Source organism: Pteronotus mesoamericanus, unplaced genomic scaffold, assembly GCF_021234165.1.
Source record: "Pteronotus mesoamericanus isolate MK-2021 breed Mesoamerican mustached bat unplaced genomic scaffold, CSHL_Meso_final contig_220, whole genome shotgun sequence".
Taxonomy (NCBI): Eukaryota; Metazoa; Chordata; class Mammalia; order Chiroptera; family Mormoopidae; genus Pteronotus; species Pteronotus mesoamericanus.
The window spans coordinates 6,635,514-6,920,862 of record NW_026555091.1 but is presented as its reverse complement, the minus strand read 5'-3'; the positions used below and the strand labels follow the sequence as shown (position 1 = coordinate 6,920,862).

At 51.9% G+C, this 285,349-nt stretch overlaps 2 protein-coding genes across 3 annotated transcripts; one reads left to right on the top strand and one right to left on the bottom strand.

Moving 5' to 3' along the window:
• Nucleotides 1-26,364: 26,364 nt before the first annotated feature.
• On the bottom strand, nt 26,365-30,165 carry SEC61G (SEC61 translocon subunit gamma). The gene is made up of 4 exons (XM_054571274.1): nt 30,080-30,165; nt 28,451-28,548; nt 27,142-27,244; nt 26,365-26,532 (listed from the first exon to the last, which is right to left on the bottom strand). The coding sequence occupies exons 2-4, from the start codon at nt 28,542-28,544 to the stop codon at nt 26,523-26,525; spliced, it is 207 nt and encodes a 68-aa protein (XP_054427249.1). The 5' UTR covers nt 28,545-28,548; nt 30,080-30,165; the 3' UTR covers nt 26,365-26,522.
• A 100,253-nt stretch (nt 30,166-130,418) lies between these two features.
• EGFR (epidermal growth factor receptor) lies at nt 130,419-284,235 on the top strand. Of its 2 annotated transcripts, none has more exons than XM_054571375.1 (28): nt 130,419-130,722; nt 232,435-232,586; nt 233,459-233,642; nt 235,957-236,094; nt 237,559-237,627; nt 238,617-238,735; nt 240,471-240,612; nt 242,091-242,207; nt 243,701-243,827; nt 243,916-243,989; nt 244,561-244,651; nt 247,380-247,579; nt 248,492-248,624; nt 249,227-249,317; nt 250,264-250,421; nt 251,184-251,222; nt 253,441-253,582; nt 254,331-254,453; nt 255,091-255,189; nt 260,739-260,924; nt 268,730-268,885; nt 269,760-269,835; nt 272,662-272,808; nt 274,476-274,573; nt 275,943-276,110; nt 276,486-276,533; nt 277,476-277,581; nt 278,251-284,235. In XM_054571375.1, the coding sequence occupies exons 1-28, from the start codon at nt 130,635-130,637 to the stop codon at nt 278,610-278,612; spliced, it is 3,633 nt and encodes a 1,210-aa protein (XP_054427350.1). In that variant the 5' UTR covers nt 130,419-130,634; the 3' UTR covers nt 278,613-284,235. The 2 variants fall into 2 exon arrangements, with proteins under 2 accessions (XP_054427350.1, XP_054427349.1); XM_054571374.1 differs by having other exon boundaries at nt 130,478-130,722; nt 277,479-277,581.
• Nucleotides 284,236-285,349: the final 1,114 nt, after the last annotated feature.

Genomic DNA, 285,349 nt, shown 5'->3' with positions numbered 1-285,349 from the left:
GAGGAGGTGAAGCAGGGCCCTGAGCGCACTGTGCTCCCCCCGCACCTCCAGCAACCACACCGACAAAGCCGGCTTTCCAGAGAAGACGGGGTGATGGGCAAAATCAAACAGCAGCGGAGCGAACGGCCAGGAGCAACCCTGGGCATGGGGCAGCAGGCGGGAAGTCCCTTGGTGATACCTGCCCAGGGACGGGGCGGACTGGACTCCTCACTCATTCCAGGACAACAGAAAGAGCGGGCGACCCCCCGTGCTGGCGGCCTTAGAGCTCCAGGCTCCTTGGGGAGTCTAGGAGTCCACGCTGGCAGGCTGGCTGGCTGGCTGGCTGGCTGACAGTGAGAGGAGAGAACCTTCTGGAGGCCCCGCTCTGGCCAGCTCTGGCTTCTCCCAACAGCCAGCCGAGGCAGGTTGTTCTTGGGAGTCAAAGGAAGGTGCCACGGGATGCGTGGCCACCCTTCCTGGACACGCTCCGCCCCCTGGACGTGGGGGTTCCTGACCCAAAGAGTTCCAACCTGGCTCTGGGCCCTTAAAAGGCCTCTTCCCTTTTCTGTCCCAAGCACCAAGCGGGTGGGGGAGGGCAGTGTGGACTAGCCTGGACGCCGGAACCGGTGGCTGGGCGGCCCATGCCTCTCCCTGCAAAGGGCGGAGCTGGGCGCTACCCTCTCTGCCCTGTCGCCCTGCACCCCACCACCTCGAGGGGCCGATGTCCCAGGAGCTCACAGCGGGGCGAGAATGCGCCTGTACCCCTCTGCACTGGAAGCCGCCTGCGCTGTCAGCAGGGCCCGTGGGGCTACCTGGCCGTTCACTCCGCAGACAGGCGTGGAGTGCCTGGGAGGCAGGAAGCACTGGGGACAGCAAGGAGCAGCGACAGGCACACCCCAGCTCCCAGCGTTTACCATCAGCCGGAAGGCAGCCGTGAAAAAAATAATTACAAGCGAGGTGCTCGCTGCGGAGGCCAGAATGGGCCGCACTAACGCACAGGAAGCTGAATCTGGGTACCTCACAGAGGGCAGGGGCGCGCTGGGACGCGAGCCTTGGCCCGGAGTGGATTGTGGGCGCCGGGAGTGCCAGGTCCAGGCAACTGACCTGAGGCAGCAAGGCCTGGAGATTTCCAGAAAACGGGGGCGGACCCCTCAGGTAGGAATGTGGAGACTCTCATCAAAGAATCGCGAACTTGTGACGGCACGTGTTAGGACCAACGACGCACCCCCATAGAGCAGACTACAGATTGCATTTTATTCTAAGGGCAGCAGAAAGGAGTATAGAAGGGTTTAAACCCAAGCGTAACGTGATCAAGTCCCACTTTAAAAAGGTCCCTGACTACAGTGTGAAAACACGTAGTTAAAGGCAGAGCAACGGAGGTGAAACGTAAGTGGGAAGACGGGGCAGGAGGAGGTGAAGGACAGGGTGACTGAGACAGGTTCAGTATTGGAGGAAGTGGCCGAACAGCCCCTGTAAATACGTGCTGAGGCCTCCCTGTCCCCACATCGCGGAGGTGGGGGCTGCAGTCCATTGCACAATCGAGGAAACGGGTATCCAGAGGCCGAGCGCCCTGGCCAGGGGCGCAGAGCCCGCAAGCCTGCAGGGACGGTGCGCGCTGCCCCAGGCCGGCGCAGGGAAAGCAGGGTGGGCAGAGCAGCTAAGCCTCGGAGCGCTCCGCCTCGGCCAGGCGCGCGGCACGCACAGGTTCGGCACGGGAGAAGCCGAGCGTGGAGAGCCGATGCCGAGAGGACACAGGCGGCGCGGGCTGCGGCAGGCGTCTGCGGCAGGGCTCCCGGCGCTAACTCTGGGCAACACCGCCACCTGCTGCCGCAGGGAAACCCCACAGCAGCCCGCCGGCCGGGCTGCAGCAGCCACTCGGGCGGTCTGAGCGGCGGGGGGCGGGGGGATTAGATAGTACCTGACCTGGATTGCAGAGGGCGTGGGGGCGGCAGAGCGCGAGCAGGCAGTCGGCAAGCACGAGGCGTGTTGCACCTGCAGACTGCCCCGGGCGCTGGCCGTCTTGCACGCGCCCTGCATCAGCACACGGTGAACGGAGGGGCAGCCCGCCCCCTCCCCGCCCCCGCGGCGGAGATCAGCTGGGCTGTGGACACCTGCGGCCAAGGTCGTGACCTACCTGCCTCCATCGTTAGCTGGGCCCCTAACACTCGGGCTAGTTTCTGAAACAGAAAAATCCCAAATCTCTGCTGCTGGAGACACATTCACTCCTCACTCTCACCCATCCGTCCAAGGCAGGCTGAGGACACACCAAAAAATGACTTAGGGACTCGGGCTCCTTCCCTCTTTGTCCCGCCTTCAGAGCGGGGCCCAAGTGTGCCGTCCGAAGGAACAAGCGATGGCTAAGCCTGAGCGGGAGATTCAGGGGGCTGAGCCGCGAGCTGGCAGCGGGTGACGTGGCCCCACGCATGCAAGGACGCGGGCGGGCGTGTGACTCTGCGCCCGCGAAGAGGACAGAGGTGCCGTGGAACACTAGCTTCTGGGCCGGAACGCCCGGCGGCACCGGACCGCTCTTCTTCCTGGGCACAGGGCGCTCTCGGCCCCCCCCCCGGGCAGCTGCGGGGTTCCTCCCAGCCACAGCTCCCAATTCAGGGGTCAGGACCCCCCAGCAATGGCCCTCCATCAGGCCCCACGTGCCTGCTCTCAGGGGCCCAGCCTAGAAACTAAAGGGACCGCGACCGCCCTCCTCCTGCTCCCTGTGCAAGGCCGGGGTATCGGCCATAAACCCCGCCCCTGCGGGAAAGAGTGGAGACACGCGGGTCACTGGGCCACTCGGGCCCTGTGGGTTGGGGGAACCGTAGGCAGGTGTTGGTGCTTCTCGCCAGGCCCTGCGTGTCTGCGGCCCCCGCGTCCTCCGGCTCGGGAGTGCTGCCTTTCCACGGCGCTCCCTTCTCTGGGCTGTCGGGCGGGAGGCGGCCTCACTGTGCCTGCACGGCTGTGGATCCCTCCGCCCGCCCACGACCCTCTGAGGTTAGGTTTGTAGCTTCTTGCCAAAAACTTGCCTCCAAAAACTTGGAGAGCTTCTGACCCATTTGTTTCCAAACAGTTTGATATGGCTATAAGCACACCCAAAGCTTTTTTCCTTTTTCTTTTCCTAATTCTTTTTTTTTTTTAATGTCTCATGCCTCCTTTATCCACTTAAGAGTGAGAAAACAACTTCTTAATCTGATCATTGCCATGGCGCCAAGGCACAGTACGGCTCTGTAGCTCAAAGGCTTTTATTTCGGTATCTTATTTCCTACTGTTAGTGCTCCAGAGGTGGTTGGAATCTCCAATCCTTCGCTGACCCAAATTTCTGGACTTTGTGTTTGCAAACGAGCCAGTTTTCTCCTGAGCCCTTCTCTTTCTTTTAATAGCAAGCCAACATGGTCAATCGCAGCAAACACACATTAACACTTTGATTTTTTTCCAACTGCTTTTGCTAGAGTTGCCAAATCGTGAGGCTCACAATTTACCACTGACGATATTGCAGGTAATAATTTTACTAAATATTCCCACTGTAGAACGTGCACCGCCATTTTTCTTGCCCCCTGACTCTAAGTTGATGTCCAACATCTGATTTTTGTTATTATAGCCTTTCGAAGTACCAATTCTATATATTAGCCCTGGTAGTTTAATTGCCGTACCAATTCTCAAACCTCAGCAGCTCCACGCGATAAATGTTTCTTCTTCATATCAAGCCCAATCAGAGTTGGCTGGTTTTCCTCCAAACAGTGGCTCAAGGACCCGGCCTCCCCCATCTGCGGCCTCTGCGGATTCGGCTCGCAGACTCCAAGCTCGCCCTTGGAGGAGGAGGGGCTCTGTGCCTGAAGCGCAGGAGTGCTGACACCCCCACCCCATGGCCCAAGGGCCAGAACATGGCCAACACTCAGGCCCCACAGGCCCACAGGGAGGCCATTCATCTCCGTTCCCAGGAAGACGAAAACAGGAAGACATTGGAGAGCTCTGGCAATCTTGGCCCCAGTGTTTGTGATAACTGCAGGTAGGTTTCCCTCTAGACTTAATAAGCCAAGGACATTTAAGATGGGAATGACAATTGCATGGTCTCAAGAGGTCATTTAGACCTCGAGAGACCTGGTGGAATTATCGGATGATGTATCCGATGTATCCGATGTATCCGTGTGGGGGAGGGGTGGTCACACTGGGCGCTGTCGTGATGCTCGTGCATCATTAACGGTTACAACCTGTTTGTTATTCGCATTACAGACTCTTCCTGAGTGCCTGCTACGTGCCAGGTGCCAGGCTAGGACAGAGAGCCCGGGATGCAACAGTGAACAAATGGTTTTACTTTCTGCTTTTGCAGTATTTACATCGTGATACAGCAGAGACAGATACACAAACAATCACCCACTGAGATCATAATTAATTAATTTGATAAATGGCAGGCATGAAGAGTGCAGGACAGTTTAAGGAAGCAGAAGGACAGTTCTAGCTTGGGAGTCAACAGAGGTCATGAAGCGTTAAGCTGGGACGTTAAAGATTAGGAATTAGCCGCTTGAAAGGTGAGGAGAAATACCAAGGTTTCTGGCTTTTACCATGGGGCAGGGGACGGTGCCACCCAGAGACAGGGAACACCGTTTGATTAGAGTGGCCCTGGATGGGAAGATCACACTTTCATTGTACGGTGCGTTGAGGTGAGACGCCCTTGAGCTCTCCACGCAGAGATGTCGTGTCGGCAGTAGATATTCAAGAGCCCATTCAAGAGGTCCAGGGCGGTGCTATGGCTGGAAAGCGTCTTATTGATGCTCCGTCCTCAAAGATGTGCCTCTCTGCCCCTTCCCTGAATTCACCTTCCATGAGGTGGGTGCCTACCCACCAGGCAGCCCCTGCCGCCATAGGGCTGCACACCAGAGAGAGTTTTAAACGGGAGCCTTCTCAGCCCCATCGATTCATGTTAAATTGGCAGCCCAAAGAGGCTGTTAAAAAGCGAATCGTTGACGCACAAGTGAGAAAGATTTTCCGTCTTCAGGTATCACTATAAGCAGCAGCCAGGAGGTGCCATCGGCCATCCTTGGAGCCAGGATCCCACAGTAAGAACAAGAAAACGTCCCAGCGCAGGAAGAAGGCAAGGTGAGGCAAGGCTTTTCTTTTGCCTGGTTTATGCAGCCCCTGACACAGCAAGCCATGAGCTGAAATTCAGCTCTGCGTCATTTTCAACCTGTCCCTTGGCTTAAGAAATGAGTGTTCACTGTAGAGCCTGAATATGAATGTATTAGTCGGAGAGCATTTATTCCATCTCATTTGATGATGGCTTTGCTAACGCTGAGGACCTGGTGTCTCTGGAAACCCTAGAAAATGATTCAAAACGAATCTTCAGATGAATGCAAATGCGTGAAAAGAAAGCTGGTGGCAGGCCATCGAACAAGGGCCAGGCCAGACAACAGCCGTTAACAGCAGGCTCCTCTTAATCTCTCAGGTGTGTGTTGGTGAGGAGAGACAGAACCGTTCTCACTTCCGCCGGAAGATCATCTGTGATCTTCTGTGATCTTCCGTACAATGAAAGTGTGATCTTCCGGCAGGAAGGAACTCATCTCCCGGAGGAAGGAACACACTGTGTTAATTAAATTCACCGAGGACAGAAAAGGTGCGGGTGGATTAATCATTTCCAATGGCGGAAGGATTTCCTTTAAAAGCGAGTTTTATAAATAAGAACTGAAATTCACCAAACAAGAACTCTGCTCATAGAGGACCTGTGCTCATGTGGGCGCACACACACAAAGCCCGATCCCCACCCCACCCCGCCCTCGTGCATCGCCAGCAGGCTGTACATTTTTATAGTTGTTTAAAGGGTCCGGTAACCATTAAAGAAAAGCACCTGGAATTCACTCTCTGAACAAAGATGCACCAAACTCCTCCTCGACAGACAAGGCTGTGGTTTGAATGATGAAAGGAATTAAATAAATGCCCCTTTTCAATTATATTTTTGAAACATGGGTGTTTCTGTACAGTCTGTATATCAACTATTAGAGATGAAATTCACTTTTCTCTGCCACCCCTATAAGGCCTCATAAAATCGAAGGGAATGAAATTTGGGTGTTACATCTTATTGACTAAAAATGCTTTCGCTGCCCTGGAATATAATAAGGTATAATCTCCAGGGAGGTGGTGAATTTTGTCTTTGCAAGTAAAGAAGATGGAAAGGTGGGTAAAGTACAAGTTCCACAGATTATATAATCAAGCCTCCCAACAGGAAAAGGTTACCAGACTCTGAGATGAGCAGGCAGCGTCCTGGTGGACGTGGAAGCAAGGCCTCCTCAGGGGGGCCGCGGGCTGAGGGGCACCGCTCTCGCATGGCCAGACTCCGGCCACCTTCCTTTGACAGTGCAGAGGTTCCTTAAGTGCTGTGTCCAGAACACTGCCTGACACCGAACAGAACCCAGCGTGACCCCGGGAACCCGTGGCTTACAACTGCTTTGTCGGCGGTCCCCTCCTGGAGCCCAGGGCACCTCAATGGAAGCAGCAACTGTCAAAAAAGTAGCGTGCAATGCCACTCCGTAGCCAAGATCCACAAAGCGTATCTTCCAGCTGGAACGTGTTCATGCACTTTGTCTTGGGAGAGCTGTTTTTATTTCACCTCCGACGTGGGGACGCTGCTCACACTCCCCTCCTCTTGCTGAGGATAAGGACTGAGGAAAAGGAGCAATGGGTGCCCCATGTTCCCATTTCCCTCTTTTATTATTCTCTGTCGTTATTTTTCAGCAAAAGGCGTCAGCTAATACTGGAAAGTGCCAAGGCTGAGAAGGGTTGCCCTGGTTGCCCATATATCCCAGAATGCACGTTCGAGCTCAGGCAGAAAAGAGGGCCTCCCGGCTGCCGCGCCCCGCTCGCTCCCACGCGGGCATCGCGCGCGTCCCTCGGGGCTTGCGGGGAGCCGGGCAGGCCCTGCGCTCGGGGGGACGGGGGCAGGGAGGAAGGATGGACACACACACTGTGCGTGTCTTTTCTCCTTCCCGGGGTGCCCCACTGCCCCATGGGTAAGTGGACTTACAAAATACAAGGTCAGAGAAGATCAGGGTAAGAATTTCAAGATGGCGCCAGCAGAGCAGGCCAGCAAGCTCAGGGCCCTTGGGAGCCTGGGTGCTTCTCAAGGTGGAGCCCTTTGCCCCCGCAGGCCCAGAGAGAGGCCCTGGGGGAGACTGATAAATGGCGTGCTGCCTCTTGGGAGGTGTGGGCCCCGTAGGTCAGATACCACCAGCAGGTGTGACACAGGATGATGTAAGAATTTCCACCGACCATCGGAGCATGTCAAGGTTTCCCTCTGCCTAGCGTGTCAAAGAGTCAGGCTGCTGAGTTGAAAAGATTGCACCTGGATAATGACAAGGACCGCTACTCCTTGTTCAGTCCTTATTCCATGTCTGAAAACTGCTCTGAGGAAGGGGTGTGCGTCAGCCTTGCTCGTGACCTTGGCCGGTGTGGCCAGCTCAGCCAGTCCTCCCCGCAACCACTGAGACTGGACAGAGCGGCTCCTGTGAGAACAGCTCCCTGTTATTTTTAAAAGATCAGCCTGCAAAACTCTTAGCAGCAGAATGATCCAGTTTTATTTTTTTTGTTTTTTAGAAAAACTGTCATTTTAAAAGACAACTTTCTTCAGGTAGCAAATTTAAAACTGCATTTTGTATGTCATTTTACCAAGTTTCCACATGGAGTTTGCAATTGTAATAATGAGTGGGAAATGTTACTGTTTTTCCAGAGAGGCATAAAGGTTTCTAACACATGAGCACTCTCTCTTGTGCGGACCCGTATTGTTTCTCTGTGAGTCAGTCTAGCAGCATCCAACAGTATAACAAAATTCGGACACATTTGGAGGGCTGTAGAGAGAGGCTGGGAGGAAGCCAACATGAAGGACACCCACTCCATGCTCCCCCTCTGGTGTGGGAACAGCCCATACAGAGGGAGTGAAATGGCATGAAGAGTTTTCATGTTTTCTCCTGTCTGCGTTTGCTTAGTTCCACCGGCTTTGCTTCACATGTTAGAATGGGAACAACAAGGAAAATCTGCTTGCTTGTTTGTTTCCTCAAATCTGTCCCTGCAAGATTTATACTTGGAGCATAATTTGGAGAATTTGGAAATCTGTTTGAAATACACAGATTCAGCCCTGGCTGGTGTGTCTTGGAGTGTCATTCCATAAAGCAAAGGGTCGCAGGTTCGATTCCCAGGCGGGGCACATGCCTCGGTTGTGGGTTTGGTCCCCGGCTGGGAGCATGTGAATGGCAGCTGATGGACGTTTCTCACATTGCTGTTTCTCTCCCTCTCTTTCTTTCTCCCTTCCCCGCCTAAAATCAATAAGAAATACATGGGTTCTTTAGAAAACTATACCAGAGACTTTTTAAAAAATCAAATTGTATGCAAAGTGAAGAAGAGGCCATGATTCCTTTACAAGTAATTGTCAACTTATTGCCCCAGATGGAGGAAAACCTACCCTGGAGAGTTGTCCCTGTGATACATTGTCGCTTCTTTTTCTTTTTTGAATTTCACTGAATTTATTTTTTTAATTTTTTATGTTTAAATCACGTTTATTCCATTATGGCTGTCTCCATTTTCCCCCTTTGCCCTCTTCCCACCCCACCCCCTCGCCCACAGTCCACTCCCACTCTGTGGTCCACGTCCGTGGTCATTCACACATGTTCTTTGTCTAGTCCCTTCCCCTTCTTTCCACCATTGTCCTCTTTCCCCATCCCCTCTGGTCACTTTCAATCTGCTCCATGTTTCCCTGCCTGTGGTTTACTTTGTTCATTAGTTTATTTTGTTGAATAAAGTCCACTTACAGGTGAGATCATACGGTATTTGTCTTTCACCGACTGGCTTATTTCACTTAGCTTAATATTCTCCAATCCCATCCATGTTGTCACAAAAGGCAGGAGTTCCCTTCTTTCTTTTTTTTTAATGCAGATTGATTTTTTTTTGATGTCAAAATCCATTAAAAAATATTAAAAAATTTAAATCCATTTAAAGTCTCAGCAATTAAAACAACATTACGCCAGCACAGAAATAATCAAGGAGATCAATGAAATAAAATGAGCATTCTAGAAACAAACATATATATCTGTCTAACAATGTAATATATGATTAAACTGATATTTCAGATCAATGGGGAAAATAAGGCTTATTCAACAAATAAGGTGCATGGACCACTATGCCTTGAAATAAAACAAATATAGAGCCCTATTTCACACATTGTACAAAAAAATATTCAGGTGAGATAAACATCAATATGTAAAATCGAAGGAGTTTTAGGAGAAAATACAAAATAATATTTTTCTTACCCTGAAGTAAAACATTCAAACCCAGAAGCTATAAAGTAAAATATTGACAATATGACTACATTAAACATTTAAGACTATATAGTAATATACGTATTTAAAAAGTTAAAGGGCAAGTAATAGAATAGGAAAGAATTTGCAACACATCTAAAAAAGGGTTAATAGTCTTTTGGGGGTTTTTTTGGGAAAAAATTCTACAAATATTTAATCAAAAAATGGATAAAGAATACCAAAAAGACATTTAAAACTTTTGAAAAATAATAGAAATAGGCAAGAAATATACAAAAACAGGTTTGGTTTCAACAAATAATAAAGGAACAATTAAAATAATACATCATTGTCACAATCAGATTGATAAGTATTAAAAATATTGGTAATACCAAGTATTGGTGACTGTGAAAGGAACTGGATATTCATAGGTTCTTTTTCTTCATCTTCTGAAAGCAGTCCCTCTAGCATACCTTGCAGTGCTGGTTTGGTGGGGGTGTACTCTTTGAGGCTTCCTTTGTCTGGGAAACTCCTTATTTCGCCTTCCATTTTAATTGATAGCCTTGCTGGGTAGAACAGTCTTGGTTGCAGGCCTTTGCTTTTCATTCCTTGGAATACTTCCTGCCATTCCCTTCTGGCTTGTAGTGTTTCTGTTGAGAAGTCAGCTGCCGGCCATATTGAGGTTCCCTTTATGTTACTACTTCTTTCTCCATTGTTGCCTTTATGATTCTCTGTTTGTTTTTGATATTTGCATTTTAATTATGATGTATCTTGGAGTGGGCCTCATTGGGTTCCTCTTGATTGGGACCCTCTGTGTTTCCTGGACTTGTGTGACTTTTTCTCTCCTCCAGTTAGGGAAGTTTTCCATCCTTACTTTTTCAAACAGGTTCTCTATCCCTTCCTCCTCTTCTTCACCTTCTGGTATCCCTATTATACATATATTATTACATTTCAGGTTGTCCTGCATTTCTCTAAATACCTCTTCATTCTTTTTGAGTCCTTTTTCATTTTCTTGCTTTCTGGGAGCTTTTTTCTACTTTATCCTTCAGCTTGCTTATTCAATCCTCTGCTTCCTCTAGCCTGATTTTTATTCCTTCTGCTGTGTACTTCACTTCAGAAATTGTGTTCTTCATTTCCTCTTTTCTGTTATTGATAGTTTCTATGTCCTTTTTCATGCTGACATAGTTTGCAGTAAGTTCCTCATAGTTTCCCTGTTGTTCTTTTGTAGTTCTCTCTGAGCTCACTGAGCTCATTGAGCTTCCTTAGAACCATTGTTTGGAACTCAATATCTGATAGCCTGCTTGCCTCTATTTCATTTAGTTCTCTGTCTGGGGATTCCTCCTTTCCCTGAGACTGGGAGGTGTTTCTTTTTCTTCCCATTATTTGTGAGACTCTTCTTTTTTGCTTCTGCTTCTTAAATTGATCTGTCTTAATTTCCTGACTTTGTGGTGTGAACTTCTATGGCAGGACACCACTGTTTTTTCTTTCTGGATCTGCCTCTGGATGATGTCAGATGTCGATCCTGTCTGACCTCAAGCAGTCTGTTTGAGACTACCAGGAATCTACTGTCTGTGGCTGTCTCCTTCAGCTATTAATCTAGTCACTCGGCACTCACCAGGCAGCTTAGGCACCACAGGGCGGGGCAGAGTCCCTCCTGGGGGCGGGGTTATTGTGTCCTCTCACAGCTGCTGCTGCTCAAGGGAGCAGTCTCTGCCTGAGCCAGACGGCTGCTGCCGTTTGGGGGATGAGTCAGCACCAGGATCCCTCCAGCCACTCTCTCAGTTCTCTCCCCAAAGCCACCTTTCCCAGTCTCTCCTCAGGCGTCTCTAGCCCGCTCTGCCCCCACCTTTGCCAAAGCCCAGGGTAAGTGGCTGCAAATAAAAATTTATACGTTGACCCTTTGAAAGGTTCTTTGCATCTCCAGTCGCCTGTCTCTGGCAGAGAGAAACCCTGCTGCTCTTCGCAGCTGGCTGTTATCTGTGTACTTTTCGGGCTCTGGTGCTGTAGGCTGGCGATCCCCACTTATGGTTTAGACCCCACTCATCTCAGGGATCCAACTGGCCATTTCAATATCCTTCTGGTGCTGCCGCCCGTGGGTGCCCCACCTGCCTTCTCGAGTCTCTACCGCATTCCTTACCAATTAGGTTGCGCTAAAGCTGATTCTTCTGTCTGTCCAAGGTTATAAGGCTCCTCTCTCACTATTGTTCAGTTGTTTGCTCCAGGTGATTTCTCCACAATTTAGTTGTAATTCCAGGTAGGAGGTCAGTGTGACTTCCACTCACTCCTCCGCCCTCTTGATTCTCCAATATATTTATTTTTTAATCATTTTTTATTGTTATTCTAGTACAGTTGTCACAGTTTTTCCCCCTTTGCCCTCCTCTGCCCATCCCACTCAGAATAAACGCAAAATGGATTAAAAGCTTATGTATAAGTCGTGACACCATAAAACTCCTAGAGGAAAACATAGGCAGGAAAATTTCAGATATCCCACATAGCCATATTTTTGCCGATGTATCTCCAAGGGGCAAGGGAAATAAAGGAAAAAGTATACAAATGGGTCTACATCAAGCACTGTCACTTCTGACTTCTCTGAAAAATATGCTCCAATGACATTTTTTTACTCCCCTCTGCACCAGAGACCTCCATGCTGCCCCAGGCTTTCCATGAAACTGTAGAAAGTGCCCCTACAGGTGTTGTGTGGTTGAGATTCTCTCCCAGCTCTGAAAGCCAGCTTTCTGTGGCTCTTAATTTTTTGTGTGGTGAGCTTATGGATTTTAGTGAGAAATTAAGGGAACTGCCCTCAACAGCTAGACCTTAGATGACATTTGAAAACCAATCATTCAGGTTCTATTTCCTTTTTTTCTCTTAACTTTCCTTTGAATATTTCACATTTTTTTAATCAAATTATTTTAGAGGCAGTCAAGTAAATTCAAAAACTGTTCTTAAAAATATTTGTAAACATATTCTAGGAATATAAGAATATTTAGAGAAAGTTTATTATATTCAGAAAAAAAATGGATACTAGCTCAATGACGATTTAGGAAAATACCAATAGCCCATCAGAATTCACATCTTTAATGCCCTTTCCCTACAATGACCATTAGGATGCATAGACAAAAGAGAACAAACTTGACAAGGTAAATACCTCCACTTACACTGCCTGCAACCGATACTGTTGGAGAATGTTACTCTGGAAGTCTTAGACTGGAGACGAGGCCCCACAGTGTAAATAGAAACGTCATCCAGGAGAAGGCCTTGCCAATGTTCTCAGGTGGTTTACTCACTTAGTGAGTAGTCTTTGAGGCGTTACACCTGCTGCTATGCTCACCTATCTTGCTGTCCCAAAAGGATGGCGTGTAAACTTCTACATGTAATATAACAGTTTCGATGATGGCAAGACACAGACTAAAGACACAGACAGCAATTGGTTTCCTATGTACATTCCATAATAAATAGCCAGTGAGAACACAGAATGGAAAAAGACCACACTCACCTTCTCCACAGCTGTTTCTCAATGCATCTCAAGATGCAGGCTACCCATTACCCCCGGAGCAGAGGGGGAGGGGTGCAGCGTCCTGAGACCATCCAAGACTTCATAGCTCAACATTTGGGGACTCAGGCCAACAATGTGGAATTTTAAACCATTTTAAACAGACCCTCTCTCCAAAATTTGAGATTCCCTGATGTCATCAATAAGAGCGACATTGTGTGACTTGGAGCAAATTTCTAAGTCTATCTTGGCTTCTGTTTTCTTTATTTTCAAAAGGGATAACAGTAACACTACATCATAAGGGACTGTGGAAGAATAAACAAAACCATGTAGGCCAGGGTTTGGGACGCTGCCTGGCGCGTGCACAGTGAGTGCTCAGCTGTTATTAGAAGTTCGTATGAAATGTTGAAACAAAATATGCAATATGTCAAAGGAAGCGTAAGAAGATTAAGGTCTTCAATAAAAGAAAAAAACACAAATGATTTCGGAATACTTTTTAAAACCATAAAATTGAGAGATGTACCATGTTCCTACTGGGGCCGAGATGGGGAAGTGAAGATACATGCAAAATTGTAAAGAAACCAATGTTTGTCAAAATTTATTTTTAAATTTCAACTAGCTTTATACAAAATGCGAAACTCGACAAATAGAAGCCATGGGTCATCTTGAAGGCCGTTCAGTGTAGATAAAATGCAACCCTCCTTCCCTCTCTCACACACACACAATGCAGAAGGAAGCATAAACAAGGACAGCTTTTACTGCAAGACCTCATAATGCACGCTTGCAATACGGTTAACAGAATGGTATCCTTATCAAAATGGGCAGACACATCAGTGAAACTGGGAAGAAAATACAGAAATCTATTTAAGGACATGATTACTTATAATATGATAGAGTTTGTATTTCAGGTCGATGGGGAGAATAGGAATTATTTAATAAATGGTAATTGGATTATTGATTAAGTAATTAGGAAAAATAAGCTCACTCCAAATTCATTTCAAAATGGATTAAAGAGTAAAATTAAACTATAAAAAACAACATTGGAGAATGTAGTATAATTATGTGTTTGGAAGCATTCCATTCTGTATATTATGTTTATAGAGACAGAATATGTAAGATTAGAAAATTTAGGAAGCCATGATTGATTAGCAAAATGTAAGAAGAAATAGGCAAGATAGGAAGAAAGATGTTGGTTATTACCAGTCTTTTGATCCTAAGAAGGAGATGAGCTGAGAATATTCCATCAAGTGGAGAAAACATTCCAGCTAAAATTAAACCTCATCAGCACCGCTCATGGTTGCCTGGGTTACAGGATACTCTTAACGTGCTAGTGATATAATAATTAGCAAAATGGCAGCCAGATCCTCCCAATGCCATAATTATTGACCAAGAGAGCAATAATTATTAACTGAGAGAGAAACTTCGGCATCGACAGTCTCTAAGACCTCTACAGGTCAGACCATTCTGATGACCGACCCTAACTCGGTGGCCACATCCCCTGTCCACATCTCCTGCCTCAGGTAGCCCTGCTACTTGACCTCTCTCTTCTCAGAGTGTTCCCGTATCTCCCAAAATCAGAGAGAGTTGCAATTCCAGGGGTGTCCAAAATCAACAAAGAGGAGCCGTAAAGGCTCTCCCTTCCCCAATGCACATTGGTGAGATGCTCCGTTCTTAATATTTTCATCATTGCGTCTGTCCCCGAGAAGGCAGCGGTGTTTCATAGGTTCTCAGAGGACTCAATGCTTATTTCCCCAATTTTTTATTGTGGTAAAATACAAATAATACAAAATGTGTCATCTTAACCATGTTTAAGTATGCAGGCGAGTGGTAGTAAATGTTAATAATGCCGTGTATCCATCACCACCACCCATTTCCATAACTCCCTTCATCTTATAAAATTGAAGTTCTGTAACCATGAAATAATAACTCCTTATTCCTTCTCCAACAGCCATTCTACTTTCTCTATGAGTTTAATTACTCTGTAAAAGGAATCGTGCGCTATTTGTCTTTTTGTGACTGAGTTATCTCACTTAACATAATATCCTCAAGGTTCAGCCATGTTGTAACATGTGAGAATTACCTTCCTTTTTAAGGCTGAATAATATTTCACCATATGTTCATACCACATAGTGCTTACCCATTCACCTATCAATAAACACATGGGTAGCTTCCACATTTTAGCTATTGTGAACAATTCTACTATGAACGTGGGTATACAAATGTCTCTTTGAGACCCTGCTTTCCATTCTTTGGGGGAGTATACCCAAGAAATGAATTGCTGAGTCATATGGAAATTCTATTTTTAATTTTTTGGCCAAAACCATACTATTTTCCACACTAGCTATAAAATTTTACATTCCTACCAACAGTGCAAAAGAGTTCCAATTTCTCCACAGCCTCAACAACATTTGTTTTCTGTTTCTTTGATAGTAGCCGTCCGAGTTGGTGGTATTTCAGTGTGGTGTTGATCTTCATCTCCCTAATGATTAGTGATGCTGAGCATGTGTTTATGTGCTTTCGGGCCATTTATATATCTTCTCTGGAGAAATTCTGTTCAAGTCCTTGGCTCATTTTTGAATTGTGTTGTTTTTGTTTTGTTCTGTTTTTGAGTTTTGGGAGTTCTCTACCTATTCTTGACATTAATCCCTTATCAGATATATAACTTGCAAATGGTTTTTTCCCATTCTGTGCATTGCCTTTTTACCCTGTTGATTAGTCTTTTGAGGACAAAATTTTTAAATATTCAATAAATTCAACTTGTCCATTTTTTCTTTTGTTACCTGTGCCTGTGATGTCATACACCCCCCCCAAAAAATTATTGCCAAATCCAATGACGTGAAGCTTTTGTTTCATATATTCTCCTGGGTGTTTCATTGCTCTGGATTTTCCATTTAGGTCTTCGATCTATTTTGAGTTAGTTTTTATATATGATGTTAGATCAGGGTTCAAATTCATTCTTTTGCATGTGGATATCCAGTTTTTCCAGCACCATTTGTTGAAAAGGTGGTCCTTTCCCCATCGAATGGCCTCAGCACCCTTGTCAAACTTTATTTGGCCACACGTATATGAGGGTTCATCTCTGAACTTCCTATTCTGTTATATCAGTCTCTGTGTCTGTCTCTATGCCAGTACTTCATTGTTCTGACTACTTGTAGATCCATAGTAAGTTTGAAAATCAGTAAATGTAAGTCCTTTAGTTTTGTTCCTTTTTCGCTATTCAGGGTCCCTTGAGATTCCAAATGAACTTCAGGATAGTTGTTTTCTCTTTGTGCAAAAACCATCGTCGGGAGTTTGATGGGGCCTGCGGACTCTCTGGATCACACGGGGGAGCGTTCAGACAGCAAAGCCAACGAAGGTGTGTGCTTGTGTGTGCGCGCCGCACGCCTGTGTTCCTGTTTGCACGCTGAGGCAGCTCTGAGCGGACACGTAACATGGGAAATCAGGAGCAAAAGAGAAAGCAACACATTTGGAAAATGCTAACAGTAATTGTCTCAGTGTACTTGAATGATTGGTGACTTTGCTTTCTTCTATTTTGAGAACCTATTTTTCTGGGATCTGGAGAAAAGTTTGAAGCGCTGCCAGTTACACTATGAATGGCTCTCCCTCCCCCTAAAGTATGCAGCACATATTAACAGATACAATTCTAAGCAATCTTTTCATAATTAGCTCGCAAAATGGTTGAGGCAGCTCTAGGGCAAATGACTTGCATTATTTGTTTGGCTGATTGGTTTCTTTTCTGTCTCTCGTTCTGCATCCGGAGAGTGTTTATTCTTTCTGCGGGACCGTTCGGGGGAGCGGCCACCATTTCCGCGGGCTGCTTTTCAGAATGAAATCCGTTGGGAGCGATACCTGAGAGCGATAAACCGCCAGGTGTCTATTTCAATAAACTGCCCAACACGAGTGGCATCCTGTCACTCTTGGTAAAAAGACAGGGCAGCCGCCCTCCCCTGTGTTGTGAACACAGGAGGAAATGCAGGGAGAGGTTTCCCGGTCCAGCACGGTGGCCCTGCGTCTGGCGCGTTCCTGTGGTTTCTTTTAAGAGGCCCTGTCCTCCGAGGGAGGCCGAGGAGCTCCGGGCCTGGACACAGGAGCCAGAGAAGGGTCCCCATCCCTCCCAGCCGCACTCATTCTCATTTTCCTGCAGTTCATTCGTTCATTGGTTTATTCTGCTCTGTTCTTCACCTTGCGTGGAGGTGTGGGAAGCTACACAAATGTTTCAAATACTAAAAAGACGAATATAAAGTGAAATAAAATTGGATCGTGGAAAGCTTTAACCCTCCTCATACTGGCCCTGGGTCTCTATAATAAAAGAGAATCCAGAGAATTTCAGTTGAAGCAGCAAGCCACACGTGTCTCTTTTCTGTCTCCCAAAAGTCAGCTAAAGTGACAATAAAGGATTTTGCACAAGGATGACAATTACAGAAGAGAAGAACGATAGTAAGGGAGGTTTCACCTGATGTTTTGAAAACCAAAAATGGATGGAGACGGGACAGCACCCAAGGCGCCCCGCGGTGTCCAGCTCAGCGCCAGCCGCGCCCGGGGCTGTGCAGGCCTCTCACCCCAAACACTGCAGAAGCCATGAAAATAAAGGAATTAGTCAAAGTTCACAGATGAGCTGTAGAAACCTCAGCCAGTGCCCATTTTGGCAGCGAGTGGACAAAAATTGGAATGAAACAGAGATTAGCCTGGCCTGTACACAAGGCCATGCTACACCATGACACGCAAAGTCAGGAAAGGTTTTATAATATTTTTTTGAAAAGAGAAAGAAACCTGAGCCGACCAGGAGTCTCTCCCCTTTCCTGCCCACCTCTTCTCTCCTCCTCCCCATGCCAGTCACAAGATTAAGGCTTTTTTTCTCTGAAAACACTGAGCATTCCCAGAAAACAAAATGCCTTCAGGTTCTGGAAACTGAGGACACCCCAAAGAAAAGAAAAAACCCACAACCCAACCTCTGTAGAGGGACCCGTTCTCTCAGGCAGGTGCTCAGGACACAACTGTGTGATGAACTCACTCATCCAAGAAGCATTAAATGGGTGCCTGCGATATTCTAGGCCATCTGGATAGAGCAACTAATAAAAAAAGTCCTCCCTCACGTAGCATATATTCTTGCACCCCCCCCCCACAAAAAATGAACCAACAAGTAAATAATATGGCCATCGGTGTGGGGGGAGAGAGAGCACAGCAGCAGGGTAAGGGCGTAGTTTTATACATTTGATTTTGTGTTAATACAACTATGTGAGGAAGTACAAGTGTTATCCCAATTTCATAGATGATGGAACTTCATAAACTAAAAATTACAGATAATCAAAGTGGAAATGAAATATCACAAGAGCTAGCAAAGGATTATGTTTCAGAGTTGAGTGTTTCTCATGTTTACTTTTCCGCCTTTTTAAACATCATTTTTACAATTGGGATAACAAGCAATGCTCTTAATTTTTTTAATTGGTTATTTGACAAAAACAGAGATCAAATAAATGTAGTGAACTAACAACAAGAAAACACCCAGTCCCAGCGAGCACCCACACAGGACAGAGTGGAGAGGTTGTGCACCGTGAGCCGGCCTAAGGAACGCGCAGCGTGATCACCAGCCTGCGGGGCAAGCGGGCGCTAAAACGTCACTGAACAAGCTAGTATTCTGAGGGCCTAGCAATTGTGCAAAAATATTTAAGGCAAATTCAAACAAAATAAGTTCCAGATCAAACAGAAAACAAAACTTTAGAAATCTGAACACAAAGGCTGTAAGTAACATGCTGGAATATTTATGAGACCTGCGCCATGAGAGCTCTCTCAGCTCGGAAGCCATAGGAGACATCACAGCGGGATAACAAATGTATTTGAATATAAAATATTTACAACCTGCAGAAGGAACAAAAAAAAAAAAACACCAAACTAAAACACGAACTAGAAAGATATTTTTTAAATGTTACAATTGGGAAATAATCCTATCTTTTCAATTTAATATTGCATTTTAATGGTTCTTTATATTAACATCCCATTAGCTCCCTGGAAAATGATTAAAATATTTCACACCAAAAAACTGTACAGAGATTTAAAATAGTAAACAAATCACGAGAGAAAATAATCCTAAATAATAACCAAAAATGCAAATTAGAGCAGTAGCTGAGTATCTGTCACTTAATAGCAAAAAAATATAGTATAAAAATGATGTAAACCCCCAACAGATGCGATGGTTATGAAACTAGATTATCATGGCTCACTTTACGCCTTACAGCCTTTTAGGAAAAATCGTTGGCACAAAACAATCTCGCATCATTTGACTCCCTGCTTCCACACGCGGGGCTTTGATTTCCTGGATTTATTCTAAGCCCAGAGGATTCAGCGTCTCATGCTACTCTCACCGCCACTCATAAAAACAGGTATTATTACCCTCAGGTGGCAAAAGAGAGAGGCAAGGTCCAGGGCGGTTCAGGAGGCAGTCCACGCAGCGCTCAGGACCCACCTCTGCTTCTGGCAGGCGCGATTGTGCCACTGACACACACGTGACTTCAAGCAGTCACAGAAGGCGAACACACGGCCAGGGTCTCTCTTGCAGCTGGGAGGTGGCCTGCCCCACCCCATGCATTCAGCCTGTAGGAGACAAGCCTCAGTGCACTCCCCTGGTTGGTCACTTACAGCAGACGCCGAACAGCAAGGTGTCAGCTCCCCATGACCTCAGTCCCACAGGGCGGCCCTAAGCCAGAGGGTCCAGATGACAGGAAGCATGAGCAGTGGGTCTCCCAGCTGCTGAGGAGCAGCTCTTCCTGCAGCCCCCTGGCTTTAGGGCTGCCACTGCGCCCAAAGGCACATAACAAGGAAGTCCTGTGCTTTTGTGATGCCAAGGGTGCAGAGGAGGGACAGCCTCTTGCAAGACAGGGAGGGAGATGGGCAGCGGCCCTTGACAGCCGCTCGCAGGGGCTCAGGGCACTGGGACCTCCATGGAGACGGGCAGGAAATTTCAAGGCACCGAAAATAAGTCCTAAGGCAGACAGCCCTCTAAGGTGTTTGCGTTCTAGCCGGCAGGGGCTCACAATGGCTGAACAACTCCAGGCACCCTAGGAGACACAGGGGGGAGGGGCTGCTGGGCCTTCCGTCCTTGCGCAGGGCAATGGCGGGGTGGAGCAGCGCCAACCCTGCTACCAGGCTCCGGGGGGTGATGTGGGGGCCGAACGTGTGAGTGGGGAAGTGTGGTGGCCCCCCTGGGCTTGCTGCCAAATCCCACCTTGGAGCCTGTAGAATGAGAAGCAGCAGGTTGGCTGCTGGTGGAACTCTGACCAATGAGATCAAAGGGCTAAAGAACTAGGGGGCTCTTCCTTCCTGATGCCACTTCTTCTCCACGCAACCTGCAGAGGCAGGGCAGTCCCAATCAAAATCTCAGCAAGCCATCGTGTGGCTATCACGATACTGAAGAAGAGCAAAGTCAGTGGACCGACGCGACCCAACTTCAGAACGAACCGTAAGCTACACGGCTGCTCAGTCCTGGCAAAAGAATAGACACACCGATCAATGGAGCAGAATGGAGAGCCCATAAACAGACCCACATACATGCAGTCAACTGATACTTGACAAAGGAACAAGGGCAAAACAATGAAGCAAAGAACATCTTTCCAACAAAGGGTGCTGGAACTAAACATCACTGCAAAAATAAATAAATAAAAATCTAACTAAATTTTCCAGGTGTGAACTACTCACACCTGGAAAATTAACTCAAAAGGGAACGCGGACCCATATGTATAATGCAAAACTCTAACACTCCTCGAAGATAACTTAGCAGAGAATTGAGCTGAGTTTGGTGCTAACATTTTAGATACACCACCAAAGGCATAGTCTATGAAAGAAATCATGGATAAACCGGACTTGATTAAAATTTTAAAATTTGGCTCTGCAAAAGACACTATCAAGAGAATTTTTAAAAGCCATAGACTGGAAGAACATATTCGCAAAGATACATCTGATAAAGGACTGTTCTTCAAAATTAGCAAAGCTTCTTCAAATTCAACAATTTAAAAAAATAATCCGATTCAACATGGGAGAGTCACTAACAGACACTTCACCAAAGAAGATATACAGATGGCAAAGCCTTTGAAAAGGTGCTCAGCATCACACATCCTGGGAGGACCGCAGGGTCAGACAATGAGATGCCACTGCCCACCTAACAGAACGGCTGGAATCCCAAAGGCCGACATCAGGGGCTGACGTGGAGCTACAGGAACTCGCACGTTGCAGATGGGAATGCAAAATGGCGTGCCACTTTGAAAGACAGTTTGGCAGTGTCATTAGACATATGTCAAACCCATAAAAGTGCACCACCAGGAATGAACCCTAATGTAAACCATGGACTTTGGGTGACAACGATGTGTCAGTGGCGGTTTGTCAGTTGTGAAGGATGTTGATCATGGAAGAGCGAGAGGATGTGGGAAATCTCTACACCTTCTCTATTTTCCTGCAAACCTAAACTTGCTTTAAAAAGAATTAAGCCTTTTAAAACAAAAAAACAAAAAAAACAAAGAAAAATCATTTTGGGCTTCAAAATTTGACCGAATCTCATACATTTTTAATAGCCACTTCATTAATTTCATTTGCTCTGTAAGCTGTGATTATATTTTTAATTTCCTCTTTGGCCTAAGAGCTACTCAGGAATTTTTGTTTCTTTTGCATCAGAAATCGGAATCGGTGAATAAATCACCTCTTTTTCTAATTTTCTTTATTTTTTTCTAATTTTAAACCTCTTTTGTGGCTGTTCTGCTTCCCACTATATGAACCATGAAAGCAAAGCCCCAAGCCATCAAAGTCCCTATTTATCTCCTACCTTCACGAAGAAATAAAAGAAATCCCAGCTCAGCAAGCTTCATAGCTGTTGCCTGACTTTCACTGCTGCTGAGATGCTGGCTAAAACCCCCACAGCCAATAATATCACCAGTAAAATAATACGGGATTTTTTGGTAATCCATGCCTCCTTCTACGATGGTAGCTTTATGGTACTTCCTCTCTTCTACACACAGCGACAGTCCACACTGAGAAGGGAATAAAGGCACTGCAGGAGACTTATTTATATCCAGTGTATTAAATTCAAACTCAATCCACTAGGGTAGTCAAGACTGCCTCTTTGGAGCCAGAAGCTACTTGGGGCAAATTTCTATATTTTGTCCTACTTCCCCTTGTTACGTTCCGTAAAAATGCATCGAGGACCCAGGCAGAAACATGGCGTGAGTTTGAATCTATTTCAGCTGCTGACCGAAGCTGATAAGCGTGTACCCTCTTTAGAGAGCACACTGCAAGTTAAAACTTGAGGTAGTCTCCACGACACGTGAGGCAAAGGGTATCATCACAGGACAGCGTCGGCAGCGACATCGTTCTCTGCCAGCTGGCTTCTGTGTGGCGTCAGATACAGGCACCCCGCGGCTCAAGTGAGCGGATGTGGAGGAGAAGTTAGAACTGGGCTTCATAAAGGTCTGGCCCTTCTAGTCAATGTTGGATTCAAAACACTGGCTCTCAAAGTATGGCTCTGAACCAGGAGTTTCACCTGCAACCCAGTAGCATGCAACTCAGGGGCCCTTCCTTGACCAATGGAATCAGAATCTCTAGGGACAGAGCCCAGAACACTGTATATTAAAACCTCCGTTAAAGGCTTGGGAACCACTCAGATAAAGGAAAAGATGCAATTAGGCAAACCATGTCAAAGAAGCAACTCAAGGAGTCAAAACTACTTGGGAAGACGCACAGGCATACCAGCCACCTGGCTGCGGCCAGGCCGGGGACGGCCAGAGCAAGGCCACAGCCACGGCTGGCGGGCGGCGGTCCAGGGAGGAGGCATATGCTTCGGGCTGGCAGGACAACGGGCAGGAACCATACAGGATTTCAGGGCCTTCGCAGCGAGGTGATGTTAACGGGTTTATTCTACTGCCAACTGGAAACAGAATTGTCAAGAACGTGAACCAAAACTAAACTCCAGCCGTAAAGGTTAGACTCAAATAGAACCGAAGATGATGAACAGGTAGATGGGGCAAGGAATTAGGAGCTGCTGGGACATGCTCATCAGACGCCCAGTGCCACTCACCGGCACGTGCGCCAACAACAGGTCACAGGCGGCAGGGCGGGCTGAGCACCCTGGCTTAGTTGCTGCTTTGGTCAGCACCGAGTGGAGGATGAATTTCCTCCAGACAAGGCCTGGCTAGTGGAACAAAGAGGCGAGAGGGCAGCAAGTGAGACATTAACCACCCTGAGTGTAGCACTGAAAACCTGGGATCCTAGCAAAACCCTCAGCTCCAGGAAAACCAAAAATCGGGTCATCGACAGCCAACTAAATTCTAATTTTCTAATGTAACATTTATAATGTACACTCTGTTACTTGGCATCTTGCCAAGTCAATAAAAAATATTATTTTAATAATGATGCTTAAATAATTCAAGAGATTTATGTGATTTCGAAGTGTTTTGAAATTTGCCTGTTTATTTATCATTGTGGGCCAAAACTAAGTGCAGGCGCACATTACATGTAATTGTGTGCTGTCATGTGTTTTTTTTGTATGGCCACTATTCAAAAAAATGAAAAGATTCTATTTTTAGCTTTTAATAGATGCTTACTAGGTGGGTGAATAGTTGACAAGCTCCAGGACACCTGGCGCGACAATGCTTATTGAAACCCAAGGACAAAACCTTGGAGCAGATGAATGAATCACACAAAGTGATGAATGAACCACTGACTCACAGAACTACTGGAAACAGAAAGAGCTTCCAAACAGGTGCAGGAAAAGCCACAGAACCCGGGCTACGTTGCTGAATCTGCAGGCTTACGCTGTGTTATTTAGCCCACTTGTCTAATAAAGGAAAGCAATTTCCCTTCGCTTCAGAAAACTATTTCAGCTCGATTTAGACTTTCGATATAAATCACTAATATGACATTTCTTTTCTGGAAAGTTTTCTGAGATTGACACCTTTTAAATAAAGCCTATTTTATACAAATCTATTGATGTGTGTAAGGAACGGGGGACCCATTCCTCTAAAGCTAGCCTGTACCTCTGCATGTGAGATTCTAGGTTACCTGCGTAACAATCCAAGGCTACTGGAACTTAAACTTTTGCAGGATCTGCTGCGGAGAAACAGCTGCCTGGGGGTCCCGGACACGAGACTTGCGGCCCTCCAGCGCCAACATTCTCACAGGAATGGAGTTCAAAGACCCCTTCCCCACCTCGCCACTGCGCGAGCTGAGGAAGACCAGGTGAGTAAAGAGGACCTACCTATACAGGCGGCAACTGACCCGGAGCATTGTGTTCTAATAGCTGAGACCTTCGCAACCACAAATCGTCTAAACTCTGCTATCATCCAAAAGAGTCTTTTGGGAAGAAAGAAATGGGAAATCGGAAAATTTATTCTAACATAGTTCACCAGGAAAAAGGGTGAAAGGAAATCTATTTTAATCCTAAGTCAAGCTGTGTCCTTGAAAACTTCAATTCCTGGGATAGGGGAAGGCCTGTGTGCTCACCCCCCAAATCAGACCTCTGATTCTCCACACATTTCAACAGTGTCTCTTAGGGCAGAGCAAAGAAATAAGCAATAACTTTAACAAAAATTTTAATTGTCATGCTCTTCGTTTAGAAATTCGGCAAGTGTTTGGTAGAGGAGGCAAATACGTGTTTATTAAGTTATAGTTAGTGACTTGTCTAATGATCTCTTTTCATGACCTTTAACTAAATCGTGAAATCAAGACATTCCAGGAGCCTGTCTACAAAACAGTCCTATAATCAATTTATTTTAAAGAAAAGGTCATAAATCATGAGAGAGAGGCCCACTAGCTCGATTCCCACAGTGTTTGGGGAGAGGCTGCAGGCGGAGTGAGCCTTAGGACACGGGACAGCCGCCCCCGGGGAGCCGGACCTGCCCACCAATCCCGACCAGCGCGAGTGAAACGCAAGGTGGACGCAGCCCGTCAGAGGCAGCGGCTGGCGCCAGGGGCTCCCTCCAGCCTCAGCCTGTAAGCCCTTCGCTTAAATGCCCTTCCTTCCCTCCAAGCAGAACCTAGCAAACGGAGACAGGCCGGGAGGGACAGACTTTGGAGGGAAGCTTCGCGATCCGAGGACACGCAGCAGCCGGTGCTGGAACCAAGCCTGACTCCCTCTCCTCCCCCCGCAGGTCTGCCCGCCTGTCCTTCCCGACGTCTTTCTGTTGACTTTTCAGTTGTTCAGGTAGATTTTAGGCGGCCAAGCATTTGCTTATGAGGGTTGGAGTTCATGAAAATAGGACTGCCACAAGAAGGGCACTGGTATGTTTTGCCACAAGTGTTTGCACAACAGAAAATCTAGAACTTAAAAAACGTGCTCCTCAAAGTGTGGACCACGTATCATCCGCCATCAGCAGGGAAACAGAAATGCGAAATCTCAGGCCCACCCTCACTGCTGAATCAGAATCTCAGAGGCGGGGGTGGGGGGCAAGTTTAAAAAAAAAAAAAACCTCAGATGACTTTTACACAGCAAGTTTAAGAAGCGCTATTTTATAACACAAATGCACTAGCTCTGCAATGTACTAGGCTAAGAAGAGAAACCTACTTTATCTTCCCCTGAAAGTTATCGGCTCCACGACCGGCTCTTAGCCCTCACTCTAGGTGGGTAATAAATACACAGTGTCTGTGCAAACACCTCACCACCCGTGTGTCAAAAACCAGGGAGCCAGTGAAACGAGACAGCCGGAATGGATGCTATCAATAGGAATCCATAATTATACCCCGCAAGAAAATAGACACACTTGCCTGAAGCAAAGCAAGTCTGTATTTTAATTTTGCCTTAACATGCACTGCACACATGTGATTTATGCACGCGCACACATGTGTGCGCCCACACACACACTTGGCCCTTAAGGAGCTAAATCTCTGTAAAAGGCAGCTCCCTGGTGTGCCCGAGACTCGGCATGGCCAAGGCTGTGTTTCCATTCCCTTGAAGCCCCCCATCCTTCCAGACACGATCAGCATTTCAAAACCCGAAGGAGAGCGCGCCTGTCACCGCGAACACAGGCTTCACCCTCCAACCGCGAGTCCCGCCGTCGGGGTGCGTGGCCAGCTGGCGGTGGGGCACCTGCCCACCTTCCCCCAAGGGACCCGAGGGCGTTTGCCAAACCCGCGCTGCGCAGCTCCCTGCTCAGCATGTTAGATCTTGGGAAGTGACGTTCAGTAACTAAACGCTGTGTGAACAATTAGTAAAATAGATTGGCAAGGGACAGAAACTGCTCTACTTTTTATTACTCATTTTTTAAATGGTAAGGCGGCCCCTTCGCAGCTCACATTCAATGATCGGCGCATTCTTCACAAGATTCCGAATTCCCAGCGCCGCTGTTGATGGCTGCGACTGCAGAAAGGCCCACTCCTGTCCAGCGTCACCCACGCTTCTCAGGAGGCTGTTCCACGCAGCGCTGAGGCGCCTGCAGGCTGGCACGCCTGTTCTCGCCGGACAGCAGCAGAAGGGCCGGCTCTGCCCCTGCCGCAAACCCTCCCATAGCTCACTGCTGGGGCAGCGCCTGAGCAAGCGAGCGCGGACCCCACCCTGCCCTTACCTTCCCCTGCCCACCGAGGCGGGAGAAAAGGGAGGAACCCGGTACCTCCTGCCACGAAAATGGGACCAACAGCCCTGACAGAACACAGAGAAGTCTGTTTATTTTGAAATTATTTTAATTTAGAAATAGAAAACATGGGAAAAAAAGGAAAGAACACAAAGCACACAGGCAAATTTTTCACTCCATGAGCTTCTCAAATTGTCTCTTGTCGACCAATCCCCAAGATGAAAAACCCTCCTCTAGAAAGGTATTCATTCAGCCACCTCTGTAAAAGAAAGAAAAATGGTCGATTTTGCGTGTATGTAGGCTTTTAATAGTAACAATTACTTGAAATGCAGTCTGCTGTCATCTTATGGAGCCAAAACCAGTGATCTGAGAACCACACCTACACTACCTCCCAACAGCATCAAAGAGAAGAAATGTGACTTGAGACTCTTGGATTGAAAAAGTCCCACAGAGGATGGGGCTGCTAGAACAGACCGATCTTAAATACGCAGGATCCTACCCTCGAGAAATGTGTTCAGTGTAGCACAGCGTCTTTCTGAACAGGACAAAGAATAGGAATCACAGGACAGGAGGGTCGGTTGGGAAGTTTTTCAATTTGACAGACAATATGTTAGTTGAACACAAAGAATTCGGACTGGCGCAATTGTTCCCAACCACGACAGCTTACCAGCGTCACTCAAACACCGGGGTCAATCATAACAAGAACAAAAATCACTTCCAATGATCAAGGACTCAGTAAAGATCAGCAGATTCTAACAGCATTAAGTTAAGAGACATCTGTGCATTAATGAAATAGCAAACTGTCAACTCAAATGGTGTCACTTTCCATTCCAGTCTAAATATTGTCTATTTCAAAAAGTTTACTTACACAATGATGTTATTAATGGGGATATGGATCAACTTCACAAAAAAGCCAATGAACCCCATTATAGCAAATCCTATTGCTGTTGCCATGGCAATCTTCTGGAATTCTGGATTAAAAACACAAAATTTATCATTTTTCACAGTGTCATTGAAAGGATAGGGGAAAAAACTAGCAGTGACATAAACTTGCTGGTGTACCTTTCTCCTGATAGTAAAAATATATATATTTATTAATAGTAAATAAGCTCTTTGATAACTTTTAAATCTTCATACTTTATTGATATTTAATAAAGTACATGCTCATTTTAGTGAATCCATCAACAAGCAGCAAAATAGTTTATCTTCTCAGAAAATGACCAGGACGCCAAAAAGAAATAAAATGCAGACAGAAAAAATACAGAGTATTTGTCTTTAAAATTCTGTTGCGTCGCCAAAAATACTGATTGTAAAAGGACAAACCACAATTTTTAATAAAAAAAATGGGTCCACTGTCTTTGACATTATGATCAGGCCAACAATAAGGCTCGACAATCAAGCTGGGGTGAGCGCAACTGTACATATAGTGCAGACCATGGTAATGTTTCCATTTAACATTATTTCTTCAGGGAAGCCGTCCAGACTTGGTTAGTGCTCCTACTAGTTCTCCTGTTTCTCTTCCATAACACGTCCCCCAGCAGCAACAGAAAGCTGTAACTGCTGTTACTGGTTCATGACAGCCTTTCCTGAAAAAGCCTAAGCTCTGTGAGAGCAAGGACTGTTCTCTGTTCTGTATTTTTATACATTTTACTATTCTTGTAATGTGTTATCTTCTCCATTGTATTCCCACCTCCTGACCCAGGCAGCAGTCAATACATGAATAAAAGCAGACAAACTCTGGTGCACCTTTTAACACATCAACCCTGAGCAATACGAAATTAACCCTCCTAGGCTGGCAGCAACTGTGATGGTTCAGGCTCTGCCTGGGGGACTTGCGGGGAGCCATACAGAGCACGGAGGGATCCCAAAAATTTTCCAAAGTGAAAATATGGAAGACACTAAAAACTCTAAAGTCCTTAAATATAACTTAGACAAACATAACATGAAAAACAGGGTTGTAATAAATAATCTCAAACCATTGGAAAATACGTAACACAAAAATGTATAAGGCATGCAAAATTTAGGAAGAAGTGACAATATTAAAAAGCAATAAAGCAAATAATAAAAATGTGAATGAGAGGAAGTAATTAAGAGCTATTAAACAGGGCGATACTAATCAAATGAAAGGCTTAGGAAATGCAAAGACTGAACTTTTTCTCTCCCTTTCAAGCCATTACCTTTCCTGTCAGGTTTGGTGCATCTTTTAACCAGCCGGATTGAATCCTTCACAAACTGCCGACTGGGTTCAACGAACTGCATTACCTGATCCATGGTGCTTGTAAAAAAAAACAAGAGAAAAGATACTCAGTGGTATTATTTATCACACGGCAAGGACTTGTTCAGTTCTATCTAATTGCAAATGAGCAGGGCCAGAAATTCATCCCTGATCTGGGTCAATCCTGTCCCACAAAATAAACAAAGGAAGAAAATACTGACATAATTTTTGTAGACGCCAGCAAAGCAGCAGAGTAACGGCAACAGCACAGGCTTCGCCCACATCATCGTCACTGACGAAGGCTGCACGCACAGTTAAGCAATGACAGCGCTTCCATTCGAACCCACTCTGCAGTCCTCTCTTTTCGCAATCCAACAAATATTTTCTGTATCTTATTTTAAACTCCCCAGAACCAGTGTCTCCTGCAGTGAATCCCGCCATGGTACTACAAGAGCCAGCGTAGAAGCAAACGTGGGTTTCAACCTAACAGCTCCCAACCATGGCCACCCCACACTTCTGGAAAAGAGGGTATTTGCGTGGGATAGATCTATCAAATCCTCAGAACCACAAGGATCAACTAAAGCTATCCGCTGAGCTCCAAACCTTCAGGTCTGGACACGGCTCTAAGGAAACAGGGCTATAAAGTTTCTCATATAGGTCCTTTTAAGGAATCTATTACTCAATAGAGATGCCACCTCATCTTAGTTTTGAGAGCCACGCATACAACAGCTACGGAGGCCTTACTATTATCTCCAGTGCTTAGGACAGTGACCAGGCGCATAAACACTTAATACACTTCTGATGAGCCAATGAATGAATGTCACTGTAAGACCAGGCAGTGGTTCAAATCCCTGTCTATGAAATGTTTCCTCGCCTGGGGTGGGCAGTTACAATAAGGGGCATGAAAATATTTAAAACACACTAGGAATTCGTCTACACATTCTAGGCCAAGTATGTGGGGTCCGTCCAAAAATATACTAATGCCTGCTTTCTCAGCATTTCACTAAACTTTGTTCTTCAAATCCAGTGGACTTAAAATTAAACTTTACAGATGTCGCGATGAAAGTTAAGGACTCTTTCCAGGAGCCGGAGAGGGGTGTAAGGCCAATACACAAAACACTGCCCTCGATGTCAGGGGAGGGATCCCATAACCCACTGTGATCTGCTGATCTAGAATCTAGATCGATCGTCCCACATCACAGGAGCTCAGGCAGGGCCGCCCAAACACAGACAGCTCTTCCAAGAGGACACACATCCGAGAGGACGCACATTCCCAAAGCCAACCCCAAGGGGACCCCGGCGGGAGGCCTGCAGGTGGCCGAGAATGAGCGCCCAAAAAGCCGGCACCTGAGCTTTTTCACGCCCGGAAGGACTACGGCCTTGGCGTCCCTCTCCTCGGGGGTCCGCGGCTCTGGGTCTCCGCTTCCCCACCTGCTTGTGGCGGGACCCTGGTCGCGGACCTGAGCGCGGGGTCCCCTCCCAGCCCGCCCGTCCACACCAGCGGCCGGGGCCACCCGCCGGACCGCCCACGCCCGCCGCCTACGCGAGTCACAAGGGGCTCGCCTACGCCCCCCAGGAGACAGAGACCTACCTGCCCACCGACAACCCCGCTGCTTGAGACACGTAGCACAGGAGCCGACAGACCACAGCCCACCGGAACTGGAAACCAGGTCGCTGGCCTACAGCCCGCCCACCCCTCTGTTCATTGGCTATTTGCGAGCGGACCTCAGTGCGCAGGCGCAGCTCGAGAAGGCTTCTCGGCCCCGCTTCCGGGGAGCGTGCTGCGCAGGCACTAAGCACCCTGTTGGCCTCGGCTTTTTAATGCGGTGTGAGGTTGGCATCTGCCTTGTTCGTGCCGGCTGAGCCCCCGGGACCCCACCAACGCGGCCGCACCCTTGCGCGGGGCCCGCCCTCTTGGACGCAGATGCGGAACATCTCAGCGGATTCCACGGGGCGGGATGACTTCCAAGTTTGCGTTTCCTGCGGCTCTTGGTGGGCCTCCTGGCTGCCCACACTTTCCATGCACTTACACCATGAAGCGTGTAAGCTGTATAATGGTGTTTGCCCGACCTAATTCGAAATAGTCTCCCTCTGACCCCCAAATCTGGCTTCCTCCCGTCTCAGCCTTGGGAATATCGCGGGAACCGAGGCCACCATTTGGTGCTTTAGATTTGGTTTGGGGACGTGGTTAGAATCTACGTGCTTTGCTGAGAATGTTGTGAACCCTGGCATTTGGTGGCCACTGGTGAATTTGTCAACCTGTAACTTGCTTTTTAGAATGATTCAGTCTTCCAACAGTTATTTATTGAGCACCCACTGTGTACAACACTTCAGTAGGTGCTGTGAGAGAGAGGGGATAAAGACAGGACTCCCTTAGACCGTCACAATAGGGTTCTAAGGAAATGACACCTGGGCTCAAATCCGAGGGATGAAGAATTACTCAAATCATTCCAACACCCAGGCCAATTCAAAATTTAAAAGTGATTCCTAAAACTAAGACTTACAGAAATGTATAGCAGGTGTGTTTGTAACAGCCAAAAAACTAAGTGATTCAGGGGTCCATCAACAGGAAAATGGATAAACAAGAAGAAAAGGAAAGGCATATTTCCACAATGAAATGCCACACAATTGAGGAACAAAGTCTATGCATCATTGGTGAATATCAAAAACATGGTGAAGGAAGTTACAAATTCTAAAAAATGTTTTAATTTTAGAAAAATTTGTGCCCTGCTATGATGAGGAAATTAATGCACTTCCTCCTCACCCCCTTCCTTTCCACTGCTGTTGGCATTTTGGGATATTCCCTAAATGAGGGATGATTCTTTTGTTGACTTCATTAGGATAAAAAAAAAATTCAAAACTCTCCAAAGACACTAATAAGGGAATGAAAAGATGAGGCACAGACTGGGAGAAAGTGATTGCAAAACACATACCTGCTGAAGGACAATATATACAAAAACTCCAAACTAATTTTAAAATAGGCAAAAGATCTGAACAAATGTCTCCCCAGAGAAGATAGACAGATGGCAAATAGGCATGTGAAAAAGTGTTCAACATCGCATGTCATCAGGGAACTACAAAGTAACACACCACAATACCACAGCACACGTGTTAGAATGGCTAAAATTCACAGCATCGACAACACCAAATGCTGATGAGGATGTGGAGCAACAGGAATTCGCATTTATTGCTGGTAGAAATGCAATCTGGCACAATCACGTTGGAAGATAGCCTGGCAGTTTCTTACAAAGCTAAACATATTACTATACTATCCAGCAATCACCCTCCTTGGCATTTACCTAAATGAGTTGAAAATTTATGTCCACAGGAAAACCTGAACACAGATGTTTAGAACAGCTTGAATGATAATTGTCAAGCTGTGGAGGCCAGCGAGCTGTCTTTTAGTAGATGAGTGGATAAAGAAACTGCAATACACTCCTACAATGGAATATGATTTAACAATAAAAAGAAATGAGCTACCACGTCATGAAAAGACATAGAAGGTGCTTAATGCACATTGCGAAGTGAAAGCAGCCAGTCTGAAAAGGCTCCATATGTATGAATCCAGCTATATGCCATTCTGCAAAAGGCAAAACCGTAGAGACGTTTAAAAGGTTAGTAGTTACTAGGGGCTTGAGGAGAGAGAGGAAAGGATAAACAGGAGGAGCACAGGGGATTTTGAATGCGGTGAAACTCTTCTGTATGACACCACAACAGCGGATACCTGGCAGTGGACATTTGTCCACACCCATAGAACTGTACAGCACCAGCAAGGGGCACATCTTGTTCACTATCTTGTAATCCAGTCAGAGAGATTTTCTGGCCTTGCTTTCTCCCACCTGCATGTCATCTTCCTTAGGTTTCCTCCTTAATTCAAAAGTGCGAAAGAAACTGCAAAACTGTCGTTCTTGGGAGTATTTGAGACCTTGCTTCCCGGCATGTTCTCAGTTTGGCTGAAATAAACTCATTCTAAATTAATGAGTTTATTTCTAAACTCATTTAGAAATGCTGAAACAAACAAGGGTTTCCATGTTTTACTATCAGAAAAATCAAAGAAAGACACAAGATGGCGCTATTACTCCAAGAAAGAACATGCATATGAGCTCTCTCCCCTTCTCCCTACCTCTCCCTCTCTCTCTCCCTCCCTCTCTCTCTCTCTCTCTCTCTCTCTCTCTCTCTCTCACACACACACACACACACACATCCCAGGTTCACCTGACAGTCCTCAGGTCCTTCAGGACAATTTACTGCCTTCGTCTTTTTAGCTCTGGAGTGTCTTACCCAATATCCTTAATTTTTACCTTCATTCCATTAACTATGCCACGGACCATTTAAACATCTCAAAAGCTTTTTAAGAGATTTTTGTTTGTTGTTTTCTATTGTTGTTAATAAAAGTCAAAATAATAAATAGTTCACAATCAGTAAGATATTTTGTTACTAGGGAGACTCATGATTCCCACAATTTGTTACCAGTCGAGCTGTCTGAAAAATGGGGTTCCATAACTAGTACTTTGATTTGTATTTGAAACATTCAGCCATTAGAGGGCAGTGCAGAAGCACACGTGTGGTCCCACATGCCTGCTTTGTGGGGAAATGCCCGTGGCATTGTTTGGCTCTTGGTCTAGGAGCACTGTTTTTAATATAGAAACCAACTAGATAGTCTACAAAAGAAGACAATTACAAGGTTATTAGAGAGCACCAAGAAGCATTCATTCTATCAAAAGTGAAAAGAAAATGAATATTTCTACAAACCATCTATTTGATTCAAAATTTCTTGTTTAAAACTTTATTTCTCAGCCATAGCATAGCTCCTACCAACAAACTCTCTTGGAAACAGCTGTGATGTCTGGGCTGCAGGTAGTGTCGGGACAGCAGCTACATGAAGACAGAGGCCGACTCTGGAGGGGCGCTGGCAGGGAGGAAGAGGAGACACTTGGTGAATGTCCCACTTTTATGACTTTCACCCTCGGGCCATGGGGACCCCAGAATCTCAGACAGCAAACCTCCTTTTTCTGGCCAAAAGAAGCAGAGGAGAGAGTTCATCGCAACTGCAGGAACTGGAAAGGGAGGGGCAGGGGGCAAGAAAAAGAGCCAGAGAAAGGAAAGAGTAACTTGTAGCTGCCCCTTGAGATTCACACAAAGCAACTGGGCTTGGAGCGGCTGCGGCTGAGCGCTGGCATATCCCCGAGTTCCCCTACCGCAGCCGGGGCCTCTCTGTGCCGGGGACAGGAGTACCGGGCTGGCCTGACTGATCCTGACGCTGCCGTCTACTGCCCTGAGCTTGTTCTAACCTCCCTGAGCTTCTGTCTGTTCCGCCAGAGAGTGAAGGGAGCCACACCTCTCTCACTGGGTTATTTGTGAGGATTATCAGAGCTAATGTGTATAAACTGCTGGCACGTAGGAGCTAAGTGAGCATTAGTCTGCTTCCCACTTCTCTTTTGTGGTTTACATGGAATCTGGTGACTAATTCTCAATTTCTGAGATAAATTCGAGTGGCAAACCTCCCAGTCATCTTGAGACTCTGGTCCTGAAATATAATGAATGGCTGAGCTTGCTTCTAACAAGCATGGGTTATCCGTCCCCGTTTTTAAATCCAGGTTTAAAGACTAATGGGCCACATTTTTGCAGGGAGCACTGGGCTGCCAGACTTCTTAAGCCTCCGATGGCTGTGGCCTCTGAATAACCGAGACGGTTATCAACTTCCAAAGAATATTTCAGAATCCTTTGCCTGTCTAAACATTGGCTTTTCTGACTTTCTGTTTAGTCTGGACTCTCTAGTCTTTATTAATCTTTATTTCCTATTGCCCCCTTTTTTCTCAGTAGTTACTTTTACATGATTGTGATTGACAACGTGGACCATGTGGACCAGGGATTGAAAGGACTAGGCTCTCTCTCCTGGAATCATCGATGATGCTTCCTTTCTCCTGCCTCTCCCATCCAATCTCTCCGCATGCACCAGTCCTGTAGACCTGCCAGTCTTTGCCCCTGTACCTGTCACATGTCCCCGGCTCTCCGTGGGAGCCTCTGGCTCGGTTCGCTGCCTCCACTGATGCCCCTGCGCGCTATTCTCCACCGCAACCAGGAGTTAGAATATTAAGTATGTTTATCAACTTAAATTGAATCTTTCACTTTAACTTCTCTCACAGCTTCTTACTATAGTTAGAATAAAATCTAATCTCCTTACGTGTCCCCTGAGAGTTCTCTGCAGTTGCCGCTGCAACGCCGCTCTTGCACTGTGGCCTGGCTTGCTTTCTGCCCAGGAACGTCTCACACTCACGCTCCGCCCACGCCGCTGTGCCCGCTGTTCCTGCGCGCCATGTTCGCCTGGCTGCCTGCCTTTTCTCACCCCGCGTTGACTCTGTTACTGCCTCCTCCGAGAGGTCCTCCCTCACTGTCCTAGCGGAAGCAGCCCTCACCCAGCCCCAGTCCCTCTCTGTCCCACGGCACTGGCTTATTTCCTTCATGGGACTTACCATGATTGGAGCTTGTCTTTATTTGTTGCAGCAGTACTCAATGCAGGTATAAAAATAGAGTTTATCAGAGAAAAGCATTAAGAAAAGTAACAGCATAGACAGTCTTTCTGACTCGTGTTACTTGTTAGAGTTCAGGCTGGGCGTAGAGAGCCTGCATATCCCATGGCCAAGATACCAATAAAATAGAACAGTCCCCCACATTGTTCTCTATTGATGGCATGTATTTTGGGGTGGGGTGCGGGGCCAGGGAACATCAATGAGACCCCACAGTTCCCTGGTTGGAAAGAGGGGCTCCTCGGGAACATGGCGACTAGCCATGAATAGCTTGTCCTTCCGTTAAACTGGCCCAGATCTCTGACTAAGCTCTCTGCAGGGACGTCGTCTGTCTTGCTAGCCTCAAGAGTAGGACCTTGCACATAGAAAGGTAACCAAAAACTATTGCCTGAATGCATGGAAAAATAACAGCATGGGTCGTGATGAAGTGAATGACTAAAAAGAGAAAGGAGTTTGGAAAGAAAGGCCGTATCTCCCCGAACTCATGCTGGGGTGGCGGGCAGGGGCCTCTGGGCGGGCTGTGTCCAAGCTGACCACAGCAGCAAGCTGACCGCAGCAGCAAGCTGAGAGTAGGAGCCGCACGGGCGGCCAGTCGCTAACGGGACTCCAGCTGGTGGCCGCTCTTCCATGGCTTCCAACCCCACACCCACGCTAACTGAGCTTCATTTCTAGAAGTTCCACCATCGCTTTGCTACGTGCTGTCTCCTAAATCAGCGGTACGCTCTTCGGGATTTGAACCAAAGCTTCACGATCATTTTCATAAGAGAAACACATTGGAATTCTTCGGGGGACATGTCCCAGGTGTCTCTTTTTCACCCTGACTGGTTTTCTTTAAAATCCCAATCCAAGATCACAATCTGTTTCAGATTGCTTTTGGCAACAAGAGTGATCATGAGGTCATTTCCACTATGATAGGGTCAACGTTAGTAATGCTTACTGCATACTCATCTATTTTTGGAATGCTTCTAAATTAGCAAAACAGGGGGAAAAAATTGTCAAATGAAGGAAAAGTATGTGATGAGTGGAATCCTCAGGAGGGTGACTAATACAACAATGTAAAATACTCACCACGCACTGAACCAAGCTCATCCCCTGAGGAGTCTTCCTTATAACCAAGTTCCCTGGGCTTTAGAGTAGCATTCTAGTTCCACTTACTTCACAAATATAAATCCTGGGGGTGGGTCTTGTTGACTTGTAAAATTAACAGGATTTACTTTCAGAATGTCAATAAAAACTATAAAGTAGGCAAAACGAATCTTTAGTGGTCTCTACCGTGACACATTACCAGTGTCATGTTTCTCTACCAACATAACAGCTGTTCTTCGGGGCTTGTAGGGACTAAAGAATGACACTTAATGGAGAAATTTCACGCATTAGTTCACTGCGTATTTCCACAAGTCAAGTTATAAACTGCAGTAATTTCAAAGCAATTTTCCTCAACTAATGATTAGTTTAGGACAATCATAAACTCTGAAATTGTACACCCTTAGCTACTTTCTAAAATCCTTTTCAACATCATGTTTTCCTCATTTTCACTCTACTTCCTGTTTTTTCCTTGGGCTGTGGAACAATTTTTTTTTTCTTCCTCTGATTGCCTCCTACTCATTAGTTAAACCACAGTCAATTTATTACTCCTCTCACATTTTACACATTTTTAAACCTTATCTAATCATGGAGCTTCAACATTCACTTAACTACAGGCTTCACGCCAAACGCTGAGTAACCTTTGTAGCCACATATAAAACTGGACACGTGTACTCACCGTCCTGCGAGGGCCTCACGCTCGGCCACCCGTCCTCTGTGCCCACCGCCAAACCGCTGGCTGTCCTGACTGCAGGACTGTGGGGGACGTCATCCGCATTCCAGCCTGTGAGCCCAGGAGCCCGCCCTGTCCCCGACCGCGGCTCTCCAACCCAGGCGACAAGCCTCGTAGGCCGTGTGTCCTCCTACGTTTTCATGCTTCCGGCGTGACCGCAGCCTCCTGCCTCACCCCTCTAAAGCTCCGCGGTCACTTGCCATTGTCCCCAGCAGCTGGGAGGCGGCAACCTGACTCACAAGGGTCTGCAGGATTTTACCTCAAGGCCCCTCTAGGCCTTTCGTATGAAATGTGGCCTCTTCGCTATTAACAAGGCTCTAAGCTGGTTGTCCTGAAATTGTAGAGAGAATGTTGAGCTGAACTCCAGGATGTATCGTCACAAATATTTCTTATCTATAAAATAAATGAATAAGAATTCGGGAATAAAAACTCCACATGTGAGAGATAGGAACCTGACCTTCAGAGGAAGCGGGGAATGAGTGGAAAACCAAGGTTAATGTGGCCTAAGTGAGATTTCAGCTCCACCGTTGGTTTCACACGGAACAAGATAATTACACAATCTTAGCTTCTGCTTCCTTATCTGTTACATGAAGATAATATCTCACTCAAATAGGTATATTGGCAATGTTAAGTAACATTTGTATATAAAGGTTCCACCTCAGAAACTTGATAACTGTTAATACATAGGAGCACTGGACTTTTATGCTCAAAGAGTAAAATGTCAGCAACGGCTTTAAAGAGCAGGGTAAGGAAATGGTGATAGACATACCACGCAGTACCTGCCACGGAGTAAGACCAACAGACATCCCTGACAGAGGTCAGAGTGTGTGGAACAGGGAGAGATCATAGGCAGGTACCCCTCACCTTAGGTGCCGCGGGACCACAGGAAAAATACTGCTTCACTCCTCAGCGTTCTGGAGGGAAAAAAAAGTTTGCCACACGGAGAAAGAAAAATAAAGGTTTGTGGAATGTTTAGTCTTTAAATAAAATCGGTCTAAGACCCCCCTCTCGCTTGGGCCCACTGAGTCCTAGGTGGGAATGCGCCTTCCAGCCACTCGGTTACGTAAGAGAAGCCTCCCGGGAAGGGAGGCGAATCAGCCTTTCTGCGGCCCTCACGGCCGGCCCCCCAGGCTCGCCCGGGTGTGGGCTCGGTGAGGTGGGTGACGCTGAGCAGGAACTGCCACCTGTGTCCCCTGAAGACAACAACGAGCTGGTAACTTGGTTCGGGACTTCAGGGCTCCTTCAGTGCAGCCTTTTGCTTGGAGAGGAGGCCCACCCACGGGCTCAGCCCGCCGAGGGGGACAGCGGCGCCGCGGCTGGGAGGCAAGCCAGGCCCGGAGCCCAGCCCGCCCCGCTCCGGTCCGAACCCTTTCTCCAGGGCACCGCAGCTGCCCCTGTGCGCCTCCGAGGCCGTGGACTGGGCTCATTCAGATGCAAATGTTCTGTGTGCCGCTTTAATAGGACATTTTTGTCCGGCTTTGCAAACTGGAGTTGGCCGTCCTGAGTGAGAGTCGACGTGGAGGTGTTACGAGGGCCGGCCCCTCCCGAAGCACCAGGGTTCTCCCTGCTTCTGTTCAGGACGGGCCCACTCGCTGCTGCCCTTCTCGCAGCCGAACCCTAACCCCGCAGGGCTTACGGCCCTGTCCAGGGGAGGCGCAAGCAGGGAGGACGAGGTCAGGGCGAGTCGTGCCTGTCCCCGCCTACACTCCTCCTCCGGGAACTCACCCAGGGGAATGAAGCTAAGGGCCTCGAGGGAAGTGGTTGCTGTGAAACCGAGCTGCAGCTGTGCTGGGGGCAGGGGAGGGGGGGACAGGGGCGGCGGCGGGGGGGCGGGGGGGGGCGGCGTGTCCAGAGCAGCTCACAAAAGCTGGTGAATCTGCAGCTCAGAGATGGTGAGAGATGGTGGGCCACCCAACACGGAACCCGCGGAGTAAGTCCCAGCCGACATCTTCAGAAAGCTGCTCATTCATTAACTCCTCGATAACGCATTAGTTCATCGGCTATTCATTAAAATCGTTACAGTCCGGAAATCCATTAGGACCTAGGGAGGTGCTGCCCTGCCGTTTGGTCTAGACAAGTCAGCCAGCGAGGGTGACGCCGTGTTGTAGGCGCCACCATGGGGTAAGACGAAGCGCGGATGGATGCACAGGCTCTCCTGTCCTTGCTGCGGGACTGGGCACCTTATAACGGCGCCTCCAAGAAAGCAGTGATGTGCCACCTCCCGTCGCCTTGAGCTTGTCCTTGGGGTCTTGGGGCCGGGGGACGCGGTAGGGAGATGACGCAGAAAGAATGGTGCAGGGGGGCTCGGAGGGTGGGGTGTGCCCTGGACACTCAGGACGAAGCCCTTGAGTGGACAGGGAGAATTTTCTGGTGGAGTTGCTGTGTATCCAAGAGCCAAACCGAGATGGCAACAGAGGGAGGATCAGCTTCTGCCGAGAGACACAGATTTGAAGCCACAAGAGGTTAAACACGACGGAAGGTGATTTCGCTCCCCTGGAAAAGCTGCCTGCGTGCAGGCAGTCAAAGGCTGGCGTGGCGGCCCCACAGAGTCGTCGGGGTCCCCCCACCCTTGGCTTCTGTTCGGTTCCCTGCAGGCAGAGTCCGTCACAGCCATAAGCACGTAATTCCCTCTTCTGGGTCCAGCTCCGCCAACCCCCGCACAAACTTGCTGAGGCGTTCCCTAATGCTTCCCTCTGGAGGGGTAAGAGCCCATCTTGGACAGATTATTTAACTGCTTGGGAATTTCGTGGACATAGGCAAGTTGGGTAAGTGATAATTTTGTCATTAAAAAAAACTACACAACAGCTCTGGCCAGTGTGGCTTGGTGGGTTGGAGCATCGTCCTGTAACCAAAAAGCTGCAAGTTTGATTCCCACTCAGGGCACGCACAGAGGTGCTCGGGTCGATCCCTGGTGTGGGCATGTACAGTCCTTGGTCAGGGCCTATACAGGAGGTAAACAATCGATGCTTCTCTCTCGTATGTATGTTACTCTTTCTCTCCCTTCCTCTCTCTGAAAAAACCCTACTCTGGAGTGCATTGGTTATTACCGCGAGGAGCATGGAATTAAGGAAGAAGGTGGTCAAGGCAAGTCTCACTAGGACTGTATCAAAATCTCCAAAAGCTGTGTGGCCAGCTCCCAACGCTCGAGGACCCCACTTGTCCGTAGCCTGTCTCCTCTTCAGCTGTCTGGTGACGTTATGACATACTTCTGTTCCTGAGCAACTAGAATTTGCACAAAAAGATTTGAGTGGGCAGATGTAGGTAAAGCCTCGACAACAGAAACTATGATGCCTTCTTCAATCTATCACTTTCTTATATTCGATGTTAAAAAAAAAAAGGTCTCCAACAGATCCTTAGAGATATGTCAGTCACCAAGTAGGAGACCGCATAGCCACACAGGGAACAGGCATGGGAGAACAAACGTTTCTAAAGTAACAGTAGTTAAAATAGGTGACTCTCAAAGGAAAAACAGAAGGGAGAGTAGGGTGGGCAGACACAGAGAGAGACGAGGACTCCTCTCTCCAATGATCTGCTAGAGCTTTTACACAGGCTCTTTTTCAAGCCGGACAAACATCCTTCATGGCAGTAATGATCCCAACTGCAGAAGAGGGAGCTGCAGCTCCGAAAAGTCAGGTAAACGGCCCGAGAACACTTGGCAGGTGGTGAGAGCAAGACCCCAGCTCAGGTCTGCAGCGGGAACCCTCCCACAGGCTCCTCTCACCCGAGGAACTGGCCCCGGACGGCTGCGCCTGGGCCAGGGTTCCTCCCGTCCGCGCGCGCCCCCGCTGCCTGGTCAAGACAGAGGCTGGGAGCCGTCCCGGACCTCGGTGTTTCCTCGTAGCACGGCTGCCCCCGCGTCCCCCTTCCTGCCGCCGCCGCTCGGCAGCCCCCGCGGTCCTGCTGGCCTGCGGCTCTTGCCTCGCCTGCTCTCCCGACGTAGCTGCGCCGGTCGCCCGGGCCCTGGCTCACCGGGTGCCCGAGGCGGACCGGCCCCCCTTTCGCATCCCCTTAGCTCCACCACCCTCCTTCCCACCGCAGATCGGGACGCCGTTTCCCGCCGTAGTTCTTCGCCTTTTCTAACCCGGTGTATCGCTCATTTATGACGGTGATGCTCACTTTTGTCCCCCTGCGCCAGACCAGAAGCTCCACGGACAGAGTCACTATCCATCTTGTTCACCGATCCGCCCAGCAACGTCTCCCTTGTATGTTCCAGTTACTCACAAGTCAGCGGTGGAATCACTTGCTTTACTCGCTTATCTCCACGGCCTGTAGGTGGACACAGAAAGAACGCACCCGCCAATTTCTGGGCAGCGCATACCCACGTTCCCACCAGAGAACCAGGCACGTGTTGGGTGGCAGAGTCGGGCCTCGAACTCTCCGACTGCGGTGCCGCCGGGGCAGCTGCACGGCGACTAAGGGAAAAACCTGCCTTGCGGCCCAAAGGGCGACCGAAAAGCAGGATAATGGGACGAAATGACAGGGTGCAACAGGTTACAAAAAGGAATTAGGTTTTCTTTGAGGGTTGGATTTGGGGGGAGGCTGTTTTATGTCTGTTTTATTTATTTTTTGCTGTTGTGTTGTTGCTGTTAACATCTAGCGCTGGTGCGATACACTTGTCGTAACCAATGAATCCATACAGATCCATCATTGTCAGCTAACATCTGCGGTTTACAGCGGGGTTCGGGTCGCTCAGTTCTACGGTTTTGGCGAGCGCGCAGCGGCGCGAATCCGCCCGCGGAGCCCCTCCCGCAGCCCCCAGCCGCCAGCCGCCGCCGACCTGTCGGCTGTTTCTTTAGTTGGGCCTTTTCCAAAATGGCATATGCTTGAATTCATATAGTATGGAGCCTTTTTAGATGGGCTTCTTTTCCTTTGTACTAATGCATTTAAGGCTCCTCTGTGTCTTTCCATGATTTGATAGCTCATTTTTTTTTTCATTGCTGAAAAATCCTCCATTGTACGAAAGGACCGCAGTTCGCTCATCCACTCACCAACCGAAGGGCGTCCCGGTTGCTCCCAGCTGTTGGCGATGATGAACGGGGTTTGCCCCTAATGGACACCGAGCGTCGGCCTGGTGCGTCTGTGGTCAGCTCTGGAACTGCCCAGGCTCACAGGCCAGCGAGGAGACACCCGCACCCCGTGCCTCTGCGCCTCCCTGCAGGCGTCAGACCCGCTCCTAGACGCCCTTCACCAGTGCTCTGGAGGGACATTGTGATCAATCCTGAGACCAATGTTTCTCGGTAAACCAGCATGTTCAGGAAAAAAGAAGCCAAGAACATGGAAGGACTGAAAATCCTTGGAGGAACTTCTGAGGGCCCTAAAGGCGTTTTGATTGAGAAAGGGGCTCACAGACCCTGCCAGGCATCCCCACCGATGTCAAAAGCAGGCGTGCGGAAGAGGGGGTGATCCTGCTCCGTGGACCATGAGGAACAGGAGCAGGAGCGTTGGGTGAAGTCGCACGGAGAGGGTCCCAGGTTTGGAGAGGGTGCTGAGGCGTCACATCAGTTTGTGCAGACGTTCCCCTTTGTCCATCATCAAGAGCAGGAGAGAGCAGCCACTGACAATATCTCGTTCCTGACAAATCCTTAAATACGCCCCATGTGACCTTTATTCCAAATGCCGTCTATCAAGCAATCTGAGCAGGAACTCTCTAAAATGGTCTTGAAATTGAGTCCAATCACCCATATATTCTACTTGCTGATGTCACAAGATACCGAACGCTGGGACATGATAGATGCTGAGTTTTTTACGTTGATTTTTTATAAACATTGCTTTCCCCCGGGCTCTTGTGTTTGCTGTTCCGTGCACACCTGCATCCCCCCCAACCTCAGTCTGAAATTCTCCCTGCAGTTTTCGTCGGAAGCAACACCCTCAGGTGGCCCCCAGGCTTCCCACTAGGTGACACGGGGGTCCGTGGACTGCCCTTTGCCCATCACGCACATGCCGTCCGACACAGCAGCCAAGCGAGCCACTTTTTCAGCGGACGGCTCAGGCCCCGCGACTCCCAGCCAGGGCCCGGCCACCACTCCCGAGAGAGGCCCCCGGTTCTGTTCGGAAACTGGGGCACTCAGGGCCTCGGTGTCACACCCGCATCTCCCTGCCTGTCCTGGTATTTTCCGTAGCTGATGTTCTCAAAACTCGTCTTGGTGTATTGCCTCCCCGCTCTGTGTCTCTATTATGTTTACAGAAACTAACATTGGACACTAAAAATAAACACACACACACACACACACACACACACACAGTCCTCTGGAGGGGCGCCCTGCTTTGAGACCCTGCCCCCAGCCCCCGCTCTCAGGGTTAGGGGGCTACTCTCCCTGTGTGACAGCCGTGCCCCCCGGCCCACCTCAGCTCCGTGAACTCAGCCCGGGCCCTCATACGAGAGCCATAGAGGCAACGTTCACTCAAATCTCTATTTCTCTTGGCTTCCAGGGAAAACTATATAAACTTTCGTTTGGCTACACGGGGCAGGAAAGTCGATGTCACGGCCAGCGTCTACTGAAGATGAGACTTTATGCTGCGCGCCCTCTCTGGCCGAGTAAAGCACACAGAAATAAGGAGCCAGCCTCATCATGCCATCGGTTTAATTAGTTTCTCCATGCTAATAAAATATCAAACGTTGGCAGAGTCACCGTCTTCTGACTTAAGTCCCGTTAACATGAGTGCATTACCTTGTTACCCCTCCAGTTTCATGTTAAAACACTATTGCATCACCGCACACTTCCAAATGCTTTATTTGCTCAGCCAGTGGTGCCAAAACAATCCAGGGAGAAAAGCAGACCATGAACACAGAGCCAACGAGTGTGTTCACGCGGCACCAGCGGCCGTGTGAACTCTGTACCTTTTCTGTGTTTTCTGGGAACTCCCCTGAGCAGTGGATTAGGGAGCCTGAGCAAAGCTGCCATGGGAGGAGGTAGAAGAGATGGAGGAAAATACAGACTGTGCCCTCAATGTGACAAGTCCGAGCAGACACCGGGCTCTTTGTGTACGGGAGAGGTGAGGGGAGAGGAGCGCCATTCGCCCCATTCAATGCAACGCATGTTATTAGTTGGCCACAATTTCTGAAAACGTGCAAATGCTGAGTCACAGACAGGAGTCCGAGGCTGGGCCTGCTGGGGGCTTGCGAACCCGTTCAGGAGCCCAGCCCACGTGAATCCTACCACAAAATGGGTAAATCCCACGGGAGCTGCCCGAGCCCGGTGTTGCCTGCGCGCAGAGGAAAGAGCCCTTCGCCCGCCTGGCAGCCAGCACACTTCCCAGGAAAGTCCCCTGGAGGTGCAGGAGGTCCTTCCAGCCTTGGCAATGGCATGGGGGCAGGAGAGGCTGGGGGAAGTGGGAAGCCATCGAGTTCTTAGAGCACCACCGTGTTTGTGACAGAATTTCCTAAAGCAGTGGCTTTTGAGTCACCTTTGAGACATCGTCTCCCCTGAGAGTGCCTTACAAAGACCCTGCATTTTGGAAAGAGTTGCCAGGTTTCAAGCCGTTGAGCAGACCCTGTCCTAAACCTCTGCATCCGCATTCACAGGCCACCCGCTGGACAACTGTACTGACGCCATGTTCCTGGGCTCAAGGAGCCGGTGGGCACTTTGCGGAGGAAGTGACTTACACGGGAGGTTTCACGTACCACGTGGGAGGGTGGGTGTTTCCACTGAAAGCCACATTCATAAAAATGCAATTTCAAAAAGATTTAGGTCATTTCCATAGCAGAGGAGCCTGGAGGGACCACGCCCTTTCTCCTCTTTTCCGCCTCCGGCAGACTTCCATGGACGTGCATTTTCTTCTTAAAGGGGTCCTCACCCAGGAAGGCTGCCCCCCAGAAGTTTCCTCAAGATACTTCCATTGGGTGAAATGTCTCCTTGTATGCGAGCCACGTGGCCTTCCTCCGACCTCTGTAAGCCATGAAGAATCACCTCATCACCAGCCCTTTCCTGAGAAACGCGCTTGTCCCATTGTTGACCTGCTCTGCTGTGTGCTTTGTACCAGCCACAGGAATGATTTTGGCAGCGCTCTGTCACTCGGGTGGGTGAGTCGCAGTCCCCACAGCTGCGCTCACAGCCAGACGGCGTGCGGGGACCCTGTCCCTGGTACCTTTTTTCCTGCAGCTTTGTTCCTGTCCGCCTCACGCTGGTATTTGAGATTTGACTGTAAATGGCGTCCATTTCCTCGTCCACGCCCTTATACGTGTTATAGTATATTTTTCGGGTCTTTTTTCTAATCTCCCATGGGCATACACATGGCGCTTTATGTCTGAAAGCAGGAGCCAACCTAATTCTTGCGTGTTTCTCCCTGAGATCAAAGTGAGTTTGATGCAAATGTTTGTAGAGGGTCTGCTGTGCACAAGGCATCACGTTCTCGGATTAGTGACATATTGAAAAGCGTTAAAGGCGCCGTGAAGATGCATTATTTAGACCCATGTTTAAGTCCCCTGGGTAAGACATGGTTAAAGCACCGTTTCCAGAGTCACTTCTGGTGGCTGTTACTAGGCAGAGGAGGTTATTCCGTGGGGTAACCGGACTCACCACGGCCCTGAGAAAGCAGGCGCCCTGTTTTGAGTTTGGGCTCCAAACAGAAAATTACTTTTCGAACCAGCCTTGGATCAAGTAGCTGTGGCGCCATCCCTGTGGGTCACTAAACCGTTAGTGGCGAGGAGCACATCCCTGGGAAACTGGCGGAATGCTGTTTTGGAGCAGCTACCGGAAGCCTCTCGGGCTGGTTTGTGAGGGGCCAGAAGGAATGCTTGGCAGGCCATTGGGGTGCAACCTCCAGGGGAGGGGCCCGGGTGGCAACGGGTCACTCATCCGCCTCTGGGGAGGCAGGTCGCGGGGGCAGGGTCCCACGTGGCCCTTTCTTCCCCCAGTGCACCCAGACTTCTCTCGAAAAGTGCTGGGCAAGGACAGTGCCCATTCCAAGGGGCACCAAACTATCCCTCTGCCTGACAGTCGAGCCGTCTGAAGCCAGTCTTTCTTCGGCCTCGGTGTGTCCAGACGAGGCTCGGGTGCGTCAGAGCCAAGGACGCCACTGCCCGCGGCCCGCCCGGGGGGGGGGCGGGCGGGGGGGTGGTCTGAACAGAGCGCCGCAAACGTACCCGTCTGCAGCAAGTCCCACATTTGAATTAAAGAGGTTCAATCACACTTTCTCATAGAAGCAGTGTTGTAATATTAGGACATATATTTGGCCAATGGCATCATACAAAATGCTTTCAGGAGACATGCAGGTAATTACATTTATTCACTCCTTTTATTGTTGCTCAAGGCTCCAGGCTGTATGAAAATACGCTTCGTAAACGAGGTGGTGTTATTAAACATGCCGCAACACCACTCCAGACGCTTTCTGTTTTCCAGAATTATGCAAGCCGGCGTGGCATTCCAAAGCCTCTGTGTTTCTGTTTTCCTTCACTGACTATAATTTAGAAGGAGAAGAAGGAGGGAGAGGGCGAGGGAGAGGAGGAGGAGAAGGAGAAAAAGGGCGGCCATGGCGCCCCCCCCCCTCCGTCCTCCAGCAGCGGCGGCCGCCTCCCCACGGCCCCTTCTGCCTGGTGTCCCGGGCGCCGGGGAAGCGGGGTTGACGGCGGCGTCGGGGAGCAAGTCTCCCCTTTGTCCTAACTTTCTGCTTCAATCAGCAACCCCCCGCCTGCCCCCGAGGCCTGTGCTGGAGCGTCAGGGAAGATGCCAGCCACCCTGCCGGAAGCATCAGGCTGCGCTCACAAAGGCAAACGTGGGTCACGGTCACCGCAGTCCCTGCCCCCTAAAGTCTGTGATGTCCTCTGAGGCAGAGACCAGTGTGGGTCCTTCTCTGCCCCTCGGTCCGTGCGTCCTTACCAAGGGCAGCCAGGGCCAGCACCAGACTTCGGGGAATAGCCAGTCACAGGGTTGCTAACGGAGGGGCCGGCCCCGGGAGGACACCGTGGTACCCGGGCGGGGCACGCTTCTGCTGCTGGCCCGGGTTGACGCTGACCGCTGAAATCTGGGCCAGGACGCAGGAAGGTGCTGGGCCAGAAGCTGCCCGAGACCAGCCACGCGGCAAAGGAGCAGGTGTTGGGGGCAGAGAAGTAGAAAGGGCAGTGTTCCAGAGTTTTGAATTTCCACCCAGGGTCGTGTTGCCCGCAGGACAAGGGCTGGTGTGCAGGGTCCCTTGTCCCATGTAAAGCCAGGGGTTCGAGGGAGAAAGTTTGGGAACACAAGCCAGGCAAGCTGTCGAGGCCGCTGGTCACTAACTAACAAGTTCAATCCCGTCTCAGCTTCTGATAACTCAGCTTTGTTCTCTCGCGGGTCCAAAATCACTTTCTAAATAAGCAATGGACTTAGGGACTAAACCAATAGAAAAGTGACTAACCCTTGTGACACGTGGCCGGCTGGACCCCGGGGGTGGGATCGCAAATTAGAGAAAACTGTTGCTGCAGCCCCCTCGCCCCAGCGTCCTGCGCCCTCCCCTGCTTCCCGCCTCTTCCCTGCCCCTTCCTTGCCCCCAAGGAGTTAACCGCCCCCCACACGCCCCCCCCCCCACCTCCCTTCAGCCACAGCACCCTCCCGGGAAAGGATCCTTCCCCGCCTTGTGCCTCAGCGCCTCTAATGACTTCCTGGGTCTCAACCAGTGATGCTGGGAAGGAAGAAAGCTCATATTTTCCATTGATTTATTCACACCGAGGTGGTAAGAACTAGCAGGTTTAACTTACTGGCAATATATTGTTGCCTAAAAAATATTCAGCCTTCAGTGAATTCCTGAGTTAGTGCGAGGTATTGAGGGGGTCTTTCCGGGGAGGACGTTCCCCAGACCCTGCCTTTTTCTTACGTCCAAGGCAGAGGTCAGCACCTTGCGATGGAAGTCTCGAGAACTGTTCGTTTTCCCAGGGAATCTGAAATCGCTAAACTCTAGATCACGTCCTCTGTCACTCTGACCTCTCAACTTGGTGTATCCCCTTCCCTAGTGGCCGCCGCCCTGAACTTAATTCAGATGTTGATTTAAGAGGAGTTCCTGACCTCGGAGACGTGTTCTTGAACTTCTTTTGCAGGAGGAGTGAAGGCAAGAGGATTGCTACGTGTTGTGCAACCATAGCTGAGAAGACGTGAAATGGCTTGAATTCAATGATGAGGATGACAGAGGATAAATAGCCAGAAGATGTTTCCCAGTCTTAATGAGGTTCCCTCTGGTTGGACACACGCACCCCTACTTCAGAGCATGTTGGGTGAGCGACACAGACTGGAATTGTTTATGTACCAGGCAACGTAGTGTTTGGGAGATGACCCCCCGCCCATGAGAGAAAAGCAAGCGTAGATAAAAGTAATGGAGTAAGAACTAGGAAGTTTTTAACTGTGGATCAATTTTATGAAAAAATTGCATACGTTGGAGAGGTGGAAGCCAAATAAGAAAGAAGGAAGGAAGGATTTTCAATAAACTCAGCCCATGGGGAAGCACAGACACAGCGCGGCAGGCGCCTGTTAATCCTCCTCCTACACGCTCTCCCCGGCGCTGCCGCCCCCACCGAACACTTCAGCCCTGCTGATCAAGACAATCAGAGACACGTGGTAGCTCTTCACACCTAAACTTACTTCTGTTTTTACACCATTTTTTAAAACGATTCTATCCCATGCATCGTTTTCCATTATTCCGAGGGAATTTGGTTTCTTTTTTAAACAATCCTTCGGCTGATGTCCAGGAACCGGCAGCTACTCTGACTGGGCGCTCCCTCTGCTCAGCTGGTACGACCACGCCCCTTGGCCGGTAGTAGTTGTGGTGGGATTCCCCACCCAGGTGAGCGCGTGGGCTGCTGAACCGTTTCACCCCCAGTCACCAACAGGACCTTCTGCCCAGGTATCCGGGTATCCTGCCCGGCACCCGCGTTTTCCCTCACGTTATCACTGAACGTCTCCGTGCCCCCATCCTCCGGAGTTCATCACGTGGGCCTCTGATGAGTAACCGTGCTGCCATTTCTCCATCTTTCTTGCCACAGCCTCATTGAAAAACAAACCCTCCCACGTCTCTACCCAGAATGCTCCACTCCCTGCTGACTCGGGCTCTGCCCTGCGACACCAACTGAAGCCTGACACCTGTCACCAATCGCGGTCCCTCTGACAGGGTGTCCCTCGGATGTTTCTCCTGGAAGAGGAGCAGCACAGGCATCATGCTGACTGGCCTCGGGAGAGGCCACCTGGCTCTTTTTGTGTCATTGACGTCACGCCGGCTGGGACCGAGCTGGAGAGCGACGGCTGCGCTCTGGAGGGCATGGCTCTCGGAAGCTGGCCCTCCAGCTGGGGGAGGGGTGCGCCTGACCTGTGTCTGACCTTGCTCACCGTCTTCGCTAAGTCCCTCATCTGAGGACATGGGGTGCGGCAACAGAGAGCCTCTCCCGGCTCCCCAAGCCGACGAGTCCAGTTTGCTCGTCCTCACTCGAAACCCCTTTTCCAGCCTGCCCTTCTCTGGACTTGACGCTCCGCATCGCGTTTGGAGGCCGCAGCCGCCCTCTGTCTGGGCTGTGGTCTCGCGGCCCTTTGCTTCAGGCCCCTATCGACGGGCCCGCCGGTCCCCGGCACAACTCCTGGAGCAGGGCTGAGGAAGGACCCCCTCCTCCTGCTTGCTCTCAAGGAGGCCTGGGGCCCTTTGGCCCCCAAGAGCTCCTGCCTGTGCCCAGCACGCACAGAAAGTCTTCCACGACCTTTCAGCCTAAGTCACACCAAAGCACTTCCAGATCAGTTCTGTTTAAACTGCTGGTCTCGCAGCTCCCTGGGACCTGCAGGCCTCTCCTCCACCCTGCGGCCTCCTCTCCTCCCCCTTCTCGTCCCAGACCCACTCATGCGTCCCCCCCACAAACACGCTCCCAGTACCTGCTCTGTGTTGGGTACTCTCTTCAGCACTGGGAGGGTAATAAAAATCCACGCCTGCTTACTCTAAAAAATACAGAAAGTTTGTTAAACAGGCAATTAGGAACTTTCACTTTCCCCTCCAGAACCACAAATGTGGTCAGCAGGCTCCTGTGCACAGTGAAATTCTGTGGGACTGAGACAGTCTGGCCTCGATGACACCTGGCTCCGTCCTGAGAACGACACGTCCCCAGCAGCCAGCTCCAGCACAGGCTGCCCGTTCCCACACTCAGAGCCAACAGCGAGGTCCACATTCTCCGTAATCCTCAATGTCACCTTAAGGTCAGTTAGCATTGCCCGTTCTCATTGACATCTCTGCTCCCTTGAAGATCTTGACCTTCATAACCAACACCTTCTCCTCTGCTCATATCTGCCATTTATCAAGCTCCTAGTCCTTCTGCTGCACCTACAGGAAACTCTGTAAAGACAGCGTCCTCGAAGGGGCACTGCAGGGCAGGCGGGGCTGTTCCTGTCCCCACTCTGGGGCTTGGAGCGCAGCGAGGGCCCCGCCCGCCCACCCTCGCGTATACCCCGGGAGGTGTGTCCGCGTCAACCCTTGACTTAGGAGTAAAACTGAAAAACTCTGTAAGTATTTGTAAAGTCCTTAGTCTTTGCCTGCGCCCCCCTCAAAGACCCACGTAGAGTTTGTCGATGACGTCGCTCGGAAGGTGTGTGTGTCCACAGCGAGCGGCCACGTTCCTCCCTGGCTCGGGGCCCGCCCCGCCGCCCTGACTGGCGTCTGTCCCTGTGATCAGAGGGCGCCTTCCCACGCATGGTCCCCATCCTCTGACGGCGCATGGAGGGTGGACATGTAAATCTCTCTAGAAAAAAATCACATTTTGAAATAGAGTTCTCAAAACCCGATCGACGTCATAATTTCTGGATAGCGACATGGAACGCTCCCCCACCGACAGCGGTGATGCGGCGATATTGCTGTTGAAGAGCTTCCCGCCCTGATGCCCTTTGAGCCCCATCCCTTCAACAGATGCAGTGTCCACGCGGGAGCGATGCAGCTAACATTGTCCCCACCGTCCCCCAACCCAACGCCGAAGACTCCAGGAGAGAGACATAGCGGAGCTGGCTCATGTTTCTACTGGCAACGATTCTCAAGGAATTAGCTGGTATCGCGAGGCTCAGTCAACCCAAGTGAAAGAGGTAACACTGTAGTCGCCGATATCTATTTTTGTTCTATTACTGTTCAGAGAGGCTTAAAGAAGAACTACATTGGCTCAGTGGCCCTCAAAGCCCCGTGCGTGGGTAGCACCTGCAGCGTGCCCTGGAGGTGGTCAGAAACGCAGGTTCCCAGGCCCCGCCCTGACCCCGCTGAATCGGAATCTCTAAAGCTGGGGCCCAGAAATCTTTGTTTTACCAAACCCTCCAGGTAATTCTGATGCTCACGGTTTGAGTGTCATAAGATTAGATAATGTGCCAAGAGTTAATGAAAAAAAAAATCAAAATCCTATTTCCTTTCTATATTAAATTAGCTTTATATCTTGGTTTTAAAGGTCTTTTATGAAAGACCAAGAATAACTATGAAATCTTCAGGAAGTAAAGTCACTGCCTGACAAACTTCTTGGAACTTGTGGGTGAACTTCAAAATCTCGGCAACTCGGGGGAGCAAACCCACTCCTGTTATTGCTACAATAGCTGGATTTTAGGGTAAACATATTCTTACGGACACAAATGAAATAACACCATTTTTAAAGTGAGGTGACCTCATGTGTGATTAGTGCCCCATTAATGTTCTTACTGTTGACTATTCTGCCGAGGGGGCTCATGGTTCGGAGGGTGAAGTGTTTCTTGAGAGGTGACTTGGGAACCCCGTCTGCCACCTTTTACTGAGAACAAACTGCCGTTTGTCTCTTACTACGGCACACATGCAGTCAAAGATTATCTCATTTCCTTACACATGCTTGACGGGTCCCTTGCAAGTTTGGGGAAATGTTTCCTTCTTCCTTAAGAAAATGAGATTGTGTCCATCTTAAATATTTTCTTACCAATTTGAAGCGAGGCTAGCAAAACAGCAGAATGGATCACCGTGAAAACGCTGCTAAGCAGACAGAAACACCCCCACTTCTTGCTGATCCGAGTTCTTCTTCACAGGAAGTCCCAGCATGAGCATCAGCGTAAAGGGTGTTCCCAGGGTCTCCTAAAGGGCCATTAGTAAAATAAAATATGTAAACAAAATAACATTAATAAAGTTTGTTTTAGTATCTCTTACAGTTCCCTTAATTCATCTGTTTATCAGCACCTTTCATGGGTTACTTACACTCGTACAGTTTATTGTTTATCCTTATTATTATTCTAATTAATAGCAGTCTGTCCCTAATTTCTCAATATTTTTTTCTCCGCACACACACAGCTTTGCCACATCACTAACTGTTTGTGTTTCCCGAAGCATTTCACAGAAAGAAAACACGCGTGGAACTCGGGCCTCCTGTTGTATGTGTATGTACAGAATGACGAGAAATCACATTTTCTACATTCACCGACATTTACGGAAACATGACAGTTCCAAACAGGAAGGATTTTTTGCTGCAAAGAGATGCTTCCCATCCTACAAGGTCTTGACACAGTTATGCTATTTTCTTTCAAATAAAAACATGTTTAGTTCGAATTTAATGTTTTCTGTTTCTCTTTGCAGAGCCTCTCTCCTCCCATCAGATAGGGGTGTTCACAGATTTTGAGTCTGAGTGTGGTTTTGTGGGAACAAGATCCTTAACCACGTCTGTGAGGATTTCCTGTAAAATGTCATGACTCCTTGAAGTTGTAAATACTATTGATAAGGCCACTCTAAGAAACCAGAGCTTCTGTCATCTCTGTTTTACCCAAGCTCACTGCCTGCTGGGCAAAATCTTGAAACAGTTCAAGCAAAAGCCCTCTACGAAAACAACAAATTATGTGTTGATCTCATAAGGGGAGCATTAAGTTCGTGGTTTGCCAAGAGTTCATTTCTAAGTAACACTGATACACCGCTTGCCAGAAAAGAAAAAAGAAAAAGAAAGACATTGCCATTTAATGTCTCAGTTAAGAAATGATTTATTTCAGAAATATTTCCAGATGTTCAAATTCACCTTCACTTTACAAAGCCACGTTTTCCAAAGCAAGCGACCTTGACCAGCGGTTCCCCAGCCCGCGCCCCACTTCGACTGCTCTTGCCGAAAGAGGCACGCAGTGGATGCTGCCTCCCGTCTGCTCAGCCCGGGGAACCCTGCTGTAAACGCACCACGAGGGAGGGTTGCGGGGGGGGGCTTGCAGAGGCTGCGTGGGGGAGCTTGGGCCACATCTGCTTCTGGTCTGTGGAAGCCCAGCGAGGATTGCCCGCCTTCTGGGGCCCGTGAGAACGCCGGCACCGGCTGCCTCCCACTGCCAGGGAAGGGGAAGGCTGAGCGGCGGGGCGACCCCATCATCCCGTTCAGTCCTCCCGGTGAGCACACTGCCGGGGGCTCGGTGGCAGTCAGCGGGTACACCTTTGCTGCATTACACAGAGGCATGGGAAGGGAGCAGCTGTCCATTCCACGGACGGGAGCTTGAAACCTGGGCTCTCGCTGGCCCTGCAGAGGGCTCTGTAAGCGGCGACCTGACCTGCTGGTACCACCAGAGCAGGAGAAGGCCACTGTCTGTGAACAACGTGAAAACGCCGTTCCGTTATCTACCCTGAATACAAAGACACTCCTGCTCTCCCTGTACATGAGAGGGTTGCTGAACCCACTGCCCAGCAGCCGCTTAAACAGAACTTCACATGAGATAGAAGTTCCTAGAAGAAATGCAAATGTATGAAAAAACAAATCCTTACAAAATGGGCTTTATTTGCAGAAATCCAGCTGGCCATAGATACTGTAAATAGTATTCTAATTTTTGACACAAAGCGCACATTGCTTGCGCAGTTGTATCCCAAAAGGAACCATTTCCCTGGGATCAGCCTCCTTCCCGTGCCTGCGGCCCAGTCACGGGGCTTGGAGCAGACCGACTCGGGTGTGAGCTGGGGGCTTCCTCAGATCGTGGACACTGACAAGCCCTGGTTAGATGCCGGTCTGAGCTAAGACCTCTTCCGGCAGTTGGCCCTAGTCATTAAAACCCTGGCCTCAGGACTGGACCTGGAGTCACACCAGCTCCACCTTCCCCTGTGCCAGCTCGGCGGGTCACTGGTGGCGAGCTCAGTCGTCAATGGAGAGGGTCCGTTTTCCCGCCTGTGCTGTGAGCAACGGAGCACCGAAAGGAGAGCGCTTGATACGTACACTGTTTGGTACAGAGTGAGTGCTCAGCATGTAGTATTTAATGATTAATAACAGTGTTATCATTTCCATTACTGTTAACCCCAACTGTACGCCTTCTACATAGTCTATTGTGGTTTTCTAAAGCAGCGCTCCCTGAACGAGCTGTTAACGTTTTCCGGGAAAAAAAGCAAAGCCAGTATTCCCTTCTCACGGTGCATCTCCATTCCGTCATTTTTGAAATAACGTCTTCACCTGAATCACGTTGAGAACATACTTTCCCTGTTTTGCTTATGGGTCGTTTCCTCAGAGCCTCTCCCCTCGGGAGGCGATGTAGGAGATGCTCCTGGTTGGCCAGAGCAGGCAGAGGCCTTGGGCGCTGAGCACAGCCCGGGCGATCCGGCTGCCCGCAGCCCTGCTCTGGTTTTGTCTCCGTGTCCAGGGACCTGAATATCACCTGGCCCAGGGGCCATGTAAGCCATGGAGCATTGGCCGTGAAGCTGGGAGCTCACATCCTAAAGCCCAGCTGCCAGGGACAGGCGGCTGCATTTGCCCTAGCATGTGCGGGTGCGCTTGAGAGAGAGAGAGAGAGAGAGAGAGTGTGTGTGTGTGTGTGTGTGTGAAGGGGTCCCCCGGCCATGGAGATGCCTCCAGCTCCCTTTCCTCGTCTGTTCCGTTCAGGGGGCCCATGCTCCGCTTCGTGTTCATCCGCCCGCGGCCCGGGGACCTGCGCCCTTCGGAAGGCTCCGAGCAGGCCTGCTCCAGGGTGTTCCTAGTCTTTCTCGGAGATGAGTTTTCTGGCGTCAGATCACCATTTGCTACATAACCGCCCCTCCCCCACCCCTTTCCTTTGGTTTCCTGCTTCCTTTCCGTGGGTCCAGCCTGGGTAATCCTATGAGGGATTTTGAACTGAGGGAGATCCACCAGGCACAGTCTCCGTGGGACAACCATTTGTCCCCGAGCATCCACGTGATTGGCACTTGCAGCAGCGATCCCGCTTAGAAAACGGGCACCCGAGTCCCGGGCGGGGAGCGGGGTTTGGTCTTTACTGCACTCGTGGCCGCTTTCCCACTTCAGAAGACTGGGAGCAACGGGTTGGGGGGGCATCTCCCTGGCTCAGTTTGTGTCCATCTTGTCTGTTCCCCCAGCTGGACCTGCGGAAAGGCCACGGGGTCTTTCCAGCCCCCATTGGCCAGCGGCCAAACTCTGCTACTGGTTCCAGGGAGCCTGTGGTCCCCTGCCAGGAATTGGGAGGGGAAACCGCCCCCCCCCCCCCCGCGAGCACTGCCTCCCCCCACCCCATGCACCAGGGCCGTGGGCGACACACCCCCTCCTCGGGCAGGAGGACGCCCCACCCCTCCCCTGCCAGCCCACCTCCCTGAATGCTGGCCGTTACTCTGCCTGATTCTGAGCCCACAGGGGTGAACGAGTGGCAGAAGGCGCGACGCCCGCCAACCGAGGACCTGCTCTTGGTGGCGGCGGCACCAGCTTTGTTTTCTGTTCCGTGAATCCTGGTGCCTGAGTCATGAAGTGGCTCTGGGGCCGATACTTTTATAACAAGTAAATAGCTGGCGATCAATACATCAAAGGGGAAATGTGTATCTTTAAATAACTTCAAATTGTGGCACATCCATTCCATTTTCTTCTGCAATTTTTCTGTCTTCTATATCATCTACTTTTTCTTTTCTCTCTACCAGAACATCCCAATCTACAGACTGGTATCTCCCATCCTAAAGGGAACAAAAAGAACACAAGCTGACGAAAAAGAAATCGATCTGCCTTGACTCTACGCCTACTTTGGCTCCACGTTTATGCAAAGCTTCAAAGCAGACACCTGGCGAGCGCCATTCAGAGCGGACATGTCTACCGCCTTCTGCTCTGCCCTCAGTAGATATCCCAAATCGCGTTTCCACCTCTGTTCCCTCACAGGAGCAATCCTGGTGGGGCCCACAGTGCACCCCTTTTCCCTGGTGGCAACCAGACCCCCTCTCCGGCGGTCCTCCCACCCCTCTTGCTGCTCCTGCTCAGATTACTCTTCTGGATCTTTTTCTTCTTAACCTGCAAATACTGGGAGACTCTAGATTTAACATGGGGCTCATTTTCTTCTCTACCTACATAATCTCCCTTCAGGGCTTTATCCGATCCTGTGGATTACAATTCTGTCTGCAGGCTTTTTAACATCTGTCTTCTTTCACTCAGCAAAATGTTTTTGAAATGTATCCACTGGAGCGCATGTATTGATAGCTTTGTTTTTATTTTTCTTGCAGGTTAGTATTATATCACATGACTATGCGGCAATTGGTTTATTCCCCAACTGCCAGGCATCTGGACTGTGTCCAGTTTGGGGCTATTGTAAGTAAAGCTACTATGAACAGTCAGGTGAGTCTTTCGTGGATGCAGTTTTCATTTTGGGGATGTAGATGGTAAATACTCGGTTTTTACACATTGAGGAATTACTGGGTCTGTGGGTAGCTTCATCATAAACCAGCAAACTGCTCTTACAGTGGTTTTGCCATTTTACGACCCCGTCGGCTCAGCCTGGGGCGGTAGACCTGCGGGGCCTCCCAGCCGCGGCCTGGCTCTGGGCAGCGGGAGGGCAGCGCGTGGGGTTTCCCGAGCTCCTTGGATTCTCATGTGCAGCCAAGGCTGAGCGGCCGGCGTCAGGGTTTGGCCCGTGAGGTAAAAGCCGCCCGGACACCGCGGAGCTCCCCGCTGCCGCTCTCTCCCGGCTGACCCGGAGCTGGGGCCCAGACCTCCCGGGCGGTGGGCTGAGATTTCTGAGTGCGGGGAGGGCTGGGAGAAGGTGGAGGCTGATGCCAGCTGCAGTTGCTGGGCATAGTGCGGCTGCCCGGGTGCCACCGGCAGGCAGGGCGGGTGAGCCACAGGCAGCTGCAAGTCTCCTCAGCCCTCCTCCTGCCTCCCAGTTACCCTGGCAGAACCAACTAGCAGAGGAGAAAATGAGTTTGCACGTTGCCCAGAGAGCCACCAAAGCGGAGTGGAGACGGGTGTGTTTGGAGCTGGGATACAACGGTGGAAGAGCAGCAGAGTCTCCTGCCGACCTACAGTATGGATGCCCTTCCGTCATTCCGGGGCCCAGATCTCCTTACGCACCTCTGCTCCCGCCCCTCCTCCCACCCCAGCACCGGGATTAAACCCCAAACTCTCCTGTAGGAGAAGGAAAGGCATGGTGGCCCTTCTGCTGTCCTCATGTTCACTGTGCTGCCTTCGGCCAAAGAGGCTTTTCACCCGCATCTCCGCATCTCCCCTCAACTCGCTCCCAGTCGTCTCCTCTTCCTCCACCTCCTCCTCCTCCTCTTTCTTCTCTTCCTCCTCCTCTTCTCCTGTCCCTCCTCCTCCTGTTTTTCAATATCCCATTTCAGCTCTCACATCCCTGACCTCTCACGGGAGGCACACCCTCCGTATGCAGTCTCCTAACGCCGCCCCGCTCCTCGCACACGGACGGATGGACGTTTGTGTGGTTCTCATGAGGTCAGTGGCGGGGTATCCCGTTGCTGGGACACTCCAGTGTCTTACACCTGGCCTGACTTCAGAAACAGGTAATGAGTGAAACTTGCACAAAGCGAAGCCAGGCTCTTGGCCTAAAATTTTTTTTTTTTTTTAAAGAAAGGAAAGGCCACAGGTTTCTAATGAACCAGAATCCAACCCGCATGAGGGTAAGGATCCACACGTCTTGTTCCCGGATGGGACCCGAGAGCCTGCCGCTGGGGCTCCCAGGGCTGGACGTGCGCAGACACGCACACACCTTTTAATCGGGGCAGCTGACTGCTCCCCCCTGGTTGGATGGGGCCGTCGGCAGAGGGGGCTGCACTGGAGCGAGGCCAGAGCGCCTGGGGGCCCCCCCGCAGGGAGCCGTCCCCGTGGCCGTGCGGGACTCTGCAGACGTGATGAGCGAGAGAAGGCTGGGAACATTTCTCGCGAACGACGCCTGGCAGGGAGGACCAGCGCGGGGATCTTGCACGGCTTCTCTCGGCTCATGATGAGCGTCGAGCTTCTAGTACCCTGGGTGCCAGCCGCTTGAGAGTTACGAGGCCTATCTTGCTTTTGTTGTTTTTCTTTGCCTTTTCAAAAGGCTAGCAGTTAAAGCCCGCCAGATAATTGGGGATATTTCAGTGAGACACATGTCTCCATGTCAATGCAAAAGACAATACATACTTGCTTTTCACCAGTTGAACATGAGTTTGCCCGTCCTCGTTTCTTGAGCGCCGTGCCTCAGAGCCGAACAGCCCCGCACTGCCCCCACCCCCATCGCAGTGGGGGCCATGGATCCTGAGGAAACAGAATAGGCATCCAGGCCAAGTTCAGGTTGAAGTTCCCCACAGCAAATTAATCGGCTGGTGGAATTTCAGAATAAGAAGGATTTTAGGTGAGGGCCTCCTGAGCTCCTTGGCTCTTTACTGTATTCCTGGTGCCACGTCACTCTTACCACAGAGCTGGGGACTAGGGCGGAGGCTTACTGAGCCCGTCTCCAAGGAAACACCAGCTCCCAAAGCGACTCTGCGGTGCCCGTCTTGGTCCACACTGACAACCCTGGGGACCCCCACCCTGCTCTACAGCACAAGTTAAGGCACTAGAAGCCACTGCAAATTATACCTGAACATCCAAACATGCGCTTCCAGTCAGAATGACCCATCTAAAGCCATACATCACTGAGAAGCTTCTTGGGGGGAAAAATGCACACTATATTTTCCCACAATTGCTCAAAAATCACTGCACATCTGCTCTTGGGTAAAACAAGATAATGCACATAAAACACTGGTCAAAGCAAAGAGCTATATAAATCTTAGTTATTATTATCATCCACAGAGCTCTAGTTTGAATCCTAAGAAATGCATTTCATTCAACAAAGTGCTTATCACGTGCCAACCAGCGTTCTGTGCCCGGGGACAGAACAGTGAGCAAAAGACAAAATTCTTAACCTTAGGGATCTTCTAGTGCAGGAGCAAGATAGTAAAGAAGATGAATAAGAAAAATAAATGTCAGCTTAATCGTAAGAAGTTCAAGGAGAAAAATAAAGCCAGAACCAGGGGCAGGCAGGAAGCGGGGGGCAGGGGAAGGCTGGAATTTCTGCGAAGGTGGGAGAGAAGGGTGGCCTGCCTTCACCAGAGGGCAGCCTTGCCCTCAGGCCGCTGGGGCCAGTGTGGCTGCAGGCCGGAGTGAGGGTGGTGGGGCCGCGGTAGGTGAGGTGTGGCCTCCCTGGGCGCTTTGACTCCAGCTTCTACTCTGACTCAAGTGGGAAGTCACCCGGAGATGCCGAGCAAAGGAACAGCACACATTGTAACTTCCCTCTGTCTGCTGTTTTGAGCTTTTTTCTTTTCTTTTTCTTTTCTTTTCTTTTCTTTTCTTTCTTTCTTTTTTTTTTTTTAAATGTCAGCAGTTGTCTCGTCTTTAAAAGGGAAAGTGAGCCCTGACCGGCGCGGTGCCCCAGCAGACCCGCTGAGTCCCGCTCCGTAGGACAGAGGTGGCTCGGAATCACCCGCAGGGCTGGTTAAAACGCAGATGGCCAGGTCCCCCGCAGAGCTCCTGCCGGCCTGGGGTGCAGACTGAGAATCTGTCCTTCCAGCGAGTTCCCTGGTGGGGCGGGCGCTGCGGGCGGGGCCGCGGGAAGGCCCCCGCCGCAGACCCACCTGGTGGCGGGCAGGGCCGCGTGAACGCCGAGCTGCTGGGGCGGACCAACGCCTCTGTTTCCGAGAAACGTGGGAGCAGCTCATTCATTGCACCCAAGTTCACTGCGCACACCGTGCTAGGCGCAGCCCGGGGGGACCAAGAATCGTGGCCGCCACCTCGGCCGCAGCGTCAGGGAGCCCCACGGTCACCGCGGGGACAATGCCGAGGAGCCGGACTGGGCCGCCATCGGTCGCTGCGGGGCCGCAGGGAAGGGCGCCGAGCCCAAACGCAGGCGGTCAGCGAGGCTTCGGGCAGGATGGACGGGGTTCTGCCTTGGGGACCAGAGCTCTGACGACGCGGGGTCTGCGGCGACTCTGAGCTTGAAGAGCTGTGGTCTTTGTGTCAGTGTTTCCAGGCAGTATGCAAGGTGGCAAAAGAGTCGGGGGCTTAGGAGAGAATGTTGTCTTCCGAACCCACTTTTTAAAAAAGTATCAGTTTTACAAAAAAAAAGAAGACAAAGGAGCAAAGTTCAAGCACGAGGAGGGCACCAAGCCCCAGCTGGGTATTTCTAAGGGCTTTGTCCTCCCAGGACAAAACTCTGTCCACACGGTGCTCTCCCAAGTCCTCCACGAAAACACAATGTAAAAATAAGGATCCTTGTCGCGGCTGGACCTTCCTTCCTTCCTTCCTTCCTTCCTTCCTTCCTTCCTTCCTTCCTTCCTTCCTTCCCTCCCTCTCTTTCTTTCTTCCACCTGGCCAGATTATTTATTTTTATTTAGTCTTTATTGTACTTTTTTCCCATTAGCAGTTAGTCCCCTTACACCCCCTGCCCCCAGCAGCCCCCACACTGCCCTCCGTGCCCACGAGGCCCTTTTCCTTGTTGCTCAGTCCCTCCGCCCCCTGACCTCCCCCACCTTAGCTGTCACCCTGCTCTCCATCTCGGAGTCTGTCCCCACCGTGCTTGCTCAGTTTGTTCGTTGGATTCCACGTAGGAGTGAGATCACGTGGTGTGTGTCTTTCGCTGACTGCGCATTACGCCCCCCAGGCCCCGGGGACTCCCACATGCTAGTCCACCTACCCACGCCGGACTGTGGAAGCCGAGACTATTCGTTTCCTTCGCGGGGCACATGTGAAAACTGAGACGCAGCAGGGCCAGGTCGCTGGCCCGAGGAGCCCAGGGAGGAAGGGGAGGAACGGGGGCAGTCGAGGTGCCCCGCGCATCCACACAATGACTGTGACGCGTTTAAGTACTAAAATACTGTAGTTTTCTCTTGTTAAAACTGTATAAAATATTTAAAAAGAGTGATGAACATTTTCTAAAAACTCAATCATATCCTCATCACATAGAGCGCTACTATCTACCTTTAGCTATATTAGATGGTACCTAAATGAAATACACAAAATTCTTATAATAGACATTTTACAAAATGATGCTTAGAAATGCAATCTATATATGATTATATAAATATAAAATGCATGTTCATTCAACAATTGACATGCAATAAAGTAGGGAGGCCAAATTAGAAATCATTGCGTACTTCAAGACTATAAACTGATCCTCTAAGATCAGTTTAAGAATTAAATTTAAGGACATCTGTACAGATGCAAGATAAGGGGAAGACGAACACGTGTCCACACCGACATTCTCTGCATTCTTGATTTCACTTCTTCATGGGTTATTTAATTTTTTTTTTGGAATGTAAAGCTGTTTTTAATTAAAGTATAGTTGATGCACAATATTATATTAGTTTCAGATGTACAACATAGTGATTTGACATTTATATACCTTAAGAAGCCATCACCACATGAAGTCTAATACCCACCTATCACTGTACAAGTTTATGGTGGTATTGGCTGTATTTATGTCATAACTGTAAATTTGTATCTCTTAATTGCCTTCACAGTCTTTTCCCACACCCCCACTGTCCAGCCCCCTGGCAACTATCGGTTTGTTCTCTGTACCTGTGAGTCTGTTTTATTTGTCCATTTGTTTAGTCTTTTAGATGTCACATATAAGTGAAATCATATGTATTTGTCTTTCTCTGCCTTATTTCACTTAGCATAATACCCTCTGGGTCCTTTGATGTTGTCACAAATGGCAAGACTTTTAGGCGTTCACATGGATGTTTCTATGTTGTGCTACCATTTTACTATTGAAGATGGGCCTTCAGATATTTTACTTAGTATTTTAATGGATTTAGTGTGGTGGGGACTCCGTGAGAAGTTCAGTCTTCCATCATCCAGCAATGGTCTACTTTTCATTTTAACTCCGGACAGAAAGCTCCAAAGAGTTTGTGATATTAGATGAAGGCTTCATATAAAATTGGTAGACATATGGACTAATTTCTCCAGAGGATCACTAGGAAAAAAGGTATTTTAAGTGAGTTTTTTACACAGTTACCCCACTGCTTTGTCTCTCTGTGATTATTTCACTGGGGAGTTTATCTAATTTCCTGAAAAATAAACATAGAGGAACATTTTTGCATTAGTGTTCATTTGTGTTTAAGGTCACGAGTTCTGAAAACAGTGTTTCCTGAAGACTATTCCTTAGACATGGGCCCTTCAAGATGCTCCACAAGAGAAGAACTCTGTGGTTTGGGGAAAACACCAGAAATTCTTGTCTGGATATTTGCAATATCTAAGAACGTCTATAGAGAAAAGAATAGTCACTAGTATAACATTTAGTGGTCATTTTGAATATCTCAATCAGTTTTCACTCCATTTAAAGCGAGTTTCTATGTCTGTCATAGGCACGCTATGCGTTTGGGGAATGTTGAATTCTGTCCATTGCAAACCAGCCCTTAACGCTGAAATGTGCACATCACGCCAACTGAGGGGCTGAGGACCAAGTCCCATAGGCCACTGCCCTTAGTTTGTTGTGGCTTTAGCAGGGACATTTTGAAGTCTCTCTTTTGCCTTTCTTTTCTTTTGTCCTTTATTTTTAACTAAATTTATTGGGGTGTCATTTGTTCATAAAATGATGGAGGTTTCAGGCGTACAAGTCTATAGCACACCATCTGGATGTTGTATTGTGTGTTCACTGCCCCAGGTCCAGTCTCCGTCCATCCCCATTTGTATCCCCTTTACCCTCTTCCACCTCCCCCATCCCTTCTCCCTTTCATAAGCGTCCTGGGGACTCAAAGCCAACCAGGAGATCTCACAAAACTTGCAGGAGACCGGAGAGTCTCAGAAACTACAGGCTTTTCTGCAGCCAGAGGAAGTGGTTGTTTTTGGAAACGAGATTTACTTTTTCAAAGGATAACCACTTTTAGGCGAAAGAAAATACGGTTTGCGCCTCCCTGGACCTGACGACTAGTCTTTCACCATGAGAGGCGCTGGCCTGAGATAAAGTGAACGAGGGAGGGAGGCTGACGGCAAGGTTCAACCGACGCAGGAGTCTGCCCGTCGCGGCGGCGCTGCCTCAGTTTTTGCTGCATGAAAACGCACATCCATTTGGTCGGGGGCTAACGGTCATCTCAGAGAAACAGGTATGCGGCACCTGACGGATGTGCAGGAGCATCGGGTTACTCACGCTCAGCCCGGGCGCAGGGAGGCCCTTTCCCTCTGTCCCGTCTCCTTCGCGTCGGTGTAAAATCATTCCCACACTTCAACATGTGCCTTCAAAATCCCACACCCTGCGTGAGGCCGAATTCTTTGGCTTTTGAAGGGCTTTCTCCAGAGCCTGAAACAGATCTCCAACAGCAGTTCCTCTGTGGCTTTGTTCAAACAAACTTGGAATCTTTTGGCCCATGGCACCAAGGGTAATGGAAAGAAGATATGCAGCAGCGATGTTCTGCATGAACGGGTCCTCGCAATGGATTGTTTTCTTTTCTGGTCAGGATTTTACTATCCTGCAATTTTCTTTGGCCCCATAGGAGTGTGTTAATCTTTCACAATTGTCGTTTTTGTTTTTGTTTAGCTATTTTCCTTTTTCCAGAATAATCTCAATAATATTGCTACATCCATAATGACATATTGCATATAAACATGTCAACATAATGTATATGAGAGTTATATTCCATCTAAGTATTTATAGCAGAAACATATGCCCAGTCATAAAAACATACTTAGGGAGTTCCAAGGAATTCAAAATTTTCAACCATATTTAAACTGTGACCTCATGTAGAGTTTTCTCTGTTGTTTTGGGTAAACAATATCTATGCAACCAGAAAAAATCTCTTAGAAATTACAACTAATTCTAATAGGAAGAAGCATCTGTTTTTGCTCTGTAAAGATATATTTTCTCTAGAGAAAGTACGCTGAGCTGACAAGGTTTGAGAGAAAATTAGTTTCAAAGAGAAAGCCCACGCGGAAGGCTGAACCAGGTTCTGTAATGGCGGTCCTTTCCCGCGAGGAGGAAGCACTGGCCTTGCCATTCACCATAGTTATGAGGGGGCAGTACGTCTGCTGCAGGACATGTGTGAAGTAGGCTCGGTGCCAGGAAAGCCTTTCTGATATCAGTAGGTGGACTGTAAGTACCAGAATGTTCTTTCCTTGCCTGAGGCAAAACTCTGCTATGTTACATAGCTTTATGTCTTTTGGCTGAAGCCACTAATAGGAATTGAAAGAAGTAAGTGACCCATCACTGCTTTGATTATGTTGTGTATTGATTACTAGGTGATGCTTTCCTAGAAATTTCCAATGGAGCCTTATAATGACAACAGAACTCACTGGGTATTTACTATGTGCCATGCCCCGTACCAAACACAGAGCAGGGGGTAAGCTCACTTGACTTCCCTGAGTCATAGTTGTCATGAACAGCAGCCGTAGCATCTCCCTTTTTCAGACGAGGAAATTCAGACAGAGGTTAAATAACTTGCTGGAGGCCACAGCGAGTAAGGATGGTGTAAGGCTTCAAACTCTGATGGTTTAACTACCGGCATTCAAAACATTGCCTCTCTTCAAGTGAAAATGCTCAATTGATATGTATTTGGAGATACACACACACACACACACACACACACACACACACACAATCGTACTTGGGTTGGGGTAGATGTAAAAATCGCCGACAACTCCATTTAAAGCCCTCGGGGAAGACTTTGCCAGATAGAAGTGTTTCAGAAACCAGTTGGCAATCACATGCATGGAGTCATTTAGTCATTTACCATCTAGCTCGGTCGCCTGAAGCCACAAATTCACTTTAGTCTATGAATAATGCAGTGATTACTCATTGACAGCTATTTACCAGCCCCTATCACTTTCAGACCTGCTGCTTTTAATTGACTTTAATCAGAGTAGTTCTAAAAGTGAAACAATGCAATAGAAAGAAGATGTTTCACTTTTATTTTAGGGTAGATGACATAGGACAAGAATGACTTTAGTCATAAGCAATGACGCTTTGATACACGGAATTGTCTCCTGGTGAAACTTGGTGCCATGGCTTTACCTTTAGGATGTCTCCGGTGTCCAGCCATTTTTCACAACTTTAGAAATCGAACCCCTGGCTCTGAGTACGAATCCTGGTTCAAGCCAACCTCATGCCTCAGCTGGATTTCAGCAAGTGTCCCAAACTGTCCCCTGGATCGCTACCCCTGTCCATGCCATTCTCAACATGGCAGCCAGGGTGATCCTTAGAAAATGTGATTTTTAGGAAATGCGATTCCCTTCAGAAAGTTTAATTCACTCCCTTTAGGAAACAAAATTCCCTTGAGGAAGTACAACCCATGTCACTTCCTTTCTCAAAGTCCTGCTCTCAGCCCTACTCGCAGCACGGACGCTGGGCTGCCAGGCAGTGGGTTCTCGGGCCCTGGGACGCTTCTCGCTTGACGTCCTCCTTGCTCTTCTCGCTTGCTCCACGCCAGCCCTCCGGGCTCCTCACTCTCGGAGACGCCAGGGCTCCCTCCCCACCCGCCGCCTCCACACTTACAAGCCCCTTGAGTCTGCTATGGTATTTCCATCAAATGTAAAACCTCCAACATCCTATCTAAGTCATCTATCTATTATTTCTTGTTTATCATCTATTTCACCCTGTGAGAATGTAAGCTCTAAGCAAGCAAAAACTATTGTCACTTTTGAACAAAACAGGCTAGAACCTGGCAAATTGTAGGCATTCAATAAATGTTTATTGAATGAACAAATGGGTAAGTGAATGATTTAATGCTAACAGCCAGGCATCCTTCTATGGTTGAACATGAACATTCAGCTGAATCAATATTGGTGTAAGACTTTAGTCTACTGGCAAATGATGGCCATAGGTAATGAATTGGAAATAGGAATCAAGATTTTAGGCTATAAAGAAGGTAAGATATAATAAAAACAACCATTAAAACCTTAGTTAAAATCCCTGTTCCACCACTGACCAGCCAGGTGACTTTGGCCAACCTGCTTTCTCACTCGAACCCTCAGTTCTCTCATGTAAAATAGTGAAGCTGCAGCACCTGCTTCACGCAGTTGCCGTGAAGGTCACTATACGATCCAGCTCTTCCACTTATGGGTATTTATCCAAAGAAAACAAAAATACTAATTCAAAAAGATATATGCATCCATATGCTCATTACAGCATTATTTACAATAGCCAAGCTATGGAAATAATCTAAGCGTCCATTGATAAGTGAACGGATAAAGAAGATATGGTGTCCGTCTGTCTATGTATCTATTGAAAAGAACACTCTTCAGCCTTACAAACGAAAGAAATGTTGCCATTTGCAACAACACGGATGAACCTGGAGGGGATTTTGCGAAGTGAGACCAGGCAGACGGAGATAAGCAAACGCCACGTGATTTCACTTTATGCAGAATCTAAAAAACGAAAACAAAAATGAAAACAAACAAGGGAAAGAAATAAACAAATTGATCGATACAGAGCATATATAGGTGGTCACTAGACGGAAAGGGGGTCAGGGGTGGGACAACGGGCAAAAGGGGGTAAAGGTTACAGTGCGGGACAGTAACCAGGCTTTTGGGGTGATCACTTTGCAGGGTATGCAGACGTCAGATTACAATGTTGTGTGAAAGCTATGCAGTAATAGCACTAATGAAATGATTAAATGAGCTGATACATATAAAGTGCTTAATATAAAGCAATTGTTCCATAAATAATGATTAGTGGTACTAACAATAAACACAATGACTTTTTTAAATGTATAGAGAACCTTAGAACTATCTGAGAGAGAAAATATCCCCCTCTCAGTTACTATAAACAATTAGTTTTGAATCAGTGATGCTTGATGAATATTAGCTCATCAAAAAATGTGAGCAAGTCTTTCAGGATCTCAGAGGCGGAAGTTGCACAGCTGTCTGTTAATGAGTTAATACTGAGCCTGACATCACCTTCGTCTGTGGTCTGCAAACCTTCTCACCTCAGGACTCTGTCACACTCTTAAGAATTGTCAAGGACCCCCAAAGAGCCCATATTTAGGTGGCTTTTATTTATTGGCATTTTCTGTATTCATGATGAGAACAGAAGTTTATGAAATTAAATCATTAAAAATATCCATTCATAAACTCACTGCACACTAAAATAAATAACATGTTTTATGTAAAAAGTATATTTGTAATAAAAAAGTGAGGAAAGTAGTACTGTTTCACAATTTCGCAAGCCTCTTCAATGCCTTGTTTAACAGAAGACAGCTGAACGCTGGCCCGCACTTCACATTCATCTTCATAGATGTCACACATGAGCAGGCTTGGCAAACGCCATCGTGCCCACATGAGGAAATGAGAAGGAAAAAGACAAAAAACTTAGTGTTATTATGAAAATTATGTTCATCGTGTGGATTCTGAATTTCAGAGGGCACCCACCTTCCCTAATTCCCCTGGAAGAACCACTAGACTAAACCGTAGTCTTCGTCTTGTTGAGAGTTAATAAAAATACAATATTATATAATTTTCAGGTATCTTTTTCTAATATTGTGTTGCTTTGACAGGCAGCCTAATTTTTTTTTTTTTAATTAAGAGATGGAATTTAGGCCCTTTACCCCATCCCTTGTTCTCTTCTGCTGAGGAACTAAGTCTCACAACAAAGATTAGAAATCCGTCTAGTGTAAGTAGCGAAGTCTTTCCACCACACATAGGCCCTCCAGGACTCAACCCCTTACCTTCAAATAGTGTGTAACGTAACTCTAGGAGGTAGTAAAAGTTCTTTGAAAAATATATTTGCCAAAAAAAAATGCAAAGGCATAGATGTTTTTCTTAGTTGTCATAAACAACAACAACAACAAAACCCGCCTAGGGGTCCTGGCTGGACAGGTCCGTCGGCTGGGGAGTCCTCCGGCTACGCCACGGTCGCGGGTTCATCGCGGGTCAGGGCGCACGCAAGAATCAGCCAATGAATACCTAAATAAGTGGAGCCACAAATCGATGTTTCTCTCTCTCAAATCAATAAATAAAAATTTAAAAAATATTAAATCCTGGGAAGCAACAGTAAAAGATGTCACTCAATTTCCATTAAGATACCCACGAAAACAAAACTAGGAAAAGGTTTGTGCCAGCACTGGAAATTAAAGATAATAGTGAACGCAAACCAAAAATGGGAGGCCATTTGACTAAGGAAACCCCCGGGGAGCCTGATGTAGGAGCTCAGCTAATGCACAACATGTGCCTGGCTTCGGAGCCAGGGCGCCGCGTTCCGGAAGCAGGAGTGGCAGGGAGCCCCCGCGCGCCCTCAGCTCCTGCAGGGAGGCAGGCAGCTCGGGTTTGCAAAGGGCCTGTTCCGCAACTCTCGGGCCTCCTTGTCTCTGTGAGCTACTCTCCTAAAACCCTGCCAGCGTTATAAATGGAGCACGTATTTAAAAAAGCAAAATGCCTCTCCCTCGCTTAAAACCGAAGAGCTGAAGCAATCTGCAAACCCGGCAGTGGCTCTGAACAGACACTCGAGGTTTGATCATTCCATCGGGACCAGCACCGGACGTGGAAGGCAAGCGTGGGTGGCAAGTGGGGAAAGGGTGCGAGGCGATCCTTCAGCGCTCACCTTTGCCTTTGTGCCTCCAGGGGCCAGGGAGGGAGGGCGGGCGGAGCTCAGGTCTTGTTTTGTACCCTGGCTATTGCCTGGATACAGTTCCCGGCCTCTGTTGTCTCTGAACTGCAGCCCAGCTGTGGCGAGCTCCCTCCCCCCAGCGCAGACCTGAGTGGACCTGCCTCCTCGCCTTAAAGAATCCTTTGACACTCGGCTGATACGTGCCAGGGCCACAGCCACACCCAAGTGGCCCCGGAGGGAGCTACGGAAACTCAGCATATGATGACTGTTCGGAAAAAAAAGAGGTCTGGAAGAGTTTCTCTCTATCCTAAGATAAACAAACCTAAATAATCAACAAGCGTGTCGAGACCAGACTGGTATTCCTGAGATCTTCCTTCCTGCCCAGGCCAGGGCAGCCAGCCCTCCGCGCAAAGTCACCGGAGACAACCTCTGGCTTGGGAGAGCGCGCCAGGCTCTGTCTCCCACCCTTGGTGGCTCTTTCATCTGGTCTCTGTCCCACAGGCTCGTAACCAGGCACTGCTCCTTCCTAACCCGGGGCACGAGTGACCCGTGTTTTGGGGACGGCTCCTGTGTCCTCTCAGACGCCTTCCTTTGTTCCACACCCACAGTCTGTGAACAAGATGGGCTCCATCCTAGGGCCTCTGCCAGACTCTTGTCTGCCTTCGGCCGGGGTCCAAGGCTACGCCCCCGATTCCAGGAGGCAGGGGCAGAAGACACTGAGCAGGACATCAACCAAGTCCTGCAATGCAAGGGAGGGAGCCATGCTTAAAGAACGGAAGGAAAACTTTCCTCCCAATCGATTTGCTGCCAGAAACAGGAGACTACTTTAAAATATCTTCGTTCTGTACTCTTAAAAAAAAAAAATAGAAGACATGTTGGAGCCGAGGCAAGAAGAGGCTGCGTGGAAACCAAAGCCGCAAGAGCCAAATTGAAATGTTTGTGGGGGAGAAGGAGAAGAGCAATTTAATACTGCAGATTGTCCTCTTGTTGAAAATGGGAAGAAATGTGAGAAATGACCCCAGGATGTGGAGCGAAGGAATGAAGACGACGACAAGACAGCAAAGACGGAGCGATGTTTGCACAAACCCAGACTGTGAAGAATCGGTCTTCCCAGAAGAGAAAGCTGAGCAAAGGAACAGAATAAACAATCCAAAGGAAAATAAAGACAAGAAATTAATGTGTCCAAGAAGAGTTTTTCTCCAGTATTAAAAGCAAGTGTGAGTCTGGAGACAAAAGTAAAATGGCCACGCTGTGTGTGAACGTAGAGGGTTCCTTTCCTGTGTCTTCCTCTTCCCCACGACCCTCCCACCAACATCCCGACTAACGCGGCCGGAGCAGGACTCGAACCCACCTCTGCCAGGAGGGAACTTCCTGCATTCCTTCACCATTATACCTCTCTCTCCTCATCTCCTGAGGAAGTCTGATCCTACTCTGCCAGCAGCGATGGCCATGATGGCAGCTTCTTGTGTAAGCTTGGGTCCTCTAGAAGCAGATGCCACCAAGAGAGTGAACATACAAGAATTTTATTCTGGGAAGCACCTGTGAGAGAAACTGGGGCAGTGGGCGCATGTGGGCAGACCCCGATGCCAGCCCCACTTAGAGGGAAGGAGAGGGGAGGAGGGGCCGGAAGCAGCCTCGCAGGCGGGTCACACTTGCAAGTTTTCGTAAGGCTGGTGGGAAGTCTTAGGGTGAGTCTTCCTGTCCCATCATGGGCTGAGAGGAAGGTTTGCCTCCAGGGAGACTCAGCCTTGAACTTCAGAGCATGGGCCTGTAGCTGGTCCATCGGGCACATTCTCAGGGCCTCCACAGTACTCAATAAACAGGAATTCAACAATCAGTCATCGCGCCTCGGGACACCAAGTACAACACCGTGCTCCAAACACAAAAATGGCCAAGGCCGCATCCAGGGTGTGTGAGTTCAAAATCGAACGGGGAAGGCACACGTGGAAATACCCAGTCACCGCACAGCACGCAAGGGTCCGCGGAGAAGCGCGCCCCAGGTGCTGCGGGAGCGCGGAGGAGTGACACCTGGATTCGACCTGCAAAGCCAGGGACCCAGCCGCAGAGGAAGCAGAGGCTGAGCTACGCCCGAAGCCAGCCTCGGAACCCCCCGGGCAGAGAGTCCAATCTGCAAGAGGCCAAGGAGCGCGAGGGGCCGCTGTTATCTCAAATATGCCGGCCCCTCCCTGGGCAGGGCCGGAGCGCCCGCCTCCTGCCGCAGGCGGGACCGCCGGAATGCGAGCGGAGCAGCCCGCAGCCCCTCCGGCGCGCTCGCAGCCAGCCTGCGGCTTGCCGTGCCCTCTACCCTCCCTGACCCCAGGGGCCGGAGAAGCCGCCCTGGCAGCCCGCATTCCACAGTGAAGACGACAGGAATCAGAGTAGCAGCTGTCCCGTGGGGGACACGCAGCATGCCTGAGAAATAAGCCTTTGTTTTTATAACACATGAAGATGTGTGACCACGGCAGAACCGAGCACCCAGCCTGCTCTGGCACCGGCCCGCAGGAGGCACAGAGCCTCCAAGCGGTGTCAGGTAGTCAGGGACTCCCCGCCCCCGCCCTGTGGCCCGGAGGCTGGCCCCGTGATGCGCTGTGTTGGAGGGGAGGGAGAATTGTATAATACAGCCTTTTCTGATGGTTAAAGACGTGGTGAATTGCCCTGGCTGGTGTGGCTCAGTGGATTGAGCGCCAGCCTGCAAACCAAAGGGTTGCTTGTTTGATTCCCGGTCAGGGTACAGGCCTGGGGTACAGGCCAGGTCCCCGGTAGGGGGCACACAAGAGGCAACCACACATGGATGTTTCTCTCCCTCTCATCCCCTCTCTGTAAAAATAAATAAATAAATAAAATCATTTCTTTAAAAAATGATGTGAATAATTCACAGACCTCGGTCAAAGGGTTTTCACTGAGCAAACCTGGTTTATGAAGTAAGGTTAGGAAGCCCATAAGGATGTGCTTGTAATTATCCAGAAAGAGCCCCTGAGGGCTAATTCACTGAGAGGCAGTGAAGATCAGGCAGGGGCAGATTTTGGTGACATCCAGTGGGGAGACGGCACACGGGACAGAAAGCTGTGAGGGCAGCACAGACGGGCAGCTTTCAGGAGAGCTGGTGACAAGCTCGACTTGGGGAACATGGAATCTGAAGCGACTCCAAGGCACCCATGTGACAGCTTCCAGTAGGTTCTTGGAAATAGCTGTTTGGAGTTCAGGCAGGCGCCCTGAGTTGAATCACTTCAACAGCTAAACTTTAGAGGCTCTTAATCTTTTCATTTTCTCAGTATGGCAACTGTAAGTTGGGCCCAAAAAGCGGGGGGCGGGGGGGGGGTCATGGAAATGAAGTGAAACAGACTATAGGACCCCAGTAATTTGCACTGACTTCTGTCATGAGCCCATCGAAGGCATTCTTCATTTCTGCTGCTGTGTTTTTGATTCTAACATTCCCTCCTGATTCTTTCTAAAAGTTTACATCTCTCTGCTTACATCACTCGTCTGTTCTCATATGTGATCATTTTTCCATTAGCGATCCTATCACATTGTCAGCCAGAGGTCCTTGTGGCTAATTTGATGCCAACAGGAGTCTCCAGTTTAGGGGACGGTGAGGGGAGAGACTTTATTCGGGGGAAACGGTTCAACGGTGAAACAACGCAGCTGCACGGTGCCCAGGTGAGGCGGCCTCGGGCAGGCAGCCCGGCAAGGAAACGCTGTCTGTGATGGGAACGGAAAGTGCGCCCCCCAAAGGCAGAGGTGAGGCTGACCGAGGAGGACAAGAGTCCCCCGCCTGGTCCACTTCTGTGCACAGGAGAACTCCGATCCTCACCGGCTGGTACAAATAGCCCCGTCCTGATTGGTGGCGATGGAGCCACTCTGATTGGCCAGTGAAGATGCTAATAAGGCTCTAGTGTCAGGAGCACAGTGCAGGAGGCTTGGCAGCCCAGTGACTTTTCCCCGAAACGCAGAGAGTGTGAGGGATCTCTGCCAGCAATGGCTGCTAAGACTCCCGTTTTGAACTTGAGCCCAATTAACCACAAGCAGCCCTTTTGGGCAAGTATTTTCTTTGCAGGGTCAAGATAAATTCTCAGTTTGATAACTCCAAAACTCCTGTCATATCTAAGTCTGGTTCTTGGGCTTTCTTTGTCTCTTGAGCTGTGTTTTTGCCTTTTCGCAGGCCGGATGACATTTTTGTTGAAGGTTAGGCATGCAAAAGACGGTGAAAGGAAGGGAGGTAAACCGGCCTACAATGTGAGGCTGCAGGTTGATCTGGCTAGGACTTAGGTTTTATGAATTGATTTCAGAGAGAGAAAGGAAGGGGGAGAGAGAGAGACAGACATCACCCTGTTGCTCCGCTTGTTTGTGCCCTCAGTCATTGGTTGCCTCTTGCATGTGCCCTGACGGGGATCAAACCCGCAACCTTGGTGTAGCGGGACAACGCTCCAACAACCAGAGCGACCCAGCCAGGCCTATGGCTCCTCCGCAGGTGCTCCTCAGCCTCCCCCCGGCCCCACCCGTAAGTGAGACAGGGAGGCTAGGAGGCCAGAGAACTGGGTATTTTTCTTCCCCTGTGTCCCGGGCTAGAGAGGGCTGGAGGCAGGCATTCCCTCCCAAGCCCCGCCCCATGGTGGTCAGGCTCTGTCAACATCATCTTCCCTGAGAGCAGGCCTCCGTCAAGGACAACAGAAGGCTCCGCATGTGTTTGAAATGGTAACATTTCCTTGCCTCTCCCTCTGCCAGAGGCGTGAGGCGGCTGTGTCTCCCACCTTCACCCTCACAACCCGGTGGAGCCTCTGGGGGCAGAACGAAGGCTGGGTCTCCCCGAGTTCTCACCTCCTGCCCGCTGGCTCGGGCTTCAGCTCCAGCCCACCGGAGGCCCTTCCCAGCAGCAGCCTCTGCCCCCCGGACCCTGGGATTCTTGGTATCCCCCTGACTGTCCCATCCATGGTGGGGACGCTAGACTGCGCTGTGATCTCAGGTCTCCGAGAGATCTAAGAGAAGTTCTAGATCTTTTGTTTGTTCAGCTCTTTTCCTGGTTCTGAGGACAGGAGTTAGGACTTCCAACAGATTTATATGTTGGACCAGTAACCAGAAGTGCCTATGGCTTTTAGATCATAAATATCTTTCTTCATTCTGTCATGAGAATTACCCATAGTTACCTTTGAATGAACAGAAATCCTTAACTTGTTTGTCAAAACTTGCCTTTGGGTTTTTCCTTTTAAAAATTTGATCAAGAACACTTTTTCTGTCGCTAGTTGAAAAGATGTTCCTTCTATATATTTTTTTCTATTGACTTTGTAATTTTACCTTTAACACTTGGGCCTTTAATTCATCTGGAATCCACATTTTCCTATGGTGTTGAGAAATGATTCAATTTCGGTTTTCCCTACCTCATGAGGCAGTTTGGGCAATGAAGTCTATGAAACTGCCCGTTCTTTGCTATTTGATTTATGGCATATTAAGTTCCCATTCTTTCTTGTAGGTCTCTGTTCGACATCGTTGGTCTGCTTGTCTCTTCTTGTGCCAACACCACAGGGTTTGAACGCTATGTCAATATCTAGTTGGACAAACCTCTCTTCTTTCTTTCTTTTTTTTTTAAGGTGAATGTGTTAGCCAAAAATGCACTCTTGAATTCTATTTCTTCTGTGTTTATCTTTGTGCTTTGTTTCTCTCATCTTTACCAAAAGGAACGCAGAGATTCCTTGAAGTTAGCGTTGCAAGCAAATGAAGCAAGCCATCCCTTTGTACGTGCCAACGGAGCTGTTGGTCCCCTGCGGTTGGGGCCTGCACTCCAAGCAGCAGCCCTGCTGGGAACCGGTCGCTCCTTCTGCTCCGTTCTCCTCGTAGCCGAGGTGACCGATGGTTATGAAGAGGGATCCTCTGCTGGGAACCACGTCTTGCGCTTCTGGCTGTCATTCTTTACAAAAGGCTAGCCCGCCCAGAGAGATGTTACCCTTAGAGGTCATCCAGGACAATTAGATTGTTTTTTAGGAGGAAGGACTCAGGGCCCATGAAGCGAGCTCATTCCCCAAGATCTCACTATCTCCCCTTCATAGACCAAACGTCAGGCCTGGTCCTTGATTCTTAGGTCATTGCTGCCACCTAGTCCCTGCACCACGTGGCTTCCTTCAGCGACCAGGGCAGAGAGAGGTGCCAAGCGGTCGATTCTGAGCGTGGCCCCAGAGCGAGCGTGCGGTTCATTTTATACACAACTGCTGATGGACAGGAACACACCGCGACCCGGGAGCATGTCGGCCAACACAGATGAGGCCCTTCCTTCCGGTCACAAGCCGGAATTTGTTTTCTTGTTTACTGATAACTTCAGGCATCTTGGGTTTCAGTATTTATGTAAAATAAGGTGGATAGCAAGGTCCGCTGCAAATATTTTGAGGACAGCAAAGCTCTGACAGCAGCAAAGGGCCTGAATTAGAAGCTGCAGTGACCTAATCGCCCTGCTGGGGCAAGTGACTAATTGATTCTGTACACACAGCTGCTGGAGCTGAAGCATGGAGGCCAAGCTGCCGCTTTGTTAATGTAAACCACGTATCATTAAAAGTTATTTTTATGTGGTGTCCTTTAAACTAAGAGGCCGCCTCTCAATCACAGAGGTATTCATCAACCGGCAGTTGCAACAGATGAAAGAGATGATTGTATTGCTTTCCATTGAGAAGGAAAATAAATTTACCAAGAAATAACGGTGCATAGGACAATTTACACTGTATTTTTTGTAGGTCATATTAGTCCACTATTTCTAATGTTTTTGAGTCCTCCACCCATTTATATTTCTCAGTTTGTCCTTATTTGTAGGAATACATACTTTACACGGCATTAAACCATAGTGTGAGTATAGGACTCTGTGATTTAATCTGAGGATTTGTGCGAGTGTTTGAATGTTACTTGACGTCTGATGAGATCATCCTTTCTCAGCTGGGTCAGAACTGAGCAGCCCCACAGGCTGGACGGCAGAGCTGGCTTCGGCTTAGTCTTGGGCGATGCCCCCTTGGAGGCAGACGGCTTCTCAAGGGCGCAGGGCGCTTCGCTCTCTCAGTTCCGACAGAGGGAAGCTGAGCAGGGCTGCTGCTCTGGGAAGGTCATGGGATGTGTCTGCAGTCCCCGGCGGACCAGGCGGGAGTTCTTCCCCAGCCTAAAGTTGCCAAAGGAGAAACGTCTCCAGATTTCACGGGGCATGATCCGCGTTCCAAAATCTCCGCTGCAGCGTCTTTCATGATACCAAATAATCGGAAACCTGTATACAGCCATGCAGAACGTATTGTTATTCATTAATACAGTTTAAACCACTACATAACAAGGTTGTTTTGAAACACAATGACATAAGGAAATATGTATGTTGAATAAGTCAAAATATTTGAATGTGGCCCTGGCTCTTGTGGCTCGGTTGGTTGGAGCACCCCCGTGCACCGAAGGGCTGCGCAGTTCCCCGGCAGGGCACACGCCTACGTGTGGGCTCCGGGCCTCGGTGAGGCACACAGGCAGCAACCAATCGATGTTTCTCTCTCACATCGATATTTCTCTGTCTCAAAGTGAAAAACACAGCCTTAGATGAGGATTTTTTAAAAAATCCATTTGAATGCAAAAATCCATCTAAATATAATTCTAGTTACACAGCAGAACCAACGCATGACCAGTTTTCATCGAGAAAGAGGTGACCGCCGTGTTTACACTTTGTGCGTAGATGTACATACGTACATAAAAATGGCCCCAGAAGAAAATGTCTGAATTGCCCGTCAACTGGATTGTGACTTCACAGGCCACTTTAACTCATTTCTCCGTATAATTCAAGGTTGACTACAATCAGTATAAATTACTTTTAGAACCAGGGGGAGAAAGATATTTTAAAACCTCTTCCTTCCTCCCTTCTCTGCTGATGGGTCAGGAGGGCCAGGAAACCAGGTCCAATATGATGCGAAATCTGGTTTCATGAGCTCTTCACAATATAGACAAGTCCCGTCGTAGCCAGTTGCTGCTCAGGGCAGTGACTGCAACTGGCTGACTAAAGGAGTTAACATTTCATGATCTTGAGATTTATTTATGTAGGGTTATGGAATCACATATAACCAGGCCCGAGAGAAAAGTACAAACGGTGGCCCGCATAGTGTACACCTAAATGTCCTAAAGTGATCGATCACACTATTAAATAAGATATAGTCCATTCTCTTATTTTGACAGGCATAGCTCCATAATTGCCTGAAGGCCAGGATGAAGTGTGGACTTCTAGGGCTCTCCAGGGTTCTCAGGCTGCACAGGAATGGGCAGCTAAGGGAGAAGCAGACCCCGGATGTGGCCTGCCCGCAGCCCCTCCCACCCCGGCCGCGCCCAATCTCTTACAAACCGCCTTCCAGGCTCAGCGTCTGCCCCTGTGCGGCTGCCCCTGGCAACCCCGAGCCCGGAGGCTGCACGCTGCTGGGGGAAGGGCCTGCGATAGGCCGGCCAGGCCCTGGCGTCCCCGGCACCCAGGGCCCCGGGTTCCCAAGAATAGTCTAGAAGGCGAACATGTACCCGTAGCCCTGCAGACCTCTTAGCTCAAAGTAGAGAAATGCTGTTGGAAAAGGGCCAGAACAAGGACAAGTATGTCTGATGTTGTTAAAAAGTGAGCAACGATGACAATGTCAGTGACGTGAACGAACTCTACACAGACGGCGGCGGCCTCTGCTCCCATGGGTTCAGAGACCTAATGTGAGTGTGAGCTTCGTTTTATTTCATTTCCTTCGCGTTTGTTGAAGTGTTTCCAATGACTCAGCATATCGCCTGTTTTGGTAAATGCTCCAGGTGGACTTGGCAAGAACGCATGCCCCGCTGCTGCAGGCAAGGTGTCAGAGGGGCCGGGGCGGCTGGCCGGGCTGCGGGCACCCCCCGCCCCAGCCTCTTCCTGGGCACGGGCTGCGGCGGTGGCTCCCGGCAACTCTGAGAGGAACCTCCCGGTGGGACTGTGGATTTTGTTACTTCTCCCTTCAGCTACCTCCGGTTTTGCCTCGTGTATTTGAAAGAGCCGTGGTGAGGACCGTGACATCTTCTGGGTGAAATAACCCTTTTAGCACGCGACACCCCTCCTCAGCTCCGGCCGCGGCCCTCGCTCTGAAGTTTGCCTTGTCTGACGTTATAAAGCCTCTCCAGCTTTTTGAATTATTACGTGAGGGGGACACTTTTTGATCGCTTTCCCGTTATGGCAATCACAGGGTTACATTTAAAGTGGCTTTCTTGTATAGAGCATACAGCTGGATCCCATTTATGAGTCAAATCTGACAACCTGGTGGCGATCTGTCTAGACCACTGCTAACTGATGTGATTATTGGGGTTTGGATGTAAGGGCACCATTTATTATTTCCCTGCTTTTGTTTCTCTGTTGCTCCTTTTCTGATTTTTTAAAATTATTGAAACATTTTGTAGTATTTCATTTCAATTTATATATTGGGTTTTGGCTATGTTTTTTATTTCTGTTCATTTTTTAAATTTTTTTAATCGTTCAAATACATTTGTCTTCATTTTCCCGCCGCCATCACTCTCCCCTGCCCCACCCCCCCCCACCTCCCTCCCTCAATCCTTCCCCACTTTGGCTTTGTCCATGGGTCCTTCATACGTGTCCCTTGATTTGACCCTTCCCCTTCCTTTCCTCGTTACCTATTTTCAAATTTTATTTGTTACTCCAGGGATCGCAGTACACAGACCTGACATTTCACAGTCTACTTTGTGTCCGGGTCTGGTGTCTTTGACTTTTTCCTGCATAGGGTTGCTGAGCTTCTTGAGTCAGTAAATTTATATATTTAACCAAATATCAGAGGTTTTCAACCATACTTTTCTTTAAATATTTTCTTGTACCAATATTTTTCCCCTCTTCTCTGAAACTATATTGACATAAATTTGCTTGGCTTTTATTCTTTTCTCCTGTGATAGGAGTTTGTCCCTTAAAAGCAAAATACAAGTTTCTGACCTAGTATGTCTCCAAACTCTTCTGTTTTATCACCTTGACTTTGAGGCCAGCACAGCTTTACTATGACTTTTTTTTTTTAAATATTTGCAATATCTTGTTTGCTTGAATGTTTTCTTTCATCAGAACCAAAGACAGTGTCCATCAGCCAGTGTGACTGAAGACAAAGCTCAAACAGCCCACCCAGCTTTTACTACTCTGTTGATCACATATAAAGTGAGAATTCACAGCAGAAATTGAAACTGAACCAAATCAATGCAGATATTTCCTTAATGTATTTTTTGGGATGGGATTTCTAATAAGGTTTATTCCTTCCCTGAAATTTGCAAGTGCGCGTTACTGTTACTTTTAATGTTATCAACAGCATTAGTTACAAGTAGAAACAAGTGGGGATCAATACAACATTTATTTTGACAAATCTCCTTTTACCTCCAAAATTCAAAATAGTTTTACACTATAATCCTGGCGACAGTCACTGAAGAGAGTTATAGTAAAAACCATGAATACTATTAGTTGCAACTTGAGATACATAAAATACACATAAGTCCTCTCGAGCAGAAAAATATTCGCCGTGGGTGTCTTTCATTTTCAGTCACGAAAACAAAAGTCCTGGAAGCCAAGTGCTACATTTGTTGTGTAGTTAGTTCCCTTTCACACTTGGATGATTCACAGAGAACTTGACGTTCGCATTCTAATAACCCTCTCTCAGCAAGAGCTGACACTCAGCTACAACCCGCTTTGTACTACACGTCAGTCCCTGGGGCGGAGACCGCAGAGGGGTGTCCGTGAGGCGCTTGCTCGAGGCTGAGCTGGAGCTCCCTGCGGCGTGCTCGGGTGAGGCTGTGCATCCCCGGGCACGTAACCGTTCTAGAGGTCAGAAGGCAGTTCCAGGCTGGAAACACAAATGTGGCTGGAAAATAGGTCTAAAAATGAATGTGCGTTCTTCCTCTCTACACAAATTCTTTAAACGCTTTCCAGCATTTCCCAGGTCTTGCCTCTGTCACTCACCTCCTTGTGCCCAAAAAGCGAGTGAACACAGAAACAAAGGTTGTACGTGTGATGTGTATTTGGAGGATAAAGTTCCTTCTCCGCGGGGCAGACTAGCTCGAAGCCGGAGGAGAAAGATGATGATAATAATAACAATAATAACAACAGAGTCTCTAAGGATCATGGGAAGGGAGACATGGAGACACCTCATTCTTCAGTTTTGGAAGCGGGCGAACATTTCTTGGAAGTGCCGGGAGGAGCTGAGTTACCATCCGTCAGCATCTTAGGAGGACGGCCCGCAACTCACGCCTCACCCACCGGGCCCGCGTTTGGAGTGACACTGGCCAGTCTTTGAGAGGCGGCCCAAGTCCTCTTCCGGAGACAAGCCCAGAAGGATGGACTCCTCTCCCCAAACAGAAGGTGGGGTTCCTGGACTACCTGCAAGGTGACAGTGTTAAGCCCACACCCCTGGGCCAAAAGAGGAATAAATGGAACCATTTGTCACTGTCTAACTTATACAGGGGTCGATCACTCTCTGTTCACAGTCTGAAATGTTGTCCCTATTTCCATCCAACCAGGGAGCGATCAGCTCTAAAATCCCACCCCGAGGGTCTGGTGTCTGAGTTTCCTTTCGCTACAGCTGTATTAGCCTGGGCTCCCTCCAAGGCAGAGCCTGAGACGGAGGGTTACATGCCGGGGGTTTATTTGCAAAGTGATCCAGGAAACAGAGAGGCAATGCGAGGAAGCCATGTCGGGTTGGACCTGGCGTGGACTTTGGGTGCTGGGGTGCATCGGACCCCCCAGGAGCTTTATGAAACATGTTTCCAGGGGAGGAGAGTGAGGGCGCGGAGCCCTCTCCATCACCCACGTTCAGTGGAGGCTCCCACAGGCATTAACTCCCCACAGTCCTGGGTTGTGCATGGTGGGTGCAGAGCGGGGTGGCCCGGGCATCCCTCCTCTGCAGTAGAGAAGCTGGGCAGGAAGTGAGAGGGGCCAGGGGCGGGGCCAGGTGACAGACGGCCCTGGAGCTCCTGCACAAAGCTGGGGGCAGCCCACGTGGAACCGACTGCTCCCTCCTTGGCTGAAGCAGGAGGTGGGCCTGGGAACAGCTGAGTGACATCTGAAAAAAGACGCCCGGTGCGGACATTGCATTTGGACGACTGTCTAGAGAGAAAGGGCCAGACCTAGGCTGACTCAGTTTGTGTTTGAGACTCCGAGGGCCCTAGCCCTTGATGACTGTAATCCTCTTTCAACAATGGGGGTGACTCCCAGTGACACGGCAGCCCCTGGTGAGTCCCACTGCCTTGTTGGTCACCACATGGGAGCAGCTTTCCAGGGTGTCAACGAAAGTGACAGGGGTTCACCAGATTTCATCCCACCTCTCGGGAGGCCTTGGAACCTCTGTCCCGACGAGCCTGCCCAGGTTGCGGCTCCGCCTCTCCGCTGCTCTCTCGGAAACCAGCAAAGGTAGTCCCGAAACCCCTCCTTCTGTCTGGGGCTAGGAGTCCTGAGACAGAGACCCTTGCGTCCCAGCATCCCCTGGCTGACGTTGGTCCCGCCGCGCCCGGGCTCGGTGGATTGCCGAGTCCTTAGCTCTCTGAGGCTGCCTAGCAGACCTTTCGCCATATTTTCTAGTTGCTTTTAGTGCATGAGTTTGTCCACAAGACCTACTCATTTCACATAAGCAGAGTCATCTTTTCCACAAAAGTTGCGAACCGGTAAACCACAACGTAAAATAAGTTATAAGTGGTTAATAAGCATTTGAAAGATATCAGCTTCCTAATTATAAAAACATTCCAATTAACAAGGCCATGGTTTGGAGTGTTAAGGCACATGGTGAAAGAAATGAGCGTACCAGATAGAGGAGACCAGACGCCTCTATCTCAAATACTACTAGTCAGTTAAGCCGGAACTTTCCTGAAAAGAATTTTGGCAATATCAATAAGAATAGTGTTATTTTTTTCATACATATTGACACAGGAATTCCACTTCTGAGGAACCTATTTCTTCTAAAAATAATCTGAAATGTGAACAGGTATTTAAGCCAAATATATCCCACCTAGGGTTATTTTTCATAAAGAAAACATTAAAAATTCTCTATAATGCAGTCAGACAATTAAATCACAATATAATAATAAAATAGAATGTTATGTAACTTTAAAAATCACCTTCATCCAAGCCTTTGTCTACTGGGAAAATGCTTTCAAATAACACTGGGTCGCAAAAGCAAAATTTAAAGTGTGTACAGTATAAATTCAATTACTCTAAAAAATACATAGGGAAAACTCTTGCAAAAATATTTCAGATGTTAATATTAGTTTTCTGGGTGGAGAGTTAAAAATATTTTTCTCTGCATTTTTATAGTTTTAACTGCTTCTCAGATTTTCTGCTGAGTACACCTGATTTTTGTATTAATTTTCTCCACATTCATGGGAAAGAGTATTTTATATACTTTGCAAATGTGGCCCAGATTCACAGGAAAACACGTACCTTTGCCAACTTTGCTGTAAACCTGAGCGCTGGGACGTGAGCCCCAGCCTGCGTCCAGCCTGCGTCCAGCCCGCCCCTCCCTCCCCGCCCCTGCCGCTCTGGCTCCCAGCACCGAGGCTGGAAATACTGGAGAGCGGTAATTATTTGTTGGTTTTCTATCCCTTGTTTAGTCCCCGGAGGATGCCTGATTTGCATTTCCCTCCCTTTCTATATTGATCCGTAACACACTCTGTCTTCTACCTAATGGGTCTCCGGGCACGAACTTGCTAGTGTCACTTTCCTGTCCTTTCAGGAGGCATTTCAGCCACGGGGTTCTCTGGCAGCTGCCTCTCATCGCTATGGCGTCCCCCCTTCAGTGTGGAAGAGGCACCATGAGCAGCTGCTCGGCCATCCCTTGTTCCGGCTCAATGAGAGAGCACAAACGGACTTGGCACTGAGCGCCTGCCAGGAGGGACCCGCCGCTCTCCCGGCTGAGCTGAGCGCGGGGCCCTCACCCGGCCGGAGCCCGGAGCCGGGGGCCGACCGCCTGGCTGCCTCCCAAGCCATGAACGCCTTGAACTCAGCCTTGGACTCGATTTCTTCTTTAACTGAGAGAGAAAAACAAAACAGAACCAGACAAAACACCCATCGGCACACACGAGTGCGGTGGCGAGCCCTGATGTCTCGAGACTGTTTCAGCACAACTTATGATCTTTCCTTCCAGGGTGCAGGCTGGGAGGACCTTCTGAGATGGCCCCCTGGGGATGCTTCCTCTCACCTCGTTGGATGAGTGTGACACGCCATGCAGCACAGCCACGTGGTAGCTTCCAAAGTCACGTAGGGACGTGTCAGCATGTGCTGATCCTGTACGGGTCAATTAAAACCTGAGACACCAAGTCGCGTGCGCGCCCTGAAGACCACTAAATAAAAAGATTTCTGTGCAAATAGAAGTAAAAATTCACAGCAAGGGGATTCACAAAGATTGTGGAGTAGGTGGAAGAAAAGGTCAGACAGGTTGTTTTTAGTATTACTCTTAAACTGAACACAATGGTTAAGAAACGCGTATTACAAAATTTTATGAAATTGCAGTGGGCTCTCTATAGCAAGGAAGAGTGATTCTTTGAAGGCAATAAATAAAGGAGATGATAAGAAAACACCCTTCAGCCCGGCACCCCTCCGTGCCCCAGCCTGTGCAGGGCGAACCCCAGCCCAGCCCTGGCCTCGCGTGCCTGGGACCCACAGAGGCAGCAACGCCATCAGCCCCACATCGTCCTGCTTTTCATTTATTCTTCTCTTACAAAGGCAATAAATGTTTCCACTAAAAATTCATACCTAATTACACAGAAGGAAAAGGGAAATAAAGGCGTGATATCGCATTTAACATCCGCTGAGTACCAGTCGATGAACGTCAGCGTGTTCTTTCGTTTAAGCCTCAAAGCCATCCTATGAGGTCGACACGGTTACCCTCCTTTTTCAGATGCAGGCCTGAAGGCCAGAGGGGCCATGTGACTTGCCCGGGGTCACACAGCCATGGCAGGTGGGCTCCTTCTGTGCCCTTGACAGTGTGGCAGCCACCTTGCCCCCCACTTCCACCCTTCCCCCGCCCCATGAACAGGCCCACGTGGACTCACAAGCCACACCCCGGAGTGGTCGTGGTCCCGGTTCTGGCGCCCGGCAGGTCTGGAGGGGCGGAGCAGGCTGACGCTTCAAAGGCCCGTTCTCTCGGATGCACAGAGACGGCGGGCAGCCTCCCTTGCGGGGAAGGCCGGCCTTCATCAAGAAGGCTGCGGGCCCAGGACGGGACTGGCCGCCGTGGCCCGCGGTTCGTCAGGCGTGTGTGCGGTCGCATCAGCCCCGCGGGCTGCTCCTGGTCTCCGAGTGTGGACGGCCTGCACGCGGGCCTCCCCGGAGGTGGTCGGGCCTCGCGCGCGGCCCCTTTCCCGCGCACCGTGAGAAGGCCGCCACTCTCTCCTACGGACAGCTCATCCTGCCGAGGGAGCAAGCAGCCTTCAGATGCAGTAAACTCCGTGAACACGGAGTAGAGCCACGGAGGACCCGGGGTCCGCGGTGACGCCAGAGAGCCTCCGCACTCCCGCTGCGGGAGGTCACACGTGTCCTTACATGACAGGGTGCTTTGATCGGGGCGTTGGTTTCCTTTTAACTGAACCGGCCCAGCGTGAGTGGGAATTTCAACAGGATGCGTTGTCACGCGTAGAGTGACTTAGGCCGAGGTTACCGGCAGCGGCGGGCTAGTGAGGATTTCACTGGTTCACGAGGGTGGAAGTGGGCAGCAGACGGAGGCCCTTCAAGGCAACCTGAGAGTCTCCGTATTTTAAGAAGGAAATGTAACCCACTCACAGGTCGTGGGTCATGTATGAGCTTGAAGTTACTTCTGCAAATTTGTATTTCATTGTGCCTTTTCCACCCTCTCTATCACGTCTCCTTTTTCAGTTATTTTTTGTGCTGATTCTCGCTCAGCTTTCAACCTGGAGTCCCTGGCAGAGCAGCTCATTGTAATCCTGTTAAACGTGAGCCGTTAGACTGTGTCTGTCTTACAAAAGACAAAGGCAAACTGTGGAATGTTCTACATTAAAGGAGACTAAAGATACAAAACAGTTTAATGCGATAGCTGAGCTGGAGTGAATTTTGCACTGGGAAGGACCATTGCTGGCTGAGCTAATGTGTGTGCAGGAGATTCAGATATTGCGTCCATGTTAACTTTAATGGAATTAATAACTGTATGGTGGTTGCGTAAGGGAACATCTCCATTCTTGGGAAATACACGCTGAGGGTTCAGGGGTACAGGACCACAATAGAGGTAACATTCTCAATGATCAGGAAACGAATTGTGTGCACATATAAATGTCCTTCACTCTCTCTGAAAACACTGAACCGAGTCAGACGCCACTTCTTGCCAGACCAGATTGGGAAGTGCTATCTCATTTGTTTTAATTTGCATTTCCGTAATTACCAGCAAAGAGAAGCAGGCCTGCTCACTCTGATCTCCTCTCACTGTTTCACAGGCTGTGTTTTGAATATGCAAGTCTTGTTTGGGTTTTTTTCCCCCTCCCTTTGGCTTAAGAAGTTTATGTATTAATTCTTTGAGACTCGACATTTTTTTCTCTTTCATGGGGTAATTTTTCATGTCATGTATGATCTCTGTGTGCCTTTGGTTTATGTCCCTTGCCTTTCCCCCCCCCCAGAATCTCTGCCCAGGTCCCGTGTGCACTCTTGTAAAATCATGGCACTCCTCTTTAAACGAGACAGCTCGTTGCTTATGACAATTTGGTCAGAAGCCGGGAGAAAGGCAGCAGAGATAATCTAAAGCTTTGACTCAGGTATTTTCTGCTGAGATTCATCCTCATCAAATCCATTCTTTCCTTTCCCTTTTAATTTGATTGCTTGTGTTTTGGGGTGTTGACTTTTTATAAATTTTTTATACATTTTGGACGTTAACCCCTTATCAGATGTCATCATTGGTAAATATATTCTCCCAACTATATTGAATCTAATGACAAAACTAAACACTGGTTTTATTTCAAAAGAAAAAATACATGTAGGAAGAGCATGATGTTGGAAAGATATTTGTCACTGTCTTATCTTTCTTCTGTTTTGAATTTTGATCAGTGGGACATGTTACCTACCTACATAAATACAAAATGCATGCTTTGCCTGCTTGGTGGATAAAAAGGAGCAGAGAATAATTATCTGTTTGATTACATAAAAATAAGGGCTCTTGTGGTATTTTATGTCCTCTGATGATATTATCAAACATAATCACTTACTGTAGGCAATTTAAATCAGTCACGTTTTAAACAGTTGACCAAACTGTCTAGTGCTATTTGGTATAATGTTTGTTCGTCATGCTCGTGTGTATGTTAATCGCAGTGATCAGGGATGAACACCCTCAAAGATTCCAAAAATTGGACTGCAGTGTGGAAAATCCTTAGCATCTGGAGAAGAGTTCTGACCTTAACAGTCTTGTTCCAAAATTATTGGCAACATTTTATGACCCAGCCAATACCAGGGAGCTCCACCTGCTTCTCCAGAGAAATAGGCCAGATGGAAGGAGGATTTGACTAGTAAGTGTCAGGATACATAAATAACGCATCCAGAGAGGAAGAGGTGTAAGAGCCTGGAAACGCGTCTCTGAGGAAGTTGCAACATCACCCCTTGTCTGAGGTCATCTTGTCCTCAGAACTCAAGGTCATTCTTCTTGCTGAGCTGAAGTCTAGGCTCCCCAAGGAATAGTTGAGCAAAAAATCATAGAAGCTAAAGATGGTTTCATTCAATCTTTTCAATTTGCAGCTGCAAAAAAAAAAAAAAAAATGCTCATGGAGGTTGAATAGAGAGCCTGACTTCGTTGCACACCAGGCTACGATGCAGGTCCCTGCATTAAATCCTGTATTTAGAAACGCACCGTTGGACGGGATGGGCAAGCCCCCCAGGGACCCCGTAACTGGAGGGAACACGGGCTCAGAAGAGCTCTCAACCCACAGGGTAAAAGTTGGCCTTTGAGAAAAAGGTTCCATAGTCATAGAAGTCTGAGAATTGATTGGGTTACCTTGAGGTAAACAGGTTTTTGTGTGTGGTTGGTTGGTTAGCTGGGTCTACAGCAGATGTTCTTAAGGTCTTTATATCTTCATTGATCTCTGAAAGGGGTCTGTAGAAGCAACACATTCCAAATTCCTGTGCTGCCAAGCATCAGCTTTATAAAACCCCTCTTATCTTACTTCTTGGAGCACAGCATACAAAACGCTAACTTCGAAAGTTCCAAGTGCTTCATCATGGCTTTACCGTGAACCAAGCTAGCATTTAACCCTCTGGCCTTCTGACGTTGCCCAGCTACGCCTGCAGATGTTCCTTAAGATTCCCAGCTTCCCCTGTCTCTTCTCTCAGATGGCCGGGACCAGGCATCTGTCTCCTCTGCGCAGAACTCTGTCGCCCTTCTGCCTGGGGGAATCTCTCATCCTTTCTGTCAGAATTTATTGATGTCACCTTTGCTTCACTCCAGTCTTTTCTTTTATTTGACAAACATTTGGAAAGTGCCTACTATGTGCCATGTACTATTCTGGGTCCTTGGGATACAAGTGTGAACAAAGTTAAAACATGTGCCCCATGGAACTTACATTCTTGTCAGTGTGTAGAGGTAGGGAGAGAAAGACTTTTTAAATTAATAAGTACACGTATAATATGACATTTTATCTCTTGAGTGGTATGTTTTTTTACTATATGATACATTAGGGTATTTACGCTTTTGTCTCATTTTAAACTTGTTGAAAATAATACTGTATTAGTCCGTTCAGGCTGTCCTAACAAAATACCATAGAGTGGGTGGATTAAACAACAGGAGTTTGTTTCTTACAGTTGTGAAGGCTGGAAGTCCAAAGTCGAGCTCCTGGCCAGGTAGGTGGCATTCTGAGGCCTCTTCTCTTGCCTTGTGGGTGGCCGCCATCTGCCCGTGTGCTCACATGAGCCCTCTGTGTGCCCTGGGAGACAGAGAGCCCTGGTCTCATGCTCGTCCTCCAAGGACACAGATTCCATCACAGCAGCCCACCATCGTGACCTGCCTAAATCTCATTACCCCCCAAAGGCTCACCTCCAAATACTATCACACGGGGGGTTCAGGCTTCAGCTGCGAATTGGAGAAGGACACCAACATTCAGTCTGTAGCAATACTATTTCTCAATCTTTTTTAAAATTTTTATTTATTGATTAGAGAGAGACATCAGTCTGTTGTTCCACTTACTGATGTACTCATTGGTTGTCACTTGTCCAAGCCCTGACCGGGGATCACACCCGAGAGCTTGGCATGTCAAGACGAGCCGTACCCACCCGAGCCAGCCAGCCAGCCATGGCTCGGTCATGTCTTCTCTCTCTCAGAGCTCAGCAGGTGCTTCCTAAGCAGCAAGTTTTCAATAAACGCGACTGAACGCAAGGCTTCTGAGAGAACCCTTCGGAGCATCCAGGGTGGGCGTTGAGCGGGCACCCAGCGCCAGGGCCCCGGGGCTGCCGAGGGAGCACGGGAGGCCCCTGTGCGGGGGCCGTGCCCTGGGGGCGGTGCTGGCGGAGGGTGGCGATATTCTGGCAGGTGTGCCAGGCACCCTGTGTGTTGCTCATGCACCTGGGTTGACTTCATCTGGATGCCCTAAATGCCTCGTATTCAGCTTTTGCCAATAAATTATAAAACTTTGGCAGTTAGAGCTACGTTTCAAGTTTTTAACTGGGCATTCTGTATTTTTTTTTTTTTCATTTACCAACTAGGGCCATGTTACCTTTCACCATGAAAAAGACCCAATCCTCCATTTCTGTGTGGCTCTCCTAGTTAGGAACAGAAGGCCCAGGGGATGACAACAAAATGTTTTCTGTTTAGGCTCGCGCTGCAAACAAGAATGGAGAGAAAAGCTGCCTCTCTCCTTCCTGTGCAGAACGTGGGTGTTCCTTGGCTTGATGTAACTAAGAAAGCAAGCCTCGCTGCACGCCCAACGTGCCCTGCCAGCTCCGCAGACGTTTCCTCTCCCCGCTGCGAGAACGGGAGGTTGTCTTCTGCACCCCGTGATCCGCCACTGTGGACTCCGCTGGCACCCATGGAGCTCCCGAGGCGAGCCCGGCTCCCCTTCAGTGCCCAAGAGTGAGGAGGAGCAGGGCGTCTGGGACCACATACTGTTTATTCACATCTTCATTCGATCACTTCCTCATTTACTTCATTACGTGTACACGGTTCTCAACCTGATGCTAAAACGTACTGAAAGTGGTATGTGCCGTGCACTACTCAATAATAAAATATATTCAAAAATAAGTGCGGGATCGGAAACTCTAAAATGATGTCTGAATAGACTAAAAGTGTTAAGAAAAAAATATTCTAGACGAAACTGCAAGGGAATATATATAGCTATCTAGAGTTATATATAATTTAAGTCTTACGTATATTATATAAAAAATCCATCCACAAAATTAAAAGAAAAATAACCAGGGGAAAATATATGCAATCCACTTAAAATATAAATAGTTTGCTTGGCAGATAAAAAGACTTTAATAACTTGTAAGAAGAAGGTCGACACTCCCCTTCTAACGGCGCTGAAGGGCATTAAAGAGACAACCAACCGCTGCGAGACTGTGGGTGGAGCCACTGGACACCGCCTTCCAGGCCAGGGTGACCCCGGGGTCAGCCTCATCGGTGCTCAGTTCACGGCCCCGATTTCTGGTGGCCGGCCAGGCTCAGCTTACGCCATCGCTGTGTATGGACGACTGATCGGGGACTCTGCACCCATCCGGTGAGGAACCTCCAGGCTGCGCAAGGTGTCTCTTCTAGGCTGCACGTCCCTTAGCAGGTCATGACCTTCACCGTGTAATCTCACCAGGCGGCTATGAGGCACATGTGCACACACACAACAAATCTCTGAGCGCAGTACCTGGCGTACATTTAAAGCTCGAAGGATGTTTGCGCCTTTCCTCGAGCCGTGCCGTGGGTAGAAGTCCTGTTCCTTCGGGAAGCAGACCCCAACAAGAGCTAGTTTAAGGAGGAGTCATCAGAGCAAGTGGGGACACCTCTAAGAATTTAAGGAAAGAAAATACAGCCGTCGGTCTCCCAGACACCTGGAACTCAAAACACGGGAACAAGACAGCTGTCTCAGGAGCCACAAAGCGACAGGTGATCTAACCAGGGGCAGCACAGTCACAACCTGTGCAGGTGCGTCTCTCAGGAACGCTGCTGGCACCTTGGCAGGTGCATTCTCACAGTCATGAGGACAGAGGTCACCATGCCCACGTCGCCGTAACCCCCGTCACCCGTCGTAAACAGAGGCATCCGCAAGAGAAGCCGGGAAGGTTCTAATGAGTCTTTCCAGAAGTGCCATAATAACTTCATACTTCGAAATAGTGTGGCCCCTCAGCCCACCAGCGCAGCTCTGCCTCCGCAGCCCAGGAATGTGATGACCACGCGGCTCGAGAAGGGGCCACCTCGTGCTTGGGTGGATTGAAAATCTGTGGGCAGTCTCACGCAAATCCACAAATCAGCCTCCTGAGCTGTGAGACGGCTCCAGAACTCAGTTCAGCTGATCTACCAGTAAACACATCCTATTGACTCAGCTCCCCAGGGACAAATTCTCAGGATCAGGGAGACACTCCGGAACTGACTTCATTTCTGAATAATGGAGTGTTGCCTCCTCACTCCCTGACAGGGACGAGGGCGCGCCCTCACGAGGTGCACGTGTGCAGCGACTTGGGAAATACAAGATTTACACGGCAGTGTCTTGGCTTCCTATTTGCACAAAATTAAAATGAATTCCACATGCAATAAAGAAAATAAAAACTACCTCCCAAGACCCGAGTTCGGAGAAGACTGTCCGAAAAGGAGTGATGAGCCCACAGGGTATTTCACAACTTCACTGAATGGCCGTTTGTTCTGTCATGTGTAAATTGGAACTTTCTAGATAATTAATTCAAAGTGCTCCATCCCTTTTGCTATGTTTCTCCATACAGATATGTCCACTAATTAGGCCAAGTTGCCTCTGCTCTGCAATCAGATAACCAGTGCTGGTTTTTGTCATCTGTGTTAGTCTTTGCCGAGAATTTCTCCTTCGCATCCATCTACTAGGGGGAAAAAATAGATTTTGATCAAACTGAAGCAAACCTTTATGTGAAGAAAAAAAAAAAAACCTTCTACAATGAGCAAAAAGCCATAAAACCAGCAAAATGGAAGAAAATATAGGCCAGGTCCCAATGGAAAGAGCTACTCCACTGTTCCCAGCGTGAGATCAAGTGCCTGATTTGTTCTGAAGAGCTAAGTGCCCATATTCAAATTCTGACCCGATTTTCCTTTGACTTTATATTAACATACTTTTTGCATAGAGAAGCTTTAGTTTGAAAAGTGAGAGATTAATGTCCATAAAAGTACTACACTAACATTTGAACAAAGTTTCATTGGCACCTACACCAAGCCTTCAGGGAGTCAACTAGGGTTTCACAAATTTTCTACTTGGGAATTTTAAAAAGAATTTATTTTGAAAATTGTGTTCTTAAGTGGGTAATACATACGGAAAAGGAAAGAGCGCAGTGGATGTGGGTTTGCTTGCATGTTTGTGTGTGCTCGAAGAACAGCAATGAAACATTGTACCTATCCCCCCGTTTAAGGAACAGAGCATCCCGGAACTTAGAAATATTTTCCCAACTGTGTCTCATTTTGCCCCTCCAAAGCTAACCTCTGTGCTGAATGCTTCCTCAGTCCCTTCCATAGTTTTACCGGTAAGTTTTTCATGTCTACCTGTAAAGATAATAAATATGCTACGTAGATGTTGTAGGAGTTGCTTTCTCGGGAAAGGGCAGCTTTGCCACCATGAGGCTCCAGGATAAGAAAGGCTGACCTGTGTCCCTCCCAGGATCACAACGTGACATTCACCTGAGACATTACAGCAAGGTCAGAAGTGAAACCTGTACACAGTCGGAACTTCTACAAAGTCTGTTGTGGGTCCCACAGGAATGTGGTTGAGGGGCGGGGTGGGAACAGGATATATTTCCTTCTTCTGAGCTCACCATAACCAGCCTCCAGCTTTCTTTGATTCAGAGAAGAACTCTTCTTGGCGGTGACGGGACTGATCTCGGCCAATCCGGGCCTCGGGGCGTGGGAGGTGGAGCAGGGAAAGGCTGGGCTTCTCCCCTCCCCACTGTGGCCAAAGCTCACGACGGCTGTCAGTCATGCTGGAATCCCCGCTGCCGCTCTCCTCTGCAGCATCTTCTTCTCATTTCCTGGGTCTTCTCCCCCATCTTCTTTGCTCCCCCTTTCTCTCATCCTCCCCCAGAGCACAGAACTCAGTCTGGGACCCAGGGAGCCTCAGGGCTTTGTTGCCTGCGTGGCCGGCTCTGCATCTGGGGGTCAGAGGACGGAGGCAGGAACAGGGAATTGTGCAAAACGCAGCTAGTCAGGGCTTTCATTTGGGCCCGCGAGGACCCAGGAGCTGCAAGTCTGAATAGGCTGTTAAACCAAGAACCAAGAGGAGGTTTCCAAAACTTGACTGATGGGCTGTGGTGGAGCCCAAAAAGGGATAGTGGGCCCCAAAATTTCTACTGTTGTTTCCTGTGCCAATCCAGACATCCCATTGAGCAGTGTTTCTTAGATTATCCTGCAGGCCACTGGGTGTCAGTGGACATTCCCTTGAGGGTCCGTGGGTTTTCTGTGAACTTTTTAAGTCTTATATATTGATTGCATAGTAAGTACCTGAAACACAAGGTCGGTCTATCCTGGATCATCTTACAACTGAGAATTGCCTTGTAATCCAATATCGGAAAGTACATTTGTATTTGCCATTGTTTTGTGACCCCGAGAAAATGTAAAGAGGCGTTATTTAAGGTTGAAACCTTAGTGAATATGTGTGAATCCCATGCAGTGGCCAAAGACCTCATGTTAAAATACCGATAATTAACCCCGTCCCTGATGCACTCACGTCACCAGCTGTAAAAAGATGAATTTCTGCCACTGATGAAGCTCATCCTGTAAGACTTCAGCTTTCTCAGCTGAGAGCATAACTCGAAGTTATGAGAGCCCTGAATGCAGGGGTGGAAGCTGCTGCTTTAATTGTTGTGCTGATGATGGAAGAACAGAGGTGGACTCCACGGAGCGATGCCCTGGAGTCAAGCGCAGCCTAAGTGACCACAGGGCGTTGGGCTGAGGGGGGCTTCGAAGCTGCTGGACTGGTTCCCTGTAGGGTAAGCACTGAGCCGGCACGCAGGGCAGCACAGACCAGAGAGACCGTGCCTTCAGTCCTCCTCATGCTGAGGCGAATTTTGTCCCCCTCTGCCAGTCTGCGTTCAACAGCAGAAATACTAGTCAACAAGCAATGGTTTTTATAAATGAGATTTTAAGAAATGAATAATGCATTTGGAAGGCAAGACTAAGTTGAGGATCGCATCTAAATAACAAAACGGGTTTGAATGAGAGAGATGGTGATGTGTGTGATGGGCCTTCCTGCTCAAAATTAAGAGTTAGGAGAGAAAAAGAAAACACAAGGTGTCGTCTTTCAACTGCGCCTTCCAACCCTGTTTTAGCTTCAGCAAAGTTCACCTGTCAGTAGGAATGAATATTGCTTTGGGTTGTTAAGATATTTACTTAGTACATGTGTTTGATTTTACAGATACAAGAACTTCACCATATAAAACAGTAAGAAAATTCACATCAGATGGCCTTGTTCTAAATATGAAAAGTTTCGTGGTAAAATAAGAAAAAAAAAATCTACTGGAATGAAGAGAAGTAAAATGCATGTGAGAGTCTGTAAAGCAAATGATGGGACAAAACAAATAAATGTAAGATGAATTAAAGATACAAACTACATTAGACCTCATTAATTTCTGGAGGAAAAAAACAATAAACTTCATGACTTTGTGCATCAGAACTTTAAGATTGGCAAGGCCAATGTGGAGCAGGGTTCTTCTCTTGACAAATGTTAGAGTGTTAGTCAAACCAAGCTGTGTAGAAAGAACTTGGGATATAGTGAGAAAATGAGAGAATAAAAAGAGATCAAGTTCCAAAAGATTAGAAAAATGGCAGCGTGACTCCAGGAAAATTGGGGAATGGCCACAATAGGGCTGTGTCTGAAGGGGCAGTCCCTTCAGTAAGTGCCAAGGTCGGAACTAGCCACAGGAGATATTGATTAGAACCAAAATAAGGTTGAATTTAAGTGAGAAAACAATAGCGCCAATCAAAAAGTGGTGACAAGTCATGAGGGAGAAACAAGTAGAGAAACCCAAGTGTCCTTGGGGAATTTTGAGGATCTTTCTGTTTGGTGGATAAGGGGTGTCATAAATGAAGTCACATGTCACTCTCCAGAAAGGAGGGTAGGGAGAAGCTGTTACTGAGGCCTGAGGTCTACATCCACTCCCTTTGCCTTAGAATGGCCTCTGGCTGCCAGCGTGGCAGGAAGGCCAGACACGCTGCCTCCCCCTCAACATTCCTCCAGCCCATCATCCTTGTCCACCGAATCGATAGGGAGACCTCCATCTTTTGTGGAGCTGATGAATTTCTCAAAATTTTCTACTGGAAGCCGTTTCAATAACCAGAGGGGGGAATGCTGGGTACTAGCGAAGTTCCAATGAGAAGAGAATAATGCAGCGAGGAGGAGGTTGGGAACATGTCATCCATGGTTTCCGCTGAGATCAGTCCTGCCTGCCACACCTTGCACATACCTGGGCTGCGCTTCTCTGAAATAGGCGTGGTGCCTAGTTCCCCGGGATAGGCCCGGGCAAAGACTCTTCCTGCGCCCTCATCCAACTTGCTGCTCAGAAAATCTCAGCTTTAAGACAAATCTCCTAAAAGGCCAGATTTTACTAACCGCGTGGTAAACGCAACATCTCCCCTTCCTCAGAAACCACCCACAGAAGACTGAATAAAAATATATGTTATATATCATCCCTAGGTGTGTCGGGAAGGAGGCTGGGGGTGGGACAAGAAGGTAAAGAGGAAGGATGTTATTTGGTTGTTCATATCCAGCGAGTTCATCTCTTCCTTTGAACAACTTAGAATGATTTGACAGCTACCAAGAAAACAGAGGTTCTGCCTCAGAACTGAAACTAGATTATAGGACATTTGCTGTTTGCTTGCTGAACACAGAGGGATCTACTATTTATTTTTTTATTTCATTTGTGCATGTACGTGTGTGGGTGGGTGTTGTCATTTACAAATGAAGCCACAAGATTTGTTCATCTCTCCCTCTTGTCCAGAGTCACATAGCAATGGGAGGCAGTAAGGAGGTCGCGGGGGAATCTTGACCTTCATGGGTCGCTCAGGATTCCGAAGCTCGCCCTGTGCTTGAAGGAGCCTCCTTGCTGCAGCCTGCCCCGAACCTCGGCAACGCTCCCATTCTGACCATTGAAGGCGCCAGGAGGGCACGCGATGCCGTTTCTAGCTCACGGATTTGGATAAAGCACTTTAGCTCCCACATCAGCTGTGTTTGAGACATTTGCGATGTCATTGCCACCCGTCAAAACCAAGACTTACGAGCACAGGCTCTAAAACTGCAAGGTTTCCTATGACCAAGAAACTAATGAGGTAGTCATCTGTGGCATTAACGATTCATAATTAAATGTTATATTTATAATCAAAAATGAATCTAGGGAATGAAGTCGGTGAAAATAGAGTAAAGAAACAGCAGAAACTCCCTTCTCGATTAAAGCCACGAGACGACTGGCAAAAATTGCCAGAATGTACATTTTTAGCTCTCAGAAAATAAACCAAAATTCTCCAGCAAACTTGGAAACATTTCTTCAAGGCAAACGGCTGGATCTCAGTAGCTCAGTGGGTTCCAATGAGAATAAATTCAAATTCAAATTCATGTAGCATGTTCACACTGTCAAAAACCAAAAGCAGTAACCAAAAGGGAAAACGAGAAAATATTTAGAAATATACACAGCTCAAATGAAGACATATCATACCAAAACATATGGGATGCATTTAACACCATGCTCAGAGGAAATTTATAACCTTAAACACCTATATTGAGAAGGAAGAAGCATTTCAAATAAATAATCAAGGCTTCCACCTAAGACAGTGGAGAGAAGCAAATTAAAACACAAGGAAGGAAATGATAAAGATTAGAATGCCAATTAATAAAATATGGACTATAACACCAACAGAGAAACTATAAAAAAACTATAATCTGGTTCATTAAAAAGACCAAAATTAACACAGCTTTAGAAAGTTTAAGTAAAAGAGAGAGACGACTCAAATCACTAAAAAGATAAATAAAAGAGGGGACGGTACTCTAGGGGTAAGGATTTTAAAGAAATACTGTGAACAGTTGCAACCAATAAATGACATAACTTTGATGAAATGAACAGGTTTATAGAAAAACACAAACTCCCAAAACTGATGCTAAAAGGAAGAGATACTTGGGGTGGTAAACACACAATACAACACACAGATGATGTATTGTAGAATTATATCCTTGAAACCTATATAATTTTATTTAACCAATTGGAGGGAAGTCAGAGATACAATATGGCCCCAGCAGCAAAGGATCTGGAAAAGGCTAGACTCTCCGTTTAACCTTCTGGGACTGTTCAGCTCTCTGTAGCCCCGGGCGTGGCTGACTACCCAGAAAGCCGGAATGCGGCCCGGAGATAAACATCAGGCCTCCGGGAAGGAGGTTAGTGAAGGTAGAGTGTGGGTAACTGCCTGATGTCACCTGTTAACGTAGGGACACACTGTTCTTTCTGCTGGTCTACGTGACTACCCACCAGGTGGCCTTACTATTGACCCTCTGTAAAAAGGGCCCTGTCCAGGACGGAGTGGATTCCACCCCTCCCCCGCCCCCCGGGCGGCTTCCACAGGGAGCCGCTGCCTTGCCCCTGTTTTTAAGCTTCTCCTATTAAAGCTCTTATGGATTTGAGTAAGGTTCTGGGCCCGTTCTACAGAGTCAGTCGTGAATTTAGGCTTTCAGGGCTTTGCTCCAACACCAATGTCCCCCCGATAGATTGAATAAAATACAACAGTAAACACTTAAAATACATAAATGGAATAGACAATTTGAATAGGCCTATTGCAAGTAAAGAGATTGAATAAGGAAAAATAAAACTAGCCACAAAGAAAAGCCCAGGCCCAGAGGTCTGGACCGCTGAGTTCTAGCAAACAGGCGGAAGTCCACATAGAACAATTCGGCACCCAGATTTCCAATCCCAGCGCCAGCAGCACAAGGCTCCTCCCCTTTGGTCCCCTAGGGCGGATGTGCTGCCCACACATATGGGATCCCAGGGCGGCAAAGATCAAGGTGAGAGGTTTATCTTGCGTGATTTCTCTCTTATAAATCATAATAGGCCTAATGCATGAAGGTATAATAACTCTGGGATTCAAATATTGAAATATGTGGCATCTACACAGGCACCGGGAGCTCAGACAGAGCGAGGTGTCTGTAGGACTGCCCCACACGCGCTGGGGGCTGCCGGCAGGACGCGCGAAGACCACGGGTTTCATGGCCCGTCTCATTTCGGGAAGGCTTTTACACCTGAGACTTAGAGCTGAGAGTCAGTCCACATTTTAGAGGATACCGTTACATATTAGTCAAGAAAGCTCTAGGCTTTATGACTTTGGCGTGTCAAAATAAAAGAACAGCCAACTGAATGAAGTGGACCATGAAGATCTCGAAATAAAACAAGACATAGGATTGACTTAGAGTATATTCCGACGCCCCTAAATTTATTAGCTGCCCTTTGTAACAAAGGTTAACGTGCACCCACGTTGTTTTCATTGATTTCTTTAATACTAAATTAATTGTAGCAAAGAGGGATGATGTTCCCAATAAGTATCGGGTATTTTTGTGTCTGAACCAAACTGTTAAATCTTCCTGGACCTACTGAATTAGTTTATTTCATGGCCACTTGTTATTCACAGTCCTAGTTGTGTATTCATCTAACTAAAGCAAATGCACTGAAAATGGCTTCAAATCCTGTGTGACATTACAGTAAGTGTGTGTGTGTGGTCTTGTAGCTGATGCATGCTTAAGGGAGAGAGAGAGGGAGCTTCTACAAGTACATTTGGGCTTTGGTTTGGTATCTAGTTGTCACATAATATAAGACGTGGGGTTTTTTCCCACCTTTCCAGTCATATCACCACGTTTAGTCCTGTTACAAGGAGTATGTAAACTGCCTGCTGACGTACTTTGCTGCGGGTACAAGCAAACGTCTAATTTATTTTCCTTCCTGAGCCATGAAGGTGGCCACCCAGGTGCACCCCGTGAGAAGGGCTTCGGGGGCCACTTTGTGAAGTCAGTAACAGGCAGGCTGAAGAGCCGCATTTGCCACGGCCCCGGGAAGCACAAAGCAGCAGGGAAATTTCAAGTCTTGCCAATTGTGGCTTTGGCCATTCTGAGATGCAGAAAAAAAAAAAAATTTTAAAGCCAGTCCTGGCCCCTGTGTTTCTTTTTCTCTGGGTCCAGCACCTTGGACTCCAGTCAACCCCGGCAGCTGGCATCCCAGACGAGTCTTAGTAGGTCAGGTTGGAATCCTGGCCGTCCCCCTCGGCCCTTCATCTGTACCCACCACACACAAGGGGCCATCTGAATGGGACCTCGAGAACTAGAGCTCTGCCTATTCTTCGTTTTGGGCAAGATTCGTCTTTGTTCCTCACAAGACAATGGCTGTGCTCCTTCCCTTGGGCTGAGCGCTTGGCAACCTACAAAAGGCAGGGCGTGCGCGTCTGTGGCTGCAGTTTCCCACTGAACTCGCTGTGTTCTGGTGGCACCGATTCACCCGAAACACGGCGACGAGCTCCACACGGACGGGCACGCCCGCGGTGGCCGAGGGGTCTGGGAACCAGTGGGGGCGTCCCGGGGAGCCTGCCAGGCCCCGAGCAGGGCTGCCATCAGCACGCAGGCCACGTCCGCCCACCGCTCCCAACACAAGTCTGCTCTCCGCCCATCGGATGATGGGTGTGCGCCCTCGCGGCGGAGGAGGGCTTCGGTGGGCTCCTCCCACAGGCCGGGACACGGCGAGGTGTTGGTGGGGTGACGTCGGGGAAGGCAGGGTCCCAGCCCTCGAGGGTATTGAGGAAGAACACGTTAGATTGGAACAAATGTGTACTGTGTGCCTAGGGCGCACCTGGCCTACGGTAGGTCACCTCGGCCTTGACGCCCATCGGTTCCTCTCTCACATGTTTGTGGTCAGTTCCATCAGCTCTCCCGTCAAAGCACATGCAGAATTCACTGCCCCTCATCACGATGGCCACCACCCTGCCTGGAGCCGTCGGAGACTCCTGCGTGAGCTTTCTTCGGAGGGACTCCCCAATCAACGGCCCCGCTTCTGCGCTTGGGACTCGACCCTTCCACACGGCAGCCCAGGGTGGTTCTCTTAAAATGCGAGTCAATGGTAAGATGCCCTTGCCCAAAACACTCAATGGCTCCTAAACGGATGGGAGACAAAGCACATCAATGGCCTGCCAGGCCTCATGGGATCGAGGTCACTGTCTCTTGTCTGAGTTCATTTCCTGTGGCTGTCACCACACTCCCCTCCGGGCACCCTCTGTCCTTGCTGTCCTTCAACATGCCATTCACCAGGGCATCCCCCAGCATAGGGCCTGTGCACGGGCCGTCCCCACCTGGAACTTGCTTCCCTCAATGGCACGCAGCTCTGCACAGCAGTTCATTGACGTTTGCGCTCGCATGTCACTTCCTCCAAGAAGCCTTTCCTGACTGCTTCAGAAATTCTCATCTCGCTGTCCATCTTGTGTGATCTATGTCCCACGGTCACCCGAACCTGGGTTATTTTGAAATAAATATCAGACATATCTTTTCACCCGTAAATGTTTCAAAAATTAAGACCTTCTGTTAAAAACTTTTATCACATCCAAAAAAATGTCTTAATGTTATCCAATATCCAATTAGTGTACACATTTCCCCCAAAGACCAGTTGACCAATACATTTTTTTTAAGTTTGTTTTAATCAAAATTCAAACAAGAATCTCTACTAAGGTTTATTTTAAATCTATTCTCTCACTCTCTCACTCGCTTTCTCCCCCTTCTTCCCTCCCTTCCTGCTTCTTTCCCAACTTATCTGTTGCAGAAAGCGAGTGGCTTGTCCTGTAAAATTTTTCATATTCTAGATTATGTTGACTATACGCTATCCTCATATTTCCTATAGAGTGGTAATTAATTCTAGATATTCGATCACACTCGAGTCCCTATTTTTAGCCAGGAATCTGTAGGCAATGCTGTATAGTTCCATCGCCCGGCGCATCATGCCTGTCTGCCTCCTTCCGGGGGGAAGTTGGCAAACAGGAGTAGTTCCAGCAAAGCCCGGTTCTGTTCTTTCATCAGAAGTGAAAAGACGTCGATACTCAGCCCCGTCACCCCTTCCTCACGCCCTGTCCGCCGGAAGAGATAACAGGAAGCCAAGACACAGCCGTGGCCGGCTTGGTGGAGGTGGGCCGGGAGGAGGCCGGCCGGGGCAGGGCCCGCGTTTCAGGGGGAACGAGAAGCTGAAAAGGGCCCGCAGAGGAAAATCCCTGCGTGGAAACCACGCAGAAGGAACTTCCCTACAGCCAGGGAGGAGCCCACAGGGCCAGACGTCACCAGAACACCCGATAAGATAAAGGACAGAAAAAAAGCATTTAGAAACAGGAAGAAACCACGCTCCTTACCACGATGTCCTTATTGTATTTGAAGAACTGAAAGGATATTCACGTTTCTTCAGGGCTTCACATGGCTCTTCTGGCCTCCAAACCGACCTCCACGGGAGAGCCTCTACCCAAGGGAGGCGGGGTCACCAGGCTGGTGGACAGGGCGGCGCATCGGCCCAGAGGGCTGACCCCTCCCAGAACCATGGAGAGTGGGCGCTCGCTCTCCCATGACGGACCCATGACCCACGTGCCACCAGTGTCGATTGTGAAGACAGGGGAACCACCTGAAAATCGCCGAGTGGAGAACAGCAGGGGAGGGAAGCAGAATGATCCAAAACGGTCTGGTAAAATCCCAGATAAGGGATGTGTCAGCCAGCGAGACGAGAGCCAGCGGCCCGGGGGCGGCCGACAGAGCCACGGTTGACACAGGACAGCGAGGAGGACGGGCTCTGAGGGCCCGGCCTTGGGCCGCCGTGGCACATGCTCCGGGGCAGGTGACAGGCCGCGGGGCGATGCGCAGCCGTTTGAAAACCACCTGGTGAGAAGCAGTGGCACAGTGGACGGGATCAAAGGCAACAAGAAAAACCCCATTGGCTATCTCGTAAATGGAAAACAAAAATACGAACCATTTTTCCCATATCAAGGACCAGGAAAGAGCATGGGTCCCAGCCCCAGCTCTGCTCATTGCCAAACGGATGAACGAAAACAAATGACATTAAGACCCTGAGCAACTATTATTATTGTTTTGCATAAGCCCTGTGGAATAGAGATGGCATTTTTCCACCTCAGAGTTTGTGTTTGGAATAAGTAGGTATATTTTTAGACTATCAGAGAACCAGAGCCAAAACAAAAACTCTCATCTGAGCGTTTTTCCAGGCTTGAACCGCCAGCCCCAAGGTCTGCAACTGGGCACTGCCCGGGCAGACGGCAGGCTCTGCATACGGGCCCGCCACGCCACCTCCCCTCCTCGGACTCGCTGTGCAGGGAGGGCGCAGACACGCAAACCGCCCAACCCTGGCAACTGGCGGGGGCTGTGGCAACACCACTGCCGGTGGGGAAGCAAACTGAAAAAAAAAAAAAAGCACCAAAAGCTCAGGGGAAACACAGGAAACTCATTTAGTCTCTTCTGTCTCACCTCGCACTCCCCAGCTGGCAACAGGGTCGTCTAGAAATCGCAAACCAGAAGGGGACCGTGAAAGACTTTGGGTAGCAGTCTGGTGAGCGTTCGGACTGCTTTTGGACGCCAGGCACTAATCTGGGAATTAGCCCACGGTGTTTACCAGGAGGTAGGGACAGAGTCAGCCAAAGAAATCTCCTAAGTGGTGGGACCTGGGGTGCTAGAGAGGTAAGAAATCCCTCCCAAAGATCCTAGACTTCGTCAGAATTCTTAGAGCAACAGGGCTCCCTGTAGAAAAGGAACCCAAGTGATTAACATCCCAGGCTGGGAATTAAAGCCCAACCAAATATGACTACGGATAAGGTTTTTAATAAAAATTTATCTGTAAAGCGAATAAAGGTAACTAGGGAGGTCTCACAGCAAATGGATGGCAGAGCAAGCACTTGAATCCTCTGTGTTTCCAAAGTCGGTGCTCTTGGCATCGTGATGCTTCATTTTATGTGTCAGCTCGACTGGGCCACGGGGTTACATATTATTCCTGGGCGTGTCGCTGAGGGTGTTTCTAAATGAGACGGGCATTCGAACTGGTCCACTGGATGAAGCAGGTTGCCTGTCCCATTCTGCCTGAATGTCTCTGAACTGGACACCGGCCTTCAGACTCAGAAAGACTGGTCAACAGAGAGAGGACACGCAGAGCTGGACAGCTACGTGAAAAAGTAAACGGGGGAAAACGTTAATAATTGAAGCTGGGTGATGGTATGTGTTTGTTGTAAATGTGTTTAAATTTTCTATATGTGTAAATATTTTCATAGTAAAGTGTTTAAAAAATGCATTTCTGCATAACAGCAAACAAATGAAAATTTTATCAAGATCCTATATGCAAAAGCATTGAAAAGTATCAAATACCTAGGAATAAATCAAACAAAATATGTACTATACCTCTACAGGGAAGAGAAAAAAAAAAAAACTACTGCAAATCTACTGCTAAAATACTACTAATCTTGGCTCTACCTCACATGATGCATAAAAGGTCAGTTCCAGATGTGTCGTAGACAAACGTGGGAGGTGAAGCCATGCATCTTTTAGAAGAAAACAAAGTAGAGCATCTGCAAGATCTTAGAGAGGCAAAGATTTCTTACCCAGGGCACAAAAACACCAACCACATAAAGGAGAAAAATAGTAAGTTGGGATACATTGATTTAAGAAAATTTCTTCAGAGGGATTAAGAAGTACAAATTGGCAGTTACCAAATTGTCTCACAGATGTAAAGTACAGCATATGGAATACAGTCAATAATACTGTAGTTAACTATGTACGGTGCCAGGCGAGGACTGGAAATATCAGGGAGACCACTTTGTAAGGCATATGAGTGTCTAACCCCTATGCTGTATACCTGAAACTAATACAGAAAGATGCTGAATATAAACTGTACTTGAAAAATACAATTACAAAAAAAATCTGTCCATTAAGACACCATCATGGGAATGGAAATGAAAGCTACAGAGAAAAGAAAGATGTTTGTATTATATATTTCCAACAGATGGCTTGTATCCACAATATGCAAAGAACTATAGATCAATGAGGAAGAGACAGAAATGTACTTTTTCGAGGCGGGGGTAAAATGTGGTCGGGCACAACGTCACAAGAGTTGACGTGATCTCTTTTCTTCCTCCAGGCTCCTTAAACTCGCTCACACTTCTAGGCTAGTTGGGATGTTATAGGAACCTACCTTAGACGACAGTATTGACCTTCCTCTCTGTGTCTTCCACTGGTTTTGTTAGGTGGCCCTTCTGTTCAGAGACTCCTCAGTGAGTTGTCATTTTTTCTTGCCTATCCCCTCGCATGGGCTTTCTCTTGACGTGTAAAGGGAGAGAGGTTGATGAAACAGCAAGCAGTGCAAACACTTGGACCCTTCGGATGGAGCGTGGTGGGTACTGGGGGTGTGGAGGCGCCCCTCTGGTCTCAGGCTTTCCCAGCACCAAAGAAACAGGCGATGAATGCAATAAACACCGGATTTAGCTGAAATTCAGCTGGGCACTGCAGTCGGCCCTGTGAACCCGCTGGTGTCTGCAGGACAGGGGAGCCACCTTCCCTAAAGAATTCCATGGGACAAACTGCATTCCCATGCCCCGTCTCCTGGTTGGTATTTCGTGGGTACCCCTAACATAGGAGCTGTCCCCAGAGCAACACACCTAGTCCCTGACTCCGGGACCCATGTTTTTAACCCGGGGCCACAGGATTGTCCAGTCCTGGAGCGCTTGGCCACACATCTGCTAAACGGCTCCCCAGGCCTGCAGCACGTGCAAGCGCAGGCTTCGGCAGAGGGTGATGCCTGCAGGGATATCTCTGGGCTGTTTTCCGTGGTGAAATCTGACCTTTCCAGGCAGAGGGGTGCCACCGCGGGCTACAGCCACCACGTTGAAATTCTCCCTCCACGTCCCCTTTGGTGTCTGCTGAAGGCACAGCTCTGTCCTGCGTCTTGTGCTGTCATGGCCTTAATTCCTTAGCCAGCCAGGGCGCCGCTACCTGTCCCTCCTGGTGAGAGCCTGGCCACAGCCCCCAACAGCCCCCACCCCCACCAATGACACTGACCAAGCCTTGGGGCCAGCCCCATGATGAAGGCACCCTCCCCTTCACACAAGCACGAAGGCTTAATGCAAGCTGACCTTTCGTGATTTGAACCGTTGGGCTTCCTCCTGGGGTGCGGCCCACCCCCGCCTCACTCCTTTACCTTCCTGCTGGGCCTCCTAGCATTCGAGAGCCTTCGAGCAGAACCAACGCTCATGTCTCGTGTTCTATCTGTCTCGTTCTGCTTTCAACTGAAAATCGAGCAAGGCACTGCAACTGACTTTGTTGATTGTAAAATACATATATATCTATATATAATATAGACATATAGTCAAATACATAGTAAGTATATAGTATATAATATATATTTATATAGTATGTCAATACATACTAAAAATAAATATATAGTAAATATATAGTATATAGTATATGCATAGTATAGTAAATATACAGTGTATAGTATATATATAGTATGTCAATATATAGTAAAAATAAATATGCATCACAAAATTTGCCATTTTCAGTATTTTTACATGTATGCCACAGTGCCATTGATTGTCCATAAAGTGTGAAACCACTACCACCATCAATTTTTAACACTTCCTTTACCGTGCACAGCACCTTGCTGTGCTCATTAACTTCGGACAGATTCTGAGCGAGGAACGCTTTCATTCTCTGGGTCACTGGCTCGCGATAAGGTGCATCCAGAGGTCACGCAGCCAAAGCCTCTCCTCGCGCTGGAAGCTGCAGGGCGGTGCGCTTGTCTCGGGGAGGAGGGGTCAGGCCTGGTTCGGAGCCCAGCTGGAGGCCACACCGCCCGGAGCTCCGCTTGCTGTCCTCAGAAAGGTCAGCTCCCCCCGGGCCGGCAGCTCACCACGTCCGCGGTTTCATCATCGGCTTCTTTGGCCACGACGGTGAGATTCCGCACGTTGGGACAGAAGACACATCCAGGAAGAACAGCTCCTGGCATCTGAGCAATGCCACCCAGCCACCGGCGCACACTTGTGCCCTTCCCTGTAGTCACATCCTCCACTCCCCAGGCCGCGTGAGGTGGGTCAGAGGTTGGAGTGGAGACACAGGGTGACACTCGTGAGAAAAGGGCGCATGGCACTGGGACGCTGGGGTGACTTTTCAAAGTGTTGCTTGTTAGTGCTGGCCGTACACTGCGCAGCACGGCGGTGCGGACACGAGCGGGCCTGCAACTCTGCCCCCCGGCTTCAGACAGGAGCCACACAACCCAGCGAGCCCGGGGCTTCCCGGGCTTTCACTCACCGGGGCAGGCTCCCGCCTCTCCAAGTCTCCACTCTCCGGGCTGCAGAATGCACAGGAACACGGTAGCTGCGTCACGCGGGTGAGATACAGTAAACCGTCTAAATTGCTCAGCCCGGTGTCTGACTCATACTTATAGCAGTTGTTAAAAATTTTAAAAATAAACAAAACAACTCTATAAGTCATTTCCAGTCAGTGAAGCATTTAGGTGTGCTTTTGAAATACACAAACATGGCTGAAAAGATGAAAGGTTTTCATGAACAAGACTGTTCGAAATGTCAAGTTTACAGATTATCAAAACTGTTTCTTTAAATAGCGCTTGGATGCCAGGTTTCTGCAGGGAGCACGTTCAGCATTCTTTTCATAGTCTTCCTTCCAGTTCCCAGATGCCAAGTTTCAGACGAGCACCTGAATTCCGAGCCATAGCCCAGGCGATACTGCCGCGGTTACTCATCTATAACCTGGATTGGTTCCTCTGAGCGGGGGGAGGGAGCTTCAGTGTTCACTAGTTACGTGGGGAGCCCAGAGAAAACGTCCTAGTTCAGGAAAAGGTTGTGCTTTGCGCTGTTCGAGATCATTCTCATCCCGTTTCGATGGATTGCAACAGCCCAGGTGACTGCACACCTGAACGTGTTCTTGGAATGTGCCGAGCTGCACACAGGTGCCAACTATTCCAGCTATGTCCCCACAGTCCAGCACGCATATCTCCTTGCCAGCGAGAACCCACACAGCCCCCGGTCCCGTGGCTGGGACGGGAGCCTGGTGCTCTCGGTCGCCATGCTCCATCTCAGGTCAGGCCTGGGAACGGCAGCCAGCGAGGGCCAGTCAGGCTGAGGCTGGGAAACAAACAACTGCGTGACGCTGGAGAAGCTGCCAGGTGCAGGGTAGAGTGTTCTAGAAATGGCAGACACAGCAGTAATTAGGTCTCTTCATAACTAGGTCAATGACTTCCAAAAGCCTAAATATACCCAATGGATATGACAAATTAGACCTCTTTCTTGACTCCACACACAAGAAGACAACTGGGGAAGCTGCCAAGCAACCCAGGTGAGTGTATTACAGGCTGAGAAGGGCTGGGATTGCAGGTGACAGTTGCGAATTGGGAGAGACAGGGACTGACATTTGCAAAGCCTTTTAATGCCACCAAACCAGTCATAGGAAGCAACGCATTTTTAATATTATATACATGCAACATTTAATAACAGTACATTTATAATTAGTGCTTCTTTAATTGTTCAATTAAATTCATGCTACTATCCCAATATACCAAACTAGTTCCATTTTTCTGTTGCAGAAAACAAATAGAACTTCTACAGAGTTATAGCTTGATATAGAAATGAGTATAGATTTTTCTTTCGTGTCAAGAATTTTCATGTTTCAGAAACTCTATAATTATTATCTTAAGTTCTGCATCTTTTATTTTCGTTTTAATTTTATGTGAATATTGACATTGATGCCAAAATTTTGCCATTATGTAAGTACTACAATAATCATCTTTTTTACTTCTAAATAAGGCCCTCAGTTTAGATCCCCAGAAGTAGAGTTCTGTTCAAAAGGTGATTTTGTCTGTCAGTATGTATGTCTGTTTGTCATCTTTGCCCTGATGGATGCTGCCGAATTAATTGCACGCAGCATTGTGTTAATTTGCATGACAGCTGTTAGGGGTGGGTGTAGCACTTCTGTCTCTAACACACCAGCTATTGTACCATCCCATTAAGTATAAAAGACATCTCATTGGTCTTTTAAATACAATTTATTTATAAATAATAATGTTGACTGTCCTTCAAGGTGTGCATGTTAAAAATATTTTCCCTTAGCAAATTTTCTAAACTTAAATTTGGAGACCTCATTTGATCTTCATTAGTTTGAATAACACATTTTCCCATATAAGCTGAAAATATTTTCCACCATATTTTTTTTACTTTTGAATACTTTTGAATACTTTATCATTTTTTTGTTTGTATGTTTAATTTTCATTTTATATTCTCACGATTTGTGAGTCAGCTGGAGATATCTTCCAGTTCCTGTACTCCCACACTTGAAAGATCCCTAAAAACTGGTGAGAAATGTGCCCTGGCTGGTGTGGCTCCATGGACTGAGTGCCAACCTTTGAACCAAAGGGTCGCTGGTTCAGTTCCCAGTCAGGGCACCTGCCTGGGTTGTGTGCTGGGTCCCCAGTGAGGGGCACACGAGAGGCAACCACACATGGGTATTTCTCTCCCACTCTTTCTCCCCCCTTTCTCCTCTCTCTGAAAGTTAATAAATAGTTTTTAAAAACTAGTGAGACGTGACTAATGTGACAGGTAACTGAGGAATATTGATGAAATGAAACTGAGGTGGTATCAAGCTGAAGAAGGACAAATCTACGATCTTCGAACAGCATCTAAGGGAAAGTGGGGGCGGGAGGCCCTGCGAGCGGCCTGCAAAAGTTTTCACCTGGAACAAGGAGCCATGATAAGCAAGAGCCAAACGCCCGATAGCTAGTTTTGAAAGGACGCCAGAGGAAGCCGCAGAAACTGTCCTCACTCGCATGTCCAGGAAAAAGCATTTCCTCCTATGGATCAGCACAACGTATTTACCCATTCTACCCTCAGTGAGGAACACCTGGTTGTTCCTAATTTGGAGCTATTACAATGTCGCTGCAAATGCTTTGCCTATGCCTTTTGGTGCACGTGGCATGAATTTCTGTCAGGTCTAAATCTAGATGTTAAATTACTAGTTCACAGGGAATGCATTTTGTAACTTTAATAGATAGTTCCTACATCCAATGATTGTACCTCTTTGATTTCTACCAACAGTGTACAAAAACAGTGCCCTGTTTCATTTGTTTTTTAGTTAGCATTTGTTCAGTTTAATAAAGGCTTACTTGAATAGTTGTGCCTTAGACAAAAAGGATTTCAGAATTCTAAACTTTGCAATAATTAACCATGATTTTACCAGCATCCTCAGAAAATTGGGGCCCTGATATCTTACCACTGCTCTTGTGTCAAATACAAAGAATAGGGTCAGTGAGTAAACCCAAAGGTTATTCTGGAAGTTTTTTTATTTCTTCTTCCCATGACATTTAATAGTAACTGCAACAGTTAAAATCTGGTAGACCCTAGAAGCTTAATGAAAATAGCTATATTCTTACAACCAAAATTACTTGACAACAATGATCCTTTTATCTGAGCAATTTATGATTCGTTCACCTGAGTCGTATACGGGCAATTCAGGAAATGGTGAAAAATGGGAAATGAGCTCATTACGGGTCACTCAGTCGGGGTTGTTAGAGCCCATCTTGGTTAGTTCCTTCAGCTGACCGCAGTCGCGATCACTTTCTCTGACTTCTGCCCAGGACAGGACAGTATTTATTTGTTCAGTAATTCGACAAGGATTACTCAGCTCTGGGCCAACGCTCCACCAGAAGCAGGAGATCAAGGTGAAGGTGAGGTCATGGGCACTTTCGATGAAAGAAGAATGTGCTGGGCATTTTGCTTTATTCTCCTACCTCAGACCCTTCAAAAGCAACCAAAACAAGATGAAAGGTACAGGGGAAAACACCATTGTTATGAGAGTAATTTCTAAACCCCATATAACAAACAGTGAGGCCTACCTACCACATCCTACACAGCTGGACCCACGTGTAGTGGGATGGAACTGAGGACTCGGCCAAAAGTCCCGGTCCGGGGGTGGAGGCACCTGCCACAACGCTGCAGGAACATGTGCCAGGTGCAGTGAGGCCACGGGGACAGTAGAATGTCCCCATGAAGACCATTTCAGCATCATCACATATTGGGGAAGAGGCACCGTATCAACATACCAGCCATTCCTACTGGCTCCAGCAGAGAGAGCCTGCCAGAGGGCTAATGGATTGTTGTTTCTTGAGAACAGAACAGGAAAAGGTAACAGAAAATATTGATGGTACAGCAAAGCTTTTCTGAAATAAAGAAATATTCAGCTGCGTAGTCTGGCCCAGGGTAAACCCGTTCAAGAAAATGCACAGCGGAACACAGCCTATGAAATTAGTGTATTTCAAGGGTAAGGAACCATGAAAGAATCCAGGTACACAAAAGAAGTTATATTTTTGGGGAGAGCCAGATTATGTACGATAGTCAGAAATGCCAAAAGACAGTGAACCAATGCCACCAGAACTGTGACACACTCAGTCGTCCTTCAAATGTAAAGGCCAAAACTGTTCTCAACCATATAAGAATCTAGAGACCATTACACCAAAAAGGTTTTTTAAATAAGATTTTTAAACATGAGGCACACAACAGAAGTGCTTAATAAAATCCACTCACCAATCTAAACATTACATTTATTGGTGTTGAGAGTCCAATCTATTTAAGTACGAGAAGAAATAATTGTAGTAAATAGTGATCATAAGAAGAGACATAAATGTTATTGCCAGGGACGTATTAAAAAAAGATACAGAATACCAAATGCTCACAAGGATGACAAGCAACTGAGCCACTCATGCACTGAGTGAAAATCCAAATGGCACAGCCGGGATAGAACGTGGCGGGTTCTCACAGCTCTGAACAGGTGCTAACCATACAACCCAGCCATCGTGTTCTCAGGGATTCATCCCAGAGAAACGGAAAGCTATGTTCACTGAAAGACCGGCACATGAATGTACGTAGCGATTTTATTTGCGGTGATCCAAAACTGAACGCGACCCGGGCGCATGGCGGCGGGAGACGGGTTAAACCAACGGGGTACGTCAGGGCCGCAGAACACGACTCAGCGATGGAACGGAGTCAGCGCTGCCCACGCGCAGCTGCTACCTGGACGGATGCCAGGGGGTTATACAGCGTGCACAAGCCAGTATCAAAAGTTTTCATAAGGTATGGCTTCGTGTGTGTAATATCCTTCGTATGACAAAAATTGCAAGGACGGAGAGCAGATGCTCGGTGTGAGATGTGAGGGACACTCGGGGGGAACTATTCCGTATCTTGACTGCGGGTGTGGTCACACAAATCCACACATGGGATAAGATTCCATAGACCTAAACATGCACATGTACACACCCAAGCACGTGGAAAATTGGTGAGATCTGAACTAGATCGAGGGGCTGCGTCCCTGCCGCTTCCCTGCTTGCGATACTGTATGTATGTAAGGCGTTATCTTTCACGGGAGCTGGGTGAAGGGTGGACAGGTTCTCTCTGCATTATTTATCGCATTTCTTTGCAGGGGTAACTCTACAGTTATCTCAAAATAAAAATTTTATTGAATTTCAATAATACTATAAATAAAAATATTGGGGATTATGGAAGAAGAAATAACTCAATCCTAATGTTGAAACATTTGGTTAACCCAAATAATCAGTTTGCTCTTTAAAAGTTTTTACAATTTTTTTTTAATTTAAAGAGATTACTTAGAATTTTAATTAAAAAATAAATTTTAGTTCTTTCAATGTCACTTTAGTTTCTTTTCCATTCAAATAAAATTAAATGTAATGCCATTTATTTTGAAACAGCATGTGTGATTAGCTTCTATTTTTCTCAAGTTGTTTCTACCATTTTCCCTGTCTTTCCATCTGCAACTACATGTTAAGAAGTATTTAGATAAATATGCACCTCTGGCCAAGGACAGCTTCTTCTCATTAATGGAATTAGAGGAACGTTTTTTAATGTCCTTTTTCATATATTTATATGATGTTTTAATTGTGGTATATGTCATTTTTAATCTTCAACAACAACCAAAAGGCAAAACAAGGGAACAGCAAGAGAGCAGTCCCTGACCTTGAGGAGGTCGCGGTGTGGCAGGAGGACAAGGGGCCAGCAAGGGGCTCAGGCAGAGGGTCAAACGCCCCCAACAGCACAAGGGAAGGAAGACGCTGACGCCTCCTGGGACCCAAACAGAAGGAACCTGTCCAGGGGTGACAAAGCATTTAAAACATGGCTTAAATAGGCATTTCTCGGTAATTTTACAAGTTCTGTCTGGAAAAAGCAATGGTAAAAACTGTTTCAGGGCAGACTTTTCACCGTGAAACCCAGGCTGGCCAGTTTTGGTAACTCACTGACATATCTTCGTGAAAGGTGAAAGACCGTAAGTGGCATAATATGGACTTGGAGACCAAGGAGGGGATTCATTTTAATGACGAATGCTTTGAATCAATAAAACCTTGCTTAATTCATTTTTCATTATTCCAACAATCATTTTCTTGATTGATATCTCTGTTAGAGATGCCATTGAAGTCAAACACTGAAGGGTGCTAGTAACCTACTTTTTCATTATATATAAAATAAGAAAGTGTTGAGATGTTTAATTTCTACGATTAGTTGGAAATTTTCCCAATCATTAAAAAGCAGATATTCATGTGTTCTCATATTCCAATCTCGGCACATACAACCCATATACATTTTCACTCTGGGCTGGGAGCACGCCAGCAGCTCCTGTAGTAGCAGGGACACACACCCACATCTTTCGTTGAATCAATGTCTAATATTTGTACAGTTGACCGTGCATGTCACCATCTATTTACATGGCGTAATGGAGTAATAATGTAATTGGTCATCATAAAGTCATGGAGTTGGCACTCACCAGCCCAATCTTGCCCACAGCCCTGGGTATCCTGACATATGGTCGCACAGTTCCCGCCAAAGCACCTCCCGCTTTGGCAAAGTCGCCGCCCACCAGGCGGCCTATTTCCATGATGGCCACGTTCTTCACAGTCTAAGCAGATGGTTGTGGATTGAACTTGCTATTCTATAGGCATAGCGAGCAGAGTTGATGCTAATCGCTTTTTGTGTTCAAACAGCTTATTAGGTTGCAAATGACAGAGTCTATCTTGATCATGTGTAAGGAGAGGAAGTCATAGGGGCTCTTTGGAGAGATGCTGAAATGGATAACAGAACCCAGGAAATACTGCCACCACCAACAGACACAGAGCTGTCCTGGGGATTTTTGCTGCTTCATGGACCTCACACCAACATGTGGAAGCAGCCCAAGGGCCCCCCAGCAGATGAGTGGATAAAAAAGCCGTGGTACATTTACACAATGGAATACTACGCAGCAGTTAAAAAAAGGGAACTCTTGCCTTTCGCGACAGTGTGGGTGGGCCTGGAGACCGTTATGCTAAGTGAAATAAGCCAGTCAGCGAGAGACAAATGCCATATGATCTCACTTATATGTGGAACCTAATGAACAAAATAAACTAATGCACAAAATTGAATCAGGGGCATGGAAACACAGAAGAGACAGACAGCTGTCAGAGGGGTGGGGGAAATGGTCAAAAGAAGCCTAAGGAAGGAGCCAAAGAACCCAATACGCATGACCCATGGACACGGACAACTGTGTGGGGACTGCCTCAGGGAGGGGGAGCTGGGTGGTGGGGGGCAAGGGGAAAAAATTGGGACAACTGTAACAGCATAAACAATAATATATACATTTTAAAAATAATGACCTATTCAAGGAATAAAAAGCACAGTAGGCATTTAGGGATCTTGCTCTGGGCGGCACGGCCATCGACCCCTGACTGCACCCCTCGCTCTCTTTTAGTTTGAATGAAACCGATTTCAAGAGCCCACCAGCCTGTAGGGGGCCGGCCGGTGCGCAACGAATACCCGGTGCGACGTGCGAGTTCTGAGCGAAGAGAGGCAGGAAGAATGCGTCCACTCGATTGTCTGTCGGGATAGCGTTAATCCTGCTAATTGAGTAGCCTTTCCTTTTTCCACCGTTGCCTGGTGGAACGTGGGCTCGCACAGCGGCCGCGCCCGTGTTTGCGCCACAGCGCCGCCCTCAGCGGCCGGCGGGCGCACCGCACGTGTGGGCACTCAATGCCATTTTTCATGACAATAAAATACGATTTAAACCACTTTCACAAGTTAATCACACACAAGCCACACATGATGGCGAAAGTGCCCACACACCACATAAAAGAAGTATCGTTTTGAAGCTCATATGCGATGATGTGTGTGGAGGACTTAACTCAGACTACACACCCCGTGGCTGAGCACAGTTAATGAAAACCTCATGTTGCGTTTCCTGGTGTGTGTGTGGAAATGCATCTGCGTTTCGAAACTTATATGCACTCCTATTTTTTATAGTTTTGGAAAATAGAGTGGAGAGGGAACAGAAACAAGGACCTGCCTTGCCTTAAAGTGACGGGTTGTTTAAACCCACATTTTCACACACATGTTATTATAGAAACTCGCTGTGTGTGTTCAACAGAGGCAACATTTGAATTCCACTACCCCAGGGACAGCCGTGCCCCCCAGGAGAGAGACAGCAACTTCCCGTTCAGGAGACAGGCTTGGGAATGAACCCCGGTCGCCAAAACTCTCTTTCAGACCGGCAGCTAGCGTGACATCGGGACATTGCTCAACCTGCCTGAATGTTACTTTCTTTGTCAGGAAGAAACAAAATTTCACTTCAAACAGTTACATAATCTACTGTGTGACAAACCCGTGGCTTACACCCAAAACTCCCAATTTCCCCCAAATGTTTACCCACCTGCACATAGAATTTACAGTCAGTCTAATGTCTCCACCTTTCAGCTACCAACGTGTCCCGACTCACGTCACCCTAGTCAATCCCGGGAGGCGCAAGGGCACCCAAATATGCTCAGGGACAAGCACGTGTCACCTGGATGCCAACTTTACCTGCCCCCGGCCACCTCCACAGTTGCCTCCTGGCCTCCTCTGCCCGCCATGGCCCTGGGTGCCACCGGTGCCGCTGGCCCTCAGTCCCCTGCCTCTGAAGGAATGTAGCCCAACCCAGGACATTTCCCCGGGACTCCCAAAGCTGCCAACTGTTCCAATACACCAACCCAACCACTTTATAGCGACTGCCCGCCCTCCACACTGCCAAAAATTCCCTTTTAGAATCATACTTTTGCGTTAGAGTCAACGTTTCTCATTCTTCCTCACAGGGTCAGTGCTCGGAGAGCAGACACAAATTCCTTAACACAGGACGCATCACGCCCATCACGATGGAACCCTTGTCTTCCTTTCCAATGTCAGCTGCTGCCGTGTCTTTGTTCCCAAGAACCTGTGTTTTTACCATACTGAAAATCTTGCAGGCTGCCTAACACATCCTTGCTTCTCTCTCTCTGTTCTTGCCCTCTCTCTCCCCCCCGCCCCCTCCCCCGCCAAAAGTAGGGCTGAATGTTCCCCTGTGAGTGTCCAGGAGGGACTCCTCTTTGCTTCCTCTGCGCTCTACGGTTTGTTGAACCACAGTTCTGATGTTGCCTAAGCAATTTAATTATTTGCTTAGCTTTGCTTTGAAGTTGGATCTTTCTTACTAGTCTTCTCCTCGGAGGCTCGGCCAGTTTTGAAGTTCCTTTGGAAGCCCCTTCTACCTCACACGGTGTCTGTACTGACGCTCAGCCATGATTGTTGAATGAGCGGACGCACAGGCGATATTCATCACCATGGGGCTCTGACCGGGCTGAGGTGGCCCTTGTGAGCAGCCCGGAGTTCACAGAGGACTTAGACTGAAAGTGTGTAGACCCACGGAGAGCCCTACCAAGTTCCAAGTGACCAGAGTGCCACCGTTCCTGCTGGAGTGCTTGCAGACCCAGACCCTTTGGGGACTCCCGGTGCTAGGAGTCCAGTGTGGACCAGCGATAGCAGGAGCGTGAATGACACCAGCTGGACAACAGCTGCACCTGTAGGAAGTGCCCAGAGGCCCTGCGGGTGGGTGGAGGCGGGTGGCGGGCTCCCCGCCACTGGCTCCCATCACGGGAGTCCCCACGGTGGGTGCAGCTGGAGCCAGCCAGGTGCCCCTGCAGCTGAGAGCCCTCCTTCCCCAGGCGGCCTCTCTCTGTCCCCGCGGGGAAGCCAGCGAGCGTGTCCCTTCCCTCCCCGCTTCCAGAGAGAGAAGACCCTTACCCCACCAGGGCCCAGGGTGCGAGAAGACCTGGTGGGCTTGCAGCAAGCCCTCATTCGCTGGCCATGGAATCCAGTCTTCACCTTTGGGCTGGAAAAGGGGTTAGAACTAAACCCAGAACAAAAGAACGGACTTTATTTGAAGTCTAGAGCGAGAGAAGTGTTGAATATGAACCAATGTAAATAACAAAAAGAAATGAGGAATTTCAAACCAAGAGGAGAATGTAATGCCCCTTTTATTGCTAGAAAGAACTGTGTCTTTTTCCCATTTCTCATCCTACAAAAGAAACGAAGATATGGAATGTCTGATGCCAAAATTCCATCCAATCATTTTAACTGCTGAGTTTTCTAAGTATAGAGCATTTCTTTTCCAAAAGGCTCCTATTTCCCACATTCCGCTAAACGGAAAACTTTCCTACTTTCTCTCCCGGGTGCCACTGGGGCCGATGGCACTCAAACATGTCACTGGACTTACAGCATTTCTGAGAAGACCACAAGACCAAGGGCTGCCTTGGTTTCAGACTCTTCTATGAAAAGTAAGTTCTTGCAAAGAAATTAAATATCTAATGTATAAGTGGGAAGCACTTCTCAAGGTTCGATAAATCGGCCAGCATGTCCTAAGGATTGCACTGCTGTTGCTGTTGGGCCTAAAAGATGGTCACCTTGGGTACAGGTTCAAAATAGTTCAGAATAAAACAATGTTTACTACACTGATCCTAACATAGTTAATACTCAAAGAAAAACATACAAATGCAGAGAAGTAGGGAAAAAAGAAAAAGAAATACTTCTTAATTCCATCGTCCATGTATAACTAAGTTTCCGAGAGTGCATTCCATTTCTTTCCAGTCTCTTCCAGGTGTGAAAGGGTCCTTTTTCCCTTGACTCCGCATATAAATTGTTGTGATTGTTAAGTGAAATACCCTAATTTTACTTACAGACATTTCAGTCACAAACATAACAATGGCAATGACAGTGACTGCCCGCGGGGACGTTCTCCGGCAGTCATCCGCACGGGGTCCGGTCCACTTGGCCCTCTAGCCTACTCAAAGCTGCCTGGACTTCTGCATCCCTGTGTAAAAATACCTACATGGATTTCTAGGGCTTGGCGTTGGTTTACTGTAGATTTAGACTGGTCTCGAAATGCCTTATTTATCCACAAAAACAGCATTTCCAAGTTGGAGGAGTCCATAACAATTATTAGAGTGCAATCTCATCTTTAAATTGAGGAAATTAGGGCCAAGAATGAACGAGGTGACTTGCTCAGTGTTATACAGTGACTTAGTCTCAGGCTGGACTCAGTTTAGGGGCCAAGACACCAACATACCTCATCAGTTCCTCAGGGGGTCACCCTATCACAGCCCAGCCTGTCAGCGAATCCCAACAATGACAGGTGGTCTTGGTTCCCCATGTGCTCAGGTGGCAGCTGACACATCAAAAGCTCAGAAAAGCCTCCCTCTGACGACTCTACGTGAAGCAGCCCTAACTGGTCAGTCAGTTTCTCAGCATCCTTTGTTTCCTTCCCAGCACCTGTCACAATTTATAGTGACATTATTTATGACTTGACTTTTGTGACATTTGTCTACCTGCTGCCCTGGATTTTGAGCTCCATGTGGCAAAGAGCCACATTCTTCCTGTTCATCACCAACTGCCCAAAGCATGGCCCTATGCTTGTCACTGGAAAGGCACTTGATGAATAAATGATGCATGAATCAAGAAACGTCACCAGGGAGGTATCTACATTCCTTGATGACAATATGTCACATTAGAAAACACTTAGAAAGATGACTAAAGGGACGTTACATTTTGAAAGGACAGGAAATTTGGCAGAAGGTAATCACCATTTGTTGAGAAACCAGCAGGTACCAGGAAGGTCAACCCTCACAAGGATTAGTCCTCACTTCGCTGATGAGGAAACTGAAGTTAAGCAACTTTCCAATTTTATGCAACTAGTGGTAAAGTTTGGGTTCAAGCCAAAGGTCTGTGTCTCGTTACTTCGATGGGTAAAGCTTCAATTACCTCCACGTACTGAGCAGCTCATGAGTTATCCCCGTGCTGCATGAGCCTGACCAAGGTCGGGGTTCCAAAGGGACTAATTAGGAAGAGAGGAGGGTCATGCAGATAGGGGCTGAGTCAAATCTGAGAGTCAAGACAGGGAGGCCAGGTTCAAAGGGCAGACATGGAATTAGAAGTCAAGAGTCCTTTGAAGACAGGATCTGAGTCATTCTTCAGCCCACTTAAATCTGGCTTTCACCACCAACCCCCCCCCCAACACACGCTTTCCCCCAAAAAGCTCTCTCTACTGTGTCCAATGACTTTGACATTCCCAGATCCAATGGGTCATATTTATTTTTTTATCGTGCCTGGCTTCTCAGCAACAGTTGACAGTCCGACCATTTCCTCTTTTGTGAATCACCATTTACCCATCAGCTTCCGCACCAGTTTCTCCTGGTCCTCCTCTTACCTTCGCATCTGCTCTATCTCAGCCTCATTTGCCACTTGATTCTCCTTCACTTGGGCAATAAATGTGGGGGTTTTCGAGGCCAACGTGGGCTTTTCCTCTCTTCTTTCATGCTTCACTCACTCACTCTCTCTGTAGGTAAACTCATCCATTCCCATGGCTTTAAATACTGCTGACAGGTTGATGACTCCTACAAATTTCATTTCCCATCCTACACTACATTTTGGAGCTTCAGACTTGATTTACCAATTGTCTACTTGGCATTGCTATTTGGATATTTTAAAGGCAGATCAAATTGAATATGTTCAACTATAAACTCATTACCTCAATCATGATTTGTTTAGTAGCCCCAACATTGGTGAAGCAGACTACCTACCCGTTTGAGCAAGACAGAAACTTAATCTGATCCCTATCTCCCTCTTCCTCAATCCTCACATACCAACTATCTTTTTTTTTTCCCCTCTCCATCTATACTCTTTGTCCCCAGTTTCTTTCCTTTCCTAGCTTTAGGCACATTATATACTTTACGGTAGAAGGGAAGGAGGTATGACCAGCATTTGAATGTTTTGAATTATGATAGCCCTCCAATCGACTGTCTAAATAACATCTGATTTACCTTAAAATCCTCAGCTATTCTTCGATATTCATGAAACAGCAGGCAAGGAAGGATAAGGAATAGTCAACTGTGCATTTGCCCTTCAGCGGAGAGATTTTGCTCCTACGCTCCTACGCACATGAAATAGAAGTGTCTCTCCACACCATGACCTGGACATGAATGTTCACAGCGCTTTAATTGATATTGATAGTAGCCAAGAATTGGAAACAATCCACCATCCAACAACTGGTGCATGGCTAAATGAAATATGGCATATGCATACAATGGAGTACTAACTCAGCGATTAAAACAAGGCCAAACTACTGATTAACACAACAACACGAATGAATGGCAGGATCAATGAAGGGAAGAAGCCAGACCCAGCGTGCTTCCTACTGTGCAATTCAATGTGAATTCTGTACTCTTTCTGAAACTCTAGAAAGCAAACCAGACTCGAGTGACAGGAAGTCCATCAGTGGTTTCGTGGGGCAAGGAGCAGGGGAAGAGGGTCTGCAAATGAGCATGAGAAACTTGGGGCGGGGGGGTGGGGGATGAAAATGTGTGGTGTCTTGATTGTGGTGGTCTCGCAGGGCCTTACGATGTCGACACACATCGAATCATACTGTAAGCAGATGCAGTTTATTATACTTCAACTGTACCGCATCAAGTTGATAATATATTTTAATTGGTAAAAGATTGAAGACAGATACTTCGCAAATGGCCACGAGGTACAAGTAAAAACAAAGGTCAACACCCATAGACAATAGAGAAATGCAAATTTAAACCACAGGAAAACATTTAGTACCTGCATTTTTATCATCTTAAATTAGTTTCTAAAGTGCAGATCTTAAGAAGAGAATCAAACTTTTTTAAACATCAGAAACAAAACACTCAGAAATCCCCCTTGCAAATATGTGTAATCAGCACTGCAGGTTATTCATGTTTGAAAATATTCTGCAGGTCCTTCACCAGGAGCTGGGTCATAAATGATAGCACCTCCATAAAAGGAAAGACTATATACCACGGCAAGAATGAGGAACTGGAACCGTTAAACACTGACCTGGAATGAACCCATGACGTATTATTAAATCTGTGTTTACATATTGAAGTGCAGAAAGAACCCTGTAAATACACGCAGCGTGTCTGAAGAACACCCAAGGAGCTGGTGAGCGTGCTCACCTCTCTGGCAGGGAGCTGGCTGGCTGCAAGGCCCTGGCGGGGGACGCGAGCTTCCCACTGTGGACCAGGAGGGTCTGTGTGCTAAACCCGACAAGCTCGGGGGCAGCCTGCGTGGAAGCGTCACAAACTGAAAGTAGCCACACAGAATGATCTTATCATAAAAACCTCGAACAGCGAGGCATGACAGATAGTCACTTCCCAGGCCTGTAACCTCCTTGACAAAGGTCAGTCTTCGCCTTAAGTGAGCCTGTCCCTTGTCTTTCTTTGCATCGACAATAACATCTCTGACAATTGTGCCTCTGGAAGAGCAGAGCGATTTCCTCTTTGCCCCCAACCCCTCTAAGCACAGCCAGCACCCTGGCGCAGGGACCAGAAGCCCCCGCATTGTACGGTCACCATGTGAATTGTTAGGTGCTAACTATCCTGCACCCACAAACGTGAAAGTGTATGTCTATTTATTTGGCTTTTTGTCCAACCCCAGAGCTCCCCCGTTTTGTTTTCTCCAGCCCCCCTACTCTATCGTGGATGGATTTCATGGACCCCCCCCCCCTTACACCTCCTCCAATTGTAATGCTAAAATAAGGTGCCAAACTGCCATTTTCCAGAGCATTTCTCAATCTGCTGAGATATCGCTTCCCAGCAACTGTCCGTGGTTTGACTCAAATGAACTCAAAAATTCTTACAGGTTTGGATATTTCTTACATTGACACCACTCTACACATTTTTAAACCTATTTGATTGTAAACCATGTGAATGTGTCAAGTACTTTGAGTTTAAAATAAGTTAATAAGTGGGTGCAAACAGCCCACCATGTCTCTTAATACTTTGATACTTCAGTAAACATATCAAAAGCAGGTGACTTCTCTCGAGGGTCCCTTGGATCCTCACCTCATCACAAAGCAAGTCTCAGCGAACATTCTCCTTTTCCCCTCCCCCTCCTTCCCAGCTCCTTCTGATTGTGGGGTGGGGGGAGAAGGGGGTTCTACAGAAAGTGATCTCACAGGACAATGTGGTCTTGAATCCCTAACTGGCCCAGGCCAATAAGTACTTAGTGAAAGGCTTAGGCCAGCCCTGTCCACGCTCTTGGGCTTCAAGGGGAACAAGCCTTTGAGAAGACAGAGCACTGCCCCCCAGGGGTGTCCATCGGCCAGGAGCGCTTAATCCTGTTAACTATTCTGTAATCCCATCCCCGCCTTGCCTTCTCCCACCCCCAAGTCTTCTTCCTTGGTTCCCTCCCACGTTCCAAATGCTTTAAAAACAAACAAACAAACAAACAAAAAACACCTGTCATTCTCCAGAGCATTTGAGATCTTGCTCCCCGGCATATGCTGGCTTGGCTCAAAGAAATGCTCACAAAGACCATCTACAGGTTTGGACGTTTCTTGCCCCCCCCCCCGCCCGGGGGCACTGGCATCCCCGCTGGAGCGCACCTGCCCCTCCGGCCCCCTCTCAGCTCCCCCGGGGCAGAGCCGGCCCTCCCCGCCCCCCCTTGCAGCACGTGAGAGGGACGGAGGGCAGAGACCCGGGAAGGCATTATTTTTTTGACCGTGAAGATTTAATCTTATAAAGAGGTTGAGAAAACATTTGAAAGGTGTCAATACTTCCTAAATATTCCTACGTGTTTAAGAAAAGTCCAGCTAAAACCCTACCCCACTGAGGCTCTTGCCCCTGCGCCCCTCCCTGCCTACAGTGACACTTCTTCCTGGTAGGGACGCCGCCCGCTCAGACTTCAGAGGCGGGTCCGCAGCTTTGATGGGGCCGATGATCCCGCTGCTGGATTGAAACCCGTTGCCCCCTGGCCTCCGGGGCGAGGCCAGGACTCTTGTCCGTCCGCTTTGCTTCTCCCTCCGAATCTCATGGGTCCCTTCTCCTCAGAGGCTGCAGGGCGCGGGGCTCCCGCCTCTTCTCGTCCTTTATAGTCTCTTCTGACCCCTGTAGGATCTTGGTCAAGCTCGAGTAGCCTCTCTCCACACACTGCTGATGCCAGCTGTTGCCTCCTGCCCGACCTTCCTCCTGAAGGTCAAACTCAAGTCCAGGTACTTGTGCACTGTCTCCAGTGGAAACACAGGGAGTCCAAACCAGACTCCGGGTCCCCCTGTCATGCACCCCTCCCCCGCTCCCTGTCCTGGTGAAGACTTGGTCTCACTCCCCGCCTTCAGTCCACTGCCCTGTGTGGCGGCTCTCCCTTCGAAGGGCAACGGGAACCTGAGCCCAGCACCCCGCCCCGCGCCGCCCCGCCCCGCCGCGCCACGCCGGGCCGCGCCTCACCTCGACTGCTCCAGCCGCCCCTCGCCTGCCTTCCTTCCAGCGGGGGCACCACTGCGCCGGGGATCCAGGCGGGACCGACCTCGAAGGTGCGGCGACGTCTCTGTTCAGTCTCCTTTTTTCCCCACCTAATTGTCCATAGAAGCTGAACACAATGCAAGGCCCTACTTAGACCCTGTGGCACCCACCCCTCCCCCTGTGCTGGCTTCTTGCTCTTCCCTAAATGAACAGGCTGTTTGGGTTTTGCCTTTTTTTTTTTTTTCAGATTTTATTTACTTATTTATTTTTAGAGGGGGTGGGGAAAGGAGGGAGAAAGAGAGGGCACTATTGGTCAGTTGCCTCTCACACACGCCCCAACCAGGGACCTGGTCCACAACCCAGGCATGTACCCTGACCTGGGATTGAACCGGCAACCTTTCACTTTGGGACTGTGCCCAACCCGCTGAGCCACTCCTTCCAGACCCGGCCTGACCGCCTGCCTCCCCACCGCATGCTCAGCGGGCCCCCCGTCGCGAGCCCCTGCTCGCGGCCTCGTTCCGCGCTGGTCGGCGCTAACGAACAGCCACACCTGTAAGGATTTTTAGGCGTTCCTTTGAGCCAGACTGACGACAACTGCTGGGAGGCAAAATCTCGACGGACTGGGGATAGGCCCCAAAGAGCGGCAGTTCTGCGCCTTATTTATCGTCCGCATTACAATCAAAGGCGGGTGTGAGGAGGGTCACAGGAAACCCGTCAGTGATGGGTTCGGGAGGTGGGAGAAAGCGAAGCCGGGAAATCTCTGGGGCTGGACGAAGAGTAAACTAAAGGGACAGACCCACACTTCGCCTACACTGCTGGGCACAGGGCACTGAACAATGAACCTGTAGGCCACATACAGGCGGTGTGCCCAGAGCAAGACAACAGCGAGGGTCCGCGCTCTCTGATGCAAGATGGTGTCCTGAGGGACCTGGGGAAAAAAGAAATGACTCAGACCATCCAAGGCGTGTTATCTTAGATGCAACAAGGCAACGGGCAGGCTCCCTGCAGGTGAAGACTGGCCTTGGCCAAGGAAGCTCCGGGCCTAGGACGTGACTGCCCGCCACGGCCCACTTTCAGTTGGGAGGTTTTCCTTTCGGGCCTTCCTGGGAGCTGGCGTTAGGTCTCGGAGTGTGCGAGGCCGCCACGCAGGCCTCCCCGGAGCTTGTCGGGTTCAGCCTGCGGCCCCTTGCCTGTCCACACCTGCGTGGATCTTCCTGCCTCCGCTCCTCTGCGGGGCACGCAGCCGCCCTGTCCACGTGCGCGGGCCATCCTCGCCCTCTAACCCTGCGCGCGCTGAACGGTGAGCCACGCCCAGCACACGGAGGCTCTCCACCGAGTGCCCACCGAGAGCGCTGACTGTAGAGGTTGCAACGCAAAGCGCTGCCTGGACAGGGGCGCCGCAGCGCTGGGCTGTGGGGCCGCTCACTTCAGGGCAGGCCCCCGACAATGGAGGGCCAGGACCCCCGTGGTGGGGCTGGGCGCTGAAACCCCTGCTCCATTTCCTGCTGCCAACAGAAAGAGGCGCTTGCCCCTGCCCGCACCGGCCAGTTTCCCTGGAGACTTTCCGGGCCTCCCCCTTCTGGGCTGAGGGCAGGTGCTGAGCAAAGACACTGCAGGAAATCTAACTAATGGTTTGAAAAGCAAACTTTAGAAACGCCTCCAAGTCTCCGAAAAGGAAGGGTAAGAAAAGCCACCAGTGTGCCCCTCCCTCCCCCTGAGAAATCCGGGAGAACTCAATCCTCATTTAAAAGTGAAAGGTTACAAAAGAAACAAACAAACAAGTTCAAGTTGGGGAGGGTGGGGTTAAAAAGAGTAAAAAGAAGCAGTTACAAACGAACCCTAACAGCAAAAGCACTATAAAGGGCCTGGCAGATGCAGTCTGGCCCAATCAGAGAGAAACACCTCACCAAGCACCGAGTCCCGAGGCGGGGACCCTAAAGCAGTGCCAGCTCCCTGCACTCAGGAGAGACCACAGTGTCAAAACCCCGGGTCGTCTGTGCACCAGGGCACCTGCCTCTGGTCTCGCGAAGGCCCCGAGAGCACTAGGGGCCTCCCCCGCCCACGCCGGGCTCGGCGCTGGGCCCAGGTCCCCGGCTTTCCCCCTCCCAGCTGCTCCGAAGCCGCAGCATCAGTCGAGAAGCAGCGCCTCTTCGCCCTGCGCGCAGGGGAGCGGGCTTCCAAACGCCCTTCAAGGCAAGACGCGGAGAGCTGCTGGGCGGGGGAGCGGCGCGCAAGGCCCCTCTAGCCCGCGCCCGAGGCGCCCGCTGACCGCACGCAGCGGGGTCGCTCTCCGCGGCCGGTCCGCGGGCTGCGGGGGCGGGGGCGGCGGTGCGGGCCGCGTCGGGCCTTTCGCCGCCCTTGTCTTCCATGCAGCTGCTACAAGTAGCAGCTCTTGAAGGTGAGCGGCGGCGCTGGGCCTCCACGCTTACAATTAGAAATCGCAGGAGGAAATCATTGTTGCTAACTTGTGCCGCGGGAGGCTGAAGCGGCTTCTTTTCCTGCAGTGTTGAGTGATTAGTTCTATGTTTCGATTGTTCACACGACCGCGAGGACTCGCTGAAGGCCACGTGTAACGGTAGCGGCGGGCTCTGCGGAGGGGCTCAGGCCCGAGCCGCCGAGCCGCGCGGCCAGAGCGGTTTAGACGGTCTCCAGGGAAACGGGGGTGTCGCAGCCGCCGCCCGCGGCCCCCGCACCGCAGACGCGCCGCCGTTTTGTCAAGGGCTGCGCGCCGTGTGCCTTATCTCCGCTGTTTCAAGCTACAACCACCTTGCGTGGCAAGCATTTAGGACAAGTTACAGAGGCCAAAAACTAAAGTTTTCAGGTGGAAAGATTAAAAATATGGTTGTGAACTCAAGGTCACATTGAGTTCATGGCAGTTGTTCGATCCCTGTTCATTTGGTTACTCCTGTCTTTCAAATATGTGTATGCGTGTACTATATGTATATGTATGTATATATGTGTGTGTATATATATATACGTAGGTATTATACAAATATGTAGGTTGTAGAAATGCCTAATGCATGAGTGCTCATATAGCAAATGTAAAAGACATAATTTAATGCAATGTAGTCATAAAATATATAATTTAAATATTTCAGTAGGGACTGAATCCCTTCCTGTATAAATTAAGGTGTAGGGCGGAGCAAGAAACGACCTGGGAACCCTGGTCGTCTGGCGCAGGCGTGTCTCTCTCTCACTCCTCACGTCCGTCACAGAACGTCGCCCCCACGTCCACCTGAAGGGTCGGCTCCCTGTCGCCCTGGCCCAGGTGGAGCAGGAGGCCATTCGCTAGAGCACGACTGGCCAACGAGACCGACGAAAAGGTGTCGCGGGAAAGCGTGTCCCGCTCCTGCAGGCTTCTGCCCAGAAGTGACGTGTGATCCTACATGAATGTTACTCACGTCCACAGCCTATTTCGGGAGGACCAGAAAGCACCCGCCTCCTGAGGGAGCCGGGGAGCCGGGCACGGAGGGACACACTCCCCCGTCCGCCTCCGGGCTGCCACTAACTGGCCTCGAGCGAGGTGACGAGGAGGGAAGGCAGCGCGCACTTGCCAAAGCCTCTCACCAGCTGAGGAGAGGCAACGCCAGTCAGAACACCTGACTCATCCCCGTGACTCAGTGACATCCCGCAGTGCCGGCATCGGGGATTCTGGCCGTGCAGGGCATTTGTTTTTATAGTGAAAGAGAAAAACATTCTGTTTTTTGGTGGTGGTGAGAAATCAGTGAAATTGAGGATTAAAGAAGAATAGAAAGGTCCCTGTTCTTACATACACACACACACACACACACACACACACACACACACGTGATTGGTGTGGGGGGACATATGCAGAAGGGCTTGTCCCAGGGCAAGCGTGGGAACGGACCTGTGTCTCCCAGCACCTTCCATTCAATTAAGTGCATGCTGAGTAAATGCCATTTGTTCCTTCTCTGGATTTTCATAAAATTGCTGACAAGCCTGAAAACTCCTGTGTTGTGTTCCATTAACAAACCGCTATTTGGGACTCCTTTCCCTCTTCCTGAAACAACTGGTTTGAACCCGGTACTTGCCTGTCACCTGTCATGGCAGAGGGCCTATCTCTGAGGTCCCTCCCCCACCTTCCTGGCAGCTCAGACCACACAACTGACAACTGCAATAATTTCCAATTCTCCGGTCCATGGCAGGAATAGGAAAGCCATTTACTTTGGAGTAAGTTCTCTAGCTCCGTCCGTCACTGTTTAACCTGTGATACACTCAACCCCTCGCCCCCCGCAGTCCGTCCGCCACCTCAACAGGTCACTCTGAATCTAGCTTCCGGACACTTCCTCGGAAGTGATTTCGTCCCTTCTGTAGCGCCTCTGGGACTCGAAGACAACAATGTCAAGGCAGTAGTCTTACTGGCCATTTGAATTCTTTGTACACAATGTCAATTTTTTTTTTAATGGAAAAATGTCTCCAGTAAAACATGAGGGCACATTTCAAGACTTCCAAAAAATTCTCTGCATCTGTATTCTTTGTGAATAAACAAGTGACACAATTATCTCTCAGTGTGGGAAGTGCCTGCATCCCTGTTTAGAAGAACATAAGCCGGGCACAAGGTCTCTGCCACATGACCTTTATTACATGACATGGGGCAAAATTGTAATAATTAAATTGTAAGTAGCCCAGATGCCTCAGAATACCTCTGCAGTGGTTCCCTAATAAACTGCACATTCTATCGTTGATTACAGTTTATACAGACAAATAAGCCAGGCAAACCTTGCTGACTGGCAAGGTAAATGATGATGCCGAGCTCAGCCCTCCCGCTAACCCTCCATTGCCTACCTCTCCAAGGCCAGCCAGCCCGAGTTCATGGTCATCACGCGTGCACCATAGACTGAGAAGGGGGCCCTGTGCCCTCTCTTCTCCAGCAGGACTGCATACGCCCCCGATCATTTTTAACTGGCTGTGTTTCTATAATGTCAACCATAATAATGGTAAGATCTAATTAGGAACTGTGGTAAACTCTTGTGTTTTTGTAATAATCCATATTTGAAATATGCTAATTACAAGTGAGGCCTATCATGGCATATAGTGCATTTGACCTCTGGACCAAAATCTACCGACAAATACATAAGCGCACACACAAGATGAGCCAGGAGGGGCCGGAGGAAGGCGGACAGGGTGAGAGGGGAGCCAGGGTTTAACGAGGCGGTGGCGCTGCCCCACCAGGAAGGGAGAGGCTGCAGTGCCAGCAGCGGCTACGCAGGCCCGGGAACCGGCGGAGCAGGTTCGGCGGCGCTGATGTGAGCCACAGACCTGACATCCTTTCTGGAGGGGACAGTTATCCCCCACCCAGTCGCGTGAAAGCAGACCCAGCTGGGCGGCGCTTCCCGTTTTTCGAGAATCCACGTTATAAATATGAAGTCTCTTCATTTTTAAATGTTGCCATTAAAATAAATATTGAATGCCCCCCCCCCCCATCACATCTGGATCCTGAACTTGGTCTGCCAGCCACCAGTTGCAACTTTGAGGCTCGTGCTTCTTGTTCAGACGATACGCCGGAGACAGGCAGAGACACCTTGGGCAAAGCTCTTTCATGTCGGGTTTAAACCTGCAGCGCGGGCAGAGCACGGCACGGCACCTTCCTACAAGGCCCCTGTGCAAAGCAACGCACAAGCAGCAGTGCCAGAAACCAGCATTCAAGGCTGCGAGCCTGCTTGGTAGGCGTTTCGTAATCATCAGCCCCGGAGATAATGAAGAATCCTAATGACATAAATACTAATAAGAATGCTAATGACAGATGACTGCCAAAGCAGCTGTGCGTCAGCAATATTGTCCCTGCAAGAGAAGTGGCTTCCTCCACATTCTGCCGGAGACAGGTCTCTGCGAATAAAGTGACCCAAAGGGGGAGAGGAAGTGGCCAAGAAAACCGAGAAAGCCCACCACGAGGAGAGCTCCAGAACCTCAGCAAGGGGCCTGCGGAGGCCGCTGACCCTCACCTTACAGAGGCAGGTGACACCTGTTAAAGAATAAGTCTCCCTCCTGCCCTTGACCTCCAGCCCCTTAGCTCTCCTCCCCAGCGGTAACGCAGTTAGCACGTCGTTTTGTCTTAAAATATCCCAAGAAGAGCTGTTGCACACACGTTCTCTGAAGCAGAAGTCTGTTTTAGACCTGCATGTTCTTGTGGAATTTTAGGATCGGAAGGGACTGAGGTCAGTCCTCCCTCATACTTACAGCTCCTGAATACAAATCTAAGGGTAGAGAAACCCATTCCGCTTTTAGACAGTTCCAGCGGTTTATAAAAGATCTTTTACTTTTTGAATCCTGAAATCCACCACTTTGATGTTTTTCTGCATCCATTCTTGCTTTGACCTCAAAGGCCCGAGGAAACAGGTGGTCAGAAGCCTCGCGCCTGAGGCAGACGTGAATATGTCAAGGCCCCCGCTCTGTGGCCGCCATGGTCCTCGCTCCTCCCCCACTTCCTCAGGGCCTTTGCCACCTTATTCCTTCTAGAAAGGACAAAACTCATGTTTAAAATACTCAGGAACCTCGTCTATGAGAAAAACTGCCATCAGAGGAGGGAAAATGTAAAGAGAACAGAGAGCCTGTGCCAGGAACACCGACCGGCCGTGTGAGCTTTGCTATGGGAAATACCAGGAGCCTCCGCACGTCCTTGTTAACGTGGTGTGCACGGCTGCTTCATCCGTTACCTTTTTTTGGCCGGGGAAAAGTTTTGGTTGCGTCTCCTCTTCAAAGTTGCCAAGATATTCTGAAATAGAACCTGAGGTCCCGCAGTCCCTCCTTGTCTCAGGTTTGGGAAAGTTGCACTATGCATGGTGAGAAACGTGGCTGGGATTAGAGCTCAAGGCTGGCCTCGTGACCGGCAAGCAGGCTTTGGGACTTGGGGCAGGTTATTTGTGCAGCCTTTCCAAGCCACGGTGTCATCTTACCATAAGAGCCAGACAGACGTGCAGCCTGGCTCATAGGGGGACAGAAATGACAGTACTTAGTGGCACGGAGTCAGGGCTGCCCCTGCTGTTCCTGTGCTGGTGGCCTTTGCCCCGGACGTGGCCTGGGACGTGCCTGGCCACCGTCTGTGCAAGGCCCAGTCTGGGCAAAGCTCTGTCTCTGAAGATATCACTGTCCCGAGCTCGCTCGTACAGTCTCGTACTCTACAAGTCCCCAGTTACCCGTGCACGCCACGTACCTCCCGAAGAGCACCAAGTTATCCCGAGTGTCCCTCCTGTGTCTCAAGCTCAGAGGAGGAGCTCAGGCTTTGCACAGGTACCCGGGGATGCTGCGCTCACTCAGCCCTGCATTCTCTGGGGCCAACCCCTTGTGGGGGCTGTGCCTGTCATCTCGCCCCCTCGGGTAAAATCTTGCCAGGGAGCCCTGCTTCTTGCGACGTCCTCATGCCCTGCGGAAAGGCGACTCAACGAAACAGCACGGGGACGGTGTCACGTCGCGGAAGGTGGGCAGTGAGGACTCCGAAGCCTTCCCACGCTGCCCTCCCCCGGCGGGCTCGTGGCAGAAGTTCCCCCGCAGTCTTAACGGTCCGTTGCCGCTCCCATCAGTGGGCATTTTAACACGTGGGCCACAGGAGTTGCGCCGTCCACCGTTTTTCCTCAACAGAAGGCAGGCCAGCCGGAGCGTGGCCTTGTGGGGACAGGCACGGGGCGCGGTCCTGAGGCTCGTTCCCAGCTTCCTGCCACGTTCCGCCGCTGCGTGTCTGGCTTGCCTTCCCTAACCTGCGTGACGTCTGCCGCTGTGTTTCTTCACCAACTGTGTGACGTTGGTAACAGGCGACAGGTAAGAGGGGACCTCATTTGGGACCTGTGCTGCCGGGAACCAAGTACACAGACTGCGGAGTCTTCTCGGCCTTCTCCAGTCCGGAGCAGAAGGAGCTCAGGCGGCTCGGTGGTCGTCCTGGCTCGTTCCAACACAGGAACCCACATGACTCTCGGTGCAGAGGGAAGAGGCCGGTTCTGCGGATGCTGAGGGGCCCTGGGCTCTGCGCCTGCGGGAGGGGAAGACGCAAGGGTGTCCTCTCCTCTCCTCCCGCGACCCGAAAGGGTGCGCTTGGATTCCACTGCGTTGCTCAGACTGGGGGAGGCCAGCCGGACCGGTCTCCATGTGGGTAGGCGATATTATGAGGGCCGCTGGGGGTCTGGGCGCAGAACGGGCCCGGGGCACCTGCCGAGCGGGGAAAGAGCCACCTTGCGGAAATTATTTAGCTAACTTCCCCGCAGCCCCCAGACAAGCTAATTTCTTCGGGCTCAGTCCTCCCTGCCCTGCGCCTGTCTCCGTCCTGTGGGGCTGTCTCAGGGTGGTGGGGCCCCTGGCTTTTCCACAGAAGCACCTCCATGTGCGCTGGGGAAGTGCCTTTATTCCAGGCGCTTGACTTGTGGGAAGTAATTGACCACACGCGCCTGCTTTTCAAGCACCCCTGGCTGGCTCCTGGCCTGGGGGCGGTGGGGGGGGGGGCGGTGGCGAGTGGCCGCTGGCGGTCGGGCCCTCATGCACTCATTCTGTTAACCTTTCCCGAGGCCCGGCTTGGTGCCAGGGGTCGGGTGCCCTCATCTCCGACAGTTTCAAGGATGCTCGATGGGATGTGAAGGACCCTTCGGACTGGAGAGCTCCAATTCAGCCGCCTGGCGCTCCTGTCACGCGGGCTCAGCGAGGGACAACTTGGCTGCCAGGCCGTCTTCTGCCCCCACTAGGGTTCCGGGGTGCTGCGCAGGAGCTCGGAGAGGATGAAGGGGTGCTGCCCCCATCCACGCCATGATCCGGCCGTGGGCCTAAGTCTGGGCTAATTCGCCCGGAGCTGGTACCAATTTGTTCTGCAAGTTGAAGGGGGAAATGGCGACCCTGGCCCCAAGTAGGGAGGACGCAGGCTGGGTCACCCGGAGGGCAGCGCCGGTTCGCAGGCCGGGTCCTGACGGACAGCGCAGGGAACACCCTCTCGGAGACGAACTAGGGGCGCCCGCTCGGCTCCCCCTCGCCGTCCGTCCCTCCCCGCCCGCCCCAGAGCGCTTGGGGCCCCGGGGACCACCGCTGTCCGCCGCCTCCGAGCCGCTGCCGGCCCGCCGGCCGGCCGGCGGTGCCAGCTGCTGGTTTCTCTTCCCTCCTCCTTGCTTTCTACTCCTCCCGATCCCTCCTCCTGCGCCTGGTCCCTCCTCCTCCCAGCCCAGCCTCCCAGCCTCCCCGCCCCGCGAGCTAGACGTCCGGGCAGCCCCCGGCGCGCCGCGCCCGCCACAGCCCCCGCCCCCGGCTCGGTGCGCACGCCCGCGGCCAGGGCGGCTCGAGTCCCGAGCGATCCCCAGCCAGTCCCGGCGGCCGCCGCCTCCCAGACCGGACGACAGGCCAGCACCGGAGTCCCCGCCTCGCCGCTGCCGCCACCGCCAGCGCGCACGGCCGCCCGACTCCTTCCCGGACTAATTGCGGAGACCCGGAGCGAGCTCCTGGGGGCAGCGATGCGACCCTCCGGGACGGTGGGAGCCGCGCTCCTGGTGCTGCTGGCTGCGCACTTCCCGGCGGGGCTGGCGCTGGAGGAAAAGAAAGGTAAGGGCGTGTCGCGGCCCCGCGCCCTGCGCTCCGGCCAGCCCGAAGCCGGCTGCGCCTCTGGCCGGGACCGTGGGAGGGACGCGGCGCTGCGTTTCCTAGCTGCGCAAGCTGCGGGGGCCCGAGGACGGGATCGGGGCTCGGGACGCCCCGGAGCGCTCGCAACTTTCTTCACTTTCCTGCCGTCCCACGCGGGGCCAGCGAACGTCCCGGCGAGTGCGCCCCGGGGGCTTCCGAGGGACCGCGGGAACCCACGCCACCCCTCGGGTGCCTCCCGGGCCTCCCTGCACCGCGCCTGCTCCCGAAACCGGCTCGCGGGTCCTTTCTTCGGGCTGCGGCTGCAGCCCAGGGCCGGGAGGCCCGCGGTGCCCGTCGCCGTCGCTGACTACCTGTAGCTACCTGCGAGGGACTTAGTGTTCTCTTCGGAGAGAGCGGGTGGGGCCGGACCCTCGAACCCCCTCCCGCTCGCCCGCGCCCCTGGGGCCCGCGGGGTCTGGGGAACGGTCGCTCCGACGACTTCCGAGCTTTGCCTCCCACCTGCAGCCCTTTGGTCGCGTCTCTGGGCTTCGGGGCGCAGCAGGCAGAGCGGTGCGACGGCCGCGGGGCGACAGCTGTGCCGAACTTCCCAGAGATGCGGTCCCCGCCGTTTTTTGTTTTTTTGAAAATAGCTCACAGCAAACTTTCCTCCTCAAAGAGCCCAGATTCTCTCTTGGGGATCTTTCTTTTAGCTTTCTGAAGGCTTTGACACTAGGCCAACCAAAATATTAAATTTATTTTTTAAAAACACGGATCGGTATCCGTGGTTCACGTGTGCCAGATGCCCAGCGCTCCCACCAGCGAGCCTGGCTTCGTGACTACCGACCATCGACCCAGTTAACGTGAGAAACATGCCTTGGAAGGTTTAATTGCACAATTTCAAAATCGAGCAGCCCGGGTTCCAAGAGTCAGGTCTGTACTTGCTGTTGATGTCATCGGCCCAGACAGCCGGGGTTTGCGCTGAGCGCGAGCGCGGGGTGGGGGTGGCGGGAGCGCCAGGGCCTGAGCCGCCGTTCCCAAACTCTGCTGCGGATTAGAGTCCCTCGGGGTAGGACACCCAACCAAACCTGACCGAATAAAACTGACGCCTGCCCCCACCGCAGACATTCCGGTTGCCTTGGTCTGAGGCGACACCCGGCCATCCATCGGCCATCCATCGGGGATGTTCAAAACTCCTCAGGTGACTCCGTGGGGCGGCCAGGTGTGGGGGGATCATTGGCACAGAGGAGAGATTGGTAAAGACTCCGGAAGGACCAACTGGCAACGTAAGGAGCCCTTTTGGAACATCTGGAGTGTTAAGCATCTTGCAAAATACGGAAAAGAGGAGGTGGGAGTGATTTCAATGTGAGTGGATGTCTTTTGGATGAAAGCTTGTCCCCCTCTAAGTCTGGCCGGCGCCCCTCCCCCGCTGTGGGCCCTGAGGGTCCTCAATCAGCCGGTGTGCAGGGGCCTCCCAGGCAGGTGTGGCTCTGTTCCTGCTTCGGGGCCAGATCCCTACTTTAAATTAAACTATCAGAGTAGCTTAAGCATCCCTTTTCCCCAGAAACGCGTCCAGCTTGTTGCTGTTACCCTTTTGAACACGACTCTTAGTGCTTGGAGGTTCGTTTTGGAAAAAATATATATAAATACCATTTAATTTGACGGCTAATCCTGTATTTATTTGCTCACAACAGAATGCTCCTGGAAAAAGCAAACTAGTGGGACTGAGCAAGCAAATGTCATTCAGTGACAGGGACATCAAAAGACCAAAATGTACGGGGCAAATTATTAAAAATATAAGATGAGATTTACAAGAAGTGTTCAAGACTCAGGTCAAACAAGTTCAGTCAGTTTTGTTCAAGAAATGCGACCCACCTGAGAGACTGATTTGGTTCTGAGATACGGTTTCTCCTGTCCTGCTCACACCTGGTACTGCTGTCGGACGTGGCTTGGCATGTCCTCTGGCTCCTTCTGACCCTCACACCAAGTATCTGAGGCGGGAACGCTCGTAGGTGGGGAAGCTGAGGCACAGAGAAGTAAACTGACTTTCCAGCCGCTAGAAGAGGCAGAACAAGGGTTCTTGACCCCCCACCCTTCCTCAGACTCCTAACCCTACTGCCCGGCGTGAGCTGTGCCTGTAGGAGAGCATCTGATGTCGGGTGCTGGGGTGGGGGGCGGGAGGAACGGGACCAGGGGCTGAGCTCCTCAGGACAGTCCCCCGTGTGCACTTGGATCAAATGGCTGCCTGGTCAGATCTGGGCTCCTACTCACAGTCACTCAGTGGTTGCTCCGGCCGCCTTTCCTGGAGGCAGCTCAGCCCCCAAGTGAACAGAGAGCTCGGAGACTGCAGGAGGGGCTCTAAGCAAGCCCCTTGCTCTGGCCAAACGCGAAGGGGGCGGCCTGGGTGGTGTTGGGGGGAGGGCAGGAGCCCCCCACCCAGCGAGCCTGCCCTGGCCTGCCTCTGAACACATCCGTGACTTTTGACTGTCTTCTCTGGCTTCCGATGTTCCGTTTCATAGTCCATGGTGTTTGCAAAGCTTCGTCGGCAGCTTGTGGGAGCCGAAGGCCAAGATGCCCCTTGCCGCCTTCATTAGGCGGGGCCACGTGATAGCACTACCTGTTTTGAAATGTTTTTAGAGGTAGTATCAGTCAGGAGGAAGGATTCCACCCTATTTAAAAAGAAAATACTCTTTGTTTTTCCTTTGATCTAAGCTCCAGAACCAGGAGCTTGTATCAAACTTTTTCAACCAGGGTGGCGAGCCAACTCTAATATTAAGTGGATAATTAGGGGTGTCGAAGGGAAGATAGCCCCACACTGGCACCCCAGGCCCCGGCGTGGGGAGAGGGCTGCACATGTTGGGGATGCTCAGCTAGCTTGTGGAAGGGCCCTCCTAGGAAGTCGTGTGGCCCTCGCATGTGGCTTGCTGTGATAGGTGTGCTTGTGGCTGTGTTGCAGTTTCTACGTAGCACAGCAGAAATGGGCTTAGTTACAGCTGGGTTTTACTTACAGGGGTACGTTTTGAGAAAAGGTTAAAGTTCTAGAATATGGCTGCCCCATGCAGCATTTCCCTGGAAATCCAAGGAAACTAGATCGGGCTCCTCAGAACTCCACTGAACAACTTCCATTTTGTTTTCTTCTGTCATTTATGGGCATTTGAAAATATGAAAGAAACATTCTTGGTCTCGGGTAGTTATGGCTGGTTTATTCTTGAACCATGAACACCAATGAGATAAAGTATAAAGCTTGCTCTCGAAGGTCATTCCCTTTTGACGTCAGAGCTTCTGCTCATACCTTCTTTTTCATTTTCCTCCTAAAAGGTTGCCTTTTCTAAGAAAATTCCAACATTTGACGGTGGTCTGCCATCCAGCCCATGGGTACAAGCAGTGAGTTTGAGTTTGGGCAAGGATCCAGGGTTTGTTTTTTTCTTTTTAAGATTCCATTTATTTATTTTTAGAGAGGGGGAAAGGAGGGAGAAAGAGAAGGAGAGATACATCAATGCGTGGTTGCCTCTCACACAGCCCCTACCGGGGATCTGGCCCACAACCCAGGTACATGCGCTGACTGGAATCAAACCCGCAACCCTTTGGTTCACAGGCTGGCGCTCAATCCACTGAGCTGCCACACCAGCCAGGGCAAGATCTAGGTATTAAGCCTTATGTCACAGTACCAGTTCGACTGAAATTTTCACTTTTTCAGCGTCATTAAGTCCAGCTTTCGTCTTACGGATTTAGGTAGACACACTCGATTCGGGTGTCCAGAACATTCCCGGAGCCCGTGGGAGCAGGAGAGGTGGTCGGAGCCAGCGCGCCGGGTGGCTTGCTGTCATAGCCCTCGTTGAAGCTGAGCGCTGCACTGGACACGTCCCTCTCCAAAGGCACGAAGGCGCAGTGTCAGATGCCTGGCCCCAGTGACTGAGCAGCCATGAACTGCATATGCTCAAAATAAATTCTACTCCTGCCACGTTTCGGCAGCTTGCTGAAGACTCAAGTGTGCACGGGAGGGTAGAATTTCCGCCGCTGTTCCACATTACGTCCTATTCTGGCAGCTCTCACAGGAAGACCCAGAGTCAAAGTGTCCTTTCCAACCATATCTGGAACATCTCATTAACGAGAGCCTCAAAATGCAATTTAGGGGACTGATGGCCAGATGAGAATGCCTGTCCCCAGCACTAAATACACCCACAATTACACCCTGTCACTGCTGGGCCCGCACACGGCCTTGATTCAGTGTAAATAATTACATAAGCTAACCGCTGTTGTTTGTCCTTTCGTATAGGAACAAGTATGGCGACCTATTACAACTTGGGCTTTTGTTTGCATTTTTTCCTTTATGTTCCAACCACAGTGAGCGACTTGGGCTGTTCCGTCCGCATTTTGAGCTGTAGGGATGAGTCACGCATGGTGCTTGTCTCAAGTGTCCGGCAGTCAATTAGGGGAAGAGTGATCTGCAGATAGCAGGTGTGAAACTGTCACCGAAGCAATGATAGAATTCTGTGCAGGAGAGAAAAGTCTGCTGGTGCTTGTCTTTGCTTTTAATCCCCCCAGAGAGGGGGCTGGGTAGAGCCCCACGTGGGAGGGATTACTCACGGGAGCCTGCGGAGAGCTCGGGGTATTTCCCGGGAGAACACAATGTGGAAGACGTTCCAAGAGAAGTGCCTGGAGCAGCCATGGTCTGCAGAGGCTGGGGAGTCGGTCAGTGATGGAAAGAGATGGGAGAGGTGGTGAGGCCACCGTTCGCGGAGAGCGTCGCTGTGCCCGTGTAAGAGGAGGGTCACCGCGAGGTTCTGAGCTAGGAACCGGCGGGGTGTGTCTGGAACTTCAGAAGGATGACTTCAGCCGTGGGCTCTCAGGGTGCGGTGGAGACTGGACGGTCCAGGCAGGGGTGCAGAGACGGGGAGCAGGAGCGACGAGCGTGCAGAGCAAGCGACTCGCTCAGGCTGGTCTGGAGGTAGAACTGATCGATAAGTGTGTGTAATGAGTATAATAGATGAAGTCTCAGGAGGACTCGCAGGCTTCTGCCTTGGAAGCCTGGAGGGACACTGAGTTCCCCATGGAGGCTGTGAATGCCTCCGGGGCGGCAGGGTCAGCTGGGGGTTTGGAGGGCTCAGACGGAAGGACCGGGGGGCCCTCGAGCAGGCAGGTCTGGAGCCAAGAGAGCAGCGTGGCCCTGAATGATTGTTTTATTAGCTCTTTCCATTGCAGGTGTTGTCTTTGGCTGTGGAACACCCTGCCTCCAGCCTGTCACATGTTCCTGTCAACGCCCTTATGGAGCCAGGCGGGGCCTGGATTCCCGGCTGCTTTCTGGTCTAGGTAGCTCTGGTTCGCGGCCAGATTCATCGATCCGTTGCAGCGATCAGCAACTGATCAATGATAAGTTGTGCATATAAGCACGCTGGGAATCATATTTGTCTACTGCTGCAAATCCTCAGATAGGAATACCCGCTTCTTGTTTGATTCCTTGGTTTTAGGTATTAGTGGCTGGGCAACAAAGACGAGGAGGTGACCTTTTTCTCCGTTTGAAGCAGTAGCTTCTGAACCTCGCACGGACCTTAGACTCACCCGAGGTGCTTCTGAAAGAGAGGGGGCCTTGCCGCACCCCAGACCCGGCGAGTCAGGGGCTGGAGCAGCAGGCCCTTTGTTCCACGCCCTTGGTGAGCGCAGGAGATGCTGCTTGCAGCTCGGGGCAGCCGAGAGAGGCGTCTGCTCTGTGACCCCCATCAGGATCTCGCGCACTTGCGTGAGCTTCCTCAAGGTCCAGAAACGGGTTCTATTTCATCAGTAAGTCAGTTTCAAAGGTGCATTTTTTTTTTTTCATGAATTAATCCATAAAAAGTCTACTACGGTAGCTCTCACGGTGTGTTTCCAAAGACAGCATCAGGAGCGCCTCGCACTTGGTAGAGTATACATTCGGAGAGCCCCATCCTGGGCCTGTGAATGGGGCCCCATGGGAGAGGGACCCACAGCCCGTGACTCAGACCATCCCGGAGACCCCGATGCGCCCGGGCTGCAGAAGCCCTGACGCTCCGCCCGCCAACCTCCTGCTGGGCTCTGGCTCTGCGAAGGGAGCAAGGCCACTGTGCTGGTCCCCTGAGGACTCACAGGCTTGAGGCGCTGAGCGGGGCAGAGGCTCATGCACAACACGCTGCAGTGCAACTCCTTGATAGATGTAATTTGGGATTTCAGAGGGAGCCCAGAAAGGGGGCCGGTTCTGTCTCTGTGATGGGGTGAGGGTAGAGAGTAGCTTTCTCAGAAAGAGAACTTTTAGCTGGACCTCAACGAATGAGATTTCTGCCCAGTCTCCAGGCAAAGGAAAAGTGTGAGAGATACTGGAGGCCGGGTGCCCCGCAGCCAGCCCGCCCGCCATGGCGCGTCCTTTTATAAATCTGAACGTCTTGTAGGGTGGGTGCTGGGACCTGAGAACCTCCTGCTTCGTTTCTGTCAGTGACCATGAAGAACTGTACAATGTCAAAAGTAAAATGCTGGAGAAGTGACATACGTTACATTTAAAAATCAAAGTGGCCCTTCAGCCTTTTTTTTTTTTTTTTTTTTTTTTTTTTTTAAGTAACAACCAGATGTGAAGAATTGAACTAGAGTCTGGATAAAATGGAATGTTAATAGTTTTAACATTCTCCCCAGTATCGTGATTTGTCCCGAACACTTGTTAGGAATAAGAAAAATAACTCCTTCCCATCCTTTATTTAACTCCTTGCACAGAAAGCGAAGAGAGAAGGGAAGCAAACGTCTGCGTGATCACAGGCACAGTGATTACGTGCTGAATCACACTGAGCTCGGAAAATGTCTCTCCAGGTAATTGGGTCACTGCCACCTGTGACTTAGATCCCCACTTCCTGATTCGCCATTCAAAGCCACGCAGATACACCTGCTTGTGTCCAGTTGATTTGGAAACAAATGGGCAGAGTTGTAACGAAGGGTAAAGTGCAGCTGTGGGCGCCAAGCTCCCTGGTGCAGCCTGCCCCGGCCGGGAAGGAAGTAGCGAGTGCTTCTGGAGCTCTGTTGACTTAGCCGTTGTTGAAGAGCGTTTAGGAAGGGTTTCATTTTTAAGGCAGACATGGGATACCTGAAGGTTTTCCTGCGATGCACACGACATGCCAGCGGTGTCATGATTGCTTTAGCAATTGCGCACGATGTCATTGTGACCGCTGGCTCGCGTTTCCCTCTTTCACTCCTGGCTATGGAGAACGCGTGTGCATTGCATGCAGTCTCCCCACCGTGACAAACTGAAACTGGCATGTGAAAACGGCACGGAGGTCCGCTTCCTCGCCCCGACTTGTAAATTCGTCAGGATTTTAGTGTCTGCAATAAAAGCCAATCGCTTATAGAATCCGTGCAAGTCCTGAAGGGCAGGCAAGTAGGCCCAGGAAATGTTGTGAACGGGATCTGAGAAAGTTCTTCAAGAAAAACCTGACTTGGCTTTTCTGTCAGCAACAGTGAACGTCTGCCAGCTGTGGGGAGGCTTCATGGCCGCGGCTCGGCGCCTCTCAGTTTCTCCTGGTTCATTGTCGTGTGTCATAAGCCACCACGGATGAATAGAGCTCTTCCGAGCAAGATCAGTTACTAACTTGCAAAATCCATTTTTTTAAACTAACATGTATTTTAATATAGTATTAGACAGTGAAACTGTTATTATCTCTTTTACAAGAAAAGGACCCCCCCCACTTTCAGCTGCTCTTGATGAAGTCCAGATGAATGACAGAGAAACAAATGGTGGCTATTGGAGAACTATTGTGGCACCTGTTGGCTTTTAAGATAGTGACTCTAAGGGGCTTTGAAATGGGAATTTCAGTACTTTTTCTTGGCTTTGATTGGCTGCAAAGTTGGTAGGTAATCAGAAACCTTATCCTTATAGTTACTTCTTTTTAAATTTTTTTCTATTTAGAGTTTTAGAGAGAGAAAGGAAGAAAGGGGAGGAAGAGAGAAAAAGAGAGAGAGAGAGAGACTTGTTGTTCCACTTATTGATGTATTCATTGGTTGACTCTTGTAAGAGCCCTGACCGGGGATCAAACCCACGACCTTGGTATAGCAGAATGACAGTCTACCTTATAGTTACTTCTTCATGTCTTAATTTCTGCTGCCGTTTCCTGGTACTTCAGTAGATGTCATGCATAGAACCATTTATGAGTGAGAATAATAGATTACTCAGTCTATTGTTTCTCCTTTCCTCAGTTTCTTCCTCCCTCCCCCCATCTTTCTTATTTGCAAGTGAATAAGAAACCCCCACAGAGAAAGAAAGTTTTGGCAAAGGACTGCAAAAATATATTATATAATGTGTTAAAGTTAGAAAATATCGAAGTCAGTGTTTTTGATTATTTCGAATGCAAACATGCAAATGCCTGTCTCATACTTTGCAAAGTGCTTTCCTTGAAGGAGTTTTTCTTAGGATGTATTTGAGTGTAATTTCTCCTTGTCTCCTGTCACTGGTTATAGCAGGAGATAAAATGGGTTAGAACCTCTCTTCCCAGTTTTAGCTCAAATAAAATAAACTTCCCACAAAATGAACCAGGCAGTGCCTGGCTCCTCCCGGAGGCCGGAGAGGCCATGCTGTTAGAGCAAAGGCAAATGCATGCAAGATGCGCATTTAGACGTGTCGGGGAGAAGCACCTGCTTGCAGGCCAGTGTAGAACTGACTCTCCGGGAGAATCTCTGTCTAGTTGTATTTTTTCTGGCTCTAAAGTGGAACATGTCTGTCATCAATTAAAAATGCGGGAAATGTCCGGATATTCTTGACTCAGAGAAGGACAGGCAACGCTCTCTTGGCCAGCACTTGACTGCACTTGTGGGGCACAGAGGGCTCACCGAGCCAGAGGTCAGAACGCCACCTGTGCCAGCTGTTGGGGCTCTCGGAATAACTTTGCGTTGACACAGAGGTCACAGCCACGAGGTGCGTGTTTGAGAGCTTTCACTGGTTCTGCGTGTGTCCGAAATTACCGTATCCGTGACTGATTTCCCCGGTCTGGACATTTTTACCGCAGGCGAAAGAGTGCATTAAATGACCAGTGATTCCAGTGCTGGTCACCGCTAATGTTAGGTGGGTGGCATGGCTTTTTTGTTCTAGAAAAGGCAATAATAACCTTACCTCTAGCATCGATTTGATGCTAAGTTTTTAATCAGTAGGAAAAACTTGTATATGGGGGATAAACTACAAACACGTAAACAAAGAAAAGTACCAAAGAAATCTCAAGACCTGCCGTGCGCAGCCCTTTGGGTGGGTGCGACTGAGGCTTGTCCCGCCTCCCCATGCTCAAGGGGGCGCAGGGAGGGGCCCCGGGCCCCACCTCGGCTGCAGGGCGAAGCTGGCCAGGTGAGTAAGCAGCTGAGTCCTGGTTTCCATCTGCAGCATGAAGATAATCACTGTGCTCATCTCGGGGGAGGGCCTGCCAGAGGACAGGAGGGGGAGATGGTCCGATAGAGGACACAGGGGGCGGGGCACAGGACCTGTCCCTGGAGCGTGTTCCAGAAGTGCTTGATGTTATCACTGACGGACAGCTGGCTTGCACTGTGACCTCTAACCCTCCCACGACCTTTACAAGCCCTGCTGTGTGTGAAGGACCGAGGCTGCGGCATGTCCATGTCCCTTAGCCCAGGTCGCCCTCCTGGACGTGCTGGGCCCGGCCTCAGACTGTGGAACCTGCCGCAGCTGGCCGCCCCGGGCTCCGGGCCTCGGGGGGCCTCAGGACCGGGCAGTGCCGCTCCGCCTGCCTCGGCCCCTGGCAGGACCCCCAGACCACACTGACCGCCCCCTGTCCTTCCATAGCGGGGGCCTCCCTGTCCCTCGTCAGGCCGCTGTCCCTTCCTGCCGAGCCTGGGCCTGTCTTTTAAATGCTCTTCGTCTCATGGAGAAGCTACAGGGGACCCCTGCGTGGTGTTCACAGCAGGACCCGACTGTGGCTGCCGCGGAGGCTCCACATCCGGTCAGTCTTCTCCCGCCCGCCCTTTCTCCCCTGGGCCCCGGAAGCACGCATGCAGTGATAGCCACGCGCCTGCCCGGGCTGCCCGTGTCCTTGGGGACCCCCGGACGCCTGGGCCGTCCCACCAGGAGGAGGGCCAGCCCCCTGCCGCAGCCCATGGCCTGCTCGGCAACAGCGAAGCTTCCTTAACAGAGAACGGACGGGTCTGCGTCCCCCCTCCTGTTGTTTGATCTGAAGTTAATGGAGCGGAGTCAGGCAACGGTCAGTGCATTTGTGATGGGCTGAGAGGCGCTGCCCCCTGTCCCCAGGACGCCACCTCCACCTGGGACTCTGGCCTCGGGACCACCAGCGGTGCCTGCTCTCCTCTGGGTCCATAGCACGAAGGCCTGCAGGTGCTTACGTGGAACCATGAAAATGCTCTACCGTCTCTCTATCATTTCCAAATTGGCAAAGCAACAGCCTGGTCGTGAATTCACATGCGTTAGAGACTTGCTGTTTTCTACCAGCAGCCTACAAAAGTTATTTTTAAAGTTGTTTTAAATCTGTGAGTAAAAATAAATTGCTTTTGCTGCTAGAAATGCCAAAAATGGAAAAGCTAGCAGTTCAAAGATGACAATTCACCTCACAGGCATCGCTGGCAGCGTAGCTGCTTGAAACGGGGCCGATTTATGAGAGATGCGCTGTACGGACGGGCTGGGAGGCGGGCCGCGCCTCGGGCCGGCTTCCCGTCCCTGGGTGTTCGGGAGGCGGCGGCGGGGCTGCGGCACGCGACACGCGGGCCCATCTGAACACATGGGAGACACAAGGGGAGGCGACGGTCACTCCTGACATGTGAGGCTTTGGGAGGCAAACATTTCTTTTCTTTGAGTGTTAGCTTTAGAGTTAGCATTTTTCTTGAATGTTAAGAAGGAGAGAAAAAAAGAATACATGGTTAGGAAGGAAGGGTTAAGGATGTTCACTCTTGGAGGCCCCCTGGATAGTGTTCTTAAAAAGTTTCAAAACACACTTCAGAGTAGGTATTTGTGTGAACTTAATACTTTGATCTCATTAAGTATCCTTTTACTGAATAGGGAAGTTAAGACTGTTTCCATTGTTGTACCGCTTAGGAAAAAAGGCCACACTAAAAACAAAACACCGACCACCTTGTAGATATATGAATAATGGTTTGCGGCAGTAGCAAAGCTTTTTGTTGCCAACTTTTTATTTTTAAAGAATTACAGATTTACAGGAAGTTGCGAAATAGAGTCAGGGAGGTCCTGTGCACCCCCGTTCCCATGGTAACGTCTTAATGGCCAAGTTTTAAATATTTAGTTTGACATCTTATCTAATATTAACCTAGGCTAAACACTCACCATTTTCATTAGCTAGGGTGGTGATATTATAGAAATCAGAGCCTTCACAATACTGTTTGGGAGTTAATTTTTTTCTAAATGAACTGTTTTTGTTTTTAATGTTTGGAGGCCTCAGAGGCATGAGGGGGAAGAGGGAGGGACACAGGTAGACAAATAGAGAAACAGAGATTGATTGATTGATCGATTGGACAAAGCCATACCCTCCTGTAGTTTCTGGATTCATTTGCACGTGCTAAGTTTATATTCTGTTCAAGTCGCCCGTGGTGAGGTTTCTGTGGCCGCTCATCCGTTCTGTGTTATCAGCAGCTCTGTGGTCTGTTTCGCCTCCTTTACTTTGAGGGTGGGTGCCTGGGGTGAGGGACTTCGGGATGCTGGCACTGGCGCGTTTCTCGGTGAAGATGCTGACCCCGTAGGAGTGGTCCTTTGGTGACGAATTCATTTTTGATTTGCACATGTTCCTATGTGTTGGGTGTATTGTAAGCAAAGTTTTAAGTCTGCGACTCATGGTCACTGGAGAGAAATGACAGGAACCCAGGTGGGAAGCCATGATTTAATTACAAAATTCAGGGTCTCAAAGGTGCGAGACTTCAAAGTCAAGGACATGCGTCCATGCTTTCTTTTGGTATAAACAGCAAAAAGGTTTCTCAAACTCAACGTGAAACTCTACTGTTTCTTCAGTTTACTCTAAGTTGATTCCAAATTATCTTTAAAAAGGGTTGAAAAGGGGCAGCAAGGGCAGGGCATCCGCTTCCCCGCCTCAGCGCCCACATCCCCCACGGAAGGCTTCGTCTGCAGGTCCCAATAACCCGGAATCCTTGTAGAAAGACAGTGTCCTTGGAGGGTAGACGCGGTTCCTTCCCTGTCCCCTCCCAAACTCCAGCGCCAGGCTCTCGTGGGACTCTCTGCGGACCTGCCCTGGGACAGAGAACAGGAAATCAACCCCATGGCACAGTCAGCTCCCCATCCACTTGGCGGACTCGTTCTCATTCTGCAGACCCTCTCGGGAGGGTCCCGAGCCCACGGGTGATGCTTGCACTGGTGACCTTGCACGGCCATGGACCTGATTGGCAGTACCAGGGGGCCCCCTTGTTTTAGATTGGTCTCATTGGGCAGAATCTCGCATGCACATTTCGCCATCGTTTTTCAGCTTCGTTCAACTCCCTAGGAAAGCGTTAGGTGTTTGCTGCCTACCGTGGGCCAAAAAGCTGCTGGGCAGTGGGGTACCTAAGAAATGTAGCCTCTGCCCATAGGAGCCTGTAGCCCAGAACCCCGCTCAGGCTGGCACGTTCCCGTGTGGTCTGTGAGCACCTGACACCAGAAGGATCATCGGAACGGTCCGCCACAAAGCACGTGTGTGTACGTCCAGCGGAACGGCTTTGTAGGGCACTTCCCAGCTTTCTCAGAGCTGTTGACACACTTTGTCTCATTTGGACCGTCCTGGGAGAATCGCCTCATTTCCCTTTTCGATCTCGTGATGGGGGCAGGGGTGGGGGGTGCCGCGGGCCGCAAGCCTCCAGCTTCTGTGCACGCAAAAGTCAGGACTAGTCCCGGGAAGCTGTGCGCTCCCTTCTCAGTTCTCAGCGTGCTCGCTAGCCGTGAGGGGCCGTTTCAGTCGTGTGGTACAGCGGCCAGTCAGCTCAGAGGTACCTTCTGCTGGGTTTTTCTTCCTGATCAAAAATGTGGTTAATACTTTCCTGAAAAGATCCATGCCAGTTCTGAAAGCCGGTTCCCAGACGGACGGTTGGACACGTGGACGGGGCAGGGCGGCCGGTGCACCCCGAGCTGCCCCTGCCCCCCTTGCCTGCCGTGTCACAGTGCCGAGCCGTGTACCCCGCTGTCCCTGTGTGTGGCGCGTCGGAGGGTTTGCCCGGAGGCTGACGCGCATATGAGCAGCGGCAGGGAGGACGGGTGACGGCGAAGGGGCGGTGGGGAGTGACCTGGAGCCCTCGGGGGGTCGGCCTTAGAAGAGGGCAGAGCCGGCCAAGCGATGAGGTGCCCCACTCCCCGGAGCGTCCTCGTGGGCCACGGGGGACGCTTGCCCGGTGTGCAGGCTGCTCACGTGAGTCCAAGGTCATCAGCGAGGCTGCAGGGTGAAACCGGAACTGCAGGAGAGGGGAAGGGACACACCCTGGCTGGTGCCCTGGACCTGGGGAGCAACAGAGCAGCTTCCTGCAGAGGAAGAGCCCGGACCCCCGCTGAGGGGATGGCATCCTCGCGGAGGCGCGTGGCCTGTCCGCCACCTTTTACTGAGTACCTACTGTGGGCCACAGCCTGAGCTCACTTCTGGGGTGCAAATGTACATCTGGTTCCCATTTCCCGCTCGAGGAGGTTACTGAGCAGAGGGAACAATTGGGATACTGCCCTGAAGTCGGCTCCCGTACCCCCATGTGTGCTTGGGGGGGGGCCCGAGAACTTTGTAAGGGGTTTTTTTTTTTTGTCTTTTTTAATTAAGATTTTAAAATCTTGTTTATTCCTCTTGAGGATAAGCTAAATTCTTTTGAACTTATGTGCAGACTGAACCATGTTGTGGCAATAAGTCACAATCACTGTATGTGTGTATAAGTGACGCCTGTGGGTGTATGTGGGTAGGTTACACCTAACAATGCTATTATTTTAAACAGCCACTTGTATCTTAAAGAAATTAAGAGGAGAAAAGAAAGCTGTTGTTTTATATTTACCCACATGTTTACTGAGTTTTCTGCATCAAGCTTGGTATCTGGCCATGTGGAGGTCAGAAGATTTTTTTTTTTTACCCCAGGAAAATATGTAAGGTAAATTTACCTATAAACTTTCTGCAGGACCACTGTTATATATCCTGCCTTTCTTCAAAGAAATATTAATCCCAAGACCAGCAGCTAAAATCAAGTAGAATTCAGAGAAAAAGGTGCACTTGGAAGATTTGCATAATTATACAAGTCCTCTGTTGGATATCCCTGATTCCAACAGAATCCTCTGTTGGAAAAATTTTCATTGGGTTGAAGCTTTGGTAAATACAAAAATGGGTAGATTAGACCTTTGTGATGTATTTTACCCATTTCTACTATATGTCAGAACTGGTTTGAAGTATCACAAAATAATATTTAAAAGTGCTTTCCTAAACTAATTTTCAGTCTGCATTTTATCATCTCATGACCAAGTAAACGGAGAGAGACGTTCTTTGTTTCTGTTTTTCGGTGCCTACTTATAAAACATGTTTTTTGAACTACCTTGTTCTGGGGACAGCATGCCTTTTCCCAGAAAACCTCAGGTTAACAAAAAAAAAGCCCTGGATGTTTATCTGCGGCTGTTTATGGGAGCATGAGAAATGCAGTCATCTTTGTATACATGGTGCGCGGCTAACTGGGTGAGAGGTCATTGGAACACTGGGAACCCCACTGCGAATGTCAGGTGGAGGCTGCGCCCACAGCAGAAGATGTTTGTTACTCATCTAGGAATAGCATGAGCTATGTGAGAAAGAGCGCGTTTGCTTGTACTTGGAAACCCCTGCATCCGTGACAGAAATCCCGACAACTTCCTGGTCTCTCCCGGACTCAGCAAGGCTGCTCGGGGCCGCGGGCAGCCAGGGACAGCCCTGAGTGCGAGCCGCCGGGGCCTCTCTCGCGGGGACTGTCGTAGCTGTACGCCTGGCGTCAGAGTGCCTGGCTGTGTGTGGAAGCTGCCCTCACGGGGCGCGGACGGAGCTGAGGCTACCTGGACTTCCGCGGTGCTTTCTAAATGGCGTGGCCGTGGGTCTGGTCTGGTAGAGCTTTCTCGCTAGGCTGTAAGCTCCATGCAAAAAGACGCTGCGGGGTTCATTCAGCCCACGGACCAGGTGGGCTCTAAATTAGTACCGACTGCGTGGGCTGAACGTACCTGAGATGTGATTGCATCTCATGTAAACTTCTGAAAGCCTAACACGTCTTTATTCGCTGACAAGTGTGAATGTATTTTTAAAGGTGGGAAAAAGAACTTTGTCTAAACCAGCAAATGATGAGGTTAGAGGGACCTCGGTTCATGAATTTTCTCATGGGCCTTCCTCAGCTCGGGGTACGCAGGGAAACAGCCGTGTCCAAAAGAGTGTGGCAAGTGGTTCTTACTTATTTTACTTTTCCCAGAATTTGCCTCTAAAGTGGAGAACGTGCATTGGCTTCAGAGCACTTTTAAGGAATTAGTAGTTGGATTAAAATCGAATTGTCGAGGAAAGGCATAGCCTGACTTCATGCAGCCGTGATTCAGCACGTGAAGGGACCTCCGAATTCTCCGTAGCCTCCACCGTCATCCACTAACCCAGGGGTGTAGATTTCTATTTCCTTTCAAAAATTCAAATTAGTAGAAACTGGCAGGCAGTTCGCAGTAATATATAATCTTCAGAGTCCCCATAGTAATGGAGAGAAAGCTAATTATTTTTGCATGGAATATGATGAAGTGATTTTAAGTGCCAAATCAAAGGTCATAACCATGACAACTTTTAAATATTACATCAAAGAAAAATAGGTTTGACTCTCATTTATCTTAGAGAGAACTAGGGACTGTAGCCTCAACAAATGCCGTGAACGGGAAGCTGGCTCCACACCAGAAAGCTCGGACAGCCCAGGGGCCGAAGGCAGAAGTCACGTCCCGTCTGTCTGTGTGTCCAGCCCGGCCCAGCATGGGCACCATGGTGAGAAGACCACAGGCCCTGTCTGAGGAGTTGTTAATGAAATACAATTCAAGTCCAAGGGCCGGGAAAGCAAAGTTCATTTTCCTCTACGATTCCCACCCCAAGTAGCACATGCTTTCTAACGCCCTGCACGATTCCCCCCATTTCTGATGTCCCTTTCCAAGGGGCAGGAACGGGGTGGCAGTCTCCTTTACAAGGGGCGCCACGCGGCGCCCTCCACGTAGGCATGCAAGGAAGTTATGGTCATCGAAAAGTCTGAACCATCCACTAGGCGGTTTTTTTGAATCCTCCAACCAGAAGCCATAAAATAGAGGGAATCAGAAGGAACATCGAAACAGAGTAAAGCCCGCAAGTCGAACTTTGCTGCCACACGTTTGTCTGGAGAGGAACATGGCTCTCAACTTTGTTTCACAAATAAAAGTTTCACAAATGGTTCTTTCCTGTTTTACCTCGGGAAATGGACCCCAGCACCGCCGGTGACTTTGTTGGGGTGTAGAGGCTGCCTGTGAACCTCCTTTTGTTGTTCTTAAAACAGGTTATCACACTTACGTGTCCAGTGCCATACACGGGCATCCTTTAGAAATAGAAAGCACAGCCCTCTCTATTAGTATATATTCTACTTATTTCAAGTCAAGTGGTATCTCTCCTGCAAACTGCCGATTAACCGTTGTCTGCTACCCACCCCGTGTTTGCCACCCCCAGAGTGAGGACTCACAATAGAGCCTAGGACTTGAGTCGCAAGTCAGGTTACAGGTTCAGGAATATGGAGAGCTCGGCCAGTGGTTCTCAGCTCGGGGGCAGTTTTGCATGCCACTCCGCCCCCCACCCCCAGCCATCGCCCCAGGACATTGGGCAATGTCTGGAGTGACTTCTGGTTTTCACACTGGTCTGGGGTGTGATACTGGCATCTAGTGGGTAGGGGCCGGGGTTGCCGCACACATTCTTGCAGCGCAGGACGGCCCCCGCCACGGAGAATGACCCCTGGCCCCGAAGGGCCGTGGTGCTGGCGGAGCAAGACCCCGGGCCGGCCCCGCCTCCCGCAGCCAGCTCTGCCGGCTCCTCCTCACGCTCCCCCGGGCCTGCACTCCGACTCATTATTCCCCTTGCTTCGGAGTTAATCATTCCTCGGCCCGGGTTTTGTCAGCGCCCCAAGTGTACCAAGCAGCAGGGAGGTCGGCATTCCTGACGAGGTGCACCAGGGCCAGCATTCCAAGTTCACCTGCACCAGCTTGTCCGACCTGAACGCTCACCAAGTGAAAGCAAGAGTCATGTGAAGACGCCTTGATCGTCCGCACCCACCCACTTGCTTCCACAGGAGCCAGCGAGGCCTTGGAGTTGGGGCTGGCCCCTCCCCTGCCGGGGGGCGCCACACACGGAGCATAAACCGTGGGCTCCGCTCTTCCCTTCTTTTTCGCTCTCGGAGCAGCACCAGGGCAGCATGAGGTTAAGAAATCGTTCACCACAACCACTCCCTCCCAACCAGAAGGCAAACCAGCTCGTTCCAGCCTGGCTTTGTCGAAGGCAGGAAGCAGCTGCCGTGTTCAGAACGCGGCTTTCTCGGACAGCAGCCTGCCTGCCCGCAGGTGAAAATGCGCTCCGCCGCGTGAATCACGGCAGCGCACGGGGAAGGCCGCCCGCTCCTGCTCCGCGGGTCTCTGACACAGTGGTGTTGGTGGCCAGGTCTTACCTGAGTGCCCCTAAGGTCGCGCAGAGGGATGAGAAGGCTTCCGCCAGGCGGAGCGCACGTCAGAGGTGGGGCCCCACCCTCCAACAGCCGCAAATCTCCTGCGAAGCCAGGGTGCCTTCAACCGCACCTGAAGGAAGACACCAGAACCTTGGAGCAGCTGCAGAGCTGGGGGGGTGCCCCTTGGCATTGGGCACGGCAGGTGACCGGGGGTGGCGTTGGGCTTAGAGGCCAGCTTGCAAAACGAATCTTGACTTGCAGTTTGAGTTCAGTAACACTTTTTTTCTCCATAATGTACGTGTATCATAAAATACAATTTCTTGAACTGTGGAGTCACACCCATGGGAGTGCCTAGCATACAACAGGCGCTCCATAAATATTTGTTGAGTGAATGAAGGAGTACAGAACCGGGAGGGACCTCGGTCCAAGCCCCCCATTTCACAGAAGAAGAATCTCGAGGCCCACGGGGCTTCTGCGGTTGCCGGAGGGCAAGGCGGCTGGTGTGGTTTGCACGACCCTGGGAGTCGTGTGCTTCCACGGGCTCCCCGAAACACGTGACAAGCCCCCTGCTGGTACGGGCACCCTCCCCGGTCCCGGTCCCACCTTTTTGAAAAAGAGCCCCTGAAATAGCTTAAGCTTTAAGATCCACAAAATTTGAATCACCCCCCCCACCCCCCGCCAACAACCCCGCCAGGTGAGAAAATCAAAACCGGTCATGGGGTTGAAGACCTCCACATAACTGTGTTTTAAAACAACGAAACAGATGTTTTCGCATGTTTGACTCCATTCAGTAAGATTTTTAAGTTTACTTTATCCTGTCTATCAGCTAGTGCTCTATCTATGTGAATGCAATGCACGGTTCCTCTCTGCGTCAAATTAACGGAGAAACTGGGAATTTGTAAGTTAGACACGTTTTCATCAGACTCATTGTGACAACACCCAGGTACATAATTGGTTGAGCTTCATTTGAATTTGTGTGTATTTTTCCAGTAAAAGGCCCCAGCTTCCCCATCTATACAAAGAAAGGACCAGCCTAATGTCTAGCTAAGGTTCTTGACAGGTCTGAGAAAAATAGGTTAACGGGAGGATTCTGGACTGTGTTCCCTTTGGGGGGGGGTCCTGGAGCCCCCGCGTCAGCACCAACCCTTAGTGGCTGTGCCATGTACTGGGGACACCGCCTTGTGCCTCAGTTTCCTCACCTGTCAAATACCACCTCATGCATAGGCCGGTAAGGAGGATTCAGGGAGGTAACATATGAGATGGGCCTGGCATAGAGAAAGTACTCAATAAACATGAACTGTTTTATTGCTCCTGACGGTGTTGTTATCGCAGTTGTAGCTTCTAGACCGTTGCCATCCAATATGGGCACCATGAGCCACATTTAGTGGCTTCAGGGCACTTGAAATGTGGCTTGTCCACACTGAGGTGTGCTGTGAGTACAAGAAAAATAGGTTAAAAATCTCTTTAATACATTTTAAAATTAATCACATGCATGGAAATGAAAATCCTTGGGTCTGTTGCATTGCATAAAATATATTAAAATTTCAGCTGTTTCTTCTTACTTTTTCATTAGCGTGAGTACTAGAGAATGTTCGGTGATCCATGTGGTTTTTGCACTACAGGACTGGACAGACTACGGGGGGTCGTGCGTTTTCTTAAAACCTTTGAGCATCTCATCTCCTCTATTTGCAGCCCTTGCATCTCGGGCCCCAATCCTTTACTCTTCAGGGCTTGCTTTCTCTGAATGGTTGGCATCCATAGATTGAAAAGAATAAGCATCTAGACAAACAGGGATTTAATTTGCTTTCGGGCCATTCTCCTCTGGCCAAGGGGAGGTCCTATGGAAGCATAAATCTGCCTCCAGTATATCAAGCGAGATCCGGTTCCTTACTCTGCAGAGAGCCACCAGGAAGCGGTCACCACATTTGCCGTGGCTTTTTCATGGCGCGGGGCCAACATTCAACATCGTTGTCACGGGCAGCACTTGGCTCGGTGCATCTTCAGGCAGTGGCTCCCAGCTCTGGGCCCTGGTTACATGTTTGTGTTATGAGGTGTCCCTAAAAATAAAGCAGGATTCTGTGGTCCATTACGCTTGGAAAACTCGCCATCCGCAAGACGACTTCTTGTGCGCGTCTCACTTTAAAGAGCCTGAGAAGTCTCGCCGTGAGGAGGCCCGCTCACACTCTTACAGCCCCCAGTTGCCCACGTTTATTTGGCCGCAGAACCTTTTATTCAAAGGACACCTGTAAGACCTCACGCCCCCCGTGGACCCCGGTTGCAGAGATAGTTTCTCCAGCAGTGACCAGGACCCGCTCCCCTGAGCGCTGGTTTTAGGGACAGCAAGTGGAAACTGTCCCTTTGAGAAGGGTTGGGATAGTAGTATGTACTGATCGTCTCCATTGGAAGAAATCATTGACGAATGTGCTCCGCTTAAAAGAGGGAAGGGGAAAAAGTGACCATCACTGCTGAGCGAGTGTGCGCCTCCTATTAAAACTGTCTTTATTCTTGCTCTGTAGAAGGACCCAGAGGAGAGACGCCTTGTTTGGATAAGAAAATAAGGAGAAAGGGACATAGGGTCTGCCCCACGGGTGTGCTTGCTTAGAACTCGTCTCTTTCCTGGAAATAGTTGAGACGCCTTATGACAGGAACCAGTACAATACAGCCGGTCGAGGGAGACAGTGAGGTCACGGTGATGAAGCCACACGGGAGAGGTGGCCCTCCCCGAAACTGTGCCGGCCGGCGGGGGCTGCCCCCACTCAGGGGAAAACCAGCCCTGGGCCCCCGGCTGCAGGGAAGGCCTTGGCAAGGCCGTGGTCCCAACTCCTGGCTTGATGGCCGCCTCCGCCACGGTGTGCCCGCCCCTCCCAGGCACCTCCGCCAGCGCCCTGTCACTGCAGATTTCCGAGTGCAGGGCTGTGCGTTCCAGGAGTGTTGTGGTGCAGAAAACGTTCTTTGTGAATTAGGCCTGAAAAGGAAGAAACCTAATGCATTCAGTCAAAATGGTCTTCAAATGAAAAATGTATTTGTGTACTCAATTAGGCTCGCTGCTTTTACCAGATCAAAATGGATCAAAATTGGTGTCCAAAAAATCTGGTGCAACCCTATATATGAGAAAGGGTTAATCTCCAAAATATATACGGAATTGTACAACTCAATAGCAAAAAACAAACAGATAAATAATTCAATTAAGTAATTGGCAAAGAATCCAAATAGATATTTTTTCAAGGAAGACATATAAATGGTTAACAGGTACATGACATGGTGCTCAAAATCAGGAAAATGCAAATTAGAACCACAGTGAGATATTACCTCATACCTATCAGAATGGCTACCATCAAAAAAACAAGACAACAAAAGTTGGTGAGGATGTGGAGCAAAGGGAACTCATACGTTATTGGTGGGAATGTGAATTGGTATAGCCATTATGGCAAACAGAGTGGAAGTTTCTCCAAAAATTAAAAATAAAGCCACCACACGATCCAGTAATCCCTCTTCTGGGTATTTATCCAAAGAAAATTAAAGCGGTGTCTCCAAGAGATATCTGCCCTGCCAAGTTCACTACATCATGATTCACAATAGCCAGGACATGGAAACAACCGAAGTATCCGTCAATGGATGGATAAAGAAGACGTGGGATCATGGACTCTTGTTCGGCTACATAAAGAAGGAATTCCTGCCATTTGAGGCAACATGGACAGACTTGGAGGTCATTATACGAAGTGAAATAAGCCAGGCAGAGAATGATAAATACTGTATGATCTCACTGATGTGTGGAATCTAAAAAAAAAAAAAAAAAAAAAAAAATCGAGCTTGTAGGAATGGAGAGTAGAGTCGTGGCTGCCAGGAGCTGGAGGGTGAGGGAGGTGGGGAGATGTTGGTCAAAGGGTACAAACTTTCAGTTATGGGGTGAATGATTTCTGGTGACCTTGTGGAGGGCGCGGTGACTATAGTTAATGAGACTGTATTGCATACTTGGAATTTGCTAAGAGAATTATACACACACACAAGTGTGTGGTGATTGATGGGTTTGAAAACAAAATCTATGTACCTTATCACCCAAGCACATACGACAGCATGGCTAAAAAATAACTCAAAAATGTATTAACATGTTTTACGCTCAGAAAAAGTTCCACTGGGGAGCAGTGTACTGTATATGCACACTATAATTAACTAAGCAAGTGTTGGGGAGATGTTTTTAAAATTTCTTTTGCTAACAGGAACGATGATCAAAAATACTTAGCTCCTGCCGTCCTAGTCTCGCCGCCAGCTTTCGGTCTGTAACGAGGGACGCATGCCTGACGCTGGGGTGCCGTGTGGCTAGCAGGTGCCAAGCCGTGTGAGCCGGTCCAGGGCCCTGCATGGAATGTGAGTTGTAAGTGCTGATGAAGTCAGCAAGGTTTAGGCAGACACAGCTGAGCCTGCCCCGTGGCCTCTGGGGTACCTTGAACGTGACTGTCATTTACTTTTGGAGACACGAATGTCCATCTTCGTGCCATGACAGAACCTTCCATGAGGCCTGTCAAGTGGTTTTGTCTGTTTGTTTTCTTGTTAACATGTTTTCACGGAGCCAGTGGAACATAGTGGTTGAAGGCATCTCTTTATGGACAGACTGGGTTCACCCGGGGCTGCCTCTCTCATGGGCGTGTGACCTTGGGCAGGATCCAGGGTCGGATTCCTCCGCTTAGGAATGAGGGTGGCACTCAGTGAACAGCGTGCAGCTCAGCGCAGATGCTCGTGGTGGCTGCCTGGCTCCGTCCCTGGCGGGGCTGGGCAAAGGGCCGTTGCAGCGGACTCGGAGTCAGACAAGCAGAAAAACAAACCAAATGGCCTAGAACAGATTTTCTTCTTTTGAATGACTAAGAATTCAAGCAGTCTGAAATGCGGGAGCTTCTCAGGAAGAAGCTGCACATCAGGCATGAGCTGTCTCTTAGCGAAGGGAATCCAGGCTAGTCGCACAAAAGATATGAGGAGCCGTCTGCGCCTGGCCCGACCAGGCCCCGCTGGTCCTGTGAGCGAGTAGCTCCCGCGCTCGGCTTCCCGGTGTGAGCGCCCAGTGGCCCTGGAGCCCGCCCTGCTGTGGGGGTGCTTTCCAGCAGCCTGCACCAGGAGGGGCGCCCGCGGTTTGAAGGGCTGGGAGTTGGAATTATGCTCTAACGCAGAAATAAAAACCCTCCGACCGTTGCTGTTGCCTGGACTTGTCGCGATGGCAGGTCGCTCTTTCTGCAGGTGGATCGCCAGGCTGGTCGCGGTCCGGCTGCTGCAGCAGCGTCTGGGACACGTAGAGGGTGACGTGCGTTTAAATCAACCCCAAACGTGTCTTTTGTCGTCCTTGTCTGTGAAGACACCTAACCCTCTGCACTCTGTGTGATAGTTCAGGGCGAGGGGCCTTACCTGTCCCTGGTGACCCAAGGCTTAACGTTGCTCTCTGCGTTCAGATTTTTCAGGAGGCATGACATTTTCCCACATGCTCCCTATGTCTGTTTTAACCAGCACACCTTTCTGGAAAACTTCATCTATATTTAACATTTGAAAAAACCACTCTGTTTTGAATGTGTGTCATGTCTAAGACTTATCCACCTCACTCCCCACACGGTTTAAAGCAAGCAGGCACAGCCACGTTTGGGATGCGAGGTATTCAACAAGTCCCCAGCCGTTACGCGCGCACACACTCACACTCACGATGGGACATGAACAATTAGTCTGAAGAGCAGCTGGAAATGCTTTTATTCATCAGAAGAAACTCACTGCACCAACGTGTTCGTTAGCTGTGGGCAACCAGTGCAAGCCGCGTTGGTTCAGACACCCCACGGCTTTTATAGAACCGGGTGTCCCGAAGGGGACGTGGTCAGCCGACCACAAGGCAATGGTACAGAGTCAGGAGCACAGCCCACGTCTTAGGCCTTGGCTGCGCCGGTGGCACCAGGAGGAGGAAAGGGGGGACTCCAAGCCGAAGGACAACAGGAGCCAGCCAGCTGACTTTTCACTAAAGGGACAGTCACCCAACGGACTCCTGGAGCCCACGGTTACGCCAGCCATAGAACTAGAACTCAAAGGCTGAATTTTCAATATCTTCCACCCTTTAAAATAAATGTAACTAGTATAGGCTCTCAGTAGTATGCTTTAGCAATGTGAAGTAACTGCAGTTTGCTAATTCAATACAATATTACATGACTTTTCATGCTCAGATTAGTAAAAGTTGCAATTCCATCCACATTATAAGTTATGGTACAATCTTTATAGATTGGCCGTAGGAACGATGGCCACTGATATCTGCGTAGAAAGTTGTGCTCCGGGTTTATGACCTCAATCGAGTCACGGCTCCACGGGGGGCTCAGCTGCCCGGGCCCTCCCCGCCGTACCCTGCCCTCGGGGGAGACCCAGGCCCACTGGGCAGACATGGAACCAACCGCTCGGACTCAGCAGGGCCGGTCTCGGGAACAGGCCAGCAGGGAGCAGTGTGCATGTACCAAGTTGGGATTATCTGTTTATCGGCTTGGGCACACTTGGGTTGCTTCCACCTTCTGCTGCTGTGAATAATTGTGCTCTGAACATGGGGGTCCACTGTTCTCTTTTAAAGCCCAGACTTGACCCCCCCCACCAGCCTCAGGCCACCCGCAGCTCCCCGGGCCTGTGGCAGGAAGGCCGGGACCCCCGTGGTCCCCTCCCGCCAGCCCCCCCGCTGCGTCTGCTTGCCCATCGTCCTCGGCTGGCCTTGCCTTCCCTCCCTGGGGCCCCTGCCTGTGTCTGCGCCTGGCCTGCCGTCTAGAATTTGATCCCACTATCTCCACCTGGTGAGGTCTTGTTTCTTGTTTAGAAAAAAAAAAAAACAACAACACAGAACCCCCAAGGGTGTCTTGGCCTCTGTGTAGCCTTGGGCACATGGCGGCTCCCCCTCCCCCGCCGCCCTCGCCCCAGCGCCCGTGTGTCTGTGTCCCCTCCAGGGCCCGGGCTCCTGGGGGCAGGGGAGGCCCTGGTCTGCCGCGTGCGGCTCTCTGATGACCTGCCCAGCTGACTGCAAAGGTCTCTCTAGCAGTGTGGCCACGGCCGGCCCCCGGGGGGACCTTGTTAAGTCGGTATTTTGCCGCCAAGGTCCTGGCTCCTTGCGTGAGTCATCTGGTCACCAGGGACATGCCCCGTGTGGCAGGCGTGGCCCGGGGCACCCCTGACACCAGGATGGGGTCCAGCCTTCTTTGGTCAAGTGAAGGTCACGAACCTCTGGTGCCTGCTTGTCCGAGGTGAAAGGGACTTGGAGAGCCGCGCTCACGGACTCCACCCCGCCAAACCCCGATTCTCCAAGGTCACGCCACCTGCCGTCCCTGGGCTGCCTGGGCACCAGCCACACGGGCCACTGCTAAGCTTCTCAAGCTGCGGTCTCACTGCCGTCCTCGGGGGCTTTGCAGGTGCTGTCCCCTCCACCTGGAGAGCTGGCCCCGGCCCGCAGGTGCAGGCTCCTTCCCACCTGGCGGGGCACTGGGTTGCCTGTTGACTGTCTGCCAGCCAGACTGTCAACTAACTGCGTAAGGACGGAGCCCTGGGCTGCGCCCTCACCCGTGCGCCCGCCCCAGCAGCGTCAGGAACCACAGGATGCCCCGGCTGAGCGCGGAGGCCCCGGCTCCCAGCTCCGGGGCACCTTCTCTGGCCGGGTGGCTTCGCGGGAGCCCCTCGTTCTCCTTGGGCCTTCGTTTCCCACCCCCCACCCCCTGTTAAATATGCTGAGAGGCCCCAGGGGAGGGCGCGGAGCCGCAGCCACACACCCGTCACCGGGGGCACTCAGCCCCAGCCCCGCACCCCAGACGGACACAAAGCTCCTTCCTCGCACGCTGTATCCTTCAGGAAAGGCGTGTTGAGAAACGGGTTTACAGGAAGCGGGGTGTCCCCCCAACGTCTTGGTCTTTGATGTCCCCGCCTGAGCCCTCCCGCGTTAACCCTTTTCGTCCCTCACACGCCAGACGTGCCGTAGCTTCAGCAACCCGTCCACCATCGCGGGCGGTGACAATAACGAGGGTCGTCCCGCTCCACGCTGGCCAACCTGCATGCTGCTGTCCCCTGAAACCTCGGGGTGACTGTAGGGCTCAGGTGTGAGGGTCCCCGAGAATAAGGAAAGGGGCAGCCAGGCAGGGAAGTGCATTAGCAGCTGGCATGTGCCAGCCGGGCGTCTGCACGTGACAGTTCCTGCAAGTGGCCCCGGAGCACCAGGCAGACAGGGCGCGTGGACAGGGAGGGACAGGGGGCCTGCGGCCAGCACCGTGCCGTGCAGCAGACAGGAGTGGGGATGCCATTCTGGGGAACAGCAGAGAGAGCTTGCGACTCCTCCTTGTTTCTGGGTCACCGCAGCTGCTCAGCTCCCCCACGAGCTCCAGGACAGAGTGAAGCCGTGGCAGGGAGCGGGGACGAGGCAGGAAAACCTGGTTCCCAGCCTCAGGGAGCTCCCCTCCTCTCTTCTCTAAAAGAGGGCCCTCCGACACTTCAGGAACGCACGTCTGATGAGAAAGATGTTGTTTTAGCTTTCCAGCTCTTCGAGCCTATTTGCCTTTCCTGGGTCAGGGAGAAAATGCCGCCCGGTACACATTCTTCAGGGCAGACCATTTTAATTAGAACCAGTTTCATGTGTATTTTGCTTATTTAAGGAAAATCCCTGTGGTTCACTGACATGCTTCAATGGCATAACACGGCGTTTGAGTAAATAAGACTTCACAGCCCGACTCCGGCAGGAACTTACTCCTCAAGTGACCGCAGGGAGGGAGAGACGCGTCCCTAGAAACGAGACTGACCATGCAGCCTGAAGTCACTGTCGGCGGGCACAGGGCGTGGTCTCCACTCGGGGGAGGGGGACCTGGTGTGCAGACCACGGACTTGAGCTGGCCCGAGGCATCCCGGCTAGGCCACGCTGCGCCTTGGGTGCCTTTTGGCCGCGTCTGAAATTTTCCACTCCCAAGAGTCCCTGGAGCCCCCTCCCACTCCCCCCGCGTTTTCTGTTCCCAGGAGTTTCACGGAGCGGTGCCAGGACAGCGCCCGTTTCCTCGGGGGGAGCTCAGCTTACTCCGCGTCCCATCGAGAAGCGGCGCTGCCGGCCGTGGCCGGGACAAGAGCTGGCAGGCCGCCCCCAGGAGCCCCGCGAAGGCATCCTGGCTGTCCCTGTCCCCGGGCAGGCGGGGAGGGACGTGGCTTGTGTAATTAGTTGTTGGCTGACCAGAGCCAGAAAGCAAAGGTGACAATTAAAACGCGAAGGGCGGCGGGACGGGAGTCCCAGAATTCCGACCTCCCCGCCCGGCGGGCCTGCCCACTGCTGTCCCCAGCCCGCGGGCATCCCAGGCAACCTCAGCACAGCAACACATTCCCCAGGAGGACATTTGATTCCCAGCCGATCCCTTCAGGTGATTCACGTGAATTCATGCTCTTTTTTTTTTTTTCCCCTTTGTAGCTGTTAACTGATCTGCTTCACAATGAACTAGTTTTGTCTGAAGCAGACAAACTAGATTCCCCAGGGACAGTGCTGATGTCAGTCTCTAAGGAAGCATTTTCCTTTTTCCCCAATTTGCCCAAAGGACAAGCTCGTTCCCTCCCGCCCTCGGTTGCCCAGGGCAACCTGAGTCCCAGGCTGCTGTCAGCCCCCGAGGAGGGAAGGGTCCCCTCCCAGGCTGCCCGTCTAGTTCCTGCTCCGCCCAGAACCCCCACGCCCACCCCCACCCCACCCCTGTTCTGGAAGGACTGAACATTCCCAGTTACACCCGGCACCGCAGGCGTCTCTGCCTCCGACACCCAGCCCTGCCCCGCGGGTCCCCCAGGCCAAGCTCTCTCTTCAGGAAAGGCCGGCTCCCCAGCCAGCAGCAGGAGCCCAGACCTTGGGCGACCAGGAGCAGATTCCTCAGCGTTTCACCCCCACGTGGCCCTCTCTGTGGTGGGAAGCACCCCCGGAGGACGGAAAGCCATTTGGAAGACAGCAGGGAGGGCCGTGTTTGTCCAGACAGGGGTGGCGTGGCTCTGGGCAGGCACGGCTTTAATTTGGCCATGCCGGGCGTTCCGTGGATGCCCCGGTTCCCACGTTGCTCTAGAAGGGTCAACCGAGAGGGTGCTTGATCGTTAAACACAGACACACGGCGCCTTTCGTTCCAAAAATGGGGACACGCCACCTGAAGGTGCCCGACGTGAGTAGTCTCGGGCATTGATCGTGCCATTCCTCACGGCCTGGCTGTGGGTCCTTGCGATTTCCTCGTGGCACCGGGCCTTCCGCTCTCCCGTCAGCGTCCCCCAGCTCCATCCTCTCCCCGCCCCCGGTCCTCGGTGCCCTTCTCCACGTTCCCGGTGGTTAAGGCCTCCGCTGCCCCACCGCCTGCCCCGCCGTGCGCCTGCACCCCTGTTTCAGGGCCCCTCGGAGGCTGGGCCGGCAGTCTGTCCACGTGCCCCTCCTGCTGCCGCGCGCTGGGGAAGCACAGCCCCTCCTCCCGCGCCCTGGGCTGTCCTAGACGCCGTCTCCCCCACTTCACCATCCCCTCGTGCGGGTCCCCAGCATGACCGCCTCGGGCCAGCTCTTGCTGTCACCCATGAGCATGGACGTAGCTGCGCCCTTCTCCTCTCCCTGCGCTGCCGCAGACCCCCTCACCCGGCCCCCAGAGCTGTCTCTGAGCGGTGGCTCGCGGCCTCAGCGGCGCGGGGCAACGGCCTGGGGAGCTGGGAGGGACCGTGACGCTAGCCCGTCCCCTGAGATTCTGCTGCACGCCGCCGGGAGTGGGGCGTACAGGTGTCCTTTGGGAGCTCTCCAGGTGGCCGTGCAAGACAGGAGTGCCCCCCGAACGGCCTAGGACGCCAGTCTGAACGCAGTACCCGCTCCTGACATCTTTTTCTTTTTCAGGGAGCCCCCTGTACTGGCAGTTCAACATTGAAAATATCTAGAATCAGTGTACACGTGTATACTTGCTCATTCACTCCTTCAGCCCACAGGCACTACTTAGGAGCCGCAGTTGTGTATAACAGAGCGTGTGCATGATGGCACACGTGATTACTGTCCTCAAACGCGTAACGTGCCCAGTCTAGTTGTCCCACTTCCACTCCTCCTCCCAACAATCTCCCCCCCCCCGCCGCACACACACATGCACACAGACACCAGGTCACTGTTGTGGATCTATAGTGTCCTCTTGAACTCATTTGGGTTTGAGTTGGTTTTTTTTGGTTTGTTTTTTTTTTATCTTGATTCCCTGCGTTTTCTCTCCTCAGTGAGATTTCTATAAACTTGAGGTCAGTTTCTTGAGCTCCGTGTATCCACCTCGCTCAGCACGGTGCTCGGTGTCCCCTGGTGAATGACAGGCACCTTCTGGGAGCCTCAGGGTCTTTGTTTGCACAGCAAACGTGGGGCTGGCCCGCTGGGCCCCTCCCGCTCTGAGCTTGTGTTTGCTGTTCGTGATGGATTGACTCCGCGACACCCTGAAACCACATCCGAAAGCTGAGTTAGATCCGTGGCCGCCAACAAGTAACTCACAAAACACGTACAGCCAGATAGGCCCGGGCAGCTCGAATAAAGGCGTCTTGTGATTCTCTAGCGATGTGGGCAGTTAAAGAGTTTTATGGGAAACTGATGAGTATTTTCAGTATTTAAGTAAAATCATCCTCTGTTTATGTGTAGGGTGGCACCTGGAAAATTAAGGGACTTGTTTGATGTCATCGTTGGGAAGCGGCGACCTGTGCTTTTATATAATTTCTAAGATTCACATTTTGGACGTGAAGATTGATTTCCAGTGCTTTTTAAACTGGTGATAGTCAGGATCTGACTCTTTCTCAGGAAAAAAAAAAAAAACCCTTTGGGCCTCTCTGAAGAAATTGCTTTGATTTCGGGAGATGGCCGGAACGGAACGTTACCCCATTTGTCTGCTGTGGGTCCCCTTTCACGTACCGCCAGAATTCTGCCTGGGGGTTGTGTCTTTAACAAGCAACTGCTAAACATTTTGGTTAACTTTTTAAATGAGCATGGAAAATTTTAATTTCAGGTTCACCTGCAGGTCAGAAATCCGTGTGCCCTTCTCTGCCTGTCGCCCAATCCCCGAATGGAAAATCGTCAGCTCTTGGTGTGGAAATAATTTTCTTGAAGGCAATATTTGTTGAGTGACTGAGGGGATGAAAAAAACACCCATTGCGTAAGTGTGAGAAAGACTGGGGTGTTGCAGTTGGCTGCAGGTTCAGTGTGAGCCAGCAGCAGTGTCACGGGGACGGCCACATTCGCGAGTACAAGGACAGTGTCCCGAACTCAGGAGGTGATCATCTGGCCGTGCCCTGTGCTGGTCAGAAGGCGCGTCGCCTGGAGTGTGGGATTCAGGGCACATTTTAAAGGAACCACCGTGAGCGGGAGTGTGTGGGGTGGAGGGGAGCCAACGGGGAGAGAGTTAGAATCTGTGAGGAGGGCAGCTGCAGGCAGCGGGGCTGAGCGCAGGGGCCGGGCAGAGGGGCGCCCCGACAGCTGCCCTCAAGTTCGTGAGCTGCTGTCACGTGGGAGAGGGAGGTTGACTTACTCTCCTGGCTCCAGAGTCCAGAACGAAGGCAAATGGTGTGAAGTCAGAGAGAGGCAAATCGGGGAGCGACGCAAGAAAGAACGTCCGAAACAGCCAGAGCTGTCCTTGCATGGGATTTGCCGTTCCCCGGTGCCTCCCCCTGGAAGCCTTGCGCTCCGTCGGGATGGGCAGTTCTCAGGCTCTCTGCAGAGGGGATGCCGCTGGCGCTCACTGGGAACGTGGGCTCCTAGCTCTCACTGCCCGCATCGCATAAACGGACAGAGCTCAGGATTCCAGAGCGGCCCTCTTATTTATGTTGAGGTCTGCAGTTCAGATTTCTTAGTAACCCTGTTAAACAAACCCACCTACTCTTCGGCAGACGCTGCAAAAAAAAAAACTCGGAGAGTTTTGGTTAGAATAGAACTGACGCTTGAGGGAAGGAGTGCGTATGTGGTGGGTGTGGGTACATTTTAGCCTTTTATTGGACTTTACTTGGCACTCACACGTGGGTGCAAAATGTAACCCTTCTCTGTGGTTGGGTCAAGTCACTTAATGGAACATCTCCTGTACTTGATTTTCTAATACTTGGCGAGGGTGGAGCTGGAAGTGGCGATGTCTGCTCTCTGGAGCCGGCTTGGTCAGGAGCCGAGGCAGGCTGATCGCGCCCAGGGGAGGCCGGGAGGTGTCCTCCTGCCTCAGGGCCGTGTTTTGTGGGAGCACCACCTCGTGAAGACTGTGTGAGGACCCGTGACATCGAAGCTGGGATGTCCCTTTCCCTAAACGAATGTGTTCTTTTAAAATACGTGATCAAAGTTGCTTAAAAGCAAGAGGCGGTTTTGTTATTAACCCAATCCAGGGAAGCAGGATATTAAACGTCACATCTCAATTAAAAGTTTAACTCGGTGAACGTTGACTTAGTCAGCCCAAAAGTACGTGTCTGCAGGGCTCTGGCAAAAAAGTGAGGATCACAAAGAGTAAGGTGCGCGGCGATGGTGAGGCTGAAGTCAATCAGGAGGAACGGGAATGTTCGCCTTCGTTTTTCTCTCGGGCTTGGTGTGGCCTCCCGAGGGTTCAGTTCTGTGGGTGGATGCAGGGGTCCCGGGAACAGTAGAGACTGAACTGCACAGAGGCATAAATGGCATCTGTGACACGCTGGGGTCCAAGTCTTCCACCCACAAAGACCGCGAAGCAAGTCCTCGCTGACGTCCGTCTCCTCTGCACTGGCTGAGCACTTTCAGGTTTGCAGAGAAATTGAGCAGGAAGTACAGAGAGTTCCTGTACCCCCTCCACCTCCCTCCCCCCGCCCCAGACCCGCTCTCACTGACACCCTGCATTCGTGTGGCGCGCTCTCACAGCTGATGAGCCCGTGGTGGTGGTTATTGCGAACTCAAGTCCACAGCTCACTCTTGGTGTTGCATGTGTTTTGGCAAAGGTGTAATGTCTCGTGTCCCCCGCCTACAGCATCACACAGAGTGGTCTTGGGGCCCTAGAGAGCCCCTGTGCTCCAGCTGCTCGTCCCTCCCTTCCTCGGACTGCTGGCCGCCGCCGACCTTCTTCTGGATGTGTTTATGCAGACGCCCTTTGTCACGGCACGCTTACCGTATTGTGATAATGTGAAACCACTTGGTCTCTCATAGGTGCTCCGTCCACATTTGTTGAATAAATATTTGCATGAATGCATGAATAATCAGAGTTTTGCAAGATGGCTTATCCATTACATCATCACTGTGAGAAAGCAGTGTTCTCACAGAGATGTGCTGGGTGGACACTGGACGGGTTCTTGACCCAGATAAGGCCTGGGTGGACGGGGAGCCGGAGAGGCAGAGGCCGGCGCTCACCTCCGGCCCGGCTGGGCCGGGGCAGCCTCGAGGGCCCGTGGCAGCGCCCTGGGGAGAGGCTGGCAGGGGCACCCCCGCCCCACGAAAGAACAACGTAACTAACTCTCATTTATTTCTCTTGTTTGACGGTTTCTCACCATGCCAGGGGAGCACTTTTCACTATGTACTTTTCATCATGACGTTGCCATGTGAATTCACAGGATTTTATTTCCTTAAATGGATTCCGCTTGTCCAACGGCTCTTCTCTTGGGCCCGCTTGCACGGTGCCCTGATAGTTTGGTTTCACGAGTGCTCCGGGAGTTTTACCCAAGGTTCTTTTTCTCTTTTGGGTGGTTTCCTCTGGGTGTTGCTCAAGAAGTGAAATGGCTGCGGTCTCCCAGTAAACTTTTGAATTTCACAAGTGAGGCTGATTTTTCAAGGGCCCACATTCTGCAAGAAGAGCGTCATAGGCACATAAAAAACTTTTCAGCCCTGGCTGGGTGGCTTGGTTGTTTGGAGCATCGTCCCCTACCCCAAAAGGTTGCGGGTCCAATCCGTGTCAGGGCACACCAGGGAGGCAACCAGTCGGTTTCTCTCTCACATTGATGTCTCTCTCTCTTCTTTCCTCTCTAAAATCAGTAATCATATGCTTAGGTGAGGATTTTTTTAAAAATTTTAAATTGACCTTTTCTTAACACCATTCTCCTCCATCTTTGTCTATAGAATAACAGACTATTTTTAGAACCCAAGGTCTAACAAAGAGCTTTCCTAAGTACAGCCCTAATGGGTTTCTCACTATTTTGACCTCATTTCCAGAAAGCATTTTATAACGTCTCATCCCCGCGTTTGGGAGCCTTCGGCACTTCTGGGCAGGAGGCTAGTTGATGGTAGACACCATAATCCTAAGGATTACCTGGGCCCGTTCCCTCTGCAAAACCGATGAGTGGGTTTTGGGGACCCGGGACGCTGCGCGCCCTGGAGAGAGGCCCGGGCTCCGCCCCCGCTCTGCCAGGTACCGACTGTGCGGCCAGGTGAGCCTTGCCAGCGGTGCGTCTGCTTGGTTGGCGCAGCACAGGAGCTCAGCAAATTACTATTTTCAGCTATGCTGCACGGATGGGCCAGTCAACTGTATGCCAACTGCTGCCACATGTCCGTCTTTCAGAGAGATCCTCGAGAAGATGACTAGGGGTTAGGAGAGGCTCCTTGTGCTGTTTAAACAAGGTGCAAACTACAGCCCCAGCCCCATGCCGGGGGCTCTCATGGACCACATCTCCACAAAGCCAGCTGTCTTTGGGTTGAAAGCAATGTGCCGCTCCATGAATCACGGACAGGGAATCCAGGGGACTTTGCTCACTGCCTTGAATAGGCCACGCAGTGGTGGGCGTGGTGGCCACTAGTGTGGAGGTCGGGACTCTTCCTCCTGCACAGGGGGCGCGTGCGGTGCATCCCCCGGGTCCCAGGCCTGGGGAGGCTGCGGACCCTCACACACCGGCCCACCCACAGAAGGAAAGCAGGCTTCCAGGTGGAGCTAGCTTCGCTTCCCACTGTTCTCAGCCGCTTCCCCTGAGACCCAGTACACATGACCCCGGTCGTGTCTTTATCAGGACAGTTCCACAGCCACGCATGTTTCCATCCCCAAAGAGCGAGGAGGCACAGGGCTATGCCTTTATAACACCGCTCTCCCTTCATTGTCATGCCGGAACGTGGATTTCCTAGGCCAGGCTGACTGTGGGTGAGACAGACCGTCCCCTCCCATGGACAGTGGTCCCCAAGGATGTCATATATAAATCACTGTATCAATATAAACATCTCTCTCTGGGAAACTGCATTTTCCATATGTGGATTTTTGGAACCAAGACAAATGGAACTTAGCCAAGAGGCTGCAAGAAGGTAGACTAGCTATGATCTAATCTCCTTAACCTACCAGGCAGTTTATAACTTGATAGACACATTCCATTCACCCCTGAGGAATTAATCCATTGGCATGTGGCAAACGTGAAGTCACTAAGTGGGTCCGGCTGTGGGAGATGAATGGCTTCAATGGCTTGGGCTGACTGGGTCAAAGAGCCCGTCCACACTCATTGTCGTTCTCGGCTGGGATGGGGGAGGAGGGGTCTGATCACCCCCCATTGTAAACGCCAATCTCAGTTCCAGGGGAACGGAGGGCCTGGAGGAGGAACTAAGTGACCCCCATTAACTGGGACAGGAAAATTGCGAGGGGTCAGTGAAAACTCAAAAATCTATGCTTCAGAACAAGGGAGCCTGGAGGCTGGAAGCTAGAGCTGCAGGGATGGGGAAGGGAGGGAGCGACTGTTCTAGAACTCGGTCTCAGCCCCAGCCCTGGCCGGCCCCAAGACGCGGTAGAGGAGGAAACTCCATTTCTGAACGAAGATTAGTTTTCAAAGACATGGCTGAGCGTTTGGGCACGTTGTCTCTTGCATTTGCAGCTCTGGCTTCAAAGGCATATGAACAAAAGTTGGAGTAATACAAGGAGGTGAAAGGTGAAACATGAAAAGTGGAGGACTCCACACCCCAAGGACCCTTTCTTAACCCTCGAGTTAAGAGCAGAGCCCTGGAGACAGTTTACAAGTAACTGTGGATTATTTTTGCCTGAAGCTTTACTGCTTGAATGGACATATGTTTTCTCGATCATCGCTGCCCATTTGCATGGAAAACTGCGCATGGGCTTCTAAGTATAGTTTGGTGGTGTTCCTTTCCGTTACATGTGTGCCATTTGGATCGTATTTGATGGGCAGGCAAACAGCCATGTATTACTGTATGTTCACATTATTATTTTACATGGAGGTGGGGGGGGTATTGTTCTGAATTCCCAGTTGCCTGCTTTCTCCCCATTTCTTTGGAAATATCTCACTTACGGCGTCTTTGAAAAGCTACTTACAGTGCAATGCTCTGCTCTGACTTGGAAACTGTGCTTTTAATATGAAGTTCCTGGAGCCTTCCTTGCTCGGGTCAGACGAATCTCGCCATGTTGCGGGCACTTGCTCCATGCCAGGACCTGTGCTTCCCGCCCGCCGTTCCCTCACTGGAGATCTTAAAGTTAGCCTGTGAGAGGGACGTCATGGCTTGTTTTTTCACTGTGGTGAAGAGGAGGACCAGAGAGGTGGAGCGATTTCTCCAAGCTCGCAGAGCCAAACCCCAGCCCACGGCCGCGAGCTGCCAGAGCCTCTTGAGCCTCGCCTCTCGGGCCTCGCCTCTCCGCCCTCCCCAGCTGGGGTCCGATGGAAAGAACAGGCGGGGTCGAGTTTCCAACAATAAGATGAATGAAGAGGTCTCTGCCCAGAAACAAGAAGGGCTGGCTCCATTCACCTCCTCTCCTTTCCATTCTTTTCGGCCCTTGGCCGATTTCCTCTCCCCCTCATTTCCTCCTTGATCTCACTTGAAGCCCCTTCCCTGGTGAAGTCATTAAGGCCCAGGCCTTTACTCTCCTCTGGTGTTCAGCTCAGATGGAGCTGGTTGTGCCGGGGCGGCATGGAATCCTCCGGACGGCGGGGGAATCTTGGAGGGCTGGAGTGTGTGTGTGTTGAAGATGAGAAGACCAGGTTGTGGAGGAGGAAAGGCGATGAGCAAAAAAAATAGGGTTTTTTTCAAGTGAAGGCTAAACTTACACTTATGGAAAATGTTCTCTTTCCCTGCGACCCTCTCAGCGTGCTGGGCCGCTGGCGCCCCCGGGGGCTGTTCTGAGACCGGTGGGCGGGGCCACAAGGCCTCAGCCAGACCTTTGCCCTCCCAGAAGGACAGACGGATGAGCCAGACCAGCGCCCACCTCTGTCTGCCTGATTCCTATCTTATTCGGGGTTGTAAATTCCAACTGCTCTTCTTAAGCTGAAAGGAGACCCAAGTTAGGGCAGTGGTTCTTAGGATCCTTTGCCAGTGCTCCAGGATTTTCCTATTTTTCTTGTCTTTTCACCTCCCTGTGCCGCCCTCGCACAGTAAAACATCCAAAACAAGAAATAAAGATTTTAGTAAACTTTTGTCATTTGAATTCTACTGTCCTTACTGCAAAGGAAAAGCAGTTTTTCTTTCTTCTTTCTTTCTTTCTTTCTTTCTTTCTTTCTTTCTTTCTTTCTTTCTCTCCTCCCCTCCCCCATATTATCCTTAGGGTTCACACTGCATTTATTTATTTGTTTGTTCATTTGTTTATTTATTAATTTATTTAGGGAGAGGGGAAAGGAGGGAGAAGGAGAGGGAGAGAAACATGGATCTTTTGCCTTCCACTCTCTGCCAGCTGGGGACAGCCCACAACCCAGGCATGTGCCCTGACCGGGATCAAACCTGTGACCTTTTGCTCTGGGGGACGACGCCCAATCCACTGAGCCACATGCCGGTCAGGGCAAGAAGCAGTTTCTCTACACATTCTTATTTCAGCAGCATCTCATCTGTAAGAGGCGGAGGGGGGGATTCATCTCTGGTGCTTTGGGGTTCTTTGCCTGCGTATGATCGGTGATGGTTTTTCTGTTTAAAGACTAGAATGATGCATCTTCTGTGAACTAGAGAACTCCGGCGTCCAAGTAAGCATCAGTTTTTGATGTACAACAGCACATCTTTCTTTAAAGCGTGTCCTTAATATTTGGATTTTAACTTAAATAACGCATGCGGGTTTGCTGCGAACCCGCCTGCACGAGATGAATGTTGGGTAGCAGGTTGTATTATTCCCAGGCCACGTCTTCCTGTCAGGTAGGGGTCCTTTTGATTTACCAGGGCTGTGGCGTGTTCGTCCCCACGGGGAGGCCCGCTACGCTGCTTGGCCCGCCACGCTGCTTGGCCCGCCACACGTGGAAAGCAGTCGAGCGGAGTTCTCATTGCAGCCTCACAAGCCCCGAGCTGAGTGTTGTCCAGCGCGGCCCGTGCTGCTCTGTTAAGGAGGATAGATTAGTGTCCAGACGTCCGGAGAGGGCCCCACGCCTCTCGGGCTCCATTTTCCTGCTTTTGAAGCACAGGCCAAAACCGATACATGGAAACGGTGCCGAGTTCAAAAGCGATTCCATGATGTTCATGTGGTTTTTTCCCTTCGCGGGGCTGTTCGGACTCTCCCTCAGAGCCCGTTCGCTCTTATTTTCGGTACAATTTAAATCTCCTTAGAACCTGGAAGCTCTTACACATCCACAAGGGATTTAAAAAGCTGGGCAGCGGCAAGAAGAGACAGTGAAGAAATGATCTAGCGAGAGAAAGGCTGCTTAGCAACACATAGGGGGCCTTTCTCATTGACTTTATCTCACCTCTAACTCAACAGCAAAGAGAAACTTGGGAGTAAAAGCTGAGAAGAGCAGAACAAACCTAGTCGGCCTGGTCATTTGTGTTACGGTAAACAGCCCACACATTCCAGGAGCCCCAAGAGACGGGCATGTCCCAGCACGGCCTGGTCAACGTGACCCCCAGGGAAGGCTTCACCCCGCAGGCTTCTAGAAGTCCACCTGGGCGATCTTGAAGGTGACATTGCTTGCTGGTCACGTGACCCTTCGTAAACAGGAGGGCCGCGGGAGGATCTCCCCCTCGGCCTCCTCAGAAATGCAATTCTGGACTCCCTTCGCCTTGCTGCGTTCTGGGCTCTTCATGTCTCAACCCTTAGATGCTCTAAGGAAGATCCTCCCTGAGTGGCGAAGGGGGGGCAAGGAGTAACCTTTGCTGGTGACTCGTGTGTGTGTGGAAGGGAAACTCCCCGTGTGAATGATCCGCACTGGGTCAGGCTAAAGAGTTAGTGCACTTCCCAAAGCCTCTGACTTACCATTCCGGGAGAGGAATGTACTCACCCAAAGGATCTGGGTGACAACTAACATATTTGTAGCCTTAGAAAGACCCGTTCTATTTTCATTTGGACAAAGCAAAAGAGGACGAAGCAAAAGCTAACAGCCCGTTTCCCACTTTTGAGGGTATTTATGACAAGGATCCCGTCGCAGAAGAAGCAGGACAGAGCTTGGGATCGCGGCACCGTGAACCGCACCGCCAGCCTGTTGACCGTGGCGGGGAGGGCTGTGGCTGCTGCCAGAGGGGGCGCTAGGTGTCACTAGCAGGTGTGGGGGAGCTCAGGGGCCGGGACTTTGTTTCCCTGTCTCTCCTCTCCACTAATAGGTGTTTGTTTTGTTTTTAATTTTTATTGCATTTGTTGGAGGTGACATTAGTTAATAAAATAATATAGGTTTCCGGTTACAATTCTGTAATACCTCAGCTGCATATTGTATCGTGTGCTCACTTCCCCAAGCCAAGCCTCCTTCCAGCACCCGGTGTCCGCCCTTTACCCTCCGCAGCCTCCCCCACGCCCTTCCCCTCTGGTGATCACCACGCCGTCGTCCGTGTCTCTGAGATGCTTCTTTTTTACTTAATCCCTTCTCCTTGTTCACCCAGCTCCCCCTCCCCCGCCCCTCTGACAGCTGTCAGTCCGTCCTCTGTATCTATGAGTCTGTTTCTATTTTGTTTGTTAGCTTATTTTGTTCATTGGATTCCACATAGGAGTGAAATAATATGGTAGTTATCTTTCTCTGGCTGGCTTATTTCACTTAGCATAATATTCTCCAGGTCCATCCATGCTGTTGCAAAAGCTGAGGTTTCCTTCTTTTTTTATAGCTGAATGGTATTCCATTGTGTAAATGTACCACAGTTTTTTCATCCACTCATCTGCTGATGGGCACTTGGGCCGCTTCCAGATCCTGGCTATTGTAAATAGTGCTCCAACGAATACAGGGGTGCATATATTCTTTCTGAGTGGTGTTTGAGTTTTCTTCAGATATGTTCCAAGAAGTCGAATTGCTGGGTCATACCACAGTTCCATTTTTAATGTTTTGAGGAGTCTCCATACAGTTTTCCACAGTGGATGCTCCAGTCTGCATTCCCACCCACAGTGCTCAAGGATTCCCTTTTCGCCACATCTTCCCCAACATTTGTTGTTTGCTGATTTATTGATGATAGCCATTTTCACAGGTGTGAGGTGATGGCTCATTGTGGTTTTAACTTGCATTTCTCTGATGATTAGTGGCATTGAGCATCTTTTCATATGTCTATTGGCCATCTCCACTTTGGAGGCAGGCCTCTTCAGGTCCTTTGCCCATTTTTTAATTGGATTGATCGTCTTTTGGTGTTGAGTTTTATAACTTCTTTATAAATTTTGGACATTAACCTGTTACCAGAGGTATCATTGGTGAATATATTCTCCCATTCACTGAGTTGTCTTTTCATTATGTTGATGGGGTTTCATTCTTTCCTTTCTTTCTTTCTTTCTTTTTCTTTCTTTCTTTTTTCTTTTTTTTTTTTTTTTTTTTTTTTTGCTGTGCAAAACCTTGTCATTTTGATATTATCCCATTTGTTTGTCTTTTTCTTTTGTGTCCCTTGCCTGAGGAGATATAACAGAAAAAATATTGCTATGAGAAATGTCCAAGATTTTACTGCTTTTGTTTTCTTCTGGGATTTTTATGGTTTCAAGTCTAACATTTAAGTCTTCAATCCATTTTGAGTTTATTCTTGTGTGTGGTGGAGGGAGGTGGTCTAGTTTCATTTTTCTGCACGTATCTATCCAATTTCCCCAGAACCATTTATTAAATAGACTATTTTTACCACATTGTATGTTCTTGCCTCCTTTGTCAAATATTACTTGCCCATAAAGGTGTGGGTTTGTTCCTGGGCTCTCTGTTCTGTTCCCTTGATCGATGCGTCTGTTTTTATGCCAGTACCATGCTGTTTGGATTACTCTGGCTTTGTAGTATAGTGTGATACTAGGTAGCTGTGGACTGCTCCCAGCATATTTTTTCCTAACAATGGTGACCTGATGGAATCGCCATGCAGGTGTGATGTCCGTACACGGTGCCAAGCTGGGGTCCCCAAGCACAGAGGAGCCCCCGTGAAGCACGCCGCACTCCCGTCTTGCCTCTCTTTTTTCCAGGTTAACTTGTCCCTCAACTTGGAAAGACCCTTTTACCTTCCTTCAGGCGTTGTTCCCCCTTCAGAAACACACAGTAACACTGGCAAATCACCGCGGTCCGTGGGGCTTTGGAGAATCATGGCCCCTGTGGTAGGAAGGCACAACACTGGCAACTGGAGAACTGACGCTGTGGTCAGGAGAGCGAGGCAACTAATAGCAAGTGAGTCACTGCCGTGCCACCTCTCCTTCTCCGGCTTTGGTCGCACTTCTTTCAAAGGCAAAGAAGTGCTCCCTGTGAGCGGCGCTCTGTGAGGCGGTGGAGCAGAGCAGGCCAGGCTGGGTCCCAGGTCGCCGAGTCTGGCGCCTGCTGGCTGGAGAGCCCATGTCCCTGGGCCAGAGAGTGCTCGGTACTGAGTAAGTACCCAGTCAAGCCAAGATTTCTAGGAGCAAAGCAGTTCAGAAGCCAGTGTAACAAATCATGGTTAGCATCTCACAGAGGCATCTCTCCTCACTGTCAAGTTTGGTTTGCTGAGTTACACACGGGGCAGGTCCTGACCTTGGGTTTGTAGATTGATGTTAGAAAAATCAGATGGAGTCCCCTTCCTTGCGGGGTTGAGGGCTGAGCTCACACTGGTCATTACGCGTGATGCTGTGGGGTCACAGAGGCTAAGGCACCTCCTCGGACGAGCGTGACTCTGGGTGAACATCGAGTAAAACAATAAGCAGCCTCTGCTACTTTTCGGGCAGGAATTCCCATCTTTGACCACCATCGGCGGGGCTGCCTGGATATCTGAATGGACTGCCCTAGTTTTGAGGGCAAAATATTTACAGGGCACCCCAAAAAGGTGGTACCTGCTACCTCCGCCAGCGAGGGAGGTTTGATTATACCCACAACCTGTCTCTCTCTCTCTCTCTCTGTCTCTCTCTCTCTCTCTCTCACACACACACACACACACACACACACACACACACGCTGTCTAGTTGCCTGACCTTCTGATATCCACTCTCAGAAAACTTTCCAGGAAAACGTCATGTACCAGCTGAGACATGACCTGAAGGATCTTTGGATTTCAGAGAGAGCAGTACAGGCTGTGTGATTGTTTAAACACCCTCCTCGAAAAGCACTTGAACAGAGATATACTTTAAAAACCTGGTTTCAGGTCATTTCAGAGGAGAACAAGGCTACGCGCCCTACCCCGCCTTCTCGCAGGCTGCATTTTCTCCCCGTCTCCGCTGTAGCTGAGAAACACGCAGGGGCACACGCTCTGTCTTTGTGGGCAGAGAGGCCCCTGCCTCCCCCTGCCCTTCCCAGCGCACAAACCGCCCTTGATTTCTGGGAGACGGGCACAGGTTTCAGTAACCGAAGTTGTTCTCTTCTGAGTGCCCTGATACTGGTGGCTCACTCTCTCTCGGGCGTTCGAAAGAATCACCAACTTGCCTGCCCCAGCACAGCCTCCGCCGCCCAAAATAGAGCGAGGTTATCCGATTTCAGACACCAGAGTGGGGAAAGGACCAAAGCGTCCAGCTTCTTACGTGATTTCCGTTTAGAATTCTGGGATTTGCACACACACACACACTCACAGAAATACACAAACAAATGGAAGGGACAACAGCCTTTGTTAAAACGTAGGGCTGTGGGGGTTAGCGTGAGACTCTGGTCTCCAGTCCAATGGTCTCCTTTCGCAGACGAGACAACTGAGCCCCACGGGACGTCACTTTGCAAGTGACCCACTTATGTTGTAACTCCCAGCCGGGGCAGGTTTCAGAAGCAGCTCTACAAACATGGGGGAGAAGAAAGTACCATCTTTTCTGTCTTTCCTCCTGTCTTATGAGTCTCATCTATAGGCAGACTGAGGGATCGGCTGGGCGATTTCTCATTCCCTCTCGCTCATCTCACAGAAACAGAAGGGGGCGAAGAGAAGAAAAGGAATGAGCAGCGCTGATGGGCTTTCTTCCCGGAAGAATCTCACTTAATCCCAGCTTTACAAAGTTTTGCTTCAGTTCATAGCAACAGGGGCGAACACACCCCACTGTTGTTTCAGCAGCTGGGAGCAGGTGAGGTCCAGGCCAACGCCTGCGAGCGGGAGGCAGCGTGCAGTGAGCCCTAGGTCGCTGGGCCACCCTTCTGTCACGGGTCAGTCTCGGGGCCTTGGCTCTGAGACCGAGAAGGAGCTGCCTGACCCCCAGCCTTGCGGCCGAGCTGATGCGGTGCAAGCAGTTCCCAGCACTGTTACGAAGAAAGCAGGAAGGAATTCAGGGAGTCTGTGTTATGTTCAAAAGCAGAAAGAATTCCATTAATTTATGTGGTAGTGGAAAACTCATAAAAGATAGAAAGGCACAGGCTTAGTTCCCAAACTGAGCTTGGGTATTTTTGTGTGAAGGCTTTCGGGGCAAGAAGAAAGGAACAGGCTTCCCCCAGCCTGTGTGACGTACAATTGTGTTTTACCCCGTCTTGTTCCCTTTTGCAAGTTCAGAATCATCAAGAACTCAGTGAAAAGTGTTCCCAGATTTTTTTCAGAAAGATAGTTGAAAACAGAGAGCCCGAGTCTGTTAAGATAGGGGCCCAGCTTGGTCTGTCTCTCACGCCCCGCCCTCTGTGCAGAGGCCAAGTCATGAGACCTCACGGGCTCGCTGTGTCTCGCTGTCCCTTCCCAGGGGCGATGTCCTTCCTTGCTGAACAGTCGTACCCTTGCGTGTGCGTGTGCATGTGTACATGTGTGGCCCATACGGACTCCACATAGATACATGTCCGCTCCAAGGCTAATAGATTTGGAATCTTCATTTCAAATCAGCGCAGGATCACTCAATTCTCTCCAAATTGCATGTGAAAGAGAAAAAAAGGACTCACCAAATTTGTTTGACAAAAACACACTCAGCACATTAGGTCGCGCAGATGAAGATGTTCCAGAGTGTAGCTTATCTCTTTAAAAGACAATTAGCACAGTTTCCTGGGCAAGGCATGGGGAAATGTTCAGTCACTTAGCAACATAAACAGAACGGAGGTGATACTGAAGCACATTCTTTTCTCACGTTGGATTCCAAAGTGCCGCAGGGAAGGCAGCGGAGGGCAACCTCGACACTTCTGCCTTCGGCCGGGTGCATGCGGTTCCCAGCACGGTCACCCCCCCAGATACGGGCACACACGTGGCCGGAGTTCCTGGCCTGGACTTGGAAGGCAGCTCGCGTTTTGCAGGTGACCTGCAGGGAAGGGGAAGGTGTATACTTTGTGAATGGGCTCGGTGCTAACTTCACATTCATTTGCATGACATCACCGTCCGTGTCGTAGCCGCCATTAGCAGCACGACCGGGGACTTTCTCCTTCTCTGAGGAGCGGGGCGGATGGGGGCGCGTGCAACTCCGTCCCGGCGGATACCAGAACCTGACCTGTGGTGGGTGTCGCATGGAAAAAGCGCATCCCTGGGCGTCAGACGAGGGCGGTGCAAATCCCAGCCCTCTCACGTCCAGCCGGGGTGTCAGCGGGGTCCTTAGACCGCCTGCGCCTGCGCGTGCCCGTGGGGGCCACGGGGCTAGTAAGTGTCGCTGCAGAGAGTGGGGCGTGGGTGGCACAGGGTGTGTTGGCTGTTGTCACTGGTGATGGTGGGGGGGTGGTTTCCCTGTTTCAGGAAGTGACTTTTCCTTGCAAAGGCACCCATTAGGCAGTTTCGCGTCAGCTCATTTATCCATTGCTTCCACTAACTGGACCAGGAATGGTTCTTCAGTCATTCTGCGGCCGCTGGCTGAGCTGAGTTTGGATAAACACTGGCAAATGCTGTTAACAATCTGCTGTCTGGCGTCCTTTCATGGTCTTTAAGGAGGTCCCCGGAAGACAACAGTGCGGATATAAAGATGCCAGGAGTCTTCATGCACCTCCGAATGCTTCCTTCTCTTGAGTATTTGCCACTTTCTAAAATGTTAAAAACAGAGGATTTTCATTATCATTCATTCTTTTTTTAGACGCCTGGCCACAGTTCAGTTTATCCCTCCATCTGGAAAGTTTCCCGACAGACAGACTAAAATGTCCGACGTTCATGTCTCATTACTTTCCGATAAGACTTGCTGGGCTTTCGCGGCGTCTCCTCGGCCGACAGCCTGACCGGTTTTCTCTCCGTTCCTCCTCCTTTGGAAACACGCACAGATCTAACTTTCTCGGGGTGTTCTTTTTCCCCCCTGTTATGTAACCATTTGATTATCTATGACGTTTCCAAACACTGAAGGACTTCCCTCAATTCAAGCAGACGCAGGGGCAAGGAAGGGGCGGTGCGAGGCGGGGCCAGCGCAGGGCACTGGTGTCGTCCACAGCAGACCCGCGGCCTCTGCCAAGCAGCTGGGTGGCCTGAGCGGCTCCCGTCTCAGCCCGTTCCCGCGTCTGGGAGACAGATGCGCGTGCCTTTCTCGTGGGATTTCTGGTGAGAAGAAAAGCAAATACTCACTGAAGGGCCTCAGTGCCGTGTGGGGATAAGGCACCTGCCGGAACACTTGCGCCGTCGCTGAGACAAAAGCAGCGCCCCGTGGGGGCACGCACGGCGCGGACACTCACCCCGGACACCCAACCGGGACTTCAGACCAGCGCTCGTGTTGCACGTGGCCTATAGGTAAATGAAATGTGTATTATTTTTTGAAGTTCAAGTGGGAACTCAGTTTTGAATTTACATGATGTCATGGATTCTTAGCTGCCGTGAAGAGCATTTCTCTCTCCTTTGTCCCATTTTTCCCATGAGGAAACCAAGGAACGGGACCTCAAGTCCTGTCTAGAGTCTCCCGATCCCTTTCCTGTTCTTTGCTACCCTGTTAATTACATAGAGACGTCCACACCTACGTTAGCCGTGGCTTTCCCCGCCTGGCGAGATGTTATCCGCTTCATATAAAAAAAGGCAAATATGCTGTTTACTCTAGTGCTTAGTCAAGCAATTATAAACATATTTTTCTCTCAAGACTATGCATACTTGGAGGAATGTGTGTTCTCTACAAGAAATAAATAATTTTAAGCAAATTGTAACGATGGTTCTATTTGCATCTCTGTCCCTTTAGAATTGAATGAACCGTTTCTTAGATGGAGTTAAAAATAGCTTTTCCCGAGGAGCAGGGAGGTGACCCACACCCTGCACCTGCAATTGAAAGGCTGGCATGGGGCCCCGAACAATGGGATGTCGTGTAGGACGAACAGCGTTATTAAAGATCACCTCACATGTGGGCATGCGTGGTTTTTATTGTAAACTTCTACCAACGGACCTACTCACTGAGGTCAAAGGAAATTTGTAATGATTTGTACACTAACAAGCTGGCAAAATCATAATTTTTTTAAAGGTAGCTAAGGAACAATCATTCCGATTACTAAGTAAGGAATGTTCTTGAAAAGGGCGTTTCAACACAACATTTTCATCCAGAATTAGAACTGTGAGATTGTAAAGTGTTTTCAAAACCTATTTTAGGCATCTTTGGTGAAGCCTCTTACCAAAACAGTCACGTTAATGGAAAATCATTAGAAGAACAATCTTAAAAAAAAAATCTCACAATACTCATGAAGTTACTTTGTCATCCTCCTAATTTTTTTTTTTTTTTTTTTTTTGCTAATAAACAACGGAAATTTATTCCTCGTCCTTCTGGAGCTTGGGAAATGCAAGCTCAGGTGCCGGCGTGGCCGGGAGGGCTGGCTTCCCGGCTGCAGGCTCCGGCTGCACCCTCAGATGGGGAGGCTGCCTTACGGAAGGTCACGGCAGGAGCCGCTGGGCCCTTCATCCCGCTGTTAGATTCGGGGCCAGAGGGTCTGGTCTTCTAAAGGGAGCTGCAAACTGATGCTGTAAAGATAGAGCTACGAGAAACCAAGGTGCCAAACGATTCCATCAACAGAGGACGCCCTCCGCCCACCCTGGCCCCCCGGTCTGTACACAGCCTCCCCCGTCTCAGGAGAAGCGAGGTCCCGCCCCCTCCACGCGCAGCTTTGCTCCTGTGCTCTGAGCCCTTCTGACGGAGACCATTTCATCACCTGAGCTGCAGGCATGATGACAGTAATTCCTGTCTTAGGGCTTTTATAACAGAAACGGTTTGTATGGAATTTTAGAGCATGCTCACCGAGAAGTGAAGTCCACAACAATAGTCACACAAACCAACCACAAGAAACCCGATGTGTTTTGAAACAAATTTCTCAGTCTGGAGTTTTCCCCACGTTGGGCCGCACTCACATCGCAGCCTGACACACAGCTGCATCCCTCCCGAACCTTGGGGACACTTCTTCTTGAACTGGAGCACCGTGGCTACCTGGAGCTCAGGCTCCCACGCCGTGGCGGCTGCGGGGGAGAGCCAGCCACAGCGGTGGGGACGCGGCTGCCGCAGCACGCCGCAGCTGCCTTCTCTGGCACGCTCCGGGCTACACGATGTTCTCTGGGCCTGGAACTCTTTCTTCTTTTCAGTTGGTTTTGTAAATAGGATTGTACAAAAATCCATGCAAAGCAACCCTCCAAATCAGAATTTGCTGAGCTAAAAAGACCGTTAAATTAGACAGGCTGGCTTTCAATGGGTGGGGGGGCCCTCCTAGAACCACTGAATAGTTCTTGAAAAAAAGACAAGCACATTGCACGATAATTTCCATTCAACTGGAAATGTCCGAGCCTGTTTACCTCGATTAATTGTCCTATCCCCTTGTCTAGCCTAGCACGTATCCATTAGTAACTAGGAAGAAAAGGGACATTGGAGAGTAAAACACCTCCTTGAAGCCACTGTTTATTATGACATTTTCTTAGCACCGTTTCATCAGCTGCAAGTGTTTCGAGTCCCAGCTCTCTGTGAGCTTCATTGGTTTCTCAGGTGGCATGTGTTGCTGAAATTCTAAATTAAAACATAATTCTTACCATTGGACCGATCAACAGAAATGGTACAAAGGTTAAGTACCCTTAAAACCCAAGAAAATCGTGTCATGTTTCTTCAGTCGAAGGCGCAATAACACAAGACAGCTTTGTTACCAAGTCTCAGGTCTCCCAGCAGGAGCTGGTCGCGTTAGGGAGAGCCCTAGACACCACCGTTCAGAGACCGTGACCTTCTCTTCCTGGGAGGTCAACAGAGTAAATAAGCAACACGATGCAATTCGTGCAGCTGAAGTTGCCATGCAATGTCATCGTTGCATTTTCTAATCTCGGTCTCGTCATGGACGTAGGAAGTAGGAAGTCGTCTTCTGTGTGTGTGTGTTTCTCTCTAACAGTGAAAAGACACGTTTGCATGTGTGCCCCTTCCCAGGCCCGGCCACACTCTTTCTCATCTAGCACTTTCCGGCGCGGTGACAATGCCATGAGTGACAGAAAGGCAGAACCCCGGGGAACGAACCCGGGGCGGCCGGACAAGGGCGGCAGGCAGCCCAACAGCTCCTGCCGGATGGAGGCCTGGAAGTCAGGCCCAGGCAGGGCCTCCCGGTCCCTCCGGAGTACGGGGACTTCTGGGGGGCCACACAGAGCCTCGGGTGCTGCCTCGGTCTCATGCTCATAAAAGAGAAAGCAACCTTGCGCAGGTCCTTCCCCTGACGCCGTCTCGGCTTTCGTTTTACACGAGGGCAGAGGCAGAGCTCGACGCTGCCCGGGGGCTGGGGCAGAGCGTGGCTGCGATGCCACCGGGTTCTGGCGGGTCTGGCCCGCAAAGCCGTGGGGTTGCACCAGCTGGCGCGATGGGCTGTGAGCTGATGTCACTGGGCGTGGAGGGGCGGGGGAGGGTGGCGCCTTGGTGGTGGCCGTCTTGGGGTAAAGTACACGTTTGCCCGGCTTTCCTCCCTGGGCAGAGGCGCCATCTGATCTGGGCTGCACAGGTTCCTCCTGGCCTTCCAGAAACTTGGGAGTGCTTCCTCATTTCCCCTTCACGGTGTATTCCAGTCCCTGATACGCGGTTGTATCTGAGCATGTGGGGGAGGGGGGGAGCAGGGTGCCAGCTGTGGGGGCCCAGGGTCGCAGGGTGTGTGAAGGCCCTGCCCGCCACGCCCCATCGCTCCCTGAAGCCCATCCCTGGGGGTGCCCACCGCCTCCGGAGCTACCAGGCACACTTTAGAATGTTGCTTTTTTACATTATTCTTCTTAGTACTAAAAGACATCTTATCAGGAGCTTCGGAGCTCCCTCCTTCCTCCCTCTGATCCCTCCCCCCGGAGGGGAGCTGTCTCTGCACCTGTCGTGTCTTCCCACATTACACGCGCTCGTCGGCGTGGGCGCCGGTTGGGTAACTGCCAGCAGGGGCCTGGCCTGCTGCGAGCTGGGGTGCCGCGGTGGGTCCCCTCCCCTGCTCAGGGGCAGTGCTAGGTCTCTGGGCCCCTGAGTACCTGTCCTCACCCGTGCCTCCTCCACAGAGATATGGGGAAGAAATAAGGAGGCCCCGTGTGGCCCCCACATCCTTGTGTGGCATGGAGCATGGCATGAGGGTCCCAGCCTCCCTCCTGCCCCTCTGCCCAGGCACCGGGCCGGGTCCTTATGTTCCCTTTCCGTTTCAAGGGGGAGAAGAGAGAATCAATTCAGTCCTCGGGTATTCTTCCCTCATTCCTGAGCGACAGGCACAGTGGGGACAGCAGCTGGAGGGCCTGGGGACAGGGAGGAGAGTGGCCCCTGCTGAAACCAGGGGAGCCGAGCTGGGGACCCTGCGAACAACGAGGACAGCCTGAGGTGGGAGGCAGGGGTGCCCACATCCAGGGCCAGGTGGAGAAAAAACCCCACCGAGGGGCCGCAGATGGAGAGGTGAGAAGGAACACCAGCTGGGGACAGGGCAGGGGCCACTGCTTGGACAGAGGGACAAGCAGGCAAGGAGGGGCGGCTCTGGAGAGCGCAGCTGCCTGGGGAGGGGGCAGGCGGCCCGGGCGCGGGGCCGCTGACACTGGAGTCAGGCCGACGGAGGCAGCTCGAGGGCTGGAAGTGATTCGAGAAAGGAAACCGAGGCAGCCAGGGCTGTGTGTTCCACCGTGGGGCCCCCAGAGCCGTGTCTTCGCCTTGCTCGCAGGCCCAGGCTGAGGGTGGTGAGAGAGGTGGGCATCGGATCCCCGTGCGGTGAAGTGCCGCTGTTTGCTTTAGCCTGGGTGTTCAGACGTCAACTTGGATATTTTAAAAATATGGCACGAAATGTTATTTATCCTCATGGTAGAGTCTTTTGGACCCTCCTCCCTTAAATTTTGTGCTTGTTTCTTACCTTCGATCATGACATGGCACCGTAACACCCGAGGCCAGAAAGGAAAGGAGCCCAGGTGTTAGTAAGAAAGCATCCCCACGCCCGCCCAGGTATCTCAGCAGAGCGGAAGTGAATGTGGATGTATTTTGAGGGTTTTTTCCTGCATTCCTCATGTGAGTCCTTTGTCAGGAATGTGGTTTTGCCAATATGCGCCCCCATCTTTAGCTTATCTGTTTAGCCCTTTAACATGGTCTTTGAGCAAAGTTTTTAATTATGAAGTCCAGTGTATCACAGTTTTTTTCTTTTATGTGTCATGCTTTGGTGCCGTGTTGAGGAGTTCTGCACACCATAGTCTAAATCCTGAGGGTCTTCTCTTCTGTTACCTTCTGAAAGTTCAATGGTTTTGTGCTGCAGACATGCCTGTGATCCGTTGTGAGTTACTACTTCTGTGACGTGGAGGCTTCGGTCGCGGTTCCCCTTCTGGCCGCTGCTGGTGTTGCCCCTTGGGTAGCAGAGGTGCTGCCTGGCTGGCAGCTACCATGACTGGGAGCTCATTCTTTCTGTTTTGTCCTCAGTGAATATCGGTCACTGCAGCATGGATGTGGCGGGGACAGAGGTGTGGCGTTCCTCCCTGTTGATCTGTGACCGAAGGGTGACCCAGTGACCTCAGTTGCTTATCAGGAAGCTGAGGTGCTGGGGGTGACTTTCGGTTTCCAGCCAGTTCTAAGTCAGAAACACCCCCTGAGAAGGCAGGCGTGCGGCAAAGGATGACAGCGCCATCCTGGCTTGGAAACGCTGAACGAGGACACCTGATCGCCCCGGTCATGCCCAGCCGTTTTGCAGGTGGACACTTTTCTGTAAAGCAACAGCAATTTGATTTAGAAACAACATGCTTTTGGCGGGGCTGCCTGCAGAGAGGGAGTGGGAATGAATGATTAACCAGGTGCTTATCAGCTGTGGGCGGCTGCAGCCCGCAGAGCACTTCCTTTTGACGTCGTGTGCGCCTGGGTCACGCAGCGGGGCCTCTGGCTCTGCAGACCGTCTCCTTCCGCGTCCGCGGCGGGAGCAGCAGGGACCCGCGCCGCACCATCGCTCCTCCCACTGGCACGGAGGGGTCTTGCTGGACTGGGTCCTGCTTTCTTTGCGTGTGTTGCAGAGCCCTGACAAAGGCCGGGGCCTCAGGATGCCGTGGGCTCACCTGCAGTAACCGAGCTCACCTGCCCTCAGCCGCCCACTATCGTGCGGGGTGGGCTCCTCGGGGGGCCTGTGAGGGGCATGCTTCTCCCCCTTGGCTAGCAGGCAATGACCAAATGACCCACCAACCTGGAGCAGGAGTCGCTGCTTCTGGACAATCCTTCAGTGCCCATTGGAAGGAGAATGGATAACGAGGTCATCTGCAGCAGTAATTTGCAATCTGTTTGTCTCTCTCCAGAACATTCTGTTTGTGTTTCCTTATTTACTGTGTAAGGGATTTTTAAGCCTATCATAGACTCACAGAAAGCAGCCACAAGGAAGGCTCCAAGATAACATTTAGTTTAGTAGCTTTCAAACAGTTTCAATACGACTAAAGGAAGGAGTGCATTTTAAAATCATGCCGTATACATATGGCTCTGTGTCAGGTTTCATGAAATCATCTCCATCTCTACAGTATTACCCAGGAGTTGTCCATTGTTTTTTCTTCCTTCTAGTCTGTTTTCGTTTGTCTTCTTTGTGAGGTTGGCCTCAACCCACGACACTGATGTCCCCGCACACGGCTGGGTTGACACCCACAGTTTGAAACACCAGTCTAGGGCGTGCGCATCGCTGTGCAGAACAAGAAACCGAGGCCACAGATACATGATTAACCCAAAGTGGTTGAAAGCTAGTTACAAAGTGGCAGGTTTGTCACTTTGTCCAGGTTACAAAACTGTTGCAACATCACATGTGTGACGTTGGGTTCTTCTTTGTGCCTCTGTGAGGATGCAGAAAATCTTGAACCTTGTGTGTCTGTCTATGGAAAACGAAGTATCTCATAATTATTCCCCATCCACCTCCTCTCCCTTCTGCCCCTTCCCCTCCCCCACATTTCCTTTATAAGGATCTTTGTTTCCCTTTCATTTCCTTTGTCCCCTACCTGTGAATGTATAGCCTTTTGGAGATTTATATAGAATGTTTATTTACACTCAGCTCGTGGCAACAAGTCCAAGAGATGATATGCACCCAGAACCACCCAGCACAGAATTCCAGTGTGGTTTTTCTCCAGAGCCTCAGACAAGGACATGTTTTGTGAAGGTTCATTGTCCAGAGCTTGCATTTTCACCCCGCTATAGACTACCAGTCCCTCCGTCTACATAGGCAGTGGGCCACTCTTCTGTGCGACTCGGGAAGTCGCCTCTGTCTGAGACACTACGTAAGGTGTCTGGTGGGGGCAGGCAATCAGAGTGCGTTAGTTCCCTGGAGCTGACGTAACAAATTACAGCCAAGTGGGTGGGTTAAAACAACAGGAATTATTCTCTCACAGGTCTGGAGGTCAGAAGACCAAAATCGAGGTGTCGGCAGGGCCATGCGCTCTCCGAAACCCGTAGAGGAGGACCCGTCCTCGGCCCTCCCTAGCTTCTGGAGTTGCCAGCAACCCCGCTGCATCTTGTAGATGCATCGCTCCAATCTCTGCCTCCATCATCACATGGCGTTCTGCCAGGCATCTGTCTGTCCGTCGGCCCTCATGTGCCGTTCTCTTCTCTGTGCGTCTGTGCCCAAATCGCCCTCTTCTCATAAAGACACTTGTTACCACACTAGGGACACCCTCATCCAGCATGGCCTCCTTCTGCCTTGATTACGTCTTCAAAATTCCAGTTTCCAAATAAGGCCGCATTCACAGGGATCAGAGGCTCGGACGGGAGCCTATCAGATTGAACGGTTCCACTCACAGCACCATCGCTCACACACGCCTCCTCGGAGACTGGAGCCTAGTACTCTTGGCTGCGGTAGCGTCGCAGACAGTGGAGGCTGGTGGTCTCTGAAATGCCTTTAAACCATCGCGTTCACTTCCTCCCTGTGCATGTGATACGCAGTCGGCTTTGGACTCCGGTGAAGGGTTTCCTGTGTGTTTCCTTCACTCCCCGGAGCCCTCGCCGCTGTCCGGGACGGTAGCAGGTGCCTGTGCCAACGGTCTAGACCCCTCTGCTGGACACTGTCTTTGGTGAATGCGCTCTGCAAATGACACACAGCAGGTCACTCCTACAGGAGTACAGAAACCATGACACGCAGTAGGTGACTCTTATAGAGGCACCAAAGTCTGTCTTCAGTGGAATGAAAGGAATGATGCAGTGGACACACTATATGTATCCCAAGCTCTGAATTAGTTCCAGGCAGAGTGGGGACCTCCGGCGGGTCTACTGATGACAATTGAAGACTGAGGAAGGGGAATCTACTCCCCTCCCCGAATTGCTACTCAATTAATCAAATCTGTGTTTTAAGAATATGTGAACTAATATAATGCAGACAGCCATTAATACTTAAATATACCGGGAAGCCCTTTGCGACATGAAATCCCGTTTCCATACGTTACTCTCATAGGTCAACAGGTGTCAGGCCGGGAGTGAACGTGCGGGTGCAGGGAGCAGCCGGTGTTTTCAATGCCAGAAACGAGAGGGGTTAGAAGACGCAGTTGGCAAGGTCAGGACACCCACACACGGACCGTGATGAGTGGAACGGAATTAGGGAACTTGTGAACAACAAGGTCATGGCCAGGCCAACCCACTGGCTCCACAAAAGCACCTATGAAAATAGTTGGTTTAGTGTATTATGACGAAATAAGAGGCCAAACTATGGTGTTGTGACTGATCCTCACAAACATCGTGCATGACCGCAGCACACGTGTCACCGCCCTTTTTCCGGGCCTGGGTTCTGGGGGCTCTCGAGGCTGCGCTCCAGCGGGGCTCGCTCGCAGTCACCCCGGCTCGCCCGGGTCGCTGGCAGAATCCAGTGCCCTGAGGCTGTGGGCCTGAGACCCACTCCCTAGCCTGTTCCTAGTGGGGCAGTTTGCTTTTTCGTGGCCCAAGTGTTTCCGCCAGGAAGGGCCCAGCCATTCGTTAGGGACTTTTACCTGATCAAGTCAGGCCCACCCACGGCACCTCCTTTTAGATTTGGGACCTTCAGGGTGTCTGCAAAATCCCTTCCCCTTTGGCATACAACCTAATCCCAAGAGTGATACCTGCCATGCATTTGGGTCAAGTTGCAACAAGGGATAAGCAAGAGCTACAAAACTGGACACACTTAGGCTGATGAGCAGCGCTCAGTTTCCGGGACGCACTTGGGAGGGGTTTGCAAACCGGAATGGGCCAGAGGTGGGGAGAGCACTTGAGTAAAGTCTCTGGGACAAAGGAAGGTGCACTGGGGTATTTTCCCCGGCAGAAAACTAAGAGAGGACATAATAATTGTCTTCAAATATTTGGAGGGCTGTTCTTGGGAAGAAGAATTGGACAGACTGGACTTTTTCCCCACAGAGGAGTGACGAGGTGTCCTGAGGCATTCATGGAGCCCAGGAGGTCACCTGCGACCTTGTTTCCTAGCCTGCCCAGCTCGGTTGTTTTTCTGAATTCCAGAACAGTGTGACCTGTCTGTAACCTTCAGCACTCAGACGTGCGGAGGACAGAGAGAGAAGTAACTGGCAGAACGCGTTTTCATTGGAATGATCAGATCCGAGGAAGGCATCTCCTGCCCTTCTCTCCCCTTCTCTCCCCCTTCCAGGGCTCACCTTGCAGCGGGGAGTCTGGGCCCTTGAAACCTCCAAAAGCTCTGTCAGCCTTCTTAGAATAAAAACATTTTCACGAGCATTTTGCATTCAATCCTGTAAAGGATACAAACCAGACGGAAGACCACGTTTTTCTGTGGGATTCCGCATGGCGGAAGGGAGAGCTCAGGGCACAGCGGTCACCCAGGCGTGGCTTGAAATCCCAGGCCTGCGTGGGCTCCCCGGCCCCAGACCTTGGCTCCATGTCACTAAGCCCATTTTCTTCTTCAGAGCATGGGGCCATTCTTATCTCTAAGGAACAGATGAATGAAGTACCCAGTTGGCGCTTCCTAACAAACACTCCTCCCCCTTCTTGAAAATTATCCCTCAGGTAGCTGGGCCAGCCTCCTGGAATGCCAAGGAGGTACTTTTAGCCACACCAAAGCATCCACGGAGTGGACTCCTGCCCTGGGATATGGCCAAGTGTCAGGGCAGAGAATGGCCATTGCGGGTCGACTTCTGTCCAGCGGCACGACGCTCGGTTCTGTACACACCGCGTCTCTCAATTCTCCCAGTGTAACCTTCCATTCTAAAACTGGGGGTCGGGGCGGGGGGCGGCAGGCCCAGGGGACACAGTGGGAACTGAGCTCCTGGCTGCATAGCCCAAGGCTCCGTCCACTGTCATGAGGGGTGTAGGGACGTCACCCCACGGACCCGGGAGCGGATGACCTCTTCCACTTCCTTTACGTCCCACGCGTAGTTTAAAACCGTTGTTAAAGGAATCACCAGCTGCTGTTTGCCCGGCGCTCACTGGCCCTGGGCCCTGAGCTGAGGAACTGTGATGAATTCCCTGCTTTCTGTGTCACCTCACAGTCTCTGTGTGGCGCGGCGGAGGCAGGGCCGCTCAGGGAGGCCAAACCGTTCGCTCCGATTCACACAGCTGGCAGCGTGGAGCCCTGGGCTTCCGACCTGGAAGGTTCCTGACGGTTTCTTTTTTAATTTTTAACGTGCTTTTATTAACTTTGTAAACATAATCTTCAACTAGCGCTTCTTATTATATTTCAACCAAAGTGAAACCATTTGAAAAACAATGTCTTCTTCGGCCGATTATTTTCTTATTCAGAGTCCACATCACCGAATAAACAAAAAAGGATGATAATGAATGACTGTGATCCCGTGGAAATGTGGGTTACAAAATAAAACCACCAGGCTCTGAGTAATTTTTATAACAGATAACATTATCTTGATTCAATAATGACAATATGTAATACTCATTGTGCATTCTCTCCCATGCCCTAGATAACGTAAGTCTTTTACATTTTTACTGAATTTCTTGGGGTGACGCTGGTTAATAAAGTTATGTGGGTGTCCGGCGTACAGCTCTGCGACACATCATCGGTCCGTCCATTGGGTGTTCGCCGCCTCGGGCCAACTCTCCTGCCATCGTTTCCGCCCACACCTCCACCTCCCCATCCCCCTTCCTCCTGCTGCACACCGTGCTGTTGTCTGTGTCTGGGAGATCTTGGGGTTGGTTTTTTGTTTTGTTTTTTTGCTTCATTCCTTCATCTTTTTCACCCAGCCCCCCAAGTACCCCCCGCCGACAGCTGTCAGTCTGTTCTCTGTATGTATGAGTCTGTTTCGATTTTGTTGGTTAGATTATTTTGCTCATCGGATGTTTTAAAACCCGTAATTACAGGTTGTCAGATGTAGGAAAAAAATGCATAAAAAAGACAGTGCGTGGTCATCCCGAAGAGCGAGATCAGTTCCTTCCGCGGAGGACAGAAGGCAGGAAAGCCCCGGGGAGAGGATGGGAACGCGAGGCTGCGGCCTCCGCGCGGGTCCTCCTGGCAGCCGCCTGGGGCGCAGCCAACCCCAGCAGAGCCTCTGTGTTCGCAGGAGCTGCGGGGCGCCTTTTCCTTCTCGGATGCTTTCATGTCTCTGCCCTTTCTTCCGCCGCATCCATTTCAGGCCCTTGCCAGCCCGACTCTGTGCCGTTCATGCTCCCCCGGGGTCCAGTGGTCACCCAGGGACCGGCTCCCCAGGCCACCCGGCTTCTGCTCCTGTGGGGCCGGCCGGGAAGACGGGGCAGCGGCTGAGAGTCCGGGTGGGAAAGAGGTGGGGTGTGGGGCACAGGGCGTGATGGCCCCAGAGAACGCAGAGCATTTCCCTCTTCCGGTTGTCCCCCCCTCCCGCCCCCGCCGGGAATCAGTGTCAGCCTGGCTCCCTCCCCGCTCCCGCTCCCCGGCATGCTTGCATTCTTGGTCCGAGGCACTATCCTAATATTTCTCTTTTCTCCAGGCAGGAAATGAGCAGCCCCTGTTTTCAGGGCCATTCAGGAAGTCGTCCAGAGTCCTAATGGCTCATTATCTAACAGCCAGAGTTTACTTAGCTTTCACTACTTCCACTGCCCACTTGAAACAAGGGAAAATATTCCCCGGCCCCCGCCCCCTCCCCGCTGCCCGGAGTGTGCTATTTCCGTGTGACCACAGATGCTCAGAGGCGGTGCACTCGGCAGGCCGGCCCAGGCGTCCCGCGCGGCCCTTGGTGCCAGCGCCTCGTGCTGATTCTAAGGAGGCTCCCGGGATCATTGTGAGGTCTGTGCCCTGAGCTCCTGCTCGCAGCCCCTTGATTTAGAGAGTTGATCGGCACTTCTCCCCGAGGCCCAGTCGCAGGAGGTCCGTGCAGGGGGATGTCACCAGGCATGCTCCTTCTGAGCCCCATCCTGTGCCCCGAGTGAGGAGGAGCCTTAACGAAAGGGAACCTGTGCCCGGAGCACGTGACCCATTTAAAAGGCACGGCCAAGTGTTTTCTTGAGGCCCAGGATTTACGACTTTGTGAGAGGCGTTAGTCACGAGACCCGACTTGGAGGGAGAGCGGTGTGCGCGGTGATTCCGTGACGAGCAGGAGGCTGCCCCGGGGGTGGCAGTGGGTGAACACCCGCGTGACTGGATTGGCCCAGCCCTCGCCCCGGCCATGATCTCACCGAGGCCGGACCGTGAGTCAGGCTTGCGGGAACCTGTGCAGGTGAGCACGGGAAGTTCCCGTCACAGCTGTGCAAGGGCCTCCCCTCCCTCCTCTGCTGGCTTCCTTCACTGAGTCCTGGGTGCTTAGGACGGTGTCACAGGCCACAGAAAGGAACTGGTAGAAGTAGCTTTGGGTCTTCTTAGTCCTTTAATGGAAAGAGAGCAAGAGGTGGGTGTTGGCTGGGGCTGAGGTGGACCCGCAGAGGAGGTGACAGAGGGCACTGTGTCTTCCTCACACCCTGTTAGAATGCAGGGGAGTAAGAAGCCCACCGCCAGCCTCTGCCACACCCGCCGAGTGCCCACTCGTCTCCCGCCAGACAAACAGCCCGGCAAAGCCAGGGAGGCCTGGAAAGGAGCAGGGTGGTCACCCGCCAGGAGAGGAGAACCCAGTTCAGACCCTGAGTCCCACTTCCACCTGCCCCGACTCAGAAGGTGGGATGAGACCCCCTCAGCACCGGGGGCCCCATGAAAGAGCCCAAAAAACAGTCTGTGAAACCGCAAAACAGCGGCAGGAAACATTCCCAGGGCGTTTCCGCGCATCCACACAGGTCCCCCAGCGCCTTCGACCGAAGACACCGTCACCATCTGCCGTCCCCACATGCAACCCTCCCTGCGTGGAGTCCCGGTCCCACCCTTGGCTGTTCAGATGACACAGGGATAATTTCAGAGTAATTGTCAAGTCAACTGCCAGGCATCTGCCCTTGCCAATTAAATGCCTGGCACATGACTGTGGATTACGACAAATTACAGGGCACACCTGTAGCCATGCAGCCTTTACCGTCATCCCAACTTTCCCTGTGGTTGCCTGGGGAGCAGGTGGCCTCACCCCGGGGCACGGATGAAAGCCTCCTCCTCCTCTGTGCTGATGGGGACCCAGCCACGCTATCACCCCCGGTCTCTGATGCTGACTCCGGCTTCTTTTCGGAATGAGAGACGTTGGCCAATAACCTCAACGTGGGTCTCACTCCTGTCCCTGGGAACACGCAAGCATCCAGGCCCGGAAGTCGGCCCTCCGTCCCGCCTGCCTTTCCTTCGTCTTTTGCCCCTTCCATCATTTCTTTCTGTCTCCACATATTTATGTGTCTGGCTGGATTTTAATTCCCCGCTATGAAAACACCTCCTCTGTAAGAAGCGTCGAGCAGAACGTGAGAGAGGAAGAAGCAGGAGCCGCGCCCCCAGCCCCCGCGGGCCCTGCGTCAGCGGGCAGGGGTTTGGGAGGGAAGCTTCCTTTTGCGGGGAGCTTTCCGAACAGCCACACATCCGAGCAGCCTCCGCGGGGCGTGCCGCTGTGCCCTGGCCTCCACGTGGCCTGCGCTGCGGACAGGCATCTGTTGCTCTGCGCTTGTGATCCATACACATGCAGTGACCCTGTGTCACGGGCGTCTCGGGGGACCCAGGGAGGCGTTTTGCAGAATCCATCTGGAAGGGAAGCTACCATTAAATGGGCTTTTCAATAAAAAACATTTTAATTTTAGTTACACACAGAAGTAGCACTACACATCCAGATTATTTTTCCTTTCACCCTCTGCCCTCCCACTTCTGGAATATTTTCAAGCTGATCCCACCCCACCCCATGCATCAGCATATTCCCTACAAATGCGGGTTTTCTTATGCGATTGCAATGCCGTCTCCACCTAAAAAACTCGCCCAAATCGTCTATGTCCGCCACCAGCCAGTCTCGTGGACGTTTCTCTAGTTGCCTCAATGATGTCTTTCAATGGATGGTTTGTTGGAATCGTGACCCAGAATTAGGCCGCCCCTTGCCCATTGTCCTCACCCGTGGTCCGGAGCCTGGCGTGGCCGCCGTCCCGCCTGCTAGGCTGCCTTGTCCACTTGCCGTCACTCCCAGGCTCTGCTTCACAAAGCACCGGGGGATATAGCATGTTTTTAGTGTTGATCGGAGTGTGTGTTTGCTCCAGAAAAGTCTTCCGATAGTGCGTCGGCTGCCGAGGTGTTTGTCTGCTGCTGGGAAAACTGGCGCTTCAGAGGGGTGAGGTGACTGGCTAAGGGCGCACGGCCAGGAAGCCCACCCCGGGGGCTGCGGCCGCCCCCGGCCCGAGCTCCCTCCCGGCCCCGCGGGGAGCCCTTTCTTCAGTGTCCCGTGCCCGCTTCCGTCACGTTGGCCTCGTGGCTTAGGATCCAGCGGAAGATAAAACAGGAGGCAGAGGGACTGAAAAGAGTGGAAAGTATGTAATTTCCTGAACCCTTCAACCCGACAAGTTAAAAGATTTCCAGATTTTCAAAAATATGCACGTGGTAAGCCCTGATTAAAAGTCAGAGCTGAACCCAGACATATGGCCCGAGATCCGCCGAGGAGTGGCAGGCCGGGAGTGTTCAGAGTGTGAGACGTGACTTTGAATTCCCTCCTGTTTTGCACCATGGAGATGGAAAATGTTGTTGTACGTTTATCAAAAGGGTTATTAAGTTGTCACCCACGAATTCTTTTTTAAATCTTACCTTTTTTCCATATGTTTTAAAGATAACCGTCCCGACTTAAGGATGGAAGCCAGTGTAGGGTGAGGGTCTATCTGCAGACAGCAGCGACGTTTGCGGACCAAACCTCACGGTGACTCTGAAGAACAGGAAAGTCCGTTCTGATTTTCGGAGGCGCCTGACGAGAGGGGGGTGTTTTAGAGACGACAAGCTCTACTTTTGTCTGGGAGCATTTTTTTAATGAGGGTTTTGTTTATTCAAGATACAGGACATTGGTCTAAGGGTCAGGCGCGGTGCATACGCTCCCCACGGCCCCACGCGGCCCCCTCAGCTGCACAGCCATGGGGGACTGAGGCGCATGACCACCAAGTGGGTGAATGACAGAATCAGCGTCCTAGCGCCGGTTCCTAATTTGAGGATAAGTGGTCTTTTCACAGTAGCATGTTCTGAAGGAAGAGGCCCCCGGGAATGCAGAGCAGGCCCTTGGGGTAGAAAGGCTTCCGTGTCTACAAGGCACCGTCAGGCTCGAATGCGATGAATGAGTCTTTCCCCTGTAGTGACCTGCTACAGGGCAGAGGTGAGGAAAGCTGCCATCTTGATGGCGTTGTCATCGCTAATGCAGAGCGGGCTATGCTGGTGGCGAAACTGGTCCCAGTCCGGGAAGGGAGGTGATGTCACGGCTGGGGAGAGGCGCGTCAGCAGCTGTCACCCCCTGCAGGCTCCCTCTGACACATACGCATCTTCATTGTCACCTGTCAGAGGGCAGGGCCAAGGGCAGCGGAATGACTCGAGAAGTGCCCAGGCTGTTGGTCAACAGGGCCCCTACTCTGTTCTAGAAGCTGGCCCTGGCTCATGCTCTCCGGGAGTCCGGGAGTCGGACTTGAACCAGGACAGGGCCCACCTCCGACAAGGCCCCCCAGCTTCTGAGCAGCCGCCCGCGGGCGGCCTGATCCAGCCCTAACTCGGTGCACGCACACGGTGGAAGTTTGGCAAAATGGCACGTGCCCTACAGGAACCTCCCCCGGGACCGAGCCGCCACCTCTGGTCCCGCCCAGCCTGCCTGCTGTGCTGAGAACACACGGCCTGCAATGCATGTCCTCGGTGACATTGTGTAACTGTCCCTCGTTTTTCTTCACATGCGGCCTGACAATTCCATTAGATACTGAGCCCTGCACACTTCCCTGAGGAGGCTGGAGATGCCCCAGAGGGTGCAGTTAGGTGGCCGGCTCCCACCAGGTGGCGGGAGCAGTCACCTTAACTGCTGTGGCAAGGGGGGGCCTTCGTGGGACCGGCCTCCCCAGGGGCCCCGCGGTGACGTGCTCCTCATTGGGCTCTGACTGCCCTGTGGTTCTGTAACATCTAGGCCTAGAGCCCCCCATCCTTCCACTTACCCACCCCCACAGGTGCAGCGAGTAAAACGACCCTGCTTGTCATTCCCCAGAACTGCATTTCCTGTGTTTATTACAAAGGACTTGGTTTTGAGGGAGTTTTTCGAATTTCATATCCTATGAAACATCTTTACGGAATCCACTTTCTCTGCCTTCCTCACCAGTACAGAGCAAGCTGTCCTATCAAATGTCACCAAGCACAGTGACGAGCAGGTAGAGAGGTGACTGTCGGTCATCCCCATGCTGGACTCATTCCGGCTGCCCGGCCCGGTGTCGGCCCCAGGAACCTGCGGAGGGCAGGCGCGGTTCTGATGATGTTGGGACAGAGCTGCCAATGTCAAGGCTGAAGCAGAGACTAGAGCTCTGGAGGGCGTCCCTTGCTGGCATCCCTACGAATAACCGGTTAGAGCGGCGGTCCCCAACCTTCTTGGCACCAAGGACCACTTTTGTGGAAGACGGTTTTTCTATGGAGTGGGGGGCACAGGAGGCAGAGAGCTCAGGCCACGACGCGGGCGAAGATCCCTCGCTGGCCCCGCCGCTCATGTCCTTGCTGTGCGTCCAGTCCCTGGACTGGACCCGTCTGCGGCCCCGGGGTTAGGGACCCCTGGGTCAGAGTATTGAGCTCTCGTCTGAAAGTCTGCGTGGACCGGCTTCGCGTCATTGGTCACCTGCACGGGTTCCGTCCTTCTGACTCACCCCACGTGTTCACGTGGCCCTTTTCATTTCAATATAAAGACTTAAGTGGGGCTTTGAAAAACCAGTTAGCCTGTGTGTGTCTTGATCTCCCCGAGGGTCCTGCAGGGAAGAAGAGCCCGATGGCCCGGGGGGTCCCCTCCGTCCTCGGTGCCTGCGAGCCCTCCTGTGACGTCCCTCTTGTCACATGTTGCCTTCTAGTCTCCTTGTTTTACTTTCGTGTGTGACTTCATAGAATCGTGTTTCTGTGCTTTTTAAACGGAATTAGTTTTGTGTTGAGGGTGGTGTCCGTTATTCTCTCTCCGCTCAGTTTGGGAGCCTCTAGCCTGGCTGATTGGTAGCCAAAACTTGGCGATGGACAGTTAGTTAGGCGTAAATCACTCAGGGAGCATCTCAGGCAGGTTCAGGCGCCCTCTCCCAGCTCCTGACCCGGCTTGAGTCCCGGTCACTGCTCAGCTCAGCGAGAGCAGTTTTCTCTGCGACCGGGCGCACTCCGCACTGCTCGTCCTGGTCCTTTCGGGGTGTCCCCCGTTCTCTCCTCTGCAAACAGTCGTTTCTGCTCACAGCTACTGACAGTCCATAGTGACGGAGCGATGTCTGGAGGAGGGAGCTGCATTTATCCCCACTCTCATCTTGATGGACACTTTCTGCTGGAGTCCGGGCTTTGGTTTGTTCAGTTGAGTTTTGTCCCTGCACATCCGAGTTTCCCGGAGGCAGGGGCATGGAGACATTTGTGTCTGCGACGCAAAGGCTCCCTCGTGCAGCGTCCTCTCAGCCAGTGCTGTTTAATGCGTCACGTTGGAGTTCCGTCCGTGCTTGGGGGTGGCGCGGCGTTCCCGTCTCCTTGCGAGTTCCTGGAAGCGCAGGGAGTCTCCGAGCAGGAAACAGGAGCGTGGAGGTGCCGACGGACACACAGCAGCTGGCTGCAGCAAACCGCCGTCAAATGGCGGATGATGGCAAAACCACGCGGGACGGGACGTGCCCCTACCAGCTCCCGGTGCGGCCAAGGTGAGGCGTGTGAAACACATAAGAAACGGAGCCCGTTGCACGGAGGGCGCGCCGGCCCACTTGCGTTATGTTTTCCCCATCACAAAGGAAAACTGTTTCCTCCAGAGGGGCTGCCTGACGGGGCGACGTCTGGTGATAACATTTATTCACTTGGAAGGAATTCACCTCCGAAGCGAGTTTCCATGGACGAGGGGGAGGGAGAAGCACGAACTGGCCCAGCCCAGCGTCCAGCCGTACCCTCGGGAGGGAGGCGCTGCCGGGCCACGAGAGCTGGCTGCCTCGCCCGGTGGCCACGTCGGTGGGGCTGGCACGGCGCTTCCGGGCGCACTGCCGGCCTCAGAGGCGCGGGCCCTGCGGCTGCCGTGGCGGTCCTCGAGGATGGGCTGGCATGCCGCGTCCGGCGGCCCAGTCGTACAGAGGTTTCCAAGGCCCTCGTGCGGGCCAGTGAGCAGAGCAGTGCTCGGGGAATCCTGAAGTCTGAGAGCGGCAGGGAGCTCAGGGTTCCCCCCAAGGCTGTAGTGAGCACTGGCGTGGCCTGCAGAGCATCCTCACGCGTCCTAACCTCTCCCTTCGCTGACGCCGAGGTTCCGGGTGGGCTTTGGACGTGGGGTAAAAAGACGTAAGTGCTTCAGGTACATCTCTACTGCTGGCCCTGGACAGACCCTGCTCTTCACCAGAGAAGGAGACACCTTTAAAATGCGAGAAAGGCCCCGCAGACGTAGCGGCAGCATTGGGGCCATTCAAAACCACCCCTCACGGCGATGCGGAGTCCTTGACGCTCGCTTTAGTGAGACAAACTTTAAAAAAAGACAGTCTCAGGGGGACACCCAGACTCGGGAAACTGCCTTGGGGGCTCTGGGAGACTCGGGGCGCAGGCCCCTCCTGGAGTCAAATCCCCCCAACAGCGCGCGGCCGGCAGAGGCAGCGCCAAGCCTCCCCAGCTGCCGCCCCGGGCCCCTCAGCCCCAGCGGTCTCAGCTCTGGTTTCTGTTATTCCCGGCTTTTATTTCTCCTAATAAAAGCGAAAAAACATTCATCTTTTAAAGAAAGCAGTGGCGCAGGCGGCTTCCCTACGAAGCTGACAACGCCCTCCCTCCAGGGCCTGCCTCGCGTGGGCACAGCCTGGGGCCCTGCCCCCGAGGACATATTCATAATTCCTGTAAATCCTTTCCTAAGCCCCCCACTCCCCCACGCACAAGGCTCAGGCCTTTCGAAACGTGGATCCACCCCACGGGGACGGCTTGTCTTTTATCCGTGGAGCTTTCTCTCCGCCTTCCGAAAACGCCATTTGCTCTCCTCTGAAGGAGGAGGGCGCCAGGCCTGTTGTGGGGGTTGGTTAGCGTTGCCACGTGGCGCGGGGCCAGGCCTGGCAGCGGCTGGCGTGGTGTCAGTCTCCTCTCTGGTACGTTTTTCTAAAGCAGTTTGCGGAGCGGGGGGGCGCTTGGCCCTGCCCCCTGGAGGGGGGCAGCCCGGGTCCCGATGACCGCGGCCCTGCCCAGGGCGGTGCTGGGAGTTTGGGCCAGCTTCACCTCAGCACCCCCGCGTCCTGGTCTGTGCAATGGGCGAAGTAATGCCGGACTCGAAGGACCGCGTTCAGGGACAGGCATGGACACCCAGAAATACACGCACGCGCGCACGCGCTCGGTAATATTTGCTGATCAAAGAGGAGAAAGTGAAGTTCATCTCCCTGGAAGTTTTCAATGGAGTGGAGACTCCGTTTCAGGCCAGTTGGACATCAAAGGGAACCCCGGGCCCCGCCTAAGCCTTTGCTTCATGAAATTTTCTCTCCATCGCCCTGCATTTCAGAAAATAAATATTGGAATATGTTTAATGTCTTTTCCTGGAGCTCAGTCTTACACGGTCTGCGAGCAAGAAACAATGACGGTCCCACGGTTTCTCTCAAAGGGGCAGCCGACACATGCGATGGGAGCAGGTCGAGGCGGCAGAGGCAGAAGCTCTGAGCGGCAGGAGCGGGGGCGGGGGCCCAGCAGGGCACACCTCTGGCTTCCTGACCACAGCACACGCACCCGCAGAGGCGACCTTGTTTAAATCCAGGGACGTCCGGCCAAGGGGAGCTCCCCCTCCAGCTACTGAGAACAGAAGCCACGTGGCAGCAGGTAGCAGCCAGGCAGCTGGGCCTGGGCCAGAAGCCACGCCCGTTGCCGCTCCGCCAGCCCCCAGTTCAGGGGAGCTCAGTGCCGGCGGAACCACCTGAAGAGCTTTCAAACGCCAGTGCCAACCAGCCTCTTTGTGAATACTGCTTATTTCTATGCATGTATTTTCTAGGGAGAGGAGAAGGGAGGGAGAAAATGAGGGAAAGGAACATGGGTGTGAGAGAGAAACATCGCTCAGTGGCCTCGCATATGTGCCCTGACCAGGGACAAGCCCCCAATCCAGGCATGGGCCCTGACCAGGGAGTGAACCGGTGACCTTTTGTGCTTTGCAGGACGGTGCTCCAACGAACTAAGCCACACCAGTCAGGGTGCAAATAATATTTTTAAAAGCTTTCCAGTGCCTTCGGATGACTCAGTTGGTCAATGAACGTTTTTCCCTTTAACGTGCCTTCTTGTGAATGCAGGCTTCCTGCCTGGTGTCTTCTAGGCTTGTCTTCAACCCTTGGTTCTATTTATAGCAGGGCTGGCCCTGCCAATCAGAATTCAACTCATGGCCCCTCCTAGAGCAGCGGAGGGCACCTGTCTCCCCAGCGAGCACCGAAGGGCGCGTTTGTGCACGACTCAGCGGCTTCTTCTTGACTGCAATGGTCTGGGCGTTGTGCAGGAAGCAGTTCTGTTTCTAGCCAGTTGTTCCACGACACTGGATCAGGAAGACGTACCGGCACGCCCCGAGTGACCCTCGGGGGTGCCCCGGAGGGATCTGATCACTCACGCCCACTCCCTCTCTCAGCCCGTGACTGTCCGGGGTCCGCTCGGTGTTTCCTGACGGCTGGGTGCACCCAGGCTGGCCGAGGGGAAGTGGGCACAGCCCACCATGCCCTGCCCCGCCCCCTGTTGTTAAGACCTCCCAGGACAGGTCCAGTCACTCGTGTTCCGTGGGGTGAAGACTCCCCTTGGTATCGCGAGAAACCCTGTTCGTAGCTCCATGTGACATCTTGTTTGGGGCCAGAGGATGGGTGATTTTTTTTTTTTTTAGTGCTATATTCTTTGAAGAATTAAAAGCGACCTTTCAGCTGGCAGAGCTGCAGGCCACCGTGATGGTACCACCCCAGAGAGCGGGACAGCGGGACCCTGGTCCTGGAGGCGCGGGGACCTGGGCATTCGCCAGAAAAGGAGCCCTCGGCCCAGGGAGCCCCAAGAGCCACAGGCAGACCCTGCCGGACCTTCGCCGCCCAGGCCACTGTCCCAAGAGCTGCCCGCGGTCAGCAGCGGCGTGTCCCGTGGAGAGCAGTCTCACCGGGCCAGGCAGCGGGGGAGCGGGGCAACCCCCTGCAGACGGTTCTGCTTCCTGTCCCGAGATCTGGCCCGTGAGAAAGCGCCGTGTGGATTTCACAACCACTCCCAAGGCTTCTGCCAACTTCCACGAACAGATGTGAAATCAGGGGAAAAAAAAAAAAAAAAGACAAAGGACCTTCATTCTCAACCTAATATAGTAACTGGAACATTTTTGAAAGGAGAGGATGGACTAATGACTTGTTTATAATCTCAGAGCTGGAACGAGCACATTCAGTGGGCTGCTGTTTACAGCTGTTGCAGGGTGGGCTGTGTTGGATGGTTTCAGTCTTTCCTTCGTTTCTCTGAGATGCAGGAGGCTGGGAGCGCTCGGAGCAGTCCCACAGGCTGGCGGTCTCCTCAGAGACAGAGGTCGGCGTCACGGTGGGCGTGGCGCCCGCCCGAGGGCAGGCGGCCTCTCCGAGGCCTCCCAGAGCGGCCGCTCCCTCCGCAGACCTGCGAACGTGCTCAGGGGCCAGCCCACGTCCCTCCTGCAACACAGGACCGTGCCCACCGCGCGTTCTAGAAGGTCCCAGGGCCTTCCCCCTAACCAGCCTGACCTCGCTGGCAGGTTTTAATGACGCCACGTGCGCCCCAGGACGGCGGCTCCCTTGGGCACCCGGGGAGCTCACAGCCCACACATCACTCCAGGCCCAGCAGTGTCGTGCACACAGCCACCCTCTGTGACCCAGCAGATGTTCTGTGCAAACAGTTGTGTGAGTTCCATCTTGAAAACATTGCCCTGGCCAGATCCCCGGGCTTGGGTGCAGTCTGAGGTGGGTGGCGGGCCTCCCGGGAGAACCATCTGCAGGAAACCCCCTCCCCCATCGCTGTGTTTTCCGACTTGTCTTAGAGTCCCCACAGCTGTGCTTTGCAGAGTGACCCTGCTCACAGCTGGGGGACCTGAGGCTTCGGAAGGGTCTCAGCTTCCGCCCTCTTGGAACGCCATGCGGGGACCTCATTGTCACCCCTCACAGGTCCTTGGGGTCCTGTGCTCACTGGGGCGCGTGACAGGAAGCCGGCCACCTTTGCACCCAGTGCTGGTGGCCCTTGGCGTCCCATGAACGCTTCTGATGACATGGAACTTCACCACCACCAGGGATACTGTACATTCCACCTTTTCGATAATGGTTTTTAATGTGTTGTTGTCGATACAAGATCCGTGTCCCTGCCTCACCTTTATGCTGGCCCTCTGCTGCCACACGCTAACATTTTTAACTCCGTTCAAAGGCAGCTGATTCCCTTCTTCCCGAGGCGGAGCAGCCCCCTCCCTGCAACCAGCTGACACAACCCGTCACTTTAACCAAGTGACAAGTCAGCTCGGGCTGCTGGCAAGGGCACCCAGCACTTTCTGGACAGAGTAGCCCAAGTGGCAGGTGTCCACCAAGACCTGTGACCCTCTCCTCCCCTGTCCCCTTGTAGAGCTGGGTGTGGGACCTAATTAGGAAGGAAGGAAGAAAAGGAAGGAAGGAAAGAAGGAAGGAAGGACTAATTTACTAATTAAAATCATGGTTTAGTTAACTAGACCTCCCCATTGCAGAGATCCGTACTTGTCTCAAGTATGACTTAAAACATGTCCGTTTCCTTTGACTCTCTACTGCATTTTTATCAAGATTCCCATTGGTGAATGGAGTGTCACATTAAAAGACGGAGCTGATGAAAGGCGGCCTCTTTCTTTTGAAACCCGAGCTACGGAAGAAAGTGGGCACCGACAGAGGCATGCGGGCGGAGTGCTTCGGGAAGCAACGGGGTGGGGGTGGGCTCCAGGTCCGAGCAAGGAGCGTTAGCAAGGGAATTTAGACACCAGCATGTGTTCTTCTAAATACAAGCGTCCGTAGGCTGATATCCCGTAGAAGACCCTCAATATTCCGGAACCTGTCTCTTCCTTTTCACGCCTTCATCTATAACTAAACCTAAACGTGCCGAACGTGGTTTAGGAACATCCACACAGGCTTTGGATGGAAGTCCTCATCCACCGGCTCCCAGCTCCGCTGTCACAGCTGCGGGGGACGAGTGACGTCTGGATAGAGGGAGACTTAAGTCACATTGGACGCAGAGACAGGCCAGCTTCAAAGCCCACCCCAGTTGCATATGGGCTACAGGATCTAGCACGGCCATCTTCTTAAGCCTCATCTTTCTCCAAATCGAGAACAACTAGGGCCTGCGTGAGGAGCTGGCCGTGGGGATGTGGGGACGTGAGGACGTGCGTGGTCCTCAGTACCCGGTGGGTGCAAAGCCCCCGCAGCGGTCAGCAGTGGGTTATGCCCTCCGCGAGGAGACGCAGCGCGTCAGGTCACGAAGCCACCTGCGCTGGCCTGGCTTTGCCGCGCGATGGCCCACCTGCCTCTCTTCCCCCAGGTCCCCAACCCCTGCAGCGGGGCCGGGCCCCACCCAGTAACTCCGCAGCGGCGCGGCGCGGACTCCGCAGGCTCCCTTCATTCAATAGCTGGGTTAATGAGCGTGTTTTCTTTCTGTCACTTTCTGGTGAAGTAGGCAGTGGCCAGTCTGTCAGGGAAAGTGGTTTCCAGCCGTTTGCTGGTTACACTTCGGCTTCATTCGCGCTCACGTAGATCGGCTGCTCTCAGAAATCAACTCCAAAGGAAGAAAAGGCGGGAAATGTGGGTTCGTAACCTTTTCACTAGTAGAGATGTTAATCATTCGTAACAACTTCTTTTGGTTAATATAGTCAATTCATGCTACAAAGATACCCCTTGAAAAATTACTTGTACGCTGGATGTTTGCTTTTGATTTCAGAATGTGGAGTATAACCGATATTTGTATTGTTGGATGAGTTGGTGGCTGTTGCGTCTTTGCCTTTATCACTTATTTTTAGCCTCCTCCCCTGACGTCAGATCCTAGGCGGGAACCCGGCGTCCAGTTACTGTGGGGCTCCTTGGGGGAGGGGACGGGCACTCCTGGGTGGGGTTCGTGGCTGAGAAGGAGGGCGAGGACACGTGGGGAGCCGTGCAGAGCCTGCGCCTTCCCTGCGCCCGGTCCTTCCGGTGAAGCCAGCGCACTTGCTGTGACTTTGTTTTGATCTCGTTCTACGTGGTTTTGTAGGTCAGTCCGAAGTTTAAATAATGGTTTTCCAGTGTCAGGAGAGAGGGGTACACCCTAACTTTCTTATAAAAGAGTATTGGAGGTGCTGTCTACGATCAAAGGGAAGGTGGGTCTTGGGGGCGGGGGGATGGGGAGGGGAGGTCAGAGGGTGCAAACTTTCAGTTGTAAGATGAATAAGTTCTGAGGATCTCATGTACAGTGCGGCGACCACAGGTAATAACAGGGCATGTTGTACACGCGACAGTAGCTGTGAGCAGGTCTTGTGTTCTCGCCACACACACACGGAGTTGGCTGCGTGAGGTGACTGCTATGTTAATTATCTTGATCTTGGTAATCATTTTACAGTGTAAGCGTGTATGAAATCATCACCCTGTACACTTTAAATACATACAATTAGATTTGTCAGCTCTCCCTCAGTAAAGCTGGGAGGGGACGGGGAGCCAGGGCGTGGCGGTTCCAGGGCACGGCAGGTCGACGTGGCTTCTTTCCTCTTCCTGGCGGAAGCAGCTCCCACACCAAGGCCCCTGGGAGAGCGAGCCACCAGCGCCCCCCGAGGAGCACGTGGAGGCGGGGGGCCAGCCTCGGCCACCTGCGCCTGACGCCGGGGGTGTGACGACATCCAGGGGCCACCCCAGAACTTATGCTACCTAGTTCCTGTGCATAAAAACAGAAAAAGAATCTTGATTTTATGCTCAAGTTCATTTATACTGGACATTGTTCCACATATATAATTTTCATTTAGCTGCTTTGTAAAAAAAAAATAATTTTTTTTTTGATATGGGAGACATAATTTAGAATAAATATGCTATTTGATGAGTGGGTTTTGAAAACCTGTTTTTATTCTTTGCTCTGGTGAGAAGGTGCCACAAAAGGTTTAAGTTTGAGATGAGAAGGGCCGACGTGTGGATTTCTGGGCTCTTTCTTGAAAACGATGGAACTCAAGAACTTGGTAAAGCAGGTGTTCCGGGGGTACATCGGGCCCCAGGACATCCCAACACCCAGCTCAGGGGCTGAGCTGCAGGGGCTCCGGGGACACCCACGCCGCGGCCGGTCCACACGGCTGGTAGCAGCGTCTGGCCAGGGCCCCGGACGTTAGCGACAGAGTGAACGCTTCATCGTCCCGTCCACAGCACTGGCCGGAGCTACGTGAGCCCGCGGGTCTGCCTGTTGTCCACACCCGGTCTCTGTCCGGGAGTGACAGCTGTAGCGCCCCCCAAAAGCATGGCTTCCGCTCAGGGTCAGAGGTTGCCGACGCTGTCCCGTTCCCCCCAACTCCCTCCGGAGGCCGTACCCATCTTCTGCCTCCGCCTGCGGAGCAGCATCGCTGTATTTTGTCATGAGTCTCCCCTGCTCCTTCAACTAGAAATCAATCTAGTTTCCTTGGGCGTCACATTCTCCAGTGGTGGTTCATTAGTCCGCAGTCACATGCCCTTCACACAGGGCTCTGTAAGAACAGGAAGGCCCTGTCTGTGTGCCCCACCATCCCAGCCCTGAGGAAACTCACCTTCGGTGCGGAGACTTACGGTAAAACCATCCAAAGTAATTACGCCATGCCGAAGTGCACACCTGAGCCCTGCAAGGTGGCTTTCCCAAACTCTAGTCTCCTGTTGCGTCCCGTCAAGAGGGATGCTTGATGCAGTGCTTTGTCATTTGTGCCCTAAAACCTGGATTGGAAAATGTGTATTTTAAAATCGGGGTTTTTGGGTTTTTTTTTTTAAAAAAAGGTATTTAGCGATCTTGTTAAAAATCTAGAAGTGGAGACATTACCTTTTCGCCCATGGAGGTGTCTTCAACTCTCGTAACTCAAGTGTTCTTGCATTCGTTTTCATGACAAACATGTTGACTGTAGATGAAAAGAGTAGATGTATATATGGATTTCTAACTTTGTGCCTTTCCCAGCAAAATGATGATACAAGAATAGTCAGACTGTTCTGTCAGGGAAAAAAAAAAAGGCATAATTTAACAGCATTTGGTGTATTGAAACTCAAATATTCTCACTGTTTACACACAACATTTCATGTTGTACCAACAGACGTTTTCCTTTCCTGGGCGTTACCTCCCCTTCCTCTCCATTTTCTTCGGTCTCACATTAGGCGCACGTGTTCTGCCTCTGCCCTTGGCAAGCCACAGGGCGGGCAACTGATCGCTAGAAGAACATTGTTCCCTCAATACGGAAAAATGCCCATTAGGGTTTGTTAATTCAGTGCTAGCGACCTTTTTCTCTCCGTTGTTTTATTTTGTTTTCTATAGCACCTGTGGAGTTCAGTGATATTTTTTAAAAACCCATTGTTTTAAGTGTTCGCATTGAACAAATTTCACATGACATACTGGCCGTGTAAGCGAACAACAGGGTGTGAGGAGTAGGTGCCGCGGGGAGTGAGAAACGAGCCGAGCTCCTCTCCGTGCGCCTCTCGTCGTGTCTCTGGAAGGTCCTGCGGGCACAGCGTTCGCAACACGCAGGAGTGGCCCTGCCTGTCCAGGGTACATTTGTCCTCCGAATTCCGGAGGCCACGCATTTGGAGACGGGGGCGGCGGGGTGGTCTGCATGTGGGATTCGAAGACGGTGTTTGCACAAGTGTCCGCACGTTATCTGGAGAGCGTTTGCCCACTCGCTCTACCTTGTCCCCTTCTGTCACTGGAAACCAATTATTGAAAAGACAGGCTGACTTGTAAAACAAATGGTTTGCAGACTAAGTAAAATATTTGGCCAGGTGGTTCAGCTGGTTGGAGCATCGTCCCATGCACCAAAAGTCTGTGGGTTCGATCCCCAGCCAGGGCACATATGGGAGACAACTGATCAATGCTTCTCTCTCACATTGATGTTTCTCTCCCCCTCCCCCAAAATCAATAAAAACATGTCCTTGGGTGAGGATTAAAAATAAATCCGCATAAACGGTTATACTACATTACAGTATGCATAAAAATGTCAATAAATGAGAAACAGCTCATAAGCAGCTCTCCTGCTATGAAAATGAAACGTCTGTTTACTGGATCCCACTGGATCTCTCAGAACGATCTGTGTTTCCACTTCAGTTATTATTCCTGAAAGATGAAGTTGAAACAAAAGTTCTATTCTTTCTAGTTGGCAGAGCTTCTGAAAGGTGATTCTTTGTCGCGGTGTGATTCATGCCAAATGCAAAATTCTCTGACCCTGAGCTGGTCTGCGCTTCTTGTAGGAGCCTAGGAAGGCCATGGGCCAAGGCGCCGGCCACATGCGGACTCTGCCGTGAGGTGTGGGCCTGCTGGACCTGGGGACAGCCCGCCCTTGGGGTTGACGGGAGGCTTCCTGGGCGGCCACCCGGGGCTGCTCCCGTCCCCACCCTGAAAGCTCACCCACACTTTCTACCCCGGGACCCCCGGCAGCACCTCGAGAGTTCGCGGAAGGATGCCTGGTGCCCAGGGCCAAGGAGCGAGTCACTCTGCTTGCCTTTCCCCGTCAGGCCACTTCTGGGGTTGCAGTCTCCTTTTCCGATAGTCCGTGTGATAGTACCCCCATACGTACCTTTTGAAAACTTCCAGAGTTGCATAAATATATGACACAAAATAAAAAGCCCTATCCATCTGTCGCCCTCACAGGTGAGAAATAACAGGTTTATAGCTTTCCCCAAATTTTGTTGATATGTGTTACGTATCTCCACCCGTCCCCCTATCCATCTCAGCACGTGTGTGTGGATAGATATAGGCGATAAACACCCACAAAAATAGAATCACGTTCTAAGTTGTAACTTAGAGCTTGTAACTCGTGTCTGTAATTCCCCTTCCCGCGCCGCCTGGAGCAGATCTTCATCAAGGCCCTCCCTCTCCCTTTCGCGGCCGCCCTTTATCTCGAAGGGCCCTCGGCCTGCCCGACATCTCTCGCCGAAGGTTTGGGTTATTTCTGCAAAGGGTTGCGGTGAGCGTAGCGCCTTTTGATGCACAGAGGCAAGTCTTCATGGCTGATGCCTGGAGGCCAGCTCTCTGGGCAGAGGCCCGCGGCGGTTTTGATGGCTCCCCTTTAAGAAAGCGAGAAACTGCAGCAAGATGGGAGAGCAGCCCACCTGGGACCCGTGAGTGCCAGGATGAAAGAGCTGAGGCCATGAAGTCGTGACAGGAGACACGGGGACCGAGTTGCAGGCAGGCAGCCGTCCGCAAATTTTTAAAAGGCTGTCGTTCAAAACCAGGACAAGATTTAACCTGTGGGACCCACCCCAGGTGGCCAAACACAAGACAATGAAAGAGGGGAAGTGAAACGGTACCGAGGTTTGACTTCAGGTTCGACTTTCTGAGGCTGAGAATTACTCGAACTTCACAAGTGGGCTCAGTGCCTGGCACGTCCTGGCCCTGCCGTTGGCAGTGGGAACAGAGGCTAGGTGAGCCTCCTGCTCTCCTGGAGCCCGCGTTTTACGGGAAATGTAACGGAAGGGGCAGAAGTAAACACAGAAATAACACGGAAGATTCCAACAATGGTCATTGCTCACTAAAAATGGAGTCCTGTGGCCCCGATCTGGTGGGGATCTGTTGGTTGGGCGTCGGTCCACACAAAGCGCGGGGTCGCTGGTCCGACCCCCCGCCCGGCACGTGCCTGGGTTACGGTACAGTCCTGACCGGGGGCACGTGGGGGGTGTTTCTCTCCCTCTCTATCTCCCTCCCTTCCTCTCTCTCTAAAAATAAATAGATAAGATAGAGTAATGTGACAGAGGGAGATCAGGGAGGAGGCAGGAGGGACACCGCCGAGCAGGGGAAACGCAAACGCAAAGGCCCAAATGAAGAACAGGCTGCCTTATTAGGCAGTCAATTTGCAGCCTTGGAAGTTAGAAATGTGCACAGAGGATTCCATTTATGCCGTCTGCAAAGCTACTTAAAGTCTCTTTCCACATAAAATATTGATGTAATCCAAACAACAGCTATCAAGGATGGCTCATTCTTTCCAAGTATCGAATTTTACCACAGTTAACCTGGGATGCTGTTACCGGCAGAAAATTTGTAAGGAATATCGAGAGGCGTAAAAGGTGGGGTATTGGGATGTGTTTCCAGGGAATTGCTAACCTCAGCCTGATTTTGCCCCTGAGGTGCAGCCTCGTGACTCTCTTAAAAAAAAAAAAATCAAAGCACCATGCTTGCTGCAGACTGGCTGTGAGAGAGACCAAGCAGAAAGCAAGACAAGACAGGCCATGAAGCCATACCTCAAAGCCTTCCTCTCTTTCCCATGTGAGTCATCGTTAGTCAGAATATTACCTTTGCAGACAGGCTTAATTCCATTTGAGACCTTAAATCGATGCTTCCTCCGGGTTTAGTTGCAAACTTTTGCCTCTAAGGACAGATTCTATGGCTCCTCTGGGCTTAGGCTGTGGGCATGGGCTTATTTGCATGGACTTTCAAACAACAAAAGCAGACATAAAGCCGTGCTCCTTCTGAGTGAGCGCCACAAGAGCTTTTCCGTGCAGCTCGGCGGGGAGAGGAAACCCGGGTCCCCTCCGCAAGGCTGGTTTGTGCTTTTGCAGCGCGCCACTTCCGGACGCGGTTCTCGAGCGAACCAAACGTGACAGGGTGTTCGTGGACACAAAAACATAGACAGTGCGGAGCTAGCGTGATGCAAACGTATGCTGCTAAGAGGTGCGGCGTTAGGGTTACAAGATGCTGTTGGAGAAGGAGGGAGAGGGAGAAGATTCCATAGGAATCTCACGAGAATTTCCAGAGAAAGGGAAGTTTTCAATTTTCACAGGGGAGTAGCCAAAGTGAGAGAAGAGGGGTCTGGGAACGGATCGCCAATGATTCCCGGGAGAAGTGCGACAGGAGGGCACCCTGCTTCTCAGCAGCCACACCTGCGCGGGCTCCCGGGGGCGGGCAGAGGCTGGCCACAGCCCCGGGGGCACCAGCCTCCATGACTTACAGGCCTTTGTTTTGGATCTTCCATGTTTTAAGATGATTAAACTATTTATAGCTCACGTATCAACGTATCCATAGCCCAGAAATGCCTAAGAACAGAATCGAGGGCCCCGGGCACTCTCAGCCCCCCGTTCCTGGGTCTGCACGTTGCTGCGCATTCGTATCTGGAAACCGAATTCCAAATGCTGCTTTTCAGACTTGATTTGGGACCAATTGCTGCCCCTCTTCCCTTTCCCCTGCCTCTTGCTGGCCACCAGCCACCAGGCTCCGCACAATGACCAGCTGGCCCCTGGCAGACCTCGGGCCCAGGTGTGAGGTGGCTGGAGGAGCTGTTCCAGGCCAAGAAGGGAGTGATTTCATTTTCCACTGACAGTCTGCAGAAATGAAGGGGCTTCAAGTGCCTTCAGAAAAGCTTCCTCCTTGTGAGCGGAGTTTTGGGGGGTTTCCAGACGTCCGTGGCTTTTATTCTTGGAAGCGTCATTGTTGCTTCCCCCCTTCCCTTTATGCCCCAGGAACTGATTCAGAAACCATAGAAATTGGATTTGGAAGCGCTGAATGCTCGCAGACAGCTGACTGCACTCTTCCCAGGAAGCCCTGCCAGCCGGGCCGGGCACCGCGTGGGGCCTGCTCTCGCGGGCCGGCCCGCCAGGCTGCGGCTGACAGCAGCGCGCCCTAGAACTCAAGTGTCTGCGCTCCATCCTTCAGACAGTTTGTGGTTTGGGGCTCAGTCAACCGGGGGGATGATCTGCAATCCATGGGAACCGGTTTCGGAGCAGCTGTGAACTAGGCAGGTTTCATCTTGCTGGCTTGCTGGGTGCTTTTGTCCCCCATCACACCTTGGGTTTCAGTTTCCTGAGCCTGTTGTTCCCATTGATGCAGACCAGCTCCAGGCAGGACCGCCCCGCCGTCTTGAATAAAGTGCAGCAGTGAGTGTATCGGTAGGTTTACAATGGCCCCACATGCGGCCTGAAACAGGACGGAAAGTGTTGTTGCTCTCCAGAGCGAATAACATCCTGTTGGAGACAAAGTCCTTGCCGGGAAGAGAATGTGAGCTGGCTTAACCTCAGGAGTGAATGAGTTCAGCTCGAGAAGTTAAATTAAGATAAGATCAAAACAGACAAGTGTGGGCCTGAGAAGTCTGAGGGCTCCTCTGTACTTGAGGGCTCTTCTGGGGAAGACCCCCGCTTCCGCGGGAGCAGCCCGCCCAGCGAAGGCCACGCAGACACTGCCTTGCGGAGCGCTGGGGATGGTGTCGAGAAAAGCGGACGTTTTAAAAACAGGCAGGAGGTCAAGGGCATGGCTCCATGCCAGGCATTGTGCCCAATGCCTTTGCCCGTGGGGTCGCATTTAACCCAAGCGTCCCCCCAGGATGGGGGTACAGGAGCAGAGGGAGGCTGACGGCTGGGCTGGGGGTCCCCCGTTAATCCAAGACAGAACTGGAGCTGGATCTCGCGGGCAGACTGGCTCTGACCCCCAGGCTCCCCAGGCTCCCCAGAAAGACCCTCAGCTGCTCAGTGCACACGATTCACAGGCAGTGAAGCAGCAAAGACCATTCTGCCTGACGCCGAAAAGCTGCCTTTTACAGACCGCTTCTCAGTTTGGAAAAAACCCAGCACAGTAATCACGAGACTTGACCCTGTGCTCTACAGCTAACCCCCCATAGAATGCGAAAAAAACCTTCACAAAGTGAGTTCTCAGTTCTGCGTCTCGTGGAAATTCACGCCGGCGGCGGCACCATCTTCGGGCGCACTTTGGTTGGGGTGTTTCGCCCGCTGCAGCGCGTCCCAGCGTCTCTGGGGTCCGGGTGCAGCGGGCAACGAGCCTCGCGTGGCAGGTGACAGAGTCCGGGCCAACCTGAGAGCACAGCAGCCAAGAGGCTGAGGCAGCTGGTAGGAGGGCTCCATGGCTCGAACCCGGTAATTTGGGGTCAGAACAAACAGATGATTAGCTGAGGGCTGTCACTTTCAATCAAGGGCTTTAGCGTCGTCCAGACGTGGCCTCAGAACCAGGCCGGCGGGGCTCCCTGGCAGGCTCCGAGGCAGACGGGCACGAGGCGTGGCCCGGCGGGCGTCCCAACCAGGGGGTGGGGGAGGGTCACGCCCCCACGTCTGGGCGCTGCAGCCCCACAGGAAAAGGGAGCCCGTCCCCACTGAAAAATCGGAAACAACGGGTGGGAGCCTGTTTGAAAGGGGGCATTGTGACGGTCCTTGTGGAGGCCACGGGGCTTCTGTGACTAGCCGTGTTCACACAGGTGCTTGGTGTCACTGTCCCGGCACTGACCTCTGTCCCCTCACCACCAGTCCTGTGCACTTTTCATGACACCCCCCAGCCATACATGGGGGTCCCACGGGGGCCACCAGCGCCAGGACCCCCGCCTTGGTCTTCCACAAAAGGTGGCCGCGTTCCCAGAGGGCCCCCGAGACAGTTATGGAAGAAAGGTCAGATTTCGCCCGGTAGCGTCATGCACTTTTCTCTCCAAACCAGGACACTTTGGAGAGTAAAAAGAGAGCAATAACCAGACCAAGCTCTGGAACCTCGAGCAATAGGACCACCCAAAGAGGCAGGACAGGGATTCCCACACACTTCCAAGACTTCTTCAAAGGTCGAGTTGGAAAGAGGCTTTGTTACTCAACCTTCAGTTAACTAGGAAGTTTAAAGACGAGGCCAACTCATTCCCTAAGCATCTGACAACTGCACGGGCTGATAGCACGGACTGGTCTCGGGGTGTGGTGACTGAGCGAGATACCGAGCGTGCCTCGTACAGGGAGCACCCAGTAACCGTGGCAATCCCATAAAATCAACGTCTAGTCAGATCACCGGGCACCAGGCAATTTCCTCGTATTTCCCTTGGGGAAATCAGGCTGAAAATGCTGTGTGTTTGCAGGAGGGTGGTTTTGGTTTTGTTTGTCCTCTAAAAGCGTGAAGTCCTGGGTGTGTGTGATCATTAAGGTTTTGCCTCGTAGACGAGAAAACCCCCTCCCACACTCCCCGTGGCTGTTCAGTGACCACCCCCGCCAGCGAGGAACCAGCAGGGGGGATTCAGTGCAAACTTCACTTCTGTTCGCCATCGATCCAAAAACCCAGCTCGGAAGCCGGCTTCTCTGAGTTCACACAAGTTCAGCTCTGACACAAACTTCCCTGAACACACAGCTTTGACCCCGGGGCCAAGGCAATCTGATAAGAAGCAGGGCTTTGTTTCAGCTCTGGAATGTTTTTCTGTGAGTTCAAGTTCCCTCGAAATGCCCACCAGCCTCAGAGCAGGACACAGCCCTCCCTGCAGGACCCTGGGGCCACCGGGGAGCTGGGAACACACCGGTTCATGTCCCGGTGAGTGGGGTGCTACTGCCTCGGTGGCAGAGGTTTAAAAGCTCCTAGGGACTGTAGTGTGTATTCGGGGCAGAAAACACTGCCCTAAAAAGACCCTACTAATGGCTTCTTTCCTTTTTCTCTGTATTTAACACCTTCTCTCCAACTTAAAAAGTAAGTCATGTAAGACATAGCCATTCTGAGGTATTAGGAAAACATAGAAAAGCAGGGCGTAATAAATGAAAACCTCATAGCATCTCATCCTTCACAGGCAAACATGACTTACACATTAGTGTGTATTGTGGTTTTTACTTATTACCAGTGTATCCTCATATTTTTTTCACGCCATTTAATATTTTTAAAAGATGTTGGTTAGAGCACTCAACCTTCTGTCTCTGTACAATGATTTATTTGATCGTTGCTTAACATTGGACATTTAGCAATTTTTTTAAATAGTATTTTTTTAAATGTACATTTCTAAGTTTTTTAAACGAAGAACCGTTGGCTTTGGTGTAATTGGAGAATTCACTCTCTTCTGTGGTACCTGTGTCCATTAGATAAAGAATTAAGATACATGCGTGCGGGGGGTTTTTCTGTCATTACAGTGAAATATATTGCTACAGCCTGTGTATATATCAGCTTTTGAGAGAAGGACATTGCATAAAAATAATGAAACATTTTGCAGCCTTTGATTTTTTATTCTGTAAGTTTACATGAAAAGTTAAGAAGACTTTAAAAAAAACACCCTACGTTAAAATATCACCAAGACTCTACTTATACAAAAGCACTGTCAAATCAGAGTGTGCCGGGCACTTCAGAGGCACAACCCCCTTTCACCCCACGAGAGGCCTGAGAACAGGGGTCTCCACTGCCAGGGTCCCTGCGAAAACACGGCACACACAGTTGCCGCTTTGAGGAGTTGTTTACCCAGGCTGCGTTGCCCTGCATCGCGTTTAAGAAGCTATATTTATCATTACGTATGATTTTAGCTGTTCAGTCTTTTAAAATTAGACTCTGTAATCAGTCGCAGGATAGAAAAGTGACTCAGAGATCTCTAAACCTCAGGGGGTTCCTGGAAACCTGCTCGAAGGTCACGGCTCAAAGGCAGGGGGGCCGCTGGGGCAGCAGGGACCCAGGCTCCCCGCAGGCTTCCCCTCCCACCCCCACGTTTATGCAGATCCACAGGCTGCCGCTGTGGGGACCGGTGAGGCGCTGCCATCAAGCCTGCCCGTGAGGGAGAACTTCCTGTGCGCGCTGCCCTCTCCCATCCAGCCCCAGGCACAGGACTACCTGCGGCGTCTTTGCTGGGCAGTTGCACTGCCTGGCCCTGCATCGCGTGACCGGAGCGGAGCAAGACACCGGAAAAGCTTATCATCCTCAGGGTGATCCTATGTTGCTGTGACTTTACATTTTCAACAGCAGTTGGTCACGCGGGGGAAGGGGCACACAGTCATCCGGAGAGTTCCCAGGTAGCCTGGGTGAGCCTCTGAAGCCGGAAACACAAGTGTTCCTAAGCAAGGCTTCAGCGTTTTCTATTACCTGGCTCAGTGTGGAACAGGGGGCAGAACAGAACAGCTCATGGTCCTTATTATAACCTGACCTGCTTGACACCTGCAAATACATCTTAATCACGCTGGAAAAGATGACCCGGGGAAAAGAAAGACTTGGCAGTGCGGGGTCAGGAAAGCTACTCGTGTTCTTCGTCCGAATCACCGTCCACAGGCGGACCCCTGCTCGCCAGCTCGGGGAAGCCCAGGCCTCCTGCCACCCGCTTCTGCTCCGCACCGGCAGGCGAGGCCTCTGGGGCCGCACCGGGCTCGGAACTCCGCCCCGGCAGCTGTCCACAAGGGCCCAGGTGCGCCGGGCACCTCGTCTGGGCAGTAACGTCACGAGAGGCCAGGAGGGGTCCCGGGCCGTGGGGCTCCCTGCCAGTATTCTCCGCCAGCTCCCGCAGGCTCCCTTCGAGAACCCGAGTGCTGGCGGGGGTTCCGGTCCACCGGGCCGCTTTGCTCATAGCCTAGCCTAGAATTTTGTCAAGTAAATTTTCAATTCAAGGATAACAAAGTCAGACACATGCACACAGCTCAAAAGTGTGCCATTTGAGTCCTGGCCTGGCTGCTCGGTTGGTTGGAGCATCATCCCAAAGGCTGCGGGTTCAATCCTCAGTCAGGGTGCGTACAGGATGCAACCGCTCAATGTTTCTCTCTCACATCGATGCTTCTCTCTCTCTCTCTCTCTCTCTCTCTCTCTCTCTCTCTCTCTCTCAAAAAGTCTGCAGTTTGATGACTTTGGCAAACTGAAACCCCCCTTTGCACCCGCACCCAGGTCGGAATGGCAGCCCCCTCGTGCCCCCTCTGGGATATAGTAGCCGCTCTCCCAATGCCGACCCAATGGATTAGCTTCGTCTAGTCTTGAATTTCACATAAATGGAATCATTCAGTATGGATTCTCCTGTGTCTGGTTTCTTTGGCTGAACAGCACGTGTTCAGAATTTGTCCACGTTGTTGCGTATGGTTGCCTTTCGTGCTAGCTGTGCGGTTTGTTGGAGAGAGTACCACATCGTGTTTATCCGTGCGACTGCTGACCGACTTTGGGGATTCTCTCTGTTTGCAATTACTTGACTGTATTGTTGCACGCGTGTCTTGGAGCACTTCTGTGTGTGTTTCTGGGGGGCGTACTCGCTCACAGGGGATGGCTTTGCTCAGCTTTGGGAGATATTTCCAAAAAGTTTTCCAAACTGGTTTTAGCCAATTATATCCACCTACAGTGTCGGAAAGCATCAGTGGTCTGTTTTATTCTAGCTCCTCTGATGAGTGTTCTCCCTGGCAATCCAATGATAAAAATTAATAATTAACCTTCTTAAAAATTAAGAAAAATTAATTTTCTTAAATTCATAGAGAGAGCCTTCTGTGTGAAGGAGGCCGCTTAGAACCCTGCATACAAATCACAGAGTCAGGCAGCCGTGGGCTCGGTTGTTGCTTCTGCCCCTTGTCAACTGCATGACTTAGCTCCAAACCCCGGTCTCTCCTCTTGTAAAATTGGAATGAAGGGCGGGGGCGGTGAAGATGGCAGGTAACCAACACGCTGTCTGAAACCAGCGAAACCCGGAGCCCTGCTAGAGTCGGTCATGGTTTGTCGTTTGTTTCCTTAGTTTAACCCACGTTTACGTCCCGCAGAAAAGCTGGCTTCCTTTGCGAAGCATGAGGCCTGGGCATGGCCGTGGGCCACTGCCGGCTCTAACCAGCGATGAGGAACTGACACGGGGTCTCTTTTGCTTTGTTCTCCTCCTGGATAATATGAACTTTCCCAGTGTTCCCATGGCCAGCCTTCAAATCACAGAGGATGGTCTTAAGAGATCTTGGAAATCGCCCAGCGCCCACGATTCACAGAACCCGTGACTGGGCCTCAGAGAACTCGAGCGAGTCCTCAAGACCCCGCAGGTGCCTATGGCCCACAGGCAGACCGTCCGCTTCAGGTTTAATGCTAGTTATACAGCCTTTGGGGCCTCCAGTAATGCCAACAGAAAGCTGCTGTTAGGCAATAAGGAAAACAAAAATACCTTCTGATGTATGCAGTTGCTGTCATTTCCAAACTGTTCCCAATAAATTCCAAAAGATTGCCGCGCATGCCTCCTCACCTAAACGCTTCAGCAAATTCAAAGGAAAACGTTACTTGCTCTTTCGGTGCAAATGGTTTACAAAGCGGGATGGGGTGTAGGTAAAAGTTTTCTTGCCACCTTTCTAGATCAGTAAGTGTTAAGGGAGGAAGCCCGTGGATGGGTGCAACAGCATAGTGCCCAAGAAAAGATGGAACAGCCTAGAAGGGAGGGGCCTCGCCTCTGGGAAAACCTATACTTTCCAACTCCCACATTCAGGGAGCATGTTACAGTCAAGCCACAAAACACAGACAAGGCAGCTAGTTAAACAGAAGGACTTTGGCCGTGCCGGCCGCAGCCCGGAGACGTCTGATTGCAGCAGAGAGAGGCTGGTGCTGGAGCGAGGGCTGGGGCTGAGCGGGGAGAGCTCCACGCTCCACGGGGCCCGGCCCTCGGCGGAGCCGTGTGGAATGGCCCAGGGGCTGCCGCAGGCCCCTCCAAGAGAGGCCACCCATATTCTCAGCCACCCCCAGGAGTCTGCGGGGCACCCCCCACGCCGGAGTGGGATCCGGAAACCTTCCCCCCACGGTTCCCACAGTGGTCTGCACGGTGGTCCCCGGGACTGGTGGGGGCCAGGCTGTAGAAAACCCCTGTGAGGTCTCCAAAATGTCAGAGGGTTGTATTTTGCAGACAGAGGGCCAGGAAGGCATCGCCCGGAGGACCGCAGTGCCCGTGGCAGGGAGGCAGAGGCAGGGCCGAGGAGAGCTGGGCCCGTGGCCACGAAGGAAGGCGAGAACGGGACTGAATGGGGCGGACGCCACCCCGCCTCGGGGCCCGCGCGTCCCGCGTCACCGCTCTCAGGGTGCGGGCCGCGTCGAAAGTCTGCGGCACAAGTCAAATTCTGGTTCCTGAACCCTTTCTCTTCATAGAATGTTTGCCAGGAAGCCAGCCCGTCAGGCTTTAGGCAGAAATTTTGGAGTCTTGTCTGGTCAGCCCGGTAGGTAACCAGGACGTATGCAAAGGCCCAGAGTGGGGAGAGCAGGTCCCCCCAGAACACACCCCTCTTGCTGTTTGAGAGGCTGTCACCGCTGGGTTGGCCTTCCCCACTATGCAGCCACCTCCTACCATGTGCCAGTGACTAGCTAGTCCCGGAGACACCCTGCCACCCTCCAGAAACGTCACATCCACCCGGCACAGGGGAGGGCCAGTCAGTCAGTCACAGCATGGGATGGGGGCCCTGGGGAATTCGGTGGGGGTCGGGGGGACCGTAACCGGGCAGGTCCTCCGGAAGGCCCCCGAGGCGGCCGCACGTGGAATCGACAGACCGAAAGGCTGTGTCTTCCCCACAGATGTCTTCTTCCTCCCAAACCAGCAGGAGCGTTGGGGAAAGGCTGCTTCACTTGGAAAACTCAAATCGGAAAGCTGCATTTAAAAATACATCTCAAGAACGTAGGCTATGTTTAGCACACCCTACCTTTGCTCTAAAGTCAAGGAGGAAAGAATCGGGGCCCTCGGGGGATTCGGTGAGCCTGAAGCCACAGCCCCCTCCCCATTGCTCATCTTACAAAGTGTCCCAGTGTTTATCACTGCAAGAAAGTGTCATTATGAAGAACTTAGGTCTATAGTATTATCCAGTCGGATAAGACTATGAATGCCAAAAAGTCCAGGCCTTTTGAAAGCGTGCTTGAGCTATGCATTAAGCAGTCTTTTTTCTCCGCACGCAGTGCATTGAACAGTCCACAAATCCTCTTCCCACGAGACGGGACCCGGTGAGGTTCCAGACCCAGAAGTGACTCAGGCTCCCCCTTCCCTTGATACAGCGGGATATGACCCACCTGCCTTCGGAGGCTTGACAAAATATCATGTGACTACAGTGCATAGCACTGTGCTGCTTACTTGCAATCTGCAAGAGAGTAGATCGTAAGTGTTCTCATTAAAAGTGGTAACTAGGCGATGGGGCGGATGTGTTCATAAACTTGACTGGGGTGATCATGTCACAGCGTGTCTGTGTATGAAATCATCACATGGTACACCCTAAGTATAGACAATTTTTATTTGTCAGTTACACTTCAACGACGTTGGGGCAACTATGGAAATCACAATGGCTCTGGAGTTGTACCTCTCCAGTGAATGTTTCATTCTTGGGAACCAGAATTTCAGGGTGATCAGAGGTGATCTCATCCCAGCAACTGTCAGGAGAAGAAACATCACTGTGCGCTTTCTCCTTCTAGTCAGTGTTTGAATTTCTCTAGAATCTAACACCCCTTCTAGCCACTCTACTGAAACCCGTCTGGGAAAGGCTTGAAGAACTCGCCTCTACTCTCTCTGTAGCTAAGTCTCGCTCAAGCTTTTCCCTCTTCTCTGCCCAGCCCCTTGGCTCATTTGATGACACAGTATCTGCTTTTGTCACCTGGCTGGGAGACCCTGCCCTGCCCTGGTTCTCCTGTCTCCTTGATCTCTCCTTAGGGCCTCTGGCGGCCTCTGCTGCGAGGAGGACTCTGTCGCAGCCCACGGCCGCTCTGAGGCGGTACCTCTCCCGCATCACCTTCTCCTGGGGCTTGTTAGAAACGCAGCACCACAGGCCCCTGGGCACCTCCGAATCTGCCATTTAACAAAATCCCCGATATTTCCATTAGGATGTCAGAGGCATCAGATGAGCTCCTGAAGGACAGATATTGCTGAGGTTGAGGTTCTGACTGGGGGGCTAGATGCAAGAGGGGGGTCTCTTCTTTCTTGTGAGCAGGGATGGACCCAAGACCACCCCCTCGTCGGGGCCAGGCTGTTCTTTCTCAGTGTCTGTCTCACTTCGCGGTGCAGCTCTCGGTGAGTTCAGGTGCCGTCCTCCCTGGCAGGGGGCCAGGACGGGATGAGCTCCCGCCTGCCCTCCAGGGCCGGGCCGTGCCCTCCTCCCTGGCGTGTCCGTCCGCACGCAGGGTGGCCAAGGCTGGCCCCTCTGTGACGAGTCTCCACTTCCTGGTGTTCTGTGGGCATAACTTCACTCTCTGCATGGTTGTTGAGCAACCTTATTACAGTCCTTTCTTGGTTGGACAAATCATCACTCCATTCTTTCATCTCAAAGTCATTCCCTGTGTAGAGCAAAGAATGTATGACAACAGGAGGGTGATTATGTGGCCATCACGCATCAGAAAAGGCGCCTGCTCTTTCTCCCTTTGACTCGGCCTGTCCGTGTGGCGTGGGGGGTGCACACCTGCAGTATCGCGATCTGCCCGCCTGCCCTCCTAGAGTATCCACTCCATGCGGGCAGAGACCCTTTGTTCGAGTCTCCAGGAACAAGCACAGAGCCTGGGGCAAGCCCGGGCCCCATCAACTCTGATGAGTGATGCATGAGCTCATCCATTGTCCCTGGAGCACGGTCGGCACGTCTTCAAACACTCCTTGGGCCTGGCGGCCACTCACCAGGCTGTGTGTTGTTATTTCATTTTCCGCTGGTTACGATGCCTTCTGACTTAAAAGGCGTTCTTGACCCTGCTTGCAGGAAGAGCTGTTGATGGAAATGTGTCCAGTGGCATGATGGTGAGAAACCTGCCCGGTGTCATTTCTGGGCGATTAGATAACTGTTTTCTGGTACAGTGAATTGCCTGCTTGTTGCAAGTTGGGACTCCACGGGACTAGCTCACAGGGCCAAGGGGGAAAGAGATAACTGAGTCTTCTCAGAAGAGGTCGTGTGTTTTGAAAGCGGGGAAGATTCCATGAACCAGATCCAAGTGTTACAACACAGAGCACTGTCCCTGGCTTGCGGGGCGATGAGGCCCCCGTGGGGCATGAACACGAAAACCCAGGCCACCTGCACCTTGGAGCTCTTACATGGGTGCAGCCACGAGAAGATTCGGGGGAGAAAAGCCAGAAGCCAAAGGAAAAGGGAACTTTCTTCAGCAGAGGTTGCCCACGCTCTCGGTGGGGCTCCTGGGTCAGAGGATCCCCATTCAAAACAGACGAGCAATACCCCACTCTGCGCTCTCACGGGTGTTTGCGTCTTTTGTTTTAGGTCACCACACTTTCCTGCATGGCTTCAGCTCTTTGAACTTGGGATCGGATGCCCTTCCCCGGGGGAGGGTAAAAAGGCCTTTCGGTGCTGCAATCAAGTGCTGGCTGTGCCGGACTCGGTTGTCTGAGGAGTCCCTGTACCTCCTGGTGTGGCTGGCTGCCCTGGCTGGGGGCGGAGCCTCCTGGTATGGTCTGCTACACGCACACGGCCCTTGCCATCTGGCTCCTTCAAGTCCCACTGTGCCGTGCACTTAAAATTCCTCGTGAGCGTATATCTCGTGTGAAGTCTCTTACCATAGGAAGATTTTTACAAATTACATAGACACACTGTCTGTTTGATTTTTGGAAGGTCAATCCGAAACTTTAAAGTCTCTGTAATTCACAATAAAGGTTCTTTATCATCCTAAAAAGATTTAGAGGGTGGATCTGAGCCTGCTTTCTGGGAGAAATGATGACAATTTAGGTACTCCTTGTGAAACTAGCCTATAGCCCACCAAAGGGGTCTTCTTCCCAAGAGCCCTCTGACATCTACCCATAGACCAGGAGGCTCCTCCTCTGAGCCCTCAGACGCCCACATTTTTCTCACTCCCCACCCCCACTTTCCTCCTGGCTCTCAGCCTCTCCCCGCAGGCCCAGTCCTCAGCCACCCCTCCCCGCTGATAATAGGAACTCTCACCTACCACCTCCCGTCTAGTCTCACCCAGCCCGCATGCCACAGCCTTCCCGTCACCGTGGCTCCGCCCACCCTTCAGGGCCCCGCCCGCCAGCCCCCCCCCCGTGGGGCCCCTCCCTCCCAATCAGGGCCTGCCCAGCAGCTATTCCTGACTCACTCAGCAGCTGTACTTCTGTCTTCCTGCTACGTCCACTTCTGTCATCTCAATTCTGTCTCTTTCTACCCTCTTCTCCTCTGCAAGTTATTCTTCACCACCCAGCTGAACATCCAATCCTTGAGGATGCTGTATTTTTTTTTTAGGTACCCTCTGTTCTTTCTTAGGTGAAGCCTAGCAGTTTGAGCAGTTGCTTTTAACTTCTTTGATAGCGTGTCCCCTTCTGTCTCTGCCCCTGACAGAGTTCCTTCAGGGCACGGCCTGTGCCCCAGGTCCTGCGTTCAGGAAATGCTGCTGCGTGGGGGACGACTTGAAGGGTTAATTAAGAGCTTTCAGCAGCGCACCTGCAATGCAAAGGCCATATTAAAAAAAAAAAAAAAAAAAACCGCTGGGTTCTTTCAGACAGATCACCAGGCTGGTCTGCGATCAGCAGATCTCGCAAGACTAGGTCACCAATTCTGTCTACTGGCTCACTCTAAAAGGTACTGAAAATGATCCCCCTGGTTTCTCTACTTTACCAGGTTGTGTCTTAAATTTCTTGTCTGCGACAAAAACGTGATGTGTGGCTATCGACCCTTCCTGGTGTGGCCTAGTAAGTTGCACAGAATGATGGTGACATTTTACTCTGAAAGCTAAGAGATAAAGGAGGCATTCTTTGGCATGTAGCTATCTGTTGAAGCAACGAAAAGATTATGTTTAAATTTTACTTACAGTCATTATTTCTGCTCCAGAGTATAAGTCCTGGAAAGGATGTATGTTTCATACACATTTTTGGTCTTTACTTCCTCTTTAGTAGAGAGTCTGTGGGAAAAAGCACTTCTTCGTACCTGGAGTACCTCCTTGTAAAGGGTTTCAGAGTCTGTGCATACACACAAACCGTGTGGGCGCCATCCTGGGAGCCAGCTCTCTCACGGGCCACGTGCTGCCTCTTGCGAGGCTCCGTCAGAGGAATTTGGGGCTGCGGGGTCCCACCGACGTGAATGGCAGCAAAGATCCAAGGCGCAGCTCCAGAGGGGGAAACTGCAAGAGACGGGAGGGGGCCAGGGGGGTTCAGAATGAGAGGAAACGTAATGAAAACGAGAGCAGCTGACCTTTTGCCCGCTCACATGTGTGTCCAAGCTGCATGTACATGTGTTTGCGCGTGTGTAGTTACAAAGTCTAATTAGGGGGAGAACATAAAGAAATAGAGGCACGAACAAGAAAGCTGTCATTTAGGGTACAGGAAAAGACTTCTTGGGTAGATCAGTCATGGTTTTAATGTGTCCAGGCTTGTTGCTATTTCCCCCCTGCTATTGGCACAAATGTTCCTGTAACATCCTGCACCGCTTCCATCAAACCTAAAAGCTTTGTTTCAGCATGTTTTACTGGGATCCGCGTATTTCAGATCTCTAAGAAGTTTTCGTGCAGGCCCAGGAGGCTTGAAGTTAACTAAATCATCCAACTGGGATGCCGAATACGTGAGGGGCGGACCGAGGCTCCGGGGCACTGCTTGACTCCGTTGTTAAATTTTCAGATTTTTCACAGTTGCAAATTTAAGCTCTACAATTTTGGTGTTGTTTAGGATATGTGTTGGCTGCAGCCCACGGTTGGGAACTAGAGGGGACTCTGCGTGAATACCGCGGGTCTCGGGATCTTTGCGCACTCTCCATGGTCATTGCGCACTGGTCTGGGCTGAGGGGAACGAGCTCAAAGGGCAATGCACTTGGCTGACCTACGCCCACGCGGAGACCTGGACTGCAGGCTTCATGAGGCAGGAAGGGTGTGGTCCCATGTAGGCCATGTCCCTGAACCCTGCACGGTCCCCAGGACACGCCGACACTAACGTGACCACAGTGATGGTGGCAACAGTGGGAATAGTGAGGATGGTGATGATGGCAATAGCTTCCACGAGCCAGACACGGTTTCACAGACATTAACAATCTCAGTCCTTACGAGGACCCCGCGGCAGGGCGCTGGTGAGCCTCCTGGTGCAGACAAGGACAGGGAGGGTCAGCGAGGAGGAGTGACCTGTCCGACGGGAGACCCCCGCACCCGCGGAGCTGGTTTGAAGTCAGGCCTCCAGGGCTGGAGCCACGTGGCCCCGCTCCGTGTGCCTGGTCTCCACGCGCACGCAGGGAACGTGTTCAGGGAGCGCCTGCTGTCGGGAGGGCAAAGGGACGCATCTCCTGAGCCGGCTCAGGTGAGCTACCGGCACGGAAGCCACGCGCGTACAGGAGCGACAAAGTGCCTCGTTCTCACGGCCTTCGTTCTCCGTGGTTTCCCTAGTAGGTTGATTTTTTTGTTTTAATAGTTTAAGTGTTAGGTAGACATGAATTAGAAAGCCTAGCATATTTGCGAGTCTAAACCATAGAGCATTTTGTAAATGTTATTTTATCTGTAAGTGATGAGTGTATAATGAATATAGCATTCATTATATGTAAAGTATTATGAGGTTTGGTTTAAAATTTACTTAAGAATTGTCTTACAAAATAGCCGCAAACATTCAGCAAAACCCAAACACCTCCACTTAACCTCAGATCAACACTAAATGCAAAGCAAATAGACTTAGGGAGAAAAAAAAAGGGCAAATGTATTTCTAATGGCAAAAACCATTCCCCAGTGAAAAGGAATTTATGGCCTAATTAATGACTTTTCTTACTCCTCATTGTTCCTCGATATTTCTTGTATTTCTTGGGGTCTTGTATTTCTTTTGCAAATGGAGCTGGCCTTCGCATGAATGGCTTGGTTCTGCTCCCCACCCTTTGGGCTGTTTTCAAGCGTAGATTCCAATTCCAGAGAATCCCGTCAAAAAGATTAGGAGGAAGGAAAGGGCCCAACCTGGCCTCCCGAAACCCAACACCCAGGGCTTTCTCTATTTGTTCTACAAACCACTTACATGTTTTAGTCATCCTACAAATTGATGTGCTTTTTCCGTGAAAGAAAGCGTTACCACATTTTCCAAAGGGGGGAGGCAGCTAGAACCTTAGTCCTTGAGCCTTTACCCCCACGCCCTCAGCCCCGCCACCCCCACACAACATCTGCATCTCTTAAACTAAAAGCACAAATGATGGTGAAAGTTGATTGAGTTTACAAAGAAATCCTTGTGTGGGTCATTCTCTCAGCTTCATGGGAAAAAAAAATCTGGTTCGCGTGGCCCCTCCAGAGAGCAGGAATGGGCCCCCTGGAAGGCACCCGGCCGCAGGAGGAGCACCTTCGGCTCCCACCCCACCCTGCTGGCGTTTGGCAGCGGGCCAGAATAAACAGCTTCAGGAGGAGCTCAGCTCAGACATAAATCACATTATGGTTTTTTCACTTCTCTCCTTTCTGGCCCCAATAACCAGATTGTCAGCTTAGAAAGCCAAAAAACAAGCAAGAAAAGTGCTTTAGATTACAGATCACCAACCTAGTGACTGAGGTCCATGCACCAGGCCTGGGCCTCCCGGGCGTACGTTGGACCCCCTCCTCACACGCCCCGGCCCGGTGGGGACACGCAGAGTCCCGGGTTGCTGGGGTGACTTGATCTCACCGCCGTGTTCTGTCAGATTGAAGGGGACAGCCGGGGAAGCCAGGCAGGCACAGGGGTGAGGGACGACGCTCCCCTTCTGGAGGGAACGGCCGAGCCAGGACGGGGCACCTGGACATGGCGTGGGGTAAGCAGTCTTGTGTGCGGTGGCGTTCCAGGCCCCGGCGACTCAGTGCCCGTGTCATGGCTGTGCTCCTCTGCCTTCCTGACCCGTCGTCTTCTGGACGCACAGCCTCAGCGCATGGGTGAAGCTTCCCTCACCTCAGAGCCCTTGGGGAAGCCTCGTACCTTCACTTCCCTGGGCCTGCGTTTGGGATGATCCAAAGCAGTCTCGATGGCTCCTGGAGATTGGCTCTAAGTGTCCCCAAGAGGAAACAATCGAATCGTTTCTTGCTAAGAGATAAGGAAATCCACACCAGGATGCTTTGGCCTAGAATCACTGTCCTGAAGGGGCCGGTTCAGTCATTGTCGCGCTTGAAAGTGAAGTCTCTAAAGGCAAGACTAACACAGAAGACAGGCCCGATCTTTTCTGGAAGCGAGACAAAAACGCAAGAGGAACGTGGACAAGAGTTACGATTTTTTCAAAAGGTGATAGGAAACATGTTTTGTGAATCTCAGTGTGACTTATTTTTAAGTGCTCTCTTGGAAAATAATTAATAATGAAGCCAGGATGGCCGTGTGATATGTTTTCTTGTCTGTGATTCTGACGGATTCGTGTTTTTGGAAGACATCACTCTGTTTAAATCTCAAATACATTCGATCAGAAAAAAAGGCTTCAACAACAGAATTCCGAATCTCCACTACAGTCAGTAGCAAATCTAATTCTATGAGGCCAGTAGGAAGCCATAGAAACTAAAACCTAAGAGAGACCAAGCTAGGAAAAATATCTTCTCATCCAGGAATTTACCGTCAGCCCTACTATTAATAGACACAGTGGGGATTCCATTTCCATTGCTCAACTGCTCTATGAGTTATTACACTGTAAAAAAATGAACCAAGGCTGCTGAAAACTTACATATGATGTTTGTGCCTATACTTCAGTGACTCAGCAATATTTATTTGTCTTTTGTTGCTCATGGACTGTCTCGGGGGTAATAAACTAAAGGGACACCAAAGGAAAACAAAGTGTTTGCTGTTGTTCCCAGATGACATATTATTTGTTAAAGAGACAAAATGTGCGGTGAGACAACAGAATGGTTTTCCCCAGCCAAGAATGAGCAATGGCAAATCTAGAAGAGGCAGCCGCTCAGCGGAGGAAGCCAGGAAGGTGAGCTGCGTGGGGCATCTTTCTGGAGGGTGCCACCGTGAAGGAACCTGTGCACGCGACTCCCCGAGAGCGGGGAGGTGCAGGAGCGGGGAGACACCGTCTCCGTGGTCGGGCACCTGCAGGGCTGTGGGGTAGAGAAGGGAGTTGCACCTGTGTTAAGCCGGAGGAAACGTGCTGTGGACCAGCCTCAGGTCAAGGTGAGGAAGGCACCTGTGACAACGTTGTCCAGACAAGCGTGGACTGTGCCACACTCAGAGCAAGATCAAAGCTGTTAGTCACTCAAAACAGGCAAGCCAACTGGACGACCCTTGGTCATGGAGGTGGAAAGCCAGGATTCCTGGAGAGTGGGGACATCCGAAGTGGTCAACCCCGTTCTAAAAGTAAGTGATGCCCAGCCAGAGCTGCAACACCCCGGCCCCAAAACCACACCTACACCCGGACCGGTCCCAGCCCCGCCCTTCCTGTCGGTTCTCCAGACCTTGTCTCTCCGATTTCTCCATTGAGCAGGTGATGAAGTAGGAGGATCTTAACCCTGAGAAAACCCTTTTAGAATTTGGCCTTGAAGGAAAACGAGTCACTGGAACCAGGTGTGTCTTCTAGAAAGGACAGAAGAAAGGGCTTCTCATCATTTACAGATGCTCATCAGTTACGATGGGGTCACATCCTGATACACAATGACATCGTTAAGTGGAAAACATCATAAGTAAGAAGCTCATTGAATGCACCTAACCTGCTGAACATTATAGCCTAGCCTAGCCTACCCTAAGGGTACTCAGAACACAATATCCAAAAACTCTGGCGGCACAGTTCGCTGCAGCTCATTGGTGGCTCACCCCCATGATGGCAGGGCCCCCCGGGAGCTGTGTCTGCCGCTGCCCCGCGTCCCGCAAGAGTCTGCTCCTCATACCCCTGACCAGGGAAGGGTTCAAATCTCAAAATCCGAAGTACGGTTTTTAGCGAACATGTGTTGCTTCCCCACCATTGTAAGTTGAAAAACCCTAAGTCGGACCACCATATGTCCAGGCCACCTGTACTTCCTGACCTCCTTTCAGGCCTTCCTCGAAAACAGGTTGGCAGGTAAAGTCCAACCTGTGGGCCCCATCCAGCTGCCGCCTGTTTTGTCAATAAAGTTTTATTGGCAGGCGACGGCATCCTACCCATTCGTGTGCTTGTTGTCTGCAGCCTGGTTTTGCACTAATGCGACGGAGCAGAGTGGTTGGGACAGAGACCGTAAGACCTGCAAACACGAAATATTTATTCCCTGCTCTTTTCAGAGAAAGTTTGCCAGCCCTGCTCTGGCTCTTCATAAAGGAGGCAGCAGACTCTGCTTCCTGGATGTAGACCTGCGGCCAGGGCAGGCCGGCTCTGGCTGGTACCACCAATCTCTTTTCCGCCTGGTAGCAAGTGGTTACCTACGAGAACCATTACTTTTAGTTGATAGCTCTCCCTATGAGGGGCTAATGTGTTCTAGAAACAGTAGTATCTGAGCCAAATTAAGATTCTTCAGTGGCAGAAACTTGGCCTCTGTGTCCCCTGAGTTCACTTAGCAGTTGTTAGCGATTCCTGAGTCAGCCTTTCCTGCACAGTGACCCCAGGAAGCGGGCGTTGGGTTGCAGAGCTAACCAGGGAAAGAGAGGGCCAGCCCCCGCCTCCCACCGCAGGAAGACAAGGTACACCCTCTTGAACTGCTACTTCCTTTTCCCATTTTCAAATGAAACTTAAGAAGAGTGTTTAAATTAAGTAGAAGTAAGTCGGAGGGAAATGTTCACTTAAAAACAAGCATAAAATAACGCACATGCTCACGCCGTTGACAAATCCAGCTACGCTTACAAAACTACCACAAAGGGTCAGAGAGGCCTTTTTCTAGATGAAAAACCACGGTGGCAGAGACTGTTCTGAGCAGCAAGCGGGGAGCTGTCGTGAGGGAACCCTTCTAAAAGGCACACGAAAGGTGTAGCCACTTCAGCTGTGAGCGCCTGGCACGGGTGCCTGGTCAGAAATGGGTCCAGATGGGGTGGGAGCCCCGGGCTCGTCCTGTGAGCAGGGCAGGCTGGCCGGCTGTGGTCCCCTCCAGCCGTTCTCCCCGCAGCAGCAGGGGCTCGGGGCTGCTCGCCAGGCCAGGCACAGCAGAGCGAGAGGAAGGGCAGAGGGCTCGGCCTCGAGCGCACTGCGGGGGGAGGCAGCGGCTCATCCCCCAGCCCGACCCGGTGCCGTTCTGATTCACGCCCCAGCGGTGGGCGTCACGGGGCTGCCGTGTGTCAGGTGCTTTGAGCACAGATGCTCCCCGGGTCCTCCCTAGAGGCGGACGTCCCTGTGTTCCAAACGAAGGAAAGAGAGAAAGCAAGGGGTCCCCAGTTCGATTCCCAGTCAGGACACGTGCCTGGGTTGTGGATTCAAGTTCCCGGTCGGGACACGTATGGGCAGCAACCGATCAATGTTTCTCATGTTGGTCTTTCTCTTCCTCTCTTTCTCCCTCCCTTTCCCTCTCTCTAAAAATAATTTTTTTAAAAAAATAAACCTTTTTATAAAAAAAGAGAAAAGACTCTCAGGCGTGTCAGCGTTGTCCCCTCCGCTGACTGCCCCCGCCCCCGCCCCGCCACATCCATCCCTTTCCCGAGCACCCCGGAGAGAGCGCCTGGGCTTCCTCCTGCCTCCCAGCGGCTGCACTTCACTTTCCGGTACCAATAGTTCCGTGCCCGATGCACGGGGACATTCTAGAAGAGCCCTTGGTCTTCTGGGTTCCTCTGTAGGAAGCCTCACGAGCCCTCTCTGGGGTCCCTGCACTGGTCATCTCGGGCTTTTCTGCGGTTCTGCAGGAGCTGATTCAGAAGTCCCTGCACAGCAGAGGCTGGGCGGGACCCTGGCCAGCTGAGGACCCGACCTGGGCAGGGCCTCCCCAGGGTGGTGCTGCCAAGGGAAGGAGGCCAGGGCCCTTGCTTGGCTGTTTGGTAGCATCATTTGCTTGGGGTTTGGGGGTTTTTTCACTGGGGAGCTATTTGGGTGTGTGTTCTTTCCTAATGCTCATAGACAAACCAACTTAAATGTGTGTCTATTTAGAGAGACAGCCTTAAGACACAATTGGGCATTAGAGACCATTTTTTTTAATAAAAGATGAGTAATAATAGAAGAAAAATTTAAAGAACTTTCAAACCATCCTGGGTTGGGAGTGGACATGCAGTGCCATGTAGAACCAGAACAGAGCCTGTCTGCAGAGAATCACTTACCAAAAACAGTCCTCACCCCTATTCTGGACCAGAAATCCTTTATTTCCTTGCCAATGACAAGAATCTGGTTCGATAGGAAGGATGGCCGGGGAAGCAAATCTTATAGGTCCCTGTACGCAGTCCCCAAAAGGGTCACTCGTAGCCCCAAATGGGAACATGGGAAGTGACCCAGAGGAACGGAATACAGGAAAAAAAAGACCCGGGAAGTGGAAGACAGCTCATATTCTTGGGGCGGTAAATCGTGGGGCCCCGTGTGCTGAAGTCACCCAGCCTGGCCCTTACCGGCAACGTATTCCTTGATTCTGAACGGGGACTGTCACGCTCTCCTTTGCTTGGTATCGAGGAGTGTGGAGTCCCCGCCCCAAACGACAGGGGGTTGGTGATTTCTCCTCTTTCTGACTCACGTTCCTTGAGCATGTCTCCGGCACGGCTCTCGGATGCCCTGCAGTTATCTCGTGTGTAAAGTCGTCTCCCCGGAGGGCCGATGCATTCCCTCGGGCAGTGAGCACTTCTGATTCCTTCTTGGCCGCTGTCCTCGTGCTGTTTCATTGATGATGTTCTAGTTGAGTAAGTGCACGGACGTGGTCCTGGCACCGCTCCCAGGGCACGCGTGGCAGGGCCCTTACTCGGGGGCCACAGCGGCCCCTGGCGATGCCACCTCGCCACGGTGGTTTCCAGCCACACGTGGCATCCAGACGAATTCGAGAGGGATAACCCCCCCACCCCAGCAAGTAAACAGCCCAGAATGGGGGGATATTATTCTGCCCGTGTCCTCAGGGAGTGCCTCACGGGCGCCTGAGCAGGGTACGTGATGGACGATGGACGGTCTGGGAGCTGGATGGGGGCCCCGCCCTGGGGAGGAAGTCTGGTTGGCCCTGCCTCGCTTTGCCTCCCCGTCACCTTGCTGAGAGTGACAGCGAGCAGGAGGGCGCATCTGGGAAGAGCAGAGCCGCACGTTGTAGAGCAGGAAACTGGCCCGTGTGAAGTGCAGAAGGACAGCAGGTGGCCGACGGAGCGTGCAGCTGCCGAGGGCTGTGGGGACGCGGGAGCCGTGGGCTCATCCTCGCTCCCACCAGCTCCCCGTAGATCAGGCTCCAGTTAGGTCGGAGGCGAAAGGGGGTGGCAGCCGTGGGTGGGCCTCTTGTGTCCAACTTCAGTCAGGATTTGACCCCAGCGCTGAAGCAGGGGTCTGGGACACTGACCCCATTTTGGACATCGCATTTCCCACTTCTTTGCCAGCCCCTTCCCTGCCCCAAGCTGCCCGGCTCATTCAGACCTCCCAGCTTCTGCAACGGGCAAAGCCATCCTGATGCAGTGGGGCCTCCTGGGGTGACCTCTTGGCCATCAGGGCACAGGCAGGTTTGGGGGGAGCGCTCTGCACCCTGGGGGTGCCGGGTGCATCGCAAGCGCTGCTCCTGACTCTGCTCTGCCCTGCCCAAGCGGCCTGGGGCGCACAGTGGGGACGACGCGGAGCAGGAGCCCCGCGGGGCAGCGGCGGCAGCGGCAGCAGCGGCGGCAGCGGGGGCTTGGCCAGCAGACTTTCCGAGGGGAAGTGGTATTATTCATCTCGCAGGCATCTCGCCCCTGTGTGGAGAGAGTCCCTGAACGTGAGTCAGCAGTAGTCCCAGCGAGGAAATTAGGGAAACAGGACCCAGGCCAGAGAGGAGGCGCTTTGTCATCTCTGGGAAAGAAAAGCCAGGCACACCGTCCACTCCTTTTGTATTTCCACATGCAGAGCTTGTGAACCAAAGCCGGTGTCCTGCCCCTTCTCCTGGGCACCCTGCTCCGCAGTCAGCATTCAGTCGAGGCGCATTCCAGCCACGTGTGTCTCAGAATCTGTACAACATGATGCAGCCCTGAGGTTTTGTTCAGTGCATGCCCACGTGTTTGCAATACGGATGGTCAGAGACACGGGCTGCCAAGCCGAAATACGTGGCTGGGCACATAGTAGGTACTCAAAAGAGAGTTATTGGCCTGAATGAATAAAAAGAGGAAGAGATGTCACTTTCTGAGATTTTTGTCAGTCTGAATCAGTTTCTGCTCATCCGATAGTAGGTCTAATTCATTTTTGATGTATTACCCATTCAACTACCTATAAAAAAAAATGAAAGGGGTTGTCCGGCCTGTGATTTAAGATTTTTAATTTCTATTGTTAAGACCCTTCTTTGGGCAACATCCTATAATAATCAAAAGTGATGTCTTTTATTTCAGACTTGTAAAGCGTCCCAGGTCTCAGCACAACTCGTCAATTCTGCTGAGTCCATTTAGAATTTAGAAAGTCCCTGGGTTGGGGGGTAGTTTGCTAGTGTCAGAGAAGGCACAGAGGCAGAAATAGATTTCAAGTTCTGGTTGCTGTGGGCACTGCCACAGGAGGGAGACAGGCGGTCCGTGAAGCACCCCCACGCCCGCCGCCTCCTTATTGCTCGCAGCCACCCTGCTAGATACATTGGGCCGGTCCCATTTTAACCAGTGAGACCCGGGGAGTTGAGATAACTGGCTGGAGACCATCCCATAATGATACCGTCACACTGATAGGGAGATGTCGGATGACGTCACTGGAAACGTGGCCCACGGTCCCGCGCAGAACTGGCCTGTCTGGTTTCAGAAACACCCGTTCATGCCCAAGAGAGTGGACACAATATGCAAAGGTCCCCCTACTCTACTTGGTATATATATATTTTTTAAAATCATAACCTTGGGATTATTTTCACGGTTCGGGGGCACCTTGGTGGTGGAAATCAATCAGCTTGGGTGTTCTGCTCCCTAAGTCAAAACTAAAAGAGATGTTATTTTAACGTCTTCTGCTTGTTAACGTAATTGGGGCTACTTTGGTCTGCAGCTGTGCGGGACACGCTTGGGCTTGGCAAGTTCGGCCCAGCCGGCGTGTTCCATCCCGGGGCAGGTTACCAAGCACTTAGGACTTCAGAGGGCTCCCTGAGTGTTTGAAGTTGCAGTGTAGATCCAAGTGCAGCTCAGCCACTATCTTTGGAGCCCTGCAAGCTGAGAACCACTCATTAGTGATGAAATCAAATACGATAAATAAGGGACTACTGACAAAATATAAAGCTTGGGGTGGGGGGGAAGAAAAGAAAAATCTCCACGATTATAGTGAGACTTTCCCCACTTCACAAAGCCTTTGACCTAACTCACAATGAAAATTTAAATGCTCCTTTGTACTGACTTTTATTGTTTTCCTAATTATTTTGTTATGACTCAGCCATAGAGTTTCTCCTTTTCTATTATTACAAACTGTTGTGTGGGTTTTATAGGCTAGTCTGGTTCTGTAATCACAATTTATAACATTTTTCTTTAGGATAAATTTACTCTACATTCCCCAAAGCCAACATGTAAAAAAATGTATCCATAGATCTGGAAACTATCTCTGTGCAATGAGTGTTGCTTTCCAAGAGCAGCCATGAGCAACTCTCTGAACAATAATGTGAATAAACCACAGGGTCACTATTTGCCTGTCTAACTCATTCTGTATATAATACTTCAATATTTCTCAATTATTTCTAATTTTTAAAGCACTTTCACAAAGCCTTTGATCATGAAAAATGGAAAACTTTGAGGACCTTAATAGTTGTACATGATCACTTCTTAATTTTTTTCTTTTTTAAAAACATGCATTTTATGAAAATATCCATCTTCTGCCCTTGTTCTCATGGATATTTATAAATTTTATCCTCAGTCCTTTTTTTTATTATATAGTCATATATGGTCAGTATAGAAAGTTTGAGAAACAAGGAAACTGTAAGGAAGAAATTTAAAAAAAAAAAAAGGGTGATTTCTGCTTCAAAACGAGGCGCTCCTGAAAAATGGGCCGAGCCAGCTCAGGAGGCCCCGGGGAGAGGTTCGCAAGGGCCCTCTGCCTTGGCAGCCACTAACGTGGAGTTAAGAAAACAACAAATTAAAACAATTATGCATTTACTCAGGCAATTCCAAAGGCGTCTGAGTAGATTTGGGGAAATCTGGAGAAACTTGTTTTACTGTTGTGCCTCAGCACAGATTTGCCCAGACATGTGCGCAAAGAGGGGTGCCCCCCACAGTGGCACAGGAAGGCGGCAAGCTCTTCCCATAAAAGAAGGGGCCTTCTGAGACTAAAGGGAGGCAGATTGGTTTTATTCTCAGTTAAAATAAATTGTAGGGCTCTTGAGGAGAAAAAAAAAAAAGCCAGACTGTGGATCCGCCCTAGATGTCCAAGGGTAATTCGCAGACCACTTCCCATCAAATACTTGCCTGGGTCTGTCACTCAGCTCCTCGAGGTGGGTGACTCTCCAAAACCCTGTGCCGTGCAATTAGCCAAAAGGGCAATGTTGCGTTGCCCCCCGCACACGGGTTCTAAGCCCAGCGAGACTGTCCAGAGCCCCAGCAGTCGGAGGGCTGGCTTACAGGGCAGGGGTGCCTGGGGCGGGGCGTGGGAGCTCCCCGCTGTGATGGCGTTGTTCTGTGTCCGGAGAGGAGGGGAGGTTATACACGTGTGTACGTACACTTGTGGCAGCTCATGGGACTGATTATGCCGCCGTGTGTGGACGTCACCCCAGCAACAACTATAAACGAATATTGAACTGGAGGCCCTGGCAGGCCTGTCTATAAAATGCATCAAAGGGAAGTGGGTAGGTTCATGAGACAGTGAACTCAGTAACATGTCATCGAGGCTCGTTCGCCATCCAGGTCTTTCATCTTCCCTCCGCAGTTACGAATCTTCCTCCTCAAATTTGAGGAGGCAGAGCAAAGTGCTGGGAGGAGCCTCCTCCCGGGCTGCTGCTGCTCAAGACCTAGAGTCTGCCTTCAGGGGAGCGAAGGGTGAAGCGCGTCCCTAGCGTTTGGCGAGGAGCTCCATGCACACACTTTTACCTGTCAAATGTATAGCGCTGAGGTAACGCTCACTTTCTCCTTGAATCAGTTGCTTAAACACCTACTCCTCAATGCGTATTGTAGGGACATCCTTCAAGTACAATGTATTCCTCTCTCTCTCTCTCTCTCTCTCTCTCTCTCTCTCTCTCGATGAATATTCTACAGAGTAACTCTGCTTCACACCGCACATTTGAGTAACTGCATATCCAGACGCTCCCATGCCAGACAACACCTCGCAGCAGAGGTGCATCCATGGATGTCCCCTGACGTCTGCCCAGATGCGCCCTGTGTTTACATGACTGTCGCATTTCTCGGTCGTTAACTGTAACCGAAGAAAGTTGAACCTTTTGTATTCGCTCAACCTTCAGAGCAACCCTGGGAGGCGAATGTTATTTTCACCATGTCGCTCTTGGAGGCAAGCGCGATGCAAAGAGCTTTGAGGAGTAATTCAAAGTCATGTACAAAGGAAGAGTAGTTCAGAGTAATCCCTGCTAATGGTGAACCACAGTGATGAGTGTTCATCAAGTAAATAGTTTTAGGTGCTCATGGGTCACTTGTTGAATGCATGAACGCATGCACAGGTACAGGCTTCTTGAAATCATCTTTTTCTATATGAAAACAGGCTAAACTTAAATGTCATGTTTTCCTTTTTTACTGACGCCAGTTGCCTCCTCACTGGTTTTATTAATAATAAACATTCTTCGGTTCAGCTGAGAGAAGCATGCGAGCGGATGTCCTTGATCATTTCAGATGAAGGCAACTCTTGTTGTCGTCGTCCCTCTGCATGCTGAAGCAGCTGTCCCGCAACGCGCCTAAGTTCTGGTCCACGCCATTCACCCGGCTGGCGTGAAGGCCTGATTTGCACTGCAGCGCCTGAGACTGTGGCCAGCCAGTTAGGTTGACATTTGGCAGAGCACAGTCTGCCAGCCAGGAAAGCAGTGTTTGTTTCAAGGTGTGCCAGTGGGGAGGTCACGCGTTATTGTCCCAACCCTGCACCTACATCAGTGGTGTCATTTTTAAGGACCTTGGAATTAGGAGATCAGTCTGGCCCTGTCCGCGTGCCTTGCCGCCAACTGTGTGCGGCGGTTCCCACTTGAGGCGGAAATTGAAGGAGCCGGCTGCCGGGCGAAAGCCACCTTGAGACGCTGGGTCGGTCCCACCTTGTGGTTGGAAGAATTCCTTAGGGAATCATCCCACCCTGGAGCCAGCCGATAGGGGCTGCATCCTGCCCACGGTCAGAGTTCCCGTGTGCAAGTTCTCTCCACCACGAAATCCGAATGAGACCACAGCAGGGGAAGAGAGGGGGAAATCCCACAGAACAAATGGGGAGGTGAAGGTTGCTTCATCCCCGGCGTGGGTGTAAGTGCTCAGGGGTGCTCCCACGGTGTCTGAACACATGCTCTCTGCCGCGACCCCAAGGAGCTGGGGCAGGCAGTCCGATGACACTCATCAGTCAGCCCCCATGAGGGGGGACCAGAGAAGCTTGTGAAAGAGCAAGGTGCACTTAGAGTTCCTGAAAAAGTCCATGCCTGTTGGCTTCGGCCTTTTCTGTGGGCTTAACACCTGGTTACTGACGGCCGACCCGCCTTTGCAGACTGGGAAGAACCTGGTTCTGGATCACGCTCCAAAGCCAGAGGCCATATTTCTTCACTCTTATGATCACTTTGGTTCAAAGTATAGTCCCCAAATGAGCTCCTGCTTCAGAAGCCACAGCCCTCTTTGTTTTGTGATGCTTGCCTACACTTGTCCATTAAAGAGCTAGGTCTTTAAATATGGCTTTATTATAATCCTCTCCTTCGCTTTGATATGCAGACGACCGCGTGTTTTTGCAGAGTCTAACTTCATCCCCTAGTTGCCGATGTTTCCCTGTGCTAAGTCTGAGACCCTCGAACAGGAGGGAGTTGAGTCTGCCGAGGGAAGTCCCACCTTGGCAGGTTGCGTGCGCAGGGAGAGTGGACACGCCGCGGGGCTGTGCGTTTCTCAGCTGCTGCGTCTGTTTTTAAATGTGGGTTGTCATTTTGGTATTTACTGAAGCTTATAGAATCAGGCCTTTGGTTTGTTTTCTCAGGCAACAGTTTAGGAGAACATTTTCCAGCTCCAGCCATATGCGTTTTAATGTGCACTCTTGTTGTTGACTTTCCACTGTACAATGTTGTGCTCAAAAAATATTGCCTTGTATATATGATGTTTGTAAACATCCTTTGGACACATAGAATGTGACATGCTCTCTTTTTGCAAAGTAAAATGTTCATCATATAGTTGTTAACTGTTGTAATTATATTATTTTTATATGCTTTATGATACGTATTTATTTTGCCTACTGAAGTGCTTACAGACTATTTTGTCTTAAAGATTTTTATGAAATTTCATCTGTGCCCCCTTGGGTTTTTAACCTGTTTAAACAAGTCCATGAACTACAAGGGGAGTTCTTCCTAATTATAAACTGCACCTTGTAAAACTTAAACATGTTTTGTCTCATTTGCCTTGATCAGAATGAACGCTGTACATCACTGAAGCACACAGAGTCGGTTGAAGTCTGTAAATTTTGTCTCACTTCCCTCTTGCTCCTTTTCTGGACATTTCATGGGATCTCTTTCTCTTTCCAGTTTGCCAGGGGACCAATAACAAGCTGACGCAGCTGGGCACTTATGACGACCACTTCCTGAGCCTCCAGAGGATGCTGAACAACTGCGAGGTGGTCCTGGGGAACCTGGAAATCACCTACATGCAAAGGGATTACGACCTTTCCTTCCTGAAGGTCGGTGCAGTTCATTTGTTCGTCTTACCCGAATGCCTGAGAAGTCAGGAGAAGTAGATAAAGGCCGTAGCAGGACTGACCTGGGCACACGTTTGCTCCTGCTGCGGCTGTTCCCAGTCCCGAGGAACCTGAGGGGCAGGTTTATGGGAGGGTCCCTGGATCAGCAAGTGTCAGGAATCAGAGTATCAAAGAGAAGCAGGCCAGGCTGGTGTTCCGCTGTCACCATAGACCCTGATAGGAACTTTGTTGACTGTGGCTTCAGCCATGGACCCCTAGTAGACTGACTCTCAATTTTTAAAAAAGTAAACAAATAATAACAACTATAACATAAAAGAGAAATCCTTGCTTCGTGGTATTGCCCATGCCCTTGGTGTAAACGCTCCCACCACGGTCGATTGGCTGCTGTCCCCAGTAGCTCTCAGCAGCCTCTTGTGAGCCAGGAGGAGCCAGCTCTGAAGGCTGCAAAGTTTGACAGTCGTTGAACTTCAGATTTGATTGGCCTTCTTCTGTCTTTGTTTTTGTTTTTGTTTTTAATGAGAAAGCAAGCAAGACAGGTACAAACTAAATGAACAGGACATTTCCCTTCTCACCTGAGTATGGTAAACACCAAGCAGAACAAGAGTCACAGCGTTGCTACAGAGTCCCCGCGCCCTTTCTTCCCACCAGCAGGCTCGAGAAGCCCAGTGCATGCGTGACCAAGAGTCCTATCGTCTTCCATACCCTCAGCGTGGTCCCCGACGGGCTTGACCCTGGCCAGCCACACGTGTGTGTGTAGGTCATTTGGGTGTCCTGGGCTCCCGGGACCCGGTTGAGGCCTCACGTCCTTGAGTCCCTCCAAGGAGAAGCCCCACATGCACGTTTCCTCTCCACAGACCATCCGGGAGGTCGCCGGCTACGTCCTCATTGCCCTCAACGTGGCGGAGAAGATCCCTCTGGAAAACCTGCAGGTCATCAGAGGAAACGTGCTCTTAGACAACACGCACGCCTTGTCCGTCTTGTCCAACTACGGAGCCAACCACACGGGCCTGCGGGAGCTGCCCATGAGGAGCCTGCAGGGTGAGAGCTGGGCCCCGGGAGGCTGGGTGCGCGGACGGCGGCCTGCGTCCGTGATTGCACCCAGAGGAGGCTTTCCTGCCTCCACACAAGTGCACCGCGTGTCGGCCATGTGCAAGGTGCAGCAGGCGGGGGGTCCTGAGGAACATGGGGAACAGTGAGATGGGAAGGAAGGGGTCAAGCCAGGTCCCTGTTACCCCACGTTCACGGAAAAATGTCCGGAGAGCTAGTAAGAAATGGCAAAGGGCCTCAGGGAAAGAGCATGACCAGAGGAGCAAAGAAACCGCCAGCCTTCCTACCTGGGCCTCAGGTGTAAGGGGCACACACAGGAAGCCATGTTTTAGGGCGAGGAAGGAACGCATCGCGGGGGAAGATTGAGTTCTTGTGTCTAGGACACACGTGAGGGGCCTGTGGCAGGACAGGATGGAAGACGATGTAAGAGGTGGGAAGCTGGTTTTTTAAAAATTGAAGGTAATCGTGACCGTGCCTTCGCTGTGGGGCAGATACAGTGCCGGGCGTGTTAAATCGGTAACGCCATTGAACGCCACGCCTTTTAAAATCCTCAAAGCCCTGGCTCCATCACTCACCAGCCAGACACCCTGGTGGAGGGGGTCCCCTCTGGGTCTCAGTCCCTTCATCTGCAAAATGTGGGTAACCATGCCAACACACACCCTAGGGTCGTTGAGACAATCGAGTGAATTACTGTGGATAAAGCACTTATGGCCTATTTCTCTTGTTGGCCTCATTTCTGTCGTTGACGTTGCATAAACTTGAATTAATGTTATTAAATAATTCTTCAATGTGAATTATTTGATATTGATGATTAACCCAGTGCCAGCCACAAAGGGAGAGTCATCGCATGTCAGAAGTAAATATTAAAGAGTGCCTGCCCCCGATCACCTCCTCCTTTTCTCGGCTGCCTGGCGGGGACACCCGAGTCTCCAGCACCTGGCCGCTCCCCTGCCCTTCCCCCATGTGCCGTTGGCAGGCCTACCCTCTGAGGCCCCCCCTCGACCTTCCATCTTGGCACCTTGGTCTGCGGCCCAAATTGTCCCAGCACCTTGACACCCTCAGTCTGCATTTCCAGTTCTGACCTGTCATCAGTCTTGCGCACTTGACTCTGGCCCCCGCCCGAGAGAATGCTGTCAGCGGACGGACCCGCTGCACCTCTGGCTTGGCATCCAGGCTCCCGGCCCACCTGCCTGATTCCTTCCTCCTCCGCCCGCCACTGAAGAGACTGACCGCCTGTCCCAGCCTCCATCCCTGCCCCGTCTTGCCTGCCTGAAGCCCACGGTTCCCTTCCTCTGTCCGCTCTTGCCCGCGTCCCGGGAAACGCCACTCTCTCCGACAGCCCCTGAGGTCTTCCCGGGGAGAATCCTCCCTCTTCTCCACTGTTGCTTGGTGCTCAGGGTACCTCCGTTCCCTGCCTGCAGGGCGTCGGGCACTACATGTATCTGCATTTAATCTCGGACAGTCATGGGGCCATGGTGAGGAGTAGTCCAGATAATGCATGTAAACCGCGTGCCGTGCCCCTGTGCGGGCACGCGCCTGCCAGCGGCGTGCCCTGTCAGCCTCCCCAGGCCCGGCCGTCCTTAGACAGAAGCCAGCGGGGCGGGCCCGGCCGTGCCGACCCCACAGCACCCGCTACAGCATCTCGTGCACATAAGTCATTCCGTGCCTCTGCCTGGCTTGCTGCCTCGTGGCCCTTGATTTTTCGCGTCCTATCACGTCTTCCTTGGAAACAATCGTTCAGCCCTTTATCTCCTTTGTACTCCTGACGCTCGCCCCGTCTCCCCACCATCATACGCACACGCTCTCCTTGATCCCGGTCTCTCTCACGCTCTCCCACCCCGGTCTCCGTGGAAAGCCTCCAGAGGCTCCGAGAGCATCGCCGCCCACCCCTGGAGTTCCCCGCCTACGCTGCGGCCGTCCGCCGCCGCCCTCGGCGCCCCTCCTGCCCCTTCCAAGCGACATCCTCCGGTCGTTCCAGGGCAGCCTGGATCGGCCGCCCCGGCTCTCCGCACACTCGTCCTTATGCTGTGCTCACCGACTCCAGCACTCTCTTCCTCCTCCCCCACCCCCCAAAGGTCTACGTTCTGGTCGTTCACGGTTCAAAGGCCCGATCGAGGGGAAACCCAAACCCCTCTGTGCACAATCCCAAATTCATTTCCCACCTGCGCCCACTGAAGCTGGGGGGTGGGGCACTCCTGTGCTCGCTGGAACCTTTCTAGCAGGAGGCCACCAGGGACGAAACGCGTGCCAGCTCCGTGGGAGCCTGGCAGACGGCCGTGGGCTCACGGGGTTCTCTCTCGCGCAGAAATCCTGCAAGGCGCCGTGCGATTCAGCAACAACCCCACCCTCTGCAACATGGACACCATCCAGTGGCAGGACATCGTCGACAGCAGTTTTCTGGGCAACATATCGACGGACTTTCAGAACAAACCATCCAGCAGCTGTGAGTGGTCCACAAACATCCGCCCGCAGCGCCCAGGGCGGGGCAGGGCTGCGGGGCTGGGGCCCGGCAGACAAGGCCCAGTTAGCGGGAGGCCCTTTCACGCCAGACAGGAAGGGGCAGCGCACAAGGGTCGGCCCACTAGACGCCAGTCTGCTCGACGTAGGGTGTCAATCCATCAGTCGGCCAATGTTTTCCTCTGTTACAGGAAGACACTTTTAAGTATTTTTTCTCTTCAGTATTTTTCTTTTCTAAACCTATCACGTGCCTAGAACAGACAGAATTGAAAAATGTGGTAAAGTAGAAATAAAAAGTAAAAATAACGTGATAGCTCTATACAGACACAATCGCTTTTAACATTGCTGTGTGTTACAGACACTTTGTTTTTGTTTCTTCCTCTCTCGGTCTGTCTGTCTCGGGCTCGCTCTCCTCACAGCCTGGGCCGTTGGGGTCTGGCCTCACCGTCTTTCAGGATTCTGGGTGCACCGACATTGCGTTCATGCCCTTCCCCCCGGGGGCGGATGTAAACATTGTCGGTTATATCCGTGGGGTGTCCTGGTTCAGCAGTCCCTTGGCATAGCATCAGCTCTTCACTGTTTAAAATCTGAATTCTTCCAGAGATGAAATTCTTCCTAACGGGAGGAGACTGTCAGACACGTACTGACCCATGGAAGTTATATCTTTGCGGGACGGTGGACCCCTTGTTACCAAATCGGGCAGTCTGCCAGTCCACTGTAGTCCAGATTCCTCAATGCCAATACAAGCAGAACGCAGCTAACAAGATCAGACCCCTCTGTGCCTGCAACTTGGAGTTGCTCGTCACTTACGAAAACTGCAAAACCTGATCGACCCATTGGCAATGTTTTCAGACAATAGCTTGCAGATGAATAGCTGAGGTTTTAGATGATCCACAAAGTGATGCGCACCAAGGACGTTCGGCCCCTTGCACAGAAGTCTGTGCCTCTCTCCAGCAGAGAGCCGGGGCGCTTTTATCTGCTGGACCCCGCGCCCCAGGAGGCTGACCCACCCCACCCTCCATGAGCGGACCCAGCCAGGCCTCAGTGGGCGCATGCCGACCCACCAGGGTAGATACCCTCAGCGTTATTGCAGGAGGTGCTAGGAGATTCTCCACACCCAAGCAAATGTGAAATCTGGGCCCCTGAGTCCACTGAAAGCCCCGTGTCGTAGCCTGTGACAATCAATAATCACTCTCTGCCTCAGTTTCTAGGTCTGACGTGTAAATCAAAGCAGCCGGTGGTTCAGCCTTTCTTTTTTTTCTCATGAGAGTCTTTTAAGTCATTTCACAAACAAGCCAGCCAAACAGGCAACAGAGAATAAGAAATGTGAACACTGTTCCTTGTTTCTGGAATCGCCCTCTGCTCCGGGGCGGGGGAGGCTGCCACCGGCTGCTTCTCCTTTGTGCCCTTTCACTAAGCCATGGATTTAACGATCACTTTTCTATTTCAGGCCAAAAGTGTGATCCAAGCTGCCCCAACGGGAGCTGCTGGGGTGCGGGAAAGGAAAACTGTCAGAAACGTGAGTTTGCGAGCAGACTTTCGGATAAGCGTGCGGCCCCGCCTCCCCTTCCCCGCGGCTGCTGGCGCGGGTTTTCCCTTCAAGGGCTCCAAGAGCACCTTGACTGGGAGGCCAGACAGGAGCAGGCCTGCGAGTGACCGGTCCTGCCAGTCTCCCCGAGGGTGACTGACCCAGGCGGGCTATTTTGGGCGCTTGAGCCGGTCAGTCATAAACAAGTGAAGGTCGGCCGCTGCGGCCAGTCATTCCCTCTGGTCCGCGTGTTTGGCAGGTTTTCCTGGGACCTTCTTCCTTGGAAACAATCGTTCAGAACTTTATGTCCTTTGTACTCCTGGCGCTTGCCCTGTCTCCCCACCATCATACGCACACGCTCTCCTTGATCCCGGTCTCTCTCACGCTCTCCCACCCCTGTCTCCGTGGAAAGCGAGGCGGGGGAGGGGCTTGTCTGGCCGCCCTTCCCCCGCCTCGCTTGGGGATCCACCTAGGAGATGTATGGGCAACTTTTTCAAGAAGGTTTTTCTGCGGGCAGCCAAGGAATCTGGGGACGTGGCCACTTAACAGCTCACCGCCTGTCCTTAACAGACCACCTGGCCATGATGTGACAGTCATCCTTTTAAACACTGCTTCCTGGCTGGCGTTTTTGTCACTTGTATGTGTTTTTTGTCTTACCCAGAAGCTCAGTTCATTCTAACTGGTGTTCAGTCATTATGCAGGTCTGAACTTCCAGGCTTGCTCTGGTCCGTTCTCCTAAGTGACTCTTTAAAAACAAATGGGGGAAAAAACAGAGGGAGGGGGCAGAAAGGAAAGTCACGATTCGATGCCGTCTGGCCGAAGGGGACTGTCTGGGGACCTCAACAAGCCGCGGAGCCCCTGAGTCCGTCCTCCCAGTCACTTGTGCACCCAGCGCGGGCACGTGCCCCGTGTGGTGCCCGGGACGTGGCTTCCCATCACTCCGCCTCTTCCGCTCACCCGTGACCTTTGCTCCTTTTCAGTGACCAAAATCATCTGTGCCCAGCAGTGTTCAGGGCGCTGCCGCGGCAAGTCTCCCAGCGACTGCTGCCACAACCAGTGTGCCTCCGGCTGCACAGGGCCCCGCGAGAGCGACTGTCTGGTGAGGCCCTCTCCCCGCCACCCCCACCCTGGGGGCGGGCTCGCAGGCGCCTGGCGCTGCACCCCCCGGGCCCCGGCCACTGTGGTTGCGATGTACGGTTAAACGTTTGTCGTGGCAGGTGGGGGTGTCGCCCTTTGCCAGGGAACAGAGCCCCTGCGATTGCCCTGCCCTCCCCACTGCCTTTGGGGCCGTGGGCAAATCCCGCGCCCTCTCTGTGCTTCCGTTTCCTCACCGGACAGTGCTGGATCCTAGAGGGCCTGTGTGTTAAGGGGTCTAAGTGACAGGGCACAGGTGGCCCTAGGCACAGAGTGAGCGCTGGATACTAAATGCAAGTTGTTTGCCACTAAGGGCTTTTGTGGCCATCATCGCCCCAGTATTTACTCTCTAAGTGAAGCCCGGTTCCAAGCCCAGGGAGCTGACGCTGTGGGCACCCCTGCAATAATAGAGTGTGAGGACGCCCATCCGGCGGCAGAGACCGGAGAGGGGCGTCTTCTGCCCCGGTGGCCCTGCCGTTTCCCCCACGGCTCAGGGGTGCCTGCCCGCACCCCCCGCACGTGCCCGGGGTCTTAGGGCACTTGCTTTGGTCCCGTGACTGCAGGGAGCTCTGGCAGGAGCCTGGTTCTGGGTGCCCGGAGGCTGCCCCTGGACCATGAGCGCCCTGAAGGTCCGGGAGACGCCGGGGCCACCAGGGAGGGGTGCTGGGTTCAGCGCCAAGTGTGACGAGACCCTCGTGCCTTCCAGACAAGGAGGCACCTGCGGTGGAATCCAAGAGACTCTGATTTTTTTGGGGGGGGGGTGTTTAAGTTCCAAAGGCCGCAGCCGGCCCCAGGACGGCGACTCCGCTGCCCCGAGGGGAAAGGCGGCTCACGCGTCCCTCCGCCACCACCGCCTGTGGGCTGGTCCTTGCGCGTGGCGTGCCTTCTGGTCAGGGCTCCCTGTGGTGCGGCCCTAAGTTCTAAACCGTAGCTTCAGATGCTCTTGTGAAGAAAACCCTGGATAAACTGAGTGTAAAAACAATGCCCCTCCTTAGTTCCCGCCCTAGCGTCTGAACTCCTTTGTCGTTTTGTCAGTTGATAAAGAGGTGCATATTCCTATCACCATCATTGATAGTTGAGACAGTATATTTAAGAAAAACCGTGCTTTTAAGAGAAAGGCCTTTCCGACTCTATTGAAAACACTTGGCTAGGTTTTTCTGCTTTAATCAAACACCTGCACAGTAATCTAAGGGCCTTCCTCAGTTTACCTGCATATGCTGCCCCCCGCCATGACAAGTATGAAGCTAAAAATAAATAGTTTCAAAGGGAGAGGCAACCAGCATTTATTTGAGATGAAAAAAAGAAGAGCGATTCGGGCAGCACTGATTCAAGCAACAGCCCAAACAGTGCTCCGATCCGAGGGGACAAAAGAGGGGGGTATTTATGAGACAGAGGAGGAGACAGTTACATCCTCAGAAGGAAGGTGTTGCTCCTGAGCAGAAAAGCTAACACAGGGACGCTAATTTTAAACAGTGCTTTTAGTTTTCGGTCGAATAGGCGGCGTAGTATCAGCTTCCTTGTTACCTTTGCTAACGGCTCTTCGGGGCATCATGCCACGCCAGGCCCCAGCCGAAGGTCAGGGCGCCCTGCCAAACACTGCAAGGGTTCGAGGTGCAAGACGTGCAAGGCCGCTCCTCTGGGCGGTCACGCCAGCTCCACTCTGTAGCACGTCCCCATCGGTGGTGTCGCCTTTCCCACAGGTGTGCCGCAGGTTCCGGGACGAGGCCACGTGCAAGGACACCTGCCCGCCCCTCATGCTCTACAACCCCACCACGTACCAGGTGGACGTCAACCCCGACGGCAAATACAGCTTTGGCGCCACCTGCGTGAAGAAATGTCCCCGTGAGTCCAGCCGCGCGGAACGAACCCCACCCCTCCCCCCGCCGTGATCAGGCAGCGGTTTCCCGTGTGCCCGCTGGTGCCCGGGAGGCCCGGCCCCGGCGGCTGCGTTTGCCTCATTGCCAGGCCTGTCCCCGGGCCCATCGGAGGGCAGAGGACGGCCGAGTCGTTGCCGTGGGTGACGCGGTGGCTGCCGCTCTGGTCGCCCGGTGTCTCATGCTGGGGTGGCCCCAGCAGCACACACGGCTGTGGTGGCAGCTCCCAGAACTGAGGTCCGGCTGGGGGATCCAGAACATTCAGCGGGCCGGTGGGCACAGACCCATGGCCTTGGGGCCATTTCACTGTCTGGCTCTTGTACCAAATGCATATTTAATAGACCTAAAGTAGGGAGTCTGCTGGAGAACCCGCCTTCTCCAGTGGAAATAATTCTGGTGCAAGTTGTGCCCTGAGGAGAACCGCAGAGGGTTCTTTGGTGGTCTGTTTGTTTGTTGTTTTGTTTTAATCGTTGGGTTTTGCTCGCCTGTATTTGCAGTGTACCCGTGGCAACGTTTGCAGTAACGTTGACATCGATTATGTCCTCTAACTAACGGGCTTTGGAGACCAATCTTGATTCCTCAGAGGGGAGATGACCTAAGAAAAACATTTCTCAAAGCCACGACGAAGGGAGCTGTCCCCTACCAGATTTGCCGAGAGGAAAATTTTTAAATGCTGTGCAGAATAAACAATAACACGCAAACAGAGCAATAAGCCATTGTGACGCAAACGACAAAGATAAAGAAAAATTGGTCACAGGGAGGACACAGATATCTTTGAGAGAGGGATGACTAGGTGGCTGAAAACCCGTAAGAAAAGCACACAGGGCCTAAGAGAACAAGAGCAGACAAAAATGGCCAACATCCAGAAATGGGGTTGAGGATCCCCTTGGGAAAGCCAGAGCAGAACACAGAGCCCCTGAGAATATTAGTATTTGCGTTAACGTTGACGCCAGCAAATGACCTCTGGGGCGAGGGGAGATGAGGGAAGAACGGTGCGCCTGGCTCGGCCACGCGCCCCCGACCCCCACCCCGGGGGTGACACGGAACCTCGGGGGTAGCCGTCTGGATGGAAGAGGAGCCTTTGTTTAGGTCACGTATGTTCAGGCTTTACCCATGAGTCCTGAAGGTAAAACCTATTTTACAAAAGAGGAAAAAATGACCTGCGAAGAGGAGCCTGAAGCCTGGGAGCAGGCACGATGTTTTCTCCCTAACACACCTGTTGCCGCCTGTGATGAAATAGCTCCTTTTCCACATCATGGTCTGGAAAGCCCTCCACACTCTTGAACTTGGTTCCTTTTCAGTTTGCAGCCTTTTATCCTTTGTCCTCGCAATAAACAAAACGTGAGGATGATGGGCCCTTGTCACCAGCCCCATTTCAGGAGGACACAAGCCCCGGAGACACCTGGTGCTGCTGTCACCACCTGCGTTTCGCTTTCCCTCCCGCAGGTAACTACGTGGTGACAGACCACGGGTCGTGCGTCCGGGCCTGCGGCTCGGACAGCTACGAGGTGGAGGAGGACGGCGTCCGCAAGTGCAAAAAGTGTGAAGGGCCCTGTCGCAAAGGTAGGGGCCCGGGCCGGGGGCGGTTCCCTCGCGGTCGGAGGGTGGCCCTTCTGTGCCTGCTGGCTCCGCAGCAACCCTCAGGGACGATTTCAGTACATCTCTTTCCCCGGGCTCAGAAATGTGTCCCTTCCTTTTATGGGCCCCTGTCCTTGGAGCATCCTCAAGGCTATTTCATCGGTCTTTACCCTTTATCTTTTATTTTATAAATTTTGAAATACTGCACAATTTACTCAATGAACACCCATAGGCCCTTCACGTAAATTCGCTGATTTGTAACGCTTTGCCACGTTGTCTTCACGGCCTCCGTGTCTATGTCGTGTGTGTGCATGCATGTGTGTGTGTGTGTGTTTTCCCTGAACCCTGTGAGGATCGTGGACATGACGACATTTCGCACCCCGGCCTGTGTCCGCTTGCTGTCCCTACACAGGGGCACCTCCTCCTAAGTAACCAAAGAGAGTTTCGCCCTCATCGCTTTTGGTTTACGCCGGCTCGATGCCCGTTTCCAGGATTCAGGATAATTCGCGCTTCTCCCTACCGTCCCAGGAAGTCGCGTGTAGCTGTTTTTCCACTCAGAATCCAATCCAGCCTCGGAGTCTTTGCTCACCGGGCACCACTCGCTAGCCGCCCCTCTTTTCCCCTTTCTGGCCTGCGCCCTGCGGTTGGGAAGAGTCTGGGCCCGGGGTAGGAGAGGCACGACAGTGCAGAGGGAAACTCGGGAGGGGACATGAATTAATGAGCCAGCTCGGAGCGTGGCAAAGGGCCCCCGAGACCGAGGTCCCAGGAGCACGCAGAGCAAAGCCTTTGGCTGACGTCGACACCGTGGAAGGAAAGCAATGGCATTCCCTGCTGACAGTCGCTGCACGGGATCCCCTACGCTGTAACATCCGACGGCCGTTAAAAATCATGCTGGTGGATGGTTTTAGTAATAGGACGAACATTCACAGCACAGAGAGTGGGGGGAGGGGGACCAAATACGAACTGCATGTCTGGTGTGGCCCAACCGTGCGGCTTCGCTACAAAGAAACTTTCTGAATTTCTAACACTAGGTCGTGGGCTTGCGGGTCACCTTGTCACTGTGTTTTTAACAATTTCTTAAGTGAATGCATCTTACTTTTTCTGTTAAAAATGTGCGCATATTTTTCCTTCCTGTTGGAACACAAGGCCGCCCACCAGCTCAGGGCAATGGAAAGGCCGTGCAGGTGCCACCGGGGGTCCCAGTGGGCGCCGTTCCAGGTCGGCTCTGAGGGCAGGTGGGTTGCACCTGCAGGGAATAATGGGGAGACGGCCAACCCGTGAGGACGACGACCGCGTCTCCCTCTCTGGCCGCCGGAGCCCCAGACCCCACCCAGCGCCTGGTACCTCTGTCAGCGTCTGTTGAGTGAATGAATGACAGCCTGTCTGGCACTGACAGTTCTCAGGGCTCCCACGTGCTCCGCGAGCCGGGCGTCAGTCAGCAAACGTGGTGGGGGTTAACGCCTCCCTTGCCTTCGCAGTCTGTAACGGAATAGGCATCGGAGAATTCAAGGACACCCTTTCCATAAATGCCACGAACATCAAACACTTCCAGAACTGCACGTCCATCAGTGGAGACCTTCACATCCTGCCGGTGGCTTTTCGGGGGTGAGTCACAGGTTGAGTGACGGGGCGCGATCGGCTTTGCTGGACGGTAGAGGTTGGTGGCCGATAACCCTTCTGTGATTTGTTGCAGTGACTCCTTCACACGCACGAAGCCTCTGGACCCAAAGGAGCTGGACATTCTCAAGACTGTAAAGGAGATCACAGGTGGGCGCAGCTCATGGATCGCGGGGACCTCGCGGGCAAACAGGGCTTAGAGAGAACGCGTGGCCCTCCTTCCTTCTCCCTTGGTGCCAAACCATTCTTCTGAAATTCGCCCGTTAATGACTTATGAGTTCTTCCATATCTTCCAAAAGTACAGTGTCCCCTGTGAGGGGCAAACAGGACTCCCATCAAAGCCCTGCTTCCTTTATTCCTAAAAAGGGAATAATTCAACCTAAATAACAAGATTGTTTTGGGGATTCGAGTTAAATAAGAAAAATATGTCTGTGTCCTGGTACGTGATCACGGCTCGATACACAGCTGCCCTCCTCAGGGGTGCCCGGAAGAATGAACTACGGAGCCCAGCCAGGCCCACTGGGCGTGGCGGGCGGTGGGGACTCCGCGGCAGGGCAGGATGTGTGTACGCAAAACCTTGGCTGGCATTTACGTGCGTGGGTACACACCCGGCGAAGACAATAAAATCGCGTGTCCTGCTCACATGAATCCTGTAAGAACGTCTGCTACAAAGAAGAGATTTCCAAGCGGCATGTGTCTGAGCCTCCCTTCTGCCTTACAGGGTCTTTGCTGATCCAGGCCTGGCCGGAGAACAGGACGGACCTGCACGCGTTCGAGAACCTAGAGATCATACGTGGCAGGACGAAGCAGCAGTAAGTGGCCCCAGCCAGCCCGGGGGACTCTTCCTGGTGCTTTTATTTAGAAATAAAAAGGGGGGACGTACAGAAGTACCGCAAAGACGCTGCAGGGACCTGCCCCTTCGCCTCCCCCAGGTCCCGCAGTGCTGACACCTCACGTAAGCCCGGCCCGAGTGTCACAATGAGACACTCTCCCGGCCACCGTGCTGTCTGATGGCACCACCGTTTACTTGGAATTCACGGTCTTCCCAGGGTCCAGCGCAGACGCCCCCTGCACTTGGGCGCTGTGTCTCCGTAGTCCCTTGCCATCTGGGACAGACCCTCTGTTTTCTTTGTCTTTCCCGGCCTTGACACTTCTGCAAAGCGCTGTTCAGGCTCTTTGTAGACTGGCTGAGGTTTTCTCATCCTCTGACTCAGGTTATGCATTTCGGGCAAGAGTGGTGCCAGGGGGACCCTCCTTACCTGCACCTCATACCAGGGGGACCTAGAGACTCTCAAAACAGGAAGTGTCGCTTTCGAGATTCCCACTTTTCCAACTCCAGCAGTAAGATACGCACGCATGAGCATCTTTAACGTAGTCGTGGTAATCGAATTTTACGGTGAAGAGGGATTCGGGATTCTCTCGGGCAAGCCGGCCTTGGAGGCCGTCTGGCTCCTCCACCTGCTTCCCGCCCCTGACCACCCCCACCCCCCGCCCTGAGTGCGCCTCTGAGATGAGCGTCGCTCTCCTCTCCGGAGGCTGCCTGGGCTCCGCGTCGCTGATGCTAGGGGTGTGGCCCTCCCTTCTCCCCGGAAAGGACCCCCGCTCGGAGTTCTCAGGAACGCTCCTGCCCAAGGTTCCCCCAGAGATGAGACGGGGAGATCTATTTTCTGGGGTGACTGGTAGGTGCCTCTCGGTCTAGTTGTAAGGATTTAAACAGGAGAGGGATGCCTTTTCCTTCTCACGTGGCTGAGAAGCTCGCAGAGACACGGTTGCTGCGGGGCAGGGGGCGCTGGCGCCAGGCTCCGCGAAGGCGTGCGACCCCCAGCCCCCGCGAGGATGACCCCAGCTCCCTCCCCAGCATCTCAGCTCCGGGATCCCGGGGTGTGAGTCGGAGGAGAATTCCTCACATTGGGGGTGCAGGTCTCCTTTTGGGGCCTCTCGCTGGTCTCACAAGCCAGGCTGTTGGGAGAGGAAGAGAGACAAGGAGCGAAGGAGTCTCCTGATTATACCTGAAGTCCGGTCGCCTCAGGCCTTCGTGGGCAGCCCCTTCCTGCAGCCCTGCCGTAAAGAGGGGCGTCCCGCCGCGGCAGCGCGGGTGGACCTGGAGGGCGTTGTGCTCGGTGAGATGCGTCAGGCGGAGAGGGGCGAACGCCCTGCGCTCTCATTTATATGGGGAATCGACAGAGCAATACCAGTGAACAAACGAAGCAGAAACAGACTCCAAGAGAGAACAGACAGACGACTGCCGGAGGGCAGCGGGTTCGCGGGGTGCGTGACAAAGCTGGGGGCGTTGAGAAGCACAGGCTCGCAGGTGCAGAACAGCCGCGGGCGTGTAAAGTGCAGCATAGGGAACACGAGTGTGGTCGATGACACTCCAAGAGCTGTGTGTGCTGCCAGGTGCGCCCGGGGGCCGTCCGGTGCCTGGAGGGACACTTCCTAAAGCATACGATCGTCTCCCCGCTGTGTGTGCACCTCAAGCCGATACAGAATAACGGGGAATGTGCATTGTAATTGAAAAAAACATGTTGAATGTTTTTTAAAACACTGTCGCCACGGGCCCATGTCCTGTCCTGATGGCCGGCCAGCTTCCTCCTTCCCAGGGCTTCCCATCATCTGCGAACAGCAGCCCGAGCCCCTCTGGGGGAGCCCAGGGCTCCCCACCGGCCCCGTCCCTCGCCCCGGGCTCCCTGCCTCCCGTTTCGCCCCAGCAGTAGCCATGGTGGTGGGCACCTGCCACACGCTTGCTTCCCTCCTACCGGCCCTTCCGGGTAGTCCGGCGTGTCCCTCCCTGTACTCCGGGGAACTCTCACCTGTCACTGGGTGGGTGTGTCTTGATCACCTTGCAGGACCAGCACAGTGTTGGGTGGTGAAGAAAACATTATAGCGCCTGCCCCTGAGGTCCTCACCATCGGCATCACCTCTTCCAGGAAGCCACCCCTTCCTGGACATCCTTCCCCAGCCTGTTCGGACGCCCCTGCTCGTGGTCTCCGTGGCATCCATTGCTGCCGGGCTTGGGGGGCTGGGTTAAAAATGTCTGCACGTGTGATTGTATCCCCACTAGGACACAGGGCTTCTGGAGAACAGGAAACGTACCCACGACCCCCACAGAATTAGGCAAATGTTACCTCGGGGGTTTGTTCAAGGGATGGGCGGATGGACAGGAAAATGAACCTAGGACCTTCGAAGTCTATCTTTTTGGATGTTTGAGACATTAAAACATGTTCTCGCTCCCCAGGCAAGCTCCACAGGCAGTCAATAAAATTATGGCAGTTTTTTATGCCATAAACTTTTGGCATGAATGAACTTTTATTCAGCCTTTAGTCTGCCCCTGGGATTAAAGATACCGAATGAAGGAGGAGCTCGCTTCTCCCTGAAGGAACTTAAAAAGACACTTGGAAATTTCAAAAGTTACAATGCACAGCTTTTGCAACAGCACTTGTGCCTGGTCAGCAGTAAAGCTGCCGTGGTCCAGAAAAACAAAGTAAATCTTTTAGTGACGTCATGTTTTTGTTTTGTTTTGTTTTCTTCTCTCCAACTTAGTGGCCGGTTTTCTTTCGCGGTTGTCGGGCTGAACATCGCATCCTTGGGGCTACGCTCCCTGAAGGAGATTAGCGACGGAGACGTGGTGATTTCGGGCAACCGCCACCTGTGCTATGCAGATACTGTAAACTGGAAAAGGCTCTTTGGGACCTCGAGTCAGAAAACCAAGATCGAAAACAACAAAAACAAAGAAGACTGCAGTGAGTCATCACTTTGGTTTGATTGCGAAGCAGTGCCTGTTTTGTTTGGATGTAGAATATTGAGGGGCCGTTTCCAAACATTTAAGTTACTTTTTTCCATGCTAAAGCAGCCAATGAAAAGAAGCCTATATACTCCTAACTGCGACGTTACCACGTGAGGTTCATCAGAATTGCTTCCAAGCCGTTCTCATTTCGTAGGACAAATTTGCCTGGAGGTTTAGGTTGCCCCTTATTTGTGACGTACAGAACTAAACTTGGCGTTAATTACATTACGTTTGAAGTGCAGGCCTCGCCCTGCTCATTTCGGTCTCTTAACGGCCGTCGCTAACACGCGCGTATGCGCGGTGGCGTGGACATTTCACGTTGGCGTCTCCGGTCCCGCGTGTAGAGCCATGGTCAGGCGCCGTCCCCTTGTGCTGAGACCTGGCCCCGCCGGAAGCAGGCCTGAGCTCACCGCCCTGCTCCAGGCCTTCCCAGCTCGGGGACCTTCGTCGGCGTCCTTCCTATCTTTAGGCTCCGGCTCGCTCGGCCACGAAATGGAGGGAACAGCAATTCCCCCAGCCTCGCGCTGCTGAGAGAATTACAGGAAAGTCTGCGTGTGGCGCGCTCGGCACACTGCCTACCTAGCACGGGCGAGCGGCTGCCGCCCAAACCCCTACTGTTAGCAGCAGCTATGACATGAATCAGCAAAACACCACCTAGGCCTGGGCCCAGCGCCCCGGCACACGGGGGGGCGAAGGCACGCTGCCGTCGCCCCTGGAGGGAGGCTTTTTTGTGTCGCGGCTTCTTCCACGGGCCCCAGCCTCTCCGTGCCGCTGAAGCTCCCACAGAACTCAGCACGTCACCTACGGTGTCATCTCGCCGCGACCCTCTGGTCACTCGTCCACACTGACCACTGTGCTGTCTCCTCAGGGGCCCAAGGCCACGTCTGTAACCCGCTGTGCTCGTCCGAGGGGTGCTGGGGCCCGGGGCCCCGGGACTGCATGTCTTGCCGAAACGTCAGCCGTGACAAGGAATGTGTGGAGAAGTGCAACATTTTGGAAGGGTGAGACGCGATGTGTTACTCCCTTTGGTTTGATAAAAAAAAAAATAAGACTTGGGATGGTTTAGATGGGTTGATAGTCATTCAGTTTGAATCTTTTTTTTTTCCCCTTTGTTTTCGTTTGTTTGTTTATTGCCACCTGTTAATCACAAAAGGAAATGAACAAACTCTTCATTACTGAGTCGAATCTAATAATTTACAGAGTCTCTCTTCCTGGAAATACCTTATAGTTTTCTAAGCTGCACAAAGCTCCCAGGGCAAACAGAACACTCATCAGCAGTGTGTACGGCCAAAAGTCCAGGATCCTTTGGTCTGGCCGTTGCGGTAGCCACTCCTGGGGTGTCGAGCTCCATTAATACAAACTACATGCCCTGGTTCGTTTTTGTTCTGTGTTCAAGCAACACTGAAGAGTGCCACTCACAGAATAGTCCCAGGGCCTGACCCTTTGACTTTTACCTAAAACTGTTGGGATTTTCCCGAGAGAGGCGATTTGTGTCCACTGAACCTCCGGGCAGACCGACTCGGGCAGCTGGAAGCCACCCGCGTCCGCCCGCAGAGCGCAGGGACGGCCCTGAGCTCTTCCCTCTCCCCCCTTCCCCCCGCAGCGAGCCCAGGGAGTTCCAGGAGAATTCCGAGTGCATCCAGTGCCATCCGGAGTGCCTGCCGCAGCCCATGAACGTGACCTGCACAGGACACGTAAGGAGCACGTTTCACGTTCCTCACCCGCGCGGCACAGGGGAAAGCCTTTTGTGGCTGTAGACCCATGAGGCTGGCCCGATGTCGGCCTGTAGCCGCTGAGGACGGCCATCCAAGCCCACTTCCCAGGCGAGAGGCTGTGTGGCGTCGCGCTGGGTCCCAGGGGCTGCGGCCGAGCTGAAAAGTCCTTACGCAGCCCGCTGCCCCGAGCCCCGCCTCTCCTGCCCCCGACCCCCCATGTCCTCAGACATGGCGCCGACTGCTCTCTGGCAGCAAGGAAGCCTGGGATGGGCTGCTCCTCACACCTGTCGCTGTTGCTTGATCGTTCTCATCACACACCCGCAAATTTTCACGTAATAGGACTGCATCATCTTTAGAGAATTCTTCGAGAAAGGCCTAGCAAACCTTTTCAAAATTCAGTATCATCACTGCAGGTTCAGTAATGATGCTTTAAAGAGTGTAAGCAAGAAGTCAGCATGGCAGGATGAAATGGCCCATGTCACACAACGGGTAAGGCAGCCGCCACCCCTTCCCACAGAGCAGCATCGGCGTGGGCTTCTGTGAATTCTCCTTGGCGAGCCTGCCTCCCACGGGCCTCCCTTAAACCCCAAACGCGACTTACCAGGTGGGCTGTAAACACACACGAAGGCCAGCCCGGGTTGTTTGGGCGAGATGAGATGCCCACCAAGTACTAGCAAAATGTAACCAGCTATATAGTACGCTCGCTTTTACGTTTTTACGTAGTCTATGTATTCAAAGGCAGGAAGGCTTTACGCTAAGCTGTTCCCAGCGGGCACATCAAGTACAACCACACACAGACTTGTTTTCTACTGTAAGAACTTCTCTGTCACTTGACTTTTGCCACGCTCAGTGTTTAAGTAGGAAGGTACTTCCCTTTTGAAAGAGCGAGAGACCTACCTGAACGCGTTTCTCCACCTCTGTGCAGGGACCGGACAAGTGCGTACAGTGTGCCCACTACATCGATGGCCCTCACTGTGTCAGCACCTGCCCGGCTGGGGTCATGGGCGAAAACAACACGCTGGTCTGGAAGTTCAAGGACAGCAAACACGTCTGCCACCTGTGCCATCCAAACTGTACCTACGGGTGAGTGACGTGGTAGCCCCAGAAAAGGAGATGCTGATGAATAAAAGGTTTCCTGTTGTGCCAGTTCGTAGATTGGAGCTGTCCCCAGAGTTTCCAGGTGGTACGGGAAGAGGCTTGTGTTGGAGTCGGTCGGTTCAGGGGGTCCCTGTGGTCACGGCCACAGCAAGAACGTGCGGATGGGCAGGGCACGGGGCTGGTCGGGATGCCTATCGGTCTCCGGCAGTTTGCCCTGACGGGACTCGGTCCTGCAATGTCTGTGTGTCCGGACCAGACAGAGCAGCGACAGGTGGGATGAGAGTGTCGTCCTGCTGGGTTTCCCAAGGTGGCGGCTGCCTGTTTTTCTGGGTCTCTGGGGTTCAGAAGGGAATCTTTGTGGTGGTTCTGGAACCCACAGGCGATGTCATGGTCTGGCATGTTGCTTAATAAACAGATGATCAAGCCCCGCTCCCGCGCTGAGGTGCCCCACGGCTCTGATGAGCTAAGCGGAGCGGGGCACTTCTCCTCCTCAAACCGCACGAGACAGCGAGCGCTAAGTGCGCGCGACTCAGGCGGGGGCACAGGCCACAGGCCGCCGTCGCTCCGAGTCTCCCCTCTGAGGCTGCCTGGGCCTCGGGCGTCTTCCTGATCCACTCTGTGTGGCTGCTTCCTCTTAGAGAACAGATATGAGTTGGGTGGCCTTATGATTTCATAACAGCTCTCCGGGGGAGACACAGCTAAAGATCAGAATGGTCACGACGCCCACTTCTCTTTCTGTCCCTACAGCTGCAAGGGACCGGGTCTCGAAGGATGCACCCTAGACAGGTAAGTGTGACTGCCTTGAGCCTAATGGGCGTGGTCAGAGACGCCCCAGAGCGCGGCGGGCCAAGATTGCGCCTGGCCGGCCGCCTTGCTGACCGCCCTCGCCGTGGCAGGCTCCGACCTCTGGCCAGCACTGTGTCCCCAGCACGGGCTCTGCCGGGGTGCTTCATGGAGGAGCGCCGGACGCATGTGCTCTGTGCCCAGTACCTCAGTCCCTGGACTTTCTTGTCACGCCTATGCTGTTGGATCCTTCTCTTCTTCTAGCTTCTCTTCCTCCCTGGCCCTGTTGGCCTTGTCACACACCGGTGCTTCAGGGACCTTTCCGTTCCATGCCGAAACTCCCGCTTGGGGGAGACTTGTCTGCTGACCTCCTTTGCTCCACGCGACCTCCATCAGCACTTCAGTGCGGGGCGGTGTGCCGCCGCTGGCTGAAACGCTGCCCCGAGACCAGCAGCTCCGGGGATCCCTGCTCAGACTCCGCAGCAAAGGGCGGGGTTACCCATTAGTAATGTCGGGAAGGAGTCGGAATTAGGCACCAGCCACCTGTTCGCCACCCCGATAGCCCCGACGCCAGCCGAACCTCCAGGAGCCCCTACCATTTCCGGTCGTGGCTGCCGAGCCCCTCTCTGCCTGTCGGCTGACTCTCCCCCACCCCCGCTGCAAATTAGCGATGATGACAAGTCCCTCCTACTATCAAGGGAGACATTCAAGACCAGAAAGGAAGCAAGATAAAGATTTCCTTCCGTCCCTGCCTTTTCACTGACAGTAACAGGGACGGCTAACTACTTCCTCCTTTTCTTTATGCCCCAATCAGCATCTTAATAATGAGGATTTCCATCACTTCCCCACCTGGGAACCAGGCAGCGGCCAACCTTGGTCATATTTACTCTTTTCCATGCACTTTCCTGCACTTTTCCTGGACTGGCCCTCACTACTACTCCACGTGGGACACATACTCCGTAACAATGTATTTCTCATGTATCTTTCAGTGTTCCCTTCAAAATAGTAAAAACCCATGAATTCCAGCCCTATCTGCTGGTGGGCAAGATGGTACGGTGGGGGAGGTGGCTCTTGTACTTGCTAAGATGAAAGTGATACTTTATATCATTTTCATGAAGTAAATTTGACCCACTTAGTAGAAATTTGTAAGAACAATGTCCCTTTTTTTTTTTTTTTACATGCAAGTGATGCTGCCAATTAATCTTTGATACTTGGTAACATTTGTACCTGAAAAGATGAAGTTTGGGGAAGCTGAAATGGCATAGATACTGACAACTAATAACATTATATCCTAAGTCCAGAATTGACTCGTTCAGACAGCTCTCTCCCTGGGAAGGTGTAGAACCTGAGAGTTGAGCTTCTGCTCTCTCTGAAATCAGGCACAAGCTCATCCAAGAGGTTTCAGGCTGCAAGGCGACTTCCCTCCTCTGTGACCATGGGGCTTTCGCTGGGAAACCCTGTCATGGTATAGCCCCCTCCAAGCTCCTTTCACGGGACCGTGGGCCCATCTCGAAGCCCCAGACCCCTGGAGGAGTCTCAGCATCCGTGTAGGGGCCCCATCACCCAGCCTGGCCAGCAGACATGCGTGTCTCATGTCAGCAGAGTGCTCTGCTTCCGATGCACGTGATACTCCAGGGATACATGCAAATTCACGTGAAAGCCATTATTGATGTCTGAATTACTTTGGGTTTTTTTTTTAATATCTTTATTGATTTTAGAGCGAGAAGAAGGGAAAGAGAAAGAGAAACATCGATGTGAGAAAGACACATCGATTGGTTGCCTTCCGTACGCACCCCCAGCCGGGGGTGGAACCCGCAACCTAAGTCTGCGCCCTGACCAGGGATCGAACCCGTGACCTTTTGGTGGGCGGGATGATGCTCCAACCCACTGAGCCACACCAGCCAGGGCCTGAGCTACTTTTTGAATTAATGTGTTGTCTTAACAGATTAAAATATAACCATCATGTGGAAAGGTCCAGGTAACACCTCCCTCTAAAAACTGCAAAGAAGCCAGGCAGGCAGCGCAGGTGAGGGCAGGAGCTGGAAACACCGCCCAGAATCCTTCGCTTTCCTCCCTCCCTTGGGAAGCTGTACAGCGTTCCCCTTTCTGAGAGTTTTAAATGGTGTCAGCGCACCCATACACGCAGGAAATACATCCCATGCACATGGCATGAAGGCTGTCAACAAACCTGACCTCCCTGTGTGTCTGCACCTCATTCCAGGCCCAAGATCCCATCCATCGCCACGGGCATCGTGGGCGGCCTCCTCTTGGTGCTGGTGGTGGCCCTCGGGGTGGGCCTGTTCCTGCGCAGGCGCCACATCGTCCGGAAGCGCACGCTGCGGAGGCTGCTGCAGGAGCGGGAGGTGAGCGCGCCCGCCCCCGGCAGGAAGGAGGACTCTCCTGTGCAGACGTTGGCACTTTGTATTTCGCAGATGTCGCTGTGTCACTCTGCCTGCTTTGTGAATAGCCAGTTACCCAGTGGGTTGCCTGTCGGCGCATCTGTCCAGGGCCAGGCAGTGTCCCTAGGATAAGTCACTCAGCCTGGTTGCGGAGTCCTGCGGAGAGGACAGGCCCCGCGTCCGTGCACAGGAGACGGCCCTGTGCACAGGCGTCTCCTGACCGCCTGGGAAGGCTCTCCTTGCTGTGGTCGAGGAGCAGTGCCTTTGGAAAGGGCCCTTGTCCACACCGGCGGCTGTTCCTCTCTGAGCTCTGCTTCGGACGGTTTTATTCCTGACGCCGCCGCTCCCCAGGGTGGCCCTCGCCCGGCACCTGTGTCCCGCAGTGTCGGAAGCCGCTCCGGAGAAGAGAGCCCCCCGCAGTCGCTGTGGCATTGTGGCGCTTGTGTTAGGTGCCCGGCAGGCGACCACAATGACCGCCCCCCCCACCCGGTGCCTCACCCAAATGTTCTCCATTCAACTAACTGGCCTAGAGACAGAGATAGGATTGAATTTGTTGACCTGGGACGGTCCTGTTCAGGGACACCTGGGCCTTTTACAAAGTGCCTCGGAGAAGGGGGCCCTGCGGGTTCTTTGTGCTGGAGCACGACCACGCTTGGGGGTCTGGCCCCACCTGACCCGGCCCCGCACTGTCACTCACGCTTGTCCCTTTCAGCTCGTGGAGCCCCTCACGCCCAGCGGAGAAGCGCCCAACCAAGCTCTCCTGAGGATCTTAAAGGAAACAGAATTCAAGAAGATCAAGGTGCTGGGCTCCGGTGCGTTCGGCACCGTGTACAAGGTGAGGCCACCAGAGACGCCGCACAGGTGCTTCTGGGGACTCGGGCCGGCAGCCCCGCACGCTCTGGGCCAGCGGACGCAGAGTCCTCGGCTGCCGCTTGCTTACGTCATCAGCTGTGCGTGTCACCGAGGGTTTGGGAAATGCCAACGGTTTTCCCAAGTTGTCGAGAGGAACTCTTCTATAATCACAGTGACAAAGGAATGGCCCTGGGAGACTGGTCCATGGATGTTTTTACAGAGGATGGCATTGATCTTTTAGGGGGCGGGTAACCCAGCTGGGGACTCGAGGGCAGCATCCAAATAAAGCCCAGGACCCAGAGCTCCCTCTTCATTCTTTCTTCCTAGACCCTCTGCGTAAAGTCTGATTTCCATCAGGCCTAGATGCCGTATCTTAGAGTTCTAGGAGAAGTGACACACCCTGGCTTCATCGCTGGCCGGGTTTTTTATCTAACTACTCTGATCCAAGGAACGTGATAGCTAAAGAGCTGCTGAGCTGAGGAGACTCCCGGCGCCGAGGGCCTTGGAGTGCAGCGCTGAACTCCTTGTCCCTTGCCCTTCTCGGACAGTGTCACTAAAAAGTCCCATGTTGCAGGGCATAATGACTGCCTGTTCATGTCTCCCCTCTCTCTCCATCATAGGGGCTGTGGATTCCAGAGGGCGAGAAGGTGAAAATCCCTGTGGCCATCAAGGAATTAAGAGAAGCCACATCTCCGAAAGCCAACAAGGAAATTCTCGATGTGAGTCTCTGCTTTGTTCTGGACTTGTCCACAGGCCTGGATGTCAGAAGCCACCTTTCTCGTGGCTGGCAGCATGTCGCTCTGTATTAGACTTTCTCCGTCACCACGTTCCAAACTAAAGGGCCACCTCCCATCCCTTGTTTATTCTCGCTCAAGGTGGTACCCGTCCCTCTCAGGCCTTCTTTTAGGGAGAAGACTCACCCCTTCCATTCTGTTGGCTCTGCAACAAGGATGGAAACTCAGTCGCTAGGCCACGGCCCGGGGCTCATCCCCGTACGAGCTGCTTTGTACACACGCACGCGCCCGGCAAACTCCGGCCTAGGCTGATGCTCAGCGCTTTGCCAGTGAAGCGATAGAGGCCTGAAGAACTAGCTCAGCTTCACGGGGGTGGGGTAGGGCTCCAGCTCAGTGTCACTTCTGCCCCTGAAATGTGGGGCCACTTTGCCCGGTTGAGGTATCTAATCTTTGAAGTGACTTTTTAAAGGTGCCTAGAATTAACAGTACGATGCTTGATGAACCCTGTGAAGGGTCTCCCACCTTCTGTGTTTTCTCCCCAAACAATTTCATTGTTCCTCTTCAGCATTGTCAGCTTGTCACTTGACGGAGAAGGCTTTGGAATGTCCCACAGATTATTATGTTTTCACTTGCGTGGACGTAAAAAATGTCCAAAGCTGCCGAGAATTGTTTTGAGTTTATTCGAGTCAAACTGACGACAGTTGCCAGGAAGCAAAATCCTCAAGGGATTGAGAAAATGCTCCGGAGCGTGACAGCTTTGTGACTTATTTTATGGATTGGAGTTAAAGGGGGAGACGTAGGGGGAGCTCCATGAAATCCGTTGGCGGTGGCTTGCGAAGGGGGCGGGGAAAGCAAAGCCAGGTCCTCTCAGGGGTGGGGTATAAAGTAAAGTGAAGAGACATGTTCTTCTCTAACATACTTCTTTTCTCCTGTGGGCGCAAGATAGGTCCTTAACACTCACAGCTCATAGAGACGGTATTTGGGCAACCAGGTAACAACGAGGGGTCCCCCACCCCTTCTGGTGGGAGATCACGCCCTGAAGGATCCAGAAAAGGGGATTACGAGACAACAGGCAGCCTCCTGTCGGGCGAGGGCGGGCCTTCGTCAGGGGGGCCGTGGGCCTCGGACGTGACTACCCGATGTGACTCGCATTCAGTCAGGAACTTTTACTCTCGGACCATCCGCACCCTCAGTGGCTGCTTTCGGTCCCCACGCAGGCCTCCCCTGAGCTCGTCAGGTTTATCTTGTGGCCCCTGACGAGCCAGTCAGGGGCTGTAGACTCTCGGGGCAGCCGCGAGGGGCCGTCCTGGAGTGTGGCGGCGGCCACTCCAAGCCGAGGCTCGGGTAGCCCCCGTGGGCTCCCCCTGCCCCCCGGGGCGTGGGGGTCACGGGCCTCTGCTGGCTGGGAGCTGCTGAACCCTCTTGCTCTTGTCCCAAGGCAGAGCCCATGAACCCAGAGGTGAACGGGCTCAGCAGGAGGTGAGGGAAACAGAGGCAAAGAGGAAGGAAAAGGACCCAGGCATCTGAGGAATTTTGTTCATCTCACAGCCAAGGAGGACGGAGGTCAAATGTGGTGGTCCCCCCTCAGGTCTCTGACCCACAGGGAGAACATATAGTCAACAAGGCCAACATGGCCTTTCTCAGCGTGTCTGGATACGGTGGGCTCGCCGCAGCCGCCTCGGTACCGTGGGGCAGATCAGCCCCAGCGCACCTCTTAATGGAAGGTGACACGTTCACACAGCGCGGTCGAAAGCCTCCCTCGTTGGCGATATCCCTATCAAACAAAATTGGCTTTCGTCGTAATGGTTCACAAATTAATGTGAAGTCCTATTAACACAGTGTCAGCTCCTGTTAACGCAGCCACCACAAGAACCAGAGGGGACAACCAGAGGGGACGGCACATCTGCGAAGCCTGTCCCCTCACAACTCTGCCCTCCTGCCGAGTTTGCCAACCTGCTTCATTGTAGACCCATGCAAGGCCTTCTAATACATGTCACAAAATGCCGTTGAAATGCGAGTTTCGACATTTACGATGCAGGGTAAGGGCGATTTTGAAGACAAGAGCTACACTGCGGGGAGGAAGTAGTCTTCCCCGAAAAGGGGCCCCCAGGACCCCTGAAATTGGAGGAAGTCTGCTTTTGTGGGGCAGAGGGAAGATAAAGGCCGCCCACACCCAGCACAGAGCCCTGTGGCCTCTGCTGACGTTGCTCTCGGTGGCTTAATTAACTGGTCGAGTTTCAGAAACACGGGGCACCTGCTCTTTATCCTTCGGCTGAAGGATTTTAACATCCAGTGGAATCTTTTCTCCCAGCTCTTAACATGCAGTAGTTCTCAGATGGGCAATACAAGCGAGAGGGAAGGAACCGGGACAAAGTAGCGGACTTCCACGGTCCCCAGGACCCCAGAGAGGCCCGTGCCACGTGCATGCGACACCCGCCCTCGCGGGGTCTCTGAGCGCGGGCCTCGCCCGGGCCTGGCCGGGCAGCGGGTGCGGAGATTGCTGTGGAATACCAGGCGAGCCTGCTGTAGGTCACTGCACCTTGGAGACTCCAAAATAAACAGCCAAGAACAAAGCTCACTTTAACTTGTGCGCACACTGAACAGCACATGTGACCTAGCCGCGTCCCCATTGTGCCTGGGGGGTGGGGCGGAAGCCACGGCCCGGCTCTGCTGTTTTATCGGATTCTAGTGGGAGCAGGGGACCTGGCGGGGCGCCAGGCTCTGTGTGGCCCGACCCCCACCGCTGTGCGCTCTCCCTGAGTCCCAGTCCCGGTCCGGGCCTCGCAGGCCCCACAACAGATGGGCTGCTCGAGCAGCTCCGCAGCGGATTTCTCTCCCCTCCACAACGAATACAGCCTGTTCCCAAAGCTCCCCAGATCTTGAGAAAGCAGGAGCCGCCGGAGGATTGCTTCGGTGTTGTGGTTGTCCCGGTTCCCAGACTCGGGGGAGGGCGTGATTTGTGCTTCTCTGGCAATCGCGTGGCCTGTTCATTTTTCCATGGGCTTTCCAGGGTAAACTTAGGGCAGGCCGTGGAAAGAGAATGAAAAGCAGATTTCCCTGCGAGCCTTGTGTGCCGCCGCGTCCGCAGTTTCCTGGTAGAGCTTCAGCCAGAGCGCCCGGCCGGAGGCCCGCGTGTGGCCCCAGCTCTCACACTAGGAACTGGGGCCTCAGGCCGGCCATTTGCCTCGCTGGCCTTCAGTCCCCTCTTTGGGCCTCAGAGGGAAAGCATCTCAGGTCCTCGCCAGTCCTCACTCTTTATGTGAGAATGTCCACACAAAAAAGCTAGAATGTCCACAAGTATGAAACATCTACTCTTTAATGTGGTGCTATTAAGTTCATGAGATTTAAAAAAAGAAGTAGAAATGCCGACCCTGCCCTGGCTGGGAGGCTCGGTTGGTTGGAACGTCATCCCAGGCACCGAAAGGTCGCAGGTTCAATTCCTGGTCAGGGCCCAGACCGGGGTTGTGGGTTCGATCCCTGCTGGGGCACCTGTGGAGGCAGCCAATCAATATTTCTCTCTCTCTCTCTCTCTCTGTTTCTGTCTCCCTCTCTCTCTAAAATCAATAAACACATCCTTTGGTGAGAATTACATTTTAAAAAATTAAATAGAAAGAAGTGCAGGCTCCACTTGAAGGAGAGAGCCTGGCCGCTCAGGGGAGCATCCAGACCAAAGTTCTGCGTCCCCGGGGGAAACCTGCAGCATTTTTGCTGTTGTTCGCGGAAGGCGTGTGGCCTCTGATCTGCTTTGACTTCCCTGCTCTGCAGGATTTCGGTGCCATTCAACACGGACGTCCCTCAGGCCGCTCTGTGCCTGGAGGCACAGCAGGCACCACTGGGAGGGGAAAAGGGGGAAGGATCCAGGCACTCCCGCCAAACTGCTGACCGCACTTGCTGTGTCAGCACACGCGGGGGAAATCGAGGCAATAAATAACCGGCGCCTGGCCTTGCGGTCGGTCCGGCGCTGTGGGGCTCTGGGCGCGGCCCTGGAGCGGATGTGCAGCCCTCCCGCGGTGGGCGCGCTGGGGAGGAGCTGCTCTGGGCCCACACAGATGTGAGGGCATCTCCTGGGGCGAGCTCGGAAGCATGGGGCTCCCACGGACCGCTGGGCCCGCCGCCCTGCGGCTCCAGGCAGCCAGAGAGTTTGCGTCTGTAACTTCAAGTTTCCCCGCCCTGCACAGCCTGCTCCCCCAAAGGGAAGCGGGAGATGGCAGGGGAGCTGGACTTGAGCCGGGGGTCAGAGAGTCCCCTCCTGAGAGGAGACAGCAGGGGGCCGGAGGCAGAGGGAACAGGCCCAGGCCGTCCAGTGGGGTGGGGGTTGGGGTGGGGGCCTGAGGGGCAGTTGACGGGACCAGGCAGGAGGAGCAGAGGGGCTCGAACGTGGGCCCCCAGGCTTCCCAGGGGCAGTGAGACCCGGGAAAGGGGGGCTAAGGCCCGCCCGCCTGTCTCCTGTCCCCCACCTCGCGTCCCCTGCAGCCCCACCTGCCTCCACTTCTGCAAAGAGCCCCGCTGCCCCTCTCCCCGTCCCCCGCTGAGTGGCCATGGGCCCGGAGGAGCCTCCGGCTTGTCTCCTGCAGACCACATGGCCCCTTTCACGGCCTAAGAAAAAGCCATCGCGCTTTGTGTGTTAAAGGGCAAGAGGGAGAATTGATGGGTGGAAACCCAGGAGGATTCCCTGGTGCTCACTCAGGGAGAAGAGAGGGCCTTGTTCTGTGCAAGGCCATAAATACAGCGGCTTCCTCTACCCAAGAATAGCAGAGGGTTAAAATAAACTGTTCACTGACCGGGGTCAGAGACTCCTGCCTGGCGGCCGGCGGACTTCCTGGGTTGCGGGGGCAGGGGCGTGCCTTTTGCAGAGCAGCATGGTCCCCCTGCCCCGACACCCAGGCAGGGGCAGCACAGGACCCCTGGCCCTTCACAGTGAGCCCTGGGCAGCCGGCAGAGTCTGCCATCCCTGGGGACTCAGTGCCCGCTGTCCCTCCCAAAGCCTGAGGCGGGCACCGGGAAAGGGCTCCTTCGCCTCCACTCGGCCAAGGTGGCCCAAGGACCCTAGCTGCCCCCAGGCAGGGGCGCAGTCGCTCTGCTGAGATGGGGAGTCTCCTTCGCCACCCGCTGGCTCAGCTGACCTCTGCCGGAGCTCCCGCCGTCCCACCAGCGCGGTGCCAATGGCTAGCGAGGAGACCCTGGCAGCATCTTAGCCTCAGGCGGAAGGCTTCATCACGAGCCCTCGGCACGGCCCGGACTCAGAGACGTCGGGTCTCCTGCTCAACCGATGTCTTGGCGATGCTTGCCCGGGGCCCTCGGGAAGGGGAATCTCTGTGTGCCTCCCGCAGGTACTGGCTCCACACTGTGCCTGGCCATTTCACAGCCTGAGACGGAGCAGTCCCTTCGGAAATGCCCAGCCTGTCCGCCCCACAGACACACTCCCAAGCTCAAAATCACGCTCGTGCTTTCTGACCTGGCGCGAGGTCTGCCGGCCTCTCCCTCTGGCCCGTGGGGAGCCTTGCTGACGCCGCCCTGTCCTCTCGTTCTCGCAGGAAGCCTACGTGATGGCCACCGTGGACCACCCCCACGTGTGCCGCCTGCTGGGCATCTGCCTGACCTCCACGGTCCAGCTCATCACGCAGCTCATGCCCTTCGGCTGCCTGCTGGACTACGTCCGCGAGCACAAGGACAACATCGGCTCCCAGTACCTGCTCAACTGGTGTGTGCAGATCGCCAAGGTAAACCCGCAGGGCGCCCGGTCCGGGAGGGCGCATGGAGCGGGCGGCCCCCGCAGTCCCATCAGACGGGACCTGCCGCCCCCGCCTCAGGCTGCCCTTCCCTCAGCCCCTGGGACATGCGATCCTCAGCGAGAGCCATACTTTCTTTTGGATGAAATTGAGTTGTCTTCTGCATCTGTCCCGTTGCACGTTGAAAACCTCATTCTCCAGCTACGTTTGAGCAATTTTCTCTTCGTTGGGTGCTCAGGATGGTAGGGTGTTAGTGCTCTCATGTGCCTGGGGTTCATCTGTGTCCCCCTCCCTACCTTCCTCCCCACCCCACACCCCCCGCCCCTCAGGATTTGATAACAAGCTGAGGCCACAAGGACTCGGGGTGGTGTGGCTGTATGGATGGGGCAGGTGCTGGGTTCAAGGCCCGTTGTGTAGGTAGAGGGGGACCAACAGCAGCTTCCGCCGCTTTGCTCAGGCTCCGTACACGTCCCTTTGACAACAGGCTTGATCCAGAGCCAGGTGCCCCCCTGCCCCCATCCCATCTCAGGAACAGAACCACGAGCCGGGTAGTGCACTGTTCGTCCAGCTTCTGAGGGACATTCTCTTTCACCTCGAACCTCTCCCTCTTGATCCGAGGCCTGCCCCCCAACTTGCTGAATTCTCTTCTGATGGTGGGTGTGCATTTTACTCTGTTGAACTCAGGACTTTGTGGGGGGCTCCCTCTCTGAGCCCCCCATCAGTCACGGCCCCGCGTCTCCCTCGGGCGGGGTACTGGTTTGAGGGTAAGTCAGGGAGCAGACCGCCCGCGACGCCTCGTCCAGCGGCTCGCTCCTCCCGGCACCGGCGGTCGACGGCGGCCATCGCTTCTGCTCAGCTGCCCCTGGGACAGCTCTGGACTTGCTCCCGCAACAGCCCACAGATGTGGAAAGGGACTTAGGAGACAAACCAAACATATTTTGAGCACCACTCGGCTGGTAGCTGCCTGTGACACCACAAGGCAGCCTCTTGCCAGGAGCGGTGGCTCTGGGTGACGCAGGCTTCCCTCCTGACAGTGAGGTTCCGGGCCGTTCGGCTAGGCAGCAGGGGGCCCTCCCCGGAGGGCCAGAGAGAGGCACGGGGCTATGCAGTCCCACGTTGTTGGGTGCCTCCTCTTCTGCTGTGCCCACCGGGGACCCCCCTCACCCCAGGAACGCAGAGGGCGCGTTCTCTGACCTTGGCCATTGCCTGGTGTTCTCATTATGCCCGTGGCCACAGCCCTGGTCCCCAAGCAGAGGCATTACATGTCATTATTAGATCGTGGTCCTGGAAGAGAGAGAGAGAGTGTGCGTGTGTGTGTGCGTGTGTGTGTGTGTCCGTCTCAGATGCCGTGGCTTCACGAGAATGCTTGTGATTTTGGTGTAATTATATTCATTACTACGTTTGCCACAAGAGACCACCCCCAACCTGTTGGCTTGCCACCGCCGACCCTGGTTCGCTCACAGCTCTGCAGGTCGGAAGTCCCAAGTCAGGGTGTCAGGGGGCCACGTCCCTTCCCGTGGCTCCGGGGAGAGCCCTTCCTCCCCGCAGCCTCCGCCTCCGCCCTCCCCTGACGCCGTCCCTGCGTCTGTGCCCGGATGGCCCTCCCCTTTCTGTGAAAGGACACCAGCCATCCCTGAATCCAGGATGAGTTCATCTCAAGATCTTTAATCAATTCAGTGTTTTAAAACCTTTTGCTCACATAAGGTCCCATTCTGAAGTTCCAGGTAGACGTGGAATTTGGGGCACACTGCCCACCCCACGACAGCGGCCACCCTGGGGAGGCAGTGGCGAGTCCTGCGTAGGCTTGAGTGAATGTAGAACTGTCGCTGAGGGTCTAATCATGTCCTGACGCCCCATCCCAAAGACTCTCCCCCAGCTCTGGCCCCTGATCGTCCACGGCAGGAAAGCAAGCGCGTGGCCCCCTCCCAGGCAGCCTCCAGGACCTTGCCCTGTTTTCTCTGCAGCACAGAACACTTCCCGGGAAGATCTGGGGGATCTCCTTGTTTGCTGCAGTTGGTGCCCGCGAACCCCCCCGGGGGGTGAGCCCTATGTGCCTGGATCCCCAGTGGCACCCTGCCCCCCGGCGGGCCTTCGAGAACTCTGCACACCGCAGCCACCTCCCCGGCCTGATTCCTCAGGCTGCGCTCACCAGCCAGTTGGCCCCTTTCTCTCATGGTCTCATCTCGGTCCGCAGCTCCCCAAACGTGACCCGTCACGTGATGGGTCACAGTGCCCAATGCAGAACTGGGCTTACAATTCCCGGCAGAGGGCCGCAGATTTAAATCTTGATTCCGGCCTGTGTTCGCCAGGGGACCTCAGGCAGGCAGCTGTCTTTTTGCACCAAGCCTCTCGGCTGTAGTGGGATTCTGCCACCTGTCTGCCCAGGTCGGGGGATGACACCTGCCCACTGCTGCGAAGCACCTGCCACAGCTCCGGCGCTCACTCATGTCCCCTTCCCCAGATTGTGGCTAACGTGGGTGGGGTGATGACAGAAACGTAACCGGAAACATTGTTTCAGTCTAGTTCTGCACCTACTTAGAGCAGCCTCTCCTACAAATGACAGTGCCCGCCACAGGGACGCGCTCGGCTTCCCCCGGCCCCCGGACACAGGGGAGCTGCCCCAGTTCCCGAGTTGCGTTTCCTGGGCCCGAAAGTTTTCCAAGCTGGTTCCCCCTATACAGAGTGTCACGCACAAGGTCAGCCTCTTACGTAAGCCCAGCATTCCGCCTCTTGTGTGTCGAGCATCGCTCTGCGCGCAGGTCCAATTTGCAAGTGGCCATTCACCCTTAGTCTGTGACGCTTTTACTTTCTCATTCACGAGAGACGCCATGTCCCAGTAGCTGCAGTGAGGAGCGTCTGTCCCCAGAGTGGAGGGTGGGGAAGAATCGTTTTCTCGACTGCGAAGAGAGAAATTTGCTCTTGGGTTACGGACTATTTATCTAAGTATTAAACAATTTTCTTGGTAAAAGTTTTAAGTGAAACTAACTCCCCAGAAACACTTAGTGGCTGACCAGACACTAAACTCCTGGCCTTTTCGAAGTGGGATTTAATGACTTGTAAATGTCCTGCGTTGCTTCACCGAGGCACGGGCTATCTTGGGAAGTTGTCTAAATATTGAGGGGAAGCTGGTTTATTGTCCCAGCCACACTGCCAAGAGGACAAATAAAAATCGTCTCACCCCAGCAAAAGGGGGGGGAAGAAAAATAGAACTGGCCAAGGGAGGAAACAGAGGCAGAACTCAGAGCGCGGGAGGCAGCCGTACCCCTGGTCGCGTACGGCGGAGGGGGTTCCTGTTCTCCGCCTCGCGGCCTCGCTCTCAGGAGCTCGGCGTGGCGTCGCCTACCTGCCCGCCTATCGGGAAGGTCGTAGGTTCCTAAACTCCTGGCTCTTGAGGTCACGGGTGGCTGTCACTTACTGGGAGTGACTTAGGGACTTCAGAGAGCATACCCCCTCTCTCTGGCTCTGTGAGCCAGCTAGTAAATCCCAAAATGCATTAGGTGGCACAGTCATGTCGTACAACGTTCTAATCCAAAAAGAACCTTTCGTCGCCTCGGTTTGGAAAACCGCCCTACAGCATCACGCACATCCCCGTAGACGCCGCAGTCGCCCCATTGCCACGTCCTGCAGCAGACAGAGCTGTCCGGACTGCGATGCAGGGCGCGTGTGCCCACGCCTTTTGGCCAACAGCGCGTCCTCATCACCTGACCCAGGTGAAGATCTCGCGGCGCTGAGTCCCCAGACAGATGATCGAAGCTTAAGACCCTTGGGGGCAGGCCCTGGGGAGGTGTGAAGAGCACTGTCGGGGCCGGGGACGGCCTCAGAAGGGGGCTCGCGTCTGGCTGTCGTCTGCTGACCACCGGCCTTGTAAGCACCAATCGCTGCTCAGTTCAATCCTCCAGACAAAACTGAAAAAGGGTCAACGCCAGCCCTTGTATCTACAACACTGTGAAGGGATACGCGGTGTAATCAGGCAAGGGGCTGGGCAGTGTTGTAATTCGTAACATTCCGTGGCCCCCTGGCTTAGGTCACGCGCCTGCGAGGACCACAGACCCTGCAGTAGGGGCTTCCCCGTGAGCGTGTGGCCGACAGACGTGGAGTCCGCACGGGGGTATTTTCACTGTAAATGCGGCAATGCGTGCCAGCCGTCCGGCGGCGCTAGCTCAGGGGGCTGACCGGGCCTTGACTCCGCAGTGGGTCAGTAGGAAACGTTCCGAGCCTGCTGGGTTTTGCACGTACAGCGGTGCAGCAAGCAGTGGCGGTGACCCCTCTGGGGTGTAGAACAGGAAAAAAAGCCCAGCGTTTAATCTTTCTGCTGAGTCCCCCACTAGTAATAATGGGGGGGAGGGGGGCTAATGCGGCCTCAAATGGGATATAAAGTGTGTCCCTCCTAAAAAAACAGTGTTCAATGGACCCATTCTCCAAGTACACGTCACGGGGGCGGAAACGGAGGCATGGGTGTCCAAGGCGCTGGCCCAGGCCTCGGGCAGGCCAGCAGCACACGTGGGATTTGGCGCCAGGCAGCCCTGCTCCCCGACGCTTCATCCCCACTTGACCTGTCGCTCAAGACAGTGCCCACAGGCCGGGGAGCCCAGCTGTCCTCCCGTCCCCCCCGGCAGGATGTTGGTGCCGGGCGACCAGTCTGCAGGAGGGCCCTCGGGCGCCGTCCGGCCGCCTGGGAGGGCAGGGCGCAGCCGCTGGGGAGCTGTCCACTCTCGCTTCCTGCCGTTGCCCTGTCCGCTACGTTGGCGCACGCCTGGACGTTTCCACGCGGCGGTTTCTCTCACTCCGGCCGTGGGATGCGGAGCCCCGGGGGAAGCGCATGCCTGAATGTCCAGCACAGCCGCCCCCACCAGAGAAATCTTCCCTGTCGTGGGACGCGTGCCAGGGCTGCTTCTGTGTGCTGAGGTTCTAGGCTGGCTCCTCCGATTCCCTTTAACCTCCGTTTGTCAAAATTCACCCTGGCCGGCCTGCGGTAATTAACAAAAATAAATACGTTAAGTTGAACGGGAGTCAGGATCTCGCCTCAGGAAATGAGTTCCCACGGGGCCGCGGAGGCGCGGCCGGTACTGCTTCCTGGGGCGTCTCTGCTGAGCTCCTGAGTTCACGAGCAATGTCACGGCTCTTATCTTCGGGGGCTGGTTAAAGTATAACCCTGCTGGGCACCGGGGTGGCCTTTCAAAGTGCCTCTGGAGTGTGGGACAGAGACCGAAGACTCTAGTCTTATCTAAGTTCAAACAAGCCTAATCTCCGTGTCCCAGAATTATCTCTGATTCAAAGCCCTCTGGCTGGGGAGCTGTGGGCTCCAGAATGTGGAAGCTGCCCTTTCCTCCCCTTTCCCAAGCCTGCTCCTGAGAAAACACCGCAGTTCATTCAACTGGCTCTGGTCCTATAAGGACCCGCGAGTGGGAAGGGGGTGGGGTGGAGCTCAGTTCCGTTTATGAGGTTTACACAGCAACATGGACTTGCTCCGTGGCTCGGGGCCAACGGGCTGGGCAGTTAGTCCTTGTTTTGGTTTGGTTTGGGTTTTTTTACATCCCAAGCAGCCCTTGGGCCAGCAGGCGCGTTTACCTTGGAGGCCCCAGCAGGAAGTTCAGGACACGGTCCGGATGGTGGTCTTGGGGGCTCAGAGGACTCGGTGGGTGAAGCGCCCCAGTCCCTGGACTTTCAGGGTCAGCTCTCGGGGGGGCCATGTGGCTGCTGGGACTTCCAGAGCCTTCGAGAACAGGCTTGAAATGCCTGGCACATCCTGAGCGTTCAAATCTGTCAGCTGCTATTATCGTTTATGCGTTTGTTCTTTCATTCTTCAGTAAACTTTGGTAAAAGCACAGCCAGTGTACTCGATTCCCTTTTGGGGCTTCAAAGAGGCAGGATGAACGTGAGTGATGATAATTAAATGAAGCCAGAAATGCCCTCTGAAGTCCTCCCAGGGGTTTAAGGCACTCACAGAAACACCATGAACGTTAAATGAAGGGAGAGGTGATGATGGGTTTCTGTATCAGGGACTTAGCGGGATTGTTACTATTTGTATGTGCAACACGGTGCCGTCGCTCCCACAGAGCTGTGGTCAGGAAATGCCACAGAGGCAGTGAATGAGATACTGGGTAGGGGAGACGAGAGTAAGCAAGGGAGGGAGAAAGGAGGAGAGGGAGGAAGAGGAGGAGGAGGAAGGAGAGAGAGGAGAGAACATTGAGGGAATACAGCCCAGAATATAGACGTTGGGCCCAGCCAGGCGAGAGGCGAGGTATCACTAACCCTTTTTGAATGGGTGCGTCCATCGCGTTCAATAAACGGAAACCTTCGTCTATCGTAAGAGACGGGTGGACCCGGCGCACGTCACAGTCGGGTCCCCGGACTCAGGGGAGACTGAGGCCATGAAAGGAGCCGGGGGGACGGGGGCCCCCGGAGAGGGGCCAGGCGCAGTGAGTGAGCCCTCTGTTCAGGAGCATTCTCTCAGCTCCCGCCCCGCCCCCTCTCTCCGCGCGTGTCGCTGTAAATAGCAGCCCGAGTGGCCCTGCTGTCCCGGAGACCCCACTGGCTGCCTGCCGGCCTCTCGAGGAGACCTGAGCCCCGTGGGTCTTATGTCCTGGCACCAGAAAAACCTTAGGAAGGCAAGCGTTTAAATCACATGGCATCTTAAACGTTTGTTCGGGGCCTTTCTGTTAATACCAGGAAGAGCGGAAACATGGGAATCAATCATTTTTTCCTGAAGAAAAGAAAAACATTATAGGCCTGGAAAGAGCCCTCCGAGACTAATGCTAGTTTGCTAGGATGCCTAGCTCTGCTCCAGGAAGAAAGTGTTTTAAATTTCACTCTGCAAGGACAAGCTAACTAATAAACTCTCACCTAAGATCTATGTGAAAGGAAGCAAAGAATTTGCCAGAAAATTGGGGTGGGGGAATTTTGTCTCTGCTGTTGCACCAAAATGAGCTCCCGCCACGGCTGCGAGTGAGCGAGCCCCGCGGAGCGGAGCTGGCGAAGCCCACTGTGTCCTTTCCACATGGTTTGGGCAGCGTTCCCGTAGCGCCCACGCCCTGCTGCAGAGTCCATGCGTGCCAGCCCCAAAGGAGGCGCAAGTGTCCCCTGTCCTGGCCTCAGAGGGCGGGGCGCGGGCCCGGGGTGGGGGGGGTGGGCGATGTCTGCAGAGCTGGCCCTGCCCCGCAGCTTGGCCCTCCTGCCACCTGGCCCTGCACAGAGGGGAGGGCAGCCAGCCGTGTCAACAGCCCGGAGCTCAGTAGGACTGAGGGAGGCGGGCGTCGAGCAAGCAGGAGAGGAGGCCAGGAGGGGCCCTACCTGCCGGCCAGAGGGCGTGCAGGGGCAAGGGCCGGATTTCAGGGCGATGTTCCCGGGACTTCAGGGAGTGTCGGGCACTGCATTCCAGCTGTGCTTCTTGCTTCCTCTTGCAGCAGAGATTCTGGCTGCCAGGGAGGGCATGGGACGTGGCACCTTGTAGAAGCCAATTCGATAGCCATGTGGCTTCCATGTAAAATGAGAGAGAGAGCACGCGTGTGCCAATAAGACTGGACAGATCTTCTGCATTGGCAGGGAGATGGGGAGGGGCAGCCGAGCTGGGAGTGCGCCTTCGGGACACTGGGAAGCCTCTGGCCACCCGCCGCCCAGCTTGGCTCAGTGCAGGGCGGGGGAGCCTGCCAGGTGGCCGCCTGGTGGTGGAGCTTCCGCTCCGTGACTGTCCTCTCCTGCTTGGTCCTTCCGGGTTTGAAACTCGAGTGACTGATTGTCTGGGGAAGGGTCAGTGAGTCAGCAGCCCGTGATGCTCACCGTGTGGACCCGTGTTTCAGGGCATGAACTACCTGGAGGACCGGCGCCTGGTGCACCGGGACCTGGCGGCCAGGAACGTCCTGGTGAAGACGCCGCAGCACGTCAAGATCACGGACTTCGGGCTGGCCAAGCTGCTGGGCGCGGAGGAGAAAGAGTACCACGCGGAGGGAGGCAAAGTGAGGGCCCGGCTTGTGCCCAGCAACCCTTTCCCTCCCGCTGACCTACTGACTGACGTGAGGGGTGTCCTCAGGACGTCCTGGGTGACGTGACAGCCACCACCACCCGCACCTGGGTCTAGCTAGGGTCTGCCGTCCGTGCAAGCCGGACGGCTTGGGATTGGGATTAGCTGGGAGAGTGAGTAAGGCTGTTTCTGACGCATCCAGAGAACAAAAAGCAGTCGCCTGAGGTCAGCTCCTTCTCCAGGTGGGCTGAGGGGGTTAGTTTTCAGCCGTGAGAAAGCCCCCTTCAGAGAGACCGCTGGGGAGCGCACAGCTGGTTGGGTGGCACATGGCCGTTGGGGACACGTCAGAAACTCAGAGAGCTCCGAGTTGTCCCCAAGGACCCTGAGGGTGGCCAGGACGCACGCCAGGTACCGGCATGGGGCGTGTGCTCCCTCCTGTCGCACAGGTTTGGGGGCTCTCCCAGGGACTCTCTCAGAGGGAGGCCTTCCAGAATGTTCTGGGTCAGCTGTACCCCTCCTCAGTTTGACTCTGGCCTGCATGGCCCCCACAAGCACCCCCAAACACGGGGCAGATCGGACCCCAGGGCATGACCAGGGGCCCCCCGTTGCCAACCCTTGCGCCCAGCCCATGGGACGCACCCAGGCCAGCCGCCCCAGCTGCCCGCTCGCTCTGGGCCTAGCAGAGCGGTCCTGTTCGGGGCCCTCTGCAGCCTGCCCCCTCCTCCTGGGAGTGGCCTGGCCCGGGGGCTCGGGCGGGTGGCCTGGCTTCCCCATGTGTGCCACTCATAATTGGTCCCTTCTTGGTTTAATGTTTTTCAGCAGAGAGAAGCTAATAGCTGTCTTTTTACATTGTCTCTCCTATTCCCAAGGTGCCCATCAAGTGGATGGCTTTGGAATCTATTTTGCACCGCATTTATACCCACCAAAGTGACGTCTGGAGCTACGGTGAGTCCAAGTCCTAAAGCCGGTGACCTTGTCCCCAGGGCCGCCCTGGCTCGTATTGTTTGCTGAGTTACATTTTATGCTCTGCCTTCCCAGCGTTTTCTTCCAAGACAATGACTAATAGCAATATAACAGCTGCTGTCTGTCTATTATGCTAAGAAAACATGACACAGGAAATTGAGTCCAACTACCATCCCAAACATCCCCGGATGTCAGGGACTTGTCAAGAGGGGACAATGGGAGGGGAGAGAGAACTTGGACTTGGGAAATGCCTGTTTCTGCAAAATCAAACCAAACCCCACCTCTCGCCGTGACTCTGAAGTGAACGGAAGGGAGGTAGCGAATGAGACCGCAGGGGGAAGGGTCTGCGGTGGGGACGCACAGCTCGCGGGGACTGACGCGGTGCGGGCGCTTCGTGGAGGCACCGGTGCCGAGCTCTGTGTCTTGGAGGGGCAGCCGGGCCGAAGGGCCCCCGGGGGGATGTGTGTTTTGGAAGAGAGCAAAAATAGAGGTCCTTGTGGCTTCCAGATCCAATTAATTCCCCCTGCGAATCCCACGCCTGCAAATCCCAGCCCCTGCAAATGCCACCCACCTCCGCCCCCAGGCCCTGAGAACTGCACTGTCCCTGCACAGGCCCAAGCTCCATCCTCCAGCCCTCTCCCCTTCTCCAGCGCCCCTGAGCCTTCCTAGCTCCCCTCCCCCCACCCCCACATAGCGGGTCTCCTAAGCCCCGCCTTTTAAGGAAGTGTCACTAAAGCGTTTTCGTCAACAGCCGTGCCGGGCACGTTCAGCATCATGACCGCACTCCGGCCTCACAAGTCACCCCGCCACCCGCGGAAAGGCCGCCAGCCCCTCGTGTGTCGTGTTTGCTTGTGACGTGTCGGCCTGTCCTGGCTGTGGTTCTTGTCTGTCTCTTCCATGAGAAGGCTAGCTTTACAAAGCCAGAGGGCTGTGTGAAAGAATAAATGGATTTTTACATGGACCCGTGAAGGGAGAGGCTTGGAATTAGGGAGTGAGATAAGGAAATTAATGCCTTGTTATTTTCAGTCACTTTCAAGATAAGTCTACCCCACAAGACGGGTGGAAAGAAGGCCACCAGCCCTCTTCCCAGCCCTGGACCCTGCCCAGCATCCTCTTTACTCGCACCCAACTGGCCCGAGGCACCAGCCCCTCAGTCGCCCACAGCTGGAGTCCCAGGGGTCTCCTCGCTTCCTGCTTTGCCCTTTCTCATCTAGTCCCAAACAGGCAGGATGTATTTTTAACCACATCAGACTTGTCCTTCTCCGCATAACATCCTTCTTTGGTTTCCCAATTTATTCCCGGTGAAATCTGAACTCCTCACCAGAATCGATAAGGCTGGTGGATGATGCTTCCGCCTTTCCAGGCTCTCAGCTGTGCCCCGCCCCCAGCACCGCCCCCCAGCCCCGCCCACCCACAGCTCACACCAGGTCCACATCCACCCAGTAACCAAAACCTTTCCAATCCAGTGGCTTAATGCCTTTGAACGGTCACAGCCAGCACCAGAAATTCAGCATCGCCACAGTGGTTGCGCGTTTTTCATTTGGGTGGAAATTGTCATCAGCGATCAAAAGCTGCTGTGTGCTAGAACTGTTAGATCGTGACCCTGAGTTTTTAGTGTAAAGAACATCTCCTGTTATTTCACTGTCTAGTGTCTGGTCAGGGCAAAACTTTTTAATAAAATTGGGGACCCCCGTGTTCCACTTCGGAGATGAAAAGACAGCGCATTCACACCGCCTCCCACCCCACTCACAGCCGCGACCAGGCACGCACACGCCCCCTCCGCGCCATTTGTCCCCGATCCTGGAAAGCACGCCTTTCCGCAGGGATTCCTCGTGCACGTTGAAACACAGCGCTCGATTCCAGGCCTCCTCCATCGGGGAAGGAGCTCACCTTTCTTGCAAAGGACCAGAGAACCTCTTTCCTAGCCCCGGGACCATTGCTTTTCTCCGTGTCCCAGCCCTGCGTTCCGTATGCTAATTCAGTCAGTCTGTTTGGGAACAGCCTCTGGAAACCCAAGCGGATTTGCGGTGATCTGTACCTAGAAACCAGCTCTAAAGCAAGGGGGTCATCAGGCCAATCGGAGATCGGGCAACCGCCTGGTTCCGGTGTCTGATCCCTCCGTCTGGAGTCCGGGGACCCTGGCTCGGTCCCACCGGGGTCATCTCCAGGGGCACCGCAGGGCACCTTCATGGTCCAGGTGAGGACGAGCTCCTCAGGGCGTTGGTTTGTTTCTAGAGCGCGGAACTCCAGGCCCAGAGGTGGGAAGACCTGAGACGGCAGCATGGTCTACAAACAGTGCCCATTCCAAAGTTACTACTGCTTTGATTTTTCTTTTTTAATCATGATGTTTGATTTTGAAACAAAAAGTATAGAGTTTTCATGTTTACCAAAGGAACATAGGAGGACTTTTGTTTCTAATTTTTCTTTTGTTAGAACACCCAGTTTATACCCTTGTTTGTAATACCCGTATGTCCTCTTCCAAGTCGCTTGGGGCAGCTGTCTGGGGGTGTCTCTCCTGCTCCATAAATCATATTTACGTCATTCGCGTGCCTGCGTTCTCTTTGTGGACGCTTGCTATTTGCCTGGCATTGTCTGAACATTCCAGTTGTGTTATCTTATTGGACCCTCACAGGTATCTTAGGAGGCATGCTGTCCCCGCCCACTTTACAGAGAGGTAAACCGAGGCTCCCGCGCTCGAGCCCATTGCCCAAGACCACAGGAACAGGGGTGTTTTAAACATTAGGAGTGGTAACTAAGGACAAGGTGTTGTGATCATTGACTCATAAAGCCACACCTTCACCCTCTCAGGGGTCACCGTTTGGGAGCTGATGACCTTTGGGTCCAAGCCTTACGATGGAATCCCGGCGAGTGAGATCTCGACCGTCCTGGAGAAAGGAGAGCGCCTCCCGCAGCCACCCATATGCACCATCGACGTCTACATGATCATGGTCAAGTGTGAGTGACCGCTGCGGCCGTTGCCCTCGCGTGATGGACCTCAGCCAGGCTCCCTGTGCCTGGAAAGGCATTGCTGCCCTTAGCCAAGCAACCAGGACCGTGGACCCCGCCCTCTCAAAATGCTGTCACTTTTTAAAAGATTTTATTTATTTATTCTCAGAGAGAGGGGAAGGGAGGGAGAAAGAGAGGGAGAGAAACATCCATGTGTGGTTGCCTCTTGTGCGCCCCCTACTGGGGACCTGGCCCGCAGCCCGGGATGTGCTCTGGCTGGGAATTGAACCTGCGACCCCTTGGTTCACAGGCCAGCATTCAATCCACTGAGCTCCTCCAGCCAGGGCTGCTGTCACATTCTTTACAGCAGACACTCTAGCCCAGAGACATCTGTCACTTCCCCCCCGCCACCACCACATTTCTCAGGAAGCCCTAGCCTGACTCACTGAGCGCCGTGACCTGGCATTTGCCCGTGGTTGGAAGCAAATAAACAAAGTCAAAGTCCTCCATCAGCCCTTCCACCAAAACACTCTAGTGTGAGTTGCTCAAGGAAAAAGCCAGCCCACATTTTGTTACCAGAGAGACTGAATGTTTTTAAATGCCTAATAATGAGTAACCGCATGAGGCTAATAGACTCAACATTTCTGCTTTGATTTGAACCTTTCAAATAGCGGCTTTACGTGAGGTCTTACTCCAGGGTAGCAAGTAAACATTTCAATCCAGATCAGAGTGTGTGGCTTGGTTGATGCTGCTTTTGCCCCACAAGCCCAGGCCCCGTGGCCCTGAAGGTGACAATTGTGCTGAGCGCTCACACAAGCAGGGACCACAGGGACAGACCTGGAGCTCAGTCAGTGTGAATATTAATGCCTCTGCGACCTTTGAACTCCAGTCTTCTCTTTTAACTCCCTTTGTTGGGGGCTGAGGAAGCTGGGATTCTGACGGGTTACATGATTTGTGCGAGGTCACCCCGCAGTCTGGCCTAACACAGCCTGACACCCTGCTGATAGGAAACAAAGCTGAGCCCCCGAGAGGCATGAGGACTTCCAGCCAATAGCGGCCCCTCCGGCTCGCTGGCCCAGGCCCGGGTCGTAGCGTGCCCGGACGCCTCAGCACGGCTAACATGCATGTCCTCCCCAGGAGGGCGCCGATCCCCGGCCCTCCCCGCCCTGTCATGCGTGATTCCTGGGTGCGTGCTCCGACGCCAGCACCAGGGTGGGGAATCCCAAATCCCGAGGTTCTTAAAGAAAGTCCCTAACTTTCCCTCAACGGAATCTGGTTTCAAGCTTGCAAGCTTCCTGAGGGACTAGAGATGAGGCTCTCATGGCGTGGCTTGCTGCCAGAGCACGACCCCTCAGAGCAGGTCGCAGGAAGCGATGAGCGGAACAAGGCCACGGGGCCGCTGTGGGGACGACGCCGGAGCGCTGGCTCTCGGGAGAGCGGGCGCAGAGGGATCAGGGGGTGTGAGTGCCTCTCGGGCCCTCACCGGCCCTGTTATCCTGGGCTTTACACGGATCAGCGCCCGTTGGCCGAGACTGGAAGGCCCTTCGCCAAGGGCAGGCGTCTTCATCCCACGTCCATCTAAGAGGGTCTCACCGTCAGCGCTTGCTTACGCGGCACCATCTTTAGCATCGCTTTCAGGCTTCTAATCGCGCCGTTCTCCCCCGTTCCTCCTCCAGGCTGGATGATAGACGCAGACAGCCGCCCCAAATTCCGGGAGCTGATCAACGAATTCTCCAAAATGGCCCGAGACCCCCAGCGCTACCTCGTCATCCAGGTACCAGATCGCCATGTGCCCGCGCGTTGGGAAAAGTCCCTGTGATGAGTGTCGCATGTCCCCGCGCTCCGTCATGTTAGGGTAACCAAACCAAGCCCACGGGGCGGCGTTCAAGGCTCAGGGAGATACCTGTGCAAAACGCCTGGCTCAGCCCCGTGGGGTTCTGCTCAGCGATCCAGCGTGTGCTCGGACAGGGCTGTGAGGAGCCGGTCCCCAACCGGGCCTGGCCAGCCGCCCTCCCGCACCAGCTGGGTTTCCTGTGATTCAGCTCCATTCGGACACCGCCCACCTGGAGAGAGGGTCTGAGCCCCAGGTTCAGGCCTCCTACCTCCAAAACGGCCCCCCGTCCCTCTCTGTTGTTAGCTGCAAGTCTAGGCTGTCCCCTGTGCTTCTGCCCGACCAGCTGCAGCTGGAGGGCCCCACGCCCTCCTCACAGGCACCCCGCGTTCTCCCCGGGTCGCTGGTTGGTTATAAAAGGGGATAACCCAGGAACAGCTGGGAGGAGGAGATGCGCAGGGAAGAGAAGGAAGGAGGGGCCCGGGCCACTGAGCCCAAAGCTCCACGTCCCCGACCTGGAAGTTCTCCGGACCCGTCGTCCTCGCGGGGTTTTATGGAGACCTCATTTATGGAATCCAATGGTTAAATTGGCCTGTTGGTGATTGATTTCACCTCCAGCCCCTCTGCCCACCCTAGAGAGCAGGGCAGCGTGGGGGCAGGTATGACGGCTCCAGCCCCCTCCTCCGAGCGTTGGCTCCCTGGCCGCAAGCCCCCGCACTTGGAGTCCTAAAGGCGCCCCGGGAACATAGCGAGGCCCATGCGTGGCCCTTGTCACTTAGGGGTTTCCCAGGTTGCAGGAGCGCCCTGTGTCGGGACGAGCAAATGAGGGCCAGCTACGCGGGGCCGGCGAAGGCCAATTCGCCGTCGTTCACATGGAAAACTAGAAAACGCAAAAATAAATGACACAAAAATAAATATAATACAAGAATAAACCCCAGGTTTCGTGGACGCACAACTGTAAACCTCCTCTTGCCCACCCTGTATGTTATTATAAATCGCCACATGACAGCCACACGCAGCATCATGCGCACGCAGTCCGTGTTGTTGCGCTGTGCCTTTCTTTGCCCCCCTAAGCTGTTTGCGTTTCCTTCAGGGGCTTTTGGGCATCAAGGGTATTAAATTAAACATTTCGTGTTTAATCCCAGGTTGGGGGGTGGGGGAGGAAGCAGCTTCACCCGAGGGAGCGGGGAGGTTGCACTGCAACCAACAGGGCACACACACAGACACCGGCAGACACAGCCTGACGCCCCGCAGCCCGGGAGGGGTCCCGCCCCTCTGGGCCTTACTGACGGCCTCCTGATCTCTGCCCCAGGGCGACGAGAGGATGCACTTGCCCAGCCCCACCGACTCCAACTTCTACCGCGCGCTGATCGACGAGGAAGACATGGAGGACGTCGTGGACGCGGACGAGTACCTCATCCCGCAGCAGGCCTTCTTCCACAGCCCCTCCACGTCCCGGACGCCCCTCCTGAGCTCCCTGGTAAGAAGCTTCCCTCTCTCATGCGCTGTGTCTACTGGTCTGAACGACTGGGGTTTTAGAGAAAATGATACCCATCTCGTGGAACTGACCGGGAGACCGAGAAGTGCATTTTAACCACGTAGCAAAGCCCAAATCAGAAGGCACCCATTCGGTGTATCAACTTTTCCATTACATTGCAACACCTGGATTGGAGTCTTCTTAGGTTCACTAAGGAATAGGACTGAATCAGAGCTAAGCCGGGTTTTTCTAAAGCTAGTGGGCCCAGACGAAATTCAGCACCTTTCAATGTCTCCACCTCGTGAGATGCCCCTCGTGCATTCAGCGAAGTGGGGGTGGCATGCAAGTGTCCCCTAAACACCTTCACTTCTTTTGCAGAGCGCAACCAGCAACAACTCCACTGTGGCGTGCGTTGACAGAAATGGGGTATGTATGAAACCCTAGGAAACCAGGACTCAGTGACAGCTCTGTGGCGTGGCTCTATTACACAAAGGAAAATGCCCGGTCTGCCCTGGCCGGTGTGGCTCAGTTGGTTGGAGCATCGTCCCGTAGCCGAGGGGTTGTGGGTTTGATTCCCAGTCAGGGCACTTACCTAGGTTGTTGGTTCGATCCCCAGTCTGGAGCATGCAGGAGGCAACCAACCGGTGTTTCTTTCTTGCATCAATGTTTCTCTCTCTCCTTTCCTCTCTATCTAAAAGCAATGAAAAAAAAAATTGTCCTTGGGTGAGGATAAAAAGAAAGAAAGAAAGGCAAATGCCCAGACTGACCCAGAGAATCCGGATCTTCCGGCTGTGTTGTTTCTTCCCGGCACGGTTCCTTGACCCCTTCCCTGAGGTCCACAGTGAGGTGTCACCTCACTACAGAGCAGTTCAGAATGTGGCTCACGGACCAGCAGCCCTGGCATCAGCTGGCGGCTGGTGACAAACACAAGTTGTGGGGCCCCTGCCCCAGACCGAGAAGCAGGGTCTCCAGGACGGCACACAGCCACCCAGGTGATGCCGCTGCTTGAAGGCGTGGAACCGTGATCTAGACCCCCGCTTACCAGTGTAGAAGCTACTAGCCACATGTGGCTACGTACCCCGACATTTTCATTAATTAAACTTAACTGTGGTGTAAAACCAGCTCCTCACGTGGGTGGCCACGGCTGCCGCGTGGAAGAGCACAGGCTGTAGGCCCTGGCAGGCAGCCGCTGGGGCCTCGCCCCTCGCCCCGGGGCCTGTGGGCCCGCAGCGTGTTGGAAACGCAGAGGCTCTGGCCCTGCCGCAGGCCTGCGGACGCAGAGTCTGCCCCAACGAGACCTCAGGCGACCACACACGCTGCCGCGTCTGAGGAGCACTGACTCATGTGAGCTTGCCTTCCACCCCCCAGCAGACCTGTCCCCTGAAGGAAGACAGCTTCTTGCAGCGGTATAGCTCAGACCCCACCGGCGCCTTGACTGAGGACAACCTCAATGGCACTTTCCTCCCAGCGCCAGGTAAGTGGCTTGCGCTGGAATCCGTCACGCTCGGCGGCCTCCAGCCCCGGTGTCCCCGTTGGTGGCTTCCTCCAGGCCGACCCTGAGGCGGAGACATGTGCAGACACAGAGCAGGGAGGGACAGGCCGGTAAACACCACACGACCGAGCCCGGACGTGGGTCGTGAGCACGCGGCCTGTCCAGGAGCCGTGTTTCTAGAATGGACCTGCAGATCTTCTGGACTCAGAAGCAAACTACTCAGACGTGAGGGTGTGCAAGTATGTGAGGGTGTGAGCATTGTGTGAGCGTGTGTGGATGGGGCGCGCGTGTGTGTAGGATGGATTTGATCTCTGTTTCCTCTCCTCCATCCATCCTTGCCGGCGATCCATGGAACTCTCTGATCTAAGCTTTATCCCAGACACCCCCCATTGCCTGCACACCCCCCCTCAAGGCAGGTTGTCCTCTTAGAACTTGACGTGGGTGAAAGATAAGCACACCCACTGCTTTGAGACATGCAGACAAGGACACGACTTCCTTTGCAGTGACAGCGAGACAGTTGTCTCCCCAGGCCCCCCGCCCCCCGCCGCCCCCAGGGGCGACATCGAAGACCATTCACAGGCTTCACACAGGCCGTGGAGCTCTGCCAGGGCGGTGCCCCGCTGACGCCCTCTGCTTTCCTTTCAATCACAGAATACATAAACCAGCTGGTTCCCAAGAGGCCCGCAGGCTCTGTCCAGAACCCCGTCTACCACAATCAGCCTCTCCATCTGGCTCCCGGCCGAGACCCTCACTACCAGAACCCCCACAGCAACGCCGTGGGCAACCCCGAGTATCTCAACACTGCCCCTCCTCCCAACGTCAACGGCGCCCCCGACGGCCCCGCCCTCTGGGGGCAGAAAGGCAGCCACCAAATTAGCCTGGACAACCCCGACTATCAGCAGGACTTCTTCCCCAAGGAGGCCAAGTCCAACGGCATCTTTAAGGGTCCGACAGCGGAAAACGCAGACTACCTGAGGGTAGGCCCCCCGAGCAGCGAGTTTATTGGAGCGTGACCGTAGAGGGAGCGGCAGCCATCACAACCCCAGACTCTGTGGCCCCCAGGACCGGCCGCGCAGCCGCGCCCGTCCCCACCGCTCTGCCCGCACGGGTCCTGGACCCCCGGACTGGTTTGGCCGTGTCTGCTCTGATCGCCTCATCTTTCAGCCAGGCAGCGCCCCCTCCTCAGACGTACTTTGGGAAGCTGCTGGGACATCCCTTTGTCTTCAAACTGGGAGGCTTCCGCGGAAGGCACCCAGGGAAGAATGTTGTCCGTTTGGACCGAAGTTCATTTTTTCAAGGAGGTATATTTGAGGGGAAAAAACAGCATATATATGGAGTTTTATTGCTTGGGGACCTTTGGGGTTTTCAGCTGTCTCTATTGATTCTGAATGGGCTTCTCCAACGAGGAGGAAGCGTGCCCGTACCCTACCCTCGCTACCCTGAGTTGAGGGAGCCCAACCGGGACCAAGAAGCAAGGGCCAGTCTTCCAGCTAACACTCGATCGGCACATTGGCTCTGCTTCCAGACCTTCCACTGCCAGGCAGTTCAGACAAGAAGGCCTCCATGACCTGCTCAGGCCTGACGGTCACAGCGTCCGGTCATGGCAGGTACGGAGGATAAGCCACTTGGACCCCTTTCTGGGCCAGGAGGGACCAGAGGGGTTAGAATTCCTCGTCAGACTTAACTTTTATACAGGTATCTCCACGGTACTTGCTCTCCACTGGTTGGCCAGTGTTTTCTAACTATGAGCATTGAGACTTCCTTGTGTATTTTGCATTCCAGTTTTTGAAACCCAGCCTGGTTCCCTGCCCTCCCCCGCCCCGCCCCCAGTAGAGGAGATGGTACGGCAAATGATAACCTAGATAGGGCCTGTTTAAGTCAGCGGCCTTCAGACCCAGAGCCTTAACTCAGACGCAGAAGGTCAGACACGAACCCATCCCCCCAGATATGAGTCTCAGGAAATCCATCGAGTCCTTTGGGGACCAAGGCGGGGCCGGAGGGAACACATAATCCATAGACTGCAGAAACGAAGCTGTGCTTAAAACTTGTGTAACATCCGCCCCCCCCCCCAAAAAAAATTAGCTTAGGCTACTCACAGAAGATAATTTTTATTTCATTTTAGAAGTTTTCTACTCGAAGGGTACTTTGTTCTTCCCTGGCAAGCTGTCCTCAAAGTTTCCCCCTCCCCCACCCCATTGTCCTGTGTCAATACAAGGACCCAGGCTCGGAGGCAACTGCTTACAGCCGCTTACAGCCATGTTTTACAGGAGGAAGTGAAGGTGACGTTTTGTACAGGGTGGAATTCCCGTGGTAAATAGGAATTTGGAGTGTGAAATTGGTGATGATGCCTTTGCAACATCGACAGGTATATTAGCAGAAAAATATTTTTCTTCCTAAAAAAGATGTCTCTCCAGCTGGAGGGGGGCCCAGGTAGGCAGGAGGCTAACTTCTCTCACCTGCGTGGCCCTGCGAGGTGACCTAACGGCGGTGGTGGTCTGCGCACTTCGTCAACGCCCACCCCGTCCTTGGGTCCAGGCAGGCCCCCTGCCAGTGACCTCTGCGGCCCGTGGACGGGTTCGACCACCTAGTAGTTGGTCTCGATGGAAATGTAAACTATATTCAAGGTAACTCCGTCACATTCTCACACACTCTTGAGCCCCTGTGCCAACCAGCCCAGCCAGGGTTCTAAAGGTACAGAAATAAATATAACACCCCCCACCCCGATTCCACGAAGCTTACCGTACGGCAAAGGAAATGGACCAGCAAATACTAGATGGAGAACAATGTGACGAGTGTGCTGGCACAGCAGAGAGCAGGCGGGCCAGGGTCCTCTGGGGGGGCACGAGGCTCCCCCAGGACTCAGAGGGGCCTGACGGGGTGCAGGGTCCGAGGCAGGAGGAGGTGGAAGGTGACCCCTGGCGGCGGGTGCCCAGCCGACACCTGCGCCAGAGCATGGCTGGTCGGGCGCGCCTGCGGCCCCCCACACCTGGGATGTCCGCGGGCCTTGGCCCCCAGGTCCCACCTTGGGGCAGCTGCGTCCCCACCAGGAATTTTAAAATGACTCGTGAGGTGATCAGACAACATTTCTAAGAATCTGCCATTTTACGCCGTTCAGTCGCTTTTATTCTTGGTTCGCCTCGAACGTCAGTGTTTTAGTCAGCTGTTGATGCGGCGCTGGGAAGCAAGACCTCACATTCCACCGTCACTTTTACTTGCCAAAAAGCAGGTGATTGGCGAGGGAGGGTGCCCGCCCCCGTCACATTGTAGCAGTTAAATCCTAGTATTTTTGTCATTTGAAATAGTTTACTATAACGTAATAAAACAGCCAAAACTATGCAAGCTGTTGCTTCTCCTTTGGATCTCAGTTTTCCTGCATGAAACCTAGCTGCCAAATTCTCTCACGGTTGGGTTTCTCACCCCGTCTGCTCAGGAAGGGGCCGGGGGGCTTGTCGGCGCCCCCGAGCCTGGGAGAGCGGAGCCCCTGGGCTCTCACAGTGGCCGGTCAGGAGAAGGACCCCCGGGGGCCATGTTCTCCCTGACGGGCCAGGTCCCAAAGCTCCCTCCCAGCCCGTCCTGAGTCCCTGCCGAGAGCCGGACCGCGGCTGCCTCTCCCTGGGTCTGTCCCGGCGCCTTGCCCACAGCCCAGCCCCCGCTGCAGCCCTGGGACACAGAGGAAGAGCTGGGTGCTAGCAACGCCTGCGATGGGTCCCCGCCCTCGCGCACCGCCTCTCGATTAACCGTAGGGCGGTCCTATGGCCACACTCGGTGAAGAAGACTTCTGTCACCTCCTGAAGGGCAGCGGAGATGAATCTTCATGGCTTAGGTGTTTGTTGAAAGTTCTTCGTTGGGGGCTTCATGCCCACCCCCCACGCTGCAGGCGGAAGGGCACCGGGGATTGTCCAAGCCCACGAAGGCGCTGGTCCTCCCGCTCGGCTGCCCTGTGACCCCCCGAGGTCCCAACCGAGAAGGCTAGATCGTGGTGTCTCAGGGGCAGCCCGGGCCCAGGGACTCTCCCAAGCTCTCCCAGGCTATTCTGGGGACCCCTGGGGGGAAGGAAAGTTCTGTGGGGGGACCCGGCCCTCGGCTGATAGGCTGCCACCACAGGCTCACTGGCCACAAGCCTCCAGTTGCCCAAGCATCATAGGAGGCTCACAGATGACGGTCTAAAGGTCCCCACCCTCCCTGCCCCCTAGAGATGCCTGGGGAGTTTGAAGGGAAGAGGGCCGGGGTCCCCTCAGATTTCATCAAAATCTCAGGGGCTGCCCATGGGATTCAAATGGCAAGCAGAGTTGAAACCCTCATTTCCAAGGCCCCCCTCGGCTGTGCTAGTCCCCCGGCCATCTGCTCCAAGTCCCCAGGTCAAGGCAGCATAGAGCACCCCGCCCGCAGGGAAGACCCCCAGAGGCAGCGGACGGGCCAATTTGCAATCTCCAATGAGCCCGAGATACGGCCTTGATGCCTCCAATTCCAACAGCCTCCAATTCCCTGTCCCAGCAGCTAACGTTCCCTGAGAGAGGCCAGTCCCCGGGTGAGAGCCTTGCTGAGCCCGTGGACCGGGTGCATTTTCTAAGAAGCGAGTTAGAAACGCAGTCCCCTCCACCAGCAATGAGGGGCTCACCCCAGGGGACGGCTGTAGAAGCGGCCTTACTGTCCACTCTGCATTCTCTCTTTTCAGAAGCGCACGGTCAGAAGCCGCGGTCACAATGTGGTCACTTCCCGTCTGGGGCCGTAGCTGACCAGAAACCTGCCCCCAACCCCACGCCATAGGAGGGGCGCATACCTTTGTACTAGAGTTTTTTCATGTAAATCTATTTTTGTAACTTTTTGGAGGAATATTATCCTTTTATGTAGCACTGAGCTTTGTAAGGTGTATTTTAGGAGAAGTCCTTTTTTCTACAAAAGGAAATAGTTTACTTTAGAAAGGTTGCAAGAGAACCACAATTTGAAACCGAAATCTTTGTTTGCTTGCTGTTTGTTCATTGAATCAAGAGCAAAGGCTCTCTCACAATGTCATTGCAGAGCTAAGCATAGGTGGCTAACCTGATGAAAATGAAAATTGGATTTTTATGTTTATGGGGGGGAGGTGGAAAAGCACATTTAGCTGAGTCTGGGTGTAAAGCAGTTTTTGTTGAGTCTGTTTGTGGCTGTTATCAGAAGAGAAAGCCTCTCTGTTATCACTCATAGACAGATCCAACTGTGGACCATCCCCCACCCCTCTGCAAATATGATCCTGGAAACAAACAAACAAAAAAGCAATAACAGAGCATTTTGTTGCAAATTATTTTTATTGGTATGTTTACAGTTGACATGCATTCAGTGCAAACGGTTGTATTTGTGTATTTACAATTGATATGCATTGACCAACACGGGCTAGAGAATCTTCAGGGCCTTAAGGATTTGGATGCTCCCCGTACCGATGAGGCCACCAACAGCCTCAGCATCCTGAGCATGGCCGCCCGCGGCAGGCGGCTCTCAGCCCACTGCGGGTGAAGTCGCCGGCAGCTCTGCAGTCAGGGCGAGCTGCACCTCAGAAGAGTTCAGTACAAATCCCGAGGGGTGAGTCCCAGAATTTGTACTCTTTCAAGCTCCAGAGTCCTGAGGTAGAGCCGAGGCTGAGAACCGGCACCTGGGGATCCACCGCAGGTGTGTGCGTTTGCAGGCAAATTCCGTTCACGCAGGGACCTCAGGACGGAGTGCACGCTGGGCCACGAAGACTTCAGCGCCCTTCCCGGGTGTCAGGGGCCGGGACGGACGCAGGTCCCAGGGCAGGTGCTGGAGCGTTAGAGGGGCGGGGGTGTAACCGGTGCTGAAAAGGAAGGAGAGGGAGAACAGGCACCTTGTGTCCACTTTCTCTGTTTAAAAAAATGGACTGGTGTAAAATACAGACAGAGAGCATTCCTGCCAGGGTGCGAGCCGCCCTCCTTCTGCAACCGCGTCGCCTTCCTTCCCAGGCAGAAGAGAACGTGAACTTACTGAAGGGCAGACGTCCACAGCACTGCCTGAGCGGCTGGATGGCTTCTATAAAAAGGATTCTTGCTTTAAGAAACATTTTAATATCCTTTCGTAAACTATATCTGGGATGAAAACAACAAGCAATGTGTGTGGTTTTCTCTTCCATTGGTGGCACAGGACGCAAGTCCCCCGGCAGAAGTACTGAGGGTCCCCGCCCTGTCCCGGGGCAGATACATTTCTACATGTATTTTTATTTTTAAGAAAAAGAAACCTTTTGACTTAACTTGGCTACAAAATAATCATGCTGTATAATACAATCTCCTGGAAATGAAGAGACCCCATGGGTTAGAGGTGACAATGTAACTCAGTAGCTGAACAGACAGCAATAACTTCCTTGCGAAACAGGCAAAATAGTTCTCCAGCCTCTAGATACGGTACACTTTAACATTGTAAATGTTTGCTGTGACAAAAGCAATGTTTGTACCAATGAAAAGCAAGGTTCTCTTTTGTGCGGTTTACACATGGGATCAGAACATGTTGATTGTATGTTGAGTGTTAAACAATTAGATGTATATCGTTCATTGTTCTTTATTCATAAGTACCTTGTAAGAATAATATTGTATTCTTGGTTAACAATGTTGGTATTGGTTATTGATCATATCTGACCTACTGTAGATGTTCTTTCCTGGCAACTTTTTAAAATTCATTAATAAACTTTATTTTTAGAGCAGTTTCAGGTTCAAAAAGTGCAACATTGATCAAAAAGGAGGAAGTTCCCAAATCTACCCGCCACCCCCCACCTCCCCCGGCCGCCTCCCTCACAATCACCTGCCCACGCCCCTGGGGTCTGGTCACCGTTGGAGGTCTGGAGGTTCCGTGGGTGAGCGGGATGAGGAAACACGCTCTTTCTGCCCACGGGTCGGTCTGTGGGCCGCGCTGTGCCCGGTACGTCCTGACTCCAGGTCCTGACTCCACTCTCACGTCACATCCCCTCCTCCGACCTCTCCTTCCCAGATTTCCTGCATGACTCCTCCTGCTCCACGTTGCCCCAAGGGTGTTCCTGATGCGAGGGATTGTTCTGTGGCCAGCAAGGTCGCATTTCCCCAGGACACCAAAGCCAGCGGGAGTTCCGCTGAGACGCCGTGAGTCTGCTGCGGGCTTCACGAACCGCGTCCTTGTGGGCGGGGGCGCAGACCCGGCCGCTGGCTGTCCTGCTGCGCCTCCCTTGTCTCTGGGGGGCTTGTTCTGTCCGCGGTGACCCTCGGGGGCTGGGCGCTCTTACATAGCCCCTTCCCTGCTGACCCTGCAACGTGGTGCCCCAACTGCTCTGCTGAGATCAAGGCAGAAGTCACGTAAAAACCCAGGTTCCACACGGAAGTGCCTGGCCAGGTAAATGGTAGGAAGAGTTTTCTCCTTGGTTGTAGCCCTAAGGCTGAGACCTCGGGGATCCAAGCTCATCTCGACAACTGAGAAAACAAACTACCTGAGGACGCAGACCCTGTCTCTGGGGAGGCGAGAACAGCTTCCAGGGGCCGATGACACCTCTGAGCTCCTGGATGGCCCCGGGGGTGGGGGACACAGAGGGCGCCGAGACGTGGGGTGCAGCTCACTGACCCCATTTTCTGGGGGAAGGAGCACCCAGGAACCTATGGGATCAGCCACAGGGCTCTCGGCTTCTCTGACCCCAGAGGGAGAGAAGCCCAGCCCCCGCCCACTGCTCTCTCGCCAGCTGTCACCCCAGCGCTCCTCCCGGTTCCTTCGCACACGGTCGGGGGCTGGGGAGAGCAGCACCTGGGGC

Coding starts and splice junctions, on each gene's coding strand:
- SEC61G (XM_054571274.1), bottom strand. CDS start 28,544: ATGGATCAGGTAATGCAGTTCGTTGAACCCAGTCGGCAGTTTGTGAAG. Junction 27,245..28,450: donor CACCAAACCTGACAGGAAAG/GTAATGGCTTGA, acceptor TTTTTAATCCAG/AATTCCAGAAGATTGCCATG.
- EGFR (XM_054571375.1), top strand. CDS start 130,635: ATGCGACCCTCCGGGACGGTGGGAGCCGCGCTCCTGGTGCTGCTGGCT. Junction 244,652..247,379: donor CGTGGCAGGACGAAGCAGCA/GTAAGTGGCCCC, acceptor TCTCCAACTTAG/TGGCCGGTTTTCTTTCGCGG. Junction 276,534..277,475: donor CGTGCGTTGACAGAAATGGG/GTATGTATGAAA, acceptor TCCACCCCCCAG/CAGACCTGTCCCCTGAAGGA.